Source organism: Corvus kubaryi, unplaced genomic scaffold (genome assembly GCF_017639235.1).
Source record: "Corvus kubaryi isolate FWS band 111438036 unplaced genomic scaffold, C.kubaryi_AGA036_p1.0 37353, whole genome shotgun sequence".
Classification (NCBI taxonomy): Eukaryota; Metazoa; Chordata; class Aves; order Passeriformes; family Corvidae; genus Corvus; species Corvus kubaryi.
Window position 1 is genome coordinate 160,811 of NW_024581115.1, and position 242,910 is coordinate 403,720.

The 242,910-nt window shown below is 42.8% G+C and overlaps 7 protein-coding genes, 1 long non-coding RNA gene and 2 other non-coding genes across 63 annotated transcripts; 5 read left to right on the forward strand and 5 right to left on the reverse strand.

Moving 5' to 3' along the window:
- The first annotated feature begins 252 nt into the window (after positions 1–252).
- PECAM1 (platelet and endothelial cell adhesion molecule 1) lies at positions 253–32,039 on the forward strand. Of its 27 annotated transcripts, XM_042032281.1 has the most exons (19): positions 253–592; positions 735–761; positions 1,905–2,198; positions 2,908–3,207; positions 3,321–3,590; positions 3,969–4,229; positions 5,172–5,453; positions 7,315–7,596; positions 8,010–8,117; positions 8,959–8,986; positions 12,482–12,552; positions 13,216–13,272; positions 14,436–14,504; positions 18,884–18,940; positions 22,470–22,498; positions 25,722–25,744; positions 25,849–25,882; positions 26,013–26,132; positions 30,487–32,039. In XM_042032281.1, the coding sequence occupies exons 1-18, from the start codon at positions 559–561 to the stop codon at positions 26,085–26,087; spliced, it is 2,301 nt and encodes a 766-aa protein (XP_041888215.1). In that variant the 5' UTR covers positions 253–558; the 3' UTR covers positions 26,088–26,132; positions 30,487–32,039. The 27 variants fall into 27 exon arrangements, 22 of the variants coding, with proteins under 22 accessions (XP_041888215.1, XP_041888217.1, XP_041888219.1 ...); XR_006016699.1 differs by lacking the exon at positions 22,470–22,498 and having other exon boundaries at positions 26,024–26,132; XM_042032283.1 differs by lacking the exon at positions 26,013–26,132.
- Positions 32,040–44,903: 12,864 nt separating this feature from the next.
- TEX2 (testis expressed 2) lies at positions 44,904–89,864 on the forward strand. Of its 6 annotated transcripts, none has more exons than XM_042032266.1 (13): positions 44,905–45,040; positions 50,595–50,704; positions 63,208–64,865; positions 71,137–71,337; positions 73,022–73,358; positions 74,461–74,729; positions 76,061–76,210; positions 77,611–77,710; positions 80,693–80,825; positions 84,464–84,586; positions 86,498–86,707; positions 86,934–87,054; positions 87,868–89,864. In XM_042032266.1, the coding sequence occupies exons 3-13, from the start codon at positions 63,234–63,236 to the stop codon at positions 87,988–87,990; spliced, it is 3,399 nt and encodes a 1,132-aa protein (XP_041888200.1). In that variant the 5' UTR covers positions 44,905–45,040; positions 50,595–50,704; positions 63,208–63,233; the 3' UTR covers positions 87,991–89,864. The 6 variants fall into 6 exon arrangements, with proteins under 6 accessions (XP_041888201.1, XP_041888200.1, XP_041888199.1 ...); XM_042032268.1 differs by having other exon boundaries at positions 44,907–45,009; XM_042032267.1 differs by lacking the exon at positions 50,595–50,704 and having other exon boundaries at positions 44,904–45,009.
- LOC121666585 lies at positions 89,856–92,985 on the reverse strand. The gene is made up of 2 exons (XR_006016705.1): positions 91,132–92,985; positions 89,856–90,933 (listed from the first exon to the last, which is right to left on the reverse strand). It is a non-coding gene; the product is annotated as an uncharacterized LOC121666585 (long non-coding RNA).
- Positions 90,716–90,845, reverse strand: LOC121666790. Its single transcript, XR_006016802.1, has one exon. It is a non-coding gene; the product is annotated as a small nucleolar RNA SNORA76 (small nucleolar RNA).
- LOC121666788 lies at positions 91,013–91,075 on the reverse strand. Its single transcript, XR_006016799.1, has one exon. It is a non-coding gene; the product is annotated as a small nucleolar RNA SNORD104 (small nucleolar RNA).
- On the forward strand, positions 92,475–125,287 carry ERN1 (endoplasmic reticulum to nucleus signaling 1). Of its 6 annotated transcripts, none has more exons than XM_042032271.1 (22): positions 92,475–92,584; positions 101,666–101,777; positions 110,370–110,403; positions 111,306–111,422; positions 112,179–112,251; positions 113,372–113,494; positions 114,101–114,202; positions 114,624–114,885; positions 115,486–115,564; positions 116,281–116,443; positions 117,246–117,364; positions 117,690–117,872; positions 118,450–118,705; positions 119,444–119,534; positions 119,864–120,053; positions 120,554–120,653; positions 121,106–121,305; positions 121,516–121,663; positions 122,157–122,284; positions 122,873–122,996; positions 123,237–123,304; positions 123,514–125,287. In XM_042032271.1, the coding sequence occupies exons 1-22, from the start codon at positions 92,566–92,568 to the stop codon at positions 123,718–123,720; spliced, it is 2,898 nt and encodes a 965-aa protein (XP_041888205.1). In that variant the 5' UTR covers positions 92,475–92,565; the 3' UTR covers positions 123,721–125,287. The 6 variants fall into 6 exon arrangements, with proteins under 6 accessions (XP_041888205.1, XP_041888207.1, XP_041888204.1 ...); XM_042032270.1 differs by lacking the exon at positions 92,475–92,584 and adding an exon at positions 92,992–93,133 and having other exon boundaries at positions 111,350–111,422; XM_042032272.1 differs by lacking the exon at positions 92,475–92,584 and adding an exon at positions 92,992–93,133 and having other exon boundaries at positions 111,350–111,422; positions 122,184–122,284.
- A 92-nt stretch (positions 125,288–125,379) lies between these two features.
- LOC121666576 (sterile alpha motif domain-containing protein 9-like) lies at positions 125,380–134,239 on the forward strand. The gene is made up of 5 exons (XM_042032263.1): positions 125,380–125,820; positions 126,083–126,220; positions 127,471–127,614; positions 128,074–128,118; positions 128,634–134,239. Exons 4-5 carry the CDS (start codon positions 128,115–128,117, stop codon positions 133,289–133,291), a joined length of 4,662 nt encoding a protein of 1,553 aa, XP_041888197.1. The 5' UTR covers positions 125,380–125,820; positions 126,083–126,220; positions 127,471–127,614; positions 128,074–128,114; the 3' UTR covers positions 133,292–134,239.
- Positions 134,240–135,842: 1,603 nt separating this feature from the next.
- On the reverse strand, positions 135,843–157,244 carry ZNF207 (zinc finger protein 207). Of its 11 annotated transcripts, XR_006016704.1 has the most exons (15): positions 157,062–157,244; positions 155,515–155,641; positions 154,949–155,087; positions 154,208–154,375; positions 153,467–153,542; positions 152,924–152,971; positions 150,986–151,086; positions 149,768–149,928; positions 148,883–148,975; positions 147,516–147,758; positions 146,635–146,797; positions 146,298–146,481; positions 145,998–146,077; positions 141,825–141,879; positions 135,843–138,369 (listed from the first exon to the last, which is right to left on the reverse strand). XR_006016704.1 is itself a non-coding variant. In XM_042032303.1 (13 exons), exons 1-12 carry the CDS (start codon positions 157,100–157,102, stop codon positions 146,321–146,323), a joined length of 1,521 nt encoding a protein of 506 aa, XP_041888237.1. In that variant the 5' UTR covers positions 157,103–157,244; the 3' UTR covers positions 135,843–141,879; positions 146,298–146,320. The 11 variants fall into 11 exon arrangements, 10 of the variants coding, with proteins under 10 accessions (XP_041888237.1, XP_041888236.1, XP_041888238.1 ...); XM_042032303.1 differs by lacking the exon at positions 145,998–146,077 and having other exon boundaries at positions 135,843–141,879; XM_042032302.1 differs by lacking the exons at positions 135,843–138,369; positions 141,825–141,879 and having other exon boundaries at positions 145,733–146,077.
- A 1,280-nt stretch (positions 157,245–158,524) lies between these two features.
- Positions 158,525–165,139, forward strand: CUNH17orf75 (chromosome unknown C17orf75 homolog). Of its 4 annotated transcripts, XM_042032312.1 has the most exons (10): positions 158,525–158,835; positions 159,082–159,162; positions 159,775–159,900; positions 160,341–160,481; positions 160,681–160,738; positions 161,411–161,530; positions 162,184–162,248; positions 162,366–162,502; positions 163,052–163,155; positions 163,776–165,139. In XM_042032312.1, exons 1-10 carry the CDS (start codon positions 158,549–158,551, stop codon positions 163,983–163,985), a joined length of 1,329 nt encoding a protein of 442 aa, XP_041888246.1. In that variant the 5' UTR covers positions 158,525–158,548; the 3' UTR covers positions 163,986–165,139. The 4 variants fall into 4 exon arrangements, with proteins under 4 accessions (XP_041888246.1, XP_041888248.1, XP_041888247.1 ...); XM_042032314.1 differs by lacking the exon at positions 159,775–159,900 and having other exon boundaries at positions 158,526–158,835; XM_042032313.1 differs by lacking the exon at positions 159,082–159,162 and having other exon boundaries at positions 158,526–158,835.
- A 1,263-nt stretch (positions 165,140–166,402) lies between these two features.
- On the reverse strand, positions 166,403–239,573 carry RHBDL3 (rhomboid like 3). 5 transcript variants are annotated; one of them, XM_042032321.1, is made up of 11 exons: positions 239,436–239,573; positions 235,890–235,913; positions 217,285–217,355; positions 210,701–210,713; positions 191,754–191,912; positions 182,117–182,341; positions 181,264–181,412; positions 176,835–176,947; positions 174,634–174,734; positions 172,547–172,607; positions 166,403–171,830 (listed from the first exon to the last, which is right to left on the reverse strand). In XM_042032321.1, exons 1-11 carry the CDS (start codon positions 239,553–239,555, stop codon positions 171,559–171,561), a joined length of 1,308 nt encoding a protein of 435 aa, XP_041888255.1. In that variant the 5' UTR covers positions 239,556–239,573; the 3' UTR covers positions 166,403–171,558. The 5 variants fall into 5 exon arrangements, with proteins under 5 accessions (XP_041888255.1, XP_041888250.1, XP_041888253.1 ...); XM_042032316.1 differs by lacking the exons at positions 210,701–210,713; positions 217,285–217,355; XM_042032319.1 differs by lacking the exons at positions 210,701–210,713; positions 217,285–217,355; positions 239,436–239,573 and adding an exon at positions 238,563–238,651.
- Positions 239,574–242,910: the final 3,337 nt, after the last annotated feature.

The window sequence follows — 242,910 nt, forward strand, 5'->3', positions numbered from 1 at the left end:
GCTACAGCAAAATGGGAGACCTAGAAATAAAGGGGGAAAATAAGTAATTATGTACATCTTTTCTCTGAAAGAGTTCACTGTTTGCATGAGGGGAAGTATTTGCTCAAGTATCTGCTGAGGTCAAGTAGCAAAGGTAAGTTGTGTTCCTAAATGGTTAACTGTGACTTAAAAATACCCATATTGACAGGAACTGCAGGATAATGTCATTGGAACTTTTTGTTTTTTTAATACACCTTAAGAAATTAAACAAAGCAAATGCATTTGGTGGCGCCCTCAGGAAAAGTCCAGTCACTTCCTGACCAGTAATCTGCCTGGGAGCAGCAGATACATTCTCATTGTTTGCCATTTCCAGTTTCCAGTAATGGGAACGATTACTTGATCCAGCCAGTTTCTGCTGAAGATCTGGGAAAACGTACAAATTTTAATGGCAAATTTTTATTGGTTTCCATAAAACAACAAGGAAAAAAAGCATAACGTGGTTTTGGTACCTGGAGGCATCACCTCTGATAATGAATATTGTTTTATTTTGGAATTAAGTGTCTGCTCTTCAGGAACGAGATGTATCTTGCTCTTCTGGTGATTTTCTTGCAGTGTAAGTTTGATAACTAAATCTCTGGGTGGGTACATGTGTTTCTGGTTTGTCTAGAGTTTGTTGAGGCTTTTTACAGTTTTGGATTACTGTCTCTCAATCTGTAAGCTTTGAAAATAACATTTCTTCTCATTTTTTTTTCCAGGTTCAGAACTTTACGCTCAGGGGAAAGGTAGGGAATGGTAGATTGTTGTTGTTTTGTTGGGGCTTTTTTACGTACAAATTTAATGTAACTAATGTAACTAATTCCTCGGTTGTTGGTATGCATCTATAACAGAGTGTATTTGGATTTGCTGTACAATAGCTCAGTATGAAATTTGGCTATATGAAAAAAAAAAGAGTTTTACTTGGTGGTGTTTCTTGGTATAGTGTTTAAATCAGAGATGTGCTGCTCATACCTTAATAAAAGTTTTGATGAAATCTTTCCTAGAGTAATTTGCTTTACTGAGCCATAAAAGAGGTGGGAGACAAAATTAGCATTTTGTTTTGGTATGTAAAAATCCCTCTCATGCCCACAGGGAAGGATAAAGGATAAAATTATAGAATATAAATTAAGGGCACTGTCTCCTGGTCTTGCAAAAGAATTGATTGTGTCTGAGCAGAGTTCAGAAATTGTGTTCTGAAAGGAACATGTTTACTTTTTATGTTATCATCCTGCTGGCTACCAGCACGTACATTCTGAATGCTTGCTTTTTTCCATCACCCAGGAGAAATGTGTGCTTCTTGTTGTCATGTGGTCTATTCACATGCAGAGAAATTCACAGCGTTTTCACTGATTTTATGCCCCAAACTCTCTCTAGCAAGGACACATTATAAATAGCTGGTAAGCGCACAGGACAAGGGACTTCTTTAGATGCAGGAAAGCTTTTCTATTTGCATAGCAATTTCTAATACAAATCCTGACCAGAATGAGCATAACCCAAAAGTGTAAGTTCTAAAGGAAGAGAAAGTGAATGAACTAATACATCTTTCTCTATACTTGTTCCTTTAGATGTCAGAACATAAGTATTAATTATACCAGGATTCTAACAGTTATAATATTTAAGCTACAAAGTATTTATCTTTGCTGTGGTTATAAACACAGAATGTATTTCTATGCACATACATTTCTATACACATATACATATGTATATATAAATACTACTATGAACTTTATTTCCAGAAGTGCTTATCAATTTAAATTACAATATTCCTATCAAATGAAATGTGAATTTTTAAATTAATGATTGTAATTTAAATGTAGACGCTTGAGATAACCGTGTTATGTTGGACTAATTTAAAATAAATATAACTTTTTATTTTATTTTGTCTCAAGTTTTTACTTTCAACAGAGTTGAAATCAGGGTTCAGCCATCTGTCAAAGTGAAGAATGGAGCTCCGATGTCAATCATCTGCCATGCTGATATTAGCAAAAATACTGATTTCCAGCTGAAGCATAATTTTACAATTTTTAAGGATGGAAAGCTTGTGTTTATGACTGTATCAGACAAAGAAGATGCACGGTATGAAATACCTGTGGCCAAATCTTCAGATACAGGAGACTATGAATGTACTGTGAAAGCAGATGGAAAGTTGAGTTTCAGTAACTCCATCTATGTTTGGGTAGCAGGTGAGTGTTCTGTCAGACATGGCAGATAAGATACAAAGAGAGAACAGCCTTACAGGGTAGGAATAATAGTCAGTGCTAAACAGGGTATCTTGCAAAGTGTGTTTTATCCGTTGACATCACAGTACTTGATGAGAGTTTGGTACTAACCCCCATGTTAAGGCACAGAAGTGAACTCAGGACCCCAAGGCTCCAGGACAGATCAGTCATGGTCAGGAACACAGTCTGTGCCACCACCCCCACTGTCCTGACTGTGGGACACCCCCTCTGTTCCCTAGACTAGAGAAAGTATTTGTGAAAGTTGTGCCCACCCCAGTAACCATGATGAGGGGTGGGTAGATTCCTGGAAATGCTGGAAATAACGTATAGAGATGCTCAGGGTGTGAAAGCCATTGTCAAAGCCAGCATCAGCCATGGGTTGCTTTTGTAGACAATGTTGTATCAGTCTTGTTCTTTCATCTCTTACGAGAACAGGGGCCACCTCCATCCATACCCTTTCTAGACATGTTCTTGACTGCAGGTGACAATTTTCCCCTTGGAAAAGCAAGTTGGAAAGACTTTGTCAGCATTATGTAGTTACTGGGTCATTTTTTGGTTCTTGCAAACTATTTGCATCTGTTAATTAATATAAATCATTCCCACAGTCATCAGATATAGTGTTTATTTCAGGATTGTGCAATGTTCTATTTCTTTTCTTGTTGTCTGTTATAAGGAATGACCAAGCCAATCCTGACTGCTGACAAAAAAGAAGTTTTAGAGGGTGAAGTTGTGAAATTACGTTGTGAGCTGCCAGAAGAAGTACCTCCTTTAGAGTTCTTTTTCCGGAAGATAAAGACAAATTCAGCACCTAAAGAAAAACGTGTACCTGAACAAAACCAAAATTTTTCTGAAGTGGAATATTACGTTGAAGAGGGAGATAATATTTTACAATTTGATTGCTTTGGCAAGAGACAAGTAAGATCTGGATGGGAAAGCTCACAGCATAGCAACAAAACACTTGTTACAGTCAAGGGTAAGTTACTTGACTTTTGTTTTTCCATTTCTTTGCTTGCTATAGATAAAAATAGGGTCATATATTTATATGTGTATCTATCTATCTCTATGTTTATATGTGTTCTCTTGCAGAACCATTTATAAAGCCCACTCTGATCACTGGGCCCTCCAGTAATGTTACAGAAGGAGACCAAATAGAATTTGAATGCTCAACTGTGGTAGCTCAAATGCGTGACATTGAAATCATCCTCCAGAAAAACAGAACAATACTGAACAGTATACGAGATAAGAAATTTTTGAAATACTCTACAGTAGCTACTCAAGAGGACAGTGGTGAATACCTGTGTAAGGTGGAGCAAGGAGCGGTGTCTAAAACCACAAAACTGAATGTCTTTGTGTCAGGTAAAACTTCTGTTCATCTTAGATGTTACTTGAAGTATTAATATTTAAATTTAAATTTGGCAGAACTCAAGATCCAAGTGTGACCTCCAGATCCAAATGTAAATTTTCTGTAAGTTAAAGGCTAGGTAGGTTTTAGTTTCTGATTTTTGCCCACCTATACTTCCCAACTAAAATAATATCCTCAAACAACCTGTGAAAAGTGGTTTCAATTGCTAAGTTTCCGTTTTCCCTGAAAATACAATAATATTAAAATAACATGATTGTTTTGTTCCCAAATTATAAACTATCAGTATGTCCTTCATTCTGTATACTTTGAGATAAGTAGTCATATTCTTCCAGGCTCACTTTGAATGAATCAGTTCTCTTTTGATCTTGCAGAGTTATTTCCCAAGCCAACATTGTCTGCTTCTATGACTAAGCTGGATGAAAGTAAAGATTTAATTTTGAGTTGCAGCATTAATGGTTTTCGGAGAGCCAACTTCTCTATAGTACGGAAAGGTTCCCATGAAGACATCCTGTTGAAAAATTCTAGAGTCTTAGCAATGAAAGTTAATGTGAATGATACTGGATCTTACACCTGTAAAGCTGAAGTAAAAGGAATAGTCAAGGAGAGCAAACCTCTAAGGATAAATGTTTATGGTGAGTTGATACAGAGGCTTAGAACCCACCAGGGTGGGGGAGGATCTAAACCAGAAGCATATAAATAAGCGTATCTGTTTACAGGATCAGTCTGTAGTCCATGGACTAGCAGGGTGTCTATTAGTTCTTACAACATGCATTTCTGTGAGATGTGCTTTAGCTGCAGAGGATTTGGCCTATTGTGATCTAATCAAGTCAGACTTTCCAGGGCTGGCCCTTGGAGAAGGGAGTTGGCATGGCTTCCTGCTGGTCCCTTGGTTCTGCTAGGGACCAGATAAACTCCCATTCATTCCCATTTGCAGGAGCCAGGAATGTTCCAAAAAACTTTCACTTTGATCTGAAGCTCTGTCTGTGTCTGCCTTGAACCCCTCCCCCGACCCTTCAGGAAGAAAGCCAGGAGAGCCAGAGGTCATCTGGTTGGCTCTACTCTAGAAAAGGCAAGGGTTCATTGCTATCAACATAGCCCCCTCACCAGCACACTAACTATGGATACTCCAGTTCCCTTCCCTCTCATGGAACAGGCACAGTGGTTCTCCAGTCTGTCAAAGGGATGAACTGGGTTGTGACTCACTGTGCTGCTGAAACAGGGCCCTGAGGAGGAGCTGTGCAATCCCTCTCAGGTCATACATGGAACGGACCTGCTCCTTGGGTCAGAACTAGTTTTGGAGTTTGGATGATCCACAGTTGTGTCACTGATCCTTTTCTTGTTTTGCTTCATGTTCTCCCTGTATGCTACTTTATTCAAAGTTACATATATTCTATTATCTATTCTATTGATTTGTTCAAGTCTCCCTGTTTCTATTCTATCAATGAGGAAGAACATCCCAATATAGACTGTGTGCAAACCAGCTAAATATTGTATAAGTTTTCTACAAAATAATATTGTGTATTTTGGCCTTATGCAGTGTAATTTGCAACAATTTTTTTTTATTCACCTTTTAGCTCCAGTCTCCAAGCCGACTCTTTCCGTTGTCAGTGGTTCACCGGAGGTGATATTAGGGAAGCCTCTACAATTAATCTGTCATTCAGTGATGGGAACACCACCGATAACATTCACATTCTACAAAGGGGATGAAGTTAGGAAAAATGTAACTAATGACACATATGCTATATTCTTGGATGAAGATATTGGACTAAATGACAATGGAGGATACAAATGTGATGCTAGAAACAATCACTCCAGTGGTGTGAAAACTAGCAATATTCTAAATGTCACAGTGATAGGTAAGTCTGTTTAATTCTTCTTCTTGTCTAATGTCATATTTAGAGTTTTGAAACAGTAGCAGTAAATGGTGGACTAAGCAAAATGGATGTGAAATGTTTACAAGTTTTTGCTCACTTGACTTAAAATAGTTGTCTATCACAGCACAATAGTCCAGGACCAGAGCAGAAGTCTATTCTTGATCTTTGATAAAGAAGAAGTGATTTCTCTCTACCAAGGAGTTTTCAGTTTTGCATCCTTGTTTGAACTCAAATTGTGTTGATCTTAGTAAGATAAACTTGTGGTTAATAGGCTGTTTTCCTTCTGGTTTTTGACACTGAGTTGTGTATGACTAGAACAGATACATCCAGAATTGCTGCATTTCTTCTGAGTCTGTTGGATTATTGCACACTCTCCACTTGCTGAGCTCCCAAACAGGGCTTTTAATACAGTATTTGCACTCACCCAGACTACAGCACCTTAGGACTCCCCTTAAATTCATCAGTTCCACTGTTTACTAACACTAGAGAGAAGCTGGAAGATAAAACTCTTCAGAGTTTTATCCAGGAAGATCTTTTGAATCCAGGAAGGTCTTTTGAAATAACAAGGCACAAATAAACAAACACAAAGCATAATCTTAGTCCATTAACAAGTGGGTATTTCTTTGCTGGAACTGGTGAATCCCAGCTGTTAGAGCTGTGGTTTGGGATATATTGTGACACTGTTTAGAAGTTCTGAAGAGAAGGTCGTGTTTTGGAGCCAGGTGACCCAGTCTTCCACAGTCCACCACTGGTGAGGTGGTAACTTTGAATCCTCTGTATTCTGTCCTTTCTGTCTCTACCAGATCTAAAGAACAACTTACGTATTCCAGAGCAATTCTCTCTGTCAGGGGCTCAGTCATAGTAACTCATGTCTTCTATCTAAATCTGCTTCCTAATACATCTTTCATGACCAGCATCTTTTCATATCAAATCTGGTTTCCTTCCTCTGCTTCTGTGCCAGTGTTGCCTTATGATTCCTTCTTTACATCTGCCTCGTGTTATCCATAGGCCTTCCCCAAACACAATATTTCCAGAGAAATTTTCTTTATGAATTTTAGCAAAACATGCTTCATATCCCAAACATTTTGCAAAGCTGCTGACATTCTACATGTCTTGCATCACACTATGTGTGTCCATTTTCTCCCCCTTTAATTACAAAGGCTGAAGCTCATCTGTTCCTAGGCTAGTTCTGTGTATGCTAAAATGCTTCATTTTTAAACTAGTAGACTTAAAAACCATGGTTTGGCTATGCATATTCTTACAACTTGCTCAAATGCTAACTAACTTCTCTCCTTGTGTTTGCTAGACTCTGTAACCATTGAAATTTGGGATTTTCTTATGCCTTTGGAGAACTCGTTCCATTGTCTCCTGAGACACCCTCTATTGTATATTAAAAGTTACAAGAATACAGTTGCCATACAGTTAGCAAAGAACAGCATAACTCTACATAACTATGAAAGCAGAACTACATAAACTGCACCATAATTATTTACACAATGGAACTGCTGAGTGTATTATTTCTGGGAATTAAATAATTTGTAGACTGGGGCCAGAGGGGTATCAAAAGGATTTTAAGGAAAGAGACTGACTGACCTCTGTGGAATGGATATAATTTCTTCCTGTGTCTGCTTTGTTTCTTTATCGTGCCCTCTCTATTTCTGGGTGTATACAAATATTTACTAGAGGACACTGTCTGGCAGAGACTGTTCAGAAAGGTTAATACTGTGCATTCAGTCTCTGTTTAACTAAGCATTAAAGCAAGCATTTCTACAATACAACGTTTTGTCATCAAAGTTGTTTCTAATAGTGCTAATACTTGTTTTCTTTACGCCTTCCTCTGTAGTACCAATCAGGAATGCCAGTTTGGGCAGTGTTCCGTATGGAGAAGTAGAAGTTGGCAGTGATACTGCTTTTCTTTGCTCTGTGAAAGAAGGATCTTGGCCAATAGACTTCAAGTTTTTTAAAAAAACTGATCATGAGGTTCTTCTACATGAAGTAAGGGAGTATTCAGACAGAACCATATGGCACAAGAAAACAATGAAGAGGAAGGACACAGGGACCTATTATTGCATGGCTTCGAACCGAGCCAGCATGGGCGTGAGGAGCCGTCCAATAACCATCCATGGTGAGCTCATTATTGATAAGCTGCCTACTATGTCACCATGATAGGTAAGGGCATCTGATCTGACATGTTCCTAAGTATGACTCCCTTACTTGTTTTTCTTCCACCACTGTCAGAAGTTAAACAGAGAGATGTTTTTATAAACGAAGATTGTCCAGCTTACATAGAAAAATTTAAGGGATGCCCAAAAGCCAAAGGAGCCAGGTGCAAACTAAAACCAAGCTGTTGATGTACTGAGCTTTTGGTCACAAAGGAGAGGCTTACTAGAGAACTTAGAACACAGGTCTCCTCCAGGTTCTTCCCCAGTGTGTAAGAGGGTTGATGTGTAGTAAAATGAAAGGTCAGGAACTGCAGGATTTGGTAGTGTTGACCTATCACTGTAACTACTCTCTTAAACATGTTTTTCTTATTTGCAGTCATCTTAGCAGCTTGGCAGAAAGGAGTCATTGCTGCATTTGTCCTAACAGCCATCGCAGGAGCAGGAGCCATTGCTTTATGGTGGTTTTTGCGTAAGAAGAAAAAGGGTAATGAATGGTTCCCTTCTCTTTGTTTGGGGAGAAATGTATTACAGTTAAACTTGCATTTGTCTCAGCAGCAAAGGCTTATGGGGGTGAGGCTTCAGAGATAACTAAACACAATTAAAAGAATCTACTTAAAAATGCCACCTGACCCAAATTAAGCTGCAAATGTGCTGAAGCTTTCCAAGCATATTGGGCAGAACACAGTGCTGGGCAGGCACTAGGGAAACAAAAAGGCTATCAAATACAGGCCAGAATTACACTGTTCCCATGCAGTCCTAAATTCAGCCCCAGGCAATGTAGATGCAAACAGGGCTTGAGGAGGTTTCTGATCCCTTATAGAGCTATAACAATTTGATTTGGGGTCCCAACTGAGGTATAATTGAGCTACTTCTCTAGTCCTCATGAAGCAAATTTAGATTACTGTCTTGTGGGATTAGGTTTTTTTCTTCCACTCTGTAATAAAATTTCTTAGGGATTTGTCTTTTATCATTAAGGTATTTTTTCTGATCTTGTTCTTTCAGAAAATAAGTAAATCTGATTTGTCCTGTGATATGCAGTACATGGCAAATTATTTGGGAGAATTTGGAGCATTTGGATGTCCCAGATTGCTTAAATTGGCAAGGTTAAAATCTGAGTTTTGGGATCTAGGGTTCTCTGTGAAAGAGAGATTTAAGGGACCTGGGAGATGAACAGGATATAAGATGTGAGGTAGTTCATTTTGTGATAGGCAGGAGAAATTATTCTGACATGAGTAAACAATGACTGTATTTTTGTTTTCATTTTTACTTTAAAATTCTTTATGTGTGCAACCTATTAATAGATGTTTTTGTTTTTCTCTGTCAAGCTAAAGGACCATCCATGGAGATGTCTGGGTAAGATGCCTTCCTGTCTGGGTTTCGGCTGGGATAGAGTTAATTTTCTTCTTAGTAGCTGGTACAGTGCTGTGTTTTGCATTTAGTGTGAGAATAATGTTGATAACACTGCTGTTTTAGTTGTTAAGTAGTGCTTACACTAAGTCAAGGACTTTTCAGTTTCCCATGCTCTGCCAGTGAGCAGGGGCACAAGAAGCCGGGCAGGATCATGGCCAGGACAGTTGACCCAAACTGACCAAAGGGATCTTCCACACTGTAGAAAGTTATGCCCAGTATAGAAACTGGGGGAGGGGGGGGGGAATTGTCTGGGAGGAATTGGTCAGTGCTCAGGGCTGGGCTGGGCATCGGTCAGCAGGTGCTGAGCAATTGTATTGAGTATCACTTGTTTTTCTTGAGTTTTATTCCTCTCTCTTTCTCTCCTTCTACTATTATTATTATTACTATTATTATTACTATTAATATTATTATTATTATATTTTACTTTATTTCAATCATTAAACTGTTCTAATCTCAACTGTTCTTACCTGGGTTTTACCTTTTTCCAATCCTTCTCCTAGTCCCACTGGGAGTGGGGTGGGTGAGGGAGGGTGATTAATTACCAGCTGGGGTTAAACCACAACAGCCCTTTTTGGCACCCAATGTAGGACTTGAAGTTAACAACAGATCTGACCAGTGCATGTTGAAACAAATTTGTTACAAGCATTCCTTATGGTTTAATACCCACCGGTCCCAGTGTTGATTTGTTTGCTCTCAGAGCTGTGTTGTCCAACACCTTGCTTGCACTACTGCACCCTGTTGTGTTTGTTGCCTTCGGGGCAGGGCTAAGGTTATTGTTTTGTTATAACTCACCTGGTCGGGTCTCAGCGCTGCCATCACCTGTGCATGGGGAGACACCTGTTGGGAATTATTCACAATTACATCTTTTACTCGATTCCTCAGACAACCAGTCTATGGAAGAGAGGTATCTTCCCACAGCCTCCCTTACTTCTCCAAGCTATCAGAGCATTTGAGAATTAGGAAAATTTTGAATACACTTGGGATGTTGGAACCAGCATGGTCCTATTGGTAGGAACCAGCAAGTGATTGAATGTGGTTCAGCTCTTCTTTAGGGCTCAGAAATTATTTGCAGCTACTTCAACCCCCACAACAGGCACAGTGGGCACTCAAACTACAGTGACAGGCACTGTGGTTACTCGCCCCAGGGGTGGGCGATGCAGCTGAACCAAAGGACCAACCCCTGTCTGTAGCAGTTGCCTCTAAAAAGGGAAGAGAAATAGACAGGAAAGATGGCTCGTTTAGTGAAGAAGGATAAAGCAGTGTCATGACAAGAACAGGAGGAAGAGGCAGAAAAAGAAGTAACCACTTGATCCGTATCCCTGAGTGAGCTGTGGGATATGCAAAAGGATTTTAGCCATCATCCAGGTGAGCGTGTTACACCTGGCTGCTCTGATGCTGGGATAATGGGGCTGGTGGTGTGGAATTAGAGGGTAGGAAAGCCAAGCAGCTGTGATCATTTTCTAGGGAAGGGTGAATTGACAAGGTGATTGGAAGAGTAACACGAATTACTCAGCCTATGGAGGCAACTCTTGTCAAGGAAAGGTATTTCTTCAAGGAAGATGTTCTGTTTCACCCAGGCAAGTGGACTATAATGGAGAGAGGTATCCAGTACAGGAGGGAATTAGCCATGCTTAGAGATAGATAATTTATTATGACCCAAACAACATACAGTCACTCCCAGATCCAGATGAAGTCTAATGTGCACAAACCATGTGTATAGAAACTTGTACACCAGAGTGCACCATAATCATACACCAACTCACTGGCAGTGTTGTCTGGAGAAACGAAGAGGCACCAATGGTAGAGGCAGGGGCTCCCCAACTCTAGCAGTACACAGAAAAATCTCCCTTCCTTGTCCCTCATGTGGAGAAATTGGTTGAGCAACTCAAGAGACGATATAGATTCTACTCCCCACATGCGCGGTCTGGAATCTCACCTGATAACAGTAAGTGTCATTTGGTCAAGGGAGGATACTGATGGTACACACCAGGGGAGACCCCAGGTTTTTCTGCAGGTCTACAGAGACAACATGAGGAAGGGGGATGGAAATTCTACCTCAACCCTACACGAATTGCAAGGAAAAATAATCACAAAAGGGGGTTCTTCCAGGAAAGTTGCTGCTGCAGTCTGCAGTGGGCAGTTCCTCAGACAGAGTGGAAGGGCTGATCTTACTTCTGATCCTATGGGAAGGAATTCTACTCCATTTTCACAAGAAGCGAGTAGATAAACCTGTGACCAAGACTAGAGGGGCTCTGCCTCCAGCCATGTGGAAGAGAGGGACAACCTTGTTTACTGGACTGTGTGGATCACATGGCCTAAAACATCAGCCACCCCAGGAGTATAAGGCTGTAGCAGATACAGGTGCACGGTGTACCCTGATGTAATCAGGCTGTGAAAGGCTAGAACCCACTTGTGTTTCTGGAGGGGGATTCCGACAGCTGACTGCTGGAGGCTGAAATCAGCCTGACTGGGAATGTGTGGCAGAAGCCCCCACTGGGACTGGCCCAGAGGCTCTGTGGGCATAGACTATCTCAGGAGTGGGTATTTCAAGGACCCAGAAGAATCCTGGTGGGCTTTCAGTATAGCAGCCTTGGACATGGAGGACATGAAGCAGCTGCCTGGTTCCACTTCTTGGAAGACCTTTCTGTTGTGGGGTCGCTGAAGAACAGCAGGTGCTGGTCGCGATCACAGCACAGCCCTGGTGGCAGAACCGCGCTGAGCCTGGGAGGTGCCGATCGCTGCTCAGGGCCTGGCTGGGCACCCCTCATTTTTCTTGGGGTTTATTCCTCTCGCTCTCCTTTTCATTGCTATTATTATTATTAACTGTATTTGAATTATTAAACCATTCTTACCTGAATCCGTGGGGTTTATCTTTTTCCAATCCTCCTCCCCATCCCTCCGTGACGGGGCAGGGTGGGTGAGTGAGCGGCTGTGTGATATTTAGCTGCCATCTGTGGTTAAACCACAACACCTGCTTTATGATAGTGGTGAAATGTTTCTGTGTATAAAGGGCTGTAAGCCTTGCTTCATATGAATATAGTTTGTTACAGCACACACCTGCAGACAATAAATGCATGGTTCTGCTTCATGTACCACCTGCTAACACAATAACAGGATGAGGAAATACGCTAAAAATAGAAAAAAAGGCGAGCTAAGTGAAATACAAGAACGTCAGGTCCGTATTTGAGTGCATTTAGATACGGAATAAAATTGAAAATACAGAGTTTTTAAAGAAGAATAATGCAATAGGGAATATTTTTGACCTTAAAGTTTCCTTGTGCTTCTCCTAAAGCAAAGGCAAAATTTTCATTAGTTTCAGTGGTTAAGAATATGTGGTAGTCAGCATAGACAGTGACTGATCTTTGCACAGAATCATATTGTTGGTTTTATTGACTGGTTTTGGGTAATTACATCAAATTTTATTGGTTTGTTTTTCAGTTCTGCCTTGGCTCCAAACTTGACAAGTGAAAAACTAACGAGACAGCCCAGTGATGGAAACTATTATTCAGGTAGGATGTTTTGCTATAAGACTGTTAGTAAGTTGGTTTAATTAAACATTTATTTAAAGTTTTGGACTTCCATAGTTATTGTTTGGATGGGGCCCAATATTTTGGGAATACAGAGGGATACCAATAACATTGTCCAAGGTATCTTCTGTCATTTTGTCTTTGTACAGTTTTTATGAGCACGTCTTACACAGATTGGTTTATAAGTCTGCTCAGACACTTCTCCCAGGCAATCAATTGACAGTATCACAGATGGAGAAATCATGGTAAAAGAAAATTACTTTCTGCTTTTGACACAGCTGCAAGAAAATTATTTCAGAGAGGAAATTTGAGCTGTGGCACATGGCCCTATGATGTGGCCACAGTATAGAGATGTTAACTTGCCTGGGCACCTTTCATTGCAGGATCTCGGTGCACTTGACAACGACAGGTGGACATGATGTTTAGAGCACCTGACATACACAAAGTTGCCCCTTGGGTGTTTGTTAGCTGATTATTTTAAAAGCCACGTTCTTCCCACCTGAATGTCTTAGATGGGAATCTAAAAGTAGAATGTGTCATATAGAAATACAGATAATGACTGTAGGAATTGCAGCTGTGTAACTCATTTATTTCATTGGTTACAATAAACATTTTGTCAGCTCAACTTTGGCTTTCATATTTTAGGATCAGGTTACATTGAAGATAACGAAAATCACATGAAATCAACAGATGAGAGTAAAGGTAATTTCATACTTAAACAAAAGATTTAAAAACTATTTTATAATTGAAAGTCTTGATGTTTTCAAATGGTAGTAATGAGGATTTGATAGAGCCAGCCCTTTTTTCCCATGTCCAAAATTACACCAATAGAACCCTTTTATCAATTGCATTATGAAGTGTAATTAGTTGTGCTGGATCCCAGGCCATCTAATGATGGGTGGTATAAAAATACAACTTATACTCAAAATATTAAGTTCAATATAACAAATATTCAGATTTTTTTAAAAACCAAGATTTTCTACAGATTTCTGTTTCTTTTACTTTTCTGTCCTTTCTTCACTTCTTTGGATCTTGAAATATTTAAGAATTAAAACCAGAAATAACCTGCTATGAAATCTGAATAAAGTAATCTGCCAAATCACTTCTGCAGGATTTCATTCTGAATGACTGTTGTGGTTCCTTCCAACTCTTACAGAAATCTGGTAGAAAACCGCCTCCACCGTAAGAAAAATAGAGCAGAATGCAACAGCTGTTTCTTGTGTCTGTTGTACCCAGGTAGCCAGTACCTGTCAGCCAGTGGTCTTAGTAAGTCAGATGTCTGATCATTGCCAGGTTTTCTGTGGATATTGTAGCAAAGAAGCATTTTGAGGAGGAAGATCGGTTCCATTTCAATTTTTTGGGGGGGAGGGAGGGGGGGTTGGAGGCAGCTTAGGAGAAAAGTGCTGAAATTGGCTAATTGGCAAAGCAGAAATGAGAATGAGAAGTGTCCTGCCATAGCAGCCACAGAAAACAAGGAGAAAGTAATGGCAGGGAAAGAAAGGGAAGAGCAAGGAACCTGGGAGAATCAGAGCTAAGGGTAATTCCCTACTCCATTTTGTGTTGTGCCATTTTTGAAGGTGTTACATTGCAAGTAACAGTTTTAGGCACAATTTGCATGTCCCACAGTTTCAGAAATCTGCCTTTAGTTGGTCTACTGCCCTTTGGAGTGGGGTTACCCTCAGGAATGGGTTGGCCTTACAACTTAGCAGAGTAACTCCCATCTGCCATCAGCAGGGCCTCCTCCTGCACCTGTCAAAGTCAATTGGGATTTGTCCATTAATTTCAATGGCAGCAGGATCAGACCCACAGCTCAAACGAAGTGTGCAGTCCTACAAAGAAACATCTTCTTGATATTTTTGGGGCAGGACCTGACCTTGAGAGTGCTGAGGTGGATTACACTGAAGTTGAAGTCTCAACACTTGATCCTCACAGAGGTAATAAACTGTTCAGCCTCTATGGTTTATGTTTGGGAGCAACTCTGGGTCTGTTGCTGCTCCCTGACACTGGACACTCCCTGACACTGCCTGGTATTGGCACCTGGGAATGCCAGGGTTGTGTGTGTGACAGTCTCCTGCCAGTAGTGCTCCTAAACCTGGCTGATGCTGTGGCTCTTGTGCTGCTGTTCTTGCAGTCCTCCTTCCCATTGCCACCTACACAAGGTCTGTGTGGAGCAGGGCTCCCAGCTGGAGCTGTGGCTCTAAGCAGAAAGCAGCCTGCTGTGAAATATCCATGTTAAAGAGACCGAATTCATTGAGGGCCACTTGAGGTTGCCCCAGGGCAAGATAATGGAGAGAACAGAAACCAGTGGAATTTCCTCCTTTGTAAAAGAATTGGTTGAAGGGTCAAAGCTGTAATTCACTTGTGATAGAGAAGGGAGACCAGTTTTGGTTTAGTCTCTTAGTCTGGACAGCATTCTGGATTTTGTGGCACCTTAAACAGAGAAATGAGGATATTGATGCCCAGATAACTTTGTCCTCCTCCCCGCAGTAACCAGGCCTCAGAGCGTGGGGCTGAGGTACATGTCTGCAACCTTGAAGGAGAAACATCCGTGGAAATTTATTCACCACCCAAATGCCCACTTCAATCATTCTGTGTTTTCTGGAGAACTCTGATGCCATTATGACCTTGTGTTGAAAGCTGTTAAACCTTCCAGAAATTTGCAAAAAGCTCCAAGTAGCAGAGAGTGAATAAACCCTGCAAGAGAAGTTTATGCTCTGCTCTTGTATCTTTGCTTCAGCTGAATGGGAAGCAGACTGAGGAAGAAATGGATAAATTTCCTTCTTCCTGGTAGGAAGGACTAGTCACTTATTTCAGAGACGAAAGACATAATTGTTTAGTTGATAACACAGATGTTTGGGCAAGAGTGCTCACTCTTCAAGCTTGGCAGTCAAGCTCTCCTGGAACAGCCAGTCCTCCTGTCCTTTCTGTTTTCACTTCCTAGTATCATTCATCACAGAGTTTTCCCTGTGTTTTAAGCATGCTATTTACCCACCTCTGCTAAATTCTGCACTGAAGGACCAGAGTTGTACTCTTTTTCAGAATAGGGCTAATAACTGTTCCAACTGTTTCTACTACACTATACAATAGTGTAGAATAGTAAGATATGATAGTGCATTATTTAAATTAAAAGCCCTTTTAAGTTCAAGATCAGCATCTATAAAAATAGCCTTTTCATCCTATTCTTGATCTGTAACACTATTCCTGTATATCAGACTAAGGGATAAGAGAGTATGCTCTGTAGACAGAACCCCATTAAACCACAGTATAATGTTTACTATAGTGTGTAAATGAGATCAGATTATTTTAATTGAATTCTGCGTCATGCTACAGACCTATGCATGGCACACAGAACACTGACTGATTCTGTAAGACTGAACTGTGCTTGAGTATATGGAGATATGAACAGTTCCCTGATCAATTTCCTTTGCTGCCCCAGGACACTGTTGAGTGCTTTGGTAATGGAAATGGCACTACAAGTATTTAATGTGTTCCTCTTTGAAAGCATCCTGAGGATGCTGCTTAAATAGAAGGAGTTGTATGAAACTGTTATTTCTTGAGCTCTGCACTGCCTATCACAATGAAAACAGGATGAGATTTATTCTTGGGAAAAGAGAAGCAAAGCCAAGTTTCTTAATATTCCCTTGTAATGGTCATATATGCCCACAGAGTGAATTTGGCCACAGGACTGCTACCTATACTTCTGCTATGCTGGTGTTATTGTAAGGTTTTGTTTCCAGTCATAATATTCTTCCATGTTTGTCTGTGGGTATGACCAGCCCTTCCTAGGGAACAGACCTTTCAGATTATCACCTTGCTCCAAATCCCTTTTATGCCTCTTTTGCTTCCTCCTATATTCTGAATGAAGACAAAGCAAATCACCTTTTCTCTGGGCACACATTGCTCATCCAGCAGCTACACATAGAGTCTGATTCCTTCTGCCTTTCGAGGAACTCCAGATTTCTTCGATCTCTCTGGCCTAACCTCAAATTAATTTATCTTTTTAATCATTTGTTCCTCCTGCCACTGTTGTCAATGTCAATACTAATGTTCTCAGGAGCAGGAGAATCAAATTTTGTGTACTGTGAAAGGCTACTGCAATAAATACTGCAGTATCTAAGCTGTAAGAGTTGCCTTTATGTCTCTTCTGGGAATTGGGATTGATTGAATGTCACTTTAAAACAAGTTGAAATTATTGTAGAAGGATGTACATCTTGTCTTTCTCAGTAAAGAATTCCTTACATTTGAAAACACCGCTTCACCCTGTTTTTGCAGTCATGTCTGAGCTAGCTGGTAATTTCTGGAATACTTCTTTCTGGAATTATTAAATTCAATACTTACCAAGTTTGTATGCTTGACAAAAATATAGTGCTTGTCTTTTCTAAAGTTTAGTTGTGAAAAAAGATGGCAAGGTGATTCAGACCTTTTATTGTTAATCTGAGCAAAACCAAAGGCAGGGGCTAAAGTAAGATCAGGCAGTATCCCTAAAGTGACAAGGGAGAAACTGTTAAGCATGGCTGAGTAAGAATATTCTCCTTCTTTTATATCTGGTTATCTGCAGGGTGGAAACATTATACAGTTAGTGGGAACAAAATGTCAAATGATCCAAGTTATTTCTCCTGGCACATTTTTTCAGTGCTATTCAGTCATCAAAGATGACTTTTGGAAGATTAACAAAGGAAATAACATGGGCAGTGGCATTATATCTCAATATAATGAAATGGGCACGATAAAAATAAAAAGCAAACTAAGGAAATGCCTCCAACCAAATCTTTGCACAGAGTCAATAGGAGTAGATTTAGGACTAACTGCTAAAAAAGAGTCCTAAACAAAATGAGCTACCTTTTATTAAAATTCCAAGAAGTTTAATTCTTACTTCACTGGCAACTGAATTGATCATTTAAGCAATGGTCTGTAAGCATATGAAATATGCCTCGAGATTTTCAAATTATTTTGCAAAGAAAGTTCATGCCAAAGCTGCAAGTTTGAAAGCTGTGATTATACACTTGGAGAAGTGTAGCTGCTATTGTTTAAATTAATAGCAGTTTTGCAACTCTATTCTGATGTGTTAGCTTGCAGCATTTAAAGGATGCTGAACAGAATTTAAAAAAACAAATGCAATTAGCTTTGGGAAATCAGAATATGGTGCCAGAGACACTTGGGTTCTTCAGGGCAGTGCAGAACAGTAACAGTCCTAACTCTGAGACTGCAGATCATTATGTCTGAATTCTTTAAATATTGTGGGCTTTTAATAGCTAAAGTACAGGATTCTGTATCCAGAGATGTGAATTTCTTCCCAGTTTTTTGGAGAGAGGAAACAACAATTTAATTCTTTTTTAAAATTTAACTGTAACTAGAGAAATCTAACTTGGTTTGTTGAAGGTCCACAGAAATTGGAGGTGATACTGGTAGAATTCTGAGGTTTTCTAAGAGACTCAGTTTAACTGAAATGAATGAGTGTTTCTGAAGCGCTTTGAGATCCGTGAACAGCAAACTCCTGGACCCTGCCAGCACAGGCCTTTACAGCAAGTGAAGAAAGTGGTTTTTAATGCACAGTTCTGGAGCACTTTGATTGCCCAGGGATTTTTAAACCACAGCCATACAATAAATCCAGTAGATTGTTCTAATCTCCTACTAGCCAGAAGTTTACGCTGACCACAGAGAAAATGATTCTTGCTATTTTCAGGCCTTTAGACAAGGCTCTGTCCAAAAGGAGACCTTTCCTAGATAGCACTAAATGGAAGCTGTGCTGTGTGAAATCTGCAAATATTCTTCTGAGACATTTCACAAAACACAGCAATTTAAATATTTTTTTTTGTGCCTTTGACATTTAATCAGGCTAGTTGCCAAAAGGGGTTGTAGTTAGTCTTCTAAGTGATAGATCTCCTCAGGGCTAGGATCTGTAAATCCTTAGAAGAGATTGAAGAAGCTCTTCAAAGTGATCCAGAGAAACTATTCTCTAGTGGTAGATGTCTCTGTGAAATTAAAGCAGCATTGATTCAAGTTTAGAAGAAGATTATTAGAATGTTCAAGTCAAATTTAGAAAGGGAAGCAGATTTTCATCATCATTTTTATATAGAAGAAGATATCTTTCTCTCAGACCCTTACAGGCTGGGTTTGGGGAGGGCGTTGTACTTGCTTTTTCACACAGATTCCACAGGCTCATTGCTGCTTATGTAGCTACTTCCTCTGAAACTAAAACAGTGTGTTCTGTTTGTTTAAGGAGCTTTTCGTAAGGCAAGCAAAAAACAAAACAAACAAACAAACAACAACAAAAAAAGAAAATAAATTGATTTTGTGCCAATACATTTTCCAGCTCCTGAACAGAAGGGGACTGAAACAGTTTATAGTGAAATCAGAAAAACTAATAATGGTAAGTAAGCTAGTGAAAAAATTAAACACTTTAAGGAAACGTTTGTGTAGAGGTTAGGGATAAATTTGTAACTGAATATTTTACAAGATAATACTTAGACTGAGTATTTAGAAGATAAGTGCCATAAAAAAGAGGAGCTGCAAGTCACATGGGAGCATACCAAAGTGCAGCTACAAAATCCCAGGAGTTGATAAATTGTATGACACCTTCATGGTTCCTCATAAATCAGTGCTATTAATATTTGTAACGTCTTCTTCATCAGCCCATTTGTGCTGTATCTACTGAGTAGTTGGGCCATATCTGGATCTGAATCTAGAGCTGAACATGCCCTGTTAGGGATCAGGATTCTACATCCTGTTACCTCAAACTGCTCAGGAGAAATATTTGTCTCTTAATTGAGCATGTTTGTCCCATGCTATAAAATATTCCATTGGCTTTGGATGTAACTCCAGCAAATATCTATAAAGCCTCCAACAACAGACTCTAAAAGCCTTTAAAGCAATATGATCATTTCACCAGCTCTAACACAGACATGTGTGGGCAGTAGCAGCTTGCTGGCAATTACTGTCTATAAATGTTCTGGCACTAATAAGTTCAGAAACAGTGACTTAAAAGGAGGTTATTTCATCATACTTTGTCTAAGTCTAAACTGGAAAGGATTTCCTCTCCTCTTTTTGTGTTAGGAAGTCTAGATTTGTAAAGATTAGGGCTGCAAACAGTTAACATTTTGTCCTCATTCAGGCTTTGTTGTGTGCCATTTTTAATTTTTGATTGTTGTGCTTTAATTTTCTATTTTTTCTATTTTATAAGGCACTTCCCACCTCTGACACAATATTCTGTCTCTAGGGAATCTTTTATGTGAGGGTCTCCACGTACTTTAGAAAACATTACTTAATTTTCCCTTGTGAGGACTTACATGACAATTTTTATCTCCTTTTTACAGCTGAATAAACAGAGAGATTAGGTCATCTGTTTAAGGCAATGTGTTTAGAGAGTGACAACAGTGGCAAAGGAATTTTGGAATCCTTGGTGCCTGTGCCTGTGTGCTGTACTCATTTTCCACAGCCTTGCAGTGAAAATCAGAATATCTTTCACACTTAAGAGTGTGGCCAGGCGCTTCATGCAGGACCACCATGAGAAAAAACATAGTTTATTTTAGGGCTGAACCCCAAGGCTACAAATGCTCTGAAATGTTCTCTGGTGAGTGTGAACTGGACCTATAAAAAGCTGCAGAAGCTGCTGCAAAACCCTCACCTGCTCTGCCCAGGTGTGAGGGTGACTATCACACCATCCACCAGCCCTGGTTTTGGCACAACTGAATGTGTTATATACCAGAAGGATGTAAACTCCAGGTTGGTACAACAGAGCTGAAATTCAAAGAGCGCTTAAAAGGCTGTAATACCATAAAGTGGGAAGTGCAGTAAAATGGGATATGATTGAAAGACTGAGCTGAATTGGCCAGATGATCTGCAAACACCCCTTAATCTTGCAGTCCACCTGCTCTTTTATACATAACATTCTACCATTTCAGTTATTCTTGGGAACATAGTACCAGTTTATTGTTTCAATCACGTCTGTTTTTCCTGACTGATACACAGGAAAAGTGTTTCAATTAGATAAGCAGTGCATCACCCAGCAATGCAGTGCTACATTACAGTTAATGTAACACCACCTTTGATTTTTTAATAGGCTGTGTGATTGTGAGGTGGCAAAGTGTAAATGCAGTGGAGGATCCCTATGAAATTATCTACTTATATATATTAATATAAGTGTATTAAATGATGCCAATTGTGAAAGATGTTGAACATGACTAGTGGGTGCAGAAGTTGATTTACCATTCTGTTCTTTGAGATTTTTGAGCAAAAGCCCAGGAGCACAACCTACTTCAGGAAGGCAATGATTCAGACAAACGTGTCCTTGGGGAAATCACATGTGGTGTCAGCTACACAGTTTGACAGATTTAACCCCTAAGACCTATGTAACTTTTTTTTTTGTTTTGTAGGTAACTATTGTTTAATTAGAATTGAGTGCTTCATAAGAAATTTTGTCATATGAAGGGGTTGTCTGTGCATTCCAGAAATTGTGTGCACTAGAGAGGAAGCTGCAGAACTGTCAGTACTGTCAGAACTGTCTGATGCAATTCTTTGTGACTGAGCTAAAACATTTTTCCTCTTCATTTTTTCTGACAACTCTCACTGCTATCCCCAGTAAGGCAGATGCCATAGCAGTAACCAACTTTTGTATTTTGAGTTCTATAGCTACTGCTTGTCCTTATCCAAAATCTGCACTATGAATCCATAGTGCCGATAACAGTTGAGCTTTACCAAGCCCCAGGCCTTTGGCAGAGTGCTGAGCATCTGTCATTATTCCTTTTCTTTTTATTTTCCTGGTGCTGGCTGTTACCTCCTGTTCTTACCATTTGAGTGCCTCCACCACACTGTGGATAAGACTCCCCATCCTCCCTGCTGTGCTGTTTTCCTCGTTCTCAGTGCCAGGACTCAGGAGCTGGTTTTACATTAAAGATGGACAGAAAAAAACTGTCAAATGCACATTTCAAATCCCAGAAGACTTGCATGTGGTTAATTACAGTTAACTCATTTACAGTGGGAAAAGCAGGTGATTTGTGAAATTCCAGTCTAGTCAGGTATATTTGGATTGAAAGTCAAATAATGTCAGTCTCTGCTTGGATGCTGGATTTCCTCTGCTGTAATGAGAGTTTAAGGAGGATGCTGATCACTTTGTCTCTGCAAGCAACTCTGAGAGAAGAAGTTGTCCTTGCATTGTTACTGAAAGGTTAGTTTAATTCAGAAACATATTTAGTATTCAGGATGTTCACCCAGGTATTGTTTTAAAGCCTTTTCTAGAGCAATGGGCTGTTACTTTAGTATTTTACATAAAATACCAAAAAATTTCAAGCCTCAGCATTAAATCAGACCTTACATCCAAATGGCAATTTGGGGGATGGTCATAGTTAGTGCCACTCAGGTCAGTAAGACCTTTGTCTAAAAGTCCTTCAGGCTTACCAGGATGAACTAATTTCTTTAAAGTTCTGCTTTCTCTGGTTGCTCTGTGAAAAGGCCAAAGGAATATCCAGCCCAGTCCCAAAGTTGCTGCTTTTTGTTCAGAAAGAAGTGCTATAGTCCAAAACTTAAGCAAAACAGGCAATTTTCTAAATCAACAGACTGCCAAGAGTGATAAAATGGCTGTGGCCCTGCTGCCTCCCTTGCCTGTGCTGAGTCCAGCAGTCCAGGCTGGCAGCTCTTCCTGAGGGAGGGTCAGGATGTGTCACACATGAGTTTAGCTGCCTGGGTGGAGGCTCGTTCAGGCATGATTTATTTCCATCACACCTTTCATCTTCCCAAGAGGCAGTAGGGGCAGGAAGCCCAAGTATCTCCATGCCGGTTCTTTATCTCAGCTCCAGCCCTTTCCTCAGCATTGATCCCAGTTCTCGGGGTAGCACAGTCCTGTTCATGTTGCTGAGAAGAACTAGAACCAACTCCAGCTCACAGATTTCCTTATGTTTTTCCAGGACACTTCCTGTTGAAGATGATGTTACTGGTACATTCTTGGTCCTTCAATGAACTCTGTCTTTGTTGTGTGTCAGACCCAAAGCTCACAGAAGCCAGTGACAGTCTCTGCACTGATCTTATGTGCACTGGACTGAGCTCATCGTCATTGCAAGATAACAATTCCCAATTTCTTATTAGGAAACTGGAAATCCAGCAAACAAAATGCAGAGCCAGCCTTTATGCTGCTAAGTCTGGAAAAATGAATTGGTCACTTGGAAGCAATTGCAGCAGTGAGACAGGAAATTCTAAGAGTCCTACAGCAACCAACAGTGTACTATGGAAAAATAAATATATCCCAGTGGAAAGAGGCATGAGAAATCCCCATTGCATTCAGAGGTTTGGAACAAACCTATTTGAAATCAGCTCTAGCAATCAGGATATCTGCTCAAATACTTTCCTGCTACTGAGCCTCAGGCTTAACACCTACATCTTAGCCAGAATTTCCCACTGAATCCTTTTCCAGCATAGAAAGAACTCACAGGGTCTGGGGATTCCTTGTGTTGTTCAGAACTCAGGTATTATGAGCACATGATAGTTGCAAGCAGTCCAAACCCATGCAAATAACTTGTCCCCTCTCCAATATAAAAACTCTTTGGATCTTTAGGTTTCTAGACATATTCTAGACTAAAGCCTGGATCTGTGAGACATTGATTCCAGAGCCAAATGCTTACAATAGCTTCAGCTAAAGATCAGGCAATGCCAAATGGTTTCAGTAAGGCACAAATATGCAGGGAGCTTTTTGCTTGAACCTTTGATACAGAGCTGGATTACGTGCATGCCCCATGTCAGAGCTGTTCCCAAGCTGCCTGCCAAGATTCCCTGATGGAAGCTACGGCTCCATCCAGTAAAGGGCTTGGCAGAATGTTGTGTGTGTCTGCAGTTCAGCACCTTCGGTTCATTCTGACATATTGGCTTTCACCAGGGCTGGAGGTGGGTTGGAGGTGGGTTGACAATTGCAGCTATTTTGGCGCATTTTCTCCTCTCCGTAACCTCTAGCAACAAGAAATGGTAGAGCAGGTGGGGATGTCTTAAGTTCCTGCTATATGTACTCCTTTGTAAAAATGTGTTCTTTGAATTTAAAATCCCATCAACTGGAAGCAATAGCAAGACTTTAGATCCATCACAAGATCATAAAACCACCTACTTTTTTAGACTTGGGAATATTTTAGAAATCACCAGTATCAGACCTTCAGCTCTGATTCCTTTTACAAAACATGGAGCTTGTTTTTTGCCCTGCTACAGAAGCTTGACCAATTCTTTTGTGTGTCTAGAATCCAACATTTCTCATTTCTGCATTTTTGGCAGTAAGAGAAAGCCAGGTATTATGAAAAATCTCTCTGTTCTTCAGTAAAACCAGGAAAAAAGTAAAACTACCTCTTTTTTTTTTTTTTTTTTTTAACAAGAATGAAATAAAAAGATTGTGAAAAGATTGACATAGCAAAGATGACATAACAAAGAATCAGCAAAAGCACTGTATCATTGTGCTTTTTATTAGTGGCTACCTGCTGGCTCCCCTGAGTGGTACCGGGTAAAAATCACCCTGCCTTGCAGCAGCACTACCCAGGACACAGTGTGACATTTCCTGGCAGAGCTGTGACACTCAGCTAGAAACCCCCACTGCTCTGGATGTGGGTGACAGGTAACAAGGAGATGGGATAAGCTGTCACTGTGACCTCGGAGCTTTGGGTAGCCAACATCCCGTTGTTTGAAGTCTGGAATTTACACAAAATTCATTTCCTCCTTCCTCCGAGAACAATACATTGTGACAGAGACTAAACGACAGCTTGTTAATGCCTCACTTCATAAGCCTTATGTATGGTTTTGTCCACTTAAAGCCAAGCTTTGATGTCGCACTGGGTCAGCAGTGGTTTTGTTCAATTCTGTTGGCTTTCAGGACACAAAAAAGCTTTTGTGTGTGTTCCATGTAACTTCTTATTTTGTTTCCTAATGTCTAAACATATGTGGATCAATCTTGCCAAACACTGAGATCAATTTTATACTGAAATTGAGTTAATGCACTAGTGTCAAGTGCTGTAGTCACCTCAGTTTTTAATCCTTTGCTTAGGCTAAAAGTTCTGGGTAGAATATTCAGAATGTACTGTGCCAGAGACCTTCACCTGTGTTCAGTTTCCTTGTTACTTCTCCTGGCTGACAAGGGAGTTTCTAAAAGACTTTTATTAGGGTCTAATAATGGTAGTAGTACTCTGCATAATATCCTTCATTTAGTGATTTCAGGAACTTTTCAAAATTTACGTGTGTTCTGCCTATGGAAGATGATTTTTTATTTTGCTATTTAAAAAGTACATAATTAGAAAAAACATAGATTCAGAAACTAACCCCCATTTATAAAAAAAATACTGGGAAGATTAACCCCCCCCAATCCAACCCCTTTGTTTTGAACATAAGATGAATTTCCTTCACACAGCCTCTCTCCAGTGAATCTGATACACTTTTCAAGAAAATGCCCTTCAAGATTCAGCAGTTACTTTTGTCACATGTGAAATATCTCAACAGAGCATACAGACAAACACTTTTAACAAGACTTGAAGTGCCCACCTAAAACTGGAGTTACTTTCAGAGAGGAAAGAAATATTTATGTTTTTGGTATTTGAATGTATTCTGTGACATTTCTGAATAGCTAAATCCACTTTTTTTTGAAAAAAGCCTATGATCCAATTTGAAAGTTCATTGACCCTAAAAAGAAAGAGCTTGCTGGCCCTCAGGTTTTTCATTGGGAACAAGCAACTTTTTTTTAATAAAATGTCAGGTGTCTTTGCAAGAGGTTATTTAGCCCTGAAAATTGTATCCTCTACTGGATTTCTGCAATACATTATTTTCCTGGCAAGGAACTGGATTAGGAAGTAAAATGCTGATGAGAACTTGCCTCTAAAAGGAAGACTCTCTTTTGTCCAGTAACAGACTGTGCCCTCAGTAGAGACTTCTGCTCTAACCCATGATCAGGAAAGCTGCCAAACAGGTCCTGTTCAGTGTGGTCTTTGAAATGTCTGGTCTCACCCCTGTACTTGGATTAAACTAGAACTTGGATACTCCTTAAAATCCAGAGCTTTAACCTTAGATGTAGGTGGGAATTTTACATCATTGCAAAGTGAACAAAAAGGCTGAAATACCTAAACCTGTATTTTCTGGAACATAAAACTGGTCACTCTGCAAGGTGCCACTTCATAATTTATACATTGTATTTTATTTTGCAGATTCTATGGAAAACAGGCATTCTGTAAGTATACATTTTATGCATTTAAAGATAGTGACATGAGTTGAGATGATTGTGTATCTGGTGAGATGGTGTTCAAGTGCTGATACGGTTTATTTGTTGCTCAGGACCTTTGCAGGACAGATATGGGACAGTCCCTTTGTAAGTATTTTTATGAATCAGGCTTTCAAACCTGTATTTATGGAATGGTCAGTTTTAGAAGTCTGTGGAAGGGGCTGGAGTTTGGTGGTGCTGGTGCAGAAATAATGATCTGCTCATTATTCATGTTGAGCACCTGAACAGCTTTAGATCTGTGCCAAAAATGCTGGCAGGATGGCACAAGATGAGGGATGGCTGCTGTTCCTGATAGACCTGAGGCACTGGAGATTTGCACAGGAAAACTGCTAAACTGGTAAGTGTATCACTGGGGACAGAGCTGCTGTTCGAGTCCCATGTGTCAGTCTCCAGGCTGTTCAGTGCCAGTGAATCTGCTTGGGATGTGTCTGTTCACACACACACCCTGTGACTGAAATGACCAGAGAGGTGAGCTCCTTCCTAAGGTGTGAGCAGTTGAACCAAGCAGGAATGGTGATCAGCCCAAAGTTCAGTGAGTCCCTTTTATTCACTGTCTGTGACTGTTTCCTCCTGGGTTTGTGTTCATCGACTGGTAGAGCAGGTGGGATGACTCCAAGGGCTGGCACTAAACTGAGACCTTGTAAGAAATTTTGAAGGCAAACAGTTTTTATTGCAGTGTACAAAGCTGGGTCATTGCTGGGTCACAGCTACATTGTTCTAACCAAGAAGTGGTAATAGTACCATCTGTATATGGAGGATCTCAGCTAAAAAATGTGGAGTTTTGTGAAGGTTCTGTAGGTGGTGAACAGCTTCTTAGTGCTAAGAAACCAGTGACAAAATATGGAATTTTTTTAAATAGAAGAAATATGTTGAATGAGCTGTTACTCTGCTCTCAGGAGATCTGAGAGGCAGGGAACTCACATTTCAGGAGTACTTCTATGAATGTTAGATAAGCTATCAAATCCAACTCAGACTAAGCAGATGGTTGTTTTTTCTGCCACCCACTTCGTGGCTTCAGAGCTTGTACTTAAAAAGAAAAAAGGAGAGACTCATAAATAAGAATCACAATAGCACAGTCTACGTCAGCTTATGGCATCCATTTGAGTTTTGAAAGGCTCCATCAGCACTCCCATCCCCATGGGATACACAGGCAGCCCATTGTATTATTTACAGACACTGGCAGTGCACTGAAGGTCACGGATTGTGTTACAATAAACAGACTCATATTAACACAGGCCAGGAGGGTTTATAGTGTCATTGTCTCTCTTAGTTTAAAGGTTTGTTTTTATTCTTTGCTCTCAGTTATCTAAAAATGTGTTGAGCTGAAGCCTTCCCTGGGTTATGCCAGGCATATCTTGGAGAGTTAGGCAGAAGAAAGTTTGTCCCTGTCCGACACAAAAGAAAAAATGGTCAAGGGTGGCTGTGACAGACATGAAGTGTAAGCTCAGGGAGGAGGTTTTGTCTTCTTTTATCCACAGCCTACATAATTTCTAATGGACATGAAGATTTTTTTTGTTTTCCTGTGGCCAAAAGTGAGTAAAATAGCTCTCCATGGAAGTATAATAGAAAGTCAGTACACTGACCACCCTATGTGAATCACTTTCATAATTAATTGGGCTATTAAAGCTTGCTAAACCAGACATCTATGAAGTAATGTCAGACCCAAGGGAAAAAAGTGTCAGCTGAGGGCAGTGGGTTTTTTGTGTTTCTTTTATTACTCTCATGTTAACAGTAGAAGGGTAATAAAACTTGTTATTCTGTAAAACAAATCTCATTTTCAGAAACATCCCAGAGAAAAGTCAGTTTTACAACACTTGCACATCTTGCTTGAGTTTTCCTAGAAGTTGCTTTATTCAGTTCATGTCTGAGACATTGTCCCCTCCTTAGGTATACTGTTCATATATTAACATAGTAACTATTCCCTTTTTCAAATTATTAGTGCTTTAAAGGACATAGCAAAAGAACAGAGCCTTGTCTTCTGCTTCTTAAATTCCCACTTCTGTTCCCAATAAAAAGCAGCACCATCCCTCTTTTGAACTCTCCAAATAAGTGACCTAAAATTGGACTGGACAGATGAATTTCTTTATAGATTTTCCATTCCCTCTATTTGCCTCTCAACACTTTACAGGCCACACAAATGAGCACAGAAGAGGCAGGGCGCTACTAAGGTGCTTTTTATCATCATTTTCTCACAACTGGTTTTTTTCAGTAGCTCGTTTTCACACATGCTTAACTGTGATGTATCTCAGAGGTTTGGTCCAAATGAGGAGTTGTTGATCCTACTCTTAAAAAGGAAAATGCTCCTTATAAAGTGATCAAGTGGCTTAAACTTCCTCCTCAGCTGTTCTGCTTCTTGATATCCAAATTAAGTGCTTGGCTCAGAGGTGAAGTTGCATTTGATCTGCTGCTCCCTTACTTTGTGAGTGGAAGGGGACCTTCAGGAGTCCGGCTTGTCAGCTGGCATCTAAATCACATAGAATGCCAGATGGATCATTAGCTGGAGTGGCCTGTCAAGAAACTTGTAGAATTCGACTCTGCTTAGGAAGTAATAGATGTTCAAGACGTGTGAGACAAAGGACCGCAGCAGAGGAGTGTTTTGCTAAAAGCTCTGTTTTCAGGGAGGATATGCAGCCTTTTTATTTCAGTAATGTGGTGGAGACTCATCAGATGCCAGTGTTGTTTCAACTCCCTAAATTCCAATAACACGGGTCCCACCACTCACATAAAGCCTGTTAACACTCAGTTCTGCATTGCTCTTCCAGACGTCACAGGCAGAACAGAAAACTGCACTGTGGAGAAGGAAGATGTAGCAAATCATTTTAATGGTTGCTAGTCCTGCTTTTGTGCATTTGCCCCTACATAGCTTCTCTCAGAATAAATATAATCCAGCAGGGAAATTTAGGAACTTTGCTTCTTCTTCACTGAGAGACCATCACAAAATTGAGTTCAGGCTTTTAGTAAACACTGTGTACTGACAGAGGTGTATTGAAAGTGTTTGTATTATGTCAAGAAAGGTGGTGCATTAGAAAAATTATCAGTCAAAATTTGAATTACTCAAACTATTTATATAGTTATAGACCCAGCTGCAGTACAGGTTGTGACTGATTTGCAGTCCAGAGTACCTTGAACCTGAATGTCTTGGATTTTTAGGCCATTTAGAAAGGAACCTTAAGTTTTATGTCAGGGGTTGCTTCCCTCCATCTCCTCTGTTTCAGAAATTTGTATCTTAAATGCCATCCATAGGAAGTATTTGCAAAAGAAATGAATTATTTAGAGAGGAACTGGGAGGAGGTTTCCTTCCTGAAATCAGAGCTGGCAATCTTTCTAAGTTATTTAATGGTTCCAGTTTCTGAAAACATATTGAAGGAAATATCTTGACAATGAGATAGCCACTTCGCCAAACACTAATTGGTATTGTGTCAAATTTACCTCAGCACGTTCTGACTTCATATCTCCTCCTCTCCTGCTACCTCCTAGATGTCTCTGTGTATTTGTTTGTTTGGTTCTGTCCTAGGGGTTCAGGAGGACTGGCAGTACGTGAGGACATCGTGTACTTTTAGCTGCCTATTTGTCCAACCTCAGCATGTGCCCTCTGAGACAGAAACTTGTACAATTTACAGCTCTTTGGATGAATGTCTAGGTGTTATTCAGCTACTTTCTCATCTTACCTAATTGATCCCAAAAGTATTTTCTCAGTATTAAAGGAATTCACATTGCCAGCTCCAAAGGGGCACCTGGTCTGTGTTTAACCGTGCACAGTAACATGGCACAGTAATTTCAGACAGGAAAGGAAGATGAAGGATGTGTCCATTTAAATTTGGGGGGGAGGGGAGATTTCAGGCAGTCAGGATATGAAAAAGAAGGTGATACTCTGAAATAAACACTGAATTATAAACCAGGAATTCCTCTGACTCATGGGGCAAATCCTTTGGGGGTAAGTCCACAAAAGGAATTAGGCGCCTCGGTGCTGACAGATTAAACTGTTAGGTTGGAGGCCACCATGTACCCTGAGCAGAAATTTGTTGGAGGGAGACTTTGGCAACCAATGTCAGGAAAGACTTGACAGTTGTGAATCCCCAGTGGGCAGAATTTTTTCTGTCACATAATGTAAAAACAATGAAGTTTGGGATCTCTCTTTGCCTGTTCCCATTGGCTGGTGTAGAGGACTGCTCCATCTGCCTTCTGTGCTTCTCAGTGCCAGGATTCTGGCCCTGCTGTGTGCTGGAGATCACCTCTGGCACGGCTCTTGCAGGAACATGGTGTCCAGAAGTCAGATGCTGCATTGCTCCCTGTGAGATCCCAGCCCTTAGGGAAAGGTTTTCATTCTCCTGGGACTGAAGCTGGGGTCTGACTGTGGCAGATGAATATTTCCTAGTAAATAAGGGATCTGACTTCCAGATGTGTTACGTGCCAGCAGCTCCCTTAAAAATTCAACTTTTATCAGTAAGCACCCACTTACAGATGTTGGTGATTAACAGTTTTGTGGTCTAGCTCGTAATTGTTACTCTAGATCTCCCACTGTTTTACTTCTTTTTCTATCTGATGAAGATAATACTTACATCTCCCCAGAGAACAGTGAGTATTTATTAGCTCACTGTAGAGGGTTCTAAGGAATGTGTTACAGGACAGAGGGTAGGGGCACAGTTATACTCACACCTTGGGTTTTTGTCTTTTGCTCTTTTTGCCAACAGAGAATATATGGGCATCCTGATGCTACCTAGAACAGTCACCTCAAAGATCAGCTGGGAGAAGAAAACAAGCCAAGATGGAAGACGTTGCAAATGTTTCAAAGGCTTTGCAGCAGTTACTTAGGAGTTTGCCAGACTCGTCTTTTCAAAGTTTATTTCCTTAGGAGGAACAATAGAGATGTTCCTAAAGCATTTATTGGAAAAAAATTACGAATAAAAATTCTCATAGAAAAGTGGCTCTTAAAACCACTGACCCAGGTTCTCATCTGCAATTTCTCCTTTTTTGCCTCCAATTTTGCCTTTTTTGCCTCCAATGCATCATGCTCTAAGGAAACAAAGGGGGAGCTACAGCTGAGGAAGTACATTTCTACAATGCAGCAACTACGGTGATACCAGTAGGACATAGAAATATCTAAGCTTGCTTTAAACTTGCTAAGTTGGTTATCAGTGACACTACTGTGGCAGAACAGAGCTCAGCACAGCCTGGCCAGCCATGGATGTACCTTGACATGATCTTGCAGCTTGTGCTGAGCTCCCTGTGCTGCAGCAGCTGGACTGCTACCAGGCTTGGAGCCAGCTCAGTTATAACCCACAGGGATGTGACACTGCAGGGAGGGCCTGAGGGAAGAGTGAGCTCTGGGCTCCCTAAAAACTTGAATGACTGTTTAGAAATTCAAAATTTACCAAGTGCTTCTATCAGAGGCACAAACAGTCTTTATTCTTCGCTAAATTGCTTTTCCCCTTTAAAAGTTCTGATGCTTGTTGGTTAATGTGATGTGATGGTTCTTCAAGAAATGATTGTCTGTCACAGTTACTTTGGATTCTATGATGTCTTCATTGAGTGGATATAATATACCCAGGTCAATGAGTTTGTACCTGAAAATCCTGTTATATACAATCCTTACTCCTTTGATTTTAGGAGAGATCTGAAGTTGTACTTGTGCCCAGTTTGTCCAGTATGGAATTCCATGCCTATCCTTTTTCTCTGTAATATGATAAACCACTAACATGGATCCAGTTTGGACACAGATCTAATCCTGCAGCCCATGTTTATCTTGGCTGTATTAGTTTAAAAAAAGAACACTAAACAAAAGAGAAAAAATACTGTCCCCAACCCCTTAACCAGCTGGCCTTTGACACTGCAGTTGCTCTCCTTTTCTTACTGCAGATTAAATTCCTACAACACCTGGGCTACGGGTAAGAAGGTTCTCATTTTAATTAGAAAATAGTGAAAAAGAGGCCATGGGTTTGTATATACATATATAATTACTGCTTTAAGCATTGCATCAAAGGTGCAAAACCAGCAAGAAACACAAAAGGGGTTTATATCCTCCATTCCAAATGTTTAAAATTTCAAGCTCCAGTTACTGATTAATATCTCTAATTTATTGTTCCCTGTGCAAATGTTGTTTGTATCATGAGCCTGTCACAACTGACTGACTTCATAGCACTCTTCTGTTGACAAATGTTCTTTCAGCATCCCATGAGTGTCCATGCAAATGCATTAGTATAAGGAATGTGAAAAGGTATTTTAATAAAGAAAACTCTGAGTTGAACTTTGCACTGGATTTTGCACATTCATGTTGCAATGAATGCCTGTGAAGTTTTTTATTTGTGATGAGCCACAGATCCATCATATGGATTTGAATTTGGGAGATGACCTTTCTGCAACAGATTCCAGGCACTTAGATCTGGAGTCATGAACCCATTTAACAGCAGGTAGATGCACTAAATTGCTTTAAGAAGTGAGTGGGGGAGTGCTTGCATTCACATAAGTCTTTTACTAAATTACAAAGGTAAAAGTTCCTCCACAAACCCTTCTTAGTTTTTGGCAAAGCTTGGGAAAAAACTGGGACTTGGGAAGTCTTCAGTTATCATCTGGGCATGATGGAGCAGCAGTGGAAGAGTTTGTTGCTCTCTTTCAGCTTGTCTCTTGTCTGGAATAATCCTAAATTATTTTGGATTTAGTCTAACACAAGTTGTTTGCCCTACGGAAACATGTGAACTGTCCATTTCTCAGAGTGCTGTGCACTGCTTTGAGCCCTTCTGTTTTGTCTTGCAGATAAGGAAAGTATTTCAGAGTATGGGACAATAGATCAGCAGATGTTGCCAGTGAAGACAAGGTAAATGGGCCCATGAGTAAACAGCTACACAAGAAGGCCTGATATGAGCATGTGCCAAACAAGCCTCCTTATCCCACTGGAAATATTTGGGAAATAAGTCTTGAATCTGTTACTGAACAAATCAAAGCTCAGATTGGAGCTCAAGCAATACATTATTAAAAAAAACAACAAAAAATGAGATTTCTGTGTTGTCACCAGGTTGAGCTCAGAAAATAGAAAATGAGGTGTGTTGGTAAATATTTACTTAAGGGGATGTCACATACCCAGGTCCCTTTTGCCAGGCCTTGTCCAGGCAGTTCCATCGGGATGTCAAAAGCCCAGGTCTCTTGTGGCATTCCTTGTTGGGGAAATTCCATTGGGATGGCACATGCCCAAGTCCCTTGTGGCATTCCCTATGCGAGCAGTTCCCCTGCATCCTGCTTCCACTCAGCATGTTCGGGAGGAGCCGTACCCACCCCCAGTTGGGGGTAACTTTGGAATATTTCTCCTATTGCCGAGCAGAGGCTTTAGGGGTGACACACAGAAATGCTTGAATCAAGTCCCCTCCTCCTCTTCACTGTTATTTTCCTCTTCCCTTCCCAGCCAAGCGGCACCGCATGTTTGCCGGTGTAACGCGGGTTTCCGTGCGCGTTCCGCGGCGGATCCACGGGGCCGGGCGGGGCCGGTGCCGGCCGCGGAGTCCCGGAGCTGCGGCCGGTCCCGGGCTGACTCCTGGTGGCCTCCGGGGGCACTGCAGGGGGACAGCACCGGGCTGGGTCCCGGCCCGACTCTGTCACATCGAACAATAAATTGAGCCGGGGGAATTTTTTGTTCCTGCGGCGCTCGCCCGCCTCTTCCCGACCTCCGCCACTCTTAAAGAACAGTGTCCTAAATGCAGTGTAAACTTGCCCACCATGGCTTCTTCCCCTCTCCCACAGGGTAGTGAATTCTTTGTTAATGCTGGGGCGCTGCTTTGAGCAGTTCTTAATAAACCTCAGCATTCATTTACTTTTCTGCGGTGTTGTTCCACCTGCTGATTTGTGAGCTTGGTTCCCTTCAAGTTCTTCGTGCTGCAGTTCATCATTGAACTCTCTTGAGCCCCAGCTTTTGGGGGCAGGGGAGATGATGCTGTCAGACTGAGTACAGCCCATCTAGTGCAAGGGAGAGGGTAGGCACAGGGAAAAGAAACAGAATTTGAGAAAAACAGAGGTATCAAATAGAAAAAAGAACCCCATCAATTAAACTAGAAATCAAACTGAAATCAATAAATTATCAGTACAGATTTAAAATCTAGGACATTTTGTTGGTTAGAATTTCAAGGCCTTTCTGAATAGGTGAAAGCAGAATAAACATCACTTCTGCGGTTATTTGGGAGGTAATAAGCAATTTGACATGTCTAAAGAATCATAAAAAGTGGGGCTTATTGCCTTCATGCTTTGAAATGTTCCACTCTAAATCACAAGTGCTCCCATTAGAGAGTTGAGCAGTCATGAGAATGTAGCTTGCATGGGAGGTTTCAGCTAAATGTGAGCATTTATATTTATACAGGTAATTTATTTTCTCACCAGCCACAAACATGCTGAGTGGGAAGGCTGAAAAAAACCTCACCATTGCAGGAAATAAACACTGTAGTTAAATTTTAAATGTAATAGCAAAAGAAATCACCATTTCCTCGGGAAGAGAGTCACTGCAAAGTCTGATGACAGAGTAAAAGCATGAAGCTGAAATGAAAGATTGAGCACAAAGCAGCAAAGGACAAAGCAGACACTGCAAAGGCTCTCAGGCGCTGCCCCTGTCAACCTGGATCTGGACTGTGTGTAAAGCTCTAATGGTGATCATTAGAAATGGACCTCACAGTGTTTGGACCACATTTCCATGGTTAAGGAGAATTAGATCTGACAGGTATTGTTTGAAGAGAAATTCCACAACTAAACTGTTAGTCATAGTAAAGATGGATTCTGCCTCTGAAATGAATAGACTAGCAATATATTTCTGTGTAATCCTGAAAGTGTGAGATGAAATGAGGGTCTTCTTTGGGGCAATGACAAAAAATGTAACAATTTTTTCACTGAACGAAAACCAGAAGTGACAAGTCTGACAGTTCATTGTCCTCTGGTTACTGCCCTGATTTTTCTGTAGTTGTCTTTTTGTTTTAATGTTTTACTCAGGAGATCAAAGGAGATCTTGGAATGAAGGCTCATTACAGTGAAGAAAGAAAGTTAAAAGAAGATGAAAGACAGAGGGGAGTGAGCAGGCCTGGTCAAGAAAAATCCTCCAGACTGTGGAAGGTTTGGGAAGAAACAACCCATCAGTCCAGTCAGTCACCTTAACAGCTCCACACTTCATTGTGTTGGTGATGCTCTGGGAGATGTGCTGTGACAGAATCAGCACTGTGGAGGTGGCTTGTCCCAAACATTCCTGTGTTTATCATTGTCAGGTGCCCACTAGGAGAAGCAGAAAATATATATGTTAACAAAAAGCCCTGTTGCAGGTAATGGCACCACTGATCCAGGTTCATTTCTGCTGCTCCCAGTGTATCGGTCCTGGTCGGGGATGTGGAGTCCTGAGGCACCAAGAGGCCTGTGTGATGCACCAGCCTGGAAATGTGTGCTTCAAAAGAGAACATCCTCTTACACTGTTATTTGGCTGGCATAATCCAAGCCCTGTTGAGTCCTTGCAGAGGAGCCGTGACTGCTGAAATCACCTGTTTCCACAAAGCAGTCAGCTCTTCATAGGGAGAGCTTGTCTTTAAATCCTCTGCACTGCCTTGTTTATTCATTTTTTAACTAGAGGCAGAGCCAAGTCTCCAGTGTGACTGACACAGTTTCACTTTGCAAATCGATGAGACAGCACTGCAAGGGCAGAAGAGTCTTTCCTGAGAACTTGTGCTGCTCAGAGCTCTGAGTGAGTGCTGTCCTCATGGAATTAACCTGAGCCAAACTCACGAGCTCCCTGGGGCTCTCACCACCCTCCCAGCCTGTCTCGCAGTGGGACCCTTCTGGAGTGGTTCAAGCTCTAACCAGCTTAGGAAACTCTCTGCCTTGTGTGGGGACAAGTGCATCCAAGGCAGTAATAAAGAGGGCTGCTGGTCTGTCCCCGGGAGCAGAGGGGACAGAGAAGCTGACAAAGATGGGGAAAAGATGAGAGCTTTGTCCTAAGTGGGCTGAATCATGGTATTCCTGGAAGGGGTGAACTTGGCATCCCTGCTTGATAATAGGCTGTGAGAATGTAATAGGAGAAAAAATTGTCAAGTCTATTATGATGTGGTCAGAGTGTAACTCAATTAATGAAAATTACAGCCACACAGGTTATTAAATTGAGATTGTCAATAGGAAATATAGATTCCTTTTGAATCATTTTGAATTATTTAAAGCATGATGAACATCTCACAGTCTCCCAAAATGCAAAGCTTAGATTTGATTTTTTTACTGTTTGAGTTTTTAAAATATTTGTGTTTCAACTTCATGCTGATTAAAAGAACAGGAGTTTTAAAGAGCAAGACATTCTTATTAGGAATGCTGAGAGCTGCAGTGGCTGCAGGAGGCAAAAGCTCAGGGGTGGCTGGAGGTGAGCTGTGATTCTGCAGTGTGATCCATGGCAGAGCGGGAATCACAGAAAGCCAAGGGTGTCCGAATGCAGTCCTTGCACACAAAGTGATGGATCACATTTTCTAGGCACTTTCTCAGGGCTGCAAGAAGCACTCTAAATGGACCTACAGCACACATTGGCACTGTTGAAAAACTGGTTCCACCTGTGAATGCTGAGCCTGAAACAGCCTTCAGATGATCTTTCCACCCTGGCTGGGAGTCAGGAACCTTCAGGCAACAGAGAGGGGAAATTTGCAGCCTTCTGAAGAGAGATGCGCGTCCTTCCCAGGGAGCCCGGGGACCAGTTGGTCTCTGTAGAAGGATGGTATGTTCAGCATGAGTGAAGGTATTAGCTGGCTCACTCCTGGAGCCTCAAAACATTGTGTACACTGCAGAAATCCAGTTTAGTCATGGCTGGAGGGAGGCAAGGGCTGGTCTGTTAGAAACAACATGACATACACCTGTGCTTTGTCAAACAAGAAACACCGAAAGGGGTGTCTTTAACTATAATTTCCTTTTCCTTTTTTTTTTTTTTTCTTGAAGCTGATCTTTTCCCACTGAGTTGCTTCCTTTCTGACTGTTCCAGAATGAATCACATGTCTATCTGCATTCCCAATGGGACTGTGGAGAGCGAACCTGACTAATGTCCCCTGCAAGGAGAAAAGGATAATTGATGCTTTTTAATTACAAGTTTCCTGCATTATTGTGTAGTCTTTCAGCTTATAATCATTAACAGTATAATAGAGACTTAAGTAAATTGTTGCCTTTTCCTCTTTTGTAGCATATGTAGGTCAGATTTTCATGTGTAAGAATTATTACCTTTGACACTCTAATGAGTGCACTGACTGCTGACAAAGGTCACATCTGTGTTTTCTTCATTGCATACGAACACAGAGAGGGCTGTGTGTCCCTGATTGCTTTGTCTTCTAGAGTCATTTCACTGGTACAAAATCACTTGGTGCTTTTCACAAAGCACAAATCACAAAGCTGCTTTACACCTGCTTTGTACTTCTGTCAGTGAAAGATGAGGCTGAGGGCAGAGGAATGTCAGCATCATCATGTCCCCAGCACATGTCACCTTCATGAATCCTTGGCTTTTCAAGCTCTGTGCACTTGCAGTCAAAGGGATGAAGTTGCTGCCTTTCCATGAGGAAATGAATGGAGCTTTTATGTCCCATCTTTGACCAAAGCACTTAAAAGGTTCTGTGCCCTAGCAGATTGTTTCTCATAGCAAGGAAAATTGATCACACAGGCACTTTAATGCAGCCCTTTTATTTACAAAGAAAGTACAAAATTCTGTTTCCTCTAAAATCAGAGGAATCAGACAATATTCTCTTTCTCTGCATGCAATTTCAATCCTTTTAGCCAGCACTTATCCAGAAGCACGTTTTTATTCTCAAGGTCGTTCTTGTAGGATTCATCTGGTCCTGCCTGGTTTGGAGAGAAGGCTGCTCCCGTAGGAGCTGGGAGCTCCCTGTCACTCCAAGCACTGCCCTCCTCCCTGCATCTTCCAAGCCAACGTTTTTCAGCTAGCAGAAACCCTGAGTATACCAGCTTCTCCTCCAGATTTGACCTTCTGCCTTCTTTCTTAGGGTGGCTGTTCCTCTTTCAACTGCTTGCTTGTGTATGAGAGCTCGGTTGTTTCTTATACAAAAGAATACCCAGTGAAAGGCAACATTAAACCTGTCTGGGTGTCATAAACTTTTGCCTGAACTGTGTCTGGGTAGAACTGGGGTTACACACCCAGCATGTGGCATTGTGCTGATGGAGAGTAAGACCTTTGCACACTTATTGTCAGTGACAAGGAGCAGGAATAAGTGATGGAATTGGGGCAGGATGAGGTTCTCACTGCCCAAGTGTTTTTACTCTATACTCCCCTTCTGACTAGAGAGAAATACCCTGTTGACCAACGAGCAGGATACATTGCAAATACCCATTTGAATTCATCTCATTCCTTGCCCTATTTATCATATTTAAGCTTGGATTTATCTGTAGAGAATTGGCCAGAGAGTCTTGTTTAACAGAGGAAGAAACCGGAAGAAAGCCTGGACATGGTGTGTTTTCTTGCAATATTGCCCTGGACAGTTTCCAATCTGTTAATGGATGAACACTGACATCTAAACCATCCCCAGGGAAGGTTCAAGATCCATCTGACTTCAGTAAAAGGTTCCTAAATAGCTGTAACAAGCCCATACTTCAAAAGAAATAAATTTTGCTATTTTTAAAACATGCAGGTTTTGGAAGGCTTTGAATATCAAGATTAATTCTCTGTCTAAATGCAGCGGAAGGCAGCACTGACTGGTGAGTCTCACTCAAATCTGGAAGGTTTTAATATTGTCTGGAAGTTGGATTTGATGTTCTAAAAGCTTAGACTGTGTTTAGTTTACTTTTTATTCCAGCACAGACTCTGCATGTACCTCTCAGATTCCTTAGTATATCTCACTGGATTTATGTGGAAAACATATTACACTATCCATCAGCACTCGAAATTTTGAATCAGGAATTCTAGATAGATTACTATCTATCCAGCTGGATTGATTACTGAGCAATATTTAATTGAAAGATTTAATGACACTTTCAGAAAACCCCAAGGTCACATGGAGCCAGATGCTGCCCTCCTCAGTGTGATGCTGTTTGCAGGAGGTGGCAATAGGGTGTGGCTATGGGAGCTGGACAGAAAGGTTAGGGCACCTGGGCAGGTTTGGAGACTGGATTATGCATCAGGTCATGAAAATTACACAGGGAAGGTGAGCAGAATATTCTCAGTGCCTCACAAGACGCCTACCTGGCCTGTCTGAGCTAAGAGGCTGCTCTGCTCTCCAGTACTGCCACTGAGAGTCCTGTTTGGAACCTGTCCCTTTTCATTGCCTAGAATAGACATCCTAAGCAGCACAGGTTCCTTATTTAGCCATCTGAATAATTAGCATAGTGAGATGTTATTTAATATATCTCTGTGCTGAGATCTTCCTCCTAAAATGCTAAAGGAGAATGTGAAGTCCAGAACAAGAATCCAGTTGGGGAGGCACTGGGAACATTTGGCTTTGGAGGCTGGGTCAGAATCCGTTGGAGAAATGGGCCAGGATGGAGCTGCCACTGCTGTAGGGAGAGCAGGGAAGGACTGAATCTTGGCTATGGTAATTTTGTGTGACTGGACAGGCACTGAGTGCTCTGTCAGAGGCAGTTCTTTAACCTGGGAAAACACCAATCCTGTGTTTGCTTTCAAAGGCTGGGCTCTTGTTTTTCTGGGGTGTGACTGCACCTTCATGTTCTCATTGTTTAAGCCCAGCATCCCCAGCAAAGCTCAGCTGGAAAAAGAAGATGTGCAGATATGGGCCACAAGGATCCTACTGCTCAGTGGAAGGTTACAAGTTACTGTCACAGAGATAGCAGTTCCTCACACCTCTGTGAAGTTCATGTAAATAAAGGTTCTAGCAACATCCAGGTTTGAAATTACACTGTCTAGAACTGCACAACAGCCTAAATTATATCAGCCTTATGAAAACAATACATATTGTTTACACCTTCAGAACATGGAAATGACCCTGACCACCTATGCTCCTTCTCCATCTCAGCTGAAGAAACCAAAGTCAGGGTTTTATCTCTCTTTTGTAACTAAGAGTTCACTTCATGCTGCCATTTCTGATTCCATTTCAGAAGGTATACATTCAGCTCTGGGTCGGATGTTAATGCTCTCAAAACAAATACATCTGAGTAAGATGTGGCTATTTTTATGATAGTGAAATTTTGATCTCATGCCAGCACAATCGAGGAACAGTTCCCATTAAGTCTATTGATGTGAGTCTTTCCTTGAAGGGGACACTCAGGAAACCTGAGCTGAATTATATTTTAAAGTAGATTAGTTAAATTCTATTAAGATCTATGCAGATACTCATATTCAGAATTAAGTGGCATTAATCTGATTTAGTGTACTTCACTTGGAAAATGAAGAAAGCTAAATCAAATGAAGGCCACTTTAACTCTGAGTAACACAACTCAAGCAGGACACATGTAACTTTCAAGTCACAGGAGTCATTAATTCAGATTAATTTTTTTGACTTTCCCTTTGAAGACAAGGGGCAATAAAATCACCAGAGATGACCTGACCATATGTTCTCCTTCTCCCCCCAAAAAACGTTATGGATTTCCTGACAGTTGGTTTGAATTTGTGGATCTGAAGGCTGCTGTTCATTTCTAGTCTACAGTCAATTGCTCTTTTCCTTTAACTAACCATTAAATTAGGCCCGTCAGTGAAGAACCATAGCATCTGTCCAGGCAGGAGCAGGAGGGTGCTGCTGCCTGGTGTTTATGTTCCTGTGCATGCAGTGTATGTGCCTGATTTAAACATGTATCTTCAGCTGTTCTGTAATGTCAGAACTAAATTTACTTGTAGATTAAAAATAGGTGCATGATTTGGCAGCTGAAAGGTCAGGACACACAGTTTATTCTGCCCTTTGCTTTTCCTGATTAACAGAAATTTGTCTGTAGCATCTGACATTATTGTCAAGGCCTTGTGGTGCAATACCTGCACAGACAAACAGCGGCCTTAGTGCCACTGCATCCCGCAACCTTCCCCCAGCTTTGGATTTTGCCACAGTTGCACTCTGGAGTGCTCCAGCACTCAGCCAGAATATCCTAACTCATGAAGGTCTTGGTGGAGGGAGGAGTATTGACTTCTCCACCATGTGCAGATCAGATTTCAGGCTTTTAGAATTTTGTACATTTGCCAGGTACACGGAAATACAGATAGCAGCTTGTACAACCTTGCTGTGACTTTGGCAGCAGGCACGTGGCTATTCTGGGTGGCCCAGGGACTCGCCCCTTCCCCAGCGATCAGTGGCATCACTGCAGGTGTGCTCTGGCCATTTCCCCAGTCTGGATTCAGTGTCAGGGAGAGACAAACCCATGTGAATGTTTTGTAGGTCTGAGAGAAACCAGTGCAAATTCACAGCACCGACACTGCCTGACCCAGGCTGCCTTGCAAAGCACCTTCCCTGGGAACAGCTCTGCCTCTGGGTGTCACCTTGGGAGCACCACCACACCGTGCCAGGCTCTGCCTCTGCACAGCTTGCTGGCCTGGCTTTAGCCAGTCCTGTGAAACCACAGGAGCTCCTGGCAGCCATGAGAGGCTATGCTGGAGACGGGTGGACATTGGAACCTCCTCTGGCTCTGAAAATGTGTCTTCTCTCAGTGCAATGACTTGATGTGAGCAGTTTCATAGAGCTGTTTCTCCACAGATACTTGGCAGTCTAGAAGCCTTACATAAATAAAATAAATTAGAAAAAAAAGAAAAAAATAAAAAAAAAAGAGGAAAATACGAAGATCACAAGGGCAAATGAGGACCAAATTCTTGTAATTTTTTAATGTTGTTTCTCTCCACCATTCTTTTGGATATTCTGTTTTACAGCTGGATTTGAGACCCGCCTGCTTTTGTAATTGAGGAGTTATGAATGCTCTGGGCCAGTTGACAAGGTGATGATCAGTCAAAGGTTGGACTCGATAATCTTGGATGTCTTTTCCAACCTTAACGATTCTCTGATTCTGTGATCTATCCTCAGCTCAGCTTTAAAAATGAAGCAGCAATAAAAATACTCAAACCCCAGAATAATGTGCTTTAGCACAGAAAGCAACAAGAGCTCAGAATTTCTGCAGTTCCCAGGGGAATTTTAGAAACAGAGAAGCAGAGTTGGAGACAGGCTTGGGGAGCTGGCTGGGGAGGCTCCCTGGGGAGGGTATGACCAGGCTTTGCCTCTTTGTGCCAGCAAGGAGCCAGGCCCAGGGGCTGGGATCAGTGTGGGGAGAAGTGATGGGGTGGAGGACAGGATGGGCAATTTGGAAGTTAGGCAATTCAGATCCAAAGATAGCAGTGAAGCCATTGGCAGGGAAAGAATTTGGGGGTGCTGAGAACACTATCACTGGGGTGTTTGACAAGCAGATGGGCACACAAGCGCTGTGGAAGGAATGTGGTGTTCAGGAAGCTCATACTCCCCTCCATACCCACAACCAGAGTCAGCTGAAGCACTGGGAAGCCCCAGCCTTGCCAGCCCTTGTTGAGCTCTGTACACACTGGGTGAGCTGGAGCCTTGTTTGATTTTTTTCCCATGCTAAGCCTCTTTCCATTGCATTTAATGTTGCACTGGTAACAACCAACCAAACCAACAGTAAAGCTGTTCTCACACACACAAACCTGTGTTTGCCAAGATTCACACCTTCAGGCTCAGCTGCTGCCTCATTTCTCTTAAAGCTTCTCAGCATAAAATTGCAAGCAGAGCCATCCTGCAGCTCTTGAGTCTTCCCCAGGATCTGACTGCAATGGGATTTGTGAAAACCATGTGGAATCCCAAAGCTCAAGTAATGTTCTTTTCTCACAAAAGTAGAAGCTTTAAACTGCCCTGAGCTGTGAAATTCTGATGGGGGCATTACAGAGAAATGACCTGAGCCTCACAGTAGCTAAGGGGGAGAAATATTACCTATTATTTTACAGCCTGCTCAAGCACTGCTTTTAAAGGCACTTAAATGTCTCCCTCACATATTCCAGAAGATTAAAGTAATTCTTTTCAAAAGCAGCTCCTGACCTCAGATACCTGTTTTTAGAGTCTGGAGGCTGCTGTTTCTCAGAATGACTGTATATTTATACATGAGATACTGAAATATTAAAAATAAATAACTATTACTTCATTCTCTTTGTCTTTTTGTAGGATAGGTGGAAGACAAATTATCCAACAAAAGGATTTACTCTTACAGCACTGAATGATTCAAATATTCTGAAATTTTTCCTTTTCTCCCTCTTCCACCTGACTGGGACTTGCCTTTAGAAAAGGATTCCCATGAAGCCCAGAGTGTGGTACCCTGGTCAGACACAACTTGTGCCCAGTTTTTCCCAGTGGCTGCCTCCAGCCTTTGCTCAGCACATCCCATGCTATGGAAGAAGCCTCTGCTGAGGACCTAACTCCAGTTGCAAAAATATTTATCTTGAGGTCAGGAATTTTAGTCCATGTGTTGCCTAAGTTACATGAAAAGAGAGGGCAGAAAAAGCTTCAGAGACTCCAGATTGTAGTTTAACACAGCCAAAACCAACCAGTCAGCCACAGTTTCAGCCATAGGCTCTGTTCCTGCAGGGAAATGCTGTTAAGGAAACAACCATTATCTTATCTCCAGACTTTGGAAACATTAAAATCAGCTTTGTGTAATGATTCAAAGGTCTGCCTATATACAGGGACAGCCATGAACAGAAATGTGTCCTAGATGAATACACCTGTAGCTATATTTCAAATAGAATGTCTTTTTAATTAAAAAATTAAGGCTAAATTGAGGTGATGCTCACACAATGCAGTCTTTTGCTGGGTTCCTTCAGTTCCTTCAGCTGGGAGCCTTAAGACTGCTGAGTTTAGTGCTTGGACATCCAACAGCTTGAAGGCTTTGACCATCCATTTAGTGAGCTGAGGCCATTTTTCACTGAAGCAGATTTTGGCAGATTCCAGCTGCTCTCAGTAATTCTGGTTTTCCACTCCATGCAGGAATCCTACTTTTAAAAACCGAACTCAAAGATAATTTGCTTCCACAGGCAGTGAACTGTTGCTGCCATTTAATGAGAAAAGCAGTCTGAGTGCTACCTGCATCTACTTTTGACCTAGACTGCAACCCCTACTATGTACCATATGTATAATGCCTGGAGCAACAGTACCCCAGACCTCGGCACAGCTACAGATAAGATAGGAAACGGTTTGAAAATTAATAATTTATACTTAACTCTTTGCATTGGCTAGTTTGGAGTCATTTGAATTCTGTTCACATATCCCACTAAATGTTGGTTAGTAAATAAATTAACTTTGGTCCTAACACCTCATAAGGTATCATAAATTTGAACGCTGGAATGAAATAAAGAGTCTGAAAGATCTTGCAGGATTCTTTATGTTTTAATTCAAACCGAAATTATTAAAGAGAAGATAATTGGCACAGCCAAATTAACCCAAGGGTTGGCTAAAGAAACGTGGGGCAGCCAAGGCCAGCATCAGTCTGACCCGGTGTAACGTTGTAATGTCATAACAAACTGCCTTCAGAAGCAAGAGCAATTAAGTAAAGGGTAAAAGCAGTAAAAAGGCTGTAATTTATTGCATAAGACCATTATTGAGAAAACAACCTTTTGACACAGAGAATTAATTTTCTCTGTGTACTGCAAATTGGGAAATATGAAGGGTAAATAAAATGACCTCTACCAGTGCACATTTCCTGGGATAAATGCCTTCTCGGTTAGGTAGCCGATAATTTTTGGCCGTTTGTGAAATGTTTAGATACCAACCAGCTTCTCTGTGCCTGGTCGCGGACACGTTTCCTGCCGCAGCCGCTCCCTCAGCGATGTCAGCGGCGAACCCTGCACTGAGCCTGTGACACAAACCCGCACCGAGCGCCCCGTTCCTGGAACCGGCGGCTTATCGGGGCGGCCCGCACGGGGCGCGGGAGGTTCGACACGCCCGGGAGCGGCTGGAACCGGGATCGGCCGGAGCTCCGTACCCGCGCCGGCCACGGGCCTGAGCGGCTCCTCGCCCCGGGGGCCGTTCCGAGCGTCACCACCACCGCCCGCTAGAACACCGGCCGCGCCCGCCGAACGAACAGGCCCGCGCCCGCTATCCGAAGGTCCTTCAGCCCCTATCCCTCAATCCCTATCCCTCTCCCGTCCCGCCCCGTCCCGCCCCCTCGGGCCGGCGCTGCGGCGGTTCGGGCAGGCCCGTCCCCCCGCGGGGCCTGGATTGGTGGCGCCGCCGCTTTCCCGCCGCTGCCGCCGCCCGGCGCGGGCAGGAGCGGGCCTGGGGCGCCGGCCAGTGCCATGAACCGCGGCTGAGGTGAGGCGTTGGGGCAGTGCCGAGAGCTGAGGTGAGGGGTGTGGGCGGTGCCGAGAGCCGCGGCTGAGGTTAGGGGGCCGGGCAGCCCCGCGCCGGCAGCGCCCGCCGGTCCCCGCGGGCTGCGGGCTGGAAGGAGTGTAGGAGTCGAGGGCGGTGGTCGGGCCGGGCCGCTGACGGCTCCCGGGGCCGGGCAGGGCGGATGGCGGCCGGGGGTGAGCCGGGAGTCCGTGGGGAGCGGGGCCGGGCCGGGCCGGGCTGGTGCGGGGCCGGTGCGGGGCTGGGCGGGATGGAGCCGCTTCCCCTCGGCGCAGGAGCGGGGTTTGCCGAGCCGGGGGTGCATCTGGGCAGGAGCTGCTGGAGTACGAGCGACACCGTAAAAACAAGCGGCAGAGGAGGTGGCAACGGTCGCTCCTGCTGGAACCGGGGGAGAATTTTTCAGTTGGTTTTACCACTAAAGCCGAGAGGTTTCCTGTCTACTAAAATTTGTTTACTCTCTCTTGCCCTAGCTGTCGGCTCCTCGGTTTCTGCTTCTCTTTTAATTCTCAGTGTCATGTTATCTCTAGTGCAGTTCAGGGGCTAAACCCGTGTACTGTGTCTTTTCAGTATGTGCTAAAGTTCCTTCTAAATGTTTGTGCTCAACTTCTTGGTGATTTGTATCTGTCAGCAAATGTCTAGAGGAACTCCTGACTATAATTTTGGGAAATGAAGTACACAGCAGAGATTAATTTAAGCTTTTGTATGCAATTTAAGTATTATAACCATAAGGTAAATTAGGTGTAAGATTCAGTGCTGTAAGATTATCTTCTGTTAAGATGCTTTGTCATACTTCTCTTTCAAGATGATATTGCCTGTGTAACTCAGGAAAAATAAGGCATGCTCACAACTTCAGGGGTGTGTATTTTTACAAGAAGATGTTGTCTTTTTTAGTGCTAAAATAACTTCATATTCCTAAATCGAATAAAATTCAGGGAGTGTGAGTGCCCTGTGTTGATTTTCTTGGAACTGAAAATGTGCTAAATTAGACATAAAAGCACTTCACCTTAAGCATAAAAGAGTAAACTAGTGTTTCTGGATGTTAAAATTGATTTTTAAAGACTCTGACATCATGCTGTTTTATGATATATGGGAGGTTACTGTTCTGTCTGACTTCAGGGCTGATCCAACAAGGTGCTGTGTTGTGGGTGGCATATTAATTATGCTCCAAGTAGGTGCTGGGACTTGAGGTGGTGTTTCTAAAACAGGGCAGGGTGCTTTCTTTGAGTAAAAGACCAAGAAGTTGATTCTGTGCTCAGAGATGTTTTACACTGGAGTTTGCTGGGGTATGGTATCACCTGGGAATTGTACTGGTAAGCTGAATATTCTGTTGTGAACAACGCTTCTGGTCCATGCAAAGAACTTATTGAAATGACCTATATTGCTTTTATTTCGGGAAAAAAAAAAAGAATGAATAAAATCCAGAGTTAAAACTTGAAGAAGGACACGGCCCAATACTGTGTATTAATTGCGTACTTCTTTTTATGGGATAACAACTCTTAGGAGTTCCAGCTTTTAATACCAAATGCTTAGTTGTTTCTAACTAAAGAACTTCTAAAACAACTGTTTTCCGAAGTAAAGAATGTGGAGCAGGAAGCCTGGACATAATGTGTAATGCCAGTAATTTCTCTGTTGTGGTAGGTGTGTAAACAAAGTAATGGGAGATACGGAAACTTACTTAGCAAATAAAAGGCTAATATAACTGAAATAAACTTAAAATCATGTAGCTAGCGGACTGAGGATGCATTGTTGCATTCAAACAGCTTTTTAGTTGATCGATTTGGGGATTATGCTGCTCTACCGTCATGTTCTGTACAAATTCAGCCAATTCCATATGATGAAATCAGAAGGTTTCTCTTGCAGCATGTCTGAAAGGCCACCAGAGTTACATTGTGTGAGTGCAGGTGACCAGTCACGCGCATGGCAGTGGGCATAGGTAAGGACATGTTCCCCTGTCCTGCTCTCAAGGACTGAGCTTTAGCCAGTTTCTGCCCGTGAGATGAGTGTGCAGAGTGTAACTGACACCTGCCTGGGAGCTGAAGAAAAATAAAGGCTGTTTATTAGGATAAACTGTAGTCTTCAAAAGAATGGAGCATAGGGTAAGTAAATTCTGGTCTTAAACACAGTCTTGGAGCTTGAAAAAGTCCCTCAAATATTTTTTATTCTTTTCCTTTGGTAAGCTAGAAATTGTGCTATCAGATGTCCACAGTAGTAATGCTAATTCAGTGTGCTCTAAAACACTTATCCGTGAATAAAGGCCTCATGTTCTAGAAGCCCTTACTGCCCTAAATGAAACAATCAGATGACAACGTATGCTGAAAAATGAGAGCATAATGTAGGCTTAGAGATTAGAGAAATAAAGATAAGAGTTAATACTGTGAGCTGTCATGAGTGTGTACTTTGTATTAGAATAGATGTATTCAGAGTAGAAACCAACTCTGGAAGTGTACAAGGGTGCCACATGTGCTTGATAAAGGCCATGAACATTTTTAAGTAATGCAAAGTGGACACTTGAAAGGATGTGTTGTGCTTTCAAGGTAGAGGAGGGTAGAACAGTGAGATACTGAGAGAACAATATCATGTCAGAACTGTTGATATAAAAAAAAAGTGCATCAGTCCTTATTGTAGAGGATTGTGCTAAATGGTTCAGATCCACAAAGTAAACGGTTTGGTTTGGGCGGATTTTTTGTACTGCAAGTGGTTGAATTAATCATCTTTCCTGGACAAAATCCCAATTATTGTGTCATAAAAATATATGATCAGCTGTTCTTGACAGAATTGTGAATTATCTCTTCTTGGAGGTTAGCTTCTATAAAGCTTCTGTTAACATGGCAAGCCAGAAGTTTGAAGGCTGAAAGTTAATAATAATTGATCAAAACCCCATTTCTGGCTTAAGACAACAAGACCTGAAGGTTGTGCATTGGCTGGGAGGGTTTATCCTCACCCAGCAGCCTCAGGCCCTGTTCCCTCAGAGTGTTGTGAGGGATGGGGTTTGACCACTTGCAGAGATAGCACTGAAGTAGTGTCCTCTTCGGAAGAGCTGTAAGTGAATGGATTTGCTTGGATTTGGACCAAGCTTTGTGTACTACAGGTACTAAAGTATCTACGTACTTGACAAACAAAATTTTAAGTGTTTTAAGGTGATTTTTAGGTTCTTTCACACAAGTCCTTATTGGAGTTTTGCACTGGAGGCTGCCATGTGCTGACTTGATTTCATGAGTTTGAGTCTGTACAGAGCAAAATCCCCTCTCCTTGGTCAGCACAGTAACAATAAGACCAGTGTAGTGCAGGACTCCCAGTCAGACCAGTTCTGTAATGCAGAATCGGCCTCTTTCATCATTTCCTTTAATGAACTCCTTGATGACCATTATCTCTGAAAAATAGAAACCAAGAGTCTTAAGTTGAAATTGCTCAATTAAAGCATCTGAGAGGCACTGCTTGAAGACTCTTGTGTAAGCCAAGGCCAGTCCTGTTTCTGTTGGAAATGGTGAGGGAAACGAAGCAGAGGAGCAAGTTTTGACAGAAGAGTAGGTTAAAGTGACTGAGATGTCTGCAGTGTGCAGTAAGCCCTGTAAGTTTTGCAGGTGGTTTTTCTTCCTGCTTCACCCTCTGGAGTTCTAAGGTGGTGTGTTATTTACCAGTCCTATTTATTTATTCTCTGGGTACTGTTGTCTCTGATGAAGCCAACTGTTAGTGTCTTTGGCGAGACATGAGAATATAATGATAAGAAAGGGTTTATTCTCTGATCTTGCCTTTCCGCTCCTCAAAACTCTTACTTCTCTGTTCGTTGTCTTTCGTATTTATTTTAACTCTGTCCTCTCCTGACAGCAAGATGTGTTACTCTGCTATGCAAAGTCCAAATCAATACCTAGTGCAGTTGGGGTTCTAAAAGGGTAGAGGCCTGATGGACAGTGGATAACAGAAGATCAATAAACATGGTAAACAGTGGTGCTTTCCCATAAAGGCCAGGAGGGCAGCAGAAATGAATCGTCGTGTGAACCAGGCTTTAGTATTCATTACTCAGTGTCTCAGTGGTTTATAAAGTGTTGTGCTCTCTGACCCTGCTGGTGTTGGATGGCAGGAATATTGTAGGAGAATGTCCCTTAGTGCTGTGACTGTATTGCATATCCTGCAGGATTGTTATCCTGGAGCTGTGAGAAGGTGGGATGGTCAAGCTTAGAATAAGATCTCTTTTAAGAGTATGAAAATGGATATTCAGGCATTGGAGTAGTCTTTTAAAGGATCTGTTTGAGCCAAAAAATTGCTATATTGGGTTTTAGTAGTGGAAGTAGAAGACAGAGCTACAAGACTTTAGATCTTACTCCAGGTTTCATGTGTTTTGTTTAAATTACACTTCGGTTGTAATACAGGACTGCAAAATTATAAGCACAAAGGTATGGACTCCTTTGATACTGGGAATTTCAAAGCAGATGGCAGAGGAGTGAAATGTGAATGTGACCTGTCATGAGCTGCAGTGGAATTCTGATCTGAAATTAAATAGAGAGCTGTAAAAACCACTGTGTTTCCCTGGAAGTCAGGATTAAGACTGAGAAAAGAAAAAGGTTTGTTTTTATGAGCCCAGACAGGCTCAAAGAATGAGGGTTCTGTGAGAAGGAGCTGGTGGTGCTCACACGCCTGCATTGTGGGAGCTTGGTTAGGAAACGTCGCCGAACATGTGAAATGAAGAGACAGTGGAAGTTGTCTGAGTTTGGTGCTCACTGTCTCCTGCCTTCAAGCTGCAGCGTGTTCTGCTTCCTTGTCTTCTCAAACCTCCGAGTATCCAGAGCCTGCCTGTGCCAGGCTCTGCCAGAGATCCATCCCAGACTCCTCTGGCTGAGGCCGGGAGCAATGCCCTTGCAAGAGCGGAGCATTGCAGAGCATTCCCACAGCCCTGCCCACTGTCACTTCCCACTTCTTGTTCCCATCTCCATGCCCCACTGTGGCCAGGGCAAGGTGAAGATTTCTCCCTGAATGCTTTTCAAGCTGGACGTTTCCATTTTGCTTGCTTAATATATATCCATCATCCCTGTTGCCCAGAGGGGCTTTACTTTCTTTCCTAGTACTCTTCTGTAATGCTCAGGGTTGGTCACAGAAAGAAGTACTTTGGTGGAAAATGAAAGTGGTCTGTAAAACTCTTGTCTGGTTTGGAGCTGCTGTGAAGTTTGATAAGGCTTATCTTTTTAAGACCTCCTCAGTAGGATTTCTTTTTGTCTAATTGCTTTCACACTTCTTCCTTTTCAACTTGACTTGAAGTATTAAACAAAGGAATTGGGGGAAGTGGAAAGAACTAAGGGGGAGATAATCCTAAATGTCTGTCAACTCAGTGTGCTGGTTAATAAACACTCTGCCAGGTTTTGAATAAACCTTATGAGCAAACGCGTGACAACTTTACAAAAGTATTTTCCTAAAAAAGAAAAAAGTGTTACTCTTCTATGTTATTTTTTAGTGAGTAGCAAGAGATGGGGATGGAGAACGGACCAGCTGTGCATGCAAACTTTCTCCTATTTTCTAATTCCCTTTATTCTCTTTTATCATTCCCTTTATGACAACAGGCCGAGTGTTCCCAGAAGCCTTAACACTGCTGAGAGGTTTCAGGCAAGCTGAAAGCAGTGCCCAGCAGTTTCAGAAAACTCTGTGAATGTCTGAAAAGATGCATTAAGAGGTGTGTTGTATTTAAGAGCGTAAATATTTAGTTGTATGGCTCTCCATTTCTTTTGTCATGCAGCTTTGAGATGTGCATTTGCAATGGTTTTTGAGTATTGAACAGATTTTATGAACCTTTGCTTTTCTGATGAGTTGGGCCAACTTTCCAGTTTTATTTGTAAATTCTAGCTAGATAGCTATCATTCTTTCTACCAAGTTAAAACTTCACAATTGAAATTATAAAAATGAGTAAATCGTGGTGCTGCCCCATGAGTGTTTTTGCTTTCTTAGGATATATTTTTTTAATCTACTTCTTCCAACCAGCTGCCCTAAGCAGTGCATTTACCAATGAAAATACCACGGGTTGACTGTCTTGCAAACTTCTTTGTAGACACAAAAAGTGAGGTGTGAACAGTGGCTTTTTGAGCCTCCTCCTCCAGTAACCCCAGCCAAATCAATGCTGGTTTGTGTGGTCTGTTCAGATCTCAGGCTGCTGAAGAAGGGATTGTCTGTTGGCATCACGCTTCTGATCCTTCACAGAGCTGGGAGAACTTTTGAGGGGGTGTGGAGGCTGTTCCTCATTTTCACAGAGAGGAGCTTGTCTCACGGGGTGGTGACGAATGGAGGTGAGAGATTTTCATCCCATGTGTGCATTTCCATTTGCACTGTTTAGTTCAGTTTCCCCAAAAGAGTGACCAATGTTGTCTCTAAAGCCTTCATTCTACAGAGCACGGCAGACGCAGCTCTGTAGGTATGGGAGCAGCTTTCTCACCCTTCAGTCATCACTATTTTGTCACCTTACCTTGGAAGACAGCCTGAGCTGCCACTCCTGCTTGGCTTTTCTGCCCTGACCTCTCTGAGCAATTAAAAGCCTCGTTTACACACCCACACCCTGATGAGTATGTGCTGTGTGTACCCACAAACCTACTCACAGTGCTTGTAATTCAGAGCTTGACTTTCTTTGATAAACAAATGCCTGGTGGATTAATTAAGCAGGTATATAGGAGCATTGCCCTATGCCTGAAATTAGACTTGCCTGCATAATTCTGTAATTGAACAAGGCAGAATATGGCTCAAAGACATTTATTTCCCTTTGCCCTTTGGAATCCATCTGGTGGCTTTTGCTGTTCTTTTATCTCCCAGCAAATCAAGACCTTAAAATTGATGACCTAAAATTATTTCCATGAAGCTGCTTTAAAGACACTTCTCTTTCTGTGCATATGTGTGCACAAATGTAACCCACAAAGAGGGGAGTGCATTCACTCTTAACTGTTTCGTCAAGTGGTTGAGACTATAGAGATTAATTTTGAGTGCAGTAGTGGAAACTTTTATGGTGTTTTAGGCATTTCCTGGACAAACATTACACTGGTGATACCTGTTTATTGAATAGCAAATACAGGATAAGGAAGGGAAGACTTCAGCTCTTTTTTTACAAGCAACTGCAAAGGATAATGACAATAGAGAGCTTGCTTTAATACAGTGTGAATGTCAAGTACTGGAGTTCTTAAAAATTAATTCATATGTTCATATTGCACTGTGAATTCAGCAGGTAACTGGTGAATTTTGCTCTGTATTGTTACAAGACACCCACCTTCTGACTTTTTTTACTTTTCAGCCTGTTGTCAGATGAAATTCCTGAAGACAGCTACGCTGATTAATGTTCTCAGAAGTGAGATCTGTGTGTGTGTTTTACAGCTCCCTACATAGCTGGTCAAAATTTAGTATGTGCCTCTCTGAAAGAGAGTTCTGGAGAAGTGATTTCATTTACAGAAGTCCCATTGTATTGGTCTGCCTGAGGTCTGCCTTCCACTAAGTTAAGGACCTTTGTCTGTGTGCTACGACCGAATTATACCATAGAGGAGCAGAGGTTGAGAGAAGATGAGTAAGGGGTGAGAATGCTTCTCAAAGAGTGCTGAAAAGTTCAGAAAACCTGTAATGAACTTAACACCTTTTAAGGAAAATTTTCTATTTGCTTAATTTCACATTGGTGGCCTGATTCACACGGGGAAAGACCATGCTGAGGTAGATCCATGCTGCTGAAAAAAGAAGAGATGAGAGGTCTGTTTATGTTCTTCCCAATCTTAATTTTGTTTGCTTTTTTTTGAGAAGTCACGTGACAAATTATCTTTCCAGGCCTGTTATCAGTACCACATTTTGAGAGAGAAAAACAGAGTAGGTAGGATCCTCATATGCACAACGACCTCACTTTACCTTCTCCTTGTGAGAAATATGATGTCTTTACTTTCCTGTGAAATGATAATTTAAATTCAGAATGTCAGCAAAGTTTGGTTTGGTTTTTTTTTTTCCCCATATATCTACCTCCCATGGTTTCTTAGCAATTAGGCATTAAAAAATATGTTTTGGGAGGTGCTCATCATTTTCTGACTCAGTTGGTTTCAATGGGAGTCAGGCCTGTGAAGCAGCTGTTAAGGTCAGGCAATCTGTAATTGACCTGTCAGATGTTGCAATTAAAATGTACTGCAGCTGTTAGAAATAGGAGTTACCTCCATTGCTCCTGAAAAAAACTAAAAAGCAGCCCAAAACCAAACCACCAGAAAGCTTTGATACATTTCACTGATTCATAAGTACCGCTCTCTTCTGTGTGTAATGCAAGAAACAGAGGGGGATGCAGATGGAGCTGGTGCCTTTGATTTCAGTGTTGTTTGTGGCAAGGCCTCTTTCATGTTCTGAATAACAAAGTCCGGGGAAAATTCTTGCCAACGTTTGTCCATAAGTTTACACCTTGAAATGCTTAGAGTTATAAATACTATGGGAAAAATAAGAAAATGTATTTACATGAAAACACACGTGGGAATGCTTTTGCCACATACTTTTTTTTGCCTTAATGCTTTTGTGGATTTTGTGAAATATTTGAATGTACTGTAATAGAATAACTAGGAATTGCTTCAGCCCTGTGCACTTGAGTGAGTGTTTTTGTGTTTGTCTGTCTCATAGTCCAGTATTTTTAATCATGAAATGCTTAAGCCATTCTTTAATTCAGAATTAATCATTGAGAGATGATACTGAAATGTACGTAATAGTTGCAAGGCTCTAGAAGCTTTTGACAAGCTGAAAAACTCCCCAGACCCCTTACGTCGTGACAGTCAGTTGGGAAGCTGGGGAAGTCTGTCCTAATGTTTTAACTCAGCCTCACTTAATATCTTTGCTCATTGAAGGTCGACAGTGTTTCTGTGTTGTCTGTTTGCTTGGGTTTTTGGTTTTTTTTTTTTTAATAAGCAAAATGCTTTGTCCTTAGTGTGGTAAAAATTTAGGTTGTTCGGGGCCATCTGGGCGCCATTTCAGTGTCTTGGATGTTCTCCTGTGCTCGTCACTCTGTGTCCTGCAGCTGAAAAGCCACAGTACTGCTGAACTTTTGCATTTTAGTTTCTAGGTATCTGAATTGAACATAAATCTGAATGAGAGGAGTGTTGCCTTAAGCAGATAGAGAAATGTCTGGTACTCTCTAGTTCCAAATTTGACATTTTATTTTCCGGCTATTCTTAGGACAAGGATTCTTTAGAGTTTGTTTTGTTAACCTTCTATGGATTCTTCTATGAATTAGAAGTTAAAAGTATTTTAAGCACAGAAGCTGTCAGTAGTAGTTTATGATCTCTGCACAGTTCTTGCTAGAATATGTGTGATTCTAGAGCTGTTTTAATGTGGTTCTCAGTCTTTGCTGTTGCTGCTTTAAGGTGTTAGTGACTCTCTATGATCTTACTTGTTCCAAGTGCTCTGTGAACACTGCTCTTCAGTCAGGTAAGTTAAAGCAAAATTTTTCTCACCCTCCTAATAATACGCAAACTAAAATAACATGATAACCCACACAGGACTTTCAGAGAAGTCTGGAATTCTAGTCCATTTTCTTCCAACATGAGATCACAAAGAGCTTCTCTATTCATGTGGTGCTGATTTATGTTTCTTTTGCAGTTTCCAGGTAGCAGGAAATGCTGGTAATACCTTTCTCCATTAAATTTTTTATGGAATCCAGTGACAGGAGAGAGCACTCAGTGCATGGCATGGAGTGATTGGCAGGTCTGCCTCTCTTAGGTGCTGGGAACAATTATTTTAAAGAAACTTTTCAGAACAGTCTGACTTTTGGGTTGAATTACTTTTGTCCCACCACTTCCCAAACTTGTTGGCAGCTCTGAAAAGACATGTGTTTTGAAGTCCTGTTTATTGGCCTTTTTCTAAGCTTTTGTGTCCTTTGGACCCTCTGGGGATTATGCTTACAGGAGCTTCTGAGAAATCCTGTTCTGTTGTAAATGCATTTTCCACATTTATCAAAGACACTTTTCCCTGGGTAGATGAGATGCAAGGAGGTGAACAACTGTAATCAATGTGCTCTCTAACAGCAGTTCCCTGTGTTAGTATTTTCAGCTTGCTCTGTATCTTCAGGTGCCTTAGGATAATTAATTTTCATGTGTTGAGTACAACTGCCTTTCTAGTTAGGTATGAATACTTTATTTGTAATAAATATAGATGTAGCCCTCCTCCTTTCCCTAGACAATTTAAACTTTCTGAAAATAGCTTTGCTTTGATTGGTTGTTCTTGTTTGGGTTTGTGCCAACTGCCTGGGTCTGTAGCTCTTTATCTGTTTTTTTCTAATAGTTTATTTTATTTGAAGAGTTATTGCTTCTTAGGGATGTGTTCTAGGTCCAAAATAAAATACTTCTAAGTATTAAATGCTTTAGTCCTATTTAATAATACTGGAGAATATCCCCTTCTGTAATTCTGAAAACATTTGAGACCTAAAGAAACCATTATTATGTACTGTGTTTTGTCCTGTCAGGTTAAAAAGCCATAAAGCACCTTGCATGCTAATCCTCTGCAGAACATGAAATTAAAATGAAGGCTGTACATAAGAAATATGACATTTGATCAGTCATTTAAAAAAAAAAAAAACCTGAAAAAAAGATGTCTTTAGATACCTATGGGTAAATCTGTAGATTCCATTCCTTTTTAAAAAATCTCTCATAACTGCATTTTACATGGGGATCTAGAATTGGAGTTACTAATTGGTGATGCTCCTCTGTATATCTGAGTTTAGCCTCATGTGGACAAACCAAGTTTATTTTTAATGCCTTTTCGTATGAAGGTTTGTGATGGTTGTTTTACCTTGACAGGTACTTTGAATATTGATGGAATTTTTTTGTTAGGGAAATGAATGTAAATGTAAAAAGTCCTTGAATGCTCAGTTGTTACCTATTGATGTGTATTTGCACTGGGCAAAATGAGCCTGCAAGACAGTTCTGAAAAGGCCTTTTAAATCTAGGATTCAGGACACCTTATTTTACTTCATTTTGGAAACATACTTTTTTCTAAGTCAATGGTCAAAATTTCCCCTAAAGATTTTATGGTGACCTTTATTTTAATCTGAGATGTGGGCAGAGTTTTCAGCTGTGGACTAATCCATGGAGGTTTTAGATAATCTTTTATCAGATTAATGAGGAGGTGATTTTTTTTTTTCCACCGAGATAAGAGAATGAGTTACAGTTCTGCACAGTTTTACCTCACCATTTATGCTTTCCACAGGATGTAAGTTTTTATGCATAAGCTTTTGATGCTTTCTTATTACAAAAATCCAACATGTTCTGTTGAGATGCAGAACTTGTGCAGCACCGGAGGATTCTGATGTAGGCTCTTCTCCCTTTTAGAGGAGAGCAAATGCAGCTGTTATGTATTTATTGCTCAGAATTGTAAGACCGTTGCTGGGGTTTTTTTGCTCTCATTTGGCTTGCCAGGGTGACTCTGAAGAGAGTACAGCAGTTTGAGAAAAGTGAGAAAGGCTGGCTTTACGCTGGCTCTGGGTTTGCCCTTGTTTTAATGTGTCTATTTCTGAATCCCTTGCTGCAGAAATTTCCGATCTAGGTCTGTAAACTTTTCTTTTTCTGGGGCATTTCTCTTCTCACTCATGGCCAAATTAGTTTTTTGGGTAACTTTGATGCCAGCAAGTAGCTACTTGGAAAAACACATGTTTTAATGTAATTTTAAAGACAGCAATATATGTTATAGGAAATTACTAAATCCCCAAAATCTGTGATGGAGGGGGAGGGGGGGATTTGGTGGTGGTTTGTTATCATTTTATTTTGTTCTGGGAAATAGTAAAAGGTCCCTTTGAACTGTTTAATGTAGAGTGTTTTGGAAGGAAAAGGTCCTACTTGTTCCTTGGAATTACAAATGATAAAGAAACAAGAATATAGTTCATAGGAGGAGAACATGTGAATGGAGGAAGTAGTACATGTGTACTAGAATTTTTATTTGTTCTCATTGTGCCATCTGGGAGTAAATGTCTTTAATATAATTACACTCTGGTGCAGTTTGAATCTGTTCCAAAGAGCAGAGCTTTGCCTAAAAACTTCTTTTATTTCTTCTGTTAGGGAAAGTGTTCCATTTCTTACAAATACTGCTTCACTTCAGCCTTCAGAAAATCATTAAGAAGAAATTAATTTTTTTTTAATTTCTGGAGAACCTTTAACTGCTTAGCTTTTTGTGTTTGTTAAAATGAAATTGTAGTGCAGCTTTTAAAGTTTTTGGTAAATGGTGTGTCACAGAAGGAGAATAGGTAAGAATAATAACTCTTATCAGTAAAGGCAGAGAAACTAATGTGGTAGCTGACCACATCTTAAGTCTTTGGGGGAAACATTAATATAGAATACACTCACTTAGGTAACATTAAACAATTTCTACTTGATTATTTTTGAAGTGGTGTAAAGACAAGCTTGGGAACCTCAGCAGCAGCAACAGAATTTCCGTAGTTTTGAAGACTCCTTATTTGCCATTGCAATTTTACTTGACCTTTCTGTCCTGGACTTAAAATTACGCTTATTCGTCTTTTGATAGGTTTATAATTTTTATTAAAAGTATCATCTCTTTGACAAGACTTTAAAATCTTGCCTAGGATCCTCTTTTTATGTATCCCTACACATACTTAATTGCTGATTATTTAACTTAAATTGTTCTGAATCTAAAAGCATTTGCACAAAGCTTTCTGGATTGGGTTTTTTTTTTAATGGTGCTCAGAGGACTCCCGCTGGAGGTGTTTTAGTTCTCGGCCAGCTTAGTTGTGCTCACCTGGGTTACTCTGTCAGGCGTATGTGCTGTGTGTGTATACTATGATCCATTGTGGGTGGCACCATCAGTTTTGGCCGTAATCTGGGATTGGTTTCTGTTCAACACATTTGACTACAGTCTTTTAATAGTACTTGATAATCAACTTTTTCATTTCTGCTGTTGGATTTAAAACAGGTTTTGTTGGGGTTTTGTTCCTCTTCTCCCCCCCCCCCCCCTGTATCTCAAATTCAGTTGCATGAACTTAGAAAGTGAAACAAAACTTTCTTGTTCCTGATGGAAACTGAGCTTTAAAGCCTTATCTCCTGGCTGGGTAACTGGATCCCTGACAGGAAGGTTTCACAGGGCTATTGTGTGATAGTAATTACCAACCCTGGCTATGTAGTTCATTTAAAAGTAATGACTAGTGGATATAAAAGGAACAATATATGTTAACTATGGAATACATTAACTCATGGAGGTGCCAGGGGAATTTAATTGATCATAATTAGAAATCTGAATGGGGATAGGAAGTAATGTTGAATTTTGGGTTTTGTATCCTTTTTTTTTTTGTCTTTTATGGTATAGATCTGTTGAATGAAATGAAATTTGTGTGACAGATAATGTCCCAGCAGCTGTGCTTTCTACTTCAGGGAGGGCATTCTGGGCTAGATGGGAATTGGCTTTCTAGACTACTTTTGTGGCAGAGTAGTACTTTTCACTAATCTCCTGCTTCATTTTGAAGGACCTGAAATGAAGACTTCATGCTCTTAACAGAAAATTTTCTCTGATGCTGAGAGCTCTATTACCTATTTTAAATAAGTATAAAGAATTACAGCAGTTCTCCCACATATCTCAGTGTTGGAAGGCTGGTTGAATCTCTAGTAAATCAAACAGAAGCTAGAACTTCTGAGAGCAGATATGAATTTCAGATCATATTGACTTGTGCAGGTGTTCCCACTCCGGGAAAGATTTAATGTGCTGCTGGTCTGGTTTGGAACATGGCCTTAGTGTGTTAGTGGGGTCCTGTTGCTATGAATATAAAATCTGTCACTCCACATGGAGGATGCAGAGATTGTCTAAAACAAATACACTGCTTCTCCTTCCTGCCAAATGGAGGGTAGATTTAAAGTATGAAGTGTCTACCTGTTTTGAGTCTGACACTTGAAAATGACTGTCAAGTTACCCAAAATGATAAAGGCCTCATGAATCTTAAAGGACAACTGGGTTTTTAACCCAATCTGCCAGACCAGGAGCTGTCTGGCCCAGAAGGATTACTGGGGAAAGCAGAGGCATAACCAGTGAGAAACATCTTTCTCTTTGAACAGCGGTGGCAATCTGCATGAAGTTGAATTGTAACATTATCAGTAATCAAATTAGTTGTTTCCTGAACAGCATTTAAGGCCTGTTCTTCTGGCGCAACTGACAGATACAGGGGAAAGTATTGCAGTGCTGTTTAATAACCTGTAAGGCTTTTCCTTTAGTTAGGAGAAAAGGAATTTCTGTTTTATGAAAAACACATTTTTTGGCTTGTGTTTAGTAGCAACCAAAATACAAGTGTTGAACCTTGCTGCACATTTTTCTGAAAGCATTTTGCTAGTACAATGTACTGTATAGCCTTTCCCCCTCATGAAGATGTTGCAATAAGTAATAGCAATGTGATTGGAGTAGTTGGCTGCTGCAAAGCATGTGAATTTAGTTACCCAATCCAGCCTGTTTCTCCAAATGAATGATTATGACTAAGTGTGGTATATGCAATGTTGACCTTTTAAGTTAGTTCCTAGTTTGCTGCTTTGTTGTTTGAATCACTTTCTGAATTGTTAATGTGAAAATAGTTGCTTTGCTTTATAAAGTTGGTGGTATAATTGTCTAAGGCTCTTGGATGGACTGTGTGTTTTCTCAGTGCTGTGAACAGGTGCCTTCTGAGGCTCAGCTGAGGAAGGGTGGGGTGTGTTTGTCCCCTGCAGGGGAAAGGAAGAGAAGGGTGTTTATGCTGCTGGGCAGAAGGGCAGATTGCTGGGTGCAGTTCCTGTGAACTCCCAATTAGTCATTCCTGGGAAAGAGCAGTTACTGCAGTGACACTCACAAAAGGTGTCATGGCCTAACTCACACTTGGCCTCTCCCTGGATGTCCCTGTTAGTCACCAGGTGCATCACAGCGTGGTGGAGACGTGCTATCACCCAGGCAAAAACACCCTCCAGCATTGCTGCCTCCCTGCTCATAGGAAAGGGCTGGGTGAAGAATGTTGTCTGTCCCAGGCAGCTGCTTTCCCTGTTTGCCTGGCTCAGTGTTTCCTGTTGTTGGAGCTTTAAAAGCAATGCCTGTAGGTGAGGATTGTAAACTGCTGTTCTGTGGGAGATGAGGATGCAGTGCCTTGAGGTCAGAAGTGGAAATGGCAGCCATTGGTTGGCAGCTCTCTCATTCCACTCTGCAACAGCATCCAAAGTTCAAACCTTTGGGGGAAAGGAATTGTTTTCTGAGCAGCCTTCTTCCCTTCCGGGTAAAAGTTCATGCTTTGAATCATTTGAAGCCTGATGATGTAAGGCTGTTACTCAGATCTGCCTGCCACATAAATAAAACTGATACCTCGCATCTTCAGAATCAGCACCAGAAAAACCCTGAAGAGGCAGACAGAGAAGGGCGAGCAGTGTGGCCTTCAAAAAGAAGGATCAGTGAAAACCTGTGTTTCTGCAAGTACCAATAGAATCTGCAAACAATCAGTCTGGAATTGTGCCACTTCAGATGGTGAGGCATCAGGTCTTCAAACAGCTGGGAGAGGAGCTGAGGAGTAGGGGAAAGAAGTAAGTGAGGAAAATGTAGCCAGAAATGAGTAAGAAGTGAATATGTTAAAATGATTTAAGGGGTAAAAATGTATGTTTCAAGAACCTGATGTAATAGCTTTATCAAAACCTAACACCTACTGAAAGAGATGTCAAGGAAAAGCTTCTCAGCATCTACTTTGGGAAGAAAAAGCAAAACAAAAGCCAAAATCCTTCACAATAAAACAGATTGTGTTCAGGAATGGATTGGAAACCTGTGACATAATTCACGGTATAGTAATGTGCTTGAGGTAGGCAAATACTGGCTAATCAAGAATTTCCTTCCTTTCTGTGTTAACAAGTTAATAAAGATATTAAGAAAATCTTGCTTGTTCAGTAAGCAGTAAAATCTCTTTTCAGTACATTTGGTGTGTGCAAGTAAAGTTCATCTGTTTCAAGTCATTAGCACTGCATTAGCACAGCATGGCAACTGGTGTTTAAACATGAGCTAATTAATGTTCAGTGTAAACACAGTGTGCTAAAGAGCTACCCAGACCCCTGAAGTTCTAGCTGATACAAAATGCCACAGTGAAAATGCTATTTGCTGTTGGGGGGAATAACTAATCTTTTTCTCCTGCTTTCCTAGATTACTGATAAATGGTTAATGCTGAACAGCAGACGAGAAAGGGTCAAACTGTTGCCAACAGCATTGTGTACAAGGGGGATTTTGTTACTATATTTGTGGGGTTTTGATTTTTGTTTGTTTGTTTTTTCCTTCCTTAGTGTATAGAGGTGTGATGGCTCAGTGACCTGGAAAATGTGTAGGATTTTTGGACTTTCAAATTTTGGTTTGTTAGTTTTGCAATTTCACAACTGGGCCAAAATATTAAAGGTGTGGTAGCTGATGGCCCAGCACTATGGAAGTGAGGTTGGATACGTATCTTGTACAATAGTACTTTTTTCCCCTCTCCAAAATAAATTTGGGGGTGTTTGTCCAGAAAGTCTCGTAATTTGCAGTGTGAACTATGTGAAACGGAATGTTGTCTGTAGCATGGATGCTGTCGGCTGGTGGTTTCCGGGTGTGCTAATTCAACAAGGAGATGAGAGACCAAATTTCTTACCAACTTTAACGCTCACCAAGTTATACATACAGGTGGCTGATAAGTGTCTGTATAAACTTCAGGTAACTGAGAGCTCTTAATATTTGGGTAAATAACTACTTGATCCACAGATGTAATAGGAAAGGTAACAACCTGCTGAGCCCGAGGTGGGCTGGAGGCACATCTCCATCATTGAAGGGAGTTCTCTGTTAATGCTGCTACTTGGATGTGTCAGATGGATTTTGGGGAGCGCAGAAGAAAACTGTTCTGTGGTAAAAGCTGAAGTCAGAATTGATCTTTAGGAAGAATTTTTGTCTCCTAAGTGGTTGTTAGAACAAGGGTGAGATGTCAAGTGAAAGCTTGACCAGGGGCTGAATGTTTCTTTTGGTTCTTTGAACCCAAACTGGCTCCCTGTCATATGCAGCAGAAATGAAACTTTAAAAAAAAAAAAAAAAAAAAAAAGAAAAAAAAGACAACAAACCCTGAAATTGAAATTTCTGAAGGCTTTGGATGAAGCAGGTTAACATCCAGCTCCTTCTGTACAGCCTGATTGGGAAGCTCACAAATGCTGGAAGAAGCAAGGAATGGTCAACAATTTAGGAGCCATAAAATGGACAGCTGTAGTGTGTAGGAAGTTGTGGACAGATACTTGCTCTGAATAAGCAGTGTAGCAAAGATCTGCTGTTTTAAAATGTTTAACCCAGCTTAGTTTACTGACAGGTTAAAAAATGTTTACATGAACAGGTCTGCTAGGAAGTAGAAAGGGCTGCAACCTTTAGTAGGATGATGATATAGAACAGGTGGCACTGGCTTACTGGATAATACAATCTGATATCACAACTGTTGTGAAGTGCAGTTTCTTCACCACCACATAATCATTCTTCTGAACTGCTCTTTAAACGTCAGCAAAGGCCTCACATTAATTCAGCTTGACAGTTTGATTAGAGCATTTTAACAGCTTCTGAAAAATAACTCAGTTACTGAAGTGGTAAACTTGCTGTCTTGGCAGTGGAGATAAAGTGCTGCCTCGCAGTTGGAGAGGCAGAGCTAACCCTGTAATTCCTGGTCCATCTCTGTGTATGGTCACCAGCGCCTTGGTTTAAATGCATGCTATTTCCTCTCTGTGTAAATATATGCTAAACTAACTTTCATGGGTCAATAAAATGCTTAAATAACATGCTCCCCACACGATGACCTTTACGTATTTCTGACCTTGCTTTGAGTTTCAAATTTTCTTTATTTATAAGGTATAAATCATTGCATGTAGAAGGGAGTGAGAGTTAGGAGTGAAGAATTTTAGTGTGTTGAGGTGGGATGGGGCTTCTGGAACTCAGAGGTATATCTGGCAGAGGGAGACTAGAAAGGTGATGCTTCAGAGATGAACTGTAATTTCAGGGCACTTGAAGATAATTTTAACAGCATGGTGTTTTTTAGTATTGCCATTTTGTGGTGTGTGGAAATATGTAGCATGCAGTAACCTAGATCTGTAAATTTGAGCATGTGAGTTGGTTTGGGATTTTTTTCTGCGTAAAATTGTGTTTGGCTTAATGCTTGAAAATAAGGGCATTTGAATGGGGGGAAAATGCATTTAACATGGTGTTACGTGTTCTTCCCAGACTCTGACACATCTCTGGAACCTGCAATGACAAGTCGGAACAGTAGCCATGCAGAGAAAACTGGTGAAATGTCCTCAAAGCAGTCAACACCAAAAGTGCAGGTCCAACGATCTGTCTCCCGAGAAACCATCACTATTCATTTCTCTGCATTTGGGAAGGAGGAAGAAGAGGAGGAAGAGGAGTTTAAAGAATTTCTTGATGAGGAGCTAGATGACCAAAGCATTGTAACAGCACTTGAAGCCAAGGAAGACCTCTGCTTTGAGCATACTGGCCATGACTTTTCTGGTCCAGCTACCTCGCTTAACATGGCCAACTCTGCATCACCGCTGTCCTCATCACCTGCAGTTCTGCCAACTGCAGAAACTGTAAAGCTGTTGGACTCTCCTTCCCTGTCCCAAATACTCAGTGCAGTGCCACCAGTCCTGTCTCCATCGTCACACTCATGTCACACAGTTGGCGCATCAGGTGCAGCAGCACCACCTGTGGAGCAGAAATCCAGCCTGTCATCTTCCCCATCCTCATCCCCGTCCAGATCAGTTGCCTGCTCTAGCGGATCGTCCACAGTTTCTAGTTCAAAGCCTTTTAAGGGGTTAGTCAAGTCCTTTTCAACAGAAGTGGAACCAAAAGAACCCACCCCACCAATGCGACATAGACAGTTAATGAAAACCTTGGTGAAATCTCTGTCTACAGACACTTCTAAACAAGAGTCTGAAGCTGTGTCTTACAGGCCACCTGACTCGAAACTGAACTTGCATCTGTTCAAACAGTTCACTCAGCCTCGAGCAACAGGTGGTGATTCTAAAACTGCCCCCTCCTCTCCATTAACATCCCCCTCCGACACGCGTTCCTTTTTTAAAGTACCTGAAATGGAGGCTAAAATTGAAGATACGAAAAGACGCCTTTCTGAGGTAATCTATGAACCTCTTCAGCTGCTCAGTAAAATAATGGGTGATGAAAGCAGTAGCCACAGGCCCAAAGCCTTATCTTCAAGTGCTTCAGAACTCTCAAACCTTTCCAGTTTGAATGGCCATTTGGAAAGCAATAACAACTACAGCATTAAGGAAGAGGAGTGTGATTCGGAAGGGGACTTCTCTGGGAGTGACTTTAACCTGACTAAGAGTGATCAGTCAAGAGGGGCAGAAGAGCATTTAAAAGAGATTGAGACCAAAAGCTCTCAGTCTGCAAGCACAAAGAATGTGGGGTCAAAATCTTCACTTGTACTTGAAAAATGTTCGTTGTCTGCACTAGTGAGCAGGGAGGATGAGGAGTTTTGTGAACTGTATTCTGAAGACTTTTTCTTGCTAGAGGAGGAAAGCAAAACCGATAAACCAGCTGAAACTGTGGTCGATCCTGAGATTACTGAGGAAACTGTTACTATGCTCAGTAATGAAGATGAAAATAATCTGGATGTGCAACAGCCTAAAATACCAGTGAAAACTTTATACTTATTAACACTCTTAGTCTATGCTTACTTTATTATCCCTCTCCCTGGCTATGTAAGTGGACTCTTACTTGGAATGGCCCTTGGATTTATGGTAGCTGTCTGTGTGATTTGGCTTCTTACTCCACGTACTCATGAGTATCTCAAATTGCATAAAAGCATGAAAAAACGCTGGAATACAGGAGCTCTTGACATCAAAGAACCTGAAATACTGAAGGTGAGGTCATGGCATTTTGTGTGTATGTGTCTATGTGCATTATTTTGGGTAGAAGGAATAAACTGGATTTATCCTGATGGTGTAAAGGAGCTGAACTGTCCCCATTTGTAAACATTTTTTTAGGGTCAACTCACTTTGGCAGGGGCACAAATGGTTTAGTATCCAAGAATATATAAGACTTCATTGTCTTTAGGGATTAGTAGAAAATGGAATTTCTTCAAAAGTAAAATGGCAAATGGCTTTGCTGATAGATTGAAACGATCCAGCTGAAGTACTGAGAGCAAGCAGTGTCAAAGTTTAGTGTGTAAAATAACATTTGTGCTTGAAGCTGCATCTTGAGAGATGTATTTTGTTTCTGGGACATTTTACTGTCTAGGCAGTGATTTGTCTGTCTGGTCTGTTCAGTCCAAGCAGAGACAAAAGCATTGTGTTCAAGTAGAGCATAGAGAGTTGGAGGGCGTATGGGTCCCCCTTAAACATGAGCTAATTGGAATGGGCAGAGGAATTACAGTTCAGCTAAACATGTCTGAGAGCTGGGTTTTAAATGAAAGTTTGTCCTTCCTGCTCTCTTCCCATCTCCACTTGTTGAGATATTGTAAGTTGCTGTCACTTTGTGTCACATTGCTTCCTGTCCAGCTGTGATCCATCCAATCCCTCAGTTCCTTTAGTGCTTCTGGTCCCTGTCCTGCCTCTCCTAATCTCTGTCTGCGATGAACTAAAATATTTTCCCAATTGCAGAATTCTGAACAATAAAACATCAACTAGTTTCTGATGTGCAGCAGAAGTGTTTCTGAGTGACAGTGGTGTAACCTTCACTTGATATCACTTGCTTGTCAGAGTATTTGTGGAAATATTAAATTGAGCTTTTTGAAGGTGCATCTCCAATTGTAACAGCACAAAGGTTGCATGAATTTAAATTCAGATGGGTATATACTGTAGAATCTGTAATGTATTGATGGCTAATTTCATGTGTCTTTAGGTAACTGAAAAGTTAGAGAAACAGAATATGAAGTTCTACTTTTGTTGCATAAAGGGGGCAATTGCATGTCTAGTCCTTATTCTACTTTGGAGTTCCCTTTTCTCTTGAATGATATGAGTTGTGCTTATTATTTGCTGTAGTGAATTCAGACTGAACACTCCTGTCTGCCCAACTGCCCAACCTGCTGCTCGCATGTACAAATCTTGACAAACTTTCAGTTCAGTCCATGTTATTTGGTGCCAAGACCCTTCCTTGACACTTGAAAGCTGGTAAAGATCCTGATGTTCATTATTGGCTGGTGCTAGGCTGTCTCTGAGATGTCAGCTCTTAGTCAGGAACCTTTAAACTGTATTTTAATGCTTTTATCGAGGAGATACATCTTATGAAAATGGCTGTAGCCAAGAAATGAACAGTGCGGAGAAGTCTGTATAAATGTAGATTAATGGTTTTTATGACCTGATGAGTATTTCTTGTGCTCGTAACACACAAAGTAATTGTCTTTAATATGTTAATGCTTCAAGAGTTTTAAACACCAGCTTGGTGCCCATATTGTAGTAGGAACATAATGTAATATGATTTAGCAGATTGCAAGTTGTTATTCCCACTTCATACAACTGTTTTCTATTTACATGTGTCACAATGAGTACTGGACAGCTTAGATCCTCTGAAAAGGCAGCTAAAGACTTAATCTGTAACAAAACTTAGGTGAATATAGGAAAATCAAACTTGATGCTCTTGCATAAAGGTGTTCTCTTCAGAACTTGTTGGTCTCGTGTTCTGGTCTGGACTGCTGTCATGCAGTTATGATAAATGCTCTGAGTAAGATCCCTTCATGAGGCTCAGGGAGTTGGGATTCTGCCAAACTGCTGTCAAGCTATTTTTGTACAAGTATGTGTACATTCTCCCCCATGTAAATGTTGTTTGAGAAGTTTACATTTCCCAGGTTTTGAAACCTAGTGGAAAATTCCCCATAGCAATTGCTGAAATACTTGAACATGGTTATTGTCCCCCACAAAATCGTTCTTTGGCGGTGGGAAAAAGTAAATGGCTGTTGTGCTGGTTATTGTGTGCTTCTGTAGGTTTCTATACTTACTTCAGTCAAATCCTTGAACCAGAAAATGCACAAAACCTCTGCATCTTCATTGCATGTTTTTGTATCTGCCTATTCCCTTAGTTTTCAGTTCTCTGACTTCCTTATATATTTTTTTTTTCTCTGCCCACATTTTTTCCCCTTTTTTAATCCATTAGTCTTTTCTAACTTCCTTCTTGGCCTTTCAACTATGCATTCCCTTGTGTTGCACTGGCTGGTATGAAAGGTTTTAAGTAACAGCTAAAATGGAAATGATAAATTTACCCTTTCCATTAGAAAGAACTTTTAGAACACAGTGGCAGTGCCTCCTGGAGAAATGGAGCTTTTGAGCCACAGCTGTACAGAAAGAGTAGGCTTTTTATCAGCCTGCTATTCCTGAGTACCATCCAAGGGATTTCATGTTTGATAGCGGCCTCTGGCAGAGAAATGTGTTTTCCAGTTAAGGTGATGGTTGCTTCTTCTACCTCAGACCTTGCTGTGTCTTTGGATTCCCTGTGAATGAAGCTCAAAAAATGCATTATATTTTTCCCTCATTTATGAAGCAAAATACTATTGAAGTATTAGAAAATAGTGGCAATAAGAGGGATGCTAATATAATTAGTGTGATTTGAGTGATCAACAGTCTTGAAAAAATTTCGGTGCTAAAGCATTTGATTATATAATTTAATAATAATGAATATTAACCTGTTAATATCACTAAGAAACTTTAGGTTGGGCTTGTATTGTGAAGGTGGCTTTTGCTGATTCGATTATTTATGTATTTGAAAGTATCGTAAGTAATGATTTTAGTTTATTTCTACCCACACAGCTTGTCTGTGTCCCCACCCCTCTGGGACCCTCATAAGGATCTTTTGCAATTCCCCCTCTCCTCTCCTCTCAGGTTGTGGTGTAACACACCTGAGACCTGTGACTAAGTAACACAAAAAAGTTGGTACCTACAAGGCCCAATTGTGCAGTTCTTACATGAATTATTCTGTTGAACTGCAGTTTGAATAAAAAATTTGGAGCCCAGTGTCAGGAAAGAGGAAAATCAAACTGGCTTTTGAAACTGTATTTTGTAGGTGGCCATGTCCCACGGAGCCGACTGTTCCCGAGGGCCAGAGCAGTGGCAGCAGTTTTGGGTTACAGCTGTGACCTGAGCTAGAAAAGCTGTTCTGCCCAACCCTTGGAGCAGCTCCGTGTTCAGGGTGGTTCCCAGCCCGATGGCCAGGCACGTTCTCCTGATTTCAGCTGTGAGTGTGGAGCAACAGCTGACCTTTATAAATGGAGATCACAGGATCAGTATAAATGGCCAGCAGCTGCACAGTGGCATATGACTATGGTCATTGTCCTCCCAGAACTACTAAATTTCTTATTTTAACAACTTTGCTCGTCCAGAAAAGACCCATCCTACAGTCACTCCTCTCCTACACAAGGAAATCCATGGTTGCTTCAGTAGTTTGGGAAAATTTATCTGTTGCTAGCGCGTTATGGTAACACAACTTCTCCGTTTGGGTGCGTTGCAAAACTGTTTCCATGGGCTGTGAATCTTTTGTTCCAATTTGTTTTTGCAAAAAGAGAGGCGGAGGTATTTCTGATGAAATTGTTCTTAAAGTGCAGGAACTTTGGAATGACTTTTGGGGCTTCTTGGATAACCTTCTCAGTGTTTAAGCTAAGTGATACAACTGAAGATCGCTGAAGTGAGAAGGCAGGTGGTGTTGTTACCTCCTTTAACACTGTTAATAAAATTCCTACAGCTGCCACAGATTTTCAGATTCATTAATAAAGAATCGTCATTTCGTGAAGCATTAACATTTTACTCTCAGCCATACAGTGTTTCTCTGTAACAAAATAACTTGAAAATCCAGTGCAAAGAAGAAAGTTCATCCTTAGAAGTTAGAAAACTAAAATTTTATGTGCAAGGACGGTTCGTAGTAATGTGCTGTCTCTTTCATCCCAGCTGTTGTCTGAAAATAAAACCCCAAATACTTAAACCTAGACTTGGTTCTTTGGTTGCTGATAACCTGGTGGTTGTGCTGTGTTTGCACATCTGTTGGGTTATGGGTGAGCAGGGGAGGCACTACAGGGTGTGAGAATTGTGTGTTTGGCAGATTGTACAGCTAATCCATTTGTTTGAAGTGGAAAGCCTGGGCACATGGTAGGGGTCAGAAAAGCAGGAGGGGTTTTTACTTATTATTTGGCACAGGGAAGTCAAGAGTATGATGAGTAAATCACTCCTTGTTTTCATCACAGTTCCATCTCAATCAGGCTGTTAAAAAAAATGTCAGGTGCAGTCTGACCTTCCTTCCTGGGTACCACGTGTACCCATAAGTTTCCAACCTTTCTACTGAAAATAGAAAGCTTATTAGAGTTAGAAGGGCTCATGTGACTAAGCTTCCTATAATGACCCACTCTCCAGTCAGCCCTTTCTCTCTGTGTCAGCTGGTGCGGTGTTGGCTGAACGGCCTTCCAGAAGAAGGCAAGAAACTTCTGAGGCAGCAAATTCCCATCTGTATGTTTGCGTGGCTGCAGGCTCCAGACTTTGTCTGAGCTAGAAATAGCTTGGAGATCTGATCGGGGGCAGGTGGGAGTTGCTCCAGAGATCTGTGGGCCATATGGATATTCCAGTTCCTGCACACAGTGGCTTTGGGCAACTCACGTGATGTTCTTGTGCTTCAGTAAGTCCAGCTGGAGTTCCTGGTTGAAAATTAGTTGCTGTCTGCTCAAAGATGTCTTGGCTAAATCATTTCTAGGAAGGAGACGGGATGTGTTCAAACCTACATCAGGCCTGCTGTGCAGAGTTTGATGGCTTATAGAAAACACTTCCTCATGCATTGTATTTTCTATATGGGAGTCATTTATAACCCACTGTAAGAAAAAAAACAACCATAAAGCTTCTTCAAAGAGTATGTCCTGGTATAGGCATTTCTATTAATAAAAGACATAATCTGCTTTGGAGCTGAGCAAAGATGGATGACTTAATCTTTCCTGAACATAAAAGAAATGCTAATTTATTGAGGTTTTTCAGGGTTTGTAGTGAAAATGGAGCTAGATGTTGGAGTAAGCAAAACAGATATCACTGTTACTGGGGCACCTAAGAAAGTGTATGCTGTCTACTGTGGGAAATTGTGGCACTGAAGAAAATGAGCATAAAAGTAAATTTTACATCTCTCCGTGTGGGTGGAAACTTCTTTAGTAAGTTGAAATCTTGCAGTAATTTTTGGGATGTTTTGCATGAGGTAGTTACAACTTTTTGTTTTGAGAAATACTGGGGTGCTCATTCAGCCCTCCCCACTTTCCCCCACTGTAATCACCCAGGAGTTTGTAGAAGTGCCATTTTACTTTCTGCTCCCTTTCACTTTCTGTTGACGTTGATGAATATTGAGTATGCTGAATTTAAGGTTCTGATGTGCAGATAAAAACAATGATCAAAGAATGTTGTATGGCAGGTTAAGAGAAGGAAAACTTCTCCTTGAATGAATGTTCTGCCTGCCTTCTGCCCCATTTATCACCTCCATTTCTGTAATCAGATGTTGGAGGAGTAACATCACCCCCATGGTCAGAGTCAGCACTTAGAGGCTTGTTACAGCAGGACTTGCGGCTCACGTGGGGACTGGCTGGTTTGTTTCTGTTTCTTTCACAGCACAGAAATTAATTGAATTTAATCCACGTGTATGACTCCTGTGTTGTAGCTGGGCAGTTACACAACATGTTAAATGATCTCAAACGGTGATGGTGCGTGAAAGCAAACTCCATTGTGGTCTTCCACTGAGTCCTTAATTGTGGTGATTACAGTGTCAGTGCTGTCTGTGAGCAGACAGGCTGTTTGCTCTGCCTGGGCTCTGGGTGATTAAAGTATCCAAGCTTGCTGGGAGCAGAGGAGCTGCTGTGCCACTCATCCCGCCTGCCCTGTGGCTCTTCCCAGCATCCTGCATCTGCAGATCCCACTGTGGCTCCTGGGGATGAGGTGAGAGCACCCTGTGCTACATATACAAGGTGACTGAGTCAGAAAAAACAGGCTGTGTGCTTGAGATCCCGTCCTCATCTCATGCTCTCTTAGATTGGTGCTACCTCATTTAGGGCATTTATTGCCTCGTTCTGTTTGTGCAGTAAGTGAAATAACTTTGGCAGAAGCTTGGATAATAATTTAAAGTTTTTAGGTACATGCTGTACTTGGTTTCCCAGTAGCTTAAAAGCCTGTTAACAAGTGTCTTCTTCTCTAGGGATGGATGAATGAAATTTATAATTATGATCCAGAAACATACCATGCTACGTTGACTCACTCCGTCTATGTGCGACTCGAAGGAAGCACCCTACGACTTTCAAAACCCAATAAAAATATTTCTAGAAGAGCTGTGTACAATGAGCCAAAGCCTGAAGTCACCTACATCAGTCAAAAAATTTATGAACTCACAGATAGCAAGGTGAGTGCCTTACTTACATCTGATTTTAACAAAGAATACTTTGCAAATTCTTTTTAACTCTGAATTATTTTTTTCATTCCTCTATTTTCACGTTCTGTCATTATTTAAACAAAACTGTTGTTGTGACTAACTTGCGGAAGATTGCGCTGGGGAGGAAGATTGAGCAGGATTTGGAAGAAAGTACATATTTACACAATAAGGGAAAGGCATAATTTTCCTCTGGCAGTTGAGAGCAGAAGTTAACTCATGGGAGTTCTGAGACTCATTCCCAATGCATGAGATGACTGCAGAGCTGTTCTGAAGGTTACACCAAAATGCATCATCTTTAGTGGTTGTCTCTACCCCAAGGCAACATTTGCATTTCACTCAGAGGGGGAATGTACAAAGAGGAGAGTGAATGTGAAAGAGGAGAGTGAGAAGTGTCTGGAACATGACCTGTTCTGGGTACCCCCAGTCTAGGGAAGGAGATCGGGATTTTTGCAGTTGGAAGACTGCATCAACAATAATGCTGGGACAGCATTCCTACATGTTGTTTGCCTCCCTCAAGTATGTGAAGAGTTGCCATGTGAAGTTGATTCCATTGGCATTGTATTAAGTAAAACATCAATACCTAATTATTAAGAGAATGGATTTTTTTAATGTCCTGCATCAGTCGAGGGCCTTGGCAGTACAGATGTAGGAGGAAACCATGCTTCACTTGACTGTAAGTGAGAGGAAGAAAGGGACCAAGGCAGTAGTGAGGAAAACCTCCCTCCTTTTCTCTGAGTCTGTATGGGAAAGGAGCGTGCTGTCAACTCTGCCTTCCGTTGAAGGAAGACAGTGAAAAAGATAAAGCAAAAACTTAGATTCCTGTCTTTTGCAGATTTGTTTTCCCATCATGAAGACAAGCAAAGCTGTCACATACTGGGGGAGCACTTCACTGATGGTGGTTCCCCATGGTATCTTAGAAAAATTTCCAGTACTTCCCCCCACCCAGCCCCAACTGATTACAGAAATGCCAAATGCCCTGACTGTAATAAACAAATGATGCCTGTTCTTCAGGTATTTGCCCACAGTTTTTGGAGAACATTACTGATTTAGACCCCACCTAAGAATTTTTAACTCTTTTTTTTTTTTTTTTTTTTTTTTTTTTAATCTACTCTTCTCATCACTTTCATTGTTTTAATTCTATATAAGTATACTGAGTTTAGAATATAATTATCTGCAAATCAGTCTTATGGCTTGACTCTTACGTATTTGATGTGGCTGTCACCAACTTCAAACCCTCAATTTCATGAGGTGGGCATGAAAAGTTGTGTTCAAAACTCAGTTTGGACTCCAATTATTTTATCTTGTTATCTATTTATCTCCCCCTGGCCCCAGAAATAAAGTTACTGGATTTTCTATCTTTTCTGCAAATCCATGAGAATAAGATCATTTAAATGACAACAGAGTTTCTTATCCACATGGTATGAGCTGCTTAAATGGCCTTTGTTTTAATTGCAAGGCTTGGCTCACCAAAGACTTAGTGATAGTGAAACTTAGCAGTGTGTTGGACATCCACCAGCAATTTTGAGTTAGTTAAACTGGCAGATCCAGTGTGGGATCTTTATCTCTTGCATTCCTGTGTTCTTTACTTGAGTATAGAAACATAGAGGATACAAGTGAAAAATAAATTCATTTAACCCTTCCATTTATACTTCAGATTTCCCTGGTTCCCAAGAGCCTGGCACGGAAACGAATTTGGAATAAGAAATACCCTATTTGCATTGAACTTGCCAAACAGGATGACTTCATGGCTAAGGCCCAGATTGAGAAGGAGACTGCAGAGGAAAAGTTACCTGCTGAAAAAGTGGACTTGAACAACGAGGAATCCAAGAAACCTCAGGATGGAGCGAAATACACTTGCCAAAAGGATCAAGTGCTTTATCTCTTTGGAAGGACAGGTAGGGAGAAGGAGGAGTGGTTCAGAAGGTTCCTTCTTGCATCAAAGCTCAAGTCTGAAGCAAAGAAGCCACCCAGTTTGTGTGGGAGCAAGCCAGGTACTCAGATTTTGTATTTTTGTAGAAGTCTGTTAAAAGAAACAAACCAAAGTTATGTTTTGGTGTGCCACAGTGATCTTTACAAGCAAAAAATAATACCAAAGATACTCTTCTCCTTATCTTGGCCTCTCATTTCCACCTTCCCCCTACCTTTTCCCCTCTTGGCTCTATGCTTTCAACTATTACTATTTTTAGACTATTTTATATGAATACACTATTTTTCAATTACTGTAATAACTCCTGTTGTATTTGTAAGGATGAATTGTTCAGTGTCTTTTTTTTCCTGTACATTAGAACTGATATCAACATTTGCAGTATTAGACTCAGTTCTCTTATTACCCATTTTTCTTCCTCCATTCTTCCTTCCACTGTAGTCTTCTGTAAAGGATAGAGCTTTCTCATGGGTTAGTGTCACAAGAAAACACATTTATCTGTTTAAATAAAAGGTCCTGCACTAATATATGTGAAAATATATATCTATGTGAACCAACAAACATATTAGTCTATAGTACTGATAAATTGTTTGGAATATTAATTTAAACCCATCCTCTGATACAATTTTAAACTTGAATGACTCATACTTTTCTGTCTTTATTCTCTGAGAAGCTTTTTAAAAATTAGTTAACATTATTGTTTCTGGCACATAACTTCTTGAAATGCAAATACAAAATTAATAGCTAATTAAAATTCTAATAGTTACATGCTTTTGACAGTCCTTTTAATTGTAACAGCCTATAATTAGGAAAAAAACCCTGTAGTCATAGGTGCATTTCAATCACCTGACTTTTATTTTAAGCATTCCCCAGCAGGGCTATTGGGAATTCTGCCATGTGTTATACATATGTGAGTGTCCATATTTAAATATGCTATTGATCAGCTGACACCTCCAGTCCCACATCCTGCTGAATCATAGCAAATATTGGGTAATTTGGGTTTAGGACCACCTAAACACGCAGCAGTGGAATTTACTTTTAGCCTTTAAAATAAGAAAGCACCATGCTGGTCTTTTTTCAGGAGAAATAGCTGCGGAATAAATGTGTTCCTTTAAAGTTTGATGATACACTGTGGTATTTGGCGGTCAGATTTATTCTCTGTTGAACAGGTACTATTCCTTTGAATTTAGGGGTGCTGCCAGCACACAGTAGAAGTGATAGTCAGTCTGGAGTTCTCACACACAGCCGGAGCAGCAGCAAGGGAAGTGCAGAAGAAATCACATCCCAGCCAAAGCACAAGGACCTGGCTGGCAATGTGAGGCAGAAAATGCTTCTGGACTACAATATTTATATGGCAAAATGTGTTCCACAAGAAAAGAAAAGCCCTTCAGGTAGTCCAGTCCTCAGTGCAGACAGCAGCCCTACAGCTGTGAAAAAGGTAATACTTGTGCTCCAAAGGAATGGTGAACAAGGTCTGTAGCTCTTACTAATCCTTTGGCCTTCTGTACTGCATTTGAGTCACTCTCAGTAAGCAGAACCTTAATACTAAGTACAGCACTCTTAATAAACAGATCTTTAATGTTAAGCATGACCACTGTTTGTTTAAAAGCTATAATTCATATCTTGCATCTTTGTTTCCAGACTTTCACACATTGCCCAGAAAAGTGAGTAGGAGGCCATGGTGGTGTAGCATATGAATAAACACATCTTGTGTTCTCCCAGGAAGACATATTCTAACCCCCAACAACTCCTGAAGCTGTGATGAATTTGCTGCTGAATCTGGCACGTGTCAGAAGTCACTCTATAAATAGATGAGCACTGCTGGCAGGGAACCTGCATCAGAGCAGTGGCTCCTCACCCAGCCGTCCTGGCAGAGCCAGGCTGCAGCCCTTATAAGCAGTTGCTGCCAAGAGATGATGTTCAGAACTGTAGCATCTACCTGCCTGTCTTAGAAAGTACTGCCTTTCTGCTGGCTTCAGGAGTTCTGCTTGGAGTAATGACGGGTGGTAAATTCTTCTGTCATTGCGGGCACTTCATGTGTTGTGTTTCCTTCATGAAAACTTCCTGTTTTTTCATGGTAGTGTGTGTACACACCCAAAATTATTTCAGCTGCCATGGCTTTTGTGTGTGTAGTCAGTGATGCAGCATCTGAATGTATAATATTTCCAGGTGTTTCAAGATGGTTCTCAAGGAAACCAAGACAATTCTCTTGGACTGTAAACAAAACCTTTAATGCAGCAGAGGGAACAATATAGTTTCCTGAATACTGTATACAAACATTGGAAGGAGGAGTGTGTTTTCATGTACTGTGTTTATCATCTATTTGTGGCGTTTACAAACTATATTTAAGGATGTAAGATCGGGTCTTGCTTTCCAATTTTTTGATGAAGTAAACAGTAGAGTAGAGAACCTGTTCTTCCAGATCTGACTGGGAAGAGAGTATCTTTTACTGCAAACACATTTCTAAGTCTGCCCACTCTGGGTTTTATCTGCTTTTTCTGCCAGAGGTTAAGTTACATACAAGTTTCTCATTTCATTGCCAGAGGTCAGTCTATATCTGTGTGGTCTCATTCCCTCTGCTGCACATCAGGATGATGACAGGCTCGTAGCAGCCCAGCTGATGCATTTGTAAAGCTGCTCCCTGTGCTGAGCATTTGGTGTTCTAAGCTGACCCAGGCTCTTAACACTGAACTTTACATGTAAATCAGGCCTTTTCTGTCCTTATTTTATAAAATTTATAGGGCTGTATAACCTGCTTTATGTTTTCAGTTGACAGATGCCAACGTGGAAGCTGAAGAAGAAGAACAGGAGGTCTGGGTGAATGCTCTGCTCGGAAGAATATTTTGGGATTTTTTAGGAGAGAAGTATTGGTCTGATCTAGTGTCAAAGAAGATCCAAATGAAACTTAGCAAAATAAAGGTATCTGATCTGGAGACTTGCATTATACACTCCTTGTAAAGGAAATGAAACACATGATCTTTGAGTTTTAAAATGGTACAAGGAAGACTTATTTCACACTTATATGTAAAAGACAATAAATGTGCTACAGAATTCCAGTTCAGTTTCTGATGGATCTCAGCATGTTAACTTTGCTGCTTCTGTTTAAAATGAACTACAGCTGGATTAGCTAATCGTATCTGTCAAATTTTTATGTAAAAATTAGAAGTATTACTGTACTTACATTAGGGATAAATAGAACTGCATATAAATGAGGAAATCTGCTTTGGGAAATAGTGGATTGCTTTTAAGGTGGAGGACGTCAGGGAACCAGAACTGTAATGTGTTCCTGTTAACTTCAGACATAAACTACTTTCAGGAGAAGTGGGAGCAATAGTTACAGGAAAAACTCTGTGGGGTGACAGGACACAGCTTCCATTAGCTGCACCACCTCAAGGGTGAGGGGAGGAGTGATGCTTTTGAGTGACTTCTCCATCTTCCCCTTGCCTTCCTGTAACCCTTCTGAACAGCAGTTCATCACAGGCCTTCAGCTCCTAGTGTTTGGGGAGGAGTTCACCTGTTCCTAAAGGCAAAGGAAGTTGTTGCCTTGCTGACCAAACCTAAAGGCAAAGGAAGTTGTTGTTTTGCTGACAAAAGCTCAGAAATTTAGCTGCCAGCACCAGCTGTGAGACAGTGGTGCCTTTGCTCTGGGAAATAACCAGTAGCCTAATTCTGCCCTGTCTGCTTCCACAGTTGTGACAGCAGAGTACCCAGACATCTCATTGGAAACATTTTAAGTGGAAAGACTGGGAATGGGGACTGTGGATGTATTTTTGATGCGTTAAAGCAGTGTCTGTTCACAGGAGATATATTTTCTATCAATTAGAAATATTTAAGTGAATAGATACCCAAATCATCATGATTCTGTGCCTCTATTTTACTAAAACAATTACACAGATTTAAAATGTAATGTTCTGTGAAAGAATTTGCCAAAGATAAGCTGAGACGTTGATAAAACCAATGATAAAATATGTGACTGAAGTTAAAATTCAAAGAAGTCTTTGATTTTTATTCACAGTGAAATAGGATTTACACTTAATTCTTGAGTTTTTTTACATACTTTGACTAAAAAGCATGCTGGAAGTTTAAGGTCAGCATCTTAACTTCAATACAGATGCCCAATCTCTCCCTAAAAAGTTTTTAAACTGGAAACGGTGAAATTCTAGAATAGTAAGAAATTTGTGTAATTATGTTCGTGTTCTTTCACTGGTGGCACTTCAGCTCAGTCTTAATGACCTTAAGTTTAATGACCTTTCTTCTCTCAGGAAACTGGTATTTAGTTCCATGACATGTATTTGACTTCTTATATTCTGTCCTTTTAGCTGCCCTACTTCATGAATGAGCTGACTCTGACTGAGCTTGACATGGGGATAGCAGTGCCCAAGATCCTTCAAGCCTTCAAACCTTCTATTGATCACAGAGGTAAAATACAAAAAGCCTTCTGGTTTTGCCTTTGTATCTGTGGAGAACAGAATTTTGATCTGTTTATCTTGTGGATGTTTTAGGTACATTTAATAAGAGCTTTTTCTGAGATACTCAGGGGTCTTTATCTCAGGCTTGGTGTAAATGTAATTCTGTATATATGGAATTGTGATTGTGTCTTTCCATAGGAAATAATTACTGAACTAAACTAAAATTTGCATGCAACGGAGATGCAGACTTTAATACTAAAAACTTCGTGCCACGCAAATCACTGACTAAAAGCATGAGGATAGTAAGTGCTAACCTTTCCCTCATAAAACTGAATGAAACAGACTTTGGGGAATTATTAAAATCTTCTTGGATGTACATTAGTTAATGCTGCCTGTTGTATCCAAATGCTATTGTTTGCCTTTATCTGCTTGAGACTTGCAACTCTTTGGGGAAAAGCCTTATCTATAAAACACTGGGTACTTTGCTCTCAACTTTTCCAAAGAATATTTTCCACTGAGCTTTATAAACAAAGCATGTTTGGAAAGGGAGAACTGTTTTGTTGTCATGAGGAACAAAATCTGTCTTTTTCAGAGAAATAATAATTGAATAGATGGAATAGGTGGAGTGCAGTCAGTATTTGGGGAACTAAAACATATTGCTGCTTCTTGCCTTATGCTTCCTGTGTGGGACAGCAGGTTCTTCACAGTACTTAAGAAGTCCTCCAGTGTTCTCAGTAGAGTGGCTGCACCACTGGTAGAAGTTTTATTTTGAGTTAGGGAACAAAGGAAAACTTTAAAAAATCTTTACATGTGTGTTTCTTGTTAAGTGATTTCATGGTTTCTTTTTAATCAGGCTTTCCTTTCAGGGTTCTTTTCAGTGTGTTTCCCTTTGCCTTGATTTAAACATTTTTTGAATTCTATCTCTGTTCTTGTAACTTTTGTAACCAAAGACTGTAGTTGTAAGTCATGAGATGGGATTTAGGAGACTGAACACTTGGCTTCAAGTAATTACTGAAACAGCAGTGAGATCAATTAGTTCCTTCAGTTTCTTGTTCAGTTAAACTGTGACAAGCAAACATTTATGGTAGGATTTCTAATCATTTTGACTTCTTCCATACTGTTGAATGACATGTGAACTCTTTAGAGTTTTTAAGAGTGAATAGAGTTTGCAGTGAATAATTACTGGAAGAACTGGTTCTCTTATTATATTAAAAGGGTATAAACAAGGGGATGATAATTGGAAATGCTTGTTTTCAATAAATAACAATAAATGTATTTCTTGGTAGGTTGATCTATGGATAAACGACTTGGTTTATTGGGGAATATGGGGAAAAAAACCCCTAAAGTTTCAGGGCAGTATCCAGAATGAACACTTTTAAGTTTCGGGTTTTTTTAAATAAGTGTTTGAGGTAGCCTTTTTGAGGCTTTATTGCCGTTACTAGTTGTGATGTGCTTTGTTTCATTCTTACTCTTTTTTACCAGTGCTTGGTTACAAGGAAAATACTTTTTTTACTATATGCCTTCTCAAAATAACTAAATTTGTTAACAGACAATGTTAGAAAAAGATCTTGTTTCTGGTAATACAGTCCTGCTTGGGTGACAGCATATGCTATAGCTTTTACTGTAATTCTGTCAAGGCTAGGCAACCAGAAGATGGAATAAATTATACCATCTGCCCAGTTCTTCACTCCTCTCCGTCCCTTTTCCCCCCTGGAAAAAGCATATGAACATTTTCTGGTCAGAAGGAATTTTCCCTCTCAGTAATGGCATCCTTTGCTTAATTTGATCTACTGTTAAAATAACATTGATGATTGAATCCTGCTGGCTCACTGATTATCCAAAAAGTCTGTGTAGCTGTTGTCTTGTTTTTTATGATCTTACTGATCTACTGTAAAGAGGAGAAATCTTTATAAGCTTGTGTTTGAGTTCGTGTTTTGTTTTTAGAATAGTGTTAGAAAAACTGTGATGGAAAAGAGTTATTTGGGTTAGTAAAGCACCAGCTTGCCTTCATCCTGCTTCCAGCATGTAACCTCACAGGGTGTCAGTGACTAGGTCTTCGGGAGCTGCCTGTATTTCTGTTATCACAAATGGGTGGGATTATGATATGGATATGTTTTTGCAGAAAAGAAAACAGTAGTTCTTTAACTGATAAAGTGTGACTTTTCCAGATCAATAAAACACAAAGAGTAGTTACTATTTGTCCTGGTTTCAGTTTTATTCACCATTAATTGCTTCCAAATAAGTAAATAAAAGTGGAATGGGTCAGTAGTTGATGTGCCGGGTACTGGTGAGGGAATGTTTTGTGCAGCTGCAGTATCTGGAAAAGGAAGATACATAATCTCTGTTTAGTGGCATCTGTGTTCCAATCTCTGGATCACAAATACCTACAGCTTTGGTGCAGGGTGTCACTTAAAAGGCACGAGCTAATCTTAAAGTATTCCCAAGGCAATTCTTTTGGAGACTGCAAAAAGCAAATAGTTGGCACAGACAATAGGATTTAACTTAATATTGCATGTCTAGAATTGTCTAAGTAATGACCCTGTTTACTGTGAATCATAAAAGAATGCCTGTAGCTCAGTTACTGAGGGAACCTTGTCACAGTTCTTCAGTATACCACTGGCAAAACAAGAGGCTGCAGGCTGTGCTGTGAGAGAAGCAATATTGCTCTGGGATTTTAAGTTGTGCTTCACTTGGACAGCATCAGTGATGTAGAGGAGTGTCCCCATTACAGGTTGGCTTGGAGCAATGCTGTAAATAGTTTCGAAGTGAATCCCGGATGGTATTCTATTTCCTTTATCTCATTTCAGATCTCTTAAGCAGTTTAGGTGTGTGTAAATCACCGTAATTTTTTTTTAGACCATTAGCTGTACTCACCGCTCTCTTTCAGTGTGTCTTGGATTTGTATCTGGCTTTGTTCCATGAGCTTAATGTGATCAGAAAGCTTGTTTTGTGATTGCTCTTAAAGTGGCATATTTTCTGTTGTTTATTCTAGGACTATGGATTGATTTGGAAATGTACTACAATGGATCTTTTCTAATGACCCTAGAGACCAAGATGAACTTGACCAAACTTGGTAAAGAGCCTCTTGGTGAAGCACTTAAGGTTGGCGAGATTGGCAAGGAAGGGTAAGGGACGGCAGTGGTGCTTTCATTGTGAAAAGCTGGGATTTTCCTTGTACATTTGCAGCTCTGGCTCTGCAGTAGATTGAAGGGAGTTTTGGGGATGTTTCATACAAGTGGGTGTGGAACATGGCTTTTCCGTGCAACTTTATTGTTTGGTTGCACTATTGAGAATCATCTTAATAAAAGGCTTCTGTGGTACAATTATCTTTTATATATATTTCAGTAGGATTTTAAAATGTCCTGTGACTAAAATTTAGTTTTGTCTTATGCATGATTTGGGGTTTAGCCAGATAAAACTCAGATACTGGAAATACATACATGCAGAAATAGACACATGTAACAGGCTACTGCTGCATGGTACAGCTACAACTGGAAAACATGAAGTAGTATACAATATGGGAGGTAAATAGACTCTAACTGTTATGTAAAGACTTTTTCAATAGCTTTTTTGCATTGTGGGAGTAATCGCTTTCCTGCTTTAGTCTTTATTTTTCCTCATAGCCATCTTCTGTTTGCCTGCTATGTCTAAGTGAAATGCCTTATGTAGATGAACTAATTAGAAAACACCATACAGTGACTTACCTCCTTTGTATTTGTGCTTTCCCTCTCATTTTTGCGATGTTTCAATGTCACCCATCTGTCCACTTGTGTTAATCTAGTGAGTGGCACCTCTCAAATACCCATCCCTGGATGGATCCACTCCCAGCTGTGGAGTGTCCATTTTTCTGGTGCTGTATTCTCTTTGTACTTAAGAAATCTGCAGTCCCTGAACAGTAGGTGGTCTCTGATTTAATAGACAACCACTGCCTACAAATCAAGAAAATAGTCTCTAAATCTGGCCATTTGTTTAGCTATGAACAAAATGGTGTGGTCTTTCACAATTAAGATACTAGATGCTTTGTATACTCATGTCGTAGCTCTGACCATTTATTCTGAGATATCTTGAAGTGATACTTACAGCAGCACTATATTTCAGTGCAGTCATGACAAGAAAATAAATGTGAAAAAAACTAATGGCTGAATGATCTCATACACTGGTCAAAATTCAGAGGATTTAAAATCAACCTAGATTCTTGTTGTCACTGCTTGAAATAAATACTTCTCAATTTACATCAGTATAACTGGTAGGTGTGAATTTTTCAAAATCCCTTTAATCCTGCCTGCCCAAAAAATGGGGGATAGAGGAGGAAATGTCTATACAAATCAAATTCTTGCTTTTCTTCCCCACCCCTTCAGGATTTTCTTTGTGTATTTTCATATCTGTTCAGTGCAGGAACAGCCTCAGAAATAATTAGTGAACACACTGGTTTCATATTTAAAAATCAGGTTGCTGCTGGCTGAGCAATAGGCCCCCCAGCAAGGCAGATTTAACTGCCTGTAGCCAAGCAACCGATTACTTGAAGGTATCAGCATTAACTGCATTGCTCCCTGCACAGGGCCTGGGATGTTTCAAAGCTCAGGACCAGGTACCAGCTTTACATAAAGAGCGGTCTAATGTATTCTAGTTTGGGTGAGGGTTTTTTGGTTACTTGTTTGTTTGGTTTTTTTCCTTAAACAAAATGGATATTAAATAAATTGAGGACTGAAGAGTATAGAACAGTTTGATTCTCATCTATGCATTCCAATGCGTTAGTTAATTTTAATTCTACTGGCTTTTTAAATTATCAGTTGACAATTGCTGTGACAAATCAAATTACTCTGCATGTGTTTGCATCCATGGTCATGTTGTCAGTAAGTGATGTGTGTTGATTGCTGAGCTCATTTCTGGCCCTTAAGAGCTCAGAACAAACCATCTCTTGAGATGCAGTAACCACAAAGTGGTGTGAGAAAGGCACTTACTCATCCAGAGAGAGGAGGCGGGGGGAAACAGCTCTGGGGTTTAACTGTCTGTGGCTGTTGTCAGTGTAAAGCGAGACAAATGGGTCACTGTTGCACTTGCTGTTTGAAATAGAAGTGAAGTGTGCTGAGACACAGTCTGGTAATGCTGTCTTGCATGCCCTCTCAGGAAGATGCTGCTCTCAGAAAGGGTGGGAAACTGTTTAATTGCCAATTTTATAAAATTAATACATTACAGATTCTGCTAAACAGGAGATGAGGCAAAAGCAGGCAGGTTAACTCAAAGTTATTGCGGCTTCTTACCCCATCAGTCCTTTTGGCTGTGTTGAACCACATAAAAACAAACTGACAAATGGCAATTCATAAAATATTGTGCAATCTTTACAGGAACAATACAGTAGCTCCAAAGTGATTTTTTTTTTTCTGCCAATGTTTGTGCCATATAAATGGTCCATTGTATACAGAGCTCCCCTGAAATCTCACTCAAGCTTATTTATTGTTGCTTTGTTTAATGCGAGGAAATCCTGTGGCCTGACCCACTTGGTGCTTGTGAGGCACTTCAGAGGACCCCTATAACCAGGAAATAAAAAACTTCCTTATAAGAAGGTGACACCTTTGAAAGCCCTGAGAATGCCCTGGGCATGCTTTGAGTTGGGTGCTACAGCGTGCACAGAAAAGAGAAGTGAGGTCACACCCTGGTACAAAACGTGTAGTTTGAATCTGACCTAAAACTGAATTTCTGTGAGAAACAGCTCCAGTGTTGCTATTTGGGCCAGTGACAGGCACCACCCGCCACCCCCACATCCTCAAGGAGGTGGCTCAGTTTGCTTTGCTCCTTCACTCCTCTGCACATACAAAATGGTGCTCTGGATAGGAAGAGGTTTGTGATTCTAATCCCGTAGCCTGGGTAGGAAGTTCTTCAGTGTAGACAGGACCTGGGATCACTGCTCCAGTTGGGAAGGAGTTGCACCTGACCTGTCCCTTTACATCAGGACTTCATGCAGCAACTACCAGTTTGTTCTGTGTACAGAATAACAGGCAGTGGCCTCAGTCCATGCCCTGCGTGAGGCTATTAATGCTTCAAAAACATTTCCAAGAACACACATGCACACAAAAAGAAAGAAGACACAGCTATAAACTGTATTCTGAACGTGCTGTAGAGTATTACAGTCCTGGGTATAGTCCCTAGGGTGAAAGCCATGTGCTTGTGAAGCCCGTGTTGTGTAACTCCTTCAAGCTCTTGCATTCAGTGAGATCTGTTAATACTAAAGTGTATCCACTGTATCCTTCTCTGATTTAAATCTGTTTAAAAGATTTGAAATTTTTCTTGTGATTGTGTACATAAATTCTTCCACAGTTTAAGTCTAGGAATTAGTTACTACTGTGTGGTATTTTGTACCCAAAGGGCAGCACTTATTACTTTACTTTTTTCCCCATGGCATTCAAACAAAATGACTTGTCCAACCCTAATTCTGCTCAAATAATGGAAAACCACGAGCAGCAACAGAGATGCTTCCAAATGTATTTTGAATAATCTCCACGTTTGATTTGAATTTGTAGAATAGCCACCCCCATGCCAGCCTCTTTCATGAAGGATTATGTTCCACTGGGGAAAACAGATTTTCTGTTTTGAAAGCTGATTCTGACAGACTGACTTGAGAGTGGGTTTGATTTTGTTCTTTTAGATAGCATTTATAGAAGAGGGGAGGGGACAGTTCAGAGACCTGTAATGTTAGCCAAAGCTGTACAGTATGAATAGCTATTTAAGGATATTACATTTGACCTGGAAAATTGCATTGTTTCAGTTTCAGGCCAAGGGCATATTGTCTTGCAGACAGCGATGAGGAATCCTCCAGCGCTGGGTCTTCAGAGGAAGATGATGCTCCTGAGCTGGCAGGAGAGAAGCAGGTGACCCCAGGAGGAGAAGGGTGAGATGTTTGTTAATCCTTCCCTCCTCCCACACCTGATATCTGGTGCCAGTCCTGTGATGCACTTTGTCCCCCAGGATGGCAGAGTGTGAGTATATCCAAGCAATGAAGCAACCCCAGTTGCCCATTTCCAGGGCAGAGGGCAGCAGTGGAGCCCTGTTCACCCCAGCCCTGCAGGGACTGCTCCAAGCTCCACTGGGCACCTTCCAGTCCCTTCACTACTGGATTGCTGGGAGGCCAGAGAAGTTCTGGGGACTTTCACCAGCATGTCCTGCCTGGTAGCAGAGCCAAGAACAGGATTTTGTGTGAAAACTTGAAACCCTCTCTATGCAGTATTATCCCTGCACTGATCCTGCCGATCCTTTATTTCCAGTGTTCCATTTTCTTTTCTTTAAGAAAACAACTGTTACTCAAGCCTATTTTTCTTGCTCAGTTTTGTGTTAGGTTTTTTTTTTCTCCTTGAGGACTTCATGTGTCTGCGCTGTGCAATACTGCCCTCTGATGCTGTGGACAGATTTCAAAGAAAATTTCCCAACATCAGCGATGTCACATCATTCCTTGTTTCGGTTGCTGTTCTGATTTTTTGCTTTCTGCATCTGATTGCAATTGTACCATGCAATGAGAAAACTGTAGTCAGCCCAGAATGTCTGAGACAATCACAATGTTTTCTATGTCTGAACATATCTAAGTGATTTTTACAGTGAATGTACCAGAAGACTCATGACTTATTCAAAATGTTCCAGGGAATTTTAGCGTTTTACTCCTAAACGCTTTTGAAAATTGTGTGAAGAGTTGTTTGAATTACTGCAGTTGATGCATTTCATATCTTCTGCAAATTCATAGATCATGTACAGAATTCTTTATCAAGAGGACAAAGAGAGAACACGAAGAATCTTAATGTAAAATACTGAAAACATTTTCTTACATCTTATTATTAAAAATCTGCATTACTACCACTATAAAATCTGATGAGAGAGTAACTTCTTTCTCTGGGTAAAGATACAGCTAGTATAACATCCCATAATTGAAATTTATTTACCCTTTTTATATCAGCTGAACATTTTTTTCTCCTGTGTCATGCTAAGGACAAAACTCTGTAAGTCTGTGTAAGAATGATAATATTTTTTCCCTGGATAGGAAAATGTCATTTCCTTAGGAAGATTATCTCTGCTACATAACACAAGAGCCACAATTAGACATGATATAGTGTGTGGAAAATACCAAATGTGCTATTTTTGGAGTGTATATTTCCAACATGAGATAGGGGTGAGAAAAAACATTCAGTCCTTAAAGCATCTGTTTCAAAAGCCAGGAATGCTGTCTGACAATTGCCAGGAAAAGCCCACTTTTTGCAGTCATAGTTAACCATTTTTGGAATATCATTCCACCCACTGCCAAAACCGTTTTCCTCCTCTTTTTCAGCATCCTTATACTCGAAAATGCTACGGTTTTTAAGGTTAAAATTTTAAGGTTAAAATTAAAAACTTTTTGTTCAGCGCACACAGTTAAATAATTAGACACAATGGTTGGGCCTTCTATGCTGATGATTCGTGCAAGTCTTAGTGCATCAGTGTCTCGACAATTTTTTTGGAATGGTAGTAGACAAGTAGTTACTTCTCATGCCAGCTTGCTGGCATAAATGATATAAGTGTATTTGCAGTTTTAAAAAATGCTGCGTTTCCAGTGCCATCTGGGAAGGAGTGTTCAGACTGAACAGAGTTTCTGCCAGACACTTGTAGCTGCCAGACTACAGCTGCTGGGTGCAGGCTCTGGGATGTACTGCTTGGCCAAGTATCTGTTCAGAATTTTTGTATCAAAAGCTTCAATGATTGAATAGAAAATCCATGTCTGTCTTAGCAAATAGGTTTAAGAAAGTTATCTTGATATCCTTTTTCTATTCTCTATGTAAAGGTATGTTGGAGGACATCGGACAAGTAAAATCATGAGAATTGTGGATAAAATTACGAAGTCAAAATACTTTCAGAAAGCAACAGAGACTGAGTTTATTAAGAAGAAAATTGAAGAGGTCTCCAATACTCCATTGCTGCTAACAGTTGAAGTACAGGAGTGCAGAGGAACACTAGTGATTAACATTCCACCTCCACCCACTGACAGAATATGGTAAGAGGAGCTCAGAGCAGAGCTGGGCAATGTTTCAGGTGTGCTACCCGAGGGGTTGCAGCTAAGAAAAAAGGTAAAGCCTGGCTCAAGTGGGTTCTGGGCAAGGTGCAATACAAATTAGTTGTAACTGAGGTCAGAACTATTATTAAGAGAAAATTGTTACAGGTTTAAGTACTTGATTTGCTGGGGTGTCTGTAATAAATCCTGCTCTGTGTTCTCTCCCAAGGTACGGCTTCCAAAGGCCTCCCTACCTGGAGTTAAAAGCGCGGCCAAAACTTGGTGAGAGAGAAGTGACTCTGGTTCATGTAACAGACTGGATAGCAAGGAAACTGGAACAGGAGTTCCAGGTGTGTTTCCTTTACATTTGCCTTTCCTTGATGATACTCATTAACCCCAGTTAAAGGGGTGAGGTGTTTAATTTTCACATGTCCCGTATTTAATGTATAACTAGTCATGTCGTCCACTGCTCCCAGTCAGTGGGATGGATGTTGAGAACTTAGTTGAAACTGACTGCTGGGATGGTCTCAAGATTCTGTGTAGCCCTGGGTGGAAATCTGTTTTAGAGATGAAAACGACATTTCTTTGAAATAGGTACCGTGGTAAAATTTGTAGTACTCAAATAAGAACATGATCCTATATATTCTTAGATGATAGAGGGCCAAACTGTTGCCTAAAATTAAGAACAGATAAGGCACTACTTCCTCTTACTACTTCCTTTAAAGTAATTTTTTAAAAATCACGTTGACCACAGTGCAAAAAGGAAAAAGCCCCCTCCAAATACGTGTAGGATAGGAATAGTGACCAGCTTGATTCTGGACTCCAACTTATACAATCAAGCAGAAATCAAAACCAGTTATTTTACTAAAAGTGCAGTTTGAAAGTATATGGATGGGTAAGAGCTGAGAAAGCAATTAGGAAAAGTTGGTGATGTTTCCTGTAGTGCCATTTTAATTGAATGAATATTCGTATTTCTGAGTTTCATTTACAACTGTAACACCACAAAATGGCTTCAGTTAATGGGCACCGCACTGACTCAAACAACACTGAGCTCAAGAACCTTTTATCTGTAAATTTGTTGCATTTTTTAAACTAAAATTGGAAAACTAAGGTTTCAAGTGACATATGAAATGTAACTTGATTTAATTGCATCTTTTTCCCAGAAAATCTTTGTCATGCCAAACATGGATGATGTCTATATTCCTTTAATGCACTCAGCCATGGATCCCCGCTCCTCCACATGCCTTCCTCAAGATCTGAGCACAGAGGCCTCTGATCAGCCATGACATGTGAAGACTCTTGCAGTTTACAGTATTATAAAAGTTTCTCTCATGGTTCTATAAACTGTGCTGTAGTTCTCATCCTTAACTTGTGCCACTCTCCCCCCTCCCAAGGACTGCCTATCCCTGCTCCTGTGTGCTCACTTGCCTGGTTATTGTTCCCATGTACTTCAGCTACATGAAGTTCCATTCCATTAAGCCGTTGATTTATTTTTGTACTGGCTGCCATCAGGATTTTAACTGGGAGGCTGAGGTGACCTGTTCTTGGGGGGAGGGAGGAGGAACTCAAATGTAATAGATCAAGGAGCTTGTCAATGCACCTTTAGTTCAGCTTGTTTTCATGCTCTGTTAATACGCATTAAAGCATTGAAAAGTTGTGTGGCAGCAAAAGGAACTGCATGCCAAATGGGAAAAATCCTAAATAAGGAATTAATTTATGAAACTGGAAGAATATTTTTCTTTCTCAGGCAGTTGGAGGTGTAGAATGAACTGTTTTATGTTCTTTCACTTCTGCAGTCAATAGCTTGTGTCAAGCAATCAAAATATGAAATGCTTTCAGGATAAAAGAATGTAAATTGGATGTATAGGTAATATTGTGATTCAGTGTGCTATATACACATTACTTTTTTTCATACAGAAATTGTGCTTTTTTTGGGAAGCAAGTAGCCATAGAACACACAACTATCAACGAAGGTGGGACTGTCAGATTTTTGTAAATGAGGAAAAAAAGTTGGTAAAGCCATGAGACCAAACCATAGCAAGCCGCCTTATAGTGAGGTACAATCACCTTGGTTCCTGATTAATTCTGAATGTTTATAAAGACATGAGCACACACACCAAGTGTCAACACTGCACATCTCCAGAAGTAGTAACCTAACTGTGCATAGAGGCTCTTGCTGTGATGGAACACCAAGTTCTGACAGGAGTTTGTTGCTGTGAGTCTTTTCCATTGCACTGTGTTTACACCCAAAGCATGGGCCCGAATCCTCAGTTACAGCCCAACGTGACATCACCTGGTGCTCATGGAAGCAGCTGTGGCTGAGATTTTGACCCCTATGCATTGGTTTCTTGGACTTTGTGGCATAGGAATTCAAGCATTGCAGTTGTTTGAGCCGATCATGATTAAAGACTCTTTCTGCTAATTAGTGGCCAAAACTAAAGGGGAAGGGGGAACTAGCTTTTATTTCTGTCAGGTGTAATGAATCAAGGCTAAATGTATGCAGTAAATTCAAGGCTTGAACACTACATATCCACTCCTTAACACAGGTTATTTTTCTGATACTCAGTGTTGCCAACTATTCATGGATGTCAGAAAATGTTTTAGTTTACAAAGAAGGTGAGTTTTGGCTCTCCTTCTGTAATTTTTTTTTTTTAAGTAATTTTTAAAGAAATTTTTTGTATGTTGTGTGGTCACATTTGATGTAAATCAAGATTTCCATGTATAACTTGATGATTTACCATCTCTAAAAGAAACTATTATATTGAAGGTTTTTTAAACAGCACCTTGCCTGAAACAAATTAGCATTTAATATATTTAAAATTAATTCTATATTTGAACACCTATTTTGGTTACCTTTAATTGAAATATTAGTAGTTATATTTGTTACCTGAACTCCTCCTTGACCATTCCAGGCTGTGTATATTCTGGGGTTTGCTGATTCTGTAGGCATTATTTGCCTTTCATGAAGTCTGCATGTCTTGTACACAGGTCTTTTATATGAGTTAATTTATATGTGCAATAACTGAAGTCAAAGGACGAGATGCACTAACGTGTAAACAGATTTAGACTTATGTAATAAGACTCATATTGCACTTCATAAACTGTGGGTAACTACACTCTGCTTGGTTTTATTAAATAAATTTATCCCATGTCGAACAAATCAGTAAATTTTATTTCTACAGCATTTAGCCACTATCTAGTGCAAGTTGTTTAAAAAACTTCAGAAAGGCAGCTTCCTAACATGAGCATGCCCTGTGCCTTATGGACTTTTATATACAGGTACTTGGTCATTGGGGCATATGACAGTTTCAGGGTTAACCAATGCCGAGCTTTAAAAGGAAAAGCTAAATTTAAGTTTTATTGTCATGAAACTAAGCTTCACCAAAGCAGTTAGTATTCATATGAGAACTATGCTTTAAAAACGTTTGCATAACTGGCAAAACTGAAAGGATTACCACCAGTTACAGAACAGAGCAGACATGCATCCACTTCTGCTACCCTGAAGAGTCTCTGTGAGGTTAATTATTCCTTAGTCTGCCTAGACTCTGCCCTACTCCTGGCATCCCTGTTGTTCAGATCTTTTGTATTTACAGAAAATGCTGTACTTCCTGGAATTAACACATCTAAGAAAGAGTGGCCCTTTAAAATGCTGCAGCTTAGTCATGGTAGTCAAATTCTCATTTTGTTTTGCACCATGTATGTACACAACCCCCAGCCCTGGATGCTCCAAGCTCATTCACCCAGCTGCTTTACTCCTGCAACAAGCTAGGCAGGAATCCCGGGACTTTTCTAACCATTTAAGTCCTTTTTACAACTGAATCCTGAACTACTTAAAACTACGGCCGTGGCGTCGGCTAGCTTGAGTCGCATGGAACCGACTCTGCTTTGGCCCCGACACCGCCCTCCCGTCAGGAACAGGCTCCTCCTTGCAGGAAGCGCAAGCAGCAGGATCCGGAGCAATGCGCGCCCCCCCGCCGCCGTATCCCCGGAAGGGTGACGCAAGCTCGCAAACAATGTCACTTGCTTTTAAAAGCGCCGCCCGGGTCGGGCCGAGCAGCGCCAGTTATTAACAAGCGCTTCGCTGTAGCACCGCTGCTTGGCCGGCGGCGGTAGGCGGGCACCGCCGGGTCAAAGGCAGTGCAGGCACGCGCGGAAGAACCAGCCGGACACGTTCTGGGTGACACAGCTTTATTTACCGCCGGTCCCGGCCGCCGGTCGCCGCACAAGCCCTGCAAAACACGGAGAGAAAAGGGGAGGTTATTGATGCGGTACACCGCGGCCGCCCCGCAGGGTGAACGCAGCCGGGACGCTCAGCAGTAGTTTTGCTTCATGCATGTCAGCAGTCTAACACGTGTCAAAAGACATCACCGCGGCCCGGCCTCACCGCCCGCCCGCTTGCCCGCTGCACTCCCCCCAAGCCTGCTCACCTCGCCAGCCACGCCGAAAGAGGCCCAGAATCCGCCGCGCTCTCCTTTATAGAACGTCCAGCCCCGCCCTCCTCGTCTCGCCCAATAGAATTGGAATCCGGGGACACGTGCTGATGCGGGTGTGGTTGCGCGCGAAGGTGGGCGGGGCTGCGCGAAGGCAGCGGGCGGGGCGCGCTGAGGCGGCGTCGGGAGGTCAAGCGGAAGGTCTGACGGACTGTGGTGGTCTCGTGTCGGGCCCGGCGTGTGAGGCAGCTTTTCGCCTTTTCAGGAGCAGTAATACTCCTTCTACTTTGCTCTAGCGTTTTGTTGCTGTGAAGAAATAGGGCTCAGTATTAAAAATATAAAAGCTCAGGCCCCGGTCAGATCTCTCCCCGTAGAGCGGGTGCTGGCTGAGGTGGTTCCTGAGGGGAGCAGCCAGGAGCAGAGTGCACTCACCAACGCTCGGCTCCCCTCCTACCTCAGCCGTTTTTAGTTATTTTTTCTGTCTCCTGTGAGGCTGTGGGAGACACTCGTGTGAATATAACTCCAGTTAGGATCTGGCACACTACAGCGTTTGTACAGCAACTGATAAATTCCTCCTGTAATGTAGCAGGCTGTTGCTGCCACAGCATACACAGTGTGTTTAGGGGTTTGCTTGTGCTCAGATGGTACAAATTCTTAAAAGTCAAGGCCACCATAAAGAAATGCATCGGAGAACTGGAATCACAGCAGGGTTTGCAGCTGCAGCATATTTTCATGTATTCTGACTTGCAGGTCAAGTCATCATTAGGTTAAGGCTCTGAGGCACAAGGTGGGATTGTTGGGGTGTCCTGTGCGGGAGTTGAACTCGATGATCCTCGTGGGTCCCTTCCAGGTCAGGATATTCTGTGATTCTGGGTAATTATTACATCTCCTGCCCACCATCAAAGGCAGGCTCACTGTGGGAGCTGGTGTGTGCGTATGGCATGCCCAGAATTCCATGTGCCCTGCAGCTCTATTAGTGATATCACTGTTAAAAATCAAACAATATGTACAAGGACAAAGTGGCTTTGTTATATAAATAGGTGGCTGAACACTGGGCCTTTGCCAGGCACTCTAAATTGACTCTCTTCTGTTTAAAGCTTCTTCCATTTGGTTCAATACCTTTTGTGTTTATTTTTACCTGTTCAGAAAAGCCTGGACCTGTTTTTTGTTTCAAAGGGGCGTGTTGGGGTTTTTTTTGCGTTTATTTAAGGCCTTGCAAGGCACAGGGTTAACAGTGAGTTTGTCAAAGGCAGGAGCTATGCCAAATAAATTTGGCCTGATCTGTTCTGAAAGTACAAAATCAGTAGGAAAACAAGAATCACAGAGTCATCAAGGTTGGAAGAGACCTTTAAGATCATCAAGTCCAAGCGTCCACACAGCACTGCCACTGTAGCCCCTAAACCATTAAATATCATCGACTGCCAGTTCCAGATGCCTCAAACACCTCCAGGTATGGTGGCTCCACCTCCCCTGGGCAGCCTCTTCCGTCGCCTGACCACCCAATTATTCCGGGCAGGGTGGTGCAGGGCGAGGGAGGCTACTGGTGCTGCCTGAATTTAGGTATTTTTTCATAAAAACAAAGCAGCAATAGCCAGCTGCCATCGCACCCCGCGGTTCCCCATGGGGCTGCCGGCCGAGCCGCGGCGCGGGCGGCGGGTCGGTCGGGGCGCACACGAACGGGGAGGCTCCGGCAGCGGCGGGAAGCTGCGGGGCATCGCTGGCCGCTCCCGGGCCCTCCGGCCCCGCAGTCCCCGGCCCGACGGCTGCCCAGGCGGTCCCTGAGCGCGGTCCCCGGCGCTGCCCGTCCGCCCGCGGCTGACGTGAGTGTCCCTGCCGGGCGGTCCCTGAGCCCGCCCCGCCCGCCGCGGGGAGCGCCTGGACGCGCCGCGCCGGAGGCAGCGCCGTGCGGGGGCAGCGGCCCTGCGGTGCAGCCATGGAGCCGCTCCGCCGCCCTCTCCTCAGCCTGGCCATGCTGCTGCTGCTCCCGCCGAGGCTCGCGGTAAGCCCGGGCCCGCTGGGCTGGGGAAGGGCAGGGGCGGCAGGGGCAGCCGGGACACGGGGAGGGCCGGGTGAGGGGAGCCGGGGGGCTCCCGCCGTGCTTAACGAAGGTTTGCCGGGGGTGCCCGCAGCCCGGAGGCGTCCGCCGAGCCAACACATCACCTGGTCCATTGTCGCTAATGCCGTGTGCCCTGTGTGCACAGGGCGAGGGGCTGCAGCCCCACAGCCTGACCCAGCCCCACAGCCGTGTACCTGCAGCTGTGCCCCACCTGGCATGAAACCTCGAAATATAAAAATACAGTTAATTTCCCACGAAGCAATTGTAAAAAGTGGCACAGAGAAACTTTTGAAACAGTAGTACAAATAAACTTTTGTAACCTGAAACTATGTAGATGGATCGGGAACCAGTGAGACATGCTAGAAGGTCTGCTCTGTCCCTTAATAAGTGGAGGGGTTTGTTTTCTTTCTGGAAAAAAACCCCCCACATATTGCATACGTGTTGATAACCAAATACAAGTGGCTGGCTACATACCCTCTATACTGTCATGGCATTTTGATCATTCTGTTTCCAGACCAAATGCAGCAATATGCATTAATGTACATGTGGTTGGTTGGGATCCAAAACCACAGTTTTAAATTCAAAGGTGAAAGACAAAGTGCACGACTCACTGCCCTACAAAACCTCTTAAGAAATAACCAGGTTGGTTATAAGGTATTGCAATAGGTGGAGCAATAAAAGTGCATGGAATAGGGAAACTGGTGCAAAGCAGATGGAATGCTGAGCAGATTATTTTTACAGAGGTAATAATTTTAAACAGTGTACTTTACTGTGGATGCTATCTGCTATGTGTGTACTGAGATGGATAGCTAACTTCAAAAATTCACTTCTGAAAGGTGCTCTTGTTTGCAGGTTCTCCAGATGAGGAGACAATGAAAAGGCCATCTGGTATTCACCGTTTCTATTATAGTCAAGTATAGCACAGGAAAGCTTTAGGTTATGTTCTTTGACTGATTGTTCATTGTTAGCTGAAAAAGCTAATATATATGTGTAATATGTGGAGTTCTAGTTCAGGTTAAGCAAAGCTGAAGGCTTTGTTTCTCACCTGGGATATAATAGCCCCACTCCCCTTCTTTAGAAGTAAAGTAAACACATTAGTAGTTAAGCTGGTAACATGCCTAGTGTTGTTACTTCATTAGGAAACTGAAAAAAATTAAATGCAGGCTGTTAACAAAAATTACTTTACAATCTTTACTGTAGAGTGCTAATGTGTTTGTCTTAGACTGGACTGCAAGGCTGGACTGATGTCTTTTCATGGTCCTCACAGGCCTGGGCTTCATATTTTGCAAGGAAAATACTGATTTGCAACTCATTAAGTTTTAAAAAGTCCTGAATAGGAAAACAAAGAAATATTTTTAAATACCTAAAATATTTTTTTAATCAACAGATTATTACTACATTTTATATCATTTTACTTGCATAGTCACAAAAAAGTAGACTCATGCCCTGGTAGAATTCAGCCCATTTTTTCTCTAGATTTCCCTCTTGCCTTGGTTTTCCTGCCCTGCCATCTCACCTCAGATCAGGGTCTGAGTTCTCCATTTCTGTTTATTTTCTTGGCTCTTACCCTGGTCTTTGTGCTCTTCTAGCTGTAGATCCTCACTGTGCCTTCCAAGTTCTAATCTATTCTGTACTTCAGTCCCTTTTCAGAACTAGTTTTCATTTCTGTGAACTTAGTCCCAGTCATCTCACCTGTGATTTACCCATTTAACTGTGGAAGCTTATTTAAAACTATTCATGTCACTTGAATAATAAATTCCCATGAAAAAGACTGACACACAATTCTCGGTGTTGAGGTTACTTAAAAACACGAGGTTGCCTAAAGATTTTGCATATTGTTTTTTTCTGTAGATTTCTCCTAAGAGCAGTGGTGGTGATCTGCTGTTCTGTAACTTCTTTGGCTGATAAAGGTACTCTTTGTTACCTAATATCCCAACTCTAATATTGTTTTTTTAGTTTGTATTAGTTATACAAGGTCTTCCTTTCCTGTCTGCTCTTTACAGAGAGGAAAATGCTGTTTCTTGCTATTTGGGTGACAGTTTACTGCTCCTGGAACTGCCCTCCAATGAATGGAAGCACATTAAAAAGGGTGGAATCTCAGAGCAGTAAGAAATGCAATAGAGCTGTCAGTAAATTACAGTTGCCATCAATATTACACAGTAATGATTTACAGCTCTCTTTGGAATGAAAAATCCCTTGTTTTCCTGAGCCCTGGGATGTTCCAAACTGTGCTTGTTTCTCTTTTAACGTGGAGTCAGTGCAACTCAAAAGTACCAACCTCCCTGGGATTAAAGTGGCATTTGGAACATGGGTCTGTCTCTTCCTGCAGCCAGTGGGACAGGTTTCAGTACTGGGTTACATGGTGTAGGCTGCACCTGACATGGAAAAACCCTGGCTTCACCCAGGTGTTGTTTCTTCTGGTGTGTTCTTTATCTCAGCGTGAGGTGTTTGGCCAGGGAACTGACAGGTGTGAAAACCCGTGGGAGACAGCAGGTTTACAGAGGATATGTTCAAGCACTGTGTTAACTAACACATGTTGTATTTTGAGTTGCAGATCTCCTTGGTTGCTCAAAAAAACAGTATAATAGGGTTTGGGGTTTTTTTTGGTGGGGGAGGGAAATGTAAATTTGTCTTGCACACTTAAAATTATCATGAACAACTCTCTCCTGGAGTATAAATTCATGTGTTTATAACCCAGCTCATTTGGGTTGTTGGTGTTCTTGTGGCTATTGAAATACATTTGGGTTTTACACAGTCAAATGTGAAAGCTCAGCAGGAAGTTCTTGGTGGAGAGACCACTCCAAGGTGATTCCAGGCAGAGAACAATTGGAGTAGACCTCTCATACTTCTCAGTTTTTTCTGTTGCAGGATGAATGGGTGTATGAATGAGAGCTCACTGAACTAGGTTACAGCGTGATGAGAAATGGCTAACAAAGACATGTTAGAATTTAGTTTAAGATTAAAACATCTGTACATTTGATTTCGCTTTCTAAAGAAGATAAAATGTATTTTTCGTCAACTCTCTTTCATATCTTAATTTCATTATCAGTTATACTGGAAAACTCCCCCTAGTAGTTTATTGAATTTTACAAGGACTTTCTCCACGGCCTGGTTTTATTATGCACAGGGAGTTTTAGTCTATAGCCTGGCAGCCTAGTGTAATGAGATAGCTGTCAAAACCAGGGTAATGATTCATAGGCTATGTGTGATGAATATGCCAAGTGCTTGCAGTGTGTGCTAATGTCTAAAAATATCTTCCTTTGCATCCTTACTGGTTTACCAGCTGTGGTTCCAGTAGCATAAATTACGGTATAGGCCTTTTGTTATTGTGAGGATAGTGTCTGGTGGTGTTAATGAAGTTGGCTTTTAATAGTTTTTTAGTAAAATCCAAAGGTACAGCCTGATGTATATGAGGCTAATTATGGAGTGAGGAATATAGGGTTTTTTTCCTTGAGTGATAATTTGTACCTTGTCACATTTTGGTTTGGTAAGCTAGGCATTATCAAAGAAAATAGAGGGCTGTTACAGTTAGCAAACCATCCATCCTTTATCATCTATCAGCCCAACACATTAATCTTGGTGCATATGTATTCCTACTTCAGACTCAGAAAAGAGAAAATTATTTCCCTGCTAAGACATGACACTGATTTGTTTACTCATGAGCACACAATTATTGCTATGAAATCAGTAACAGTTCTTGAAATCAGCACACACCATCACCCATCCTGGGTCACTGGAAGTGTTTTCCTGTTCTTTATTCATACTTGAAGAACCTCTCGTGGTATCACCCCCACTGCAAAACATATTTCTGGGTTGCAGAGCTGTAACCTCAAGGAACTCAGTGGCCTGGTTTTCTAACTGCTTTTTCCACTGACTTCAGTGGGATTCCTGTCTACATGATGACCTTCATTTCAAAAGTGGTGTTCTTAAGCAGATGAATTAATGGACAAAATTATTGCTGTGGGGATCTGTTTTCTGATTGCTTTGCTGACCCTTAGAAAAATTTGAGCTGTTGGGGTGAAAGAAGATGTTATCACCTTTGACACTGAACTGCACCGCACACACACCTTGTAGTTCTTGTTCTACAGCTTCCACTGACCTTTGCTTGATTGCTGGGTCCTTCAGGATTGTTTTATTTTGTTACTTGGATTTCTAAAACATTTTACCTAAAGATATGGCAGATCTAGACTGAGGAGAAGATTCTTATGCGAGACTTAACTAGTATATATAAAGTTACTTTCTTTTTCTATTAGATAGTATATTTCTATTCTAGCTTAAAAATGCTTTTTCTGTTTGGCCACAAATTTTAGGTTGTTATGGATTATTAGCAGTTAGCTTTAGGGCTTTTGTCAAATTTGAATCCAATGAGAGCTTGAAAATTTGTCTTTTGAATTAAATTAATAAAATGAATTCTAAAACAGTCCCCAAGTAATTTCAAAATACTGTAAATCCTTAACTTCATATTGCTGTTGATGTGGAAGATTGTTATGAGTACAGACTGTCAAGGCTGTTGAAGTTCTTACTGAATTCCAAGGAGGGTAGGTGTTAAAATAGATGCTGTTGCAGTTTCAGATGAAATGAAAGAAGAACTAAACCCGGTTTTCCTTCTATCTAATTTTCTTTGTTCACTAAATTAAGTTCTTTTTGCTTAGTTGTTTCATGTCCTGACATATTTATCTTGGAGTCAGTTGTTGTATCTCCTTAGAAATAAGATTGTAATGTGAAATAAAAGTCTCTTAAGAATTTGCATTGCGTCACAACAGTTGAGACCTCACCATTGCAGGGTGGGAGGACCGGATCTGTGTTACCAGTTTTTATAATCTGTCTCAGGACTGAGATTATGAAATCTTTTTGTGGTGGAGAAATCTCTTACATACTTCACACAAAAATGAAAACAAGTTTGTCTTGTACATACATATTTTTATAATTTTTGTAGCGTTTCAATGCAGTGCTAATCGCAGGCTTCAATTAATCCATTAACCAAGTAATTATAAAACTTTGTGTTCAAAATAAAATCTATTCAATGTTTGCAACTTTGATACTTCAATCTCTTGCTACTGATAAAAGTCATGAATAAAATCAAGAGAAAGCGTTTTTAATTTCTCAGTCTGGGTGAAACACAAGTAATTATTTTAAAATCTGTTCAATTTTGTATTTATTGCTTGATACAATTTGAAAGAATAAAACCTTGTTTCCATACTGTTATACTAACTCCCTAGCCTTTTCCAAGTGACTACCATAGATATTGAACAAAATAAATGTACAATATTGCATAGCTAAATCTGGAGTCATTGGGGTTTTTTTAAATTTAGGTCAAATCCTTCAGCAGGGTCAGTGTGCTACTGAGTTGGGTAATGTCAAGTGCATGATATCATGTGCTTTGAAAAGTATGAGTGAATGGAAGATTTTTAATAATGGCATTTTATGTATTTCATCTGTGTTCAAATACAAATGTAGAAGTAAGGTAACAACTAATGAAATCTGCCCTGTATTCAGTCTTTCCCCCAAAGGAGATGATATCTTCAACACACAGGGTTGCAGTGACCACATCAATGTGACTTTGATGGTTGAATATAAGAAAGCCTTTCAGAAGCAGTGAAACTTAAACATAGACCTAGTGGAGAGGTGAGGGAAAGCATCAGAAAAGCTGTGTATTCTACAGGGCAATGATGCATGTATGTGCCAGGATCTCCTTGTCAGAGAAATCCCAGTGCCTCTGTGCTGGTTTCTGGGTGTCAAATTCTCACCTGCAATTTAAAGGAACTTCAGTAGTTTTATTTTCCTGTCATTAACAGTTGTATTTTCTTGCTCAACTTACTCTGTTTCACTCTAGGTGCAGTTTCACTAAATCTGCCTCACAGTCAGATGGTTTTCAGCCCTGAAAGGTTGTGATAGTGGAGTGTGGGTCATATCTTCCCCCTCTGGTTGCAGAATCAGTGAATCTTGCTTGTTAAATGCTGATTTAAGGAAAACTGGACTAATGATGATAAATCAGCTACATCATCCTAAGATGTCTGGGGAATTTGTGTACAAAAAGACCTAAAGGACAAAATTTTCATTAATTACTTTGATACAGTGGCTACAGTAGTTTAACGAAAGTAATAATACAAATGACTGAGATCTCATAACTTTACAACAGAGCCCCCTCTTTTCTCTTACACCCAATCAGGTTGTTAGGCTTGAAAGATACTGTGAGTTCAGTTCTGACCAGTAACATCTTGAGCTGCGTTTTTATAGGGCAGTGTGAGAGGAACTGTTATACACTGTCCCTGCTTGAACAAACACTGCAAAGTTTAATCCCAGATGTAAAATATTTTATCTAAGTGCAGATGGCTGTGCAGCCTGCATAATTTAACAATGTCAGGTAATGAAAACTATATTTATGTCTTAAGATACTTCTCCCATTCTTTTTCTGGCCTTCCAGCAATTATTCCTAATCTGTGGTTTGTGTATTGTTGACTTTCATTTTTTCTGCATTGTGTATTTTACAGTTGTCTCCTCCAGCTGATTATGACTGGAAAGAGGCATGTACAATATTTATAGGTGCAACCTGAGCATTGGCTAGTTATACTGTGTTATATTATCCTTTTAGCTCTGTGCTTTGCCTGAAAGTATAATCCTTTCGTTGGATTGCACTAAAATGTATAGTTGTTCAAAGAAAGTTATTCCTATAAGCATGTGTTTTAATTTGGCAATTAAGTATTTTGCTTTGCAGTAATTCTAACATGACCAGTAATTGTTTTTTACCATATAATTAATTGAAGACATTGTTAATTATGTAAAATGAATACATTTTCTTTTCATATGGTAGGTTAAGAACTATATTTAGCTGTGAAACTTTGAAATGTGGCAGGTGTCACACAGATGAGCAATGCAGATAGAGCCTACAAATGGCAAGTTACTTGAGTGAAAACTTGAGCCCTGGGAAATGGAAATGTGTCAGTCTTAGTGATGCCTTTTCTTGGTCTTAAAATCAAGAGTCATACACGGTTAGAAGGGGAAAAGGGATTTTACCTTGGTATTTATTTTAAGGATCCTTAGGTGCACACGCCCAGGTCATATGCATCGAGATGCACCCTGCCGAGGCTATCTCTGAGTCTGTCTCTGCCCCCCCAACATTGGGTATAACATTATAGGTTTTACTAATTAGCATATCTATCAAAGATTCCCCAATGAGAGAGGCTCAAGTGAGCCCCCCTCCCCAAGGAACCTTCCCCTGGATGGTTCTATCTTGGTTTACAGAATGTGTTCTGGAGATGACCTTGGGGTCTGGGGCACACTGATCCCTAGCTAGGAAGCTTCTAAAATGTTGAGTCTCTTAGCTTGACAAACAAGTCCAAGAATGTAGGCAAAAAGCACTAGGAATACAGAAGTTGTAAAAAGGTATAACAGGGGTATAAAAGAAAAGGCAAAAATCTTCATGGCATTATTAGGATGTCTGGGATCATCTTTAGGCAGGAAGAGAAGAGTAGACATTAAATTAACATGCTTATTCTGTTTTGTGTGATGGAACACCTTGGACTTAACCTCACTGTTCTCACAATAACTGCATAGTTCAGAGTCCTCCATGTTTGAGTGATGCCCTTTTAATAAAATTCCTTGCTCTCCAATGGCCAGGCTCAAAAGCTGCTTGGGCTGGAGGAAGGACAGTGGCACTAAACTGTTCCCCAGGAGCAGAATAAATTGGAATGTGAAATGGAGGTTTCAACCTTGCAGCCAGCTGCTTTCTCAGAGGTGCCTGTGGATATGCTCATACTTATGAGTCATATTCCTTAAACAGTGTTATTTACTCTGTGCTGCAGAAAGACAATACTGGGAGACGTGAGGTATAAAAACAAAATTAGGAGGTTTAACAGTATGGATCTCCTCCAGCCTTTAAGCTGCTTCCATCCTAAATATTTTGCCCTTCCTCAGAGGGAGCTGACAATGCTTGCAGCTCCATCTGTCTCAGCCACAGCCAGCCTAGTAGAATGTTGGTCATTGTTCAGTTGTATTTATCCAGGTTCTACCCAGCCTGTGTCTTGTCTTTTCTTGGTGACTAAACCTGGCAGAGTATGTTCTGTGTATCTTGGAGGAGCATGGGTTTGACATAGACATGTGGGTTCTCTGAGCTGCTCTGAAGTTCTGTACTTTTCGTAACTTACTGCATGGTCTTTTTGTCAGTCCTTTCCTAGATTAGCCCTGTCTCTGGTCTCTCCTAACTCTAGTACAAGAAGACTTTGATATCAAATTGAAAATGGAGGTGGAGTTAAAGCATATCCCAGTTTCTGTTTCTAGAGGAACTTAGCACAGTAAGATCCACAGTGTTAACAGCAAACTAAATTAAACTAAAAATCACTGAATTCAAAGGGACAAGGAAGTTGTTCAGTCTGTGCCTTTAAAAGAAGGGATGTTCTAGCCCATGTACTGTCTGACAGTTACGAGTAAACTCTGTAGTAAAAAATCATATTCATCATATGAGTATTTTTTTTCCAGAACACCAGCTCAGTAACTGTGCCAGAAACACTGTTGTTTGTTTCAACCCTGGATGGAAGTTTGCACGCTGTCAGCAAGAGGACAGGAGCAATCAAGTGGACTTTAAAAGAAGGTGAGCAGGAGGTGTCCTGATGCCCTCTACTCAATAGCAGAAATAACAGTCAAATTATTTGGCAATTCCAACTGTTGTAGGATGAGGTAAATACTTTCTTTTCCTTTTTCATTTTGCCCTTGTTCCAGATTTAAGCTACAGTGTTTCTGGGGTCATGTTCATCTTCATAATTCCACTTGTAGGTATTTTCCAGGTTTACGTGAGGTTTTTTTAGGTTTGTGGGGTTTTGGTTTTTCCCCCTGAGTGTTTAAGCTGTAGTGGTATAATTGGTAGGTACCATGCTTTTTGGGAATGAGTGCAGTATAGGCAAACATAGAACAGAATAGGTGTGTCAGCTTGTAGAACTGAAGGCAAAGGGATTGCATGATTCTGTCTCTGGAATACCCTACATTCACTGGTACAGTGCATATCGTGCAAACCTTGGGGATTTTTTCTATAACAGATGTTTAGGAACAGCACAGTTTTTTAAATAAAAGAACTACACTTGTGTAAAGAAATTTAACATTGTTCAGTGACTGGAAGTGATTTTGTAATTTTACTTACTGAGCAGAGCTAGAGCTCTGTCTTCATGAAAAATTTGGTATTTGATGCAAATTTTGTTGAGTGGGACTCTGATTATGTGTGTCAGAGGTGATAGCAGTACTCTCCCTTCACTTCTGGAAATAAATTAGAAGGTCAAATGGAAGGAGTCGGTGACTGCATCATTCTGTCCTCTGTTTTTAAATCCAACAATTTAATAGGTGAGCTGAAGTAGTGGGAAATGGATTGTGCATATCTGGTGTCTGCAGTACAAACCAGTTGTTCTTCTTTGTGAAGCCATTTGTATTTGAAAGCAGATCTACCAGAGAAAAAGTTAACTTCTTAAATGAGCAAAGAAGGCTTTCGTAGCTCTTTTTAGAGTAGAAAGGGCTAAGCCTAGTATTTTCTTGAAGGATCTTGGTTTTCTCTCATCTCCTGTTTAAATTTAGACCCCTCCTTTTCCTGAACAGCTCTGCCTAAAAGCAAGTTGTCAGCTTCCTCATTTGGTGTTGCTGTAGGCTAAGAAAAACTTGCTGGTCTCTTTGTCATTCCACTGACATGAACATACCCTACCTAGTCCTAGTTTAGAAGAGTATCACAACTGGCATTGCTTTGCATCCACACTTAGTAAGTAGCAAGAGGTTTTGTGAGGAAGAAATGAACACACTTTGGTAATGAAAAGGATCTTGATCAGAGTGTGTTGCTCAAGGAACTTCCCTTGTTTAAAAAAAAAATTGTTGCAAAACTCTTGTCGGTTCTGTAGTGCTGCCAGACTGGATAATCCAGTTTTATGGGACTTTTTGTTTTCTCTCTGCTGCTAACTATATATTATTCTGCATGTTATGTACATGAGTTGTGCTCACTCGATTTTTGCAAAGCAGTTATTGCTCATTAGTTTATTCCTGTGCAATAGAGCAACACACAAAGGTCAATTAAAAAAAACCCCAACCTAGTGGTCGATATCATTGTTCCAAGATGCCTCCTGAGATAACTTAGTTAAGTGGACATGAAACAAGGGCCTATACATATAAATTGGTGAATTAATTTGTAATGGGAGGGGGTTTATTTATATTTGCAAATCTGTATTTGTTGGTGGTCACCTTGTGGGTGAGAGGCAGTGCTCTTGCAGGTGCCATTTCACCCTGATTACAGCAGATGAACCGTGTGTTGTAGCTCAGGTGCTTTGAGAATTTGTGGAGGTTACCTGAAGTGCTGCAGTGGCACTCACCAGGAAGGGAACATTTTATTACTGCACTTGAGCAGCAAGGTATTTAACAAAGGGCAATTCAGGTACATTTTATTTTCATTGGGAAAAAAAAAACAAGGCCATGTTCATTATCAGGCAGTGCTTAAACAAACATGAATATCTTGCCATGTGTGGCTTGTTTTAATTTAGCACTGAAGCTTATCTTAGGTATGTGGAGTAAATGAGCCAATGATTATCACCACAATAACATGTTTGGGTTTCCTGCCTTCATGGAGTGCTGGCAAGAAAGGCAGTCAGAATACTTGTGCTGCCCATAAAGCAGGCAAAGAATAGGTCAGTTAGAAATAGGACTTTCCACTGTCAGAAATAAGCTGTGTCCCTGCAGTTATGTTTGATGAGACTGTGGCCTTACTTGTTGAGGGTGCTTAAAATCTTCATTTCCTGTTGGCTTCGATGGGTCTTGCTCTCTGACAGCTCTCAGGATTTTTCAGTGAACAGGTAGCTGATGCTGCTCATTTCCTGGGCCTTGGAAAGCTGGCAGTGGTTGGAAAGTTTAGAGAAAAACCCATATTCCTCCTCCCCTGTAATTTCTGAGAGACACCTTTGCTTGTGCTGTGGCCCTGCACAAACACCTGGTGTTGAAGGCACTCATTTAAAAGGCTGCAGCTCACATTTCACATCAGAGGCTGAACGAGGCTCTTGGTGCCACCTCTGATCAATACAAGGAGCTGTCAGCCGTGAGTGACAGTGGGACAGGCTCCCACGTTTTCTGCACTTGCCACTAGCAAGATCCTTAGTGAGATCCTCAGTAAGGTTTCTTAGGATGAAACTTCTTTCTGATGGAAATAAACCAACTTCTGTCATTTCCTACAGACCTCTTTGAAAGGTACAGAGATGCAGCACTTTAGATTTGTGTTTACATGCAAGTAAAGTAGACAGAGAAAAGAGATGGTTCTGAGAACCTGTTGGTAGGGTAGAATCTGGGGAGAGCTTTCTTCTTTGCTGTCAGACTTTATTTCACAGTTCTGATTTTAGTGTGAGCTTTAAGAGTGTGATTTTAAGACTGTCCTGTTCCCTCACATCTTTGTAAAACTCACCTCGTATGTCTCTGTTAACTCAAGAGCTTGGTTTATTGAACACAATATTGAATTTGAGATGCTAAGGCTGCAGTGTTTCAAACTCTACTCTTGGACAGGATGTTCCTCTGTTCTTCCCTCTGTCCTGTTGTACTGTTCAAAGGGATCTCTTTTTTTTTTCACTCACCAGCTCCTTAAAAGCTTTCCCTTAAGAACTAATTCAAAGTATTTTTGCAGAAGAACATTTAATATGTGCAGATTTGGATCCTCATTTACAGCCAGTAGAAATTTTGTTATGATCTTCAGTTCTCTGTAGCAGTCAAAAAATGATGGCCCACAATCAATTTAAAAGGTTTTGATTTCCAACACCTTACTCATAACCTGTAGACTTCAGTGGGCTCTCATGATAAGACAAAGATACAAAGACTGTATCTATTTATGGGATCCAATATACAGATTTTAAAGGGCAAATCTGAGGTCTGTAGGTCCTGCTTTAGTGGTTTTTCCCAGGCAAGAAAGAATATCTTTGTGCATAGTTGTAAATTAATAAGGATTGTCAAAACAAAACAATTGTAGAACAGTATTGTTTTCAGCAAATTCCAGAGCACAGTTTGTGTCTCTAGCTTCATTTGCTGTCCCTGCAGCAGCAGATGAGGATGACATGGGTTTAAACTGGCCCGTTAGCCCAAACCTTGTGGTAGGGCCTCAGGGCAGGAAACCGTTTTTCCAGCTCATTCCAGTGGGGCAGTGACTTATTCACAGTTTCAGTCTCCCACTTCTCCTTTTCAGTCATTGGCTCTAAGGGCACATTACAGTGATGAAAACATGCAACTTTATCTTGTACATTAAAAAATACTCAGATTTTGGTCAAAGGGCAAATTTATCTTATTAAGTATTTGTGAAATGTGGAGAAAAGTCAAATGCATTATATTTAGCATATGATTACAGTTTCAAAAGGCATTTTTCCATATATGTATGCAAAGTGTGGGTCAGAACCATCCAAAACATGTCATATACTTCTGCCCACTCACAAATGTATTCTGGCCATGATGCAACCAAAACTGGGTTGAGACATCTGCCTGCTGCCAGGTCAAGATGTTAATTTTGGGGAAGTGTAACAGAGTCAAATAATTTACCAAATTACTGGACAGACACTATGTTAACAGGTTTCTAATAACTGCTGTACTTGTGAATAAACTCTTGGAGTTCTAGAATAAATCTTTGTGATGCAGAATCAATCTCCCTTTAATTTTTTTTTTCCCTTAAAGTTATTTTACAAATTTTTTGCTAACAGAGGCTGGGTTACCAGTTCAGAAAGCAGAAGCTGGTGTGTGCTGACTTGTAGGTTTTTAATGTAGGAATCAGTAACATAATCTGTCTTAGTGGAGGCTGTAGGAAAAACAAACCCATGGAAATACCTATAGAAAACTCAATCTTCTCTCCAGCACTGGAGATATTTACAGGATGGTGTCCTGCTTCCTAACATACCCCCCACTATGCTCCAGAGTTGTTCTGATGTCTGTTTTCATAGTCTAGAAAGTGGAAAAAGCTTTCTGTAGGAGTTTGCAAGAATTTGGCTTTTCCCTGGTACATGGAATGGAAGAGGGAGATGTATTTTTACATGAGGGAGAGAGAGATGTATTTTTATCACAGTTTTATCACATTATCTCTGTCAAGCTTTCGTTCTAGTATAGAATAGTTGCTGCTTTGTTCATTGTTTGTGACCACTGTTGTTGGTATTGGAACAGATCAGGTCTGTTAGAGGGACTTACCTAATTACAGGGAGCTGCAGTTCAGAGAATTTTGAAAGCAGGTGACGTGGTTCCAGTCACAGCATGTCAACACTTGAGTGGGGAGCAGCTGGAGAGGAGAGAAGGCCTCAGTGCTCTGACTTTTGCAAGAACTTCTTCTGTTAGACCCCTTAAGGAGCAAAAGGTGACTTCAGTCACAAGAGGGAAGCATATGAAAACTGTTGTAAGACCTGGCAACAATTAATTGAACTTAAGGTTCTCTTTTTATGTAAAAGTGTTCTTATTTCAAAATAAACTTTGAAATAGAGATTGGAACAGGTCCCAAACCACATGAAAGTGAATGTGAAGAGTTCATTGTCTGTCTTCAAAGGATCTTTGCAGAGCCACAACCTGAGTTCAAGATCATGAAAGTGTTAAGAAAATGAGAAAATTTACATCACCTCAGTAACTAAAAATGAAGAGAAATGGCTTTCCACAGCTGGTCTTTCCACGTGGATGGTGCTAGTAGTGAGAGGAGAACTCCTTTCACTTTAGAAAATTAACTCCTCCATCCTTGGGAAGAGCCTCATGTGTGGAAATGAATCAAAAATCCATAAATGCTTTCTAACAATTCATTCACAACACTTCAATGTGCAGGAAGCCATCAGAATAATCAGTGTTTTGGTTCATGTGCCACTAAGTACTAAAAAAATTTCTACTGCTTTGTCATAACTTCTTAATCTGTTCCATCTACCACTTTCTTATCTTTGCTCATAAATCGAGTTTCAGTTACTAAGAAATCAAGTAAAAGCAGGATCTTTTTCACTTCTGATGAAGCACATGATGTTGAAGACAGGGTACTAAAGAGAAGTTCAAGGACTTTCATGAGAATGATGCTTCTGTACACACTGAACAGCTTGGGATTTGCCATAAGACTAATTCATGTCATCTGATACGCAGGAGTGCTTCAGAAAAGCACTGCAAAACATAGACATTCATGGGACTTCTGGCATTGTTTATTAAAGTGTAGGAGACATTTATTGATGACACTGGAAATTGTTATAAGTGACATTTTCCCAACAGCTTTCAGAAATACAAGCTTAGGGGTAAAAGCTGAATGTGAGTAATTATTGCTCATAGATACATGTGTTGTCCTTTCGCTATTGTGGTACTATGTTGGCAATAAAACCATGCAAAAAATCTCAGATCTTTGAGATAACTGGAGCAGAGTGGAGCACTTTATTTTGGTTGATAAAAATAGATTGCCCAGTCTTAGAAAATTAAGTGAAAACAAGCTATTAGCCCAAAAATGCTTTGCCATATTACTATTCTCCACCGTATTTTCAGGGCAGAGAGGGAGCTATAGGAAAGCATTACTAACCAGACTCTCCTGCAAATGTCATGGAGAAACCAGGATCAGTTGCTAGAAGATATAATCTACCTTTGAAATTTCCTGTAATTGTTCATGTTTTCCTGATCGTTGTTTGAAAAAACCCCTGAAATACTGAGGTGTTTGAGGCAATCACACTCCTTGTTCTGCTGATGTGTCCTGTCAGTAACAGTGCAGTTAGAAAAGTTGGAGATTGATTCACACAGTAGAAGTTTTATACTATTATTTCATATAACAACTTCACCATTTAATTCAGAGAAGAAACAGTCCTTTTATTAAAATTAAAAGTTTCTGAAGATTATTCTGACAAGAAACTATTTATGTTAGTCTTACGTCTTGCCCAGGTTGACTAGAAAGTGATTTTATAGAAAATCTGCATTGTTGTACTTGAACAATAAATATACAGACAATTGTCACTTCAAAAACAAGTTGTGCAGCTTTGTTACTCCTAATGATCATTGGAGGAGATTTTTAGGGATAGGACAGAGTTGCCCCAGTGCTGTGGCGAAGCTGCTGTTGTCTCACAGGTGAGAGTCGCTGTCACCACAGGTGGGAGTTTATTTTCTTACCAAGTGAGACACTCTCTGTGTAATCAGTTCATCAAGGGACTTACAACGTTTATTTGGCTTTTGCCTTTAACAGTGCTTGTAGCATTTACATTAAGTCTTACTTAACTGAGCCAGGTGTCACTTGCTCTGATTCATGATGCTGTTTCTTTCACAAAACTGAGCATTCCCTTCCCATGAAACATTTGTGATTACAAAACCTCTTGTCTTTGGTTTTTAATATCTCTCTCTTCTTTTGGGTCATTTCACCCAGACTTAGGGATACTCTGAGTACATAGACTTGGTTGCTTTTAGTAGTTCAATCCAGCAGCTCAACTGGAGTCAATCCACTTTATATGATGGTCAGCAAATGCTTTTTTCTTGCTTTTCTCTAGACATAGGGAGCTGATGATGTAAGTCACCATGTATTGTATTAGATATTATAAAGCTTGTGGAATACTTGAAGCAAACACTGAGAAATAATTGACGTATAATCAACAAGTGGGTGGTCCCTCCCAACACATCCTGAAACCAGTTTCTTCACACAAGGGATAGAACTGAATTGCTTGATGTAGTTAATGGAATAAAAGTCTGACTAAGCAGCCTGGTCTGTAGAGACAGATACAGATGAGTCACTAAGCTTCTTTGTTTGAATGTTAATTATTCTTAGGGCCTTTGATGTGCGTTTGGGTTCTCAATGAATTAAATGGAGTTTATTTTGACACCTTTGGGAATGTATCCTGGAGCATTATTTAAGCTGAAAGAGAAAAAAATGACATATAGTTATGTTTTGAACAAAGCTGCTCACTGTTTTAAGAAGAAATCAATGAAATAAAGATAACTGTACTGTTATCCCTCATATCCTGCTTTCTTTCTGTCTCTGGCATTAACTGTGCATCTTTGGGTGGCTGCTGCTTTCAGCTGCGTTGCAGCCAGAGATCTGTTTGGGTAGGGGGTTATGCTTTTTTAATCTATGTAAAACCAGGTCATCCTTGCAGGCCATTACCATCAAACCCAGCAGTTGGTGTGGTGCCATGCCCTGCAGAGTGATACAGATTCTGTAAGCCCCGTGTACTGAACCCTGAATTTGCTGTTCTTGTCTTGCTTAGCTCTGCAGATATCCCAGTACACTCAGGCTGCCCAGAATCTGTGCCAGTTTCCCAGTCAGAGGCTCTCAAAACATCATTGTTTTTGTTCTTATTTCCTTCCTGTTGCATCATGATGTATGCACAGAGACAGAAGAGGTGAAAAAACAATGTTTGCTTGGTCATGGTTCATCCTCTTACTCAGACTCATTCCAGTGTAGTTTGATTTTCCCTGTAGAAGTGGAGATACTTGGAGGATTGCATCCTCTTGGCTTCTGAGGTATTTTCTGCCAATATACCCATTAATAAGCACGTTTGTCTTGGAAATTGTAGACTATGTCCTATAAATCAGGATGCTTCTGTGGCGTTGGCATCAGGAGTGAAAATCCCATGATTCAGGATTTTGTAAGGTCTTAGTAATTTTGAGGTATTTAGTGTTGGTAAAACCGAGCAAAGAACTTCACAAGACTTTCTCAGGTGCTTTGTAGTTTCCCATTTTATGAACCAAGTTCCAGGAACAAGAGGAGGCTGCTGACAGTTCATTTTCAATCTGTGCATCAGCCTTTCTAAAAGGAGTGAGATGTTGCAGGCCTGACTTAATCCTGTATCTTGTGGATACAAAAATGCTGCTAGCAAGGATTTTCTTGCTATTTTTTAAGTCCGTGAGAGACACTTCTCTCTCACAGAGATAGTAGCAGAGTTCTGTGAACAATGAAACACCTGCAGCCTTGAAAAGTCTTGTTTATAGTATAGTAGAAAAATATTTTGACAATGGATGTTTTAGGATTTTAGCCGATCACCCCAAGGGGTGGCTGATCCTTTGTCCAATTAGACTATGAAGAAAAAAGTCTATAAAAGAGTTTGTAAAATAATTAAATAAATCAATCTTTCTGCACAATTCCTGCCTGCAGGATCTTCTCTCCTCCTCCCTATGGCTGCGGGACATGGTAATATACCCTAGGGCATTTTTTAATAGTATCTTGTGAGTTCAAGGGATTTAATTGCCAATATTTTGGCATCTTTTTTCTCTGTGTGTGCAGATCCTGTCCTCCAGGTGCCAATCCATGTGGAAGAGTAAGTCTGTTTCCTTTATCTCATTTATGGTTTGTTCGATTTTCTTTGACATCTTGAAATTTGGTTTAATTTGAGCCAAACCCATCTGTGTTCTAGACAGACTGCACACTTTACAGGAGGCAATTTAAGGTGGTTTGGGGAACAGATAGAGGGACAGAAATAGCTACATATAATAGCTAAGAAAAATACCCTGTCTGTAGCCTGTTCTCTGGAGCCGTTGCTGGGTTTGGACATCAGGGCTGTGAATGGTGCCACGAGTGACAGGTGTGAAGTGACAGAGCCAGGACTGATTCTGGGTTCTGTACTTACTCCCCTCAAACAGAGACTAAAAACAGTGAAACACAGGAAACTCCAACCTTCACCACCGCAACCAGAACCTGCAAATGACACCCTTGAGCTGTAACTTCAGATTGGTCCCTGCAGCAACCTCACATTTAGCTAGAAAATTTGGGGCTTTAACTTTGCCTCTGAAGTCAGTGGTGACATCCTTTCTTTTTTTGATCATAGAATCATAGACATTAGTTTGAGTTTGTTTGGGGGTCTTTGTGTAGCTTGGGTGAAGGGATCTCTTTACCTCTCAAATTTACTTTTGGCAACTCTTTTATTGTTTCTTGCCTTCCTTATGCTCTCTGGTTTTGTTTATTTGTTTCGTTTTGTTCTAATTCTGTGTCATTTTAAGAGCTTGTAGGTTTAGTTTAAAAGCTTTCATCTGAGTCATTGCCTGCCACATTTGGATCTTTGAGTATTCAAATACGTTAGTGGTCTTAAGTTTTATCAGTTCTGAAACTTCCTTATATTTTTTAGTTTTCACAGTTAATAAATGAAACTTCAAAAAATTTAGTCAGATGAAGTTCTCTGTAAAGCCAGTGCTAACCACAGTTTCTTTCCTGTTCTCTGAGAAGCACAGTACATTTTTTGTCATTTATAATTGCTGCTTAAATTGTAGGCCAGCATTTCTTCCAGACCCAAATGATGGCAGTTTGTACACACTTGGTGGCAAGAACAGTGAAGGCTTGACTGTAAGTATATTTTTTAAATTCTCTCCCAAAAAGTGCCCTGATCAGCCTCATGCCTTTGCAGAAGGAAAACATATTTTTTTAGAGCAGAATGTTGCCACCTTGTGATTGTCAGGAAGTGATTTCTGCTTGAAAATATCAACACCATATCTTGTCTCCTTGTATGACTTTTCTGTAACTTGCTAAAGTAATGATAATTACAAATAAAATTTGTGTTTTGTTATCCAAATACTGAATAATCTCTATGTGATTTGATGGGAAAGGTGTACCCGAAATAACACCAATCAGATGTGTCACTCCCACCCAAATACTTGCATTTCTAAAACCATCTCTCAGAAGCAGGATTAATACATGCTCTGTGCTAACCCCTTTAGAAGGTGTCTTTATAGGATTTAGTAAGCAAAAATGCTGAACCTTTCAGATTAGTCATGTAGGCCACAGCTACTGTCTAATGCTTGACTTTCATTTTTAAACTTCATGGCGATACTCAAATAAAATGTTTGGCTTTCTACAAGATTTTTTTCCTCTGGCAGCTGCTATGATTTCCCTTAAGAACTTCAGTATTGGTAAATATTTTAGTATTTACTCTGGCTGAATTCCCAGGTTTTATAGAATATAGAATAATAGAAATATATAATTTATATTATTTATAGAGTAATAGAAATAACCAATAAAAAAACCTGTCACCCTTTTCTGTGAACAGATGTGAAGACTATCACATCAATATGGATGAGCTTTTATTGTTTGTTTTTCCCCTAGAAACTTCCATTTACTATCCCAGAGCTGGTGCAGGCATCTCCTTGCCGCAGTTCTGATGGGATCCTGTACATGGGTGAGCTCAAATTTTATCTCTTTTAGATTGTAAGATGTTCAGCAGCTACAAAATGTGGAGACTCCCAGACAGACTGAAGGAAATAGGCCTTATTTTGGGTATTAATTATGGTTTTTTGTAAATCTTTCCAATGACAGAAAATCTGATTAATATAGAATGCAGTTACTGTGTGGTGATTAAATACCAATTGTTTTTCCTGAAGGAGAAAATTCCTTTTCTAAGCAGTGGAATGCCTGTATGGGGTTTTTTGGTTTCTTGAGATGCAGTCTCTCAACAAAATGTGATTTCTACTTAAAATCTTCTTATGATTATAAATGTTATTGACTGCCTGATAATTAGGATAAAATTAGAAATCCCATTGCACCACAGTTACACATCTTCCATTGTCTGAGGTACAGTCAGTTCATTTATAATACAAATAATAAATTTGTGGCTCACTGTCCTGACTCATTCTAATTGCAGATGGGTTTGGGAGGAGAAAAGGAGTGTTACTTATCACAACAGTAAAATATGTGAAGATTAGAGTGAGCTTAGTGTTGGGATTTTTTAAATCTCCTGAAGGGCCAATACTCCTGGTTCTCCACTTCATGTCTTGCCAGTAAATGAGAAAAAAATGTTTATTTGAAGCTTCTAAACATGACATACCTGTACTAACTTCAAAGAAATTCTTAAGGTCATGGCTCACAAAGTCTTGAATGGGATGTTTGGATTACAATCCTTAAGCAATTTGATAGGTGTAGACCCTCACTTTTTTTTCCCCCACCTCCTGTCATTCACCATGAGCACTTCAAGTCTCCTGAGAGCTGAGTCTTAGAGCTCACAGGATCTGCTGCACTCAGAGCACTATTAGATTTTATATGTGAAAAAATCATTCAGCCAATAGTACTTACCGTTCTAAATACTGTATTTGGGTTTGGGGTTTGTGGTCAGTAGTGCAAGTATTTGGGATTGGCCAGTAGTGCTAAATGAAACTAAGCCTGACTGTGAAAAACCGTTTTATTAAAAATGCTTTATTTGTGCTAAGTCCATGAGTCTACTAAAGAAAAAAGAAGACTGAAAAGCTGAATGAAAGTGCAGTTTTTCCAACTGAATGGTAATGTAGCTTAAATTATGATTTCAGGTAAAAAGCAGGATATTTGGTATGTGGTTGACCTCATGACTGGGGAGAAACAGCAGACCTTGACTTCCTCTTTTGCAGAAAGTCTTTGCCCATCAACATCCCTCCTGTATCTTGGGAGAACAGGTCGTATGCTTTTTTTTCCTGTAGTTTAAAATAAAATCCTGTTTTTTAAAGTTTCGGCTTATAACAAATGACCCCGTGGTCAGTTCAGGTTTTCAAGTTTATTTCTTAGAAAAACTTCTGTAAATTACAATTTTAGACTGTACATAGAAGAATTATTAACTGTAGCAGCAGAAAGATAACTGGTTTTTAAACTTTGGCAGTAGGTCCATTATTCTTCTTGTTGACTAAGTGGCATCTGTATTGTAATTAATGGTGTATTCCAGTAGCAGCGGAGAACTGTTTGCTCTGTAACATACAGCTTTTAAAAAACTGTTTAAAGAAGATGAAAATAGAGCAGATCCACTGACATCACAAGTGTAGTGTGCTATATAACTGGTAAAGTTAGACCAACACCATGGAGGTGCTGACTATAAGCAGGAATAAGTGTCACAGACTTGTTCTTTAACCTCTCTATTAATGTGTTCCTTAAGTGGGATAGTGTTGGGAAAATGAAATGCTGACAGCAGTGAGTGGTGTGTAGTGTTTGAGGAGTGTCTCAGATTTGAGAAGATTGATTCTATTCTCTCATAGGTTTTTTTGCTTCACAGACTGTATGTTTTTTAACAGAGTACACGATCACAATGTATGACACCAAAAAGAAGGAGCTGCGATGGAATGCCACCTATTTTGATTATGCAGCTACTTTGCCTGATGAAGACATAAAATACAGTAAGAATTTAATTGCTGTCTCCCTCCTGCAGTGGGGTTTTGTATATAGGCAAAAATACTCTGATTTTTTTTGTGCAGTGCATGTACTTCTGCCCATTTTTATCCATCACATACTGCAATATCTAAAGCCTGTTAGGTAGCTTCAGGTAAATTGAATCCAGGAGGGTGCAGCTCTTGAAGGTGTGATTCCTTAAAATCAGTGAGAAATGGCAGGAGAGGCAGCAAACCTGAACTGTGGTGCGCAACCTGATTGCAACGCTCTTGAATGGCAGCTGGACTTGTATCAGCCCAGTTCTAGCCACGGCTTTGCTGCTCAGCTGCTGTGCAGGGAAAGGTGTGATGGTGACTGCAGGCAGAACTGTTCCTGTGCATGATTAAAGCTGCAGAATGCAGGTAATCTCCACACATCCATGCATTGCAGAAATGTCCCACTTCGTGTCCAATGGGGACGGGCTGGTGGTGACTGTGGACAGTGAGTCTGGCAACGTGCTGTGGATCCAGAATTACGCGTCCCCTGTGGTGGCCTTTTACATTTGGCAGCGAGAGGGGCTGAGGAAAGTCCTGCACACTAACGTGGGCATTGAGACCCTGCGCTACCTGACCTTCATGTCTGGGGAGGTTGGACACATCACCAAGTGGAAATATCCCTTCCCAAAGGAAACAGAGACCAAGAACAAACTGACGTGAGTTTGAGATTCTGCTGTTCTCACTGTCCATTTGACAGAGCTTTGTCATTAAGCAAAACAGTTAAGGGTTGTGCTACAAGTTGCAACATGGTGAAAAGAATGCATAAAAGCAGTTCTAGCTCTCCAGGTGTTCTTTTATATAGTATTTGATCTTTCAGTGTGTAAAGTCAGAGACCAAACCAAAAAACTTATAAACGTAGGAAGTTCCTAAGTTTATCAGATGTTCTGTGTTGAATAGTTTCTCAGAATGTGGAATTAAATTGGTTTTCCTAATGTGAAGCCTTTCACACTATAAAAATGGTGCACAGCATTTTTGCAAATGCCAGTTTTTGAAAAATGCAGAAATAGAACATGAATTATATCAAATGAGCAACAATGCTGTGAATAATGAACTGACAGTGCTTTCATAATTTAAAAAAAAAGGCTTCATAGTACAGCAGTACTTCAAATAATTTTACAGATCAAGGCTTTTTGAGATACAAATACTGATGATTTGGGAAGCTCCTGCACTGTTCTGAAGGGTTGTGTTGCCCAGGTTTTAGCTGAGATGGTAAAACATCCATTTGCCTGCTGCTAACAGTGACTGTTTTTCTGCAGCCCAACCCTGTACGTGGGGAAATACTCCACGAGTTTGTACGCATCGCCCTCCATGGTGCACGAGGGAGTCACTGTCGTGGTAAGTGGGGAGCTGCTGGGTGGGAAAGTGCCCTTATGGGATCAGTGCTGTCTTGGGCTTGGAAAAAAGGTTGAAATGGAATCATGCATAAAAATATATTAAATTAAAGTAGAAAATAAAACACTGAAGACTGTACATCTACAGAAACTTGAGGGTTTTGCAGATTTCTATCAAGAAATGCATAGCAAATTAAGTATTTCCTGAAACAATTAACACCAAACCCTAGAAGGCATGACCATACTTCTGTAATCATTTCCAATGCTGCAAAGCAGTAAGTGCAGCTCCCCAGAAATTGTGCCAGGCAGGCTCAGCAGAAGCAGACCGGAGGTTACTGCTATTTTTGGTGCTTTGTGGTTCATGTTAAAATTGCTTGTTTGTTCATCAAAGTAACTCCCCATAGACAGGAAACTGCATCATAGTTCTGTTTTGCTCACTGTGGCTGCCAGGTAGGAAATACAGATCCTGCTTAACTTTAGGGGAAAACAAAAAAAAAGGAGTAATCTCATCTCCCAGGCAACATGTCCCTGAAAAGGTCCAATGTCCAAGGTTGTGGAAGCAGCTGCTAAGGGTATAATGGCCGTGTTTGCTCACAGTGACTTTGCTGCCAGTAATCTTTGCTTGCCCATCCATTTCAACCTCCAGTTTTTTAATTTAGTTGCCTATTTAAATATTCTAAGGTCACAGTAACAGTAATTGTAACACTGATCTCTCTGTAGCCCCGTGGCAGCGCCATTCCCTTGCTAGAAGGTCCAAAAACAGAAGGAGTCACCATTGAAGACAACGGCGAGTGCGTGATCACGCCCAGCACTGATGTGAAATTTTCGGGCAGGCTGAAGGAAAAGCACAAGCTCAACTACTGGAATGACTGGCTGCTGATAGGTGTGGGAGGCCCTGTCTGGCCATAATTACTGAATTCTAGTAATAGTGTCCAATTTATCCTCATTTGCATATAAACTAATGTGTTACATATCCACCTGCCTTCTGGTTTTCTCAAGGCTCCTGCCTTATTCCGTCACAGGGTGAAGTGCTCCATGTGTGGAAAGTTACTTATTGCTTATTTGCCCCCTCCCTCAGAGAGGGGTATAGTAATTTATTATTTACAGTAAATATTGTATTTGGGTCCTTTTGGATTTTTTTACTGTGCATGCAGTTACCTTAATTCTCATCATATGGATCAGACAGTCATGTTTGCTCCATTTTGTAAACAGATTAAAACACAGAGGCTGAAGATAATGTTTATTAATTGTCAGCCTATCCTGTGTGTCCCAAGTCCCTGAATTTTGGAATTGACTTTTCAGTGCATTTACAATTCTGCTTCAAAAATGAGGTGAAGTTCAGTTTTAAGTGATGACTGGTGATAATTGAGTGATTTATATGGCAGGAACTCTAGGGCAGGGACAGTGTGCAACTTCCAGCTTTTTTAAGTGCCACCTTTCTCTTCCCATGATCCCTTTCCTTGTTAATACCCTCCCTCCTGCAGTATGTCAGGTAGACAGTTCATGTTCCTCTGCAGCTCTCAGTGACCTCTGCCCTCCATTTTCCCTCTCCTTTCTCTTTCCTGTTCTATACATTAGCATCGTGTTATGTGATGTTCTCACTCTTCAGCAAAGATTCTGCAATCAAGGATATCTTTCCTAAAAAAGGACAGCTTTCTGTTTCAACAAGTGTGTTTTATTTAAAGGGCATCATGAAACACCATTATCTGCCCCCACAAAGATCCTGGAGAAATTCCCAAGCAACCTACCGAAGAGGCCTGAAAACGTGATTCCAGCTGACTCTGATAAAGCCACTATTGAAGAGGTTTGTGATGAGAATTATTCTCTTACTGCATAATAGAAGAATATAAAGGAGTGGAAGTTGGGGGAGGACAGAAGGAAAGCTGCATGGAATTACTTCACATTTTTTGTATCAGATGTTCATGTACTTAGCACATAGAATCACTGGTATGAGGAAGTGTCATTTCTTGTTTCAGAATTAAGGCTTTCCGCTGCTTTTGTTTCTCCACGTGCAAAACTTAGACTTTGGTAGGTTTAGAAATTACTAAAAATGATGTAGCAGAAAGGCTGGCTATAAATGCCTCATTACCCGCAGAGATACTGAGCTAACAGAGCTTTCTTTGCCTCAGGTCATTGAAGGTTCCTCAACAGAAGGGCCTCCAGCTGCTCCAAAGGATATTGAAGAGACTCCTGCTCGGCCCATCCCACGGCCAGAGACTCCGGTGGACTCCATGCTGAAGGACATGGCCACAATCATCCTCAGCACCTTCCTGCTTGTGGGCTGGGTGGCTTTCATCATTACCTACCCAATGGTAATGCTGACCTGGCTTGATGTGCTTTTGAGTGTTGGGAGAATCAGGAACATTGTAGAGCCCAGAAATGATACAGGAGTTAATGACACACTCTAGGGATTTTCCCTCTTCACAGATGTGCACTGGGGAGAAAAGGCACAAGTTTGACTTAACAGTGATTTCTCTGGCCATATGTGCCAACTCTGGAGAGGTTTTCTTTTCCATTCACCACCCACCAGTTGTGGGTTTTGTAGGTATTACTCTTTTTGGACATGATCTTAGCATTATTGGCCTTACTGTTCTCTTCCTCACCTGAACCACTGTCAGGTTTTGGATCAAAGCCTTTATCCTTCAATGGTTTAAACACACCTGGTCAACCTAGTAACAGCTTTTTTAACCAAGCCATGTGATTTCTCATCTTGGCAATGGAAGTCCAGAATGAAATAGAAATTGTGAGTGAACATTCCTCAACCTGTGTGGTTGGCAGGGACAGGGCAGGAGAGTTTGGCTCCCACCTTTTAGAAGTAGCTCCCCAATAGCTGTAGAGTTCCCTTACATGACCTGACTGCCAAATCTTCACTGAGGTCCTTTCTCACAGAGTGTCCACCAGCAGCAGCAGAGGCAGCATCAGCTGGAAGAGAAGATCCAGCTCTTGCAGCAACAGAAGCTGTCCTTTGGTGCTCCCAGTGACCTCCCACCCGACGCAGATTTCTTGGACACATCATATGGCCGGATGGAAAGCTCAGGTGCCAGCACCCCAAACCTGTCCCCCAGAGCATCAAACCACTCTGCCTATTCCAACGTCTCCACATCTGATGTTGGGAGCTGCCTCTCCACTGAGCAAGAAGAGGGAGGTAAAGTTGGCCCAGTGTGGTTTATTGTGTCTCTATTTCCCCAGTCTTTGTGATGGTACAGGAGAATATTACTGATGATACTTCATAGCGCAGCAAGATGAAAAGAACCATCGTCCTCATTCAGGCTGAGCCCTGCACACCACAGGCAGGTCTCCATGCCCTGACCCTCAGCAGGATTGTTGCTTTACAGTAACAGCCAGCTGAAGGCTTGTGCTTTCCAGGGCAGCATGTTCCTGTCACTTGTAGCCATTCTAGGGAGATACTAATTCAAATAGAAACATGTATTAAGATGATTAACTGGACTCAAGAAATGGGGATTAGGCAGTGCAACCTTCCTGCCTGGTCTTCCTGTGCACTCATTTGCCCCTTCAAAGGCTGTTAAACCCACTTCCGTAACTGTTAGTCAGCATTTCTTAATTCAACATCTATAAACTTTTAGAAAGAATTTGGCTGCTGAGAACCACTCATTTCTCACAGCTGTGAGCCATAATCTTTCCAGACCATACGTCAGGAGGTGTGTGTAAATGTGTTTTGACTCTTGATGTTGGCTCACTGGGTCACCACAGGGTATTTGCCTACTCAGGGTAAGTACCAATGTGGACATACTCATTTCTTTTGATCATATGTGTGTTAAACATGAGCTAAAAGACTTTTACAGACTGGCCCCAAAGTCTGTGCTGTTTAAAAGGCTGCTTTGCCCCATCCTAAACCAGTGCTTGTTTTTCTTTTCTTGTTCAGATGAAGAAGCAAACCGAGTGGTTGTTGGCAAGATTTCGTTTAACCCTAAAGATGTATTGGGACATGGAGCTGAAGGGACAATTGTTTACAGGTAGAAGAGAATGTGTGCATTAAACAGACCAATGTTGTGTTTGTATTAGGTCCCTTTAATTCATTTTTTTTATAAAAGCCCTCACATCTACTATGAACAGAAATGAAACTTTTTGCATATGTCTGGAATATTTTCATGCATTTTCTTCACTAGCAAAAACTACTTTACTTCCCTAAGAAGTGTTTACTGGCCAAATGTACCTGTTTCCAGGTACATTTCCATGTACCTGCTTTCATTAGGCTCTACAATGGCTTCTGTTGTCACATTTTCTGTACATGCTTTGGCTCCAGAGTGTGAAGGGTTGTTGTGCCTTCCCTCCCTGGCTGCAGGGGCTCATTTGATAACCGCGATGTGGCAGTGAAGAGGATTCTCCCTGAATGCTTCAGCTTCGCAGACCGGGAGGTGCAGCTGCTGCGCGAGTCCGACGAGCACCCGAACGTGATCCGCTACTTCTGCACGGAGAGGGACCGGCAGTTCCAGTACATTGCCATTGAGCTGTGTGCTGCCACCCTACAGGAGGTGACCCACAGAACTGGGAACATCTTCTCCCTGGAAGGCCTTCACTTCCCTTGAGCTTAAGTTGCTGAAGTGCCTGATGCAGGAGATGTTCCATTTACTCCCACTGCCACCTTTGTAACAATTACACAATCCTAGAACAGGGGTGTTTTCAAACCTTTAGGAAGACATCGCTAACCCTGGACTGATTTACGGACAGAAGCTGTTGTCCTTTGATTTTTAACTTCTTGTGAAGGACTCCCTTCTAGTCATCCTCCCCCTCCTACCATGCAGACTTTGAAGACTCTCTTCTTCTTTCTGGAGCACAGTGCTATACAGAATTCTGTCTCTGAATGAGACTTCAGAGATCATCACCTTCAGCCAAAAAAAGGCTCTTTGCTGTGTGTTACCAGCTAGCACAATTTACCCAGTCTCATCTTTTTGGGACGGTGAAGTGCATGGATTTATTATTTATGCAGCCTCTAAGCAGTGCTGTGGCTGACTCTCCTGGTTCTCTGTTGCAGTATGTTGAGCAGAAGGCCTTCAGCCACCATGGCTTACAACCCATCACTCTCCTGCAGCAGACAACATCTGGGCTGGCTTACCTGCACTCCCTGAGTATTGGTAAGAATGCCTCTCCTTTCAGGACTGGAGGGAGGAGTACATCTTCTTAATTGGAAAAAGAAGAGACACTGGCCTGGTACTGGTCTGTTCACCTGGCCTCTTGTAAGGTGTCCATGCCTATGGCAGGGGAGTTGGAATGAGACGGTCTTTAAGGTCCCTTTGAACCCAAACCATTCCATGGTTTTATGATTTGACATTGGCCTTGTCCCTGCAACATTCTGCAGCCCCAGAGTACTAAAGCAAGTCCTTACTGTTGGTACAGGGTGCTGAAGTTTTTAGATAGGAGTAATATAAAACATGATGGAATAAAAAAATGAGCCTCTACCAACAACAATCATTGGAAGTTATGACTTTGGTTTAATGAATGGTGGTTCAGCCTTGTGAAAGGTTCATTTAAAAATTTACAAAGATTGTTGGGAGTGCCTGAGTGGATAAGTGGATGTTTGTAACAGTTCACAGGGACCTGAAGCCCCACAACATCCTCATCTCGATGCCCAACGCTCACGGGAAAGTCAAAGCCATGATTTCAGACTTCGGGCTGTGCAAGAAGCTGGCCGTGGGCAGGCACAGCTTCAGCCGCCGCTCGGGTGTGCCGGGCACCGAAGGCTGGATTGCCCCAGAGATGCTGAGTGAAGACTGCAAAGAGAACCCTGTAAGTCCTCGCCCTTCCCAGGCTGCCCAGGAGCAGGCCAGATCCTACCATAGGCAGCACTTGGCGCCTGGGCCTCCGGGCTGCCTTGCAGCTCAAATGTACAAGTCTGAAAATTTCCTTCTGCTCTCAGATGCAAAATAACCACCCTGTGACAATCAGAGCTTTCAGGGGGAAAAGACGTTACTGCTATTGAAGGCTGTTTCTTTGCAGACGTACACGGTGGACATCTTTTCAGCTGGCTGTGTCTTCTATTACGTGGTGTCTGAAGGTGGCCATCCCTTTGGCAAGTCCCTGCAGCGGCAAGCCAACATCCTGCTGGGAGCATACAGCCTGGAGGCTTTGGATGCAGGGAGGCATGGTAAGGACTGCACTGCAGGGATCAGTGAGCGACCCAGCCTGTTAAACACCAACACCCAGGACAGAAACAAGGCCCACAAGAGAGGAGACTTGTACTCCTCAGGTCCTCCTGAAGTAGAGGGCCTAAAGTTCTCAGAGTTAGTGCCCCAGAGCATTTCTGGAATACACAATTTGGAACCCTGCAATCTTGATTGTGAAGTTATTTCCTGTATTTAAAGGGTGAGAGAGAGCTGAACTTTGATATTCTTAGTCTTTGATATTCTTTCTGTTGGTTGCCCAGCACATCTGTGAGGGCAGCACTTGAACTAGCAGGACAGGAGGAAGTAGAGACCATAATGAATTTCTGAAGTACAAAATTACAAAATTTTACATTTCACTACAGCGTAGAGAAAATAAAAGAGAGAGAAGAGTAGAGAAAATGTAGAGAAAATAAAAGAAGTAAGAACGTAGAGAAAATAAAAGAAGTAAATTTCCCCGCACCCTCTTCCTTACAGAAGACATTGTTGCTCATGATTTAATAGAGCAGATGATCAACATGGACCCTCAGAAACGGCCGTCTGCCAGCTGTGTTCTCAAACACCCCTTCTTTTGGAGTCTAGAAAAACAGCTCCAGTTCTTTCAGGTTTGTGATGACCTTTGCTCTCCTCTCAGATCTCAGGGCTCCTGTAGACTTTCTTCAGGTCTTGAATTCAGTCTCTCTTTTGTGCCTGTTTGAGGTCATAGAATCCACAGCCTTAGTATGAGGAGTGAGGCAGCCCAGCTGTAATACCTGGGTGTAGCTCCTAAGCAATTGGCTTAGTCTTACAGCAGATCTTTCCCAGGGGGCCAGAACTGATGTTACCAAGGTCCATTGGTGAAAAGAAGGTCTCCTCTAGCAGCTGCAGTACCCACAGAGAACATGGCCAGGAGGGTTTTCAAGAACAGGAGTGAACATGCACTCAATCCTGATGTGGGGTGGGAAGTAGCTGAGGACTTGAGATCCTTTCCAGCCTTACCTTCTCCTCTGTGCTAAAAAGGCTTTGGCAAAGGGTGAAACAAATCATCTCGGAAACTTCTGTATCCATTCCCAAGCACTGTCTTGGAGTGACGTGCAATTCTAACTTTATTACCAGGACAGGCTGGTAATAAATAATTGGCCAGAAGCAGCAATTTGAAAATATTGTGAAAAGCTTGGAAATAAAACTAGAAATAATCTGAATGTCTCTTCCAGGATGTTAGTGACCGGATAGAGAAAGAATCTTTAGATGGTCCAATAGTCAAGCAATTAGAAAGAGGTGGAAGAGAAGTGGTGAAAATGGACTGGAGAGAGCACATCACTGTTCCTCTTCAGACAGGTAACGGACAACATTTTATCAGAGTGGGAATTACCTGCTGTTCCCAGTTTGCTGGGACAGGAAAGTGAGGATAACACTGTCTCAGTTTTGGCACATCACTGTTACTTGCCAGTAAAGCATTTCTTCAAATTCAAGTATGTGTTTATATACTAAAACACACCTAGGATCTGTGGCTGCAGACACACACCCCAGCACCAAAAACTGCATCACAACACAAAAAAAAACTTGTTTCTCTTGCAGATCTTCGAAAATTCAGATCCTATAAAGGTGGCTCTGTCCGGGACCTTCTGAGGGCAATGAGAAATAAGGTAAAGGAGTCTTTTCTTCATGCACTCTCTGGTCCCGCCTCTGGCTGCTGTTGTTGCCAGCCTGTGTCAGACCCTGGTTTAGGTATTGAACTCCTTTACAAGAAACCAATAGGAGGTTACTGTTTCCAGGAACACCAACAGCTTTGTTTGCAAGAGGCTCCTGAACAAACCCTCTGACTGAGCTTTTCCTCTTCTGTTTTCCTCCACAGAAGCACCATTACAGGGAGCTGCCTCCTGAAGTGCAGGAGACCCTGGGCTCCATCCCAGATGATTTTGTGTGTTACTTTACAGCTCGTTTCCCTCGCCTGCTCCTGCACACCTACCACGCTATGCACATCTGCTGCCATGAAAGACTCTTCCAGCATTACTATGCTGAGGACTTTGCAGAGCTGAGCCTTACAGGAGACATGGTTTGAGAGGAGAGGGATGGAGCTTTCCTCTCTGGGACCAACATTCCAAGCACAGGCCTACCCTTAGCAGGGAAAAGTGGGATCAAAGAGCTGAATTCTCTCTCTTTGAAGAAACCAAGCTTCCAAAAAGTGCCTTGTACCTGTGCCTGTGCTGGATCAGGACATAGTGAAGCCCAGGGTGTGAATGGTAAAGTTTGAACCCTGGGGATGGAGTTACTGACTCCAAGGCAGTTTTCAAGACTGTGGAAATGAAGAGCAACAGCTGGATATAACCATCACCCAATATCCCTGTACTGTATGTGATTTTGTAATGGATGTGTTTTACTACTACCAAAAAAAAAAAAAAAATTCTAATTCAGTGATTGAAATCATATAATTACTCGGGACTGGGATGTGCAAAAGGAGCCCCTTGGTTGTAGCAAATCATCCAAACCTGCCATTGCACTGCTGCCACATTAGGCATTAGGCACACCACAGTGATTGCAAAGGGAATCATTCACAATTATCCAAAAAATGGTATGAAAGTACCATTTCTGTTTAATCAGTACTACCCTGGAAAATTAGTCCCTCATACTTGAGCAGAAACAATGAAGTTTTAAAAAATACTGACTTGAAACATACTCTGAAAATAAGCCTACTCTGAAAATAAGCCTTGTTGTTTAACATCAACCAGTATCCACAGAAGAGCTTGAACAGTCCTCAACTCACAGTATGAGAACAGATCTGCACAAGTATCTGCAGCAAACACCAATGGCAGCTGAGAGCTGCCTGTGACTCATCAACTGCAAATGTCTCAAGGGGTAAGAAAAGGCCACAGCCACAGGGCCAGGGGTGAGACAGTCCTGGGAAAAAGGACGTGAATCAAGAGCTGTTCAGAGAAGTGAAATCAGGGCAGTGTTTAAGGGGTGCCACAGAGCTGTAAAACCCCATTTTCTGTATGTGTGGGCTGGTAATTCCATCCATGGGAGCCTGTGTGGTTAAAGATGCAGTATTTCTTTACATTGGCCCTGAAGCTGTGACAAAGCATCACATGTGCTAGGATGAAGAAATGCTGAATGCTAATGTAGCTGGGGTGTTCTTTTACAATATATTTATTTAATGTATTTATATTTATTTAATTTTTACTACAAAGTGGTATCAAATCCAAGTGGTACAAGTATGAAGCATGCCAAATCAGTCTTAATCAGTTTAGTGTTTATATTTAATCATCAGATAACAACTCGAAGAGGAAAGTGATACTGCATCTTTCAATGGAATTGAAGGCGAAATTACAAAGTGGGAATGTGTATGACTGTGCCATTGTGTCTTAAATAAATTATTGCCAGTAATATGTATGATGGGGTATGTACAGCTACTTTTCTGGAGATACTTTACAGGATGTTTTTTTCCTACTTTTACAAAGTGAGAGCAATTTACCTAAGATGCCAAACTCTGCAGGTTACATGTTTCTAAAGCTTGAAAACATAATCATAATTTTACCTAAAAAGATTCAAAGCCTATTTAATATTTTTGTATTTCTCATGTAAAGGTCTTTTATAAATCTACTAAATAAAGACTTGTACTCAGATTAAAACCCCACAGCTTTTAGTGACAATGCGTGCCCAGGGAACCCAGCAGGCCTGGTGCTCTCAGAGCTGTCAGAACTGAGTGGGGGAGGAGGCAAGGCCTGCAGCAGCCCCGTCCTGCCTCCCTGGGGAAGGGACGTGCCTGGTTTTTGGTGCCTGGTTTTTGAGCCTACTCAACTCGTTGCCTGCCTCTTGATCCAACAGAGGATGCAGGAATTGTTCGGGTGGGGGGGAGCACTGAGCCTCCCTGAAGGCCCAGGAGCCTCTGACAGTCCCCAGGCACCAGCCACCTCCAGTCTGGTGGCTGAGGCAAGTGCACAGGTCAGAGAAAATGGCAGGAATTTGTGCTGCTAAGATAAAGATCAAATGGTTTTCGTGAAACTGAGCTGATAACAGATCACGTGTTTTACAGGAAACAGAAAGTCACTAAGACAGTTCTGTGTGCAGCACAGCCTTCCTGGGCCCCAGTGGCAGAGGGCCTGGGCTAAGGAGCCTCTTGTGCTCTATTAACTACCCTGCCAACCTCTCCACTACTTACTTGGTGAGGAGGCCTGGAGTGAGTAGGTAGCTAATACAGAGGGCAGTAAGTGAGGTGGATCTAAAACTTTAAAATACAAAAAAAAGAATAAATATATCCTACACCCCATCCTGACAGCTGGTTTTGGTGAGGCTAGGCTGCTGGATTGTAACGGCAGCACCACGCAGCAGAAGCACTGCTGCGAAGGGGGTGGAGACTGGATGGCTCACCAGAAATGTTTGTCTAAAGCAGTTTCCCCTTTTTTATTTCCGGAATAATTTTCAAGAGACCCGCAGGAGCTGCAGAACACCCACAGTGCTCATACTGCTGCCCGTGCAGAGCCTGGCACCCAGGTGTTGGAGCACCTTCCCTCCCTTCCTCCTATGGAAACTCCCTGCAGGCAGCACTGGAGACACTCGGCAAGGTAAGCCCTCCGTGCGCTGCGGGCCATTCAGCCCGGCGGGTTACTTTACTGGTAGCAGGCTCAACGAAAAGTGAGGATGTCCCTCCACTGCCACCCACCCAGCTCTGTCCCCCCGGCCACCCCACTGGGGTAGGAGCTGCTCGGCAGCACTACATGGGACTGTCTGAGAGCTCAGAGACGTGGGAGCGAGGCGCAGACAGCTCTGCCCCCAGCCCCGCAGCTGCACCCCCTCGCTGCCCAGCCGTGCAGCCCAGAGCAGCCAGAGCCCACTGGAGCACAAACCCGGTGCCACCAACTAGCACCCGACTGCTGCTAGAACCAGGAGGGATCAGGGACCCCCGGGCCCCCTCCAGCCGCGCCTCCCCAGCCCTGCCCCCGCTCTGCTCAGCCTCCATTCCAGTTTCGATTCCCCGGCAAGGCTTTTTGCTCTGAAACGCTTCCTGACGTCAGCTGTTACAGCGGGCTGGGGCGGAGAGACAGGCGCGGAACGGGATTCACCACAAGCCGACCCACTGTACAAGCCCAGCCATGGGAGGCGGCCAAAGGCTCTAAAAGACCAGTATTTCAGAGCCATTTTAGCCCCCTTTCTCGGGGAAAGCTGCACCAAGTGTCAATGGAAATCAGTCTCCCACCCTTTTTATAACCAGCCTGTTTACGCTTACGCTGAGGGATGTCTTACAGCTACAGCACATCTGGGCAGTCCTGTAACAGGCTCCCCCTTAGAGCCACCTGCTCACACGAAAGTTACAACCATGCTGGTGCCTCAGCCCCCCAAGGCTTGCACAGGGCTGACCAGGTGCAAAAAAGCTTAATGTGCACTTGTTGGTTTTTTCCAGCATACCCTATTCTCCCAGAACCAGTATCTCCCCAAACCACTACCTTCTGCTGAGCTCACCTCCTGCCAAGCCATAGTCCCAGGGACTGAGCACTCGTCTCCTTCCCCCAGTAACACCTTTACACTTGCGGATATTGTGGAGACCTTGACCAGCTGCACTGGTGGCTGCTCCTTTTACACTTGCTGGTGCTGTTTAGCACCACGAGCTGCAGGGGTGGAGCTGGCTGAGCTACTGCACCAGCTGAACCAGAGAGTTGAGCCCCCACACCACAGTAAGAGAAGAAACACCACCATCACAGTGCACCTTTTACTGTGACCCGTGGTGTCCAGGCTCGTGGATGGTTATTGCTGACTGTGAATGTCTCATATCTCTGCTGTCACACTGAGCAGTGTATTTAACCCATTCCTCTTGCAGTACGGAACTGGCTGTCCCTGCAGCCAACCCCTGAAATGGAGGCTGGGCACAAGAAGGATGTCACAACTCAGGCGAGGACACCCCATTAAACAGAAAACCTTCTGCTGGGTTGGGCAGTGAGTTAACTGCTTCTTGGAAATTTTGGTAAGCACCAGAACAGATGCGGGAAAAGAGAAGGAGCAGGGGAGAGTATACCCACCAAAGAAGGGAGGGAGAAAGGGAGTGTGAAGGAACAAAAGGCAGGGAGAGTGAGAAAAAGCAATAAAAAGCAAGAGATGGAACCTGGGGGATACAGTGGTGGTGGGCCTCCTTTTCTCCAGTACATATTTCTTTTGAAAGAGCTGTTAGGCTCAGCTGTCAGCACAAGCTTCTCCAGCAACCCCTCCTATTTCCTTCACATTCGTGTGTGAGAGGCAGGAGCAGCTGCCTTCACACAGGCACACAGAAACAGCATAGCTGGCAAGAACAGGCTTTTAGAGGTACAGAAATGACCTTGGACCAAAAAGGTGGGGAGGAAGTTGGGAAAATAGAATACCAAAGTCAGCTTGAACTAACACAGGAACATTAACTGTAAATCTGAAGACTTATTTTTTCCCCCTCTAGGGTTTTGTTCACTAACAGCAGGATTTCCCTCACCAAAGACAATGGGTATGTATTGCTTTCAGAAAATTTGTATTTTATATGTAGCAATTTACTTTTTAATATCTGCATTTGAAGGATTCATCTCTAGTGGGGAACTAATCAGTACTCCTATCATCATCTTAGGGTTTGTATTGATGCTATCTTCCTTTAGCAGAAAATAATCAGACTCAAGTGGGTAAATAATCTACCCAAACCTGTCCAGTTTATGGAATCCAGTCCTGCCAATTCCCATAAACCTTATCACATCATTCCCTGCAAAAAACCATTCTGAGTTATTTCCTTGACTGCCTTTGAGGATAATTTCCAAGTCTCCTTCCTAGTTTCCTGCTTTGCTGATTTATTAGTCTTGCACCACTGTTTAGAACTGCTTCTGATTAAGGATACTTTGTCCTCAGAACTGACATACTTGAGAAATTAAGACCTGCTCTCTCACTGTGACTGGTAGAAAGAAAATAATCTAACATTCAGCATGGCCAAACAAAGATTAGTTTGTATTAGTTATATGTAATTTTAACTTCTAGATTACAAAACATTACCTGTGAATGAATGGGATGAGAACCATGTAAAATGTTGGCTGGAGTCTACTGGAATCAAGAAGGAGTACGTAGATAAACTATATGCAGAAGAAGTGACAGGCCCAGCACTAATAGAACTGGATGAGTCTTTCCTCAAAAAAGACATAGGAATGAAGAAAGGCCAAATCCAGATCTTAATCCACAAGAGAGATGACCTTCTGCAGCTCCAGGACAAGGCACAGCAAGCGGAGGACTCCAGCAGCAAAACACCCGACAGAACAGATGCACAAACAGGCCCAGCCAGAGCCAGCAACACCCCCGCCCAGGGCACAGCAATTGGAGGCAGCTCTGGTGCTGTGGGTACAACCAGCAGCGAGAACACAGCTCCTACTTCTGGCAAGAGGCAAAGAAGCAGCAAGAAATCCCAGCTTCAAAGTTCTGATGAAGTTTTAGAGCTCAGAAACTGTCGGCCATTTAGAAGTCAGGATACTGATTTCAAATACGTGAAAGACACAGTTCTTGCTCCAGAATCAGGAGTCAGTGATTTAATAATTCCTTGCCATGAATACAAATCTTTTGCCATTGCTGCAGAACTGAACAAATATCAAGTGCAGTCAAAATTTGCCTCTGAAGTGATACGATTTGCTTCAGCCTGCATGAACATTCGAACAAATGGCACCATCCATTTTGGTGTCATGGACAGTGTTGAGGACAAGGGCTGGAAACACGGACAGATTGTTGGCATAAAGGTCAAAAACCGAGAAGACTTTGTTGATGCACTGGATTATATAGAAAAGTGCTTTTGCAGTGATTTACAAGAAGTTGCAAGAAAATGTATTCACCCACCTGTGTTTGTTGAAGTGATTTCAAAAGACTCTCAGGAACAAAGATTTGTAGTGGAGGTTGACATTGAACCAACATTCAGCTTGGTAAAGAAGAATTGTTTTGAAGTTTATTTACCAAAATACAACGAAAGCAGCCAGAAAGTGATCCTGACCAAAGAACTAGCTCTCTACCAGAGATTAGGAGCAAAGTCTGAACCTGTGCAGCGCAACAAACTCACTGCTTTCATTCAGGCTGTGCCAGACAGGGACACTCAAAGAGAAAGAGCTGAGCTCTCCAGCAAACAAGTACCTACAGAAATACCTCAAGATTTAGGAAGAAAGTTATCAATTCTATTAAATGATGGCAAAAGCTACATGGATGATTCCCTACGGTACATCCTTGTCACAAACAGCTGTGAACAGGACAATCTGAATTACATCAACTTTTTAATGCACTTGAACATTTTCTGTGTCTTTGACTTTGATGAACATTCTAATGTGTCAGGACTGTACAGCAAGTACAAAGAGCACCATGAAACAAGTTCTTATTTTTTACAGGATTTTTTCAAAGAAATTGATAATTCTCCCTCTCAGAAACTGTTTGATCAGACCAGCTGGATATTCTGCAATGGGCGCAGTGACTTCCTTGGGGATGAAAAACCTTGTGATGAAAATACATGGATTAGAACAAAAAAAAAATACCTGAAGAAAGTAATTACTTGTATCTGTGAGGAAATTCTGCCGGAGCGCTCTTTCATTGTGCTTTTTCTATTGCTATCACCAGTGCAGAAACCACTTGTGGACACTTTTCAGGAATTCTATACAGAGATGAATGGCATGGAGTACATCATCTGCATTGCAGAGTCCAGAGAAAATTACAGAAAGTGGGCTAATCTAGCTCAGGAATCCTGCAGCATTGAGACACTAGAACAATGCAGTATTGTGGGTATGAAGCTCAGTCATGTAGATGCCACCATCCAATCAATGCTGCCTTCTACAGCCCAACCCAGACACCTGCCAGCTTCCACTGGAGGGGTGTGTACACTTCCCTTGCGGGAAGAAGAGAAACTGTATTCCCTAGAAATCCTTTGTGCTGACCAATGTGATGATATCAAATTAAATCTTTGGACTGAAAAACAAAAACAAGAAATAGAACAAAATTTTTACCGCGGGAGAAAAATCATGTGGGAAAACTTGTGGCTTGCTGATAAAAAACTCTGTGGGGATATCATTGAACGTGAAGCATGCACGGAGGCAAGCAAACTCTTGGACGGCATTTTGCGAGGAAGTGGACAAAATTATTCTGTGGCTAAACTAAAGATATTTCACCATCCTGGAAGCGGTGGAAGCACAATAGCACGGCAAGTTCTATGGAAAAGCAGAAAGCGTTTTAGATGTGCTGTTACCAAGACCTCATATTCACCTTCAACTGTTTGTAACCATGTGCTTGCACTTAGAGATTATGAAGAAAAGGAAATCACTCACTGTTTTCCTGTGCTGCTCCTGATCGAAGATTATGATGATGAGTACTTTGAAGAACTACAGATTGAGTTAATGGAGGCTGTAGCAACCAGGAAAATGAATACCTCCAGACCTTACTTCATCCTTATGTGCTGTAGACGATGCAATGACCCTGAAAGGCTTTGCAAGGCTTCTCCACTGGACACAGTTGCTGTCACTCACAAGCTGACAGAGTCAGAGAAAAATCTGTTCAACACTAAACTTGAAAAACTGAAGCAGAAAGATGTCAAACCGGAATTCATACTTACGTTTGTTCTGATGTGTGAGGAGTTCAATAAAACGTACGTGTCAGACTTGGTAGCGCACATACTGCATGGCATTGACCCTTTCTCTCGTGACACCTGCTTGATGCGTTACGTGGCTCTGCTCAACTGTTATGTACCCAATTCATACGTTTCACTGTCACACTGTGAGGCTTTTCTGGGGCTGGGGGCATATACAGAGAGTAAAGCAAGGGCATACGATTTCAAACATCGCTTGAGTGAACAAGCAAGAATGATTTTTATTGAGCTAAGGGAAAGTACTACTTATATTTCATCTGTCCGGATAATACACTGCCTGGTTGCAAAAGAAATTCTGCATCAGCTTTCAGGGAATCAATCACTAAGTCAACTTGCAACAACTCTTCTTCAGGAAAAGATACTCTTTGAAAACAGATTTGGACGTGAAGAATTCATAAAGTTTATCAGACATCTGTTTATTCGACGTGATAAAAGAAGCAGGGGTGACAATACCGATACTCTCTTTTCCCCATTCATTGAACATGTGTGTGAAGCTGAAGACTGTGAAAAAGCTATTGCTGTTTTAAAAGCTGCATATGAACTCCTTGGAAAAGATCCATTTTTTGCCCAGCAGCTTGCCAGACTAAATTACAGCAACGAAAAATTTGAAGATGCAAAATACTGGGCACAGGTCGCAAAATCTCATTTGCCAACTGATTCATATATTTTGGATACAGAAGGTCAAGTCTACAGGAAATGGTTTAGCTTCACTGTGGATAAAATGACAGAGGAGGACACCCCTGAAAGGATCACTGAGAAGATAGAAATTGCTCTTAAAGCTATGAAATGCTTCAGGGCTGCACAGCAGGCTGCAAAGGAAGAACGTGAAATTATGAACAACGCTGGCTATTTTGGAGAAGTAGAAGTAGGTTGTCGCCTTCTTCGATTTTTGTCCACACTCCCTGTATTCCACAGAAGTCCAGAGGGGGAATATACTGAGCTTGTGAAATACCTCACCACAGACTACATTCCTGAAGACATAAAAAGAACATGGGGAACACTTCACTCCCACTTAAAAGGCTTGCGCCAGAACCTGTACAATGCTCTGGAATGGATTTCAGAAGAACTAAGTTATTTCCAAACAGATAAAAACCAAGAGAAGGATGATGAAAATGATGATAAGGAAGAACAAATTTATAATCCCAGAAAATGGCTGAAAAGACAGTCAGAGGTATACGCTAAATTTTTTATCTCAACATCACTTATTGATGACAGCAACAATGGTCCTGAAACTCAGCTCATGAGACGTATGAGTATTTATAGGAGTGGTGGAGGAAATGTCACCAATATCCTGTCATTCTTAACAGATAAGAAAGAGAACAGGTCAGCTGAAAAGCTAGAAAGGATCCTTAGTTTCTATCCAGAAAACCCGCTAAGGAACAGGCTAGAGGACAACGATCTGATCAATTATATTTTGAGCCACATCACATTAGCCTGCTTAACACCAGGATCAGCCAAACTCCTTCCACTGCCAACTCTGCGTGAGCTCAGTCTAAGATTCTTCAAAGGAAAACGACCATTTCCAGCAAGTGCCTTTTTTTTGCTCACCTTGCTGTACTGGCCAGATGAGGCATTAGATAAAGAGCCTAATCCAGATAAAGATGAAATTTTAACTTCAGCCCTTCAAACCCTGAAACGCTTATATGACATCAAAATGAAAGATGTTCCTACCAGAAAGAAAAGAATCTACACCCATTTTTTTCTGGGAAAAGGTTATGGCTTAAGTAAGATTGTGCACAAAACTAAAATTGATAAATTGATGGTGGGATCCTTAGATGAAAGGAGAATGAAGTGGCTGCATGGAACTGTATGGAATATTTCCATAATTCGTGACAATCTCAAAAGAGTTTCTGGCTGGACCAAGGACAGAAATTTATTTATACGTGGTCACGTGAAGGAGCTCCGTATCTTGCCACTCCATCATGAATCAGTGCCCGCTGGAAATGAAAATGTGACCTTTTATTTAGGCTTTTCATTTAATGGCCTTGTTGCTTTCAATATTGAGGTTGAAAATGATCCAGCTATCAGAAGAACATAAGGTATGCAGTACATTACCGTATGCACTGTGCTCTTAAAATGCACAGCACTGGAACTGTCCACTCTCACATTTAAAACTAAAAGTGGACTGCCCTGGGTAAACACCAGGCAACAAGAAAATCAGAGTTAACAACTATAATAGTGACAAAATAACTAAAAAATTTTGAAACTACTTGTAAAAGTGTACTTAGAGTCAAGCCTTTGATAGTTTTGGAGTCACAGAAAGCAAGGTTTCAAACCAAAGACAACAGTCAATTCCTTTCTTCTCACCTCATAGATTAGGATTTGTGGTTAATTTCTGTGTAGTCTTGATCGGTAAAAGAATTTGTCCAGTGTAACTACATTTTTGCTCCTGAATCAGCAACAGAAAAGTGAACTCACACCACATATGCAGCTCTGGCTGTAACATACTTTGCTCTCTGACACATACCATGTATGAAATACAACTACCAACTGCAAAGCCAGGGTCAGTATAGAAGCAATTTTACAGCTGACTTTGCAAACATCAGGACTGACAAAAAAGAGGTCTCAAATTCTGTGTAACTCCTGCATTGCTTCTCTGTGCAAACATTACTTTACTAGACATATTTGTATCTAGGGTGGGGTGCAGAGACCTGTGAGCAGAGATATGGATGACATAAAAGATTATTTGTAAGCACTGTGTTTCATAGTCCAAGCAATTCCTGCACTTGGTGAAATGATTTTGCATTATCATCCAAGGAATGCCAGAGTACAGAACTCAAATCTGTCTGTAACATACATCCATGATTTGAAAAATGCAAAGTTTTTCAGTGCTGTGTTTGCAACCATGATGTCACATTCAGCTTCTAATAACAAAAGTGCTTGTTGTTGGAGTTTCACACTGTTTGATGTAAGATACTGTGACTAAAATTGCCTAAAAAACTGTCATGTAACTTGTTTTAATCTAATAAATATCTTTTATGAAGAATTACCATTTCTCTGTGAGCTTTATTACCCTTCCTGAGGATGTATTTCCAACAGTAGCTAGGTATGATTTGCTTTTCCAACTGCAGCCAAGATCTGGGCACAGCCAAAAACTGTAAAAGGAATTGCAAGCCATAGTGAATTCAGAAGAAAGAGGATGAAACCAAAGACTATTGTCTAATTCAAGCCTTCACATTCTGGCCTCAGGTAGCAGAAATAATTGCCAGAAGCAAGAGAGCTGAAGGATCAGAGAAATCCCCCTCTGCTCCCCAGCCCCAATGCAGGGGACAGGAGTATGTTTGGAAAGGGCAAAGGCAGCTTTCCCAAGTCTAGCCTGGGGCATGATGGCTTCAACACGGAGCAGAAATAGGATATGCAAACTTACTGAAAAGCACAGGAATGAAAAGCAAAGCATCGACTGCTCACTAGATGTAGAACCTGCTCAAATGCTGTGGCAGAGGCAAAGACTTAGTTTTTAAAAGAAACTGTTACCACGATGAAAAATTACAGCCACCTTGGCCAGGAGGGTCTGTCTTGTAACTTGTTTTCTGCCTGCACACACCCAACTAGATTCTGCAGATAGCAGTGCTTTGCCCTGTAACCCACATATGCTTGAGTCTTGTCTTTGAGGCATAAATAGGGGTCTTGCTTTTCAAATATGCCCACTTCTACCTCTAAGAAATTAAAAGTTTAGATTCAAACTCTTTACTTCATCCTGCCCAGCCCTACAGAAAAAAAAAAAACCCAAAACAAGTTTTAGAGAAAAAGTGTAAACTTACAGATTAAATCTTGGGGTCCCACGTTGCAAAAACAACCAGCTAAGGCTCACAGGGCAGCAAGTACAGACCCACCCTTCCTACCAGTCATGTTCACGCTGGCAGGGCTCCAACCTGTCAGGCAACACACAACTGCCCTTGCTCTAACCAGCTTTTAGTACAAAGTAGTTCTCAAATGCCCCTCAGATTCCCCTGGAGGGGAAAGGGCCAGAGGACAAATGCTCATAAAGAGCTTCTGCACAGCAGCAGTGTTCCCTGAAGGGTCCTCTACTGCACCTCCTTGTCACACATACCCAATTCAAAATGCCTCCAACTGGTCCATGTCATAGCATTAAAATAGCCATTTATCTTCCCTTTACCACCTCTCAGAAATTAACCTACAAGTGAACAGTGGTAGCTAAGTAAGACCAACCAGCCTAGCACAGTAATCCATTCTCATCCCATACACAGGAGGTACAAGGATACCCATCTTCGAAGCTACCTCATCTCTCCAGCATTTTGCTCCAAAAGGGTTTAGAACAGAGTATCTCCCTGCATGCCTGTGCCACCAACTTTTATGAAAACACTGTTAGAAACTTCTCCTCCATATTCTGACTATTTCAATAACTTTGTATAGTCTGCTTAGCAGCAGAACAGTGGATCAACAGCAAAAGGAAGTACAGGTTAAGAAGTTAGGGTTCATTTGTTTGTCTCCATTTTAAGTTAGAGCTCACACAAATGAGTCTCTGCAGCTTACAATCAAAAAGCCAGTACCAAGTTATTCCCACCATAACATTTGTTGCAATAATAATTTAAATAGGTTTTCAAGAAGAGAAAAAAAATGCACAAACAGTGGTTCACTTCTGTTTAATCAGAGACTGTTACAAAATGATTACACATTACAAATGGCTATATGTGCAATGACCCATTCCTGAAGCACAGTTCATAGAAGGTTCCCAGTGGATGCAAATGATGTTAGCTCTGAATTTTCTTTCAATCTTCTTTGTAAACTGAATGCTATAAAATTAAGCTTGTTATTGTTACTATTTGCATGCATTAAAGTGATGCACATACTTACCAGTCTCTCACTTTCTCGAATTAAATTCAACATCAGTATTTTGCCATCACCTGTCTTTTGAAAAAGATCAGTAATCCCAGACCTTTCATACCACTTACACAAAAGCAGTATCAAGTTACAGAAAAAAACCCTTCACAACGCACTAACTTCTGTGGCCATACTGCTACCAAGAGGGAACACTATTCACTCATGTGCTTTATGAAGGTACTAAAACCAGCTTGGAGTTTGCTCAGTTTGGGTTTGCTGCACAGTGACCAGAAACTCTAAAAGGGCAATTGGGAGTCAGCATGGAGTCCAAGGAAATACTGGGAAATGACAAACTGTTCCAAATATCCAGCACCAGAACTGGGAGGGAAGACTGCTGAACCGTGTTACACTGGACAGCTGCTCTAATGGTGTGTCAGAAGTTGAGCTACAATTTAACACTGCTCACCTGGTAATCAAAGTTCAGATTTCCAGTATTGTTTTCGTCCTATCTCAAAAGAAAATAAACTTTATTCTACCAAAAAGTACCATAATTAACTGCCATTCAAAGTTTCACAAAGAGATGATGTTCTACCAGAGTTCTACTATGATCTATCCTGGACAAACACACTTTTTTTTTGTTAAGACACTGTGGAACACACTCTGCCCTTTAGTTATCCCCACTAACTGCCAGGTCAGTGTACAAGTAGTCTGCATCCAACCCCTGTCAAAACCAGGACTTGATAAGGTAATTGAGCAGCCCAAAGTAATCAGTTACTCCCTCCAACTTAGTACTGAGCACTGCATTAAGTATTAGCTAGGGTCAACCACAGAAGGGTGTAAGAAATATGAATACATTCTGTGAACAGAGTAATGGCCTCACAACAAGGTATCCCTTTTATTCTTGCATACCTGCAATTAAGATTAAGCAGAGATAAAGCTAAATTATAAATATTACTGTATGACTTTTCTTCCCCTTCTAGGAAGAAAAACCTATGCAACGTTAGTCAGAAATTTGCCTGTAGCTCATTTTGCAGACAAAGCAATTTCGTGAGAATTACCAAGAACTGATGTAGAGAAGATGGCAGGCAATTGGCTGCAAGTGTAACTATTCTAAAACCTGGGAAGATACAATTGCCTTGAAACTGTGTATGTTTGTATGATGAATTCTGCAGCACTGTGTAAGACTTCAGAATCTTAAAATAAGCAATTCTGCTGGAAGTGGCAAGTCACTCATAAACCCACTCTAGACCCTTCAGATGAGCTGGTAAAACTGAAGTGTCTGTTCAGCTACCACATAACTATGACCTTTCCAGTACCCACTAAGTAATTATCCACCAATGATGTCAAAAGCCCCTCAAGTTCAGAGTGGGACAACATGGCCTTAAAAAGTAAATTAAAGCACATCCCATCCTTACAGCCTATCCAGCTGTGGATCTCTGCTTTGTGCTACAGCACAGAAGTTTTCCTCTCTTCTGCTGATATGTAGAGATGATAGACACTAAGTCTAAACAGAAGTAAGTATATGCAGCCATTCCAGAGAAAGCTGCATCTTTTATCCATTCACGAAGAATGTTTCCTATTTTAAGGTGTAAAATATTCTGTACAATAGAAATAAAATACCAAAATTTCTGAAAATATGGAATAGGGCAGAATTAAAATAGAGGCAGAGCAGTAACTCTGGAGTAAGATAAAACAGCTGGACAAAACCACATTTGTAAGTAGCCTCTGAAGTGCTGAAATGAACTAACAAAAGTAATAATTAAAAAAGCATAGAAGAACAAGCTCCTGGCTTACCACCCTAATAAAGTAAAAATCTGTTGGTAAGAAATGGTGATTAGCAATAGCTAAAGAAAATGGAAAGATTACAAACTGCTATGGATTCTTACAAACAGAAATGCGTAATCCCCAACACAACAAACACAGGATCCTGCTGGTTTGCTGATAAAAACCAGCCTCATTAGTAACTGGCATGTTACAGTGATTTTGACTTTAGATCTTCACACTTTTCAGTAACATCAAAGGCTGCTTGTCAAGATTCTGTACTAAATTTTCCTTAAAGGTGCTTGCAGATATTTATTACCTGTCCACAAGCATAGTTAAATCCATTACAGGTCTTCCAAGAAAGTCTAGTCTGTTCACTCACTACTGGAATCAGTAGTAGATAACAATCACATTTCAGAGACCAAAATTCCCCTCAGGTATTTAAGTGGTATCATTTGAACAAATTATTTCAAATAGGAACATCAGGTACTTACAGATTAAACTAACCTGTACTGGCAGTTCTGTGGAATTTTTCTTCTCTACCAGTAAGTAGCAAATGCTGAAATTCTGCTGCTAGTTAACAGAAACACAAATTGTATTAAACCAAGGTGTTTAACCCATAGTTAAAAAAAAAAAAACAAAAAACAAAAAACCTGCCAAACTTCAATTACTGCAATTTGTTGCTTAAAAAAAGCATATGAAGTAAAGGCAACTATAAAACTACTTTTAATCTGCCCTTCTGATTTTTCATACATAACCCGTAAGTTTAACAAGGTCACCTGTTGCCTACTACAAACATAATGGAAATTACAATACTTACATTGCCAGGTTCCTTCATTAAAGTCTTAGTGTGTTTTCTTATTCTGGACTTTACAAGTGAAAGAGCAAAATGTATTTTTTTTCACTTAAATTTATGAGAAAGAAGCTAAAGAATTCAGTGCAAGTAACTCAAGGAAAAAAAAAAGAAAATAAAAAAGCTCTGCATTACATCTTTATCTCAAAGAATTACATAATTTCCTAAAGTTGGGAGATGGTGAAATAGCTTCCTTTGCTTATATTACATTCATTTCTGGTAATTAAAATCACTGTTAGTAAAAGCCAGTTACAGATACTGGCTACTAAGCACAGCAGAAGCTGAAATTCTACAACCCATGCCCCCCTTTCTAAATATCGTACCTGGGAATATGGTAAAGATTTAGACAGAATTTAAGGAAAAAAAACCTGAGATGTCAGAAGCTTGAACGTTGTCTAAGGCATTTAGCTATCAGAGAGATACGCTTTAACTGCTAATGAGAACTTATAAGGAAGCTTTCAAGCTCTCAATGTCGTGTGCTTCTTTGCTTTTAGTTAAGATGATATTGGCATAAAAATTCTACTATTTTCTCAAAACTTTTTCACTTCTTTATATCCACAAGAAAGAAAAATCTTAAGGTAAGTAAGTTCCAGACAGTATTTATGGAGAAGTTAAATTCACTGCCATTAAAACAGCAGTGTTGCCAACTGTCCCTACTGCAAGAAAGCCCATAAGAATTTAAGAGGTTATTGTAAACTTGTTCAGAAGGTACAAGGGCCTCACTACTTACAACAGTGTCCAGGTATAAAAATACCAAGCCTCACAATTATTCATACCAGGGACAGTCAAAACTGACTCACCAGGATGCCAGGAACAAATAGCTTGAGGATAACACCCTGGATCCTGTGGTTCAGGACAGGATATGGCTGGCCGCCAAAGCAGCAGGCTCCCGTGCTCAGCCCCCTCAGCCCCACCTTCACAGGGCTGCAGTAAAACCGCATTTCTTTTAACAGAGCCTTACTGGCAATCTGTGCTCTGACAATCAAGACTACACTAAGCTGCTGCTTACAATGTGCCAGAAATCTCTTACCAAGTGTTTTTCAGAACTTCAAAAAGAACCTTATATACGTTGCACTTCACAAACACTTTGATTCATCTTGATCCCTTAAATGGCTGTCCCAAAATTTATTTACTCTAAACTACTTCCAACCTAGCCCAGCCATTACAAACGAAACAGCACTCATTGGTAGCTGCATTCTTACAGAACCCACTCACTACCACTGTTTCCCTGGTCTGATTATTTTGATTGCAAGCATACAGATTTTTAAGAAGTTCTTCATGCGTGGTATGTACTTTATTTACCACATCTCCACATTACTTTTCTTGTTTAACATAGCAGGTGCAAATTTACCCAATTTAGCAGAGTATCAGTAACTCCTGCTCCTTAAAAAAAAAAGTCATGTGCCTCTACTTAAGCTTAAAAAAACTGAACTGCAAAACCTAATTTTTTTAGGTATCTATGAAAGTCATGTCACTGAAATACTGTCATCTTTAGTAAAGAAACTTCACTAACAGCAAGACGTACAACTTTGTGATACACGAACTACTGCAATGAGAACTGCAATATTGGAATGTAACTAAGAACACGCTTTGTCCCTCAAAATAAAAAGGCATTTGAAATTTGCCTATTTTTTGAGTCTGTAAGAGATTCAGATACTTAAAGCAAGAAGTATAAGCCCCACCACGTATTTAGACACTCTAAGGAAACAGGAACTAAGCCAAATGCTCCTATACATTAAGCAAGTGAAAGAAATACTAGTTCCAGTGGTCTATCTTGAAGAGTTATTCTCATCTTCACTGTTATCAGGGGGAGCACCACAATGAGAATTAGCAAAGAAAGACCATGCTCAATAACCATTCTGAAACAGTTAACATGGACATGTCAATTTTCCAGTCAGACAGGGATTTGGGGGGGGGGGGAAGGGTAGGGGGGTCTTCTACAGGAAAAATGCAAAGGGCAGAGTACAAACAAAGGGTACAACAGGAATGTGCAATCCACTCTTCTAAGTTAATTACAACTCTATCCTCAAGTTAAAATTACTTTAAATCCCATTAAGGGTCATTATTTAGCAAAATCTTGAAGAAATGAAACAGAGTCTATGCTCATAAAAAAAGCCCACCACAAACTTTAAAATTACCTCAAAAATTTAAAAAGTCAAACCAGACTGCCACATGTGTTTATTTAGTATTTCACTGCTGATATGCTGCAAGACCTCCTTGGGCAAAACCTGCTGTTCTGAAGCTGAAGTTGTCTTTAAGCAACCTCAAGCACTCAAGACCAACGGATCTGCAACAGAGTGAGCAGCTTTTTCTTCACAAAGGGTAGAAATTTTTGCTAGTCACTGTGTGAAAGAGGGAACTTAAAATAAACAAGGCAAATTCTGAATATGCAACAGAATTTCACAAGGTTTCAAAAAAAAGTTTTTCAACTTTTACTATTGTTGCAATAGTCAAAATATTCTCAAATTTGGAGCATTTGAGAGATTGAGGAAAAGGTTCTCCCTGAAACTGGCAAAGTGAAAAATCTGCAGTTTTGATTTCTCACACTTCTATTCTCTGTTACCAACTTGGATCTGATCTCTATTTCTTCCCAGGGCTCTACATTAATATTTGTTGAGTTGCAGCTCACAGACGCAGCAGTATTAAGATCTCAACCTTCTTCAAAGAAACTGTATTCTGTAATTTGGGCTACACAATTTTGTAGCAATTAGCTTACTAGTTAAAACCTACTTTAAGCTCTTCAATAGATACATCTCCCCAGAAGAGAAAACATTAATAATTGGTATTTACATGCCACTAATTCAGAGACTACACAAAGTCAACACTACCAAGCCCGAAAACAAATACAGCACAAATGCAATGCAGGGAAAGACAGGGAGGGGCAGTGTGGCTTAAGGACTACCTGAGCAGCCTCGAAGGAAAGGTGTTCTATTAAGAGAAAAGGTACCCACACATCTTAAAAACAGGTTCCCTCCCCTTAAGACTCTTAAAAATACAGTGATAATAAAAATATAAATATTAATATAGAGCCCATCTACCAAAAGAGAATAAAAAAACCTAAATTAAAATAAATTTAGGGGCCTTCACCAAACTTGCTGCAAGTTTGGGGACATAAATATCCAACAGCCATAAAGCTGTGAAAGCCCCCAGAATGAATAAAATAAATCCCACTTGCCTCAGACTGAACAGGGCAACACTGAGACTCTGCCTCAGCCTGTCCTATGGCAGGGCTATAGGAAGAAGAAAAATTTAAGTTTTAGAAAAAACATGACCCAATTAAGTGAAAGACATGCAATCAAAATTAACAAAATTCCAGTGATCAAGCAAACAAAAGAAAATGACTGCTATAGCACCTCTTTTGTTAGGCCCAAACAGTATTTTTTGTAGTTGGTAGCTATTTCTGAATTGGACAGTTTGTTTTGCTTTGTATCTTGATCAATGGAACGTCAGTCAGTTGTCTTGGGGCATTTTTCCCATAACTTGATAGTATTTGTTGTACTAGTTCACAAAAAGTTGAGTTAAAGATTCCATCAGCCACTGAAAATGTTCACCCTTGTCTTAGTGTTTATGTAGAAACTAGACCAGTACAATTATTAAGACATTTACTACGTGTCATCAGTTACCATTTTGAACTGTGGCCCCAGCTCATGGACTGGTATATCAGAGTCTTAATTTAACTGAAGATCATAATGCCCTTCTTGCTGTTCATAAAACTGAAGTAATCTTGGTATTTTATTTTTTTATCTTGTATGCAGAATTCTTTGATTCCTATAAAATAACTGCAGGTTGTCTATCCCATTCAATTTTATCCATGTTTTAACAGAGTAAGTTATCCAGTTCTGTGTAAGGATTGCTCAGGCGCTCCACGGACTAAAATACTGGCAAGAAATCACAGAAGGCAGATGCAGCTGAAATGTGTTTCTAGAAGCTTGTTTATATTCTCCCATGCATGCACAGAGCGAGGAATTGTTATCCACGGTTATTAGATATACAGCCCAGCCTCAAATTTATTATCAGCACCTAAAATCTCATCTCTGGAAGAAAAAAAAAGTAATCCAAAAGTTTCAGAAGGAATTTTCAGTCCACATATGCCCGCTAAGTAGTATTTTATTTAAAGCAACTTTGCCAAAGGCAGAAAGCTCTAATGACAGTATGAAAGAGTCATATAAAGACTTCTAAAAACTAACCCAGGATTTTTCAAGGTTCTTTCATGCCAGTCTCATCCATTTTGCCCTAAAAATCAGCCGCTTGTTATGATATTGTGAGACCATGCATAAAGTAATTTTGAACCTTCTACACAAGTCCTAGATGCTACAAATTCTGGCTTTTTTTTTTTTAAACATATTTTCCCACCTGAAATTGTCTGAAATTTTCTTGTAGCTTAATCTTTCATATTCAATATTTACATTGCAAATTTCAAGACTGGTCAAAATGCACTTGCAAGTGCTAGTTTTACTGCAAGATCTGCCATGTCAAATTTAGGCAACAACTGAAAAACAAAGCTTCTGCCTATGTAATCACATCACTAGAGTCCTGCAACAGCTATAATAGATATGCTTTTCTGTAATCATAAAGGTTTCTGCAATCTCTTTCAAGGGAGAGATTAACTAAAGCAAAACCCTGTTTTCATGGCTGCATTACATTGGGGATTTTGCTGGCACAGCTATGTTGATTACACTTGGTACTGTAAACCAAGTCTTTATACAAGCAACTACTGCATTCAAAGTAGTTTTACTGGTTTTGGGTAAATGCACCATAAATCCAACTCTCTGAACATTAAGAAGCAGTATCCAAAAGAAATGAAGGCAGGGACCAACAGACAACACAGGCACTGAAACACCTGCCTGTTTACAGAAGAATCACACAAGAGACAAGAGTAACTGAAGACTAAAGGCAGCCACATCACAGCTCTTACTGCACAGGAATGACAGGAGCAGGAAATAAGTATCCACATGAAAATCACAGAAAAATTTTTCACCTGCTTGTATGCAAGTATCAATGAAATATATGTGGCAGTATTTACTCGAGGGATTTTCATAACATTACTACTCAGGAAAGACCAATCTCAAAATGCATTCAGGCTTGAAGTCTATGCAGTGTTAGCTACAAAATAGTACCATTATCAGAACAAGACATTCACTGTTTAAAAAAGTGAAACTTAATTAATACAACTTGCAGAATAGGCTGAGTTAACAGTACATGCAATACGGTTTTATCCCAGGAGAAGTAGGGGTATGAAAACATATGGAAAGTTACAGAAAGACACCAAAAGGAGAAGGAATTCACTTGACTGGGGCAGGAGGGCAAAGCATCCTTTGAGCAGCAATATGATCTTCAGAAAAAGCAAGAAGTTCTGTAGTTTTACAAGCGGTACTTAAGATCACTTTATAATGTATGAATTTTATGTGTAATATTACAGAAAGGACAAAGATAAGACATTGTAAAAATCTCTCCAGTATTTTGTAATTATCCTTATTAGGTAAACAGAAGAAAACCAGAGTATAAAAGCATTGCCTCAGCAAAACAAGTTTTATCTGTTAGACTTACGTCTAAAGCAAGATGAAGAGCTAACAAAACAATTGACATCAAGACCCACTCAGCACATTTGCAAGCCAAATACTGCACATCTGACAGGCGATCAGTAGATTTCAGTGATCAGGGAGAACTGCTTCTCAACAGAGGCTTGGAGTTATGGTCTTAAAACTGCTAAACACTTCAGAAAAAAGTGCCTGGCAATTCTTAATGGTTAAACTAAGGCCATTCAGCTGTAACTAGATGTAAACTGGATGCTCTAGTGATTTTGAAACATTCCATGACCCCAGGTCAGAAGCTGAGACAATGTAGTATTTTAGCTGTACTGTGCTTTTGCACTTTTAAGAGACAGCACAGAATAAAGCCTCATGAACTACTTTAGTGCAGCTAAAAAACCCCAAGACTTCTGAGAAACAGAGCCATAATGCTCAGTATTATAATTAAGTGAAAAACTTCCACCATCTACAAAAACATCTATGAACATAATGACACAAAAATGCTGATGATCTTTCTACTCTACCCTAAAGAAGAGATATCCCCATTAATTAAATTGCCGATAAGGCTTGAGGCTGGAACATGTATTTAAAGTTGACCTGCAAATGAAAAAATTCACCACTTTTTTTTTTCCCCTAAAGAAGAGGCCAGAGAAGCTCTCACTTCCCTCCCCTCCAAAAAGTCTCCCTCTACATTCTCATCAGAGGTATAACACAGGAACACACGGTGTCAGACATTAAGAGAATTACAACCTTAACAGCGATTTATCACTCTACTCTTACAAACAGAGAAAGGACTAATTCATAGAGGGAAGACCTCTCTTTGATAAAACAGTCTCCAGAAACTTTCATTGAATGGCTCAAGAAATCTCAGACAACATCTAATCATAGCACACAACAGATGGTTACAAATGGTTCACCTTTTAGAGACTGTCAAAACATGAAATTCTGAACATTTAAAGTAAAAACACAGCATATAACATATTACTCTTGCTGGCTTTGCCTCTTCTGTGCATTAAGAGAGTTAGGCTACTATTTCTCTTTTGCAGGTCAACTTCAATACATCAACTGGAAGTCACTCACCCATGTGCTATGCACCTAAGCTTCTAGAAATCTTCACCTAAAAAGCTCCTAAAATTAATCTCCATTTGCACAATAAAAAGGGTCAGTTGCAGAGTAAACTAATGGGACACACCTGGCACTAGGCTGTATCTTAGAGCACTTTCACATCCTACAAGCAAGTGCCAGGACTAGAAATCATTTAAAATTTATTGAGGACAAGAAAACACAAATAAAGAAACATATGCATTAAGAGAAGTTACAACCAGGAGTCAGGATGTGCCTCCTGCAGCCTCAGTTTTGAGGAGTCAGTTAATAAGTGTACAGGTCTTTGTCTACTCAGATGTACAGCTAAGGAGTGACTTTTTAGAACAAGGAATTCAGACTTTATCAAAACAGCACCAATAATTGTGTTCATTACATCAATGGCTACCATGGCATGCATCTGTACAAACCTTTCAGGCAGTTGTCCACAGCTGGTCACGAATAAAAAGGCATATAAATTTTTCTCCTCTTTTATTACAATGAAGTTTATAACAGTACAGAAAAGTCACATGACCTTAGTGGGTCAGTTTACTTAAACCCTGGAACAGGAGGAACTCTGAATACATTAAATATTGTTACAAGTTCAGACTTTAATGTACAAGTAGTTGGGAACAGTTACAGCCCTCACCAAACTATGTTGGGGACATGAAGTCCAACAGCACTTGAAGTGCTGTGAAGGCATCATTTCACAAATAGCAACATAACATTACAGAACTTGCCTTTAAGGTGGTATGTTCATGTAATTCCAGCGCCTTCACAATTTAACGAACCATATTTACTATACTTCACTTCTAAAAACCTAGATGAAACATGAAAAAGAAGCCATACAGTATAAATTGCAACATCAGGAAAAGTTCCTGTTATTATTCCAAATAATTTTTCCCATGTAAAATAAGAATGTCCAATAGCTCCTTGCATGTGGGAAGATACTTATTTTTTTAAAGTCACAATGAAGCTTTAACTGATGGAAGCTCAGCTATATTAACAGCACAAGATGAGAAAAGGTTTAATCTCCAAACCTATTAGAGCGTGAGTAGGAGCATCAGTAGCGGCCACCTTGCGACATTACAGGCGGTCTCATTCCCATCGGAGGACGAGGAGGTCCACTCTGGTACGGGGGCACCATCGGAGGTCCCTGACCATATGGAGGCATTGCTCCAGGAAGATACCCTGGCATGCCTTGGTGATGAGCACCATACTGACCTATAAACAGAACAGTTAAGATGCAAAGAATAATTTATTTCTTTTTTTTTAAATTGTGAAAGTGCATTTTGTGAAAAGCTTCACCCCTCCCTGCCAGCATAGGCAACTTCACAAATCTTTTCAAAAACAGAATGCTGGGAAACTTATGATTACCATGAGGTGGCATGGGAGGTCTCATTCCTTGTTGTTGTGGAGGAATTCCTGGCTGTGGTGGCAGCATACCTCCAATTGGTCCAACTGGTGGATTACCCAGGGAAGCCTGTCCTGGTCGAGGAAGATTGCGCTGGTATTTAGGCAACTGTGCCCTTCTCTCTTCCTAAGATCAGAAGAGACAACCACAACGCATTGTGTTAAAACCCACCAAAAGCAAAGTAAATAAGGTGCAACAAAGTAGATTTGAGGTACTATTTGAGTAACTATTTTAACTACCTTACTAATTCAAAGGCTACTAGTAACATTACACAGTAGCACTTGGATTTTCCCCCCTTTCTGCAGACTTTCTGCCTTAATACAGGCCCATCAAGCATTCCGCATGGAACTCAAATTCTCCCCTCCTCCCAGCTGAATAAAGCCCTTTTCTCTTAAAAAGCTGTGACAAAACTGAACACAAATCTAAATATCTCTGAACTGTAATTAAGGTTCATTTTGTTTTATCCATAAACTTCATATTTCTAACTGCTGTAAGAACATCAAAACGACTTCAAACTCTTCAGTCTTTTGTTCTACACTCATTACCCAGACCTAGTTAACTTCAAGTTTAAGTCACATGAAGTAAAAATCCAAATTGTATTTCGGGTTGAGAGATTTCCCACCACCACCAAAACTAAGGCTTAGACTGGAGCAAGATAACTGCAATATGCTAGTCATCACTTCACAACCAAAGAAGTTCTCTCAGTTATGTTAGTTCTGCACAGTTTGCACTCACACCATTATTAAAATATACACAATGTAGAGCACAGATGAAATTCCATCTAATCTGCCATATCAGCACAAATCACATTTTTCAGTAAGACAATGAAAACGTTTTAACTTACCAGTGATATATCCTCATCTGGATGGATCAACTTACTGGTTGCACTGGTTGTTGTGAGGGTAGCAGGCTTACTTGTGATAGATGTAGCTGGTTTAGCTGCAGTACTGTTTGTTGTGCTAGTGGTTGAGGCTGTAGACTGTGTATAAGCAGGGAATGTTGGTTTGGGGGGTTCCGTTGTTGTTGCAGGTGTAGAACTCAAAGGTTTGAAATCAGTACCAACCGGCCCTGGCACAGCTGCTGCAGCCTGTGAAACACAGAGGCAGGTCAATATTTCTCAAAGCATCAGAAAGCTTAAATGATGTCTGTTAGACCTCTGAAACCTTCCAGTGAGATACATAACTATAACAAGCTTGACAAAAGTAAAGTTCAGCCTTATTGCATACTAGAGCAACTGAAAACAAGGCAAAATAAACCCCAGTATGTACACATACACACACACACAGAGGAAAATCTAAAATTTGCAGGTCAAAAGCCACCACAACAAAGGGACAGCAAAGAAAAAACCACCCCACTATTTTATCTCAAATACTGAATTTGGCAAATGTGTAAATCTTTCCTGAACCACTGTTTTTTAGGAGCCTCTAAGTACAAATTTATTATTCTTTCACTAGATTAACATACTTTAGCAGCCCTTAGATTAGAGTACAGCTCAAAGTGCTAGTACACATTAAAACTAGGTATTTAAGAAATATTTAAATCAAATATTTAAGAAAGCTCTATTGGGTCAGGGCTTTAAGCGTTCTCTCTATAAACATATTGCAGTATTTTCACAAAGTACTATGTCTATCCACTATGTCTAATCTTATTTGTGAATGAAGAATCAATGGAACTACAGATTCCAACATTTCATCTCTCCTATTCTACAAAGCTGTCTCTAAAGACACAGCAATCTCCAAAGCAAACCTTAGTTATGAGAGAATGCTTTTGTTTCTAGTCACTGCATATTTACAGTTATCTGAACTTCCCCATCAAAACAAAAAATGTTAACATTTTGCACATAATGCAAATTAAAAATTCCCTACATTATGATGTGCCATATTAAACAACAGAAACTAGAAAGCCTTCACCATGCATCAAGCTAGCCACTGCCCACTAAAATGCATTTAACTGCTTTCATGCTCTTTTAACCCTTTAGAACCATGATATAACATTTCATTCTTTCACACTAAGAAAAATTGGGCACTTCGACATGCTTGTTTCTGGTAAGATGCAACTCATAATCAAGGACTCTGCAGTTTTACCAGCTAAACATAATCAGGAATATAACAGAAATTATCTGAAGATGTTTAGTCAATTTTAGATTTTACAGAACGGTCCAAAGGGTTAAGTTGAAAAGCAATTTGTTTTAAACTGTGACCTCCTGCGTACTTGTGCTGTGCTAGGAAACAGAGCGTTAGAAGATGCTGACAGACTTTCTGAATTGGAGGAAGCTGCACTTGAGCTTGTGACAGGTGTCCCCATCTGTAGCATAAAAGAAAGGAAACAGTGAAAAGTCTCCAAACAAATGGGTGGAAAGTATCCAGATGAAAGGATTTCTTATACTAAGCCCTTTCTTATGAAAGGACTGTATTTTTGTAAACATGTATCTTCCCAGCAGAAGCGCAAAACACAAATAGTACACTACAAAGGCTTCTGCAACATACTTGAAAGCAAGTAAAAACTCCAGGACCTACACACAAGTGCATTCAAAGGGAAGAGGTCACAAGCCACTATCAATTCCCCACTCCCCTCCCATTGAAAAGAACTTTTCACTACACTGACTTACTCCTAAACTTTTTGAAGTAAAAAACCCTAGCTCAGGCAATGTTCAACCAGTTTAACAAGACTACAGAACAAATTCATCCATTTACCAGTAGAGAGCCCATTATGAGAACAGCTGAGAACAAGTCACATCAAGATTTTTAATTTGGAAATTTTAGATAGAGTTCTATGGAATCAGATTCCTGTAGCTAACACATCTCTTTACCCACCCAAAGTTCCCTTATAAACAACAAACTAAAGGCATTAAAGAGTGTTTTGCCTACTCCTTTCTTCCCCAGTCCTTACAGAACTTCTGTCTGGTTCCACAGCTGTTTTAATACAAACAAAAGAATCTTTTAAAATTCATTAGAGCACTACACTGAATTAAACATCAACCCAAGCAAAAATCTTAACTGGTCATTTCTTGGGCCTCCTCAATAATAAATAGGCACTATTGACAAAGTGACAATTCGAAGAATATAATGAGAGATTCCAGGCTCTGGGATGCCTTACCTGCCCCGCGCTTGGGAAGAGTGGTTTAGTAACTGGAGGTTGTGGGGTCGGTGCTGTTGCAGCAGGAGCTGGAGGCCGGTTCAGAATGCCCGGAGCTGTAACAGGCTGTGCTTGTGTCATTGGAGGCATGCCAGGCCGAGGCCCAACAGGTGGGGGCATCCCTACAAACCACAAACAATGGGCAACGGATCAGGCTCCAGGAAGCACAAATACTCCTTACAACAATCCTGTTCCCAGTGTTCCTTAGAAAAAAGTTTCCCACCAGGAAGATGCATTTTTAAGGCAACAGTAAAATAAAACATGACAAAGGGTAATACCAGCAGTCACCAGTCAATGTCCGTGCACAGGCAGTAACCTCAAACACTTCAGAGCAATGCTGGATTGTTTTCTACTAAATCTTCAATAATGAAGTTTATGCTTTCAATAAACCACTACAATTAATGTAGTAACTGTTACTGACACACTGCGGTAACTGCTTCTGACACACCACAACTACACTGCCAAGAGCATGGATGACACAGTTACAAAATCAAAGAGACTCTGAACCGTTTCTGAACAGTACCAGAACTGCGACCAAAACACTGCCAGCTTTGCTGGGGTCACCAGTGAAGTGGATTGGGACATTGTGTATTGTCACCACAACACCTGCACTTTGTGTGCATGGAGCTCTAGGAGAGGGTCAGGTGGGAAGTTAACAGCTCCCATGGGTTCCATCAAGCAAACCAGCAAATCTCAGTTCATTACCACACAGCTGCTCGTCAGGTGGAACACCCAGGGAACTTAGGGCTGCTTAAGAGCTGCACAAGCTCAAGAAACGTCTCCTCGAGCTATGGTAAGAGACCAAAATTTCAGTTAAGTTTATTCACACTGCAGGCTCATTAGTTGGGTAAATGACCAACATTACTGCCCACTTTCCACATTTTCAATCATTACTATTTTCCAGCTGCAGCCACAGACATTAAAAAAAGGGATGAAGAGAGACTAAGCAACACAACAATGTGAGAAAGTGCAATAAAACCAAAAAACTATATTCTATTTTTTTTTAACAATGGTATAAATTATTTTTAATCAGAAGCCCCAAATCAACCAGTCTGCACAAGAGTGGCTTCTGTGGCAATCCAACCACATCAAGGTGGCAGGTGGTGGCATAAGTCTCTATGTTCTTTACATAAAGCCTAAATCTTAAGTGGAAATAAATAAATATAATTTAACTCTCACCATAGTATGAGTTCGACAACCCTGACCTACCTGGTGGCATACCAGGCATAAGAGGTGGGATTCCTGGCCCAGGAGGCATCATTCCACCCATCGGCATCATCCTATTAAACAGAAAATGAGCACTGGTATGAGCACTCAAGATAAACTGTTAAGACAACTGGCACATGCCTGTATTAGATAAAAAATAGTGGTAAATAATTTCAAGAAGCTCTCAACAGAGGCAATTCCAAACCAATTGACTCCACAAGAATAAAACCAAAACATAACCCAACACCCAAAACCCCAAACACTTATTTGAACTTTAATTTCTCAAGATCTCACTTCCTCTATGATGAGATTTCCAGAACTGGTGTCTCTCGAAATCTCTCTCAAGACTACTAGCTGCAACAGTGTGTTCCAAGAATCTGATCTCAGTACACTCATGACATCTGAACATAGGAAAACCAGCTAGATCCAGTCACACTACAATTGCTGCTCATCTGTTATTACTCCTTTCTGACAGTAAGACTGACTGGCAGAAAACCCAAAGCTGTAGAACTATCCAAAAAATATTGACAAAAGCAGAGATCATAGGGCAAGAACGCTTCTGGAGTTTCAATTACAGTAAACACTCCATATACTAATGATAAAGTGGGATTTTGATTTTTTAATATGAGAAGTCCACATTGCAACATACTTTTTCTCCATACTAAGAACAGGTTTGGTTTCTCTTCCTAGATGAATATGTATGAGCCCTTTACAGGGAACAAACAAGTGTAGCTTAAGTTTGCTTAATTTTTTGCAACCATTCAAAAACTGATTAGGGAAACAAAATACAGGAACGCTTACTACTTTAGTGAGCAAAGTAAGCTGATCTGCAGCACTCACATACAAACCAAAACCCCACTAAGAAGCAGTTTCTGTTTGTATGACGGAATCAAGACACCTTCACTACTGCTGTTTTCAGATCAAATCACATGAAAAGGTGAGCACTCACTCTGGAAAGTCTGATTTCTGCTCTCACCTCATCTATCACTGCTACACAGGGAACAACCACTGCAGAAGCAGCAATGACTGGGAACACAGACCCATCACCCCTTTTTTGATTGGAAAAGACAAAGTCAGTCTTGCCACCCAGCAGACATCAAAACAAGTGCTGGATGCTCACTGCTTGCTGCCCCAGAAGAATGACTGCCTGAGAAACTGCAGACAGTGCTAGAACTAGTGTCACACTAAAACCAAAGTTGCTTCCTGTCTCCTACTTCTTTGGCAATTTTTAAACAAAAGTTAATCAGGTTAAGTAAGCAAAATTTTAGATTAAAATAGACAAAAAGCATAATGCAACACCACCCTCTCCTCCTAAGTGGAATTGCAGTGAAGTTTTGGCAAATTCATCTGTGTTTTTACAGGTGACATAACATTCACCTGAAGTTAACAAGGAATTTAATGAGGACTAAGTGCCAGACAACCTGATTAAATTCTGTTGAGTTTCCACCCAGAAAAGCTAAAGTCCTGATGAGCATCCACACCATGTTCAGCTACAATGTAATTTTTAAATTCAAGGATTGTTAACTCAATATTTATGTCTCAGAAAAGAACTTTTCACCCCAGTGAACTCTAAAGTTTAGACTAAACTGAGTTCCTGCAGTATGTCCTGCACTGTAAAGGATGATGTATATGGAGCTGTTCAAGCTCTGGTTCAAGAGAGGCTTTAAGTCTCTAAGGGCCTATTCGGTTAATATTTTGTAAAATGCATTTCACATACAGTTTTGTAATATTCATTTAGATAAAAGCATAAAAACTTCACATATAATACAGTATCAAAACCTTGCTAGACACCTTCCCCAAATTCTTAGGCAATATTCAAAGGTTTTCAGTAAAACAATTTCCAGCTTATCAAAAACATGACATAAAATGGCATAATGAATGTACCTAGAATTACATTAATGAGATGCTTACATGTTTCCACCACAAAATGACTGCATGTATTTTCTCTGCTGATGTAATCTGTGAAAATTTATGACAAAATCAAAAATCTAACTGTGAATTTCCAAATACATTGTGATAGGGTATGGTGTCAACCCCAAACAAGAACAAAAACCAATATCTCTTGCCCAAAATACAAGAAAAATAGAAACTATTCAGTACTTTTTTTCCTGTTAGGTTGATGACTGACAACCAGATGCACAACATATGTGCGCTATACAAGGGAACAGTGGCTCACAGAAGGCTCTAAACCAACACAACAAAATTTTATATTAATGTACTACTACTTAATAATTATTAAGTCAGGGGAAAGGCAACATACTTTATACATAAACTCAGTTTGGCCATATTTTACATGTTGGTTTACAGCCATCCAGTTCTTTGGTTAGTCTTAACATTTAGGTTACAGAGTTCACCATTCCCTATGTACATTTTTTTAATTAGCTTTACTTTTTTTTGTGACAGTTTAAAATGCACAGTATGAACACGTAATATTAAATCTTTTTTGCTACTCACCCAGGTGGCATTCCAGGCATAACTGGAGGCATTCCAGGCATCATAGGTGGAACACCTGCCATTAATGGTGGTATACCTTAAAAGAAAAATATATTTTCAACAACTCTGATAACATACAGTTGCTACCAATTGTCATCTAATAAGTTTACACAGGATAAATGCTTTACAGGAAGATCTAAAAGATTGGGTTTTGAAACAAAATTGCTTACAAACAATGCAATATAAATACTATCTGCAAATCTGACTTTGATTGATTGTTCTCAGCCCTGCAAGATCGTGAATCTTCTTAGTGGTCTCCAAAGAAGACATCTTATTACAAGAAGAGATCATTTTTCACTCACTGATCAAAATTCTTTCCTCACTGTATCTATGGCCTGTGTATGAATGGCCTGTTCTGTGTTAGCAATCTCTAGATACACAGCAGCCTTTCTGCCCTGTTTCCAAAATCCTGTTATAAATACCACAAACACACACCACTGGTAGCCTTCTGTTTGAACCACTTATTTGTCTTAACTACCACGTCTTCAATCTACATGCCAGCATTAGGTATCTAAATCTAGTCCACGAAGGAAGATGTGCTCATGCACAGAACAGGGGGAGGAAAATGAAGAAACTGCTTATCTGCACCTCCCAAAACTATTCTGTGACCCCAATGTTAAAAAGGCAGATTATTACTCAGTATACAGCAGCATTTCATGTTTCTACTGAGGTTTTCAGTAACTACCTAACACACCCTCTCACCTGGAGGCATTCCTGGTGCACCTGGCACAGGAGGCAAACCTGGCTGTGCCATTGGGGGAATGTACCCCTGCTGTGGCTGAACTTGCTGGGGTTGAAATGAAGTTGAAGCTGCAGATTCATCATCTTCATACTCATCAGAATCATCCTGTTGTTTCTTTTTCTGGCTCTCTGCAGACAGTACAACGCATATAAACACAAATTATATTCTGTGAAATTAACTTTACCTGGCATATTCTAGGTGGAACAGCAATAGCAAAATCCAAACCTTATCAGTGCTCACAAAGTCACAGAAATACAAAGAAAGAATGCTGTGTGAGCCTACCTATAGCCACAAATAAAGGGACAGAACATGACTCACACTGCCATGACCCTGAACACACAGGGGGATCTGCCCTCATGTCAATGTCATGCTGTCCAGCATAAACCAAAGCAGTTCAACCAAAGGTATACTTAAACAGCAACAAAACCGAAGCATTTGGGAATCATCAGTATAGTTTTACCTCTGGCCTTTCCTCCTCTTACCCTCACAAATAAATCACCATGCCCATATTCATTAGGTAATTGTTATAGCTGCTCTGGCCCACAGCTACTTCTGCATAGAAAAGGAAAAATCCGTCCCAGCCTCCCACGTACCTGGAGCTGCCATCAGAGAATGCATTAAATCCCACCCTCACTGAATGCCACAGCTGAGTAAGGAGCTGACGAGGGAAATAAAGAACAACCAGCCACATTACACCTTACCCTGAGTTTTTTGTTCAAGTAACCTCCTCCGTTCCTCCATATCTTTTTCTGGAATGCCTTCCATCCCATAAATTTCCAGTTCAATGTCTGTTCTTCCAGGAATAGCATTTGGAACAGCATCTATTGTCTCTTTATGTACCTAAAGAAAAAAAAAAACCAAACAAATCCTGCTGACCACAATTCAGGGCAAATTCTCAGTGTTCTTCAGGAAGTTTCAAAACAGAAAAGGAACATCCTTCATAGGAATAATCTCTCTGGCCAAACATTTTCTTGATCTGTGCTTCCTAGTCTCTGGTAGCTACTATTACCCCTAAAACCAGCTTCCATAAACCAAGACAGCACAATTCCTTCGCTCCTATAAAACTCCCGGCAAAGATCTCTGCTGCACAGTGGCCATCTGACTGCTGACACAGCAGGACTCCTGTGCTGCGAACAGGCCATTGCTGTCTTTTTCTCACCAGTTTTAAAGACTCTGGAAGCTCCCAGCCCCCACCTTCACAAGGTCCCTATTCATTTAAATTTTACATACTGTAAAGAAAAGTTCATGTAAATCTAAAACTCCTTACCTGCATGCAGTGTATAGCTAAACCAGGTCCTGTATACAGTTTCTTATGACATATATGGCATTTAAAGTGCTTTGCTTTTTGATGCTGTATAAGGATCTTTTCATCATCGAAATCCCTATTACAATACCTATTGAAGACTGTTAAGGAAACATTTAATCCTAGAAGTGACTTTCTAGATAGAACTAAGATAATTAGCACCAGTGTGATTTTTCCTGAAGCAAAAGAAAGGCACATGAAGCATCTCTGAGCATTCAAAGTGTGATAAATATTTCATGCATGTCTGAAACCAAACACCCTCCCACAGTCCAGCACATCCCTCTTTACACAGGTACAAAACTGGGAAGGTGTCTGCATGCAATCAGAATCATCATTTGATTCCATATTGTTTGACTTTGGTTTTCAAGTCCTACCTATTTTTCTCTTCAAGGGTGTGAACGCTCCTAAAGCATTAGAGGAGAAACAGACTTCAAATCAGCAAAAGGGAAATTACGCAAATTACTCAGAAGTGCCTCTTTAATCAATTACCAGAAGCTACCAATCATAAAAGAGAACAAAGGTTTTAGTTTAAAATTCCCTTCCTCTTTCAGTTATCCAGCTATCAATTTTTCTGACATGGCATAATTTGCTGCAGTCAATGAAGAATTCTCTGCTTTTAAAAAGATATATTTTAAGCAAAGAACTGTTTGGCCATCTAGACAACAGAAAAGGCAAACTGCATTTCCTTTCTGTGGTTCACACATTTTCCTAGGTGAGACAAATACATATTTGCCTTTTATTACTGACACAATGTTAACAGTGCTAGCACAATGTATCCCTTGCTTTCACCGAAACGTGAACTATTAACATCTAAAACAAGCACAGATGCATTTCAAGACAAAATGCTAAAATACCTCGGAGCGCCTTCTAAATTTCTTTCTTAAACAATTCTAGAGGACAGAAACATTAGAGAGAGATAAAAGGTAAATTTGTAATCACTCCACAATAGTGAGCACCTTCTGAAGGAGCGATCAAATGAAAATCCATCAGTATTTCTGGATCCTGAAAAATTAAACCGGATTATGATGCAGCAATTACAAATTGAAAGCTTCCCCCGTCACAAAGAAAAAAAAAAATTTCAAATTCTATTTTAACCACATCCATCCCCCCTCCGTGAATAAATGTATTTATTAGTAGCAGGATTTTCTCCCTTTAACATCCTCCCTCACGGGGGATAAAGATCATTCTCCATTTCCCACTGTCCCAGCTTTAGGAATCGGGCGGGAGGCCGCGGCCCCGGCGAGGAAGACGGGAGCGGGCCTGAGGCCGCGCGGGGGGTGGGGAGCACAGGAAGGGCACGGACCGGGCCCCATCCCGAGGAGTACAGGGACGGAACAGGGCCAAGCACCGAGACAAACCGTAACGGGCGGGGGAAGAACGGTTGAGCCCCATCTCAGGACGAGACGGAACGGGACCACGCAGGGACCGAGCCCCAATCGCGCCAGGCCGCTGCCCTTTCCCCCCGCCCCCCCCAGCTCTCCGCACCCGCCGCGTCCAACACAGAAGGATACCAGCACCAAGGCTTCAGCTGCTTCTTCTTCTTACGGCCCATAGCAGCGTCGCCCCGACCTACAAAGCAGGAGAACCGAGCACTCCCTCAGAGCTGGAGAGCCCACGCGGCCACCCAGCGCCGAGTGAGAGGCACAAAATGGCGGCTGCGCTCCCTCAGGCGCCGCTGCCGCCTCCGAACTCCCAGAGCACACCGCGCCAGCAGGGTTGGGGGCGCTCACGTGACGCGCTCCCGGTCGTCTCCACCGGGCTGCGCCGTGGCGCCTCAGGGTGTCGCCGCCATTTTGTCTAGTCGGGGATGGTACTTCGGTACTTCGCCTGAAGGACCTGTGTGTGTGTCACAGAGTAAGAGAGTCACGGAGTGATTTGGGTTGGGAGGTACCTTAAAGCTCATCTCGTTTCACCCCTCTGCCATGGGCAGGGACACCGTCCTCTAGACTAGGTTGCTCCAAGTGCGGTCCAACCTGATCGTGAACACTCAAGGGAGGGGGCAGCCACAGCTTCTCTGGACCACCTGTGCCAGGGCCTCAGCACTCTCAGAGCAAAGAGCTTCCTCCTAATCTAAACTGTTGCTCGTCTTCGTGTTTAATGTCACCGAGAAACTGTGTTTTCCCCACTAAATGTTATTGGGCAAGAAGCTGGTGTTGCTGAGACCGGCCACCGTGCACAGTGTTCTTGTGCTGTCTGTGCCTGTGTTGCTGGGTGCTGACAGCGAGGCCATGGCATGTGGGGGAGCCCGGCACCCCGAGAACACAATAAAACCGACTGAATTGTGTTGAGCCATCACTATCCTCAGCTACACCTGCACCTGGTGGGGGGCTGGTCCCTCTGCAGTGACAATCCATCGGGGTGTGTGTCTGTTACTCCCACGGCTCTCGAGCTCACCACAGGTCCACCAGCTGTTAGAAGAGAATCACAGAATCATTAAGGTTGGAAAAGACCTCTTAAGATCATCAAGTCCAACCATCAGCCACATCCAACCCTTTGCAGTGGCCCTGCTGCGGTTGGGGGTCACAGCTGCTCCCCACAGGAGAGCAACAGAAGAGAGATTGTGGAATCTCCCTCTCTGGAGACATTCCAAACCCACCCGGATGTGTTTCTGTGTCACCTGCTCCCTGTTACTGTACTTTGGCAGGGGGGTTGGACTGGATGATCTCCAGAGGTCCCTTCCAACCCCAGCGATTCTGTGATCGTGATTCTGTAACTACCTGGTAGCTACAAGGCCAAGCTAACAAATATCCTGTTTTAACAAAGTATTTCAGAAGCAGAACTGTATTTAAAAACTGACAGCATGGCTAATCCTGCCAAATCCCCGTCCAATCCAAACCATTCTATGATTCTGAGATGTGATTTGAGCAGGTCCTGCCAATAAGTGAGTGATCGGCTTTTGAAGGATTACTTGTACTGACAGAGGCAATGCGGCGCCTGTACTGCATTTTTCTGTGCATTACACAAACGGAGGAGCTGCAACAGCCAGAGCCGTTTCTGCATGACCTCATACTGCTCTCGGTGGGGTGAGGACACGGCCCGTACGCTCCGCAAGCTCCTCCCAGCGCCGGGCCCCGGGGCGGGTTCACGGCACACCCGGCGGGCGGGGTGGCAGCGCAGCCCGGTGGCTCCTCGCTGCACAGGCGGGGCTGGGGCCGCGATGCTGCCGGTGCTGCCGGACGGCGATGAACGGGAGCTGGAGAGCAGCGAGGAGGGCGGCGGCACGGGCGAGGAGCGGCGGCCGGAGCGGCACGGCTGTACCTACCACGGCCTATATGGTTACCGCAGGTGAGGCGCCGGGTCCCCCCGCGGGGAGGCCGTGCCCAGGCCTCGGTCATTTCCAGCTCCCTGAATTCCCTTTATTTCCCCACCCCTCTCTTTCCCCCCAGTGAGATTCTCTCCCTCCCATAATCCACCGATTCCCCTCTCCTGCTTTTAATCGCCCTCGGGCCGTGCCTTTTCACTGCTGCAGCCCCTGTTCCCTGTTGCGTGTCACGGCTGTAAACTCACTCCCGGGAACCACTTGGGTTCCAGGTCCGCGCAGCAGGGAGCCGCCGGCGGGGATGGCAGTGCCGGCGGCGCCGTGGCACACACGCCCTCCACTGAAGACTTCAGGTAAAGCCGACCGGCAGAACAGCACAATCACGGGAACACCCCGATTTGAAGTCTTTGCCGTATTGTTGTCGGATCATTGTTAAGTCTTCTTAAGTTTTTTTAAAACATAACCCCCCGTGAAAGCATTCTGGAGTCCCCATGGCACTTCTGGAATACCTGGGGAATGGACACATATATAGAGCTTAAATAATGCATTCAACAGAAACTATCGTCCTTGAGTTGAACTCTCTTTTCTTTGCTACTAGTGCTTGATATTGCTGTATTGACTTGGTTCTTCATGTAGGTAACATATAACAAAAATCTATTAATTTTCAATGGACATCTTTCCTTACACTCTGTATTACAGTTTGGGAAACATAGGAACAAAGAGGGCAGTATCTTGTCCGTAGCTGCTGGGAAGGTCAGCCTGAGCTGACATCACAACTCCCGACTCCTGGTGAGTGGGCAAACCACTGACTGCTCATGATGGGCCAAAAGTCACAGAGCTGCCTTAACTGTCACCAGAGAGAGAGCTAGCAGGGACCCCCGTGCTAGAAGCAGGTTCTGCACATGTTGAGAGACACAAAACAAAAACATTTGCCTTCTGGTAATGATTTCTTCTGGTTTTTAAAGCCTCTCCTTGCTGGACACCAACTTACCAGCTGAAGCAGAGACGGAGTTGCGCAATTTCATTGCTAAGCGTCTTACTAAAGGAGCCCTGTTTGAAGGAATGGGGAATGTAGCATCAGTGGGGCTGAGGTAAATTTTTGAAATAATTGGTGAATGAGAGCTGTAAGGAACACTGGCAGGACTGCACATCTTGCCTGCCTGCTGCTGCACTTAGGTTTAATCCTGATTCCATTTTCTTGATCTATTGCTGCCGTTAATAACAGCCTTACACAATGGCACTTTCCTTTTTTAGGTAGCTTTGAGAAAAATACTTTTGTTTTAAATTATTTACTGTTTGAATACTTGAAAAATACTACATATGTTTATGATTATTTCCTTTTAAACTCCTCTGATCAGACAGAAGAAAGAAGAGAAGATCTAAGAGCTCTACATGTGGCCATAGGAGCCACCAATGCTGGTGGTTAAAATTACCTCAGAAATCATCTATGTCTGCTTTTTGCATTTACTTATTGTGACGTATCTGGAAGAAAGTAATGTAATTATTTTCTTTTTTCTTCTTGTTTTTATAGCATACCAGAAGGTAAAGTTGGTTGTTACTACTGTCGTTTCCAACAAGAAAGTCTTCTGGAAATGGCAACATTGGAATCAGACATCAATGCTCCAGAATATGTGGTTTGTTTCTTAGGTGGCTCAGAGAAAGGTCTGGAACTATATCCTTACCTTTAACTTTCTTAACCTGTATGGAGAGGGAGATGATGTAAAAATTATCTTGTTGTTTTGTCTGTTTCTACTTGAAATCAGCTCGTTTGTGCACACCTTCCAGTAACTGAAAATGTCAGTAACAGCCATATACTGAAAGGAAAAAATGCAGGTCTTAACTGAGGCATCTTATTTTCCTTAAGAAGATACTTTCAGACTTGAGTTGGACAAATACATTCAAAATTTGAAGATAAATCTTGATTTGGAGGTAAAGCCTAACTTTTTTTAAGTTGTAAAAATTAATATTTATGCAGATTAATTGCTAAAACAATCTGGAAGATCTAATCTATAAAGACAAAATAGGTGTTTCAAGTACCAGTATGAAACACTGGGAGAGGTACTTGACTCGCTGTAGTACAATGAATGTCTAAGGTGCTATCAACCACACAAGTCAAAAGGAAAAAAAGAAAGGGGGGACTTTTTTGTGTTAGTCATAAATCTCTTAAAGGTCACTTACAGTTAAATTTGGAGAGAAGAATAACTAATAAAAGGTAATGGTCTGCAAGGAAGTTATCAATGTCCACCTCGATTCTTACCAGTTCTGAATGTTAAGAAAGGACATTTGTGGGTTTCTTGTCACATTTTTCTAGTGGAAGTTCTGCATTTTAAGTCTCTTTGTCATCCCATCTGCTGTTGCATGGCCTTCACTTAATATATACCATAATATTACAGTTCTGGCTGTTTCTTAAAATGCAAAGCCTTTCATTGCTGATAAAGTGAGTCTTTAAATGTCAAACTCATTATTTTAGTTCACTGTGGTTTGAGGTTAAGAAGGCTCCAACATCCAAATATCTTACGTTGAGTAGATTATTAATAAAGCTTCTATTTGCATAGAAATCTAATTTGTAGTTAAAGTTTTTAATGTTTCAACTTGTTACAGCAAAAAAGCTTGGAGACCTGTGTTAGCCCCTACCTGAGGAGCTGGTTTGAGGATGCCATCTGCCCTATTCAGAGGGTCATGCAGCTCTTCCAGGACAAACTCGCCTCTCTGCTACATGCTGTAAGTGTATTTAAAACTGGATAGCTAAAAAACCTCCAGAAGGCATCTCAGTGACTCTAGCATGGTTAAAATGTTTCTTGCATTTGCTTTCCCAGCAGGAGTAAATGAAAACTCCTTTTCCCCCACTTTTTTTGATTGTGGTTTTTTTGTTTCTTTGTTTTTGTTTTTGTTTTTATTCAGAGCAAGTACTTTTCCCGTGCTTATTGCTAAGGAAGCATATAACAATTTCTTCTATCAATTAAAAAAACCCCAATTACCTAATGGTGTCCATGCTGAAATTAGAATAAGAAAATTAGAAACAACATGAGCAGGCTGTCCATGCTATAATTCCTCTGAATGAAAAGGGGTGTTACATTGTGTATGTGCCTTGTGTAATTCACTGGAAACAGAAAAGAGACTAATCCTAGCTCTAGTCCCCAAGTTTGAGGAGGCTCTGGATAGAATAATTTACAGAATGTAACTGCTGAATGTCTTTCTAAGTGTGAAACCAGCTGCAATGACTACAATACAGAGTACTGCCTTGACAAGAACAATTTTTAAAATACCACATTATGTATTTATTGCTGGGAACTGCAATATCAACAAAATTAATACTGAAGTTGTATCCAGCTTTTTCCTTTTTTTCCCTCTTCTTGTTTCTTTTTTTGTTTAAGGCTCTGAGTTACACTCCTGTAGAAGTCAAAAATGCAGATGAAAGAACAGAAAAGGACATCAGCAGGTAAAAATATTTTGAGACCAAGGAACCTTTGAGTAATTTGGCTTCTGTGTATGACAGTCACCTTGGTGTCCAGGAGTTGTAAAAGAGCAAACAGTTGACAAGAGCTTTCTTTGTCAGGTTCCTGGCAGCTGCCAGCCTCCAAGGACTTGTCCAGGAAGGCACAATGACCTCTCTGTGTATTGCCATGACAGAGGAACAGCACAAGTCCATGGTTATAGATTGTAGTGGACCTCAGCCCCAGCTGCATAATGCAGGTGAGATTACAGCTGTGAACACTTCATGTTTCTCCCTTGGATCCATCAGCTGCTGAGAGCTGTGACATTAGAAGCAGTTGAGGATATGCAGAAGCTTATAGGCTCCTGCCCAGAAAGTTTGGGTTCTGGCTGGAAACAGGAACACCTGTTGTCCTATGAGGTACCAGAGTAGTTTGTTATACCAGACACACTGAAACCCTGGGTTGAAAATGCTTGGTAATAAAATCCACAGTACATTTAGTTTGTGACCATGAAAGTATGACTTGTACATTTCAGGGAATCTGCAAAACTTTTTTTCCTGTTGTGGTTTTGACAAATGTTGGGAAAAGGAATTCAACAATCAGAACCCAGTCTTGTGTAATCGCTGTAGCTGTGTTTGCCTTTCTTTCCCACATGTATTGTTTTTCCTTAAGACTTATTTCCTGGCCCAGGTATATTGTTATCAGTTGTTATGTGAGAGTGATTAAACCAGGTGAATGCAGCTGTATATTTATGTTGAGCTCATATGCTTTTTCTCATCTCTTCTCTATGTTCCTGAACATTTAACAGGAAGCAACAGATTCTGTGAGGATTGGATGCAGGCTTTTGTGAATGGTGCTGAAGGTGCAAATCCATTTCTCTTCCGGCAGATTTTGGAGAACTTTAAATTGAAGGTACCTGTTCATATATATTAAAGACTTGAAGAAGATATTAGGGTTACTGAGGGAGCAAATACGATATGCAAAATATTATTTTGCAGTGAATAAAAGTTTTAGGTTATTATGATGTCTGTATGTCATTAACTGATTAACTCTGAAGCTTAATTTGAGGGCTGGCTTACTGTAGTTGACAAGAACAGCTGTGAAGTGGTGTGAAAGTTTCTTCAGTGAATGCTCCAAAGGTGTTTTCTCAAATTTAAAGTAAGATCCACCTTTTTTGTTGTTGTTGTTTGTTTTCTTAAAATACTGTTAATCTGAGCCTTGCACATGCAATCTCATGTAACTGGTACCATGGGTTCAGTAGTTAACACTTCTTAAGTGAGCTGCCATAATATGAGAATTCTTGCTACAAGTTGGACACATCACGTTGTGTCCACATATTTTGCATCATTACAGTAAAAGCTATAATATGCATCCAAGACGATATTCAGTTCTTACATTACTCTTAAGTAGTAATACAAAATTTTTATTGGAAATGCTTTTGCTTCTCGTGCTATTTGTCCTTTATTTTCCACAACAATGTGTTTTCATTCCATGTAGGAGGATAAGAAAATGCTCTGTTACTCTTTCCCCAGGCTATCCAGGACATTAACAACCTGAAGAGGTTTATCCGCCAGGCTGAAATGAACCACTACGCCTTGTTCAAGTGCTACCTGTTCCTGAAGAACTGTGGCAGTGGAGACATCCTGCTGAAGATTGTGAAAGTTGAACATGCAGAAATGCCAGAAGCCAGGAACGTAGTGACTGTCCTGGAGGAATTCATGAGGGAAACATCAGTAGCTTAAAATTATCTGACGTATAAATAATTTCTTCTGTGCAGCTATTGCAGGATTTTTAATTTATATTTAAAAGTATTGCCCAACTCAAACCTTAGTTGCAGTTTCACCTGCCTTTTCTTGTTTTTAGACAAAGCAGTATGAGCTTTTTAAATGTGTAAATATCAGATAATATTAACTCCTGCAGAGTTTTCAGATTCTCCAGCTGACTTGCTCCTGTTCTGAGGAAATAATGACATTTGATTTTTACAGTCATTGTAAAACCAAACCCCAATCCCTTACCTGGCAAGCATTTCACTGTTTTAAATATTTTAAGTATTTTTAAAATAATTTCGATCTGGCTACTGTGTTTTAATAAAGAAGCACAAACATCTGGATAGATCTAGATAATAAATGAATTAATCATATTAGTTAAGAGAACCTAGGTAACAAGTCCATAGCTGGTTTCTGCTTTCAAACTAGTGGTTTGTTCTGCTGCCACTGGATAAACAGGTTGTTAATTGGTACAGAACAGAGCTGCCTTAAGACTGAACCATTGCAGTGATCAGTTTGTATGTGCCTGTATGTATGCATACATACACACAACAGCTATCTGAAACTCCCAGGCTCTTTGATGTGCCCTCTTCTTCCTTAGTCTGAAGTGTGATCAAGACCTTCTTTGTATGTTCTTCTATTACAGTTTTGCATAACTGTAAATTACTGTATGTTTTTCAATCATGAAGAAATGAAAAAGTTCCCACATCTAATAATAAGACCTCTTCAGAATTTGAAGGAAATTAACTTCCCAACTTAATTACTCATACTTTAAAACATTTCTCTGTATTTCAGCAATGAATTCTTACCCACATCATGGGATACACAGGCAGCAGAATACCTGAAGGAAATCTTTATCTACAGCTGGAATAAAAACTCACGAAGTCTCTGAGTAACTTCAGAAAGAGGATGATTTCTGTAAACCTGATACAAGCAAAATTCCCTGTTGGTTCCCTTTGCAGCAGAGGGTGTTTGAACAACTCCCCCTGAAACAGTGACTGTAACTAACGTGGTTCAGTGTGACTTGTGCCGATGCTCTGTACTGTGATGGCAGAAGTTGCTGCTTTTCTGTGACACCATCACGTTGAACCTATAATAAGGATGACAATAAAACACATTCAAAACCTCAACAGTGTACCTATAAATTGTCAATGAGTGTGGTCCTTGACGTCTCCTGTTTAAAACCCTTTATCCCTCAATGCAGAGGAGCTGCAAGTGTGGTATTAGCAGCCAACGTGACATACGGTGTTGTATTTGGGCAGGTCAAACAAGAAAAGAAAAGTAGTGTGAAAGAAAACAAACTCCTCATTCAATCATTTGCAGGAGCTCTGAGAAGTAACAAGTGTTTTCTTTCATGAGTGAGCACCACTCAATAAAACGTCACCCTTTGTTGCTCCTGTACATTTCTAGCAAAATTGGAGCACTGATTGTTCAGTTTTTTGGCTGATCAGGACACAAGAGTGAGCTCAGTGCTTAAATAAGTTGGATGTGAAAAACAGGTAGCAAGAAAAATGTAGGGTACTAGTAGGCAGTAACACTTTGTATTAATTGACAAAAACTGACAAAACCCACCTTACCTTCTTGCTGAAAGTCCTCAGCTAATTAATAGAGAGATTTGAGTGTCTTGGAAAGTTCAGTTCAGTGCAGAGAACTGACAGCAAGAGCTGAGTCCTACACATGGTAGCAGTGATCTGCCTCCCTTGGGAGTAGCACATCTGACAGGAACTGCTCCTATAGACATCTTCATTCCTATAATTTACACTTTAACCCAGTGTTTCCCAACAAAAACACAACTTATTTTTCAAAATGAGCCTCCCCCTTGCACATTGGTAGAAGGATTTTTATTTTAACCAGTTGGAGGTTTACTGCAGAACTTTCTGGATATGTCGTTTCCACTCTTGATTCAAGAGATGGGTGTTGGCTCTGAGATTTGAAAATATTCAGTAGAGCCTGATGTTAAAAGAGCACAACCCTCCTCCCCAGTACAAAAATTTACTCAAATGTACTTGGTCGTCAACCTCCCTGCAGTTCTGAGGTCACAACTGCACTGAAGGGACAGCTGCCAAAAGGTGGGACAACACCTGAATTTCCATACAAGTTCCAAGCTATTTCTGCATGCTCATTAGATCTCATGGAGAAATGAAGCTGCAGTTCACTCTCCCCTTCATCTGTTAGACAGACATAAAAATTGAGTTACCAATATCATTATTAGAAGATTACGATGGCAGAGCTCCAAACCAAGGGCTCTTTTGTTAAATACTGTGTTAACTGTACACAAACTTATAAAGCTGTCATTGAAAGTTCTTTCTTGGTTGGTTTTTTGGTATGTGATATAGAACAACTCAATTTTATTACAAAAAAAGAAAAGAAAAATTAAACCAAAAAAAACCAACAACAAAAAACCACCACCAAATTTAATGGATTCTGCGCTCAAATAATATTGTCACAACAAAAATATACAGAATGTACACAATACAAAAATATTTGGAAACATACAATAGCATCTTACCTTGCAAATATCATTTTGTTTTACTAGCCCTTCACAGGGAAAGTACCATTTGTTCAGTATTTTAAGGCAGAAAATTACATAGTTTAGTGCTTTGCTTGGAAGTGTTGTTAGCATTAGAAGTGTAACTAAAAGAAAAGCTGCATAAATCTGGCTTTATTTGCAAACTGAACAGACACTGTGGGAGTCAGGAGAGAATCAGTGACAATGTGTCTATCAAGCTCACTAAAAATAAGGTACTTTAGCTACTTAAATCATAGAAAGTATTTTGTGCTCTGTGTTGTAAAGTACCCCGAAACATAAATTTTCTGTACTCCTACTGGCATTTCAGAAATACCTCATTAGAAAGCTTTTCCAATTAAAAGCCAGTGATTAAAATACATCTACCTTTAAATAAGCTTGGTTTCTGTCTTAAGTGTGATTCTTTTTTACAGAGCTGCAAAATGCACTGTAGTCCTTTATAACCAGCTCTTGGCATCCGTGATTAGAGAAGAAATCTTTGAGTTCTACCACACAAAGCACTGCAGAGCAGCCACCACTGTAAGAGGAGCAGGGGAGCAGCAACACTCAGAGGTGCTGGTCTGGGTTCTCTAGTCCCAGCTTGCCCCCAGAGGTGGCTGGTGTTGAACTGCCATGTTCACATTCTCCAGTTCCACTTCAGGCAAAGCCAGTGGATGGATGTTCCAAAGCAACTGGGCTGAGCTTGAATCTATGCGAAGAGACTTTGAGCTCTTTACTCAATGAAGAATGTGTGAAAGTCCTACCCACGATCCTGTGAGACTAAATATTGGCACAGAACAGCAGCTGCCTTGTGAGGTCAGCAGTCAGCTGTCATGTTAGTACCAGCTCTGAACATGTCAGATTCCATCCTTCATAGCCCCGTTCACACTCAAAGGGCCCAATCTGATCTAAAACACATGGGCAGTATAATCCATCAGAAGGAGCAAGGTGTTGGGGTACAGAATCCCTGAGCTTTATTTCCAGTAACAGTTTCTCTAGCTTCCCCCTTCCCTATTGATAACATACTTCCCACTGCCAAAGGAGCAAGTAGTGAAAAACCACAATACGCCACGTAAGTGCTAAGATTCCTCATCAACTGACAGGGAAACAGTGACACAAGATGTTGTCTTAAAAACTCAGCAAAAGTAAACTCATCAGCATTTTTATGACTGCTACAACTCACTCAGAGATTGTTTCTGCTAATCTCCTCTCCCATCACTGCATGACAACTCTCTCCCTCCTCCCTCCTATGTTATTACCGCTGTGTGTAAAACTAATCTTTACCTGTTTCCAAGCATCTAGGAATAAAAGGTGCCATTTGCGGTCCCCGTGGACTTTGATCTGTCTGGTTCTCCACTTTTCTCCTCTTCCTCACGGCTGTCGCAGCCACTTGTCCCGCCCGTCCCCGGGAGGCGGCCGGAGCCGGGCCGGTGCTACTGCCCGCCGCCGGCAGGTGTCCCTGGCAGCTTCGCATCCAGCACCGCCGGCTCCCCGCCTGCCGCACCGCCCCTAATCCTCCCGGACCACTGCTGCAATGAACTCACTGCAAGTCAAATCCACCACACAAACGGCTGCTTTTTTTTTTTTTTTTTCTCCCCCAGGTGTTGTGTCCTCACTCAAGGACACAGCATAAAATAACTTGCTCCGAGGTGCACTGTTCAAACCTGTACACTGGTGACAGTCCTTGCCCTCTGCTCTAGCACTGCACAGTTATAAGGTTCAATAGATTCACGTTTTATCCGACTGATGGAAAATCCTGGCAGTAGCTGAAATAAAACCACAACTAATCATTGAAACCAGTTGCTCGGTGGATGCTCCTTCAGGAACACACTACTGACTGTGACAGGTTGGAACCATGAATGAGTAGGATGGAGAATATTACATCTCCAGCATGAGCCAGCAGCTTCAAGGACATCTGGAGGTAACAGAAAAGCCTGGCTGCTGTTAGGTCTGTGGTGCTGCAGCACTGTGGCACTCATGGGTGTGTTAGAAAATAACATAACTGGAATTCATGATACTCTGTAAAAACATAGCAAGTTTTCACACTGTAATTTTAATGATTAAAAAAATAATTTAAAAGCTTAAGCACTTTGTGCTGCTTCTGGCTCCATGAGTTGGTTGATTCTTAGCAGACAACAGGCTCTGTGCACAAACTGCTCCATGTATGGGTGGAGATTTCAGCTCTGATGAGCAGGAATGTGAGAGGGTTGCATTCTTTCACCTACAATAAATCTAACACTGCCTTAAAGTCTGGCCTTTCTGATCCCCAGGGTTGTTTGTAGACTTGCTCGGGCAGGGTATGGGGACACAGAATGGAAGTCAGAAAGATGAACAACAATTTAAAAGAACAAGTCATAAGATCAACTTCAGAGCTGTTTTCAACCAGTTCATGTAAACTACATTCATCTGTGGAATAAGGACCAAGGAAGGCTGTCTGGATTCCTCTGTTCAGCTCCTTCTTGCTCCTGAGCTGAGCAAAGACGTGTTTGCCATGATCAAGCTGATCAAGAAACTGGTGGCTCTTCAACTTGTGCCTTGCTGCTTCACCACAGAGCACACACTGGCAGGCACGGAAACCTCTGCTGGGGAGCAGCTCATAGGCACTAAGTAGATTTCAGCTGAGAAGCCAAAAATAAAAGTCAATTGGTGCATATTGCACTCTGGTAAATTATAGGCAAAATAATCTGGGGTTGTTTTGCAATTGAAATTTTCTGTCAAAATTTTAAAAGCTCTCCTAAAACTTAAGGGGAGCTCTCATTCCTGGTCACCTCTGTTTTCAAGACATCTGTAATGACAAAGGCTTAGCAATAGGTGAGGGAAGGAATGTCCTCCTTACTTGTTAACCGTGTCAGAACTCTCCTAGCTTCTGTTCTGCTTCCTGCCTGCTGCTCTCAGGGGGATCCATGGCTACGACACTCACTGGGCCAGCACCTGCTACAATATATGGGAACTTTTGTGACTGCTGTGATCTGGACCCAAACTGCAGAGGTAAAATGGCACAGGGAACCAGTCCCTTCTTCAAAATGAACAGAGCTCTGGCCCATATCCCTTCCTCTTGGTCCTCGATTGAGGGCCCATGAGCAATGTACTGGCCATGCAGAACAACAAAAGTGCAGTCATCCTCAGAAATCCCATTTCTGTGCACAAAGGTGGCAAAAATTGTTTCTTTTGCAGGTAAGGCTTATTCCAGGCTGTAGAAACACTTATTTTCTCCCCCCTCCTTCTGAAGCAAGAGAACTTTTACTAGTGCATCCTGTGGGAGTGAACTTCACCCCTCAACCCAGAGATATTTTTCCGTAAGAGGCAAAGAAAGGGGCAGCTGATAAGCACTTGTGGATGTCCCATCTAGAAGGACAGGCTCCTACTAGCTTGTGGTATCATCTGGCAGCATGGATAGCACAGCTGAGAGAATAAAGCCCACAAGACAGAGACATTTTTCTACAGAGCAAACACAACTGCTATAGTACCCATGGGATATGCTGTGAAAGGCTCTGGTGGCTGGTGCCTGTGCACCAACAAGAAAGAGAAAAAAGGAAGGGAGGAGCTTGTCTGGAGAGAGTCTTACGGCTGCTTTATCCAGACCACCGAATAGGTGGGTAAAGGGGAGAGAAAAGGAGGGCACCCACATTCCTGGGCTGTAATTTGGCAGCTCTCTAAAGGGACAAGCAAAATAAGCACCTTACAGAGACGAGTACCTATAAGCACTGCTTGTGCTACCGAGGTCGCCATGTGGTTCCCAGGTCCATGCAGGCAACTGTATGGACTATGCCATAGCCCAGTTACAGATTGCCTGAATCTGGGCTTGACCAGCGTTAAAGAAAAAGGCATCATTTCAACTAACTGTTGTTTGGAGCTCCTGAACATCCATTGCTTCAGGAAGAGGCACCCTCAAAATTTAGCAGTCATCTTAAAACCAGTTTTAACCATTTCACAATGATCACTAGCAAATAACACCTTTTCCACTTCAGTGGGAAACCAGTGCTGCATACAAACTGATTTAACTCCACTGCCTTCAGTGGACTAGACCCCAAATGGACTGTATGGCTGTAATGACTGGATAGTTCCTACCCTGGGCTGCTGGAGGTGATCATGGTCCCATTTTCCTAGTAAGAACCTGCTGGAAGTGTTGAGATCCTTGCTAGGAGCTCACTGCAGGCCAGGTGTTTGGTCAGTGTGGCCAGAAAAAATGTGAGAAGAAAACAGGACCTGATTGTCGTCTGATAAAACCACAAATGAACATTTGCCCTCCTTTTCTTCATCCCTCAAAAAAAAAAAAAAAAAAAAAAAAACACCAAACTAACCCATCCACACCCTCTAGCCACAGTAGGCTGGGAAGGGGGGGGGAATAATTAATTAAAATTAAGCTAAACATGCACAGTAAAAGTCACCTCTGGCTGCGTGTCCACAACACTAAGATTCCCAATGTTTATAGTGCAACTTCATTTGACCTGTAGTTGAAGACCAGTCTCCATCACTTTGTGTGATCAAGTTCTGCTGATTCCTTTTAAAGTTGTGCAAGACAAGTTTCACCATAGACTAAAACATCTTAGGAACCATTCAAGTAATTAGACAGTGGCACTGGTATGGCTGAACAGTCAGATGTGTCCAAAGAAACCAGACTCAAGCTGCCTTGTGAGTACCACGTGAGTCTCTAATTAGTAAATGGCTGCTCTTTTTCCCTTTTAGTGTTCAGTAACATTGAGGAAATTCACTCAGCAATTGGCCATAATTCCAGCACTGATCTGGAAAATACAAATATCTCATAGAAAATATTGATACGTGCTAACAACCCAAGCAGTCAGTGCCCAGATGCAGGGCAGAAACTGCAGGGCATGGTCAGCCAGAGTTATAGAACCTGTTGAATTTGTGAACAAACTGATCAGCCCATTCTTTAATGAGATCTTTAAGCACTTCCTTCAGCACACTTGTGTGTTCAGAAGAATCATCCTCCCCTAAGTTAAATACAAAAATAGATCCTTCATCTTCATTCATTTAACACAGCTGACAGATGACTCCTGCTCTCCAGTTTTCTGTCCCATGTTTTTAAGGTGGGGGAGGTAGCTTTAGGTCCAACAGACTGTAGGCAAAAATATTCCAGAAGATGGCAAACAAGACAAAAATTATGTAAATAGAAAGGAAGATCCACCATAAAGTCTGATCTTGGAGTCTCTGCTCATAGTTCCTCAGGATGATGACACCAAGGGTGATTCCAACCATCACCCCTCCCAGGTGAGCCATGAAGCTGGGGTGAGGGCATGGCGGGTAAGCAGAGGGGTGGAATCGCAGCCACACGGCTCTTCCAAATTCAAAGCTCACTGGAACAAAGAATAAAAAATAAATTAATTGTCTAGGTTATCCCTTCTTAAGTCCATGTTGCAGACAGCACTGCATTCCTGAGGAGATGGAGAGGGAGAAGTTGCCTTGTATGGTGAGCACAGGGAAGCCGTAGCCGTGTCAGGGCTGTGGAACACAGACATGAGGTCTCTCCAGTGGCTGGAAAGTGGTCTGGGTTTGTGGGAGTGTAGATAGGTTGGGGAATATTTGCCTCCTGAAATTTATACCAAAACCATAACAAAAATGAGTTAGAATTTGAAGACAGTTGTCTGTGATGAACACATGGTTTGGTTTCCCTTATTGTGCCCCCCGGTGATATGGCTGGATGAATTCATCAGTGTGTGTATAATGCTGCTGCCATCCCAGATAGGACGTGCTCAAGGAAACCCAAGTATTATCATTACGAAAACACTGCATGTTTGAGACTGCAAAGAGAAGATGCTTAAGTCCAATTCTTTCACAAACACCACAAGCTATAGATGCTAGCTAATGACAAATCCTTATTTCCAAATACTTGTGTTGAAAGCCAAAATCTGCAGTGGAGAGCAATGTGGTTCCTGCTGCCAGAAGGTCCAGATGCAAGTTCCTACCAAAATTGCTGCAAAGTCAAAACCCTCTGAGTCAGCTTGAACTATTATGACAAGGACAAACAAAACAGGACTGGCTGCATGTGTGCCAAGCACTGTATGGTACTTACTACAGATCAAGGCAACAGCCATGCGCAGCAGTTTGAATTGGCACTTCATTCCTGACCAGTTCTGGAAAAGAGACAAGGAAAACAAAGTAATGCTGCACACAAACCTGAAGGGATATTACATTTAGATCTGTCACTTGTCAGGCAACTTCTCAGTGCATTCGAGCCCTACTGTGCTTTTTCAATGCTACTTTCTGTGCCTCAGGCTCACTGAAATTCTGCAGCTCAGATCTCTGGCAGAGCATAGAGAAACAACAAAGACTTCAATAAAAGCATATCAAGGAAACAGTGCCATAAGAAAACCTGGACTTGGCCTCCTCTGTCTTCAGGCTTGGTTGTTAATTGTTAATTGTTTAATTCCAAGAATACTTATTTTTCCAAGCAGGAGTGTTTCCATTTCCTTTGGTTACCAGGAGGCATGAGGGAACAGAAGATTCCAGAGACCCTCCCTGCCACAGTCCCTGTGCTCTCCCCAGCTGTGCCAGACTGAGTTTTGCCATCAAACAGCCAGCGTGTCTCTCAGCGTGTGGGAGCATCACACCTAGGTAACAAGTGAGCACAGAGAGACAATGGGGGAAAAGAAAAGCAAAGAAACCCCGCCACCAGAACTGGAAAGGCAGCAAAAATAATTTCAGATGGGAAGAGAGGCAGTGGATAATGGAGAAATAAAGATGCTAAGGTAGCAATTGCTAAACAGATTTGGAGGAGGCCAATGAGTAGTGAAATGACACACCACTTTGTGACATTTTAAGAAGTCTGGGAAGGTAACTGCTGAAGACTCTCCACACACCTCTGGCAGAGCCTCTTCCTGTAAAGCAGACCAAAATTTCCTCCAATGTCCCCCTCTAACCCTGTGCATTGTGGTGTTAAAAAAGCCCTATGTCTGCATTGCCACCCTGAGAGACAGAGGAAGCTCCCTCCTGCTTCTCTTGGCACAGTGGTAGGGAACACAAATGACACTGAAAATAACTGTATATAAGGATGCAATTCCCCAGCAGAAACCCTGTGGTATAGGGGTAGCACCTCTCCTCCACTCCCTACCTCTCTGCCAGCCACTCAACTGTCTAATTTGGACATCAGCCTCAGCTCATTCATGCTCTGAAAAGCTTGAAGAGGATGAAGGAGACCAATTCTGGTCAGGAAATCTCTCACTTCCCGTCTCCCAGCTGTTACAAAGCTGTCTGGAGCAGCACCACTGTGGGTCGCAGCTGGAGCCTGCTGACTTCACTACAGACAAGCATCAAGTACAAGGTTTTCTTTTAGGCTTGACTCTACCACCACCACCCACACATGTCTTCCAGCACCCATATAACAGATCTTCTGTTTCTACTGCAGCCAACCCACACTATCTTCCCACTCAGACCCAGGGGAGAAGCATTATCCCCATTTTCATGGTTATTCTGCTCTGATATTGCTGGTACAGGACAGACATGCCACCACACATGAGTCTTCTATCAGCAAAGCCTTTTTTTCCCCGGCGTCAGCTGAGGAGTCCCCTGGGCAGTTGTGCTGGGCTTTGCCACCACCTAGATGAGGGCTGGGGATGAGCTCCTGTTTCCAGCCTTAGAGGAATGACAATGCTGGCATTTACTCACCTTTGTGAAGTATTTCATTAGGTGAAACAGCAAAAAGATGCATCACTAGATCACCCAGGGTTCAGCTTCAGTCTGGGTTTTACAAATGGAGATAAGGAATATTCTGCACATGAATCCACCGAATGCTAAATTTCTTTAGATACCCAGTAAAATTAATGGCACGTGCAGACAGAAACAGATCTATGCTTCTGCAGAGCCAGTCTGCTTTTCAAACATTTGTCAGCCATTGTGTGGAGAGCTGATAGCCTGGACAACACTGATAAATTTTGGATTACCAACATCTTTAGCTTGTCCTGACAAGCTACCAGTCATCAGGGTACCAAGCCACCGAATGCAGGGTAATATTTCCATTCCAGGACCACACCACTGAGACAAGACTCTTAGCTGGGGCAAGCTCTGAATGACCAACAGCTGGCTCAGGCCTTATTTTCCAGCCCCTTTGGGCCACCAGACCTGGCTCAGTCCGAGAGGTCAGACGGTCACTCTGGTACTCACCATCACAATATTGGCCAGGTGAGCAGAGACAAGAGCATACACACCTCCAGAGGAGCCCACCACAGGTGCTCTCATGTCAGCCACTGACACTGCCAGGGACCCTGGGGGAAACAACAAGGCTTTGTAACAATTGCCAGCCAATTAAATACACTCTCCCCTACCCTACATCCCTGCTACTGCCTGTTTGTGCTAATTGATGCAGGTCAGGAATACAGAAAGAGAAGGAGGGGGAAATTGATTGACTCATGAAGCCAACTTAGTCCTGTCAAGGCAGTGACTGATTGTTCCTCTGCACCTACTTTAAAAGCAGCCAAGCAAGGCAGCAATGCGTCTTTAAACCTGTGCTGCAAAAAGGCATTTGTTCCCTGATTGAAAGAACAAGGAAGCAGGAGACAGACAAATATCTGTGTTTTGTTTCTCACCTGAAGATAAAATAGAAGTAGCTCCCATGTTGGCAAGAAAAATATTTGCACAGGGAGAAGGAACTGGGGACTTGTAACTTAGCACAGGCCTCTGATCAAAGCACAGCCTACTACTTGTAAAACTTCAGGGTAAAACTAGTTAAAAATAACCTGGATGGAGGCAGTAGGCATGTGACAGCAAAACGACAGGTCAAGTATATAAACGCACCACTCATAACAATACAGCCAAACAAAGACATTGCTTCTTCTTATCCCAGTCGGAGGCTTGGATCTGCTTAAAGCTCCTTTCATTGCTGACTTTAAGAATAATTTAAGCGATAGAGGGAAAGGCAGATTTGGTGTCACAAGGAAAGGATAATGAAGATCTTTGTGATGAGTGGGAATGGGAGAAAGACACATTGGCAAATCTTGAGAGAGTCCTCGGTAGTGTAGAATCTAATGAACTTCTTTGCTAATTGCCCAACTGATTCCAGGTCAAGAAAATGCTGAGATTCCACCAGCCAACTCTGCTGATAGCTCCCTCCTTCCTTGTATGGCCCTGAGACTTCTCAGCTCTTAAACACTGCCATTAAGAAAAAAGTTAATGAGAAATAAAGGAAGGAGTAATACGATCGTGCAGTTAAGTCCTCAGACACCGCAATTTCCAGTCTCAATGTGTCTTCTTAGTAAAGCCAGACCAATGAGAAAGAACCACAAAAGTTGTGGCCTAACTACATTTTACTGTCTATTCCTGATTATTTAGGAGCTGAGTTATCTTTATATTGCCTCAGCATGAATATATCCATTTCCCTCTCTCCTGGCACATGACAAAGAATAAAGAATATTTCATAACTGGCTAACATATCAATGAAGCCCTGGGGTTTGGTAGGTGTATCTGTGTAGAAAAGCTATGTCTGGAAAGTTGCAAATTGGGCACCACTTTTGTCAGTGCTTGTTAAAATAACAGTCAGGGGACAGTGGAGCTGATCTGCTAACTCCTTTCTCTGCATTAAAAAGTGTTAGTGTTTGTACCATGCCTAGTCCTGTGTCCTAGTCCAATTATTCTTTCCACAGTCTCTCTCCCGGAATGCAGGATTTATTAGTACCCAATGCAGCCCATTCTACAAAGGGTTTATCTGTTTATTATGGAAAAAAAGTAATTATGTGGCTGGAAAAAACCAAACAAACACTATAAATCTTGAACTAAGGCAATCAGTCACTGTCTGAGTTCCACTGTAAAGCTCTTGGTTGTTTTCACACACTCCTGTTTTAATCAGATGTTGATCTATTGTCAGCTAACTTCCATCACCTCCACACTGCTGGAAATTCCAAACATAAATAAAAGCAATTCTGCACAAACTAAAAATCAATCAGACACCATGGCTTAATGATTAAATGAATTTTCCAGATTTCTGTGCACTCACAATCCACGATCAAATACTTCTTGCTTACTTAGGCTGTAGAAAGGTGACAGACAGGACAAATGGAGGAAGAACTGGCACAGGACCAGCATGACTCCACATTCAGGAAGACCATCTAAAGCAAGGCTATTTTAAAATAACAGGTAGTTGGTGCATTTTTAGCAGGTCTCCTAAACACAGAGTCTATGGCTACATAGAAATAGATGTCAAGTTGTACCATATTTTCTATGTCCAGCCCACCAAAGGATTTCAATGCACAGAAGATCAGTGAATGCTCCTCTCCTAATCCCAAATATCACAAAACATTTCTCCTACTCAAAAGCCAGCACAGACCATTTTCACTGCTTCTCTGTCTGGGGCATGCAGAGGTGTCACCTACCTGCCACAACTCCTGCAACATACACAAAACTGATCCTCGCAGCTCCATGCACCATTTCCAGAGGAACCCCAACCAAGAGCTGAAGGACAACATTGAGCCCAAGGTGTTCTATCCTGCAGCAAGGAAAAACAACAGTTGTCCTCTTTTCCAACTCTTCATCTCCTTTCTCTACCACTGAGACACAGATATCTTGGAAAGAAAATCAAATAGCACCTGCTTCACATAAGTAGACTAACGGTGGGAAAAACAGGGATTCCAGAAAAAATCAGACCCAGAGCTGCAATTTATCTTCCCTCCTTGCTGCTTTTATCTTTTTTGTATCTACATACATCCTTCCAGCCAAAGACCTCATACAATATTTGGTTCTTAGTCAGACATTTTTTCTTTTTTGTTTCGTTAAATGACTTGTCAAAAAAAAAAAAAAAAGCAGCAAGATGCCAGCAGAGCCTGGAACAGAAGCCAGAAATTTGACCTGCTCTTCTCTTCACCCCTCCTAATGATTCAGCCTTTCCCTGCACACATCACACTGCCATGATGGGGAGTGGTTGTTGAGTCAAGAACAAGGTGAGCACAGAAGTTCCAAGAGAACTGCCATTTCCTGGTGCCATAATGCTGCTTTACAGTATGGGCTGTCTGACCCTCACCCTTTTCTGCTGTGCCTACATCAATGGCCAGAATGGGAAGCAGAGGGCATTTTGATCTCTGCTCAGGTGCCCAGGTATACTCACTGATGCTCTCTCTTCACTCACCCTTGTTCCCATTGCAGTCAATAGCAAAACTCCTGTTGAGCACAAAGGAAAAAGCTGGGCTGAGGGAACTCTTGCAGAAAGCCCCACTGTCACACTGTGCAGTACCACTTAGAATCTGCAGGCAGAGTGTGGCAGCTCAGATATGCATATTGGGTAAAGACTCCAGTGCAGCAGATTTCCCCTCAGCTGAATCAATAGTTTCAAGGCAAGTTCTCTGTTGCTTTAATCAATACTACTTAAGAAAACTGTCCTGCCACTTTTCAAAGCTCTACACAGATATTTATGAGTGTCTTTGCCATTTGCAGGATCTTCCAGTGAGGTAACAACAGCATCAGGCCCTGAACAGGGTCCTCAACACTCTGCTAGTATCTGAGATTTACCCTGGGCTTGCAGGGCTGTGACCTCACTGAATAGTGACATCCCACTGGAGCCAAGGGTATCCTGATTTTTGTATGAAGAGTGTCCGAGCCTGCTTACAAAACAGATGGAGCTAAATGACACAGTGGTACCCTTAACACAGAATGTCAGCATCTTTTGGAGAAACAAGAGCAAAGTACCTAATGCCTTGAAAATATACATCCCATTTTATACAAGAAAAGGGTTGCTCACAGGCAGGCACTAGCAAACTTTGGTTTAAGTTATATGCGTTTCCACTGTTTTGATCTTTTTCATGTTACCATAGCAATTTCCCATATACAGCAGAGAAAAACACTGATGGTGAAATGCAGTAATGACAGAACAGTCTTATAAATGAGAATTTAAAGTTGGACTGGAAAAAAGTGCGAGAAATGATACTGCAGGAAACAATCCTCTCCTGATATCTCAATAAGTTTGTTTCCATTGAATTTCTCTCCAAAGATAAATTTCCCTCCTGCACAATACACTCAGCACTGCAATTTTTCATCATAGGAAACTGCTGCATGCCACTGAGTTATTACCTTCCTCGAGCCTTTTGAAGCCACTGGGCATGGTCAGCACTCATTCTGATCCCATATGCTCACAGAACATAGGGAATTAAATTAGGGACAACCAGCAAAGGTCAAACTGAGATCACAGAGACAAGTCAAAACATCCAAATGCCCTTTCACAGAGGGGAGAGAAGAAGTTTGGCTGGCACACAGACAACATCATGAGGCGGCACCTGACATTTCCACACAAAGCACTGGTCTTATTTTTCAAAGGACGCTTTTGTAAGAGCTCAGCAAAGTTTATCCTGGACTCTGAAGTGACTACTCTGATTCACAGCAGTTCTTAAAAGACTTCCCAGGAGCAATCCCATTCACTTCTCTTTCCCACCATGGTAAGAGCTTTGAAGGCACCACAGTCAATAACGACCCATAAAATATAATTATCCTTTGCCAGTGCTGAATGTGTCATTCTTGAAGTGACAATTTCATTGATTTATTAAAGACTTTCTCCTTCCCTGGGACCAAACAAATGGGACTGAGCATCAATGCAAGTCATTAGTTATGGCAGTGATACAAATGTGTGGGCTTCAGATACCAACGTCTGGTTTCCATGAAAACAGAAGGGCAGAATTTACAACTTTGCCTTTTCAGCCCTCAACAAAGCTCCCTCCACCAGGACCAGCACACAGCCTGTACATTTTTGGAATCTTTCTAGAGGCACAGCCAGCCAAGCCTTAGCAACTGCTGCCTTCTCAAACACCTTCCGGCTGCCACTTGCTCTTCAAAAAAAGACCGAGTGCACTAAATTAAGGAGCAGTCCACATTACCATTTAAAAGTCTCAGCTGGAAACAGGATAACAATAGACCCATGGCATTGTGTTATCCCCTCATTTGAAAATGAGAGGAGAATGATGGGCGTCCACTAAAAAATGTTATTACCTTTCCAAGATTTATCTGTTTTCCTCACAAGAAAAGAGCTTAACACAGAGAAGTTAGAAATAAAGGAACATTTAGCTTAACTCCAGATACTGCAGAAAAATCACGAGGTTTATTGTTCTAGTGAGATTCTCCATTGTTTTGAAGGCTGTGTAGCTAAAGGACTTGGAATCCATCATGACAGTCCCCTGCTCACCACCTTCCATTGTTCCACTCTGAGCCAGCCAGAGGTGAAATAAAACGGAGGGATTTTTCATCCAGTGAGTGTGAAGAATACCAGAGAACTGCCTGCTACAAAGGTGACCTGGCACAGGTTAAGAAAGCATGCCAAAAAAATTGTCCTTGTGCAGGTGTTTCTCCTCCAACGTATCCTAAAGCAATCTGTAGTTATAGAAGCGATACAGTAAACCACCACCACCATCAAAAGAAAGCCCAAATATGAATTAACTAACATTAATTAAAATCAAGTGTTTCTTCCTTTTACAAGCCCAGTTTTCCTCATATCCTCAGTGATGGAAATTTCCACTTCTCTTTTTACATAACCAGCTTCATGTCTAAGCCCAGTAGTTCCCACTTGCAGGATGAAACCTATATAAAATGGGCTCTTTGGAGGGATTCAGCATGCAGACTACAGATGTTGCCACATTCAGAAGTTTCTTCTAAAAACTTTTTCCTACTCTTCCCTTGGGTGGAGTCTGTTTTTATGCAGAGATCTGGGGCACATTTTGTGCTCCAGGGCAATTACACACCAAGAAAGTTATTCCATGGCAGGGAGGAGACATTAGCACATCTTCCATCAGAGACACGGAAAAAGGAAAAGATCAACTTGATCTTTCTGGCCTTTCATAGAAGAACATTGATGGAAACATAGGCTTTCTATTTAAGAACAAAGGATCCTTATGCGGTTTCAAACTCTACACTACTGCTAAAAGTCTTGTTGCTAACATTTTTCAGTGACAGAATTAAAGAAAATTGCAATTATCTGCCAAGAATGTGTGAACATAATGATCTGAGAAACTGCTCAGAGGGGGTAGAGTGCTTTGTACAGGGATGAACTTTCCAGTGACACTTACTCATCACCATGGCATCACAAACATCACACAATTAAGTCTATTTGAATTTTGTGAGGACTAGCACAGCTGAGAAGAACAGAGTTAGAATCCCCACGCCTTGTATATTCTTCCCAAGTCTGCTACATACCTCCCATGGGATGAAGGAGGATTAATTTTACTGTGCAGCTTCATTTTGCATGAGATGGACCACTCTCTGTCCATCTGGTCAATCGAGATTGTCAGCTCTTCAGGAACACTGGTGTTTGCACAGCGTGTACAAAATGGGAGTTTAAGCTTGACTCAGGCTTCTAGGCATTATCTCAGTCCCTACAGAAGGGACAATATTACTAAGTGATGACATGTCACAGGCACAGGGAATTTAACTGACTTTTCCAACCTCAGCTAGGAAGCCTGGCTCAAACACACCCTGTAGTTTTTAAATACCAGTCCAGCATCTTTGCAGACTTGTTTTAGCACCTGCACAGCTCCTTTAGTGGAACACTGGGCTTTGAGCTGGTTTTGGGAAGTACACAGTAAGAGGAAAGTGTGGTCCCAACACTGCTGAGGAGAAGAGCAGCATCTGTTAAGTTCCTTATGTTGCCTTGTCCCTTCAGAGAGCTGCGAAGGTTTGTGCCTCATTGCCCAACACTCCACATCTTCTTGAGATTTTTACACACAATTTATAATTGAGTTTTAAAAATTTAATTCTGAGCTGCTTCTGTCACTTCCTCTTTCTCTCTGGGGAACCTGAACTGTGGGAAATCTCCAGTCTGTAAGTACTCACCCTGCATGCATGAATATGTAGGTTAGGTACCTCCAAGCCTGGGCCCGAAGCTGGGGATGGTACAGTAATGCATTCTTCAGGTACAAGGGGTGGCTGACTTGCAGCACAAATCTGTCTAAGACCACTCCATTGTAAAGAAAAAAGGCAACCTAGAAGAGCAAAGAGATTCATTGGTTAGCAGATGCCTTTCCTCACCAAAAAGTACCTTTTAGCTCAAAATAATGGAGAAAAAGATCATATATACAAAAACTTTTCTCCCATTTTACAGCTTCACACAGCATGAATATTCCCTGTTTTGAGGCACCTGTGACACACTGATATAACTCTATATGTGGCCTTCTGTAACACACCAGCCCCTGAGTCAGAGGAACCTGCTCCCAGTCAGCACCTGACTGCTATCAGTGTCACATTATATCCTCCTCTGTACTTACTTGAGCACATTACTCAGCAAATGTGCAAAGATCTCATTTGGACAACACATGAGCAGGTCAGAATATTTAACCCAGAGGTTCTCTCATGTCCTTTTTCTCCCCCCTCAAAGAACAGAGGTAGCTGTAGAGAAATTTCTCTTCTAATTCCATTGACTTATCAGTTTCTCTAGAACTGTCCTGTTTCCATTCCTCAAAAAGTTTTTCTCTAGTTTCCCAAATTGTGTAGTCTCTTATACAAATTGTTCCAATGACAGGATCACAGTCTCCACTTATACGCACCTCAACAGGCAACCAAAATGGCCACCAGTTTTACATCTGTCCTTGTGCAGGTCTGAATGAGTCCCTCCCTAACCCTTGATTGTGTCCCAGCAGAGCCTTTGGCAGTGTGGGGAGGTTCCTAGGGAGGTCATGAGGGTACTTGCCTCTACAATAGTGATGGTGATCATGAACCAGGGCGGGGGGCAGCAGGTGTAGCTGTCGTAGTACCACTTCCGGTCAATCTCCCGTGGCAGGGTCTCATATGCCACGTGCCGGATCAGCCTCTGTGAGAGGCTCAGTCCTGTCTCCTCCAGCAGGGCCTTGCTGCACAGCCTCCTGTTCCCCTGGAGGATGGCTTGGCGGAAACTGTTCGACCTTTTGTTGCTCATCTGGGTAAAAGGGAAAGGAAGAAACCATGAGTACAAAGCAAGGCCTGGCACAATCATCAGGGAGAATAGTCCCAGTCTGGCAGCACCAGATCCAGGCAGGCAGGAGAGCCACCATCAGGCTGAGCTTTAGGAACCAAGTCTCAGGACAATCACAGGGTGACCCACTTGGAGTGCAAGGAAAACCAGTACCAGGGTCTGCCATTATGATGCCATTAAATGAGGTCAGGGCAGAACTCTGGCAAGGCAGAGCAGAGGCTGCTGATGCACCTGGCTGACTCTATGGCCCATTCTCCAGCCTTCCATGCACTGTCTTCACCATTGGTTATCACAACCCATATTCCTGTGTCCTCCTTCCCTCTGCTCCCCCTGCTCTACCACACTTCCCTGCACGCTTGGGGCAGAAAATTTCTTGAATGTAGCAGCAGGAACTTTCACAGCACATATAACCCTTGTGGCAAGAACTAGCTCTGGGCAAAGAAAATTTATAACTTTGTGTAAAACAAAACTGCCTGAGCAACAGCAACAAACAACACATTAATCAGCTGTACAGGCTGTCTTAGCTCCTGTAAGCTTGCAAGTCTTTACAAGACTTCTTTTTATAAGTTATCCTCAGAGGGGGCAGCTTCTGAGGTGGCACAGGCTTACAGCTAATTTCTATGTGCATTATCACCATACATGCATAGATTTATCTGTCTATCTTTTTGAGCATACACTTTCCCAGTTTGGATGCATAATTAAAGCAATTGCATTTGCAAATTAGGCAGACGGAATTTTATGCTCAGCCTGCTGGGGGCGGCGGAACAAACCAGGTCTGAAAGAGCCTGTTCCAAGATTTGGATAATTTTTAATTAGCCCCGATGTCAAACAAAACTGCAGCATTAGAGCCACTGTCTGTACTGGCTGAATCTTTGGCAGAAAGCTCCAAAGACTCACTGTGTACACAGGCTGCTGCAGGGGGACCCTCTACTGTAACAGGCAGCAAAGCAAACATGACAGCCTGGTCCTTCTTCTGAGAGAACTGCTAACTGCTCTCAAACCACCAGCACCTCCAGCCTCTCAGAACCAAACAAGAGATGACACTCAGCAGTGTTGGCTTCCAGTTGGTTTCAGCTGGTATCCCAAAGCCAGCAAAGCCCAGAGCTTGTGCTCTCAATGCCCAGGCAGTCAGGGAATCGCTCGAAGCTGGACCAAGCTGCTTAAACACAGTAATCACTGCAGGGAGCCACCTCCTGTTAATCACTGGAGGAGGGCAAGGGGCCATCTGAGGTGATGGCACTGCGACCCACTCTGCCCGTCCCTCCTTAGCCTTCATTTGCAGCCTGTCCCTCCAACACAGAGGAGCATTGACAGGCATTCAACGTTCTTATATTTTTTTTAAACTGGGGAAAAATTTGTTGCTGTTGTTGTTCTCTGTGAGTTGTTTTAGTGAGAAGATGTTTTACCCTAACAACTCTCTCCATTTTGGTACTTCTCCTTTGGTCACTCTTTCCTTCATTCATCCAGAAAACACTTGTAAAAGAACATTTCTGGAAAAAAAAGCAGAAAAGACAAAGAAGAAATGTCCACCAAGTCTCTCTCTCAGTCTTCTCAAGTCTATCATCCAAAAGCCTGTATCTAAAACTAGGGAAGATGAGGGGAAAACAGTTGTTGGTGGTCCTCTGTTGCATTAAGAAAGCCTGCTCATATTGAAAGACATTGTTTTTGTAGAGAAACATCCAACAGGTACAAGGCTTTCCTTAGCATGTGTGAAATGCCTTTTGGTAGGTAAGAGATGTACCTCTGTTTCAAAGATACTTTTAGCCACCTAATGACCTCACTGTGCCCACAGAAGAAACCTTCACTTCAGGTTAGTTCAGAGCAGCCTTTTGGATATGTTCTGCACATGCTCCCTTGTAGAGGGATTCCTTCTGGAACAGGGGCATACGATACCCCAGGACAGTCTGGGCAACTCAGGGCTGCTAGGGAAGAACCCCTGAAGGGGCCTCAGGCTGCAGGCTTGAAAGACACCTGGCAGCAGGCAGCCTTGAAATCCTTGGCAAAGTTATACACTGGTCGGCTCCCCCGCTGCTTAGAGGCTGTCCTGTGGGAATAGGGCGTGAATCTTTGTAAAGTAGATACAAGTTGGTGTAAGTAAACAATAAAGCAGAGCACGATGCTCAAATCGTATCGGTGTTCGTATCATGACTCTGGCCAGCTCCCCTGCGCTCGGAAACCCCGCCCCCCGCTAAACTCCCTCACAAAGTTCATTCTGTTCTCTCTCGCTTTGCCCCTCTTATGGACAAGAATAATTTCACACTGAATCTACAAACTTGCCTGAAGATACCAGACAGTTGACTGGAGCTGCTGATCTGCTTATTACAATTACAGTGATATATGGGATTTCCTGCCTACCACAAAACGGTCAGTGCTTTTCCCTGCTGCAGCACTTCAGTGGAAAATACAATAACTTCCAGAGTCAAGGAAAATCATCACTGCAGTTCAGCATCAAGAAGTGCTGACCACCCTCAGCAGATGATCACCTCATCATTGCAGATACTGCTGAGGGAGATGGGCAGGAAACTCCAAAGGCTGCTAATGTCCATGGTTAGGCTCATAACAAAGATATCCTTGCATCATGTTGAGCAGAGGATCCTAACGGAGGCACCCCTGAACTCGTCTGTTACTGTTTAGTATGACACAAGGGACTGGCTCAGTCACCTGAACTCAGCACAGCCCCATCAGTCCAGTGTCCTCTCTGCAATAATGCTTGTGCTGCCCATGGAGCCCAGACAACAGCCAGGGCACTGCAAATTCATCACCATGGTGTTTCTGAAGGTGTTCCTCAACATACTAAAAACAAAACGAGAAAGGTCTTCTTAGATTTAAGAGCAAAATATTGCAGGATCACTGTAAATCACACCTCAGATGACTAAAGCCTCCACTGGCTCTCCTTAGGAGGTGGGAAACTGGACTTCTGTTCAGCAGAAGCTCTGCCTTCCTTCTTCCAGACAGGAAAATAAATCACAGGACCTTTCACACCCCACACAGAAGCTAACATGGAAGGGACATGAAAATATTTGCCAGACCTTCTTTGGAGCAAAGGATATGGAAAGAAGGTCCAGGTTCCCTCTACATGACGCAGTCTTGGCGTGGTTTTACACCCCGATGAGGCAGGGACACAGTGTCAGGAGTGTACCAGATGTGCTGAAAAGCCCCCACAATCCAACAAGATGTGCGTAAGTGGATGTACTGAGCCCTTGACAAAATCAGGCCTCTCAGGAAGGAGACATCCTGTTGGTCCCCACCTGCACTCATTGCCCATGGCACCAAGGAGGAGATGATCTCCAAAGAGACAGCACAGCTGTCTGCCAGGGCTCAAGCAAACACAGAAGTCCTGGTCCTACTTACACAGCCCCACAGGCCTTTGAATCAAGCTAGGAGGAGATGGGCATGAGGAGAGACAGAGGATTAAGTCACTATTGCTGCTCTCACCCATTCTTGACGAGAAGTCTATTTTGTTCCTCAGACTGACTTTGGAAGACTCAAATCATCCCAAACAGTCTCGCATATGGTCAGAATTTGCTGACTTTATTTTGGAATTACATAATATTGGTATTTATGAGCCAAGTATTTAATCATCAGCTGAAAGAACACTAGGTCCATTGTTGGCCTGCACATTACTATGGCTTCAGAAGCCCAGGACAGCCCATCCCACTTCTCTTCATGCAATCGATCTAGGACTTCTTTAGTGAGTGTGATATTAAAGCTGCAAGCAGATGGGTACAGCAAACAGTATGTGGAGAGAAAAGGTAGCAGGGGGAACAACACATTCCCTTAGTCCTTCATGCCTGCAAAATGTTATTATGCAAAGAGAAAGAAATTTCCCTCGCAAAACAGCCAAGCTGAACTGACTGGTACCCAGATGCTGCCACCTGTGCCCTTTGGTATTACCATACCGAAACAAACCAAAGCTTAGTGTTAGAGCTCCTCTAAAAGGCTGGGTTTGATACCTCTGTGCAAAAGGAAAACTTTTTCCTACTTAAATCTGAACCTGTCTTCAACACTGAAAACGTCAACATTTAGGATGAGTCCTTACTGTCTAGTGTAGGACAATGACAAACTTTGATGAAGTACAAAGCCCTGCTTTTGTTTAGCATACATGGCACTCTAAAATTACTCTAGGATAATCTGCAACTCGCAAAGGAAGTTGTCCATTCCCACCAGCAGACCAGTTCCTCTGTGTTCCTTGGATATCTGTACTACTGTAACTATCTCAGATAATCAATAGACAAATCATGTCATATTTCCCCCATCTCCAATTTCAGAGCTTGTGTGGGGCACAGTACCCTTTTTATGGTTTTATTCAGCCTCACTCAGAAGGTTTTGAAAAACATGGATTTCTGCCCATTATGTATTGGCATCTTTGAAACTGGTCTTGAGCTATTTTTAAACACATACAGCTCTGTGACAGGCAATGCATTCGCCTCCCCAACTCTGATCCTCCAAGACACAGAACACTAAATCAGAACTTAGCACAAGCTTTTTAAAAGCCTCTGCCAGCTCCAGTTTTATAACCCACTTTACTTACAAATGCAACCTCTTCAATCAATTTTGCTTTCAAGATTCCCATTTATTTCTTTCCCTCTGCCCACACTTCTACAAAATGCTAATGTGGGTAGAGTCAGCTTTTCCAAAAATGTATATCTCAGCATCAAGTTCATCTGTCACAGATGCTCACACCCTCTAAGCCAACCTGGTAGCACTTTCCCGAACAGAATCAAAGGGAAAAAACCCCAGATACCAACATTCTGATTTGGTCTAACCAAGCAGTGGTTTACTCTGTGGATTCAAAGAAAGAGACAGGAGAGACAAAATAAATTATCCCTGCTCAAGGTTTTTCCCGATTCCTATTAAATGTGCCAGGCTTAGGCCTTCCAGCACTTCCAATAGAAAAGGTAAACCACTTTTCAAATTTCAAGGTTACTTGAAAGAACATTGCTTGCAGGACAAGACTAACATCGTGGTTCCAATAATACTGTGTCAAAACACAGTGAGTTGGAAACTGCAAACCCTCTATACCTGCTCCATTTCCCATTGATGCTGGGAAGGATTCCACCAATGAAATGAATCCAGATCCAATTTTGTGAAACAATTTTTTTAAAAAAATCTTTATAACATTTCTTACTCATGTGTGTATTTTAGATATGCACACAACCATTTAAATTGATATTGCACTCCTCAAGTTTCAACTGTATGTGACGGAAAACAGTTCAGGTTAGGGATGGGAATTTCTATGGTAAGTTCCACTTTATTTGGCATAATGATTATTTGACAGACTAGTTCATTTGGAAGAAAGTTCTCTCTTCTGCTGCTACTTGCAACCAATATCTAATAGATTTAGGTTTAATCATCCTTGAATAGAGAGCATCTTAATGTATCTTTCTATACTGCATTACAAAGTCCTACAAGTCTAGGCAAGTGTTAAAACTAGACTGAGATACATTGTTTTTCTACATTTTTTCTTTAGCATGAGACATACAGTAAGTTCCTATAGTCTGATGAAGCTGTAAAACACAAGTCAAACCCTCCACTGAACCAGCTCATTTCTCACTTACAACATTCCAGGATCCACTTTGGACTTTTTGTTTTTGTTTGTGGACTGTAACACGATCCCAAAGTATTTTATCCCTTCAGCCAGTCCTGCTCTTTCTTCCAACATCAATGAGATCCCCTGCCCAGGACAGAAGAGCTGGCATCTAAATCTTAACCTTTGTGTATCTACAGCATCCAGTGGCACAGACACACTGTAAGACTCTGGGTAGGCACTTCATCTCCTTCACCCTCCGTATTTTATCTTATTTTTAAGACTCCAGCAATATTTTGACACAGTAACTGCTCCTTTGAACATCCTGCTCAACAGCACATAGCACAAGACACCTTCCACTAACACTTAATCATGTTCCAGCCTCTTGCATGAAGTAAGAAACTCCTGCAAAGATCTGCCTCTCACCTTCTCTGGCGGCCAGCAGAACTGTGGATCTGGCACTCTCGAGGAGGAAGAGCAGAGGCTGCAGATTTCTCAGCCTGCCTCTCCAGTTTTATTTCTTTACTTGAAGAGGTAGGATTTACAGCCTGGCAAGTCAGAGAGGGAATCACAAAAATTAAAGGAAATCCTTCTCTGAAGGGTAATGTGTGCTGGCACCAGAAATGTTTGGATTAGGGTGACCAGATTATTGTCACATAGTGCTTCAAAAATATGTGTTTTTTGTTGAAAATGAGATAGAATTAGCCTGTTCCTAGAAGCCAGCGAGGCCAGGGAGAGCAAAGCAGGTGGTGATTCTTGATCTGGAAAACAAAGGATGTGCATTTAATTAGCTAATTATTGAGATGCTACATCAGCTTCAAGTTACTACAAAGCTACAGCTAAACATTTCTGTTGGAAGCAGCAGTGTTTTGTTTTTCCCAAGTCACATGAACTCTGTCTTAGAGCTTACTACTTACTGCAAGCTCTACTATAGCTCACAGGGTATTATGTGAAGTAATCCAGGACTGCCAACAGCAACTGCTGTTCAGCAAGAATTCCAGCAAATAACATCTCAAGTGTAATTACCTCCTGGCTTGTCTCTTCTCTAAAAGTGGCAAAGTTAGTTAAACACCTTGGTTCATTATCTCCTCCTGTGGCCCATGCTGTTCATAGGCAGAATTTTCACTTTGCATCTCTTTTCACAATGCTGCAAAGCAACCAGACAGCAGATGCTCGAGATGCCTCCACTTGTACAGGAAACACTTTTGTTACTCTGCACTGTCTCAGACACAGCATAAGAAACCCCATCTGAAACTGCTTTCTGCTGTTATTACAAACCACAGTGCAGAAACAGAAATGGATATGATTGCAGCATTGTGTTTTACAACTACATGAGCTGAATTTCATACACACAGAGGAGAAGTAATTCCCAATGAGTTGCCTATCTGATTTTTTTTGTGTCTTTTCTGCTTGCAGATCACACCAGGAGTTTTCATCTTCCCTGAACTTATTCATTTCTCAATTTATTTCTTGAGTGATTTCTGGGGTCTATTCTCATATTTTAAAACTTCCAACTTCATAAATTTAAGTTGCTTTGCTGAGTTGAGAACAGACACATGTATGGATGTCATTATTAAGGTGAGAAGTCCTCTAATTACATTTTTGATGTATCTAGAAGTTCACAAAACATTTTGGACATCAGACGATAACACAGCTTTGCTCAATAGCAGTCCTTTAGCTGGGGATCACAGTGTTTGAGAGAGCAGGCAGAGTTCTTGGTGCTCATAATGATGCTGGAGAAAGGGAAAACCATACATACAGAGAGCCATGCTTGTACAGTCTCTGGTATAGTGAAAGGTCAGCCTTTCCATCACGACACCCAGCACCATCATTTTTGGCAGCAGGTCAATTCTTGCTAAGCTACTGAAACAGACAAATTAACCTGAGCTTAAAGCAGAGAGGGCTAATGATCATCAAGCACAAACATGCACTTAAACACCACCACACAGAGGATTGACAGCTACGAAGTGAAGGAACTCCGTAATTTCACAGTGATTCTGTGTCAACTGTGCTGTTTCTTTCCATCAGGAAGTTCAAAAGTAAGTTCAAAAGGCAGAGAAAAGAGAAGGAGCCCTAAAAAAAGCTTGGATGTTGGAAATCAATAGAAATTAGAGGAGAAGGGAGAAGAGAGATGTCATTTTTAAGTAGTTTAATGTTCTGGCATTTGCATTGCCTATTGATTAGAAAGTGCAAAAAATGCAGACAAGGATAGAGGGGCTGATAACAGGAAAATCAATGGCTTCTTTATAGGAGTCATTCCATAGTAGTGAAGGAAATTTGGTGTTCTGCAGAAATCACACCAGCTGGGAGTGAGCTGGCACGATCTCCTATTCCCAAAGGAGGAGAATGTCCAAGCATTTCACCTCCCACCTACCTCTCATTAGCTTGTGCTGCTCCTGAGCCCTGTGGAGCGAGGAGAGAGGAAAAAGCCCAGTTCTATTCCTAGGCCTGTTGTCAATGTGTTAGTTGGCCCTAGGCCATCATTTCTGTAAAAGAAATTCGATGATACCTCTTCCTGCTACCTAAGTGTTGCGCAGCCCAATTAGTGAATGCTTGCATGGTACTTTGAATATCCCCAACTGTGGAACCAGCAGCTGTTACTATAAATACTCTGCTGAGCACTGAGGACCACACTGTTACACTGGAGCTGAGGAAAACCTCATACTGTGTGATCTGTTTAAGAGCTGCTGTATTTATTTTACTGTGTACTTCGACATAGGCAAGGGGCTAACAAGACAGCCTGGTTAGATACAGCAGGTTTCTGTCATTCCATCAAAGTAACTTCACCTTGACACTGTCCACAGCCTGATGGAGGCCAGCATCAGGGTCCTTGACAGCTGGGCCATATTATCATACTTTTCTGATGAATGTGAAAACAGGACATATGGAAGACACTTTCTTTCTAAACCAAGGACACATGCATGAGTGACCATAACAAACGAAGGGATCAAATACCTACATTGTCTGCAGAACACACAGAGATGCAAATTACTATACTCTGCATCAAGGATACATCCAGCTTTCAGAGAAACCTCAGAGATGTCACCAACTTCCATTGCTCTTTGACTTTGTCACCCTGGCTTATTATTATTAATATTGCACTAAATCTGATGGGATTCAGGCATTCAATAACAGAGCAAGAACAAGGCAAAGCCCCTGAATGGCCAGTGTCCAAGATACCTTGCAAACAACATTTGTAAGCTATCCTGGGCATCTGACAACACATGTCTACAATTGTGCTGACTCAACAAACTGCCTTGACAAGAAACTGAGTGATCCCTTCACTAATTGACTCATTAGTAGAGATAGAGAGGCATCCAGATCATGACTCATGCACTCTGAGACACCTCACCTGGGATAAAATGAACATGACCTAGAAACACTTTATCCCTGTTGCTGTTGATGCCTACAGCAGTGCAGTATGACGCCACCCAGCACGTCAACACAACATTATCTGTATATTTTTGTCTGGAAGTGGTGCAATCTCTAGATAAAACAGGAGACATTCAGACTGACATACCTCTGCTTGCAAACAAATGGCTCATTATAGCAGCTAGCAACTGATACTGAGAGCAAAAACATCTAAACTAGCAGCAGCCATTGCTTCATGATCTTTTTACAGCTCCCACAGTTCCTTCCCATGCAAATTTGTTTCCCTGGAAAAATCAGAAGCAATTTGACTCTTGCTGAAGCATTCAGTCACCATTGAGTGCTTCAGCAAGTCCATGCAGAATGTGATGTGGCAAACACTGGTGTTAATAGAGGGAGGGAAAGAGAGAGAGACACTGTCCATCAGCAGCCCATAAGCACAGCCAAGGACTGACAGGCCCTGCCAGCCAGAGCACTCACCAGGTTGACGAAATCCTGGTAGCAGATCCTCCCCTCAGAGTTGCTGTCTGCCAGGGCTAGCAGGACCTCCAGCTTGTGGGGATCCAGCTCCGAGCTGTGTCTCTGGAGAAGGGAGCGAAACTTCTCAGTGCTGATGTAGCCAGTGTTGTCAGGATCGAACTGGGATAGGAGGGGAAAGTGCCACAATTAACAATTCCATGTTACACACAACTCTGTTCTCCTATGCATTCATCACCCGCTGCACACCCACAGGGACCCAGGGGCTGCTCTAGGCTTTGGTGACACTGCCCTGCAATCACCCAGGGGCTGGAAAGCACCCTGCTGCAGAGTGGGGTGAGTCCAGGCACCATCATCCACACCACCATCCCGTCTCCACCCAAGCTTCAGCTATGTCAGCTCCCTTCACCTTCCTTCCCTCTGCATCATCATTTCCCTTGTCTATTTTTTATGTCACTTTCTATCTGGAACATCAAGTAAACCAGTGATGCAGTTTGTGAGATAAAATGCACTGAAAACAGCTTTACTCCTCTATTTCCTAACACAATTGCACCACAGGAGTATGCCATCCCTCCTCAAGCCCTTTCTGTGCTCAGTGTTTCTGACAGTCACCTTTCCAGATCACCTCTACATATGCCTTCACTATGGTAAGTGCTTTCACTGCTGAAGAGCTATTTTAAGACACTTGGGAAAGAAAATCTTTGGACAGGAAGCAAAGCAGATGAACACCATGTCAAACTAAAAGTGACAAGGCAGCCACATACCATTTTGAGAATGTAAACCAGAGTCATTAGAAGGAAAGTCCCAGATGAGACCTGGAGTGAATCCCACTCTGACCAAAAACATCACTGTTTTCCCTCAGCCTAAGTGGCTAATCTCCTAAAAATGCCACTGATGAAAAGAGACACCTTTACAAAGCTGTCCAAACTTATGACTGATCCAGTGGCCTCTAGGGCACTCTGTGAGGGGCTGCCAGCTCACAGGGCACAGCCCCAGCCCTGACAAAGCCCGTGCTGGCACCATGCCGAGCATGTTTCTTATGTGCTTGGAAAACTAGTGGCTGCAAGCTGCCAGACCAGCCTGCACTAGCCTTGGTGCAGTCTGATCTCTACCAGTTCTCTGTTGCTGGGAGATTTTGCCTTTGATTTCCCAAACTTGGCTGTGAGAATCCTGGTGCTTGCTGGCCTCCTTTTGTAGATAATGATATCAAGCTTGTTGGCTGGATTGAATGGCTGTCAGAGGGCAGGCTGGTCAGGAGGGAGTCTTTTCATGGAAACATTTGGGACATAATAGGGCCTTGGCAGAGCCAAAAAGGTCCTGACAATCCTCGGTCTTTCCTAATGGAGAACAAAAGTTGAACAAGCGCCTGGCCTTCTATCAGACATGGTGGAATAAAGGCTGCCTTGGCAAGGGAGGAGGTGGGAAGGAGGATGTGGCAGAGGATGCAGCCTGCCAGCAGCAGGGCTAGCATGGCTCTGCAGTGAGCAGAACAGCTGTAAAACAGATCAGCCTCAGGCATGGGCAGCTTGTTTGGAGGCTGCAGTGCCCATGTGCGAGGATCTGGCTCCATCTCCTTCTGGCCCGAGCACCTTTGTACCACTGCTCTGCTCTCCCCAGCTGCTTGACTGAGGAGGAGCTGCCTAACCTGAGGAGGGGAGGACACAGCTCCTTGCTGGAGTAGGGCTGTCTGCCTTTTGTCAAAGCAGCAGCCTCTCTGTGAGGAAGCTGCTGGGGCAAGTGGATTACACAAAACAAGATAAACCAAGTGACCTGTGGACAGTCAGAGCTGGGCACTCTCTCCCGTTCTCTGCCAAAGGTTGTCCTGCCCTTGTGAGGTGGCCTGGATGTACCTCCCTGACAGCTGGCACTCAGAGCCAAAGGTGGATTTCATCAGCTGTTTAGTGCTAAACAAAAGCTTAATATTAATCCCTGGAGAAGCTTAGCTCCCCTACTCTGGCCCACTCTGATGCTTTGAGTTAACAGATCAAACTCTAAAACCAACCCCAAAAATCAGGGTTTCTGCACTTAGGCCCAGCTCTGATGAGTTTTGGCTCTTGCTGTGACTCTCAGGCCAGCCTGTTTGTGGTACCCAGTCCCAGACATATACCCAGGAAACGAAGTATTATTAGCACAGTACCTGAGATGACCTTTCTCAAGGGGAATTTGTAGGCGCTGGGAGATGAGTCATTCAGTGAATGAATCTAAGATCTACAACCCCATAGATACTGCTCTGTTCATCCCTGTTTCCCAAGAACATTTGACCTAAACAACATCGTACTTAACTGCACCACTTTAACTGTATTTTGATATTTAAAATGTCAGAACCTAGCTTGTCTAAGACAAAACTATTTACTCCTTGAAGGCTTAAGTACCTCCCTACTTTGAGGGCCAGGGTCAGCACCCAAAGTGTGGGACTCTCCCCACGCTGTGTACTCACTGTTTGACTTTGTAGGAAAGACTAAGGGCTGCAGCCACATGGGACATGAGTATTCCTTCAAAGGGCAGATGAGTTACAGAACTGAAGCACACAGGCCCCCAGAGCACAGAAGAGCTGATGAGATCACAACCCACTTTTCCCAGACTTTGTTCTGCTTTAAAGCCTTTCAAAAAGAAGCATTTTATAACCAAGAACAGAAATTACACAACGGCTTCAGAGCTTCAGACCAGCCCACACGGACACACTAATGACTTCAGACTCACTGGTGCTAGAGCTGATACATCCTGTCACTCAGGATGCTGCTATCAGTGGTTGCTGGCTTCCAAAGGCACAGCTGAAGCTATATCTGTCTGGTGGCTACAAGGGAATCCACTCCAAGGATACTTCTTTCTCACACCAACAGGCACCAGCATTCCTCCTTCAGCTCACAGTCTTGCTGCTTGCTCCACAAAAATCAAAGCAGTGGCAGAAGGTAGCTGGTGTTTTCTGTAGTGTAATTGGGCTAGGGAATCTCTTCTCCTTCATGTTATTATATATAATTATTTTTTGGCACTATGTTAATGATACTAATTCGAAATAAGTTTGAAGTAAAACAGTGGATTTGAACAACATGAGAGTAAGAGATAAACAATGAACAACTGACATCTGAACTAAAATACCTCAGAGCAGGGTCAGAGCACAGTTTCCACAACCTGGAGCAGAATGTTTTACTGTCAACCCCAGCTGTAAAGAAGTCCTCTTATTTATGTTTAGACAATTTTTAATTGTATAACAATTCTATATAAATAGCATATAAAAATCTCATCTGTCACCACTCAAAATCTACACAATACTTCAAACACTGTTTCTGCTATCCACAAAAATCAAGTGGTTGAGCAGGTCCTGCATATCCTGTGTCCTACACACGGCAAAACATAAAATCACAGAATGTGCTGAGTTAGAATGGACCCATCAGGATCATCAAGTCTGGCTCCTGGCCCTATGCAGGACAGCCCAAGAATCCCATCATGTGCCTGAGAGCGTTGTCCAAATGCCTCTTGAACTCAAGACAGGCTCGGTGCTGTGACCACTGCCCTGGGGAGCCTGCTTCAGTGCACAACCACCCCTTGATATCCAAACTAAACCTGCCCTGACTCAGCCCTAGCCGTTTCCTTGAGTCCTGTCACTGGTCATAAGATCAGTACCTGCCCCTTCACTGCCCCTCATGAGGATGTTGAAGACCACAGTGAGGTCTCTCCTCATTCTCTTCTTCTCCAGGCCAAACAAACCAAGTGACCTCAGCCACTCCTCACACAGCTTCCCCTCAAGACCCTGCATCATCCTTGTGGCCTCCTTTGGACACTCTCTAATAGCTTCATGTCTTTTTTATAACGTGATGCCCAAAACTGCACACAGCACTCCAGGTGACACTGCACCAGTGTCACATGCAACATGTGACAGCAGACTCAAAACTCTCGGGTCCATCAATTATAAAAGAGGCAACTGACCTTTGCTAGCTGCTTCATGCATTTATCCATGACGATCTCCTTCAGGGCCAATTGTCCCACAAGCCCAGCTGAGCACCAGGGTCTCACCCGAGGACAGACAGCAGGGCTGTCTCACCCTGGAGGCAGCAGCAGGGCCGTGCTGGGCCTGACTCCAGCCCCACTGAGAGCAAAGCTCCCACAGCACAGGCACCACGGTGCCTTCCCTCAGCACAGTTCCTTCTGCCTGTCCACGCACTTGGGCAGACAAGTGATCAGGGATGAGGAAGCCGTTTGCCCCCCCTCATCCCCCCAGACAGCAGGACACTAATGGCTATTTCATGCAAGGTTTTCTCTACATTTCAATGACAATCACCCTTAACTCCCTTGATCCTCAACCAGGCTCTTAACCAAAAATGTAAATATGTTAATGACCGTAGCAGCCATCTGACCCAGGATCTTAATTCCCTGGCCCAAAACAAGCTGTTTTTCTCCTGTTTCTTCTTTATATTGGAGGAGACACACCACAAACTAAAGGTCCCACAGCAAAACTACAAGACAAAAATAAGGTGAGGGGGCCTCATAAACTGTGATGAAAATAGAAATTCACTTGAGGAAAGAAAATGAAATCTCTAATTGTTCCTCTTCTTTAATTAAAGACACATCAGCCACGGCTGAGTGAGCAAGTAGGGTGGAGGCTGGTGCTGCAGACAGACAATGGGTATCTTGGGAAAACTCAGACATTTCACAGAGTGCAGCCAGCTGCTCCTCTCCCCATGGCAAACAGCCCTCAGGGGCATCAGAGCAGCTGGAGAGTCAACAGCTGAACTGGGTACAACAGGAGGATCCTTGGCTGGCTTTGGGATTGCAGGAACAGAGTTAGCTACCACCCATAGTTTCCTCGTTGAAGGGCTTTGTCTTGGCATCACCCAAGCCACAAGTTGTCTTTCCAGCGGGCAAGGTTCCAAGCAACTTCATCTAATTTGGAAATTGGCCTTGAGTTGGACCAGTTCCTTAAAATCTAAATCATTCTAAGGTTGGGTGCTGGAGAGACTGGCCTGGTAGTATCAGGCCTCCTGGCACTGACCCCAGCTCTGCTCCAGACTAGGAGATTCTAGAAAGAAATTGCTCTAAGCTTTAGCTTCTCCTCCCTGTTATATAGAAATGACAACTCCTAATTCATTTCCCACCAGAAAGGAGCTCTCAATAGTTGGCCTGTCTCTTATTTAAATGTAGGCCCTTTTCCACTGGAAAGGGGGAGTGAATTGCATGCAACATCTTTTCATCACCAAGGATTTCAGAAACCACTCTGAGCTTTGCTGGATGGAACTCAGACTGTTAGGTGGCATAGCCTCTGCAATCTAGGGATGCATAATGCTCCTGCTCTCTCTTCCAAAGGTGAGAGGTGAAACCCTGAGAGAAGAAACCCTGATCCAGCAGAGAGGAAGGCCAGTCAGAGGTAAATGCATATCCCTCCACCTTGAAATACAGCTTCCCAGCATTTAAAGTCACCTCATCTGAGTTGCCTGAACGCATGTGGTAAAACATTAGTGCTGGCTCCAGTGACGCACACGTGCCTCCCCTGTAAATAATGAATTTACTCACTGTTGCAATAAGAAGTGACGCAGATTCCCCAGACAGGTGCAAAGGAGAGCCACTTTATTGCAAAAACCCGGCTTTTTAAAGCAGTTAGCTGGTTATCAGTTTACATAGTTTTAAGGCATAACAAACATAACTCAACCAATGAACATACACCATGATGTGGGCACGTGGCAGTCACGCAGCATGTTTTTCTACCCCTAATTCAGCTGAGTCTCTTTCTCACAGTCCTTTTCTACTTAACCAAATGTAGCAGGTTGAGTTCGAAACCAGGCAGAAACACCAATTAAATGGAGTGGTTTTGGTTCAAAATATTCATTACTTACTTATTTTCTTTCTGTGAGATAAGAATTAGGAGAAAAGCAAAGCAGGCACAAACCTTAAACAGTTGCAGTACAATGAAAGAGTTTTATTACTAATAGAATTAAAAGTAAAGAGAAAATAACAAAACAAAATTAAAGCAAATCCCCTCCCCCCTCCAGCACTTCTCTTTTACCCAGCTCACACAAGGGATAACAGAACATGGGATGTTAGTCAGTGTTCCAGTTCTTGAAAAGTCTCTCTCTTATGCTTAAGGAAAAAAGGGTTTTCCTTCAGTTGCACGTGGTTCCCAAACTGCCACTAACAGCAGATCCGCCCGGAAACAAACAATCTGCTGTGTGTAGAACATCTCTCCCATGAAAAATCTCACAGTTCCTTCACACTGCAAAACATGGGCCATCACATGGGGTTATTCATCTTTTTAAGGATAAGTTATTTTGGCCTGCACACAAAGGCTTTTCTTCGCCACAAGTCTCTAACAGCCTCTTACTACTTCTATATAGCCTGGCACAGGCATTCTTCACAATCTTCACAGGCACACAAAGATACTCCATCCCCCCATGTTCTTCAAATGGATTAAAGAGACAAACAGTTTGTGGTACTACAGTTTCTCACCACGGCATGCAAGAAGGTTTTTAAGCTGCGCGCCAGAATCGCGGCACCGCCCTCTTTTCTCCTGTCGCCATTTTCAGCTCCGTCCCACGTGACTCACTTCCCTTTCTCTCTGACTCCGAAGCCACCATGTTGAAGGGTGTTCTTGTTCAGGCTTTACGGTGGGGAAAGCCTCGCTCCCTCTGTGCTGCTGGCTGCGTGGTGTCCTCTTCAGTTCAGCACGAAGTGTGCTGGCTGCAGACAGGAGGCTCTGCCGGCTCCCGTTGACTCCGCCGGCTCCGCGTGGAGAGGAGAGGGACCCGCCGGTCCCCAGAAGCTGCGCTGGATGGGTTTAGCTGTGAGCAGTCCATGGCTGGTTTTAGCTGTGAGCAGTCCATGGCTGGTTTTAGCTGCCTGCGGCTCTGGGACAGTCCCCCCCCAGCGACCCAGGGTCCGTGCCGCAGTGTTTGGAAAGGGGGAAAGGGGCAGTGGCCCCGGCCCGGCCCGGCGGGGCCAGGAGGCTCGGAGCCCCCCCACCTCCCAGCAGGCGACCTCCGACAAGAAGGGGCAGTCCCACCTTTCTGTGCGGTTTAAGTATGTAAATTGTGAGAAGCGTAATTGGTCTTAAAGACTGTCCATCAACTCAGGGTCAACCCAACACACCAAAGTAACAGGCCTGAGCCATGATTTTACAAAGGCAACAAGGCCTTCATTTTATAAGGTTTTAGCTATATGCAACAACTCACCACTGCCCAGACAATATAAAGTGATTAAGGGCTGTCTAGCAGTACTTTTAAGGCATGTTAGATTGCTTTGACCTGAGGTGAACCCAAGGGCTAGAAACATCACCCAGCTCTGAAAAGCCAGATTGCTTTTAAGCACAGAGGATATTCCCTCATCAAGCAGTGCTCCCAGACAGACCTGCTCCCAGGAAAGCTGCAGTGAGAGCACGGAGCTGCCCAGCTCAGCACTCACCTAGGCCAGGAGGCATTCCAGAGAAGGGGGCCTGTCACCTGGATTTGGGTAAGAGTGTCTCAGCATGCAACACATGGCAAAGTGGAGATGGAGGGGGCTGGTATAAGATTCCCTTTTCCCTGAAGAGCAGAGTAGTCTGAAAGACCAGGTTCAAAGCTAGTTGGCCAATATATAGAGGCATTTCTGTTCTAATTTATTTCTCCTATTGTCTTAGGCATAAAGACAAGGAAGGAATCTACATTACTACCATCTGTTGTTACCTTCTGCAGAAGCACTTCATCTAAGTAGACAGTGGAAGCACAGCTTCAACAAGAATGAGAGAATCAAAAGATTCACTCAGTTTTGAGGTAGACAGGAAAGAGGGCTTGGGACTAGATTTGATTTTGGTATTGCCAAGAGTCCTGAAGGGAGCCCAGAGACTTGTGTGGTGTTGTGACCTCCCAATTTACAGGGAACAAGCACCACACCTGTGTTTGTGTGATCCAGCACAGTGAAGGCTGTGCAGCACTCAGAGTGTGGCTGGATGATGGCTGCAATGGCAAAGGGCAATTGCCAAGCCACCAGGCCAAGAAGCACTCTGAACAGAGGTGGCCTTCTGAGGTTTCAGGTACAGAAACCTATCAAACTTTCCAAAGCCAGTGACAGCTGGACACCACACTGAACTCCTTGACTCTACAGAGGTCACACCCCTGGTCCATAATCACCTGTCTTGGTTTGAAAGACAGGTGTTTGCTAAGGAAGGCAGGAGCCTCCCTTGGAATGGCAGATGCGACTCCTCTTTCCTCTGAGTTACTATAATTTTGAAATCAAGGGGCTTTTAGGCAAAGATATGGGAAATAGGAATAACAGTTCTTTACTATTATATATCCATATGTGTATAACCAGTCAAACAAACAGCAATAACCATGGCAGTAACAGCAAACAATCACAAACCCAGTCCCAGCCTTTCGGCTGTCAGGCCCTTTCCCCTCGGGTGCAGTTCCGCTCGCAGCCGGCAGGGGCGCTGGCGGCTCCCGGTGAGCAGGGCAGGTGCGATGGTTCCCCCGCGGCTGCAGGGGGCGCTCCGGAGCGAGCTCGGGGAGCACGCGGCACTGGGGGCCTGGGATCCCAGGGAGGGATGGGACAAAGAAGCTTCACAAACGCCTGGGCAGCCGATCCCGGTGTCCGGCCGGACCCTCGGGAACAGCAGGCTGGAACAGCAGGGACGAGCACAGATCCTGGGTGGCAGAGGAGGTGTATCCAAACTGCGGAGCTGCGGTGGGAACCCCCCCGGAGGTCTGGGCAGGCTGGGCGAGCACAGCTGCAATGTAGCGAAGGCTCGAAGCAATGGCGGGGGCAGGGCGGCCATGGCCTGGCTCCCAGTGGGGCAGGGAAGGTGGGCTTGGGATCCCGGGGTTTCTCTGGCAGAAGCAAAAGCAGCTGAAGAAAGCAGCCTCTCTGTCTGTCCAAACGCCGAGGACTGAGGACCAACTGTCTACACACCCAGGTGAAACAAATGAGTAGCCAGATGCACCCCACTCCAATGGCTAGCTCTTTCGCTTTTCTGAAGTACCAACGATTTGTCCCCCTAGCAACACGTATGGGGAAAATTCCTTTAATAGAAAAAAAACCCTAGGAGAGCTCCTAAAACCCCAACATTATCCACTCCGAATTTTTCCCATACTAACATATTACATTAAACTTAACCCTTTAAACCATATAAATACACGCATACATACATACATACATATATACATGCTGATACTGATACAAGTACAGAGCCATGGGTAGTTCACCCTAAAACAAGGTCCCCTTGAGGTATGCATCAGGTCTCTCCATCCTTTTGCATCACCCACCAGGTGCAACCTGGTCCCTGAGCAAAGACAACTCCACGGATGGGTTTGTCTTTGCTAGAGGCAGAATTAAACAGTTTTTCCAAGCATACCTCTCATGTGCACCACTGGAACCTTATCCCCATCTCTTGTTTGTAGGGGTTCGGATTGGGCAGGGCTGGCTCAGTTGGTGGAGCCTCAGGTATTAACTAACCAGGTGGCTTTTGCTAAATGCATCTCCCAGTTTTTGAACGTCCCCCCACCCAGTGCCTTCAAGGTGGTTTTAAGCAATCCATTACACCACTCAACCTTCCCAGCTGCTGGTGTGTGGTAAGGGATGTGGTACACCCATTCAATGCCAACTTCTCTAGCACAGGTGTTTATAAGGCTGTTCTTGAAAGGAGTCCCATTATCAGACTCATTTCTCTCAGGGGTGCCATGCCTCCAAAGGACTTGCTTTTCAAGGCCCAGGATGGTGTCCCGGGCAGTAGCGTGAGGCACAGGATAGGTCTCCAGCCATTTTGTGGTGGTTTCTACCATTGTGATCACATAGCTCTTGCCTTGGCGTGTTTGAGACAGTGTGATGTAATCAATCTGCCAGGCCTCCCCATACTTGTATTTGGACCACCGCCCGCCATACCACAGGGGCTTCACCCGCTTGGCCTGCTTGATCGCAGTGCATGTCTCACAATCATGGATAACCTGGGAGATACTGTCCATAGTTAGATCCACCCCTCGATCTCACGCCCACTTATAGGTGGCATCTCTGCCCTGATGGCCTGAGGCATCATGGGCCCATCGAGCTAGGAACAACTCTCCTTTATGTTGCCAATCCAAGTCTATCTGGGACACCTATATTTTCGCAGCCTGATCTACCTGTTTGTTGTTACGATGTTCTTCATTAGCCCGGCTCTTGGGGATGTGAGCATCTACATGACGGACCTTCATGGGTAGCTTCTCTACCCAAGTGGCAATGCCTTTCTATTCCTCAGCAGCCCAGATTGGTTTTCCTCTGCGCTGCCAGTTCGCCTTCTTCCACCTTTCCAGCCGACCCCACAGAGCACTAGCTACCATCCATGAATCAGTGTAGAGGTAGAGCTTTGGCCACTTCTCTCTTTCAGCTATGTCCAGAGCTAATTGGATGGCTTTGAGTTCAGCAAATTGGCTCAATCCACCTTCTCCTTCAGTAGCCTGTGCAACTTGTCGTGTGGGGCTCCATACAGCAGCTTTCCATTTCTGGTTAGCGCCTACAATTCAGCAGGAGCCATCAGTGAAGACAGCATAATGTCTTTCACTCTCCGGTAGCTTGTTATATGGTGGGGCTTCTTCAGCACGTGTCACCTGCTCCTCCTCTTCTACAGAACATAACCCAAAAGTCTCACCTTCAGGCCAGTTCGTAATTATTTCTAAGATCTCAGGACGACTTGGGTTTCCAAGTCGGGCATGCTGCGTGATGAGGGCAATCCATTTGCTCCAAGTAGCGTCGGTGGCATGATGCATGGAGGGAACCTTTCCCTTAAACATCCACCCCAGCACCGGTAGTCGGGGTGCCAGGAGGAGTTGTACCTCTGTGCCGATAACTTCTGAGGCAGCTTGGACTCCTTCATAGGCTGCCAAGATTTCCTTCTCTGTGGGAGTATAGTTGGCTTCGGACTCTCTGTAGCTTTGGCTCCAGAATCCCAGTGATAGGCCCCGAGTCTCACCAGGCACCTTCTGCCAGAGGCTCCAAGACAGGCCATTGTTCCCAGCTGCAGAGTAGAGCACGTTCTTCACCTCTGGTCCTGTCCTGACTGGGCCAAGGGCTACCGCATGAGCGATTTCCTGCTTGGTCTGGGCAAAGGCTTGCTGCTGTTCTGGGCCCCAGTGGAAATTGTTCTTCTTGCAGGTAACCAGGTAGAGAGGGCTCACGATCTGGCTGTACTTGGGAATGTGCATTCTCCGGAAACCTATGGTGCCTAGGAAAGCTTGTGTTTCCTTCTTGTTGGTCAGTGGAGACATCGCTGTGATCTTATTGATGACCTCAGTGGGAATCTGACATCGTCCATCTTGCCACTTTACTCCCAGGAACTGGATCTCTCGGGCAGGTCCCTTGACCTTGCTCTTCTTGATGGCAAAACCAGCTTGCAGGAGAATTTGGATGATTGCCTCTCCTTTCTCAAATACCTGCGATGCCATGTTCCCCCACACAATGATGTTATCAATGTACTGCAGATGTTCTGGGGCCTCACCCTTTTCCAGTGCAGCCTGGATCAGTCCATGGTAGATGGTGGGACTGTGCTTCCAGCCCTGGGGCAGTTGGTTCCAGGTGTACTGCACGCCCCTCCAGGTGAAGGCAAACTGAGGCCTGCACTCTGCTGCCAGAGGAATGGAGAAAAATGCATTAGCAATGTCAATAGTGGCGTACCACTTCACTGCTTTGAACTCCAGCTCGTACTGGAGTTCCAACATGTCAGGCACAGCAGCACTTAGCGGTGGAGTCACGTCATTCAAGCCACGATAGTCCACAGTCAATCTCCATTCCCCGTCAGGCTTGCGCACAGGCCAGATGGGGCTGTTGAAGGGTGAGTGGGTCTTGCTGACCACCCCTTGGCTCTCCAGCTCGCGGATCATCTTGTGGATGGGGATCACAGCATCTCGATTTGTCCGATACTGCCGGCGGTGCACTGTCGAGGTGGCAATTGGCACTCGTTGCTCTTCCACTTTCAGGAGCCCAACTGCAGAAGGATTTTCTGATAGTCCAGGCAGGATGTTCAACTGCCCAATGCCCTCTGCCTCCACAGCAGCAATCCCAAATGCCCACCTGAGTCCTTTTGGGTCTTTGTAATAGCCATTCCGGAGGAAGTCTATGCCCAGAATACACAGGGCCTCTGGGCCGGTCACAATCGGATGCTTTTGCCACTCTTTCCCAGTCAGGCTCACCTCAGCTTCCAACAGGGTCAACTGCTGTGATCCCCCAGTCACCCCAGCGATGGATACAGGTTCTGCCCCCACATGTCCTGATGGCATTAAAGTACACTGTGCCCCAGTATCAACCAATGCATCATATTTTTGTGGCTCTGATGTGCCAGGCCATCGGATCCACATCGTCCAGAAAACCCGGTTCTCCCGTGCATCTTCCTGGCTAGAGGCAGGGCCCCTCTAGCCCTGGTTATCATTCTTTCCCTGGGTATACATGCTAGAGGTCCCTTTAAGGGGATCTGACATATCATCCTCCCTTCTGTAATACCTGGCAGCTCGGTCATGGGAGGTTGAGGCTACTTTCACCTTAGCGGAACCCCCTCGGTTAGTGCCTCCCTCCTTGAGTTCACGCACCCATGCTGCCAGGACAGAAGTGGGTTTCCCATCCCACCTTCTCATGTCTTCCCCATGCTCGCACAGAAAAAACCACAGCTCAGCTTGTGGGGTGTACCCTCTCTCTCTAGCAGGGGGACGACGGGCTCTGACTTGGGGGCCTGTGACTCGCACTGGTGCCACACTGATCTTCCTCATCTCCTCCCTCATCTCCTCCCTCATCTCCTCCCTCATCTCCTTCATCTCCTCTTTGAGGTCCTTGACCACAGCAGAGACATGAGCTTTCAGCAGACCATTGACGATACTGTCATAATTCCTGAGCTTGTTGGCAACAGAGCCCACCGTTTCTCAGTTGTTCTCGGCATCAGTCGTTGCAATGAAGGTGGTGTATTGCTGTGGCCCTAGCTTTGCCAGGTTCCACATCATCTGTCCTGTGCACCTGACCTTATTGGGGTCATTATCACGCTGTCTATCCCTCCCAAAGAGTATCTCTAATACTTCTACCTCTCTTAGCCGCTGGATCCCTTCCTTGAGTGTCTTCCACTGCATTCTATGATGGTACTCCTGTATTCTGTCTTTGTGAATGAATCTTTCTCTCACACTCATTAAGAGCTGCTCCCAGAGAGAAAGGGGCCCTGGCTCCCTCACAAATATCTGGTCCACACCTGGGTCCTGGGTCAATGATCCCAGGTACCTTGCCTCACCACTATCCAGTTGCACACCTGTGCCCATAAGGTCCCAAACCCGAAGCAGCCAGGTTGTATAAGGCTCATGCCCCCTTCGCACAATGTCGTTTCGCATAGCACGGAGACTGTCGTACAACAGGGACTCAGTGATGATTTCTGGCTCTGGCTCTCCTGCTGGTTGTGAGGGCCCTGGTTCCCCATCATCATTAACTGGTCATACTGATTTGGTCTTATACTTCCTCCTCTGCACAGGGGCAACTGCTGCTGGCTGTGATTGTCCTTGTGGTTCAGCTTAAACCTGGATGGTTGTAACACCCGTGAGTTCCACTGCTGCACCATCGGACTCACCCTCTTTGGGGCAGGGAGAGGGTTTTTCACTAGCTGAGGAGGTGTATTCCCTTAGCACTTGGCATATCTCCTGGCGCATCTCCTTCACCAGTACCCCCACCCAGTTCGGGTAGTCCATTTCTGAGGTGGGCTGTTAGGCAGTATCAGGCTGTGGGGGAGGGTCAGGCTGTGGGGCAGGATCTCTAGTGTCTGGGGCCATGTCAGGTTCTGGGGCAGGATCAGGCTCTGGGGTAGGATCTCTAGTCTCTGGGGCCGGTGTCTGGGTAGTTATCCAAACCAATCTCAACTTATCCCTGAATGCTAAATAGAGTAGGCCTATCAATACCAGTTGGTTAGTATCCAGAGGAAATCTAAACCCTTCAAAAATTGGTGGGGTGGGCCCAAAGAACTGGTTGAGGGGTTGGGAGAAAACTTCCCCTGGTGTCATTTCCTCACAGAAGGTACCATTCTTAACATAACCCCAAAAACATGCGCTTAGTGTGTGATAGCCCTTTATCCATGTGCCCACATTCCAGAGGAAGTTAAAAGCCCATGAATTCCTCACCTTCTCGACCCATAGTGCAAACTGGATAACAGGAATGGTAGCCTTAGTCAGAGGACCCATGTTTAGGTATGGAGCTGCAAAGGGGAAGAATATAGTCACGACCACCTGCCACCCAAACCAGGGTAAACTAGACCACATAGTTCTGCCTAACAAGGTTCCTATATTCAGCACACAAAATTAAGTTATCCAGGAACTGTTATTCCTTTTTCACCCCTTTCTCCTAATGCCCTCAGGCCTCACGTTGGGCGCCAAGATCTGTCTTGGTTTGAAAGACAGGTGTTTGCTAAGGAAGGCAGGAGCCTCCCTTGGAATGGCAGATGCGACTCCTCTTTCCTCTGAGTTACTATAATTTTGAAATCAAGGGGCTTTTAGGCAAAGATATGGGAAATAGGAATAACAGTTCTTTACTATTATATATCCATATGTGTATAACCAGTCAAACAAACAGCAATAACTGTGGCAGTAACAGCAAACAATCACAAACCCAGTCCCAGCCTTTCGGCTGTCAGGCCCTTTCCCCTCGGGTGCAGTTCCGCTCGCAGCCGGCAGAGGCGCTGGCGGCTCCCGGTGAGCAGGGCAGGTGCGATGGTTCCCCCGCGGCTGCAGGGGGCGCTCCGGAGCGAGCTCGGGGAGCACGCGGCACTGGTGCCCTGGGATCCCAGGGAGGGATGAGACAAAGGCTTCACAAATGCCTGGGAAGCCGATCCCGGTGTCCGGCCGGACTCTCGGGAACAGCAGGCTGGAATGGCAGGCTGGAATGGCAGGGACGAGCACAAATCCTGGGTGGCAGAGGAGGTGTATCCAAACTGCGGAGCTGCGGTGGGAACCCCCCTGGAGGTCTGGGCAGGCTGGGCGAGCACAGCTGCAATGTAGCGAAGGCTCGAAGCAATGGCTGGGGGCAGGGCGGCCATGGCCTGGCTCCCAGTGGGGCAGGGAAGGTGGGCTTGGGATCCCGGGGTTTCTCTGGCAGAAGCAAAAGCAGCCGAAGAAAGCAGCCTCTCTGTCTGTCCAAACACCGGGAACTGATTGTCCACACACCCAGGTGAAACAAAAGAGTAGCCAGTGGGTAGGTCTTTTATTTTTCTGAAGTACCCAGCAATTTGTCCCCCTAGCAACACGTATTAGGAAAATTCCTTTAACAGAAAAAAAACCTAAGAGAACTCCTAAAACCTCAACACCACCATAGGCCAAGCAAATCCTAAATTTGGAAATCCCAGTAATTTCTGACCCACAGCTTGCAGGGGAAGCCTATCATGCTCAGCCAGGTATCCAAATTCATGTTTCTGTCTCCATGCTAATTTTTAATACAACTCTCTTTCTTATCCTTCCTCTGCCTGTGGATTTCTTGCTGCAAGTCCTTGCTAAGACACTGTGAGATGACAGAGCTGAGAGGCACTCACATGACCCACTGAGTGGACTTTCAGTCCTCGGCCACCTCCACATCCCACCACTCTGAGTGATCCCACTGCCTCTCTCCAAATCAGCCTCCTGGCAGAATACTTCCAGAAATCAGCCTCTAGTCTCAGCTGGGGAATTGCACACAGTGTTCAAGCCACCCAGAACTAAATTATTCAAAATATACCACTGTACTGGCTTTGAAACCAAAGCCGCTCCCCAGAAAGAAGCCAGGGTAAATAGAAGCTCCATTACCAGCAGCACTGACAGGGAAGGAAGTGCAGCACTGAAAGTGAGGGAGATAATTACATGAGTAACGAGACAGCATAGGTGGCAGGAGATGCCCTCCATTATGCCACAAGGCTTAATGCAAAGAGACATGTTTATAGACTGAGCCTTCTCCAACTCTGCTTCTTCCTGTTTTATTATTTATGTCAGTGCATTAAGACTAATGGAAAGAAGCTGAGGCACTCTAAAAAGACGCAGGTGGGTTTTTTTTAGGTGAAAGTATTATTTTTAATCTTGAACCAGCACTGGCCACGTTGCACATTCCTGCATGGGTAGTTGTCCTCAGCCGCAGTAACAGACTGGGCAGCTACGACCCAGACTGGCGAGTGATGTATCCGACAGCACCAGCCCAGCTCTGGTGCTATCTCTCATTTCTGGTCCCAACATACTTAATGTATGAATGCCCAATCTCTTGCTCTCCTTTTAGGATTCCTCTGGTTTTTAGGCCTCCACAATCTCCTGAAGCAATGAGTTCTGCAATCTAGATAAAATAAACCCCACTTTTCATCTGGATGGTGTAAGGCATTAAATATCAAAAGCTGAAAACAGCAATATCCATAGTATCATACGACACGTGATACTCTCATTTACCACCACATAATTATTGTTCATGTGGTTTTAGACTTGGCTGACTGGAAAATCTCAAAATTCTGTATTAATATCATCTCTCAGGGCTTCTACATCATGAAGGGACATAACATGTAAGTAATTTAATTCAGATCCAAAATGCAACACACTCTGGGTGAGATGCTGCATTGATTTGGATTACATAACTCAACAGAAAACATAAGCATGCACAGTCAATCTCACAACTGGGAGACAGGCTCTAATCACTATTGCCACAAAGAAAGTAATAATAAAAACCAAAGCAAACCAGAAACTGACACACAACAGTGAGAAGAGCTGTTCAGTGGGGGCTCTATTTCAGGCCAAGTTCCTGCAGTCAGACCCCTGCTTACCCCCAGGTCAGCTAATCATACATAAGATTTCTGTAAAATTCACTGCCGTGGATAATGTCTCCTGTCACAGCTGCATCTATGCTAGTACAGATGAGTAAGATGAATCTTCTCATTCAAAACAGGTTTTTGATCTGATATTATCTGGAAAAAGTTGCATAGGTGGTATCAGTGTGAAAGAGTCAGGGGAGGTGAAATATTTCTGTTCTGTATGTGGACAAAAGCCCAATGAATTATCTCTATCACACGATGATGATGATGGACATTCTGTCCCAGCAGTAACTCTGGAGAATGTTACACAGCAGCTGCTGAAGTTAGTTTTGAATCAGCAGGTCAAGGTAACTTACATCCAAAAGATTTTAAAAAGTCATTACAAGTACTGATTTTCTGCAAGTCTGGGAAAACTGGAAGAACATCAAGATCTGCTTGCTACCTTTCTTCCAGTTTTGAATCAGCAATGTAGCCCTTCCAACCCTGGCTCCAAAACTCCTGTGCAATCACAGTGACAGACACCCACCCTGCTCCCTAAACTGCCCGGCATGAATTTAATGGGATACAGCATGTCTTGTTGGTCTAACAGCAACCCACAGCAAAGGAACAGATGACTGGTATTGAGTAACGCATACTTGAAGGAGGACTGGTCTAATATCAGTCAGAATAGGCCACAGAAAACAGATTATGTCCAGTTGATATTATCTGGATGAAAATACAAACTTGGTGCAGATCATAAGACAAGGTTGCTGGGCAGGACTGATTTCTGCAGGGCATCTGATATCGCCAGACATCCCTGAGTCTGATGATTTGCTGTGACACAAACATTCAACATGCTGAAATCTGGCTATTTGACAGGCCTCAGAAATAAATCTGAGTCATAGAGCCACCATCACATGGCAATGCCACTAATGGGGTCCCACGAGAATTCATTCTTCCTCCTACAGAATTCTCATTAGTGACTTTGGAGCAAACTTACGAAAAGCCTGCATTGTGCTCACAGATGAGTTAAAGCAGCAACTTACTAAGCATGAGCTGGGTCTTTTGGTAAATCTGGGTACTTGGAAACAATACATATGACATTAAAAATAAATAGAAAGACATCCGGACAGAAGCCAAGAATGCCAGCCAGTGTACAGGGTGGGAAATGCCATCTTCAGCAGCTGCCACTCCTGGCAGGGGAAAAAAAAAGCCCTTGCTTGTCATAGTTGAGTGCTCTCAAGGTAACAGTGCCTGCAAAAAAGGAAATGGGACCTGCAGGTTTGTAAATGAGGTGACATTATGTCTTTAGCACTTTTTATTGGTACAGTCTTGTTGCAGTGGGGATACTGCAACACGCATATATCAAACCAGGAGTCCCATGGAAAGGAAATATATATGGACAGACAGATTCTTGCTAGATGTTTCAGAGGTGTTTATTTCTCCAGCCGCAAGGCCGGGGCTCAGCGGAGGAACTGTTCCAGTCACGGGACCAAGGGTCCTTCTGCCCGCGCAGGGAACACAAACCAACCAATGGGAACGAGGCTGAGCAGGGGCAGGGAAGCCCCGTGTCTGTGCCCTCAGGGCCCCTCTCCCAGGGCTACATGGCGGGGGAGGGACCCCAACACCTCACCCGTTTTATTTTAATAAAAGGAGAATGAAAACAACTGGATAAACATAACAAGAACAGTTTCAAAACAAAACAAGCCACCCTCCTGAGTCTTTAAATGTCCAGTCAGATTCTGTGGAACATCTTAGGGCTGACAGAAGGGAGACAGGACTCTCTGAGCATGCTTTGTGGGGAAACTGAGGCAGGAGAGGGTTTAACTTCTTCCCTCCCCCTTTTCATCCCCCACTCGGCATTGGAAAGGGATTTTTGGGGAAACAATTGGCAAAAGCGTGGTTTTGTGAGGGAAACCATGGGTGAAAAAACGGATTGGGAATACACTGGGGGTAATAGGACATAGGGTAAAAGGGAAAGGTGGGATTAGGAAAGGGAGACTGTAGGGGGGACTTACAATAGAGATATTGTCTAACATGACTACGATTTTTTGCATATATACTGCCTTTTACAGGAACACCATCAGGCCCAGTGACCTGCGATGCTTGTAACCCTTTTCTACCTCGTATAATTTTGAATTCCACGACTTCTCCATCTCCCAAGCTTGGGATGCATTTTTCAGGGTTATTCTTTTTAATAGCAGTTCTATGCACGAATATGTCTTGCTGGTTGTCACACCTTGTTATAAAACCATAATTTTGCTTAACATTATACCATTTTACTATCCCTAAGATCTTAGTTACTATGATCTTTTCCTTTTTCCGAGTGGCTGCTGTTTTCTGTCTCGCTGCGTCTTTGCTCTCTCCTTTGGTCGCTCCCGTGTTGGAATTGTCGGGGCTGCTGGTGCCTGCGCGCTCTTCCCGGGGTCGCGTTCGGGGCTGCGCGGGCCGGGCCACGCCGCTCAGTTCTCCGTGCGTCGCCTCCTCTGGTCGCTGCTTCGCTGCCGCTGCCGGGCGCTGCACCCACGTCTCGGCCGGGCCCCCGAGCGATGACCCCCCCGCGCCCTGCTCCAGCGCGCGTCTCGGCTGGGCGCGGCTCCGTTCCACCGCCATCGCCGCCCGCGCGCCGCCCCTCTCGGTTGGGCGTTCACGGGGCTCGCTCCACCACGCGCTGCACGCGGCCGGGCAGGCACCACCGGGTCCCGCTGCTCCCGCTGCGCCTCGCTCCGCCACCGACACTGCGGCTCGCGTGGCTCCGCCCGCACCCAGGAACTGCCTCGCTGCTGCTCGCAGAGCGCTCGGTGCACGTGGCCTGGGCCGCACAGTCCCTGCGCCAGGCTTCCCTTCGCCAGGACACAGCTGACATTGCTCAACAGTCTCGGTAACTAAATAATATTCACGAAAATATTCTTCCATCGGCATATATTTTGACTCCAATATTAACTGTGTCCAAACGGTTTTCCAAAAGCCCTTGGTAAGAATTAAATCCCAAGAAACATAGAAGAAGTTCTTAAACAACCATGCCAGGAAGTGTTTCAGTTCTTTTTGAGCTTGAATCAAGCTAAAATTTACAAATCGTTGTTCAAGAATCATTTTAAGTTTAAGATAAATGTCCATATGCGGCTCTGAGAGCCAAGAGTCTTCCCACGGTTCCTCCATAGTTTAGATATGGAATAGCAAAGCAAAACCAAGAAGAGGAATCCAAAGTTTCCAGGGTTTACTCACACAAATCAGTCGCTTAGGGATCGGGGATCGTTCTGCTCTCAATTCTCCACCATTTGTTGCAGTGGGGATCCTGCAACACGCATATATCAAACCAGGAGTCCCGTGGAAAGGAAATATATATGGACAGACAGATTCTTGATAGCTATTTCAGAGAGATGTTTATTTCTCCAGCCGCATGGCCGGGGCTCTGCTGAGGAACTGTTCCAGTCACGGGACCAAGGGTCCTTCTGCCCGCGCAGGGAACACAAACCAACCAATGGGAACGAGGCTGAGCAGGGGCAGGGAAGCCCCGTGTCTGTGCCCTCAGGGCCCCTCTCCCAGGGCTACACGGCAGGGGAGGGACCCCAACACAGTCTGACTGGCTGCACTAACAGGCTCAATTCATTATCTTATGAAAGGGAAGGTTAAGCAATGACTTGATCGCTGTCCAGAGGAACAGAAATTTGGCAGTACAGGATTGTCCACCAAGAAAAAGGTATAATCACATCTAGGGGATAGAAGTAAAACTGGACAGCTTTAGATTAGAGTAAGTTGATTATTTTTACTATTAACAAGTGAAACGTCTCACTAACTTCACCAGAAGTTTTACACTTGAATGGCAAGTTCTCCTAGGAGATGAGGTATGGTTGAGGTCAAGCAGAAGATCACTCAGAAACCTTCTTGCCTACATTAGGAGACTAGATGATCCCAGCAGTTCACTTCTGACCTGAGAGCAAGTTACTAGGGTTCAGAAAAGCTCAAGCTAAACAGATGCATTTAAAGCTCCAGTTAACAAGTGCCATAGCACCTGTGTAGCCAAAAATGACTCACCTATACTGGAATTCAAACCATGCTTCTGGTTAGAACAACAACCACATAGCAAAACTCCTGCTAAACAGACTGGGAAAGGTATTTAACTCATACTGGTCCTACAACTGGCTTTGCTCAGTCATGGGGACTAGAAGCTATGAAAGACACTCCTCTGCTTTCCAAGCTAAACTGGAGCAGAAGTTTAAGTGAGCCTTGTGAAGAGGAGACAGAGGTACCACATGATTCCCTGCAATGCCTTGTAGGCACTGGCATTGCACTGCAATGACATAACCATCTCAAAGGTACTACAGACAGGCTGGTTCCAAATGCAACCTGGAACTGAGCGCATTCTAATTTCTACCGTTTAAACACTTGAGAGCAAGAAATCCTGGTTTGCATCTTTCCAGGGTGATCATAGGAGTTACAGCTGCAGGAAGGAGCCAGACTGCTGGAAGCTGTAGTGGTTTGCATTGTTTCTTAGGTGATCTACCCAAATCATTCCTGGATGACACTGAGACTGCAGGTTCCCTGCATTGAACTGCAATAGTAATTTCTGCAGTGTTTGCACTTTACCAGTGTCTGCTATGTCAAATATGTTTTGGTTTAAGGGTAGAAAAGATTTGTCCAAGTGCCAAAGTTGCAAAACCACAGATCAGAAAAATCAAGCTGCATTTTGGATTCCTATATGCTCTTACTGGGGACAAGAGACAGTGTTCCCGGAGTTCTCTCTGCCACAAGTTTTCAAACAGAAAGAAAATGTGTCTGACATTTTAAAGCAAACCATGACTAAATAAACTCCACAACAGGAATGCAACTAACTTCATAGGAAGAAGTGCTGTTCATGCAGGGTTCCCAGTCCAAGCCTTGTTGGAGCACAGAGTTCTGCCTGCAGGTGACAAGATGCAGGACTGACCTGGGGCTAGATGTGCCCTGCGAGGGTCAATGTCTCTGTGGGGCCAAAGCACAACGAACGGGGAATCCCTTTTACACACTCACCAGCCTGACAACAAACCACAGCAGGGTTTGAAATCCCACTTTGATACAGTTAGGAGGGGAAAGGGTCCTTCTCAGAGAATTGACAAGTCCTCCCAGAGCCTGGCCCTGCCAGGCAGTATCAGGGGCTCCTTTTAGCCTCATAAGACAGCAGTGGATGGTCCTTTCACAGCCTCCCACACAACAGAGAGCTTGTACTGTCATTCAGACCTGCACACACTCACAGAACTCCCCTCCTTGCCTGTCTCCGCGTCATTTCTACCTCCTTTACTGAGCTGATCAGATTTCCCACATGCACAGGGCTCACACAAGCTTTCAGAGCACCTGCTTCCTCTGACAAGCCTGTCCACTCTTCCCAAGCTCTAATACTCCCCTTTTACTTGACCAGACTGACTTGAATACAGTTTAACCATTCAAAGCTGAAGGCCGCCATGGGCATCCAGAGGCCAGCAGACCTCCCACTTTGTTTTCCTGCCACACTGCAACAGAGACCTGCTCCATCAATAGCCTGGGATGATGTCTGCACACTGCTGGCACTGTGGGAGCTGCAGGGGACCAGGTGCTCAACAAGCTGGGAAATCTTTGGCAGAGACTGGTGTCCATATTTCCTGTGTCTGCATCACAAGCATAGGGTTGTGGCTGCCTTGAGACACAGAAACAAAGTCCTGGCTAATGCAATTCACAAGCTCTGTTTCCTGGGGAACACTTCAAACACACATTCGAGCTCAGAGATGGGTTGACAAAACTAATACAGCCTCCAAGTAGATGATTTAAAAGAAGGAAGCAGAGAAGACACAGGCAACAACCATAATTACAGAGCCAGCATAATTAAGAGAATTCACGTCATGTTCCTCGAGAATGAGGAAATCCAAACAACCTCCCGAAGAGTCACCTGAGAGCTGCAACTGCTGCAAACAAAGGGGAAACAAGCCAGGAGGGAGAGACAGAAAGACCAGACTGAACAGAAAGGTTAGGAAATTGCAATACTCTTCCTGTTCATGCACCATGCTGCATCTCCAGAAGTGGGGGGAAAAGAAATCTTCTCACCTGCAGGGTAACTAGAGAGACAAATCCACCCAAAACAGTCCTTACCAGGCTTCCACTGAGGATTAATTAGCTCATCAGTTGGGGCCAACTTCTAGCAGATCATCCTCACAGAGCACACTGCAGACTGCTGAGCTTTGGATAGTCATGGAGAAGGGAGTGCAAAGACACAAAAGGAGGACTGTGGAAGGGGCAGGAGGAGAGGGCAGCCCAGAGTGGCTGAGGGGAAGCCCCAATGAATGGAGAAAGGAAAGCAGGGAGGTGGATGAGCAAGAGGTGATGAATGGTAGGGAGGGCATGGAAGTTCTACACAGGGCAGAGAGCAAAGACAGACCTTGAATGGGGAAGACTGAAAGGTGCCGCTTGAATGCAAGGGGAAAGAGGGAGGAGAAATGAGGCAGGGAGAGAGCTGAGCAGCACAAAATGAAATAGTGCAGACAGAACAGCTTCCCACATGGACTTGACAAGGCCTTAGAGAGACAGACAAGTAAAACAGCATGAACTCTAATCCGGGAGCAGAAAAGCTGCCTCAAGCAGACAGTGCTACCATCGTCTGTCCCTGTATAATCCCTCCACCATCGGGCACCTCCTTTGCTCCCAGCCAACAAATTCTCATGAACCCAGAGCAAATCAAACAGCAGCCACCAAAGGTCAGACTGCCCCCATCAAAGGGAGCTGTAGCAAAACTGAACCAGTGACATGGAAACGGCCGATAGGATAAAGCACCAGGATAATTACAAGCAGCAGCCCGAGAGATGCAAGTGTAACACTGCTCGAAGGGTGGGACAAGATGCAGTTTATACGCATGATATTATTTATCAGCAGTGTTATTTTCAGGGGTTTTCTTCCACTTATGAAGCAAGGACAAATTTTTTCAAAATAAAACTTTCTAAGCAAAGAGATTTCCTGAGATTTCAATCATGCCAAGACTTTCCTGAGAATTTGCCTTAGATTTGAACATTGTTTAGAAGTTCCTTCAGATTCTAAAAGGTCAAAGCACTGGATATTGCCATTTTCAAAATGTTTCCTTAAAAATTGTCATTTATATTCCTATTCAGAGTGCCCAGATGGTTCAGCTCAAATCAAATTAAATATTTTGCTAGAAAAGAAACAAACAGTGTTTTCCCCAGCCTTTAGGTGAATTTCAAACAAAACTCTGTATCATTATTCATCCACCTCCTCCCTTTGCACAGCTGGGGAAAACAAAGCATTTAAAAAGGGTACATCTTATTACTTCAACCTCACTGGCAGAGCTGAAAACTGGATGCCCTCCCATCCTTTTTGGGTGGGCAATGTCTCTGTTTTCCTCCTAGGTCTATCAGTCCAGTCACCCCTGCATGAACATGTGCCAAAGCTGTTTTCCCAATGCAAAGCAAAAGACACAGTGACTCAGCTTAAAAGGGATAGTGTAAGGCCTTAAATCATAGTATTTCACTTCATATTTGTTAGGAACAACCATTAAAAAGCTAATTTCAGTGTCTGGAGCACATGTTTTGCTTGCTCATAAATAGACTCCACTAACACATAAGCTAAAATGAGAGGTCATAGAAACATCGTAGAAGGCAGGACGCTCCCTGCAAAAACAAACACAATGGAAAGAAACCACATTTAAATCTAAGATTTGACCCTATTTTGCCTTTTCAACACATCGGGGAAGTCAAACATACAAACTGGCTTTTAAAGGGTTGCTAGAGGAACCATGAGGACCCCATCTGTGCCTCAACTTGAGACTCTGTTCTGCCCCTTCTTTTTTGATGTTCCTTGCACCAAGCAAACGTAACAATACCAATGTGGGTAATTTCAGGCAAAAAATGTGAGTGTCCTGGAGTCAGAGCACAAGCAGCATCTCATCTGAGAAAACACATAAGGATTTCTTTCCCTTCTCCATGTCCTGCCAAAGAAAGAACAAAGGAATTCCTGAGAAATCTGGGCTGGATCATCAATCCCTCTCAGAGAGATCCAAAAATATAAGGGCGGAGACTTGGGATCTGGTTGTTAATAATCAGGTCTCTAGGACATTGTACATTTTGAAATAATAATTTGTGCTCTTTATGATTCACAGTGGTACCAGCTCATAAAGAGTTCCACTTTTGAACTGGGAAACAGGCAAAGTAATTCACCCAAGTAATTATCAAATTATGAATTACCAAAGTAATTTGCAGAGAGACAAAGTAACTCACCCAAGGATACAAGAGGCTTAAAGAACTACTGTAGCTGAGATGAGCTGCCTGTGCTCCAGACACCTCCATGACACACTCCCGTATTGCCACCTAATAACTAACTAATAAAAATTCAAAACTGCCAGATACAAGAGGGGGGATTTTGAAGGAGTGGGTAAGATGGAGCAAAGGTCAAAGCATCTCCATGAAGCACGCTAAGCTTGGTGATATCCACAAGCAACAAGGAAAGATAGCCAAGAGTGAAAGTCTCTCCTGGAAGCAGCAAGGAGATGAACACATGGATGTGGGTCTGTGCAGGCACACACACAGCAGGGGCAGGGGGACGGAAAGGCTGCTCTGCCAAAGCTCACAAGCTTGAACACTGCAGCTTCACAGGCCAGTTGAGCCCAGAAGAACCATTACTGCAACCAGAAGAGTGTTTTGGGTTTCCAGCTGCCAGCCTGGGCACAGGGAGATCATGTTACATGTGGCAATTGCGGGGGGGTAGGGGGGGAGGGGAAGGGAGAGGAAATATGAATCATTCTCAATCCAGTGAAAGGAGCAAGAGCTGTGCAGCTGCTGCGGTGCAAGCAAGTCCTACCAGCACTTAGCTATTGTTTTGAGTCAAGAGATCATAGCATTTCATAGCTTCCTGACTTCTGCTCCATCCCAGCTGCTTTCCTCTTGCTTTAGTACCTGCCTGCAGGAACAGCTAGCTTTCTGGAAAAAATCCAGACACAAGGAGGAGAGGTTACATGTGCCTGAGGGAAGCAACAACACACAGAAGATCACTGCTTAGTCTAGAAGCATTCAAGAAGGGTCAACACCTACCAACAAAAAAATAGATAAATACACACATACACGCTGTGCAGGGGAAGGATTTACTCATATGGGACAGCCAGAAGCTCAGGTGTGCTTGGGGTACCTGGAATCTGCATCTCCGGGAAGCTGGCAGCTGTTACATCTGAATCAGACATGGTCAGGAACTTGCAGTGCCTGAGATCTGACAACTTATCCTCCTTCCACGAAGGGCTGCTGTAGCACCTGTGCTGTTAGGGATCAAAACAGCCCCCCTCTCCCCATCCCGCATCCAGCCTGGGTACTCCAGTTCTTTCCTGCTTCCCAAATCACAGTGTCCCATATCAGACAGCCGAGGCAATGCCACTACCACAGGCTGGTCAATCTTCTTATGCAAATGAAATTAGGGTAATTGGGACAGTTACAATGAGTCCCTGACAATGTTTGCCTTTGTGCACACCAGTGGTAAATATAGACTGAGCTGCTTTCTAAGGATGGGGTGAGAGGAGAGCTACACCCAGGGACAGCAGCTCAGCTTCTCACAGGGATGATGAGGAAGTAAGCGCTGTTTTAAACACAAGAATGCTCTCAAAAATGTGGACCTGATAGCAAGGAAAGAGGCAGATGCTGCAAATAAAAGTCACTGGCTGGAAGTCTCAGAAATCCTCAGGGAAGCATAGCCACTGTAGCAGGTCTGTGGAACTGTCCCCTTGCATTCCAACCCTCCTTCCACAGACAGAACACTTCCAGAGCATTCATCCCACTAAGGATCTCAGCCCACAAGAGGCAGAGCTCCCACCAGAGCCACAAGTTGACATGGCACAAACACCCCAGCCAGAGCAATTGCTGACAGTCTCCAGGCTGCAAGAGCACAGTGACTGGTCAGGCTCAGTCACTTCTGCACTGACAGCTTTGCTTCAGCCCCATGAATCTCATCTATAAGCTCTACTTTTGTTGTAGCCCTCCAGGGCCCATTGCAGCAGCAGTGGAAGAAACCTAAACAAAAAGCAATTGCCCCCTGAAATCCTGTCATGCAAACAAGACTCTTCCCACCCATTGCCACAAGGCCTGAATGGAAAGGGACTGAACACCTCCCACCCACCCCCGCCTGGTGGTCTTTTTGTCTCGTGACCTTACTCACACAAACACAACCCCACAACAATCAGACAGGCAACATAATGCGCCAGCACTGGCTTTCCCAGCCCTTCAAGGCAAGCTGGGGAGGGAAGGGGGGAGAGCTGGGGAGAGCTGAAAGGAGCTAGGGATGAAGAACAGATAAGATGGGCAAGGAAATACCAAGCAGTGTTTTAATTTCTACTTGTACAGTCCCATGAGCCGGGATAAAAATAATTTTAACGAAAGAAACAAAAGAAATGTCATCTCAAATGGCTTAAAAGGGACATGGGAATAGCAGCCAGTATTTTAATACCTAAATAAATAAATAAATCCAAAAATGCTTCTAAACCCTGAGAACATCTCTTGACATTCCCTTCAAGAAGCCAACAAAACTGAGCCCCTTCGGTGCAAACTCTGCTGGTTTTACTTGGCTATCTTTGAAATTTAAAGTCTGAGATGAAGTAGATACAAAGGTTTCCCTCTAGACTGGGACAAGACTTTTTGCAACTGCAGCAAAGCTGCTGTAGCACATGGAACACATGGAAAAACACACATGGAAACCCTCGCTGGTGTGATAGCTTCAAAGCACAGAAACTTTCTGCCAGTCTGCCCTGAACACGGAAAAAGAGTCATCACCTGTGCTACTGACAGCCAGGAGCAATTGTGCCTCCAGGCCCCAGGTTGCCCCTGCAAGGTAACAGATACCTTTTGGTTACTGCAGGACACATACCACCTTTGGGAAAGAGCAACAAGGCTTTCCAAAGGGCTTCTCAGGAGCAGACCAGGAGACCAACCAGGTAAGGGGAAACTCCTAACCTTCTGAAATGCCATGGGATACTCCCATGCTCCCTATGCAGACACAGGAAAAAATACAGACTCCACAGGAAAGCAAAGCCGATAAAACAAAATTAAATACAATCTCTCAGAGCCTGGACTCAGTGGGCTTAGCAGGGCCCTCGGCTGTGCTTCAGGGCACTGGAAATACATACCAAGTACCTTTACAAGAAAAGGAGGCTGCGCTTTTGCCACAAACTGAGATCTGTGTCCCATGAAATCCTGGCAGCTGAGGCAGTGGCAGAAAGCAAAGCCACAGGAAAGCACTTTTGTGATTTACAGACACATTAACCACCTGGGGAGCATGACACAGTAAGAAATGACTTCTCAGCTCCTCCTGCCAGTCCCCCCCCACTATGCTATTGTTGTTATCACAGCCTTGATTAAAGCCCTGTGACCACACGCTGGAAACCACCTGACCAGGTGTGAAATCACCGCCATGGGATGGTGCAGCTGATGTAAACAGACAAAAAGTCTCCTCGAAGGCCATGTGCAGCAGCTGTGTGCAGGAGGCCTCTCCCAAACCCAGACCAGATCATATCTGGCCTGATGTACTGGTCAGAGGTCATGGAGCTGCAACTGACCCTTGTCCATGTCCAGATATGAACTGGAGTAACTGGAAGAGCACCAGCACCAAGCTTGCACACAACTGGCAAACTTCCCACAGCACGGATACTGTCTCCTGTCAATCCACTCCAGCCTTAATCCTTCATGGAAAGATCCCATCAGCACTGTGCTAAGAGGCAATCTTTCATGCTAGACGTTAACAAATAACGATAGCGAAGATGACGGAGGAAGGGACAGATGGAGAACTGATATAACCAGGCTCTGCTCATCACACTGAGTGACTTAGAGGAGCTGGACAGGAGATATACAGACAGGATTTTTAGTTTTGGTTAGCCCTCAGTGAAGCACTACACATCACCATGCTTGGGACAGCTAGAAAGCAAGTCCATGGCCATCACCCTCTTCTCTCAGCATTTCTTTGCTAGAAAATCTCACTGCATGGAAAAATGTTCATTGTAGCAAGTAAGGAAGTACAACAGACTGGTTACTCAGCTGAGATTAATTCCTGTCCTATTTTATTGCATGAAAAAATTAATTATACTATAGTCTTTATTATGTCAATTAAAATTATATAGCCATTTTAATTGACCAGCATTGCTTGCTCCAATTCTCAACTCTACAGAGTTTGGAGGCAGCTAAAGTAAAAATTATTTCAGAAACTGCCACCTGGTGTCACCAGAAGAAGAGGGTCCTGATGAGTAGTTTCTCCATTCACTCTTCCCTTCCCAGGCCTTGTGGTCCTGGTCTCAGACAAGCTGAAGTGAGAATCCCTCCTAAACCAAGGAAAAGGGACATTCTAGATAACTTTGGTCTGTGGTGGGGGGTTGATGGGGAAGGTGGGAAATTTCTTGAGGTCATTTTCAGCCCTCCACATCTCACGACTCCTTCTCCCGTGAGCCTCATGAGCTGTGTGCAGGGCTGTGAGTTCAGGCAGCCCAACTGACGCCAGCCAGAGTTCAGTGACACCAGTGCTCAGTGGCACAGAGCTGGTGGTTACAGTGACCTGTCCACAGTGCAATACTGCCTTCTGCAGCCCCAAGGGGTGACTGGTACCCAAAGCTGCCAAATATCTTCAGCTGCCACTGAATTCACAGACTTGAGAAAAGACTCACGAGAACCTTACTCGGGAGACCAAGCCTCCAGAAGAAAAGCAGCTTAGGTTTGCCTACATACTTGGTGATATCCTTCAAGGAAACACAGCAGGTTTTTTGCAAGCTGAAAGATGTGTTTCTACCAACCCAGAGCAGGCTGCAGATCCCTGCAATCACAACCAGCCAGCTTCAGAGCCAAGACATCATAACCAGGCATCCCTTCTTGCCTCTGGGGGAGGTTTTTTTCAAATGTCACAATGAGAGAAAGAAATGTCATGGAGGTGCCACCCACACTCTCAGCCACTCCACACTGGTACTTCACCCAGGTTCTATTCCTGCTGCCCACACAGCAAATCTGGCTCTTTCAATCGCCTTCACAGAAACACAGCAAACCCCGGTCATTTCCTCAGGCTGCAAAACTGAGAGACTGTTCAGTGTAACCCTGGCACACACCCCTTGAGAACAGACCAGGAAGAGGTGGATGCAGTACCCACAGAGCAGCACATTATGACAGCCGTGATAGACCTTCCACAGCCAAGCTCTGCTGTGCTGAAATCACCAGTTTCTGGAGGAGCAGTGGCCAACGATGACACAAGTAAAAGATTTTTTCCTGACATTAAAGATGCTGGGTGGTAGCAAGGCTTGGATCCAATACTTCACCTTAGAAAATATTAAAATAAATCATAAAAGCCTCAGGGGAAGAGATCATTTGAGCCTGGATATTCCTTTCACCTTGGCACAATTTTATGGTGTGTATCACAATATTCTCCCTGCATATTTGCTATTGCCCCTTCAGCCCAGGCTTGTGGAAGTGATGAAAAGCTGAAGTATTTGTCTCACAGTGCTAAAGGGAAAAACAAGAGGCACCAATGTTTTCAGAATGTAGCTTTGCAATATCTGAGGGATCATCACAACCTCATGTGCTTGTAAAATGCAATTTATCACATAAATGCTCTGCCATGGAAGGGGTGCGTAGCTTCCTTTCATGAAACCCTCAGCAAACGAAATTTAATATTTCAATGTCTGCATGCTAAAAGAAACACTGTAAAATTAAAATCAGTGGAAGTCCTTACCCTTCTGAAACCAGCAATGAAATTAGCATGGGGCCCAAAGGAAGCAAGCGAGGCCTCTTTGGAGGGGCCAGGATTTAATTTTGTGTTTAAAACCCCACAGTGGCAGATCTGTACTTATTTTAATGACCCACCAAATCTTCTTAGTCCTCTGTATCCTTCAATGAAAGCCTAATAATGAAAAATTATCTACTAAAACTTGGCTTTTCCTGAAAAATAATATCTGAGCAGATCTCCAAAGAAAGCTATTTCTATGGACACCATGAATTTGACTGCAGTGTTTTGTTTCAGATATCACTGCATTTCCCATTTTCACAGCTTCCTTAGAATAATATTTGATACAGAAAAGGTTGAAGTGATACAGACAATGGAACAGCCAACCCTCAGAAACCACAGGGCTCTCCATTTGTATTGCTTTTTGTAACAAATACAGTCTGAGCCATAGAATTCCAAGTAAGAGAACCTCAGGAGACTTAAAAATTCAAGCAAACCATTGCCATGCAACATTAAATGCATTCATTTTTATGAGCATCAAATTCCACCTATTAACAGATCAGTCATCTTCTGCAGCTACCAATTTACATATGCAGCCTGTGAGCTGCCAAGGGGCCAGTGGACACAAAATACATGAATACATTAAATCTGAAAAAGGAAACGAATGTTCATTATAACTCAACTTAATGATCATGTTTTCTTTAGGAGCAGCAGCAGAGCCCGTGGCTGACAACCATGCACCCTGCAAAGGCACCCCAGGTGCCAAGAAGCACTGAACCCTCTGTTTTGAGACTGTAACTGTGCTGCACGCAGTGTTCACAAATTAATTACATTCAAGCCCTGTACAAAGAGGGAATTCCTTGGAGCTACCTTCTTACCAAGTCACTAAACCCCTTGCTATTGTACATGGACTAAATTCAAAGGCCTGAGCCTCACTGTGGAAGATAGTTTACCTGAATATACAATTAAAACCCTGTAACACTTTGTCAGGCTTTTGCCAAGCCAGGCAGTATGACCAGCTTTAATGTAACAGCACTTTTGATCTTGTAGCAGCCAGAGTGATGCTGATACATCTACTATTCCTCCTGGAACAGAACCGTGGCCTGATATCACACCTACAATTCACTCTTTGTGCACAGCTGTCTAGAAACAGATCCAAGAGAGAGCTTCTCAGCAGCCTGTACCCCCTCCATCACCTCTCCAGTGCCCAATCCAGCACCAATTACAGATATGACAAAGAAAAAGGCTTCTATTTTAAGCTTCTTGAAAAGGAAACTGGGTGCTGCAGGTAGAAGGATGGACATGGGGGAAAGACTCCAGTAAACTGGTTCGCCTTTTTTCAGTTGGGCACCACACAGGTAGACAACACCTTGATGAATGAGGGGCAATCCTACAAGCAAATGGATTCAGGTCTGAGCAGACAGCTCCCCATCGCAACTCAATATGATCACTGATCTCCTTATTCCATTTTCCCACCTATGAAACAAAATGAACTGATACTGGAGAACAAGCTTTGAAGTCCTGGAAGAGGAAGGGTTATTGCAATGCTGAATAAGGCCAATTCCCTACAACCCACAGCCCCTGTGGTGATACATGCAAAAACTCTGAGGTGCAGAAGAATTAGGCTCTGAAGGAAACTAAAAAGCTCAGACAAAAGATGAAAGAAACTGAACATGGAAAGTTAATACTGCTTTGAACATTTACTGAACAGAAATCCTTCCCAAAAGTGACAGAACTGCAGTTACCAATCAGGGACTCTGGGTTCAGGCTGCTAGGCAAAGCCCACACCTCCCAAGAGATCTGCCTGCAGGGCTTGCTCAAAGCCATCTCACAGGCATCAGCTACAGCAATATCTTAGGAAGAAAGGGTAGGAGCTTTTAGTTGAGCAGTGGGGAAGAAGCAAATACTGCTTGTTTATTCACAGGTCTTGCTACTCGAACTTGTTGCTTCCATCAGATGTGTGGTAAGTACCTGTTTAAGAAAAAATCAGGAACAAGAGCAAAACCACTCCCCTGCAGCTAATCCAACTAAGACACAGGATAAAGTTGTAGAGGTTAATCAGATCTGAGCCACTGGGTCTCTCTCTGCTGCTGTTTAGACATATCTGGTGAGCAACACCAGCAAGAGGAAGGCCAGGCAGAAACACCAATGACCCAGCCAGCCCCAGGAGACAAGTGCTGCTCCTCCCTTTTCTGCTCCATCAGGGAGAAAAGAGAGGAGCACATTTCAGGGCAGCCACGTGGGAGAGCTGCTGAGCTCAGAGCTTGGCTGTCCCCTTAAGCCTTACCAGGTGCCAGGACACTGTGACTGATGGGCTGCATTAGACACCCCTTACAGCAAAGACCAGGGCTGTGCCTACCAGGTGCTGCCAGGTAGAAACCAGGGTGGAAATTTACTCAGCAAGGAAAAGTTCTGCCCATACAACTGCAGGGAGCTCCTCTTACCTTGTGTTTCATTAGCTGTAACTCTGTGTAAAAAGGCTGCAGCAGGGCAAGTGAGGGCTGTCCCAGTTCGAGGGGCACCAGCACAGAGACCACCAGCACTGGACTGTCACAAACAGCCCCTTCAGCACTGGGAGCCAGAAAAAAGCTGAGCTGGGGTTGCACTGAAGCAGCTCCACCAGCGTCGGTTCAGTGCTGACACAGGAATGTTTCTCCTGTCGCATGCAAGGTATCCTGCCTACTGCCTGGCCTGAAGTCTTGACCTAAAGCTACCTTGCAAAACTGGGCACTCTAGTTTCCCCAACTCAGGCCTTCCTGTGCAGTCAGATCTGCTCTGCCTCTCTCCCTCTTCCTCCCTGTAGGGCAAAAAGAAGCCAGTGGCCTCAGTCTTTATTGCTGAGACCAGCATCTGCACCTTGGTGGTAACAACATGCTACCCCATCACCACACCCCTGGGTGCAGGACACTCAGCATGGAAGAATGGACATGCTCTGGAGAATGACCTCCCCTTTAGCCCATCAGACTGGACTCAGGCACATTCAGTGGGGAAAGGAAGACATTTTTTCTATATCCATTTCTTCTGGGCAGGGAGTACACTTGGACCAGAAATTCATCTTCTCTTCCGGACAGTACATGCCAGCCTTTCAGGGGATGGAGCAGGCACTCCAGTGGGATGACAGAACTGTAGTGACAGCAAGAAGATGATGGAAGGTTTGTAAGCACCATTCTGACAGTGATGCTAGTCTCTCTTGTTGCCAGAAATACTGTGTCAGGCAAATGATTCCTAATCCAGTGACCATCATCTTCCCCCTGGAAGGGAACTGGGTCTCTTGATACCACTCTACCACACAAGACTTTGCTTGTCTCCTCTGATAAACTGTTCCTCCTTCTTGGTAAATTATTTAATATGAGGACAGTGACTGCCACTGTTTTTCAGTTTCTCAAAGGAACTAAGATCTGTAACCCCCAAAATCAGAACTTCCGCCCTTCCTGAAGGAAGTTTTATGCTTCTTTTATAGACATGTAGCTTTATAGCAATAATCCATGAAACTTGTCATGAGAAAAACATTTTCATAGTCTGGACTCGAAACACAGAACATTTCAGATTAAGAATAGCTCCCTTTTTCACTGTCTGCCAGATCTGGGAGGGAGGTGAAAATCCCCAGGGACTTGATTTGATGCATGAAAAACAATTCTATAGCAGCAAGTATGCACGCACGTTTATTTTAGGTTAATAATAGCTCTGCAATAATACTTAGCTTTGTAGAGAAAACTAAAGCTGAGATAGACCCATGCTGGCTGGTACTGAGTACCATGACAACTTGAGCACATCCATCAGAAAGAGAATAAATAATTTTTTAAAATCTCGTCACATCACAGTTTTCCTGTTTTTAGGATGATTTCTCTTTCAATTTCCAAATATCTGCTCCTGTATCAGCAATCATGACAAGTATCTTGGCTAAACTGATAGATCCTATGAAAGGACAACAGGAATTAGCAGCTTTGACTCTTAACAACATGGAGTTAAACATCCAGTATTAGGGGCTACTGAGTAATGCAGAAGTGATGGGACCAAAGGAGGGTTATTTTAGTAATGTAAGGGAGAAGAGCAGCCAGTCATTCCTTCCCTCCGAATTGGTGTTGGATGACAGAGGCTGGATCATCTATATAATGTTGGTAAGTGCCTTGCCACTGGCAAGGAACACAATACCAGGGCACTCGGAAACATCTCTGCTCTGATGTCAACATCACAGCTGGCACACACAGAGCATCCCCACCCCAGGAGACAGGTCCTGAGCAAGGCTGACTCTTTGCCTGCTAACATAAGAAAAACACCTTGGTGTCTCCACTGGGAAAGACCTCATTCAGCTACATCTGGTGAGCACAGAATGACCTCAGAAAGACTACAACACTCACACTACAGAGAGCATCTTTCCTTGAATGAACTACCGCAGCTCAGCGTAATTCAGGCTGGTTTAGACTACAAGAAACCATCCAATGCAGCTTTGTGTCAAACCTCCACCCACACATCAGCTACATAATTAATAAGGATGAACGAGAGCATTATCCCAAGCTGGTATTCAGAGCCTCAGTGATCGGTAAAGCTTGTTATACTCTGTTCAGCTTTGAAAGTCAGTGGAACATACTTCACACATTGCACTACATGCTTGGTCATTAAACACAGGCTTATAAACCCACAAAGTCAGTTGCTTGCAAGTGTGGAGCAATTTTTTGCATGATCTTGTTTGTTTTGCAGTAGGCACAAAAGTTAATTAGTTTTCACAGTTTTATTACTCCACATGGTCAAATAACAACCTGGAGCTTCCAGTCAGCTGGAACTGCATAAGGTCCAGAAAATTCTTACTGTGCTTTTCAGAACTGTTCACTAGGGTCATAAATCAGCAGCTGGCAAATGACTTTCTGGCTCTTCTTGGCCAACAGTACCAACACTAAAAGATCCCATAAATCAGTGCAGCAATGGCAGCTCTCAGCTCATGGAGCACAGAGGGAATCAAGATGGAAAACACTGTTTCAGATACATTAAAACAATGCTTTGGGAGGAATTTTGGCTATCACTACCCTGGGACAAGCCATCCAGAGCACTGGTCTTGCTGAACGGGACTTTGGTTCATTAAGCCCTAGAGGAGACAACACCAGAATATTTAACACGTCAAAGGAAAATCCTGCACACAACACGTATGCACAAGACCTGCCCAAATGGTTCCCAGGGCTGGCAAGTCCAAGTGTGATAAAGCAAACTTACAAATTAATAGAAGTTCTTCAGACACTTTATTTAGGTTGGAAGGAAGTTATTCCTCCAGCCATGGTCTCCAGGCACAGTTCAGAAACCAAAGACAGCAGCAGCAGGACCATCTCCCATGGTCTCCACAGCAGTCTCCCCCAAAATGGCTGCCTAAATGCACAAATCCATGCAAAAATAAGCATTTTCCAAGACCCAAATATTATTGTCAGAGGACACATGAAGGAGAAATGTTTGTGCCTTCCCTGTTGACAAGGAGAAGAACAACCCAGAGATAGAAATCCAGTGATAGTGGGACTGTGTGCAAAAGCAACTCCTCTATCAGCAACCAAGAGGGAGTAGCTGAGGGAGGAAGCAGCAGTTCAAACGGAAGAAGGAACCACAATAAACACTTTGATTTTCCTCCCTAGTGCAAATGACAAGGCTAAAAATCAACATCATTCCATGGAGGCCACTGCCAGCAGTGAGAAAAGATGCTCAAGTCCCAATTCCCATTATTTCTCAGCGTGAGGGTAAACGTGAGAGGAGTGGCAGGAAGACAAGCATCTGGCTCTGTCTTAGAGCCAAGGGGAAGAACTAAAAACCCACTTTGCTCTCTAAATTCCTTAGGGAACACCCCATTCTGATACCAACCCCAGCAAAACATACAGCTTATGTCAGACACATAAACAATCCAGGACAATTGGCACACTTATTTTCAAGTGCTTTGCTAAACCAAGTCAGAGCATTCAGGATCAGGTCCTCCAATAGCTTTTGTGACACTTCCCGTTTTTCACCTTCTATAATATTGACCCTTTCTCTGCCAAGAGACAAACAAGGCTACATCTCACTGGCTGCAGGCTGTCATCAACAAACACTTCCACTACCATTGTACATCACAAACAAGTATGCCACACAAACCAGGGACCCCATCACCACTGGTATCTATTAGTGAAGGATCACTGAGGCAGAGATGTTTCCTCAGGGAACGCTGCCCTGAAGAAGTGCATCAGACCAGAGCTTTGATGATAGTCACAAACAGCTCTGCCTTCAGCTGTCTCATTCATCTTTTCCTCATGCAACTCGGGAGACTCCAGAGTATTTGCTACTTAAAAAGTATGTCAAGTATCAAAGATGATGAAGAACAGTTCCTAGGGGTAAGATTGATATTGTTTGTTTAACATCAGTTTCATACATTGTTACTCTTCTCACCAACAACACAGGGTCACTGCAGATAGGTGTTCCTACGCAACAGGAACGGACACTAAGAACACATAAATTCTCTGTGTCTTGTTAGCGTGGGGTTTTACTTTTAAAGTTGAAAGAATCCAAGGTCCAAGTGAGACTCAGAGGGATCACAAACATGCAGGACTTTTGCTACATTTTCCACCAAGACATATTGTCTCTAGTGAACAGAATATTCCCTGTGTCACCCTGAGCAGCCAAATCTGGGTTGATGCCACCACTCATGAGACTGGGAGAGGGAAAGAAGTGACTCTCCCAAGTGCTACAGCTTGAACAGGCAAACACTACAAGGTTTGAATCACACAAAAATCCAGGGCACTCAGAAATCAGGAGCCTATATGTACAATAGTGCAGGAAAACAGCCCATCAACTGAACCCCATCAACTTTGCCTCATGGTGCGTTGGTACCAAACTGATTTCAGACCAACATATAGTACAACACCTAGTGAGGAGGCAGAAGGAGATCACAGCTCCCTTGGCTGCTGTCAAACTCAAACAGTCCCACTGCTGCATTTAATTTTCAAATGTGCCCCAGTACTTTTGCACTGACTGCAAATACCAGAAAGCAACGGGAACATCATACTTCCTACTGCAGAGGAGAAACATTTGTTTTCCAGGTCTGATAGAGAGTAACTTTAAAAGTCCTGTAAATGTTACAGGCATAAGTGATGATGGTGTGGAAAAGCACCTCCAAACTGTTTCCACTCGCTAAGCAGCTGGCTTGTTCCTCTGGAGACGAGATGATCTCTTCCCCTTCTCTGTCATGACAGCACACAGCCACAGAGCACAATGCACCAGCTGATTTGCAAAACAGCATCAATCCACTCTGTGTTTATGGCTTTTTCTCCCCTTTCTTTCTAAACATGCAGGCTTAAATGTTTTTATTGCTTCAGTGATTTTCTATGTGCAAGACAGGATTTGAGAACAATGCATTAGCAAGGATCTATGTGCCTAAATCCCATCCCGCACATTCAGCTGAAACAGCAGAGCAGAGATTCCAAAGCCCCCCGCTGCAGCTGGGATCGGGAAGCAGCAGAGACACAAAGCTCTGGACATAGCTCAGTGTCCCTCTTGGACACTGCACTCCAACATGCAGGTTTCTAGGCTCATACATGGAAGGTACACAACTGTGTAATGAGTAGGAAGCCTCCTGAAGCTTTTTACAAATCTAGAGACATCAAGCTGCCAGTAACTCATGAGCTGTGTAAGACTGACTCAGCCTCCATGTGTTTTTTGGTGTGTTTGTTATGACTCCTTGAAACATTTCAGGAGATGCCTGCTTTTACTGGCACAAGCTTAAGAGTGCTGTGTTTGCTATGCTGCCAATATCTGGTTCATACTGATGGCTGCTACTCCCAACTTTTTGCAGTAGTCAGAGTCAACAGTCTGTGTACAGGTCAGTGGGATTGGAGAGAGGAGTGTCCAAATAGCCAGGGAAAGGAGAAATGGGGTAGCTGATCACAAACCTTTCACGCTGCAGGGAAGGTGTAAATACAATCTGAGAGATACACATTCAGCTTAAGGGCTGGCTGGTGCTCGGTGTACAGAGGTATTAGAAGATTAAGAAGGAACTTGGGGCATTTTTGCTGTTTGTCTTGCAAGAGGCGGGAAGATCATTAATGACCTCCATGTGGCTTTTTCATGCTGAGCCATCACTCCAGTGTATCGTGGGTAACAGACAAACCTGGGTATAAGCCTTGAAGTGCTGGGAGATTGCCATCCACTGTAACAACACTGGGGATGGACACGGGCTAATCCAGGCGTAGTAAGAGACATTATCCTGTGGAGGGAATAGTCTCTTGGACATGTATTTGCTGCTCAATGCCTCAGTTTCCCTCCTTGACTGAGGGAAGGATAAATTCCCCTCCCCTTTCCCAGGCTGTATTCAAAAAAGCCTCTGCCTGAAGGCAGAGAGGAGTTGATAATCCAGAGGGCATCAGCAAACCAATCTCCAGCAGAAACAGCTCCTAACAGCCCCTTCTTGCTTTCAAGGCTGTCCACAGGGCAATGAATTTGAAGGGACTCTTTTTTTTCCCCAACCCCATAACCCAAAGTGGAGGAGTCAAAGGGTTAATGCTGTATGACACAGGTCAGCCCAGTTTGGGGAGAGAGGAGAAAGGGAAGCATTGTGGCCATAGACAGCAGCTCACTGCCACCACAACACCACTTGAGAAATGTAAAGTGATGGTGTTGCTCAGAGAAAAGGCCTGAGAGCCCGGCCTAAATCCCAGGGCTTTATCACTCACAAAAGCCCAGCCCCTTGAGATATTAATTGTGTGCTCCATGGCTGGGTGCCTCAAAGAGCAGCAGATGACACATGCCCAGCTGTTATTGCCGCCCCTCCTGAAGGTACCGGGGCAGAGGCAGATGCACTCCCAGTGCCCTCTGCTCGAGACTAATCTATTCTCCCTCCTTGTCCTCTGCCTTTCATCTCTTCCAGCAGCCCACGCTGACAACTGTAAATGAGATTAGACTTCAAGGCATGGGGCAGATGCAGAACCCCCTCTGTGCATTGCCAAGAGACCCTTGTAGATATTAAAATGTCTCTCCCCTTTACAATGCACAGCTTGGTGGAGGGGGAGAAGGGGACACATTTCTTGTCATGCTCTCAGAAGCGTCTGATATGGCAGACAAGGCAGACGCTGGTTTAGGGCCTGGATGCTAATCTGTTATCACCATGGACAGTCTTCCCACCAGCACCTCAGACTCCTCAGTCACCTTAGCAGATGAAGTAACAAGTCGATGACTATTTCCTCATCCCAGTTCCCATAGCCTCCTCTTTGCAGCACCACTCCATTTAAATGTGGACAGATGTCCCAATGAACACTAAAAAGGCAGAAATAGTCCAAAATTCATGCAAGGACTTGAAGGTTAATACAACCCTGGGCTCAACCCTTCTGCCTATACTGCCACTATCACTGCCATCATTTCCTATTCCTTATATTGCAGTTTGTGCTCCACCTGTTCCCAGTGATCCAGCAAACCAGAGGTGAGACACAAGTTGTTTGTCAGAGAAAGATGTGAAATCTCAAGGCACAAACCACTGTCTACAGCTCAGTGAGACCTGCCTGGAGAGGTCTTGCAGCCACAACTGGCAGAGGTTTGCCAGCAACAATAGGCAGGGAAAGTTTTCAAAGTGAAGGGTCATGTTTAGCTCAACAGTGCCCCAGTAAACAAACTGGAATTTCTTTTACAGTGTGGGAAATAGCTCTGCCTGCCTGTGCTAAAGGGTACCCAGAGAAAAGGGACAGTTAACATAAAAGATCATTAAGTTCAAAATAATTCCCTTTCTTGGTTACCACCAACCATGATAATAGCTGCCCCAATTTTATGGATCTCTCTGCAATTTCAATCGTGCAGGAACCAGCCCTGGATTTACGGCAGCTGCAAAGTCAGCATATTTTAAAGCATATTTTAATGTTTTATGAGACCATGGCAGAGCAGGTTCAGCTGCACCCACTGCTGGTAGTGTCAGCAACTGAACTCTTCCTGGCAAGTGAATATCTACCTCTACAGCCTTGTTTCTGAGCTCAAGTTTTCCATTAGCTGCCTACACAGACTGGGTAACTTGGCATCCCTCTGCATTCCCCATAAACTCTGTTCATCTGTTGCCATCACACCCACATACAATTCTCAGGAAGGAATCTAGGATTTCTAAAGCAGCTGCAACAAAAACACAACCTGGATTGACAAGCAATAGGATCAAGGTGTTGAACCGGTGAGGAGGGTCTTTTTGGAGAGTTTTGTCTCTATTTAAAACAAGTTTGTTGTCATGACTACAAACCAGGGTATGGGTAAGAAGAAGTGAGAACTCCATGGTGAGCGCTGATAATGCTAATTAACCCTCAGAATCTCAGCAGCCATGGGGATGGGGAAACAGAGAAGATGATACAAGCTCTTGACATCTAACAAGGTTAAAAGCCACCTTCAGAAGGCAGGTCTATCCCAAGAACAAACACTGTCGTCCTAGATAGCCCCTTTCACCCAGCCCAGCCAAGGGCCGGATAACACCGATGAGCTGCAGTCACTGCCAAAGCAGGGGCACTGGGGACATGGAGACAAAGAACCGCACCTGAAGCCCTAGAGAGGACATAGCAACGCAGGAGCAGCCCCTCAGGATACTCATCTGCAGAGTCAGTCTCCAACCATCAGGCAGCTTGGCTTCAGCAAGGACTAAGAGATGTTCTCATGTCTGAGTGCAAGGCAATTAACGGATCTTATTAGCACAGAGAAGCAGGAAACTGTCAGCAGCTGCTCCTGGGATTGTCACATTTTTAACTTTACCAGAAAATTAACCAAAAAAATGGGGCTTTGGCCACTGAAAACAAATGAAGAAAACCCCAGGTGATTGCAGAGGGATGGAGAGAGCTTGCTCTGCTCAGATTCTACACGGAGACAGCACAGAGCACGCAGCAATGGTGCAGGCTCTGCAGACGGCAGCAGATGCGGAGCTAATGTGTATGTGGGGGTGGAGGGTGTTTATGAGCACAATAAATAAATGTATAAATCCCTATAAAAGTTCCCATATAAAAGTGAGTTAGAGCTGCCCGCGGGCCATGGTCTCGTAATAAAAACCACATCTTGCAAGCACAGCATGAGGCAGCAGCTGAACTGTAACTGGCTGGCTGCAGCACTGAAGAGCTGTGAGTCTACCTGTTCCCCAGCTCTGGGTGAAGTGCTGACCCCACTAAATCCAGGAGGATTTTGGTACTTGCTTCAGTGTAGTCAGGATTTTGTCCAGGGAGGGGCTTCTTTGAACCTCAAAGCCTAGGAAGCAGTTCTGGGTCTGACTTTTTGTCAAATTTAAGTTCTGTTACTTCTTAAAAAGAATCTGCAAGTGGCTGAAGATCTTGGCTTGAGTCACTGATAGTTCCCAGTGTGGCAGACTAGAGCTGGATCAAAACAAATAAAAAATTCCTCCAGAACACATGGTCAGTCACTCCTCTCTCCCAAAATAACGAAGCAAAAAGCATTGCTTTATGGCTGAGCAGCAATTTTTCCATCAAGAAGTTTTGAATTTTTAATTTAAGTTGGGAGGGGATAATAAAAAAACCAAACCCCTTAAATTTTGTATGTCTAAACAGAAACCTGCCGCTTTTTTTGTCAGTAAACTTAAATAAAAATTTTTAAAATACCTCCTCAGAGGGGAAAAAAAAAAAAAGCAAGCATTAATAATAATTTCTTTCCCCTCTCAAAGGCTCTGTGTGTGTGCACTGACCTCTCCTTCACAGTTTTCTGGGATGATGGAGTATAACACCAATAAGGCACTTGCAGACTCCCAGCCTGTAAATTCCCAACTGCTCTAACGCTTTCTCCAGAGCCTTCTCTTGCTCTCCTGGGAGGTGATGAGTGCAGAGGTCCACGTGTCTCAGCTGAGAGGATGGCTCTCAAACCTCAGTCCCACCCCATGAGTCACAAATGCACATGCACCCGGGGCCACCCATTTTCACTCCAAGTACACCTCCAAGCCAGGTCCTGACTCCCAGGGAGAGCTGCAACTGTTCCCAGTGCCAACACACAGGCATTCTCTAGTTATTAAGACTGTCCTCATGTTTCACATGGATGCCAATCAGAGCTAAACAAAATGCTCCCCTCTCCTCTTAGCACATTGCTGCTGGGAATAGCAACCTTGTTCCACGACAAACAGCATCTTGCAATTCACTGCAGGACTAATTGCATTGCTTTGCTGATATAATGCTCCAGGAAGACGTCAGCTTTGCCCGCAGGCAACAAGGACATTATTGATTTATTCAGGACTTATGTATAGTTGTCACAGGTTGCATTCGCTCTCAAAATAAAGCCTTACAGACAAGGTTTAAAATTCAGCTGCAGCCCTAATTGAAACATAGCTAATTATCGAAGGTCTGCCTTTGCAGCCCGTTCCATTGTTACTGGGCTAATGTTCTGTAAATCCAACAGTCAAACTTTCCCTTCCCTTAAAAATAAAAAAAAAGCAGGAAAACCCCTCATCTACTCTTCAAGCAAGTCCAATGGGAAACTACAAATTCCTCTCTTTGAGCCTGAGGTAGCTACCCGCCAACAGCCCCGTCCCACAAGGACTCAGGTGACTTCAAAGGATGCTTGTAGAATAAGACTCCAAATTAAGGCCAGTGTTGGAGACAGAAGAATTCAAAGTGGCTGGAACAAACATTCAGCCCAGACCACAAGCAATTTATTGTGCATCCACCTTTTCAGCGGCAGCATCCCCTACGAGCCCCAGCAAATTCAAACACACCACACGATTTAGGTGTGATCAACAATCACAATACCCAGCTCCCAGGTGCCGGCTGACTGTAACACAGCCAACGTGCTGCAGTCCAGACACGTGGAATAGCAGCTGGTCACGTCTAACCGGGTATAAATGAGCACTCATCAGAACAAGCAGCCCCAGTTAATAGCTGAATGATAACAGGACCCCCAGGGTACCAAGGACATCCTTTCGCAGGCTACGCCACAGCTTTTGGCTTTGTAGTTCAGCCAAACACAGGGGCGAGATTATTGCCTCATAAAGCAGGGATGAAATCCCATCCGAACTTTATTGCCAGGATGATTCCAGCGTCAGAGCAAGCTCCCTTACAAAAGGTGACATTTGCATGCATGCACAACAGCATAAAAGTCTATGACATCAAGAGAGTGCTGCAGTTTAGAAGCAAGTCAACCCTAGAAAAATACCTGTGTTTATAGCTGCTACACATTTCAACCTGGCAGATGGAAGGGATACCACAAAGCAAATGTGTCAGTGAAAGCAGCTAAAAGCATAATTTACAAACTAGAACCCACAACTCAAAATCTCAGCAGCTGTAGCTCGAAGCTCTTCAGAGCTGTGCTCATTTCAGCTGGCTACAGATCTGACCCAAGGCATTTATCTGACACTACCACAGTCTTTGGTACAGAAGCAGATTCTTTGCTAATCCTCTGCAAGTCTAAAGCAGCAGGTCCTCCCTGGATGATGTAACCCTGCAGAAGTCAGTTTAGCACTTGGGGAGCCATTTCAAAGAACACAGTGCCGGTTTTACAGGTCTTAGTCTGCCCGCCTGAAAGAGTAGAAGATCCTTTAAGCAAGGACAGCACAATTGGCAGCAAACAGAGCACCTGCTGCAGCACCTTGGCTCAGCCCCTGTGCTGCCAGGGATGGGCTCACTCCTGTCCCTGGCTACTCTGAAGAGGAACTGAGAGAAAGGCCCAAAGCAGCTGTGATAATTATGACTAGCATACCAGCATCCTGGGAACTGGGAGCATGGAGCACATTACTCTTAGGCTGTATTTTAAATGCAGGGAAAAGCCAGTATAGAGGAAATTAACCAGAGGTTAGGCTCTTTGCTCACAAGACAGAGACAATATATCAGTTGTTCACATACCTGATCAAATAGGGCTTTCCAGTGCTGAGAGGCAATGCATAAGGGAGGAAAAAGAATAAAAAGAAGGTATCAGAGCAATGACATTAACATGCAGTAAACTGTAGAAGTATATTCTAACAGAGAAATAACCAAATGATTTAATGCCATTTCCAACATCCTTCTTCATCCCAGAATCACCTTACCCTTCCAGAGGGGGAGGCAGGGGAATCTACCAAACACAGGGAGAACAGTTTTCATTTACAAATCCAAATTAGGATGAACTCGAAACATTCACAGGGTAATTCTGTTTTCTCCCACTTTGTCTATTTGCAGGCAAGCAAGGAAAAAAGGAGTTTTTACTCAGAGGGATCACGAAAGCTCTGTGTATATTGAGGGAAGGGAGGAATTAGCAATGTTTTTCCAGATCACTTTCTGAGATCCTGTGGCCCAACACTGACCAATCAATTGCCTTGCTGGGTTGTAAGAGCCCCATCTGATGCCTGCTTCTGACTCTGGCTTTCTGCAGGCTCTTTGATAACCCATCAGTTCTCTGAACCTCACATGTCCACATCTGAAAAACAGGTAATTCCTCTTGTGCAAGGTGGGAGGGTGGAAGGCTGGAGAGAGCCCATTGCAAGGATTTACCCCACATCTTTTGTTCTATCAGATCTGCCTTAAAAATGCTGTATAGGAGGACGCTCCACTTCAATGCTCACAACCATGTGAACACTCCACAAGTCCTTGTCACTTGGAAACAGAAAAAATAAACTGGCAACTGGCTCTGATTTATGCTTTGTAGAGAGACTGATGTCAAGTCACCTCCCTGACCCAGACTGCTGCCTCACTGTCCCACGGAACAGAGGAAATTCCTAATGAATTGTTTAAGGCTCTCTCTCATGTATCCTGGATTTAGGGGCCAGTTGAGAAGACAGCAACTTCCATGGGGCAGCACTGGGGTAACCACTGGCTTAGGATCCCCAGAAACGTTTGAACATTTGCTCATTTCCAGCTCCATTGTCTGAAGTGCTGTTCAGCACATCTTTTTTCTGCCTCACTCCCCTTCCCAGAGAAAAACAAATTGAGTAAAACAACAAACATCAGATTCTTAGAAGCAAATCTCCTCACAGTGCTATTAGCAAAGCAGAAGTCTGGTAAGAGTCTTACCTAGTCCTGGAAGAACATTTCCTTTTACATGGTAGGCAAATCTAATGCAGAATTGACTGGAGAGACAGTGGGATATCAGGCCACTGAATTCCTTTTCATTGCTTAAGTTGTTAGCTCCCCTCCTCCCCATGTCTCTCTCCATTTATAAGCTCCCATTTATCATCATAAATCAGCCCAGCACTTTAACCAGACACTTTGGGACTGCCTGAATCCTGGCTTTATGGAATGCTGCTCTGAGAGCTGCAATGACATCACAGCTGAGCTGTTACACACTGTCAAGGCTGTGACAGACCTCCACTGTGTTATATTTTTGTGGTTAATAACACATAAAGAACTGACCTTGTGTCAGTTCTTCCTGGCCAAGCCAGAGAGCTTCCATCAGGCTTTCAGATGTAATAACAACACAAAATCAACCCCCAGTCTGGTCTCAGGGGGCACAGAGTAGCACAGACCAGTTGAAGTTTTCAGAGATGATGCTCTATAGCCTGCTTGTTTCAGCAGGAAATCTTGGCGGAGGAGAAGGAGGGCATTTACACCACTTCCTGCTTTTCTGACTTGCAGATGATACATGATACCTCAGGCTTCTGTCACATCATCTACAGCCAGGTCTCAGCAGCTTCCCATAACCAGTGCAGCTGCAGGCTTTAGTTTTGTTGATTATAGAAAACAAGGTACCAGAGTCAAATAACAATGCAAATAATGGTGAGACACTGCGAGCTGGATCTGACCCAAGCTGTCCTACCTCAAGGTCAAGCACCAAGGAAGCTGTGGAACTGGGATGAGAACTTCTAGACTAGATCTAGACTTCACCAGGGACAACTCCTGTCCTAGGAGCCCAATCCTGCCAGGCACTCAGCACTTCAGCATCTCCTGGGCCCCCTGGCAGGATTGAATTGCTAATGGATACGTTTTTGTAGAGAATGGAACAACTCCAAGGGGCCCACGTGTATCACAACAGGAAATCTTTCTTGTAGGACCATCCAGACAAGCAAAAAATTTGTCAGAGAAGAAAAGGTCACAGTCTGATTTCAGCAAGTACTGGGATTTGGAAACCTGGACTGTGAAAGCTCCTGAAACGCCACCCTTTCCAAGTCAAAGCTACACACGCCCCTGAGTCAGTCATCTCCTCTTAGGACTGTCTGGCAGTGTTGTAGCAGAGGTCAAACTGCATCACATGCTTCCTCCTTACTGCACTGTGCTCAGGAATACAGACTGGGGAATGCAGCTCCAGCAAGCAGCTGCACTTCCTCCGGTACCCTCTGGGAGGAAAATCCAACAGCAACCGAATTCTAGGTGATTCAGAAGGAAGGGCTGGGGGGTGAAGAGCAGGCTCTGTCCCGAAGCATGCCCGGGTGGCTTCCTCCAGCAGCGTCAAAAAGATAGAGGGCCGAGGGGATGCGCCATTGATGGAGGCTCAGCTCCCAAGCGTCCCTTTCATACTGGTGCAAGACCCGAGCCAGAGCCCGCTTCAGAAAAACATTTAGTATCTCTACTTTATGTCTCGCAGGCAGGAACAGACCCTGCACTTACCGCTGCACACTGAGCAGACACTTTGCAGTTCTCATCCCAGCCCAGTTTGCTGGGAAGGAGAGCTGTGAACAGTCCTGAGATGCACCAGGAATGCAGGATCTCTCACGTTCACTCCCTCCCAGACAGGTGCACGGCGAGCTCCTGCCTCCGGGTCCGGCAGCTGCAGAACAACTGCCTCAGCTCTGCAGGCACTGTCGCTCAGCATAGCAGGAGCAGATTTGGAGTGCGCAGGACCCCTTCGCGTCCTTCTGGGCTGGGTGAGCAGAGAGCCGGTGCCAAGTTATCCCACCCTCACGTGCCATCAGAGCTCGGAGGGTGGAGAGACGCCATCAGCCCTGTCAAGCCGAGGACAAAACTTGCTCGACTGTTTGTTGCTCGGGGACTGGAAGAGAGGGCAGCTCCCGAGAGCGGGAGCATTTCGCATCTGTCACCCTCCGGGTGGCTGTGACTCTGGAGAAGCTCTCTGTCCCCTGGCGGCCCCTCAAGCCAAGGCGTCAGCCCCTCACCAGGCTCCAGAGTCGCGTTTGTGAGCAGTCCGCTGCCCCTGCCCGGCCAGCCGCAACCCACCGGCATCTCCCCGCCGGACGCGGGCACCCAGCGAACAGGGAGCCCGTACGGGCCGCCGGGGCTTCCTGGGCCGGGAGCTGCGGCCCCGGAGACGGAGCCAGCCCGGTGGCTGCTGGAGCCCGCAGACACCCAGCGGCGGGGGGCGCGTAGGGCGGCGGGAAGGCGGCGGGGACGGCGTCTTTCCCTCGCCCCGCAGGATCACCGGCTCCACTCCTGTCCCCATCCCGGGCTTCAGCTATGAATAGCTTGAGCCGATTAACCCGGCCCGGGGGAGAGGGGGGAAGATACCGAGCAAAGGAAACTTACATCCTCTGCGGCCATAGGTAGGACATCCTCGGAGTCCAGCACCTCGATTTCTTCCGCCTCCGAGCTGGCAGCCACAGCAGGGGAAGGGCTGGCGTGAGGCTCCGGCAGCTTGTCTCCCATGCTTCGAAACGGTCCCCCCTCCAGCCCCCGCCCCCCCCTTCTCCCCAGATCCTTAAAGAAATTAAACCTAGCTGCTGCTTGGCAAACTTTCAAGCGCAGCCGAGCCTGCCTTCATGACTCCCGCAGCCGGGAGGGGAGGAAATCCTCCATCCAGGGAACATCCAATAAGCGCGGGCAGCGCCGGCGGACGGCATCCCGGCGGCCGTGCTCCGGCCAGGGCAGTGACCCCTCCCCGCCTCCCGCCCCTGTGGCCGGGCGGTGCCCCCGGCCCGGGCACGGCCGGCGCCTCCCCCGAGCCATCTCCCGGGGACGGGGGTCCGCCCTTCCCGGCGCGGGGGAGCCCCGGGGGCTCTCGGAGGCAGAGCCCGGAGCTGCGGCACGTCCGAGGATGCGGGCTGGGCGGCGGCGGGGGGAGCAGCGCCGGGTGGCCCTTGCCCACGGCCGGCACCTCCTCCCAAGGGGCGACCCTCGGAGGCTCGGCCATGGCCGGCACCGGGCAGCCCCTGCGGCGGGGCCCGGCCGGTTCCAGCCCTGCCCTCCTGCCCGCGGACAGGTGACCAGAAGTGCCGGTTCATCGGGGCTCTCTGCAGACGACTTCTGCGTCCCGGAGTCTCACCGTGAGGGGCTGGTGTGCGGTTTTACGTCTTTTGCCATAATTGTTCCTATATGTCAGGATGGGCAACTTAACCATCTGGAGCCTGGATTAGGAACTTGAGGAATGCCTTGACTGCCGGCAAAAATCCAGCAGTTTTAGCTTCCTCCAATCTAGTACAGAAATAGCAGGTTGGCAAGGGGGAAGGGCAAGCAGAGCCAGGCTGATCCACATGGTGCCAGTGCCTCTGCTTTCTGTTAAAAGCCAGATAGAACACAGAGGCAGAGCAGAGTCCAGCACCACAGGCCAGGTTTTCTTGATGAAAAGCTCCAGTACCAGATCAGAGACACCTCAGGCACGAGTACAGAACCAAGCTGGAAGTCCCTCTTTTCTCTACAATTTGTTTAAAAACCAACCACAACAACAAATACTATAACAAATCCAGCTAGAATACCTCTGGAAAAGGAGCAGGATCTTCCATCCTGCAGTAGCAGAGCATATAGCAGAGAAGTAAAACCAGGACCCTTGAACCTGAACAGAACTTTTCTATCTCAGGATTCAAGTAGGAAAATGACAACAAAATAAAAGCTCTTCTGAGGTCTTCAGTGCCACTGATGAAGAGGAGGGCTTCTGTCCCCTTAATGACATCGGTGAAACAGAGCAGATCTTCTGCACATTTAAAGGTAATTCCTTGAGCCATTTCTCGCTGGTCTAGAGCTTGTCCAGCCTGCTCTCCTGAAGCATAAGAACAGGATACCAAATCCAGAACTTCTGAGAAGCACTAACCCACTTCACTCATACTAACACCACTCCTGCCAAAATATTCCAGGCACTAAACAACGATTATACAAACAATCTCTTTTTGATTGAAAAACTAAACCTCATCAAAACTTCAAAACAGATGGATAAGCAAAAATATGCTATGCCAACAGAAAGAAACAGCAGTCATTTAAAGATGTCTGTAGGGAAGAGGGAAGCAAGTTTTTAAAGTAAAGAGAGAATAAATGAGCTGAATTTCAGGGGTAACAGGTTCCACTCAGTTGGGGACTGTATCATCTCTGATTCCAGATGCTAGTGGGAAAATGCCAAATGTGAAGTCTAACATGAATGCAATCAGCAACAGGGAGAACCCCCAAGACTCCTTACCTCAACACCAAACTCCCCCTAAAGTGGGAAATTGCTGCAAAATTACAAGTTCATTTTTCTCCTCTAAGGACTGTTTTTCACTAGTGGTTTTTTTTTTCAGGGAAATATCTCTGCAATTGCATATATGAGCTAGTGCTGTGCTATAATTGTCACAGAAAGGAAATTAACAGTATTCTAATGAGGAGTTTTGTTACAGACAAATTATCATCTTGCAAGTGTGTGAGAGTCTCTCAATTTAGAATGTCATTTCTCCCCGGCATACCCCGGTGACTCTACCTTGGAAGACAGTAATTGCCTAAATAAACTGGGAGGTTGTAAGCCACCCCAGAGCAGGTGCAGACTGAACATGGAAGGGCTTCAAAAGACAGAAAGGACTTGAGATAATAAACCCCAACTTTTATAGTCCAAATCCTGCAAACAAAATGTAGATGTACGCCCTCCCTGAATTGGAAGTGGCTCAAAAGGTCAGCTCATGAATATGCAATAAACCCACCTCAAAGTAGGGACCCAGCCAACATCTGTTAGCTAAGCCCTTTGGAACAAATCTAAACAGTTTGTTCATGGGTCCTTTCTCCACCCAAAGTAGCCCCAAAGGGCTTTTACAAAACTTCCCAACTCTTACAATTGGAACTATGTGGAGCAACCTACCCAGCTTGATTTCCATACCAGAGCTCAGCCAGCTGGCCAGACTTGGGAGGCAACTTCTGAAGGAAAATGCAGCATTTTGGATCAAAACCCAAAAATGCTGCACACAAACACAACCTTAGGAGGAAATTAGATAGCATATACACAGCTGGGACTGGATCAGACCTGTCAGATTAACCCCTTCAGACTCATGAAAATGGCAAAAAAACCTCTAAGGACCACAGATGGTTTGAGACTGGGGTTTAAACTCAAGTCCAAAACGTAACAGTGGCAAAGGACTCTTCCAGCATCAGCAATACTCCCTGTGCCGGAACAACGCAAGTTTACCTCACAGAATCAGTATGAATTTGACTATATGTGCTGCCTTTTGGCTTCCCTCTGACTCATGGGTACTCTCCCTCCTGAAGAGAAGGAATAGTGGGAAAAAATAAAGTCCAACCTCTCCTGTGATTTCTAACTTGTGTTGAAAGACCATCCTCCTGACCCTCCCTGTTACATGTTGTACTTAGAACTTTCCAAGTCCAGCAATGAAAAAGCACTCTAGTCCTTCCATCTACTGCTCTCTTCTGCCACAGTAGCTGTTATTGGTTGCAGCTGGTTCAAGTTGTCTTTTTGGTTATAGTTGGGGAAATACTTAAATCTGCAATTAACCCTTTTTGGGGCAGTTGTCTTAAAAGGGAGCTCTCATATCAGGTCAATCTTGTGGTATTTTAAGATGTGTCTGCTTGTTTTTACCTGCCACCTGCTGGGATCACAGCACAGGGTCATTCCTAAACAAAAGAATTGTTTGAAATGGAGACCAATTAGTCAGTCAAGGTTAATTTCCAGCATAAAATCAATGGTAACTATTAATGCTTACTATGAATCTTGAACTGACAAGCTTTCAGACAAGAGGTCAAAGCTGAGGGGTGAAGGATGTGTCTCCAAATAAGATGAATCAAGGTCTTTTTCCTCTCAGTGACTTGACACCGT

What these genes read in the sequence shown, in the direction of transcription:
- ZNF207 (XM_042032303.1), bottom strand. Translation starts at nt 157,102, where the DNA reads ATGGGCCGTAAGAAGAAGAAGCAGCTGAAGCCTTGGTGCTG. An exon ending in ATGCCTGGAATGCCACCTGG is followed by an intron (nt 152,972 to 153,466) that starts GTGAGTAGCAAA and finishes AAATTTTCACAG; the next exon opens with ATTACATCAGCAGAGAAAAT. An exon ending in CAGATGAGGATATATCACTG is followed by an intron (nt 146,798 to 147,515) that starts GTAAGTTAAAAC and finishes TTCTGATCTTAG; the next exon opens with GAAGAGAGAAGGGCACAGTT.
- RHBDL3 (XM_042032321.1), bottom strand. Translation starts at nt 239,555, where the DNA reads ATGGGAGACAAGCTGCCGGAGCCTCACGCCAGCCCTTCCCCTGCTGTG. An exon ending in ACCTGGCCAATATTGTGATG is followed by an intron (nt 172,608 to 174,633) that starts GTGAGTACCAGA and finishes TCTCTTTTCCAG; the next exon opens with AACTGGTCAGGAATGAAGTG. An exon ending in GGCTGTTGCCTTGATCTGTA is followed by an intron (nt 171,831 to 172,546) that starts GTAAGTACCATA and finishes TCTTTGTTCCAG; the next exon opens with TGAGCTTTGAATTTGGAAGA.
- ERN1 (XM_042032270.1), top strand. Translation starts at nt 93,068, where the DNA reads ATGGAGCCGCTCCGCCGCCCTCTCCTCAGCCTGGCCATGCTGCTGCTG. An exon ending in GAATGACTGGCTGCTGATAG is followed by an intron (nt 116,444 to 117,245) that starts GTGTGGGAGGCC and finishes TTTTATTTAAAG; the next exon opens with GGCATCATGAAACACCATTA. An exon ending in ATAAAGCCACTATTGAAGAG is followed by an intron (nt 117,365 to 117,689) that starts GTTTGTGATGAG and finishes TCTTTGCCTCAG; the next exon opens with GTCATTGAAGGTTCCTCAAC.
- CUNH17orf75 (XM_042032312.1), top strand. Translation starts at nt 158,549, where the DNA reads ATGACCTCATACTGCTCTCGGTGGGGTGAGGACACGGCCCGTACGCTC. An exon ending in AGATAAATCTTGATTTGGAG is followed by an intron (nt 160,739 to 161,410) that starts GTAAAGCCTAAC and finishes AACTTGTTACAG; the next exon opens with CAAAAAAGCTTGGAGACCTG. An exon ending in ACAGAAAAGGACATCAGCAG is followed by an intron (nt 162,249 to 162,365) that starts GTAAAAATATTT and finishes TTTCTTTGTCAG; the next exon opens with GTTCCTGGCAGCTGCCAGCC.
- TEX2 (XM_042032267.1), top strand. Translation starts at nt 63,234, where the DNA reads ATGACAAGTCGGAACAGTAGCCATGCAGAGAAAACTGGTGAAATGTCC. An exon ending in TGAAACTTAGCAAAATAAAG is followed by an intron (nt 76,211 to 77,610) that starts GTATCTGATCTG and finishes CTGTCCTTTTAG; the next exon opens with CTGCCCTACTTCATGAATGA. An exon ending in AACTGGAACAGGAGTTCCAG is followed by an intron (nt 87,055 to 87,867) that starts GTGTGTTTCCTT and finishes TCTTTTTCCCAG; the next exon opens with AAAATCTTTGTCATGCCAAA.
- PECAM1 (XM_042032277.1), top strand. Translation starts at nt 559, where the DNA reads ATGTATCTTGCTCTTCTGGTGATTTTCTTGCAGT. An exon ending in TTTGCGTAAGAAGAAAAAGG is followed by an intron (nt 8,118 to 8,958) that starts GTAATGAATGGT and finishes TTCTCTGTCAAG; the next exon opens with CTAAAGGACCATCCATGGAG. An exon ending in CCATCCATGGAGATGTCTGG is followed by an intron (nt 8,987 to 12,481) that starts GTAAGATGCCTT and finishes TTTGTTTTTCAG; the next exon opens with TTCTGCCTTGGCTCCAAACT.